The following is a 288,358-nucleotide window of genomic DNA, read 5'->3' as shown; positions in this document are numbered from 1 at the left end:
GTGGAGGAGGGGGGGGCGATAGTGGCCCATATAATTCTTGAGAAGCCTGGAGGAGTATTCGTGCTCCTTCTAATCCCACAAAAATAATTATTTGCTTACATTTGCCACCCGGTTCAACTGGAGAGAGCATGTCTGACACGTGGTCTGCCCTGTTGTCCCTCTAAATTGCATTGGGGTCTTATGTACATGATTTGTATTCGGGAGAGCAGCTGGGCTGCCTAGTGGAAGGCCATAGTAAATATGACAGCAGAGCAGGAATGGGTCATTAAGTGGTGCACAGCGATTTTACCTCCGCTACTGCGCTGATTCCACCGAGTGGGCCAAGTTAAAATCATCCCTCAGGTACACAGGAGAAGATAGATAGTACTCTCAGTAGGAGATGAGATCTTTCACTATGAAGTGAGTAATTTGAGCATGCTGAGTAATTTTGGTGGATGACGAGTTATTTGGTAGACATTGAGTACTTTTGGTGGACAGTGAGTGACTTTGCTGGAGGGTGAGTAATTTTGGTGGATAATAAATAAATTCAGCGGACAGTGAATAATTTTGTAGAGACCTTCCAGTAGCAGTTGAGTGTTTTCACCGGCTGGTGAATAATTGAATGTGGCAGATGGATGCTATTTGTTAACTTGTAACAGGTTCCTTGTAGTGAAATCCTTAGTGGTTGGGATCCTGCATAGATGTAATAAAAATGAATCATTTTTGTCCATGGTTGATTAGATTACTGGTTTCTTTCTTGCTGGTCACAACAAGGGGAAGGACAAAGCTGAAATATATTTCAGGATGGCCTTGCTGGGGACATGCCTCATAGGTCATCCAAAGAGGTTTGGGACAGGTTATTCTGTTCCAGGACGGGGCAAGCCATTTAATTCAAATACAAGTATCCTTTTGAAATTTTTTAATTATATGTTTGATTGACAGCTCTATTTGGGTTTAAGAGGTAAATTTTTTTTCTGATCTTTCTTTCAAAGATTCTGAAAGATTTTCTTGGTTTGGCTGGATCCGAGTTGGCAGTCATTCTGAAACCATCAGAAATAGGGGCAAGCCAGAGACTCCATAGTAAGTCAGCAGCGCAGTGCCATGCCAAATTAATTAGAGAACTTATTTCAAGTTCAATTTCACATTTACATTGGGAATTAGTACAGGAGAGACAATTTTGTTGTTTTCTATATCCCGAGGAGGAATAATTAACTCCATTATTACTAGAAATCTATTTTTTTTCTTGGTACCATTCAATTATCTGCTAATTAGTCAGTAAATCTATAGCCTAAGTCAGGGTCTGATACAATGTACATTCTTCCATCTTCCAAAATCAAGTCATATAGCAGTACTTGATATAATCATGAAGCCAAAAATAATGTCCCTGGTTTTCTGTCCAACCCCTACAATTACCCAGATATTGAGCAAGTAAAGGCCCACTCTAGTTTGAAGGAGTAATGGGAGTGCTCTGTGACATTGATCAGGAGGAAAATATTCAGGGCTAAATCTTCTGAGGCCCCACACCACCAGCAGGCCCTCACCTGCAATGAGTGGCTTATCAGAAATCATGGTTTCATGAAGATGGTGGTACGGGATCCCAGAACATTTATTGTCAGATAGTTTCCTCTGGCTCAGTGGCACAGAGTATAACAGCCCAAAAACATAAAAGGCTTTTCCATAGAGTGTGGAGCAGAGAAATATAAATCAAGTAACAGTGATGTGTTCTGCTAATGTCAACAGGCGGGGATGAAAAGGGGAGGGGAATCCTTAGATTAAGAGGGGAAAAATAGAGTATGAGAGTAAATGAGCAGGGAACATAAAAACTGACTGTAAAAGCTTTTATAAATATGTCAACAAAAAAGATTAGTGAAGACAAATGTAGGTCCCTTACAGTCAGAAATGGGGGAAATTATAATGGGGAACAAAGAAATGGCAGAACAATTAAACACATACTTTGGTTCTGTCTTCACAAAGGAGGACACAAATAACCTGCCAGAAATGTTAGGGAACCAAGGGTCTAGTGAGAGGGAGGAATTGAAGGAAACCAGTATTAGTAAAAAAAAATAGTGCTAGGGAAATTAATGGGGCTAAAGGCTGACAAATCCCCAGGGCCTGATAATCTCCATCCCAGAGTACCAAAGGAAGTAGCCCTGGAAATAGTGGATGCATTGGTGATCATCTTCCAAAATTCTATAGACTCTGGAACAGTTCCTACAGATTGGAGGGTGGCAAATGTAACCCCACTATTTAAAAAAGGAGGGAGAGAAAAAACAGGGAATTATATACCAGTTAGCCTAACATCAGTAGTGGGGAAAATGCTAGAGTCTATTATAAAAGATGTGATAACAGAACACTTAGAGGGCACTAACGGAATTGGACAAAGTCAGCATGGGTTTAGGAAAGAGAAATCATGCTTAACAAATCTACTGGAGTTTTTTGAGGAGGTAACTAGTAGAATAGATAGGGGAGAACTAGTGGATGTGGTGTATTTGGATTTTCAGAAGGCTTTTGATAAGGTCCCACACAAGAGGTTAGTGTGCAAAATTAATGCACATGGGATTGGAGGGAATATACTGGCATGGATTGAGAATTGGTTGACAGACAGGAAACAGAGAGTAGGAATAAACGGATCTTTTTCCGGGTGGCAGGCAGTGACTAGTGGGGTACTGCAGAGATCAGTGCTTGGACCCCAGCTATTCACAATATATATTAATGATTTGGATGAGGGAACTAAACGTAACATTTCCAAGTTTGCAGACGACACAAAGCTGGGGTGGAATGTGAGCTGTGAGGAGGATGCAAAGAGGCTCCAATGTGATTTAGACAAGTTGGGTGAGTGGGCAAGAACATGGCAGATGCAGTATAACGTGGATAAATGTGAGGTTATCCACTTTGGTTGTACAAACAGAAAGGCAGATTATTATCTGAATGGTGATAGATTGGGAAAAGGTGAGGTGCAACGAGACCTGGGTGTCCTTGTATTCCAGTCGCTGAAAGTGAACATTCAGGTGCAGCAAGCAGTTAGGAAGGCGAATGGTATGTTGGCCTTCATTGCAAGAGGATTTGAGCACAGGAGCAGGGATGTCTTATTGCAGTTATACAGGGCCTTGGTGAGACCACATTTGGAGTATTGTGTGCAGTTTTGGTCTCCTTATCTAAGGAAGGATGTCCTTGCCATGGAGGGAGTGCAACGAAGGTTTACCAGACTGATTCCTGGGATGAGGAAAGATTGGGTCGACAAGGCCTATATTCACTAGAGTTTAGAAGAATAAGAGGTGATCTCATCGAAACATATAAAATTCTAACAGGACTAGACAGACTAGATGCAGGGAGGATGTTCACAATGGCTGGGGAGTCCAGAACCAGGGGTCACAGTCTCAGGATACGGGGTATGCCATTTAGAACCAATTTGAGGAGAGATTTCTTCACTCAGAGGATGGTGAACCTGTGGAATTCTCTATCACAGAAGGCAGTGGAGGCCAAGTCATTAGATGTATTCAAGAAGGAGATAGATATATTTCTTAATGCTAAAGGCATCAAGGGATATGGGGAAAAAGGGGGAACAGGGTACTGAGTTAGATGATCAGCCATGATTATTTTGAATGGTGGAGTAGGTCCGAAGGGCCGAATGGCCTACTCTTGCTCCTATTTTGTATGTTTCTATGTTTCTCACAAAACTTTTCTGCTAAACGCATTTCTTTTATGAAGTTCCCCTTTCACAGATTGACCAGGCATCTACATTTCCATCTTGACATAGCCCGTTGAGTGCTCTTTTTTATCAAAACAGCAAATCACAGTGGTCTCTGTATTAAGAAGATGAAGTAATTGTACTGCTGGCTACCAAGCTATTAAAAATTCTGAGCCTTCTGCCTGAATATGACTCAAAACATTTAGAAATTTTGATTAAAAATTCATCTCACATTTCAGACCACTGTCGAGATGATTTTTATGATCATACACTTCCGGTGGGGAGCCACACCTGCTGGGGCGCATATCGAGAAATCACGGTGCATATTACTCATAACTTTCTGTTGGAATGAACAGTATTCCCTCCCGGAAGCATGGGTTCATACAATCAGCCTGTGTGACAATGAGGGATGGGCGCTATTTGGAAGTGAAAACATTTGCACAGTCATTGTAATAAAAACGTTTTTTGTTAAAGATTTTAAAAAGCAGCGTAGACTTAGAGGTGACCTGATAGAGGTCTATAAAATAATTAAAGGGCTGGATAGCATCCCTTTGATAGATTATTCCAGTTTAACAGATTGGGAAGGATCGGGGACACGAGTTTAAACCATGGAAGAGTAGGAATAGACTGGATATTAGGCGGTTCTTCTTTTCCCAGAGAATTGTGAACCTCTGGAAATATATTGCTGGTTTGTGCAGTGGGTGCTGACTCTCTGCATGCATTTTAGTTATCACTTCTGACGTGACGTCTCCATTATGGTGGTTGTCAGGTGAGACATTCCTGTTCATGATAAAAACAGGGACAAAGGTTAAGGGGTAATTTTAACTTTTGTCATTGTTATAAAATGGGTGATATCGAATCGGCCGTCTACTGTACCTCCCGCCCAATTTTCCCTTCCATTTAATGGACGGCTAATTCGGTATCTGCCATTTTACACCATCGCCCAAAATTAAAATGACCCCCTTACTGTTTTATTGTCATTTGTTTAATTAAACAATGGGATCACTTTTTTGTCTTCAGTGCTCGTAGCTCAGAGCTTTGCGGCGGAGAGAAAATATTGGGAATTCAAATGTGTCTCTCCCACAATTTTCTGTCCATTCGTTTTATTGCTCCCAGCATGCTAACCTGTGTTGAAGGTTAAAATTTACCCCTATATGTTTTTATACATGTTTGTCTAATGAAGAAAGAGTTATGTGACCCAATGGTGGTTATGTAGCCATCAAATCCTGATGAACTTGTGGGGCGGGAGATGTGAAGCATCATGGTAGATCCATACCCATATATTGAAGCATTGATGCAGGATCTCCATTAATGTGGTTTCAGAACTGCTGCAACTTGAACCTCAGAGACTGAGGTTTACATTTGTGTCTAGGATTTTATTGTGATACCTAGTTTGGCTCACTTTCAGTCATTCCACATAGTGTAATACAATTACAAGACCCCATTTAACTCCTAAGATATCAAGGACTGAACATGAGGCAGTTTTATTTACAAATGGTTTTATTATGTTACTTCTATGTAGTCAAAGAACTTAATCATCACAAACAGAACAATAATTTAGCTTACAAGTTACAATAACACAAAGTTATCTCTTCAATTTTAACACAATATAACCTAGTTCAGCATAACAGTATCACAGCCTCAGTTGGGTGAACTTAATATAGCCTATCAATAGTGTTCAGATTATAGTATGTACTTTGCAAAGTTAGCCTTTATCAAATTATTTAGCAATTATGCTTCCTTCTTAGTCTATGGGTTGGATCAGGGATGTCCAAGGTTTTATAGCTGGGACTGAGATGAATGTGTTAAAGGCAGTGAGTGGGCCATATTTAATTTTGCAGAAATATGAGCCACAGTATGCAAAAAATACCAGGCCCCCAAATAAAAAAAAATTCAAGCCCCCATACAAAAAAAGCACCTTTTAGACACCACCACAGACAAAAATATGAGACTCCCACATACAAAAACCCAAGACCGCCACTACACACAAAAAGTACGAGACCTCCATACACAAAAACAAATTCAAACTCCCCTCTTCCTTCGCCCCATCTTCCTCCTCCTCATTCTCTCATCCCATCCTCCACCAAGTCTTGAAAACATGTACACCTCAGCTCTTTGAACTGCCTGGATCTGGAGGAATGGTAAAAGGTATACTCCCCAATGGTGCAAAAATCTAAATCCACCAATCAAGGAGCTGCCTTTTTTCAACCCTCCAGGCCCGGGAAATGTAAAGAACTGAAGTTGAGTTGAAGTCTAAGTTAGTTTTAGGCACAAGAGTCCAAAGATGAAAGGAAGGGGCTGTAGCTTTGTTAGCTGGATTTGGTTCACGTGCCACGTGTTGGACACCCGGCAAGATTTTCTGCCCACTGAAGATGATTGTGTGGAAGACCTGGCCCTATATCTTGCATAAGTTAATAGAAGAACATATTAGGGCTGGAAATCGACAGACCATTTAACTCATCCTTCCATAGAAAACTACGCTCCCCTGATCTTGACATTTGGTCGTGTAGCACCCGTTCTTTTGGCGCAACACGGGCAAATAAGCCTCAAAAATGGGGTCCGAGACACGTGCGCACACTTCCAACAGGAAGGGTGCAGGACGCCATCTTGGTAAAGGTGTTGCGCACGGTTGCAAGAAGGATGAAAAGTAGGCAGAATATGATGCAAATCAGTGTGCAATGCTGATTTGAAGGCAATACTGCTATTTTGGAACTCCACACTCCATCCGACGCATTGTCTTAACCTCACACAGCTGAACATGACTTAAACAGCATGAAGGAACCCCAACAGCGGTATTTAAAGGGATGATGAAGTAGTTACTGGTTAGTTGCTGCATCGTTACTTCTGGCTACTGGTGCATTTGTACGTGTTTTTGGAGGTTTCCTATCCTTGGATAAAGTGTCAAGACTCTACATGGAGTATGCTGGTTGGCTGACAGGCAACAGCAAGGGCACTGGTGGCACAGCAGGGGTGGGAGCAGGAATGCTGTCATCCTGAGAGAGGACGGCATTCCTGCTCCCACCCCTACTGCTCCGCCAGTGCACTTGCTGTTGCCTGTCAACCAGCCAGCCCACTCCATGTAGAGTCTTGAAACTTTAATTGCTGCCTCTTGTTATGCATCACCTTTTCCTGCAAGAAAGAGGAAAGTGTGTCCGTGAATGCCCTGCAGGATGTGTGGGTGATGTGGCTGTCTTGGTTGAATAGCTACCAGTGTGTGTGAACTGTGAGTTGTGGGTGTGAGGCCTGCAACAGTGCTAAATGTGTGAGGGTGAGATAAAGCTTATGATTTGAATGGTTAAGTACTGATTGATAGAGATTGTTGGCAGCTAGGTGATGGGGGTGTAGTGAACTGAGTAGTGGATGAGGCTAGTGGTGCAGTTGGACGATATGCCACTTGAAGCTTGAACTTACTCAACTTGACAACTCATGTTAAATCATTGAACTTGGTCCTGCGCTGCATCCACGTTCTTGCAGCTATGCTCTGGCATTTATCTCCTCCATTGCTTCCTCCCACTGCCTCTTAAGCATACGTCTGGAGGGCCTCCTACCCCCCTGCGGATACAGGGCACCCCTTATTCTCTCCAACTCTTGCACCAAGACCTCCAGGGAACCTTGGTGCACTTTTTATCCCAGGCACAGCCATTCTTCAAAGTATCACAGCACAGATTCAGCTTTGAAATGACTCCCATCACTTCTTGCAGCCACAATGCATCTCCCCTTCAAGAGGTGGAGGCTGCCTTTAAGAAGTGCGAGCCACTCGTGATATTGGGGCCCCCTGCTGATGTGTGCAGCCAATCAACAGCGCAGGGTATTGCCGGCTGCACGCAGCAATCATTTAAAACAGCAGGCAGCACAAATGTAACATGCTGCCTGCATTGCGACGACCGGGCACAGGTTAATCACGTACCGCACTCCCCACGCCCGTTTTCAGGAGTTATCCAATTTAACTCCCTAGAGTTTTGGTTTCCATTAACCTAGATCCATATATTTACCATTCTTTGCAGGAAAGAAGTACTGCCTGACTAAAGTTCTGAACTTGACTTTTATCAATTTGTGTCTATGTTCCCATTGTCTTGAGGCCCTAACTTGAAATAGTACTTAGCATTTCTATAGTATCGTATACTTCTAAAAGGTCTCTGTTACATTTTGGGATTTTTACACTTGATATTTTTCTTTGGCTCAATATTTCAGAGTACACCTGTAGGCAAACCTTTGCTCTCTATGACCCAGAATGTGCCTTTTCCTGTCCAGTAACTAGGTAATTTGTCGCGACCCCAGAGATTGAGCAGAAAACCCTCGTTACTGTATTTTGGCGACTGTTTATATCACGTTTCCTCGTGCAATTTTCCTCAACTTCAGAAGGCTATAAAATAAAAGCTTCACTAAACCGTGGATTGGACTATAAGCTATCTATCACTCTCTGATGGCTTCAGATGGGCTGCTCATTTTGAACAAGACAGGATGAGAAGTATTTCTCAAAGAATGACTAGAACAAATTAAATTTAAAAATGTGTCTCTTTAACATAGAGAAGTTGTCAGTCAGGTATGTATGTAAATAAAACCCCAGACAATACTTGCCTTTCCATTGAATAGTTTGGACCCTCTGTCAGACACAACAGGGTAAATGTTCAACCTGTCACCCGGGTGTAAAACTGTAAGGAATCTTACAACACCAGGTTATAGTCCAACAATTTTATTTTAAAATCATAAGCTTTCGGAGATTATCCCCTTCGTCAGGTGAGTGAATGAATAAGAGGTTCTCAAATCGCATATCTTGTATTAGGCTGGGACACCATCACACCAATCAAAAGGTGTCGTTGGTGTTCAGACAGGTTAGCCACGGAAAACCTGGTGTAAAAAAATGGGTGTAAAACTGTCATTGCGGATTGATTTCAATGGAAATGGCAATCTGGTGGTTTCTATAACCGGCGTACAATCCACAATGCCAGTTTTACACCCTGGCGGCAACATTTATATTCTGGGGTTATTGTATGAAAACAAGCTGGGCGATTTTCCGTGAGTGAGCCTTGTTATTTCACTTCATATGTATGTGACAGAAAGAAAGAAGCAATTATCATAATACATTACAGAGAGAAATGCTTCATTTGTCACTGTCTCCTGTACCCCCCTGTAATCTGCAACCTTCTTTTACCCTCACTTATCTTCCTCCCTTTTGTAACTTCAGCTGACATCTTATGTATTTATCTTGTTTTACTTATTTTAACTATCACAAGCATTATTGAACTCCCATTTACAGGCTTCTCTCACCAGCAACACTTCCAGAATTCTGAATGAAAATCTTCTGGAAAACTGAAACATAAATCCCATGAACCTCATTCCTTTACAGTTCATCAAGCTTAGAAATTTTTCTTCCCTTCTCTTCTGAAAGTGCTGACTTAAGCTGAGGTACATTTCCACTGGTGCCGTACCTTTTGATCTTTCAAGCTTAGAAGTATAGTGGTAGATTTCCAACATACCAACTGGCCGTAAAACTAAAGTTGCGGATCATCCACCCATCAAAGCAACCGCGTCATTTTCATTCCCACCAAAATCAGTTTTACACCCACCAGAATCTGTCCCATAATCTCAGGCAATCTAACCCTTTAAAACTTTTACTAAAACTGTGCAAGCGTGTTTCAGCATTGTTACAGTATTTAAGTATGACACTGCCAATAAATTAAGCTCCAGAGTTCTGTTAAGAAGTATACATTCTATAGACTACAACAAAACACTTTGGGAGTCATTTTTTAATTCGCCGCCTGGGTAGTAGGCTGGAGGAGTAGATCGCCCACCAGTTATAGATCCCGCCCAATGTTTGTTGCATTGAAATCAATGAGTTGAAAATCAGGCGGATCCTACAACAGGCGGGCAGTTCGTTCCACAAGGTTACCTCCGATGCTATGAAACTGAAAATTTACCCCTATATTTTAACCCAAACCCCCACCCACTGGACATTCAATATGCCACTCATCTTTGGTATTTTATTTATTTTCTCCATGCCCCTTTGGTACCACTATTCTCAGTCAGAAGGGCGGACAAGAAATAGTTCAGATAAAACTACTTTCAGGCTATTGCCAAAGGCAGTTTATAAATTGGCTGCCAACTGGTGCCCCAGAGTGACTCACCAACTATTCCCTGCTTCACTGAAGGGAAGCGGCAATATTATGTTGCAATGTACCCATCGCAGACGTTAATGTAAGTATTTATTTATTCCTCAGTAGCCATTTTTCTTCCCTTCTCTTCTGAAGGTGCTGACTTAGGCTGAGGTACATTTCCACTAATGCCGTACACCATGGTCTTTCATTCAATTTACCATTCTGCGTGTCTGAGTCTAGACAGTGACTGTCAACAAGCTAATCAACCATGCACAGCATCACAGTCATGGCTGATACTGTCCTCGTCCAAAGTCCATTTTCCAACCGAGGTTACTGGATGGAAATCAGGAGTGAGAACTGTAGTAGATTCTTATCACCCTACTTCAGGGGTATTATAAATTGTGAGCTTGGCTTGGTTAGTTGCATTCTCACCTCTGAGTCAGAAGTTTGTGGGATCAAAGTGCAAACCAGGACTTAAGCACATAATCTATGCTTCAGTGTGGTACTAAGCGAGTGCGGCACAGAGTTTCCACCTTTCAGACGATACGTTAAGGCCACGTTTGGTATTTCAGATGCACGTGAAATATCCCATGGCAAAATTTGAAGCAGAACAAAGAGTTCTCCCAGTATCCTGGTCAACATTTTTGCCTCTAAAAACAGGTTATTTGATCATTCATTTCATTTACTGCTTGTGGGACCTTGAGCTTGTGTACGCTGCACTTCAAAAATAATCATTAATGTGAAGCACTTTGGGACATGTTGACGGTTTGATAAGATGCTGGTATTTTCTTTCTTTTTTTTCTTTTCTTATTTTCTTTTCTTCACTTTCTAATTGTAGTGTCCTTACTGCAACTCTGGCTGAGATTAGCTAATTCAACACAGATTCAGAATCAAACCTGGGACCACACTCGTCTGTATGGCTCAGTACCGCACTAGGTAACGCAATCACCATCTGAGCTAATGAGGCAGCTTACCATACAAATGTATAGCTGTAAACTGATTTTTCAAAAAATATGGAAACATTCTCCAAATGTAGCACTTTTACATCAAAATCAAAGCTGTAGAGATTTTTGTAGTTTATTCAAAGATTCCTCTGAATTTTGAAATGTTTTATTTCTCTATTCTAAAATAATTAATTCTTTGGTAAACAAATCTGTACAATTAGAGTGGTGCCAGGATGAATTGGTGGGTGTAGAAGTAATGCTGTAAGTCTGCGGGCAGTAAAAATTCACATTTTCCAACCCAATTTAATGCGGTAATCTGCTGGAGAATCTAAGCTTTAACCATAGGCTTCCCAGTGTGACATTCCATGTGTGAACCTAAGCACTTTGATTTGTATTGCATCCAAGCATACAATATGAGACAAATGAGTTGGAAGCACCATCTACCATGTTAGCACTGCATGGGACTTTGGGCTTTAGACTCCGTCAGCTTTTGTATTACAATAGACTAACAGCCATTGCAAATTGCCCCTTGTCTGGCTTGTCAATGTCCTTTTCAAGGCGTAGACATGAAGGAGAAAAGGACCATTATTGTCACTGGGGCAGAGCATTAACCAGAGTGTGTCCAATGTAATTGTGTAATAAATTAGCTAACTGTATGCACTCTACAATTATATTATTGGACAGGGATGTGGAAGTGGCAGTAATGGGAGGAGGATATATATGATACAGCTGAGTGTAAAAGACTCAGAATTAATGAGTGGCACAGGCACAAGTGGAATATGAGGGGTTTCTCATAACGAATAACCATAACTATAGGCATCTACTGGAACAATGTCTCTTAAATGAAATAGCTTTAAATGGGTTAACAAGTATGTCAAAATAATGCACCTAGCAATTTCATATGAATGCACCAACACAGTCATTACAAACACCACAGAGAGCAATTCCTCCTCCTTTGTTCCACATCGTTTTGTGTTGTGCGAGCAAAATCATTAGAAGTAACTTTGAAGCCTTAAATCTGTCAAAGTTCTTTCAGTTTGTACATAATAATAGTGCTGCGTATGGGTTCTTGACTTCCTCTTCCACTGTTCTTGCTTTGTTCATGAGATTTCAGCACATTATCAACCAAGTTTGCAAAGTGATGCTGCATTCAACATTTGGAAATCGTAGAGAGAGCTGCATGTGGACAGAACTGTTTAATTTTAAATTTATTCTTGGGATGTGTGTGACACTTATCTGCCCTGAGAAGGGGGTGATGAGCCTTCTTCTTTAGTAGCGATTGCTTATTCAACTGAGTACAAATATATAAATGTTGTTGTTGAGTGGCTTGCTAGGCCACTTCAGAGAGCATTAAGAGTCAACCACAGAGTGTGACTAGAGTCACATGTAGGCCAGACTGGGAATGGATGGCAAGTTCCCTTCCCTGAAGGAAATTAGTGAACCAGTTGGGTTGTTACAACAATCTGGCAGCTTTCATTGTCATTCTCCCTGGTGCCAGCCCACAAATTACCAGATTTATTAAATTCAATTTCACATCTTGCCTTGGTAGGATTGAACACATCTGGGATGCTGATGCAGTATCACCTTACTCAAATCTTAATGTCTTTTCACATGTCTGTATTACATTTTTATTTAATGTAGTGAGAGATGGAGAAAATAATGATCATGGATGCATAAATTGAATTTGTGCTCATTGGAGAAAAAAGATTGATAGAATAAATGACCCAGGTTTTCAGAATGAGAAGGGACATGGACGAAGTTAAATGTCAAGCAGGTTACTTAATTTAAACTATTACCATAAGCTATTAGAGGCCACAAGTACAAAATTAACAATCCTGAAGAGTGATTGGACATCAGGAGAATATTTTTAACAGAAGGGTATGTGGAACGGACTCCCAACAAAAACTTTACACTCTAACACTCTTTCCATATGAGACACTGACATACATGTACTTCTGCAATATCAGTTACTATATAAACTTCTTATGATGCAATTTTCTCCATAAATGCAGATTGGCTGACCACTTGTCAAATATTTCTGTTGTGTTCACATGCATGATCCTGACATCACTGCAGCTTGCCCTTCAAATTCCCCTCCTATTCCCACTTGAACGTCTCAGTCTTTGGCCTCCAACACTGCTCCAAATGAACTAAACTCAAACATCAGGCACAGCGTCTCCTTCCTGGGAACTCTGCTGCCCTTTGATCTGAAGAGTGACTTGAGCAATTTCAGGTTTCGTGTGCCTCCCCCATTTCCCTGTCAGTTTCTCCTTTTTGTATTCCTTCTGTTCATTTAACTATTGCCTTTCTAATCCCCTTTCACAGTCTGATTGAGATGACATTTGTACATCATTCAGCACTTTTTACCTCTCCATTTTTAAAAATCTATTTACAGGCTATTAAACCCATTAGTTGCTTCTTTGTAATAGTAATTAGTGCATCTATACTGTTTACCTGTTCTCTTTTTTATTGGTCAGTCCCATAAAAGGGCTCTCCAACCTTTTTTTTCCACTTCAGATGAATAGTCTTCACTTAAAATGTTAACCTGTCTTTTCTCTTTTCAGATATTGATCAACCTGCTGTATTTTCTATTTCTTTTCGGTTCATAGTTTGTTGATTGACTGAATTGAAAGCTACAAGGATGAATCTAGACAGAGATAACCAAATATTCTGCAGACGACTGTGATAGTGATGCTGCTGGGAGTAATAAACTCTCATCGGTGAAATTCAGCTGCTCAGGGTTCAACAATGTAGGCTATAATATCAGATCGATAACCTTGAGTTTTGTCAGATTACATTAGAAGGTAAGGGAGAAATTTCACCGAGATTAAACTCCTTGGAATTTTCACCTATAGTTATTCACCTGCCTCGTGAGATCAAATAAACTTTACACACTGAGGTAGATTTTCAATTTGCTGCCTAGGCATAAAACTGGTGTTGCGGATCAGCTGCCCGTCATAGAAACAGCCTGATTTTTACTTTCATTGAAAGGAAATGAAAATCGGATCATGTCTATAATGGGCGGGTGATCCGCAATAGCAGTTTTATGCCTGGGCAGCAAGTTAAAAATTTACCCCAGTATATAAAAGGAAACAGCTCAATGGGATGAATCACCTTTTTGTTCTATATTTTCTTACCTTCTTGTGGTAAAATGGCTTCTTAAATCTCATAATATTTGACACAACATAAAGGAAATTGGACAATGCTGAGCTGTAGCGTATATGGCTATACAGCTAATATTATGAATACGTGTTCTCAGCAGGAAGCCTCACCCACTGTGAGCAGACATGCATAAAATTGGCCCTAATAAATAAGTAAACTTTGCAGGATTTATCTTTGAGAATAAGAAAGCCACCACTATCCATCACTAAGGATACATTGTGACCATGTTGTATGAAGCATATTGTGAATAGTGGTAGTCGGGCTAATAACATTGGGCGTCAACCAAATGGGCACAAGAAGAGGAGAAATATCATTATATCACTGCTATGTACTGAAACAATAAGTTCTTGTTAAGAAGGAATCCAAACCAGGGGGCTGCAATTGTTAATTCATAAAATAAATTGTGCATGTACCAAATTTTAAAAAGGTCATTATTCTCTAAAGGTATTAATTGATATCAGTTAATATGCATTTGCTTAGCTGATGATTGTTTAAAGATTATTTACAAATGATAATTAAAACTAGTTATCAAATATTGGGCAGAGCCCGCCTGATCAGCTGGACTTACCACAACACAACTTCCATCAGTGACGTTCTCAACACTCAGCTGGACTCTGTTTCTTGAATGGTATATGGCTATCTTTTTGAACACTCATTTTATCATGTTACACTATTGATATAAATCTTTTACAGTCAGTATAGAAGAGACCTACAGAGATAACTAGAAACTGAGATGATTTCCTTTCAGCTCCTGGTTTTTAGTTTTACTTTGCTTTGGTAAAAGTCATGATCCACCATGCACACTGTTATTAAAAGAAAGGATACATTTCCATTTATATAACGCTTTCAAGTCCTTAGAGCTTCCCAAAGTGCTTTGCAGCCAATTATTGTTGTATAGTAAATGTTGTTGTGTAGGCAAAGACAGCAGCCAATTTGTGCACAGCAGAGTCCCACAAACAGCAAATGAGATAAATGACCAGATAATTTGTTTTTGGTGGTGTTGGTTGAAGGAAAGTTGACCAAGATACCTCCTTGCTCTTTCTTTGCTCTTCTTCAAATATTTCCACCTACGTCCACCTACCAAGCAGATGGGGCCTCAATTTAATGCCTCACCTGAAAGGCAGGAAATCAGTGTCAAGCGTACAACTGTCCATACTTTAGACCCAGTTAGGGACCATTTGTGTAACAAAGAGAACAAGAATAACTGAATTTAGAAGCCTAATGAACAAAGTCTACTATCACTTCCAAAATTCATTTTCATCGCTGCCTCTTAACAACCATAAATATTTGTGCGTCAATAGAAGATGTTCTTACGTATGAACTTTGCATCACTTTCGCTGGACTTGCAGTGTTAAGGTTTGAAATTTTAGTGGCACTAAAGGCTTGGATTTCTCATTGGGTGGATGATCAGAGCTAACCTGCTAATTTTGCTACAGTGGCTATTTTCTATTGTCGACAGTAGCCCATATTTTAAATGTGTAGTACTGAACCACTTCACTGCCAATGATAAGGAATCCTCCCAGTTGAAAGGTGATGACTGACCCAGCAGCTAACTATAGATCAGATGAGGAAACTTTAGAACAGCAACATTTCCCTTGAAATCCCATGGATGGAATCCCTCCACACAAAAGACACTTCCAATATTTATACAAGGAGAGGGGAATTAAAAAAATGTTGGTTCCTTGTGCCCTCGTCACCTTTGCTGATGTAAAAAAAATTAATTGAAAATTGAGCACTGGATAGTAGATCCAATGATATATTATTCCACCCTTAGTGTTTATGGGAAAATATTTCCTCTGTTCGCTGTTTGTAGTAAAATCATAAAAATGTGTTCTTTATTTGCGTTCACAATTTTGCTACCTACAGCAGAGAAGATCTTAGTGGTTAACCTGATAGACACCATATAAAAGTATTGTAAAACCTGGCAGTAAATATGCCACCCACTGGGAAATCATGTGAAGATGTTTGGACTCAAGTCATAACCTATATAATGAAGATTGAAAGAGACAATATTCTTTTTGATTTCCTATGAAAGATGGATTTTAAAATTGTACAGCTACAGCCATACATTCATCTACACAAATACATATATATTTTACCGCTCTCAAATAGAAATGAAGTCAAGTAAATTGCTCCTCTCCATCATTCCTTGGTTTAACTGCATAAGTCAAAGCCATTGCGTCCCTCCCCAAGTCAGCCAATAGATTAAAAAGAAGGCAACCTGTAACATGCAGGAGGGTGTTCCAGAAGATTGCAGGCTTGGGAAGTAAGGGTAGAACTAAGAAACTGTGATTTAACATTTCAATCACTGGATGCAACACAGAACATAGTTAAATAATAAGATTCATTCATGGCATAATGTACAGCTCCATTGAAGATTAATCATTTGGGGTCTTATTCAAGTTCATAACACCAAGGCCAGGGGATTGTCTATGGAGTGGTTTGAAGAGTAACAGCTCCCCCTGCCCTAGTATATTTAACAGATCCAATGTAGGAACACATCTATAGGGAGATGCAAATGGTAAAATAAACTGTCCAGTATATCTAAAATATTTTCTTCGATTCCCTCCTCTCCTAGGGTATGACTGCAATGGGCACTGGGCATCTGCCATCCTCCACTACCTTGCCCAAGTAACCATATCATATGTGAGCTTTGATAGTGATTATTGGCTGATTAAAGCTGAGCCTGATCCCATCCCACCCAGTGTGCATACATGCACTCTTCCAGTAAGGGTTGCTGGATAGTGACCAGGAATTCTATCCCATTTTCCCTTTCCTAACCCAGGGAGTCTGAGGCCATTCATAGCACCCCTATTGTCTCCTTGGCTGAGATCAGCCAACTCAGTACTGATAGGGATCAGGATATCCGGCACATTTGGGACAAAGAGACGTACATGATATGATCCTGACAGTAACAGACATAAGCACATAATGTGATGAAGATTTAAAAAGATTCATTTTAAAAGATTTAGAATCAAAACTGAGAGTTATACAAAAGTCACTCAAAAATGTCTAAAGGGAGTTTCAAAAAGGATGCAACAATATAGGAAATGAATTTTCAATAGCAGCTCAGTGGATCTAAATAAATTAGCTACATACAAAGTAAATAATGTATAAACTTGCATTTATATAGCACCTTATTATGTCAAAACCTCTCAAAGTGAATGCATTACTTTTGGAGTGCAGTGATTGTTATGTAACCAACAATCTGTTGTTTTGTATATGGCCTGTTCAAAATCTTTAAGCAATAATGGGAGTAGAGATGGGCCCGATGTTACCAGGGCTGCGGATTCTCGGCGGGGGGGCTATCGGGCGTGTGGGTAACGCGCCCGGTGAAATCAGTCAGCTCCCCGCGTGATCGTAGCCCAATTGGGTCCACTTACCTTGTCCTCTGGGTTCCCCACTGCTGATCTGCGCGTCGGGCGGGCTGCGCATGCGCAGTAAGATCTGTCAGCTGGAGGAGCTCTATTTAAAGGGGCAGTCCTCCACTGACAAATGCTGCAACGAATAGACAAAATTACAGCATGGAGCAGCCCAGGGGGAAGGCTGCTCCCAGTGTAATGATGCCTCACTCCAGGTATCAATACATGGGGTGAGGAGGAGGGGGAGGACAGAGATCTTCCCCCCGGCGGGCGGGAGGAAGCAGCCTGCCTCTGCCACCAGGAAGGCCTGGCTCGAGATGGCAGAGGAGGTCACCTGCACCACCAACATATCACCCACCTGCATACAGTGCAGGAGGCGCTCCAATGACTGCAGTAGGTCAGCCGAAGTGAGTACACTTACTCTTTCCCCTACACTCCGTCTGCCACATCACCGCCCCCACCCCACATCTCCGTCTGCACTGCCAACACTACTCTGTCACATCACCCCTCATACCCACTCAAACCTCATCCTCATCTTACCTGCACCTACTCACCTCGCCAGTACTCATCCCGCCACTGACACGCAACCCAATCATCACACAATCTCATGGCTCTATCTCATACTCACCCTCTCGTGCATCTCTTTCACGGTCAGCCTCACTCAACCTGCCACTACCTGTGCCGCACCCACAGGGCATGCATCACATATGTGCGGTAGGCAGCGTAAGGCAAACGTGTCGTGACCATGAAGGGGATGCACAAGGGTGTTTGAGGGTTTGTCATGGGTGTTACTTATATTGAATTTCTGACCAACTCACATTACATATTATATTGGCACCACTACTGCCATGTCTTCGCGAATCTTATCTGGTTTGTGCAATAATGCCCTTTCCTAAGGATCACAATGAAGACCCACAACTGATGCCACCCATTGTGTCACTGCAGAGTGGGTGTAGGTGTATTTGCAGGGCTCTTTTGTGCAGACGGCTGAGAGACCTCGGCGATGTCCCCGGTTGCACTCTGGAAGGATGCGGAGGAGACGTTGTTGAGGGCAGTGGTGACTTTGACAGCGACAGGTAAGAAGATGGTGCTCGGGCCAGCCAGGAGCAGCTTGGCATGAAGGAGGCTGCAGATGTCCACGACTACATGTCGAGTGACTCTGAGCCTCCATGTGCACTGCTGCTCAGAGAGGTCCAGGAAGCTGAGCCTCGGTCTGTGGACCCTGTGGCGAGGGTAGTGCCCTCTGCGACGCATCTCTCTCTGCGGTATCCCTCCCTCCTGCTGTACAGGTGGATGTGTCACAGCACTCTGTTGTGGAGCTCCACGTGTCAGAGGTGGATGGCGTGGATGGCGAGGCTGGTGAGGCTGGTGATGCTGTTCGCCCTCCGAGGAGGTCATGACTGCAGCTACGGCGGCCCCCATCCGGAAGATGTACATCTGAGGGGGTCTGCAAGGTAGGTACATGTCTCTGGACCCCGGGGTAAGTGTGCAAGTTGGTGACTTCGATTGTCAGGAGGAGGGTGGTGGAGGCCAAACTTTGTCCCAAGTGACAGAGTGGCCTCCTGCAATGAGTGAGGGTCTCCCCCCCCACCTGTCAAATGGACCTTTGCAGCTGCCACAGGCTGACAGCTGCAACACGTCCATTTCAACTGGGAGTGTTTTCCCCAGTGTGGGAAACAGTCCCAATTTGCTTTAAAATTCCACCCCTCCTCACATAATCCCTTAATCAGGTCAGTTAATGACCTGAAATACCTAAATAAATAGCTTCAAGTGGCATCCCGCTGGCTTTAATTGCCTGCGGGATTCCCACCAGCGGGGGCTGCGCGCGCACGCCAGCGCGTCCGTGGGGAACCCGGAAGTGGGCGGGTTGGAGTCAGGCTCCCGACCCACTCCGGAATTCTCCGATTTTCGGAGCCCCCCCCCGCCAGGAACGCACCCGATAGCGGGTGCTAAAATGACGCCCATTATGGAGAAGTAAGAAGTGTCAAGCATGTAAAATAAATAAACACTTCAAGTCATTCTTCACAAATAAAGACTGTGGACAGATTGCAGATCCATTCAAACTGGCTTGGAAAATCTCGAACAAACATATGTAGAGATCATGAAAGCATATTTTATGATGAGATTCCAAGCATTAATTGTCTGTTCACTGGCTGTACCAGATAACTACTATACTTTTGAATCTTTAATTATCAAAACAATCATTACTAATAATGCACTAGACAATTTTGATCCTATAGAGGCTATAAACCAAAGCATCATAAATATAACTATGAAGTATTACTTAGCGGCAAAATCTAATCCTGAAAATTCTGTCCAGGTGGATAACTTGGCCTAGAAATTTGATTGTGCCCAGAAACAGGAGGGGCAGGGGGTGGGCTGCACGCGCTCGCATGTTTGGGGGGGGGGGGGCGTGAGAAATCGGGTGTCTTTGATGCCATCTGAAGGCAGCCAGCACCTCTTAAAGGGGAGGTGCATTGAGGTTGCAGACAGCAGGAAAACTTTGAAAGGTGTGAAAGGGCTGCAAGAGGTCCAGAAAGGGCACCCAGGTTCTCTGATGCAGCATTGGTGGCCCTGGTCCAGGCGGTTGGCAGGAGGAGGGAGGTCCTCGTCCCCTGGGGGGCAGAAAGTCCTCCAGACAACATCTCCACCACCAGTGGATAGAGGTTGCTGAGGAGGTCAATGCAAGGAACTTAGCGCCAAGGACATGTCTACAAAGCCTAAAAAAGTTTAATGACCTAATCAAAGTTGTCAAAGTACGGACCTTGACTCTCATCTCAATTACTCCCTCCTCGCACCTGCAGCCTCACTACTCACAACACTCCCATCCCCTGCTTCCTAAGTCATGTCAGCCTTAGCTGAGTGGTAGCATTGTCACTGAGTTAGAAGATTGTCGGTTCAAGCCCCACTCTAGAGACTTGAGCACGTAATCTAGGCTAACACTTCGGTGCAGCACTGAGGGAGCACTGCACTGTCGGGGCTGCCATCTTTCAACTGAGACGTTAAAGCAAAGCTCCATCTGCCCTCTCAGTTGGACCATGGCACAATTCAAAGAAGAGCAGAGGAGTTCTCCCAGTGTCCTGTCCAACATTTATCCCTTAAACACCACCTAAAACAGATGGTCTGGCCATTTATTTCCTTTCTGTCTGTGGGACCTTGCTGTGTGCAAATGTCAGAGTAGCCACTCTTTATGTTAGACAGCATGGTCTTTTGCATGAAGCCCTGACACAAGTTGGAGATGGAGTTCTCCATGCCCTGAGCGATTGCAATCTAGCTTGTTGGCAGGCTGCCCAGTGCATCTTGCATTTCCTTGTGCAGGCCCATCTGCCTTCTGCAGCAGCCTGGGCCCACAAAGTCAACATTTGAGTCCTCTGCAGCAGAGCTAGTATGCAATCTCCCCCTCCAGCAAGGGGAAGTCCAACCCCCCCCCCCCCCCCCCCCCACCATAGCTCATACACACTTGTCCCCGGCAAAGACCCATCCTCTATCCTATCCTCTAAAGTACATGCGGTGCCTATCTCTGAGCTGGTGCTTGCTAGGTTCAGATTGAATGAGGGTGTATCTTCAGGAATGCTGTCCTCTGCATCTTGAAGTGGCACAGGGGTTTCCACATTTTCTGCACCTGAAATGAAAGAGAGGGACAAGGGTTCACTTGTGGAGTGAAGGGAGAGCAAAGAAAGTAGTGGCTGTTGAAATCATCTGCAGTTTCTCATGATGAGAGAGAAGTAAAAAGGGAAAAAGAGAATATGGTGTGAAGAAACCCTGTGTGACATCTCCTCTAGCGTTGCTAGTCACCATGGTCCTGCCTTTGCCCCTTCCCGTGATGGCCAGCACATTTTCCTCTATCGGGCACCATTGAATTTCTAGGCCACGCAGTCTGCACATTGGCTTAATTTATTGATTTTGGATGGCTCACTTCTGTCAGTCAACATAACAGCTTGAGTAGAAGCAAGTCCTTGGAAATGGGTCAGCTTCATATTCTATTTATGCCACATTTATAAATGCAGCCTACGGTACTATCAAATTTCCATATGAATCTCCTTGAGAATGGCCTCAAAATGGGTTAAAACTGTTACATATCCATTGCCTTCAATGAGCTCAACAAAACAGCATCTGTTGGAAGTGCCTCCAATTCATTTCCCTGGCCTGGTGGTGTTTGCCCCCAAGACATTCAACATTGTTGCCTTGCTGTGTTTGGAGCCGTATATTCTCAGCTGGCAGTGAAACGTCAGATTTGTTCCAGCAATTATTGCTGCTGACCAAACATGCGAGGAGCCCTGAAGTTACTGGACTGGAACAGTCTACTCCTGCTGTGACTATGGCTTAATGTACATTCACAAAACACAAACAAAAACGGCAGCCTCCAAACACAGCAGTAACCTGTAAAAAGAGTTGGGTTCAATTTGTCCTCTTCTTGACACTAGCATTGTTTTCATTGACATACCAGAGCCGGTTGCATTTCAGTGGAGAATTTTATTTTCCAGTCCATTGGTGCCCCTAAATCTGCAACTATATGGGGACCAAAGTGCACCACGTCACCGGCCATTTTGCAAAGTGGCTTCTGGGAGTTCATTTTACCTTTTAGATGTGTTTCCGTTTGTGTTTGTCTGGATGTCAGATGTACTTTTTTGTATTTCTCACTGCTGACGTTTTATCTGTGAACAAGACAGGTCTGAATGGTTCGCCCCACTCCCCAAACCATAAGGTGTCAGCCTCACAGTAACCCATTTTGTTGTTGGCTAAAGCTTGTCTATTGATTAACTCTAGTCTGCTAAGCATTAGAAAAACGAGTAAGGGAGGAAATTGAGCCCAAATTCAATTGTTTTTCTTAGTTCCGCCTAAGATGCAAACACTATTGGTGCCACATGTACTCTGGATGTCATTAACTTCAGCACCTCATTCAATTGAATGGACGGTCAGATTGAACCTCATTCTAATCATTTACTATCACTTTCAGATAAGTTTTATCAACTTACATTAACTAATTGGACTAAGATAGCCCATGAATAGCTCACCTCAAAAATGTTAATGCGTATTAAAGCTCTGATCAGCTATTGATGCTTTTGCTTATATCACAATAGGCCTGAAATTCCGCGAAGACCACTCTACTGCAGCAGAATGGCCAAGCGGAACCCCCATCCACCCTTGCAGTAGACTATGGACCCCATCTTAAATTGCAGGATGGAGTCATTTATAGTCAGGGTGGGCTGCCAGTGTCTGCAAGGGTATTTCAGTGGCGCTCGCCCCGATCTGGTCATGGATGGTGAAGCGGCCAACAACCGCTAAAGTCTGAGGTGTCTGGGCCACAGAGAAAATAAATTCTTCAGCTCCAAATGGAGCCATTTTACCTCCAGAATAAATTACCTTAAGCTGGGTAGGGTTGGCCTGTCAAAACGCTGCAAAGGAACTCACACCAACTCTAAGTTGGCATGAATTCCCCTGAGGTCTTTTAAGAGCATAAAGAAGAAAATTCCTGGGGTAGCCTGGGAACTCCCCTCGGCAAGCCTCCTTGACATGGGAGTAGAGTAGGTGAAAATCTGCCTCCCCATATAGGAAATGACTGGGGTGCGAAACTGGGGCACAATCCCAGCAGTTCACCAATCTTAATCCAGGCTGGAATTTTAGGACCAACGTTTATACCACTGTTTGTAACGATATTGCTCCATTTCAACATGTGTAAAGAATCTTACAACACCAGGTTATAGTCCAACAGTTTTATTTTATTTTGGACTATAACCTGGTGTTGTAAGATTCTTTACATTTGTCAACCCCAGTCCATCACCGGCATCTCCACATCATTTCAACATGAGTTTGGAATGGTTCTGAATTAAAGCAGTAAACCACCAGGAATTTACAATTTTCTCCAATAAAAAGCAATAGCTTGGAAATGCCTTTTGTAGGATTATAAATTTCACTTGTCCCTATATTTAGGGAAATCAACCTTATAACTGGCTTTAACCTTGAGCGGAGACAACAACCACAGAAATTGGTATCAAGATTACTCAGCACTTTATTCGAAAGCCAAACGATAATAAGCAACAGTTCAAAATAATACCTACAACTGTTCAGATCATGGGATGACTAGACCGTTGTCTGACGAGAGCTGGAGTGTCTACTAAAGTTACTCTTCCTTGTCTCCCTCACGATGCGTGTAGATCTCAACACTTTCAGTGGTTACACCACTGAGATGTCTTTTGCCTTTCCTGATGATAACATAGTTCATTTACCTTTTTATATAGTTTTGAGATGAGCCTGGTTAATACCAAATGAGGAGTTATGTCTTTCGCCTCTTGCTAGCTTCCTGCTACCATATAAGGAGTTCTTTTCTCCTTTCTGCCATTTTGCTGATATGCAGTGTTCCAAAGTTGTGACTTTTTTCTGTTCTATGTTTGTTGCCTTTTTTTAAGCAGTAGACAAAGTCTATGGTTTGCAGTTATCTCACACAACGTCTGTTAGCCGTAAAATCTAAAAGTTCATCACATTTTACGAATTGGCGATGTTAACTTTTCCCAAAATCCTGTACATTACACCTTGGCATTACATTTCAACAGCTGTACTAATCATGTGTTAGGGAGCAATAATATTGGGAGTGAAGAGCGGCATCCAGTAAACGCATAGCTTTCATACCTTAATGGAAGAGACACGTGGGCACTACACGTTAAGTGCTTTAAACTTGTTACGGTAATATTTACCAGGATAAGAGGGATTTAACCACAAAGTGTACTATATTCTAAGGCTCACATATTGCATGTGCTGTGCATTGCTATCCTTCATATAAAACAGATCATTTCCCTGTACCAACACCTGTGCTGCTACTTAGCTGAGTTATCAGCAGGCCCGGATGAAATGTATCCCAGGCTGTTAAAAGAAGCAAGGGTGGAAATAGCTGAGGCTCTGACCATCATTTTTCAATCCTCACTGGATACAGGCTTGGTGCCGGAGGATTGGAGGACTGCTAACGTTGTACCATTGTTTAAAAAGGGAGCGAGGGATAGACCGAGTAATTACAGGCCAGTCAGTCTAACCTCGGTGCTGGGCAAATTATTGGAATCAATTCTGAGGGACAGGATAAACTTAGAAAGGCACGGAGTAGTCAAGGACATCACTTCCTCTACATGGATTTGTTAAGGGATGGTTGTGTCTGACTAACATGATTGAATTTTTTGAGGAGGTAACAAGGAGGGTCGATGAAGGTAGTGCATTTGATGTAGTGCACATGGATTTTAGCAAAGCTTTTGACAAGGTCCCACATGGCAGACTGGTCAAAAAAGTACAAGCCCATGGGATCCAAGGGAGAGTGGCAAGTTGGATCCAAAATTGGCTCAGTGGCAGGAAGTAAAGGGTAATGGTCTAAGGGTGTTTTGTGACTGGAAGGCTGTTTCCAGTGGGGTTCCGCAGGGCTCAGTACTAGGTCCCTTGCTTTTTGTGATATATATTAATGATTTGGACTTAAATGTAGGGGGCATGATTAAGAAGTTTGCAGATGATACAAAAATTGGCCGTGTGGTTGATAGTGAGGAGGAAAGCTGTAGATTGCAGGAAGATATCAATGGACTGGTGAGGTGGGCAGAAAAGTGGCAAATGGAATTCATTCCAGAGAAGTGTGAGGTAATGCCTTTGGGGAGTGCAAACAAGGCAAGGGAATACACAATAAATGGGAGGATACTGAGAGGTGTAGAGGAAGTGATGGACCTTGGAGTGCATGTGCACAGATCCCTGAAGGTAGCAGGACAATAGATAAGGTGGTTAAGAAGACATATGAAACACTTTTCTTTATTAGCCGAGGTATAGAATATAACAGCAGGGAGGTTATGCTGGAACTGTATAAATCACTGGTTGGGCCACAGCTTGAGTACTGTGTACAGTTCTGGTCATCACATTACAGGAAGGATGTAATTGCACTAGAGAGGGTACAAAGGAGATTTACAATGATGTTGACAGGACTGGAGAATTTTTTTTATTATTCATTCATGAGATGACGGCGTCGCTGGCAAGGCCAGCATTTATTGCCCATCACTAATTGCCCTTGAGAAGGTGGTGGTGAGCCACCTTCTTGAACCATTGCAGTCGTGTGGTGAAGTTTCTCCCACAGTGCTGTTAGGTAGGGAGTTCCAGGAGTTTGACCCAGCGATGATAAGGGAACGGCGATATATTTCCAAGTCGGGATGGTGTGTGACTTGGAGGGGAACGTGCAGGTGGTGCTGTTCCCATGTGCCTGCTGCCCTTGTCCTTCTAGGTGGTTGAGGCGCTGTCGAATTGTAGCTATGAGGACAGAGTGGATAGGCTGGGGTTGTTCTCTTTGAAACAGAGGAGGCTGAGGGGTGATTTAATTGAGATGTACAAAATTATGAGGGGCCTAGATAGAGTGGATAGGAAGGACCTATTTCCCTTAGCAGAGTGGTCAATAACCAGGAGGCATAGATTTAACGTGATTGGTAGAACGATTGGAAGGGTGCTGATTAATTTTTTTTTTCACCCAGATGGTGGTGGGGGTCTGGAACTCACTGCCTGAAAGGGTGGTAGAGGCAGAAACCCTCAACTCATTTAAAAAGTACCTGGATGTGCACCTGAAGTGCCGTGACCTACAAGGCTACGGACCAAGTGCTGGAAAGTGAGATTAGGCTGGGTGACTCATTTTCGGCCAGTGCGGACACGCTGGGCCGAATGGCCTCCTTCCGTGCCGTAAATTTTCTATGATTCTATGATTCTACAATCTCCAGTATTTTATCTACACTGTTTTCTTAAATTTGTTCTTGGAATGCGGACAACATTGGTAAGGCTGCATTTTTATTGCCCATCCCCAGTTTCCCAGATGGCATTAAGAGTCACCCACATAGTGTGGGACTGGAGCTACATGTGGGGTGGTCCAGTAAGGGATGGCAACTCCCCTTCCTTACAGGGCATCAGTGAACCATTTGGGCTTTTACAACAATCCAGCAGTTGTCATGGTCATTTTCTGACCACAAATTACCAAATTTATTGGGGGTAATTTTCATCTTGGGCGGTGAACTGGTGGATTGGATCACCCACCTGCTACAGAACTCACCCAATTTTTATTTGCATTGATTTCATTGTGGCATTAGCCAAGGGAAGCTTCGGGTTTTCACTGTTCTCCCACTCCCACGATACTCTCCCTTCCAATTATGTCAAAGGTGGCCTCCTCGAATGGGGTCTGGGCATTGAACGGCTTTGCATCCCCATCAGTATGGCAGCGCTCCCACCAGTTATAGGGTGTACGGTCAGCCAGTAGAAGAACAGTTTTGAGACGTTGCAAGTACATACAGCACTGATAATATCATGCAGCTGTCCAGTGTCAATGGCATTATCCTGATAGGTTGACCTACAAGCATTTCTTGTATGAAGCCCTGCTCCTGTCTCTCCATGCTTCCAAGCAGCAATCAAGACTTTCAATTTTTCAATATGCAGCTCTGTTTTAACTGTGTCCTCTGGCCCTTTAAGAGCTGTTGACTCTACAGGTAACCTGCCCATGTACCCGATGCATTCCCCACGCATCAGCCGATATGTGCAGGAAGCAAATGGTAATTATTAAAAATGATCTGACATTGCACAATTATGTGAGGTCAGTTCTCTATGGACCTTCACGCTACGTGCATGATGCATTGTGGTCCTGCCAGCGCGGTGACAGGATCAGTCAATCAGCCTAAGAAGAGATTCTTCAGTCTAACCCTATGTGAAATTAAACTGATTACAAGCAGGATGGATAGTAGTACCATCAGTAAACAGGATAATGAAAAATAATGTATAATTTTATAATTGTGTTGAATTTCTTTAACTGATTTATGTGCCTGCTGCCAGCCTGGGTCCTCTCCCAATCCAGATACAGGTCAGAGATAAGACATTCTCTTTAGGAGACAGTTCTGATTCTGAACTCTCTCTGTAAACCTCTAGATTATTTAGCTGACAAAAAAGAATAATTTTGATTACAGTCTAGAGCTGGTAAAAAAACTTCTAGATTGCAGTACAGGGCTAAAGAAAAGATTTTAGATTACCTTATAGAACTGCAGAAAGGATGTTAGATTAGGGTAAAGAGCTGAAGAAAAGATTTTGGATTACAGCACAGAGCTGAAGAAATGATTTTAGATTACAACACAAGGCTGAAGAGAGGACTTTGGAGATGATAAAATCACAAGGTTAAAATGTAAGCAGCAGTAAAGCATTTGCCTGAAACATTGGGCGAGAATTTGCTGTCAAAATAAAATGAGGCTAATGGCACTCGCTGTTATTTATATGCATATGGTACAGCAACTTCAGGCGAGGGGCAAACGCGTGGTCAAACTCAAAAGTTCCAACGCTGCTGTCCGAGATGAGCCGTTCCGCCTTCGCGAAAATGGTATCTCGCTGTCTGCCTCACCATTGAAATGCATTGAACAGCATGAGGTTCCCGTATTTGCACAATAGATACAAACTAAACTCGCTATAGAAAGTTAAGTCTTGTCCATTTCAGTCTAAGTACTCTTACAACGACTTGATAAGTGTTAATTTCCGCCAGTCAACCTCTCTGGCACTGAAAATTAACTATTACAAGTGTGGAGTCTCATTCCTTCAGGTTTTAATTGTTGTTGGAGATTTTTAAAATGTCAAATTTGAAATGTAATTTTTTTTTTAACTTTTCCTTTCTGTCTCTTTTTTCTCTCTCTCTTAATCCAATCTTTCTTTCCCTCTCTTTATTTCTCTTTCTGTACCTGATTTGCGATTGAATTCACCCACTCTAATTAACGCTTCCTTCTCAGTCCTTCCGCTGTTAATTTCACAATCCTTCAATCTGATTGTTTAAGGATATACACAGTTACTTGCCCTGTTCACTCAGGCCCCAGATGCCCTGTTTCCCTCGCTCCGATGTTATCAGCTCACATTTTCAGCAACTTGCCATGCGAAGAATTTAAAAACCTAAACGTGCAAGGGCAAGTGTAACAAACGGCAGTCAACGTTAGATCCCTGCCACAGCAAATGATGGCCTATTGTGCTGTCTTTGCCTCAGCCCAAGAATAATTATCCAACATAAAATGTGCTCTTCAAGGGAAAGGCTATTATCTAATATTCACGGTTCCATTAATAATATTGAGCCAAACTGCATGCTTTAGTATTAAAAATCCCTCCATGGCCTTTCCCCTCCCTAGCTCTGTAACCTTCTCCAGCCCTACAACCCTCTGAGATCTCTGAGCTAATGAAGACACATTCTCATGGGAACAGCATATTTTAGATCTTGTATTGTGTAATGAGACAGGGTTAATTAGTAATCTCACAGTAAAGGATCCTCTGGGGAAGGGTGATCATTATATGATAAAATTTCACGTTAAGTTTGAGAGTGACATAGTTAAATCTGAAACTAAAGTCTTAAACTTAAATAAAGTCAATTACATAGGTATGAAGGGCGAGTTGGCTAATTAAATTAAAGGGTAAGACAGTTGAAAAGCAATGGCAAACATTTAAAGAAATATTTCAACATTCTTAACAAATATACATTCCACTGAGAAATAAAAATTCCACGGGAAAAGTGATCCACCCATTGCTAATTAAAGAAGTTAAGAATAGTATTAGATTAAAAGAAGGGGCCTATAATGTCGCCAAGAAGAGTAGTAAGCCTGAGGATTGGGAGAGGTTTAGAAACCAGCAAAGGATGACCAAAAAATTGATAAAAAGGAAGAAAATAGAATATGAAAGTATCAAGAAATATAAAAACAGATTGTAAGAGCTTCTACAAGTAAAAAGGAAGAGAGTAGCAAAAGTAAACATTGGTCCCCTAGAGGCTGAGACAGGAGAAATTATAATGGGGAATCAGGAAATGGCAGATGCGTTAAACAAATATTTTGAACCTGTCTTCACAGTCGAAGACACGAAAAGCATACCAGAAATAGTGGTGAACCAAGGGGCTAATGAGAGAGGAACTTAAAGTAATTATTATCAGTAGAGAAAAGGTACTCCAGAAACTAATGGGACTAAAAGCCGATAAATCCCCTGGACTGATGGCCAACAATCGAGGGGTCTAAAAGAGTTGGCTGCAGAGATAGTGGAAGCGTTGGTTATGATCTTCCAAATTCCACAGATTCTAGAATGGTCCCAGTGGATTGGAAGATAGCAAATGTAACCCTGCTATTCAAGAAAGGAGGGACTACAGGGAACTACAGGCCAGTTAGCCTGACATCAGTTGTCAGGAAAATGCTGGAATCTATTGTTAAGGAAGTGGTAACAGGGCACTTAGAACATCATAATATTATTAGGCAAAGCCAACATGGTTTTAGGAAAGGGAAATCGTGTTTGACAAATTTATTACAGTTTTTTGAGGATGTAACCAGCAGGGTAGATAAAGGGGTACCAGTGTGTGTAGTATATTTGGATTTTCAAAAGGCATTCGATAAGGTGTCACATAAAAAGTTGTTACACAAGAGAAGAGCTCATGGGGTTGGGGGTAACATATTAACATGGATAGAGGATTGGTTAATGGACAGAAAACAGAGAGTTGGAATAAACGGGTCTTTCTCAGGTTGGCAGACTGTAACTAGTGGGGTGCCACAAAGATCGGTGCTTGGGCCTCAGCTATTTACAATCTATATTAATGACTTGGATGAAGGAACCGAGTGTAATGTATCCAAGTTTGCTGACAATACAAAGCCAAGTGGAAAAGTAAACTGTGAGGAGGACACAAGAAGACTGCAAAGGGATATGGACAGGTTAAGTGAGTGGGCAAGAAGGTGGCAGATGGAATATAATGTGGGGAAATGCGAGGATATTCACTTTGGTAGGAAGAATAGAAAAACAGAATATTTTTTAAATGGTGAGAAACTATTAAATGTTGGTATCCAGATAGACTTGGGTGTCCTGGTACAAGAAACACAAAAAGTTAGCATACAGGTACAGCAGGCAATTAGGAAGGCAAATGGCATGTTGGCCTTTATTGCACAGGGGTTGGAGTACAAGAGTAAGGAAGTCTTACTACATTTGTACAGGGCTTTGGTGAGACGTCACCTGGAATACTGCGTACAGTTTTGGTCTCCTTATCTAAGGAAGGATATACTTGTCTTAAAGGGGATGCAACAAAGGTTCACTAAATTAATTCCTGGGATGAGAGGGTTGTCCTATGAGGAGAGGTTAAGTAGAATGGGTCTATACTCTCTGGAGTTTAGAAGAATGAGAGGTGATCTCACTGAAACACATAAGATTCTGAGCGGGCTTGACAGGGTAGATGCTGAGAGATTGTTTCCCTGGTTGGAGAGTCTAGAACATAGTTCTAGAGTTGCAGGATAAGGAGTCGGCCATTTAAGACTGAGATGAGGAGGAATTTCTTCACTCAGAGAGTTGTGAATCTTTGGAATTCTCTATCCCAAAGGACTGTGGCTGCTGAGTTGTTGAGTTAATTCAAGGCTGAGATAGATGGATTTTTGGACTCTGGGGAATCAATGGATCTGGGGATCAGGCAGGAAAGTGGAATTGAGGTTAAAGTTCAGCCGTGATCTGCTTGAATGGTGGAGCAGGCTCGAGGGGCCATATGGCCTACTCCTGCTCCCATTTCTTATGTTCTTATGTACCCAGGTAGCTGTGCCTTGGTCTGTAGACTTGCTTGCAGCAAATGAAATTGGAGCCCACAGAAATCCAGAGATGAAAAATACAGGCAGCAAAAATATTTGTGCTTTTTGCATTACTTTTGTTGCAATTCTTTTTTCTTCCATTTTTGCCTTCACAAACTGAGGCAAAAATAGAAGAGGAATGCAACAAACATAATGACAGAAACACAAATGCAAGGGAGGAAACTGCAGCTTCAAACATGTCTTTATATCACAAATTCTTATAAGCCACAATATGCATTCCCAGCATTGCCCATTTTAATGGGCTCAATTGTGGCACACCCTATTCCCAGCGCCAAACCTGGGAAATAGTGCTTTCAGACTATTTACATTAATTGATATATTTTGGAACCCTTAATAAACTGTTTTCTAGTTTTGTCACTGTGTAGAAATTTCTCTTGGTCAGGAATTCACACTTTGAGCACATTGCGTGAGAACCATTTTTTCCTCAGTTTCCCAGCTCTTGCTCACCCAATCCACAACAGCTCTCCCAGCAATTCAGATCAGTAAATTGACCTTTATATGCCTACAGGATGGAAGGCACAGCCAATGTTGCTGTATGAATGCTCAATGTGGTTATATCAAATTCCTCTCTCCACTGTTTTGACAAAGGCGTTAACCTGTTTATTTTAAGCAACTTAATCCCTCCATTAAAATGAGAGAGAGAAGAATTTGATCCGTGTGTTAAATGTTTGTAATATAACATTGTGGACAGTAATTTATGACCTTATATTCTCCAGTGGTATAACGTGTGGGATACATTTATGTATCCTGATGGCTTCCATTGGCTCACACATTGGGCAGTGATAATTCGAATGGAGTTGAATATCACAAATATCTGAATCTCAGACAAAGATAAGACTTCCAAATATATTGATTGCTTATTCCTAGATTTTAATTGTCAGATCTGACAGAGTATTGTCAACCTTTTAATTAACATGAAGGGCAGTGACAGATCAAGAATTACATTTCCTTTTTGTTTTCATAAGTTAAATTTCTTCTGGCATGCAGCAAAATAATTTATTATATATTAAATTTGGTACTTAACACACACGTTTAATTAAAACTGGAAGGCTTACTCAAAAGTAAGGACAAGTAGAAAACAACAGACTGGGAGAGCTATAAGAAGCAACAAAGGGACACAAAGAAAGTAATAGGTGCAAAAAGGAAAATGAGAAAAAACTTACAAGGAATATAAATGCTCACAGCAAAAGTTTTTATAAATATATTAAGAGTAGTGAAGGGAAACGTGGGCCCATTAAAGACAAATGCAGGTGAGACTATAATTGATAATAAAAAATGGCAGACTTGTTAAATCAGTACTTTGTATCCATTTTCACAGCGGAGATAAAAGACAAAATATCAGCAATACAAAGGAACCGAAACATAAGTCAAGGGGAATAACTTAGTGGATTTAATATAGGTTAAAAAATGGTAATGGAGAAAATAATGGGACTTAAAATGGCCAGATCTCCAGAACGTGATGGTTTCCCTCCAGGGTATTAAAAGAAATAGGTGAGGAAATTGCAGATACCTTAGCCATAATTTTCCAAAGTTCACTAGATTCAGCAATCGTGCCTTTGAATTAGGAAATTGTAAATGTCACTCCATTATTTAAGAAGGGAGGAAAAGCGAAACCAGACAACTACAGTCCTGTTAGTTTAACATCAATTGTGGGCAGGTTACTGGAATCTGTCATCAGAGACAGAGGCCCTGATTTTAATAGTTAAAATGGAGTGGGGAACTTACCCACTCCTTTCCTGCTGACCGCTTGCAATTTTAAATTGTAGACGGCAAAGACATTGGGGCCTGATCTGTTATTTTACCTAGAGGCCTGAACGAGGGAGCAGGGCCAAGAGCTGAATCATGGGCCAGAAGAGGCCGAGGAAGGTAAGCTTAAAAATTTTTTTTAGTTTTCTTTTTGGGTCAGAAGGAGTGGGAGTGCGGCTCTGGGCCCCACAAGGAAACCCTGGGCATCCCTTGCATGGGAGTTCAGCCTCCCTCCCCCAATCGCCCCCTGACTCACCCCCCCCCCAATATACTTACATGACTGCTGGGGACCGGCAGTATATTGTTTCGTTGACAGTTAGAAAAGTGCTCACACCTGTGTTGTGAGGGAGAAAAACAGATAGTGAGAAAAAGAACAGTGGGGGGTGAAATTGGACTTGGGTGGTGGTGCACAATGGGCAGTAGGTAATCAGCAGACCATTTTACACTCCGCCAGGTTTGACTTCAACGGAAAAGAAAATCGGCAGAATGTAAAATGGGCTGCTTATTCGCTATCACCCATTTTAAACTACTGCCCAAGATGAATCCCCCTCCCCCTCCCCCCCACACTGCCCAAGATGAATCCCCCTCCCCCTCCACTGCCCAAGATGAATACCCCTCCCCCTCCACTGCCCAAGATGAATCCCCTCCCCCTCCACTGCCCAAGATGAATCCCCTCCCCTCCCACTGCCCAAGATGAATCCCCCTCCCCCCACAGCCCAAGATGAATCCCCTCCCCCTCCACTGTCCAAGATGAATCCCCTCCCCCTCCACTGCCCAAGATGAATCCCCTCCCCCCCACTGCCCAAGATGAATCCCCTCCCCCTCCACTGCCCAAGATGAATCCCCTGCCCCCCACAGCCCAAGATGAATCCCCTCCCCCTCCACTGCCCAAGATGAATCCCCCCTCCCCCCACTGCCCAAGATGAATCCCCTCCCCCTCCACTGCCCAAGATGAATCCCCTCCCCCCCACTGCCCAAGATGAATCCCCTCCCGCCCACTGCCCAAGATGAATCCCTCTCCCCTCCACTGCCCAAGATGAATCCCCTCCCCCACCACTGCCCAAGATGAATCCCCTCCCCCCCACTGCCCAAGATGAATCCCCTCCCCCCCACTGCCCAAGATGAATCCCTCTCCCCTCCACTGCCCAAGATGAATCCCCTCCCCCACCACTGCCCAAGATGAATCCCCCTCCCCCCCCACTGCCCAAGATGAATCCCCTCCCCTCCCACTGCCCAAGATTAATCCCCTCCCCCTCCACTGCCCAAGATGAATCCCCTCCCCCCCACTGCCCAAGATGAATCCCCTCCCCCTCCAATGCCCAAGATGAATCCCCTCCCCCCCACTGCCCAAGATGAATCCCCTCCCCCCCACTGCCCAAGATGAATCCCCCTTCCCCCCACTGCCCAAGATGAATCCCCTCCCCCCACTGACCAAGATGAATCCCCTCCCCCTCCACTGCCCAAGATGAATCCCCCCCCCCCACTGCCCAAGATGAATACCCCTCCCCCCCACTGCCCAAGATGAATCCCCTCCCCCCACTGCCCAAGATGAATCCCCTCCCCCCACTGCCCAAGATTAATCCCCTCCCCCTCCACTGCCCAAGATGAATCCCCTCCCCCTCCACTGCCCAAGATGAATCCCCACCCCCCCACTGCCCAAGATGAATCCCCCTCCCCCCCACTGCCCAAGATGAATCCCCTCCCCTCCACTGCCCAAGATGAATCCCCCTCCCCCCCCCACTGCCAAAGATGAATCCCCTCCCCCTCCACTGCCCAAGATGAATCCCCACCCCCACCACTGCCCAAGATGAATCCCCTCCCCCCCCCACTGCTCAAGATGCATCCCCTCCCACTCCATTGCCCAAGATGAATCCCCACCCCCACCACTGCCCAAGATGAATCCCCTCCCCCTCCACTGCCCAAGGTGAATCCCCCTCCCCCCACTGCTCAAGATGAATCCCCTCCCCCCCACTGCCAAAGATGAATCCCCTCCCCCTCCACTGCCCAAGATGAATCCCCTCCCCCCCACAGCCCAAGATGAATCCCCTCCCCCACCACTGCCCAAGATGAATCCCCTCCCCCTCCACTGCCCAAGATGAATACCCCTCCCCCCACTGCCCAAGATGAATCCCCCCCCCACTGCCCAAGATGAATCCCCTCCCCCCACTGCCCAAGATGAATCCCCTCCCCCTCCACTGCCCAAGATGAATCCCCCCCAACTGCTCAAGATGAATCCCCTCCCCCCCCCACTGCCCAAGATGAATCCCCCCCCAACTGCCCAAGATGAATCCCCTCCCCCTCCACTGCCCAAGATGAATACCCCTCCCCCCCCCACTGCCCAAGATGAATCCCCCCCCCCACTGCCCAAGATGAATCCCCTCCCCCCACTGCCCAAGATGAATCCCCTCCACCTCCACTGCCCAAGATGAATCCCCCCCCACTGCTCAAGATGCATCCCCTCCCCCTCCATTGCCCAAGATGATTCCGCCTCCCCTCCACAGCCCAAGATGATTCCACCTCCCCCTCCTCCCTCCACTCCCTTTGTTCATTCTAATTTTTTTTTCAAGAAAACAGTAAGTTGAACTATGAAAGCAAATAAAGCCTCTTTGGGGGAAACAAATCGGAGTGTCGGAGGGAAGCAGATTGCTGGTGAGGATTCCTCTCATCTCTCAACACTTGGCCTGGGAGAAGTAAGTGAGAGTGCATATCATTGGATGGAGGGTTAAGAGTGAGGTGAGTGACAGTGGAGCAGGGAAAAATATATAAGGGTTGAGTAGATAGTTCAAAGGTGAAGAGGCAGAGATATTGATGGGAGTTATAGAGTGGGTAGGAAGGGGAGGATACTGGGGAGGTGAAGGCGTATGGGGTGGGGGAAACACAAGTGTTTGGGGGAAGGGGAGGGGAAGGAGTACATTTTCCAGGCAAGTCCATGCCAAATGCAACCTGCATCTATTAGATGGCTCCTTTACCCAGCAAACCACCCCACGTCACCCAACTTCTCCCAGCTGAAAGGAAAGGAAAAGGCAGAGAGAGGAACAAAAGGAAGAGTTAGGTAGAGAGAAGCTGAACAGAACAGATAAAGAAGGACAGAAGCAGGCGAGATGAGGCAGAGAGAGAAACAGCATCATGAAGACAGCAGAGACAAGTAAGAGAGAGACCATATTCTTTGACTTATCATGTGCGATGCCACTGGAGATTGACTAGTAACTTGAAAATATTAATATTGATTATATTTTTTATCCTAAAGGTAAAGTTCATTTTATAATTTTAAAACAATCCAACAGGTAGAAGGCTGAAGGAAGAAGAAACATTGTACTAATAAACACATTCTGTTTGCCAAGGAAATTTTGTTTTGGACGGTGATTGTGTTTGTCTCAAGATTTCTAGCAAATGCTTATGAGAATTGATTGATTTGAAATGTTTGCACTGCAATCCTTTTAATCATTTGTTCTGCAACTCAATCTGGACTGCATCAAAAGCTTGACCATTATGATAATGTTAACAAGCTGGAGTACATCTAGTTCACAATGATTGACTCAGATCCAATCTTTTAATTCACTCATAATGGCCTAGAAATTGGTTCTCGCCTGAAATGGGGCCAATCCTGGTGCAGCACAATGCATAATTGGCCAGTGGCAAGACCGGGTGAAATTGGTCCATCGGCCTCATTTGTTTGTCAGCCACGGCCTGAGAGGCAGTAATCAGAGCCCAGGTGGAGTGGAGAAGGCAATCGTGAGGGAGGCGATTGGTGGTCGGCAACAGCCCGCGAATTTAACGTGGAGCAAAGATGAGCACTCCTACTCCACAATAAGGCAAGTAAAAAAATTAAAACTTACCTTTTGTAAGGCAGCCTCCAGCAGTCCCTTTAAGGACCACCGGTTTGGCTACTCAAAGCCTGAGAATACTGGCCGCAGTGTGCACAGCACATGCTGCTGTCAGTCACAAACAAATTTTGTAAAGGGGGCCTGACCGTGTATATGCAAAGTGATTAATGCTTGTTTCAAGCATGGGCCCTGAATGCCTGTACAGGAGCCTTTACCAATATGGCAGGTGGCGCACTTCCAGTGCAGTATGGGTGTGTGCAAATTTTTTCTCCATCTCTTATCATCATGTAGGCCTAGAAATTCGATTTCGATTGCATGCGCAAAGCAGCGCCGAAGCATTCAAAATGGCGGGTAGGCACGTTTGCAAATTATGTGGTGGAAGTCCACACCCACCATATTGGTAAAGGCAGAAACAGAGGCATCCACAGCCTATGCTTGAAACAGGTGTTAGGCCCTTTGCATATGAAAATAGGGGGCCTAACACCTTTTTGAAGCCCCCTGGGCTGCCCTAAATGCAACAGGTGGTGAGCATGCTGCCTTCAGGAAAACGTAGTCTACATGCGGCCTAACCAACGGTCCTTAAAGATGGCCACCAAAAAGGTATGATTTTTATAAATATTTACCTGAGTGTGGAGCCGGGAGGAGCAGTGTTCCATTCTCTCTTTCTTTTCATAACCCAATTTTCCAACACACACTAATCAGTTTTAATATTCAACCAATATATCACTGCAATAAGCAAGAAAATACGACAGGAAAAGGCCATTTGATCCATCAAATATAGTCCTTCCAACAGACAATGTATAATTGGTATCGTCATGCATTCCACTCAACCTATTTAACCTACGGAGAGCGAACTAACTATGCCAAAACTTCCAAAATAATAGTTATGTGAAATCTCTCACTGACCCCCACCCCCCCAAAAGATAATAGTGAAAACCCGAAGAATATCTATCTAACCTATCTGACAAACGAACTAGCGGGGAGATGAGGAGACATTTTTTTACACAGTGAGTTGTTATGATCTGGAATGCACTACCTGATAGGGTGGTGGAAGCAGATTCAATAGTAACTTTCAAAAGGGAATTGGAGAAATACTTGAAAAGGAAATATTTGCAGGGTTATAAGGAAAGAGCAAGGGAAGTGGGACTAATTTCAAAAGCCGCCACAGGCATGATGGACCGAATGGCCTCCTTCTGAGCTGTAAGTTTCTATAATTCTAACATTATAATCTCTGCTAGTTAACCCTGAATAGTTTCAGTCCAAATATGAGATTTTTAAGTTCTCCGCAGCACCAGGAACCATTACGTTCCATAATGTATTTTATCATCTGTGTCTATTCCTACTCTGATAACCTTCAATTCTCTTTTTAACCGGATATTCATCCAGTGTTTTTTTTAAAGGATTTAATCAACATTGAATTAATTGCTTTTCCTGGGAGTCTGTTCCACAAAGCCATTACTCCATGGGGAGGGAAAGAAATCTTCTAATCTTCAGTCTCATTTGAGGCTTGTTCATTTTGCATTCATGTCCTCTAGTTATGTGGTCACAGTTTAAATTAGTTAAACCATTTAAATCTGCATTGTTCCCACCCTCAAAATTTAAAAATCTGTATTACGCCTGCTCTCATCTTTCCCTTTTTCATTGAAAAGAAGCTCAGCTTTGCTGCTTTTTCCTGCTAAGTCCTACATGCTAGATTCATTCTTGTCAGTCTTATCTGAAACTTCTCCTTTTGAATGTGGAGGGCCCAAAACTGTACACAATATTCCAAATGTGACCCGATGATTAGGACAATTTCTTCAGACTTATGATCAGCTGCCCTTGAGATACATCCCAATATTTAATTAGCCCTGCTTTGATAGGATACTTGAAGTGTAATGAGGTAATAATTTTCCTTTTCCATCTTTATTAATATATACTTATCCATCTTTCCTGTTCCAGTGTGCATCACCTTGCAGTGGGTCACTAGGAGGTGAGCTAAGATGACCCAAAATTGTTTATTGTAAACAATTGTTTACAATAAACAATTGTTTATTGTAAACAATGTTTCTGCCTCTCTCTGTGTTTTTTTTCTCTGTTTTTTTTCCCTGTTTGTTTTTTTGTTGAATGTGTATTCGGGGGTTCTGCAGGTGACACCTCTCTGTCTGAACACGGTGATTGCCTTGGCAACGGGCAGTTGCAGGGGCAGTCTGTAAACACCATGTATTGTTCTATATGTATAAATGCGTAGGCTTCAAGGAGCTCTTGAAACATTTGCCTGAGGAAGGAGGAAATCTCCGAAAGCTTGTGAATTTAAAATAAAATTGCTGGACTATAACTTGGTGTTGTAAAATTGTTTACAATTGTCAACCCCAGTCCATCACCGGCATCTCCACACCAAAATTGTTTCAAATAGGACTCTTACAGGTCAAGGAGGGCACTCAGCAAAATCTGAACTTTTCAGCCCATCATTCTAGATTGGATTTGAAGCCAAATCCTAGACATTAACGGCAATCAATTTGTCCACTAGGCAATCCAGGTTCCCAAATCCAAGTATATTACATCATTGAATAGTGCTTGTCCACTATGCTGCCTTATCCCCTCTCACTCACACACACACACACACACATATCCTTACTTACTCACACACACATATCCTTACTTACTCACTCACACACACACACATATCCTTACTTACTCACACACACACACACACACATATCCTTACTTACTCTCACACACACACACATATCCTTACTCACACACACACACATATCCTTACTCACACACACACACTACATGTTACATAATAATCATTATGAGGTCATAGCACCTCCGCCTTCTCAGTGTGTTTCCCTAATCAATAATACAAACCACATCTGTGTATTTTATGGGAGACTATTAACAATATAGTGGCTTAGGACCCTAAAAAAATTAGGAAAAGAGAATTCTAAGCTTAATTTTTCTCTGAAAATTTCTTCAGTTATATCCTCCTCCTCTTAAATGTCATGGAAAGTCTATAACTATGATATAAAGCAATTCTTCTAATCATATTTTTACTGTCTTTTTTTTGAAGAAAAGTTCTTACCTTTCTTCTAAAGTTCTTCTAAAGCTGCTAACTGGTGCTGCAAAACTATTATACGGTTACTAAGTGCCTCCTGCTACCTCATTCAAGAAGAAATCCTTCAAGTGTGAGATCAGATAGTGAATGTTGGTAGACTATTCAACTATGGGAAGCATTACAGCTAACCCTGATCCTGTGCTCACCTGATATCTACACGTGTGAGGTCAGTGTAATACAATCAGGAGTGGGAACCCCAGCTGATTTCTGTTCCCTGCCCCCTGTAGGGGTGCTGAGGCTAACTGTAATGCCAAAATTACTGTGCCAGCTGAGATCAGTTAGCTCAACATGGCTAGGACTGGTGAGCCTGTGATGTTTAGCTGTGAAGGGTTGAAAATGTTATTGTATGAACATTGTTTGAACATTTAACATGCTCATTTCAAATTGCTTTATCTGCTATTTTAATAGAAACATGAATCCATTTATTTTAAATGGCTGCTAAATGGCAAAGAGAGAATTTTGACGCAACGTGTTAAGCATAAGTGAGGATTCCGGCAAAGTTATGGTGGGGGAGCAAGAGCAAGTCTGAGTAAATTTCCAGCCTATGTCAGAAATGATTTGTTACCATTCAGATCTACTGTTTCCACCCATTTGAGGATTTTTTTAAAATCCAAAATGTAATACTCAATTAGCAAATTGCGCTGAATGTATGCTAAGTGTAGAAATCTGCAGCATTGATCACAGGATGTCACACCGCACCATTCCAAATCACTTGTCCTGGTCTTAATTAGTGAAAACACGTTTGTTGGGATAATGATTGCAACATATCGGGGTGAAGAATTCCATATAATAGGAAGGATATGGCAATGATTTGTATTTTGGAATTCTGAGATGACCAGAAGCTAAATGATTAGCTTCACTTTTACTTGAAACGTTATCATTTGGCACCATTTTCTGTAAGTCAACTATATATGCAATAATAGAAAGTTGGTAGTAATTCAATCGACTGCTTCCAATAACACAGTAAGCTTTCAGAGTGAATCCTGAGCAGTTAATAAATGTCAAAGGAGCTCCCCAAAATTGAATTACTGCCAGCTATTTATTTTATTTGTAATATATAACCTATATTTTTACAGTTTCTTTTTGTTTACTCACCATTAAGTGGTAGGCACCTTGAGCTGAGAGAACATGATGTACGTACAAGTTTAATAAATATGATAGTGATTACCTAATGCTGTACACTGACTAAATAAAGGATATAGGGTACAATTCTATTCAAAACAACTCAGTTATAACTGGATGTTGAATGTTACACTGTCTTCTTCAACCAGTTCACACCTCTCTGTATCAATCACTTGGCCAACTGTGTCTATCATAAAACATGAAACTCTACATATATAATCAGCTGTTCATCATGGATATAGTGCCTTTGGGTTCTTTGCAACTTTATGTAACCAGAAAATATAATGTACAGTATATTTTATAGATGGCGATTAGTGAGTTAGAAGATAGTGATCGAGTTGGAGGATTCACATTGTGTCATACAAAACAAGCTAAATTTTCCAAATCCATGCCTACAGCAAGGTACATGCCAGTCGCCATTCTGCATTGGACAATCATCGGTACACTGCCCTCAATTGTCCGATAAGCATCGGCGGCAGATGAGGTATCTCACCACAAGGCACAGAATCAAAAGATGTAAAAGATGTAGGCTATGTGCAGCTAACCTGTTGTTGCTATCTGTTAGTGACATCATAAACATAGCGGGAAGAATTTGCTCTGCTTGCTATTTCTGGCAGTCCTTCAAAATACGTTTACAATTTCAAAGGAATCGCAAACCTAGGAAGTTTTTCTACTATGTTTACAATATCACTAACACATATTAAGTAGTGGAAATTAGCCTCCCTGGGTCGATTTATTTTGGCCAGCTCAAATCCAGATGAGATTATTATCTGTAAATCACAATTGTCACTTTTTTAAAAATAAAAATTAGAGGTACATTTAATTCATTTCATTTGATTTCCATAAAACTAAAATTTTAGATATTGAAATAAAACCAAACACTCAAAATCCTATAGTGAATTGCTCATCTGTAGGTCTCCGATGGCTGGTGTTGGATCCATTTGGTAATCTGCTGCGTAGACAAATTCTAGATCCAGGCAGATTTTCAACATACTTAGATGTTAGTAAAGAAATTCAAAGTATTAAATGTCTGGACTAAATAAGATGCTTTCTAGAATCCTCAAAGAAATCAGAGAGAAAATATACTGGGGTATGGTTAATATATTTTAAGAGTTCCATGGATACACATGCTGTACGTGAGGACTAAAAGAGGGTGGAAGTTATTCCAAAATTCAGAAACAGAGTAAGACATGAAACACTTATTTATAGATCATTCAGTTTAACATAGTGACGGTAAGAAAATGCTCCAGGGCTTTTTACAGGATGCTCTCAATGTCCATCTAAAGAGCATAGAGGGCATGAAGGATCGTCAGCATCATGTTAGAAGCAGTAGCTCATGATTCACTAATATATTGATACATTTTAATAGGGTAACTAAATTATTCGACATCCAGCGGATGTAACTTATAACAGAAGATGAAATATAATTTAATGTAGAAAAATGTACAGTAATGTGCACTGGAGTGGGAAAGATAAATAACATGCACACAACAAACGGGTGTCCATTAGTAATGGTGGAAAGCTAATGGATTGGATGTGATTATTGACTATTCATTGAAAATATACCTTAAATTCATGGTGTTGACCGGAGGTCACCGGTTACGGTTATTGGCTTAGTACAAAGAGAAGAGTCAATTCTCTCTTAATTCTCAATTTGCTTTATTAACGTTGTTAGATCATGTACATACAGCTTATATGTCTGGTTAGATATAGGCATGCAGTTTACAGCAGGTTATACAGTTTTATACTCAAACTAGGATTTAAACGCACACCCACTAGGTTTCTCTGACTAACACTCCCTGAGTGGTCACAGAATAGAAAGGATATTATATTACCCGGAAAGGAGAGCTGATGCTGGCCTGGCGTTCCATTCTCTCTCTCTTGACGTCGTCTCTACGTCCCTGACGTAGTCTCTACGTCCCTCTCGTAGGGTCTCCCACTTTCGGGATGGTTAGTCTCCGGAGTTTTGCACACAATACCACCTAGCCTGCAATTCTCCAGTTTTATTTCCAAGTCTGTCTTTTCGAATGATGCTATCTTTCTCCTTGTTGGCTCAGATTTGCTGGAGTGGTCGGTGTCATCCCCTGATTGTCTCTGTTCCAAGGGGTTAGGTAGCATCACCTCATTACTCCTTTTCTAAATAAGGACTGGTGTCTCATCACATCTCCTTTGTCCCTTAGAAGCGTAACTAATTCAAACCGGTTCCGGCCAGCTCAGACCAGTGACTGAACTCCAGGTCACTTCAGTTCAAAACGTAGTCTCTTTGCCTGAGTGTTAGCAATTCGAAATAAACTCAGTAGTTTTCTGCAGCCCCTAGCCAACAACAGTAATTAATCAAGGACTGGAGTGCACCTTGAGATCATATGATTAGAACTTGAAGCAGGTTATTTTAATCCAGTATACCTAATCAGTAAGGCAGTATTTGGAGAATTTTGTGCGTTTTTGAACATCCTACATTCTAGAGGTACGGTAGTGTAGTGGTTATGTTAAATGGATTAATAATCCAGAGAACACAAGTTCAAATCCCACCGTGGCAGTTTGAGAATTTGAATTCAGTTGGGAATAAAAAGCTGGAATCAGTAAAAGTGACCATGAAGCTATCGGATTGTCCGTTAAAACCTAACTGGTTCACTAATGTCCTTTAGAGAAGAAAACCTGGCTTCCTTACCTGGTCTGGCCTATATGTGATTCAATGTGATTGACTCTTAACTGCCCTCTGAAATGACCTAGAAAGCCAGTCAGTTGTATCAACCAGAAAAACGGCAACTGAGGATGGGCAATAAATGCCAACCTTGCCAGGGATGCCCACATCCTGAGAATATTTTTTTTAAATTTCAACCAGATCAGTACATTAGAGAAGGCCCAGAAAAGAGTAACAAGGATGATTATACAACTTGTAGCCCCAAGTTGTGAAGAAAATTTTTTAGAAAGGAGTTTGTTTTTTTGGAGGAAACAAGATTGACCATGGACAAGCTGAAAGGCATCAATAAACTAGATGTAAAGAGACTACTTCACTTCAATTGTGATTGCAGAACCAACAGAGTAATATAAAATTAACAAGCCTCAAGTGAAACTAGAAATTTGAATTTTTTTTTCAACACAAAGCAGTATAAATATTAAAAATCTTAGCCTCGATTCTCCACTGAATTACTAAAGGTTTTGGGGCGGATTTGTAAAGTCCCTCAGTTTCCAAGACTTCTGCCAAGATCCTTCGTAAGTGAGACGTCTACGTTTCTCCTGCAGTCATCCAACTCTCAAAAATTGAAAGCAGACACAGAGGTGAATCCACAGCTCTTTGTGGCCTCCGATTCCCACCATCCACTGTCCGTGCCTCCATTTACATTGACAAATGTGACGGTCCAAAAAAAAATGGAATGCACCAATCATTATTACCACTGTCACCTGCAGTTTATATTGTGCTCATGAAATACAGAGAAAATAATAAGATTCAATACAGCATTATGGTTCTGGAACAATTTGGTGAAACACAAACCAAAAATTACCCTCATGCTTGCCCCTTGCAAGTTTATATGCACTATTTAGCCCTATTCTCATATTTCCTCCTAGTGTCCCCCTGGGGTCTATGATGTGGATGGCTGCTTTTCCCTACTATAAGCCACTTATACCAATACCCTATGGCATTGGATTTCAATGGAAAGGAAAATCTGGCGGGGTGTATAATTGGCGGGCGATCTGATATCGCCCATTTTACGCCATTGCCAAAAGTTAAAGTTCCCCCTATTGTTTGTAAAATTAGAGGTTTCTTATTTCTTCCCACTTGCCTCTGCCATGTCCAGTTCAGGAATGGAACCACTCACCTTTAAGTGCAAGCTGCCCTTAAGTGACATTCAACTCTGCCTTCCACTGCACTCACCCCCAAGTTTTCCAGATCTCCAAGGGCACTTCTGCCCTACTGCTGGCAAGACTGCCCGATCCACCATTATTAAAATGAGCTGACCCCAGAATTTTTCTCCTGCTCCCAATACAATTCCAGCTGTGGATCATGCAACTCAGAATTTCCAGACCTGTTACTTTAAAATGGGGGCTGAATTATATCTGCACACCCTGGTCCAATTATCTCTCAATCTTTAACTCTGCTTCACCTAAAGATCTTGACTGGGGGCAATTTAAACTTTTGGCAGGAACGGAAAATGAGTGCCAGCGGATTGGTCGCCCTTTGATGTGCAACATATATATAATATAATGGCCCAGAATTTGCTGGAGCAGGGCATCTCATGGCGCTAGGCTTGTTCCTGCACCCTTCAGCTCAAAATCTTTTGCTCACAAAGTTGCTGGAAATGCGAACTGATAATGCGAGGCTAACATGGCATCTGGGATCTTGGTGAACGTCGGGACCAACAGTCTACCTCCTTAATCAATGAGATTTAAGGATTAAGATATAAAGTGAGAAAGGACTGGGCAGGAGGCAAGAAAGGTTGACTGGCAGTCATTAACAATTATCACATTATAAAAAAGGGTACTTATGCTGTTAATTACTAGAATTAACTTTCTGCGGTGAGTTTAATGGGTAAATAATGTACAACTGCAGCAACTTCATGAAAATCATCAGGAGGTTAAGGGCAAGATGCCATTTTCGCAAAGCTAACGACGGAGCGACGCAAATTGGCCAGCAGCTTGTGGCGATTCGCAATTCACGGGGTATCTCTTCCTCACCACAAGTTGCTGGTTGATTTGTATGTTAATAACGATGTGCATGGTTCATACGCCATTATTTTTTCAGCATATTCTGGGCCAATATTTCAGAGAAGGGTTTTCCCTTCTATTGACTTCAATGGAAACGCAAACTGGACGTGGTATATAATGGGCGACTACTTCGATATCGCCTATTTCACACCATCGCCCAAAGTTAAAATCACCCCCATGTTGTCTTGATGCATTTTCTTGTGTGGTCTTAACTAGCAGCAGTAGGTGCTGAGCAAAAGCAAGGTCGTTCAGCCTGTGAAAGGGAGGAAATAATGGAGAGCAAGTCATTCATGCATAACTCCCAGTGCATGGTGTGCAGCAGAATTATTAAGAGACTTGAGACTAGGAGACCGCTGCCCTTTAGCTTGGTCAAGAAACTGTTGGTGGCATAAAGGCGCATACAAAATTAGAAATACATAAATTGACCAAAAATAGGAAATATATAAGGAAAATAAACAGACATACTTTGTAATATTCTCTAACTAAACTGACACAAATAACCATTCATATATTATTTATTTGAGGGTAAAAATACTACCATTTTGAGCAAAGAGCTACAACTAATGGCTATTTTTTCTTTCCTATGTTGATGCAATTTAAGCAAAATCTTTAAAGCGCATCTGACTCGAGAAGCCTGCTTTTATAAGAATTAATTCCCAAAATGTACGGGATGGAGTCTAAAGCACTAGATGATGGCGGTGCTCGGGTCAATTTTATGCCTGCCTGCACATATAGGCTAACTTTCTTTAAATTCATTTTGCATTATTACTTTTATTGAACTGAACTATAACCCTGAAGCACTGACTATTAGTCACAGCTCATAGTGCATCACCACATCTGCTGCTGTTTACTCGTCTCAGGCAATCATAAAAGTTACATGTGCATCTGTTTGATTTAACCTCTTAAGTACTAAGGACATGCAATTTGGAGCCAGATAACGTCATTCTTATGTGGACGCAGCGGTGTGTGGATTTTAGGAGTACAATACTGCATTGCAACTGGATGTACCAGTACTTATCTGTTGAAATTATGTTTATGGTCAGTTTTGAATCTTTATATCTACTTACGCTTGTAAAAATTGATGGTCGAGTCAGCCACCCTGATTTAATTTCAAAAATGCACCTTCTATTTGCACCACTAAAACCACTAAAAGGAAGCGAGATAAACATATGAGGGAGAAAGGAATAGAAGGATAAGGATTAGATGAAGTAGGGAGGGAGGAGGCTCCTGTGGAACATAAACACCAGCATGGACCTGTTGGGCCAAATGACCTGTTTCTGTGCAGTAAATTCTATGTAATTCTCTGTTAAACCTGCATTGAACCTAGGTGAAAATAAAGTTCTCCTGGAATATGTTTTTTGAAAAAACCCTGCCTTGAGGTTAGATCAGTATGCCGTGAAGCTTCCAGCTCCAGCTCCTCTCTCTGCTCACTGGCGCATTGGGATTATTTTTTTTAACTTGAGAAACATAAGAGCAAGGCCAGTGCCCATAGTTCAGGACACTAACAAGGCAGCAAAGAGTAGAAGAGAAGACAAGATAAAACCAGTTTTCCTCTGCTTTATGCCATGGGTATGCATGTTTCTTGGGTGCAAAGCAGAGGAAAAAAGATCCTCGTGAAGCATAAAGGAGGAAAAAACAGCATGTCTTTACCTCCTTTATGCTTCACCTGCACATTCAGGGAATCCCCAAGGGTGGAAAGAGCACTTCCTCCTGGAACAGACGGTAAAGGAGCAGACATAAAAAACAGCTCTTACAATGCAAATACTCACTCCAGTTCAGGGTGTGACAGGCTATTTAACCTTATGCTACAGAGTCCCCTGTCAATTAGCAGGACAATTTAAAGTTAACCATGAAGCTTGCTTTTAAATGTACTTGTTGTATTATTTCATGGTTGAAGTGGTACAAGATGAAACAAGGCATGCCAGGGAGGTCAGCAAGTACCTGAACCAGACGAGCCAAACCTACCATTATGTTCACCAGTCACATCTGGAAGCTCTGGCATAGTTACCTGGAAAGTTGCCATTGTACAGTCTAGGTTAGCACACAGCTATGCTATATGCAACAAGCACACCTGTAGCTAACCTCTAACATATAAATGGTACTGCTAGTGGCAAACAGAGGTTACCATCACCCTCAATTTATATAATCTTGGCTCCTTCCAAACTAGCATAGAGATCGACTGCAGTATCAGCCAATTTACTGCCGTCACATATATCAAACAGGTGACTTATGTATTGGTTGGCGAGGCCCCGTGATTTTATTTCCCTTCCAATTGAATAACAACAGCAGCAAAATAACATGGATGACCAATATCACCACACTGCTGAAATTCCAAAAATAAAGGGGTCATTGATACAGACAGCAGGTCCCTAGATCTCCTCACATGTGACTCTGTGATTGCGACTCACCAACTGTTACCTCTTCAGTAATTGCATCCTCCAGGATGTGTTTAGCTGTGCGTAATGTTGGTGAGAGAGGCGCAGGGTGCTGTGAGATGGTATCTTGTTCTGGTCACTGGCAGTGCTGTCAGGCTGCACTTCCAGGCCTATAATGAAAGAAAGGGACAAATATTAGATTGCTGGCTCCAAAAAACACCTTCAACCAGAGTTGCCATTACAAGATATTAAGTGTGTGTGATGTCTATGTGGTTGTGTGCATGCCTGTATGGAAGGGAGTGAGAAGGGAAATCAGACATAAGAACTGGATGAGTTTGGAGGATGCCTGCAACTTCACCTTCCCTACTGCCTCCATGTCCCAATATGCGAGGGTGGCCTTCTCCAAGTGAATATCAGGCTTGTAATTTATGAGACCTCCTCCAGTTCAAATTTGTTCCCTTGTATTCTGTCACATCTTGTCGTGCAAGCATATAGATAGTGTTCAGATGTTGTAAGTAGAAGGAACACGATATACAGTGACAGAAATGTGTCCAATCTGTAGTCCATCCTGTGTGTCAGTAAGTGACCATGCATTAATGCAGCCAGATTGTGTTACATTAATTTTATGTGTCGATGAAGATGAATTTGCCAAGGCTTTCAGTTGTAAATTGTAGGTTAAATGTGTGACCTGCTGGAGTATGCATGGTCAGCAATCAAAGATAAACAATCAAAGTAAGATTACGTGCGGGTTTGGCATAGGCCAAAGCTGCCAAGCAGGGTGACAGTCAACACATACTTTGTGGGATATGTACTTGAGCCATCTACCTGGTAAGTGGTACTATAGGGTAGTTTTATCTTGGCAGCTTCCTTAAGGTGTGCCAATTTCTTTCGAATCTGTTACCAGGTTATGTGGGTAGTGCTCATAACATTGACGAGGTGGCCAGCTCCTGCCAGGCATGGTGCACTGCTGCCATCTGAGGAGGATGCCCTAAAGTACTAAACTGGGCAACCCTCCCTCCACCCACTTCATGGAACAGTATTTCTCCAGCCATCTAACAGGGGTTTCAAGGTTATGCCGCTCCATCCATCACTTGCCTATGGATTCTATTTCTAGCCACCACGTTTATTTTGTCTGCCACTGATTTTTGGAAGGGTTGAATTTATTTAAAAAAAACGTTTACAGCCTTTGTGAAGGCTGCAACAATTTTTCTCCTCTTTAAGTGGTCGTTTCACTTAAAATTTTTACAGCAGCCCTTTAAGAACTGCTGACTTGCAATTTCCCCCTCCCCCCTCCTTTGGGGAGCTCCCGGTACCAGGCTTAATATGGATCAGGATCTCACCCTGCATTTTTAATTAGGGCTGACTCCAGAAAATCCTGGAAGGTTGATCTGGCATGACGTCGGCAGCATAACACTCATCATGCTTCAGTTTCACCATTTAGTGCCAGGAATGGGAAACTTGCTAGTGTGTCTTCAAAAATTGAATATAAATCGTCAATTTAAATTTAGTTTTTTAAGATGGCTGGAATTTCAAGAAGGCAGATAGAACATGGCACAAAAGAAACAGGCAAGAAGGTGTGATTTATATGCCAGATGTTACAGTAGTTGTCTAACTTTCTGTTATTAATACCTGTTAAAAATTATATATATTTTTAAAAAGTTTGCTACAACTAATTTAACTTTAGAGACTCTAAGCACATTAACATCCGGTGAATGTTATAAATGAGCAGACGCATTTAATGGTAATTGGAATCTTTAACAGACAAAGCTTCACCAATCATTTTTTCTCTGACCCTTTTCAGAATCTGCTCTTTAACATTTCATTCCTAATAAGGAAATTTCCTTCTGTAGTTATGAGATATGCTCAATGATAATGAACCATAATGAGGCTCTTGAAAATTTCCTTAATGATTATTCTAAAGCAAAAGAAAGTTTCAGTACTGGGAAGTTAAAATGCAATGAGGTTAAAATTGCGCTGAATGTATTTTGTAATGCACAGATTATCATGCTCATGAAAAATTCCTTTGTGTGCTGCTTTAACAAATTCATTAGCCTCTTTGTTTTAAATTACTTTGTTAAAATATATATAAGTGCATTAACCATTGCACTGAAAATAGGGTTTATTGCAATTTAAACCCCTTTTTTAATTAAGAAACTAAAGGGTGGAGCTATGGCCCGAAGTGCAGGACCCCAGAAAGGATGAAAAGAGTAAGAGAAATAAATCAACTTGGTTAGGTAACATAAAGCATGGGTTCAAAAGCCTATATATTGTAGATATATCATAGAAATGGTAGACTGAGAGAGAGAAAGAGGAGGGAAGGAGTTTCACAATTTTAAGGCCTTGAGAAAGAATGAGAAGTTCTAGGGAGAGTTCAAATCTGGACTGATTTCCTCTATATGAAAGGCTCATTTGCAGCAATGAGTGTGGGTCCCCATCATTTTGGGCAAGGTGAAGAGACAGAACAACTAAAGTTCCAAATATTTAATCAGTTGCCATATTATCATCCATATTATTAAACAACAAAAAATATGGCTATATTTTTTGTTGTTTAATAATATGGATGATTTGGGACAGATTTAGAATGATTTCATCCAAGAGCTTAGATGGTGAAGTAGAGATAAGGCTGATTTTCCAATCTGAGTCAATTTAAACTGGACCAATTCAGATTTATTTGAAATAAAAATAATTTAGATATGCTTGTCTGTTCAAGAAAAGAGCCAAGCGGGATATTTTTGCAGTTTTTGCCTGTTCTATACATGTGTCTCTCCACTGTGGCAGCCACACAACAGTTTTTGCACCTCCATATTTCATGGACTTCTACTGCTTGCCTTCGGTATGGAATGCCTATTAGTTAACACTTAGTTAAATCAGAAAGAGAGCAGCCACATGAATTTACTCCCCGAGCCCAACAATGTCTAAATAAGTAAATTCATCTGCAGTACTGTAAGGATTAAATGCTTGCTTTTAAATTTGTATTATTTCATGTAGGCCTGTGTATCTTTGCCACTGGAAATGATTGGCATGGTGGTCTTTTGACTGGACATCTGCATCTACTTCATTATGGATGAAGCAGTAGATGTCTGAAGTATCTATGTCATGGATAATAGGGTAATTTAGCCCGGGGGTGCTGAGTGCCTATTGCCATTTATTCTTCAGACATCCGGCAGATGCTCCTTTCATCAACTACCATCAGGTAGTATCGTGTTACTCTTCATATTTTGGATTTGTATCCATTCCCTCGGGGACGAAAATTGGATGATCCAAATTTGAAATCTTATTTAGTCCAAGTACGTGTCCCTAAAATGGACAGCTTACTTTTGAAATAACTTTATTGTAAAACAGCAGCAAACAAGGGATCAAATGATGGCATCACCATAGTTTCCCTTTCCCCCCCCCCTCTGATTTTTGATTCCCTATGGTGGAGACTTTGTATGGGACCCACGTGCTTTAAGTTAATGATTTTTGTTAGGTACACAGACTATTTAATTCTGCAGTGGAGACATATCTTCCTTCACACATTAGAGTCAAGTGGTTCAAGTGAATGAGTTAATAAGTGTATGAACACATTGGGCTTGGTGACATTCCCTCCATCCATGCTGGGAGTTAGTTTCACATTAGACTCAACAGGGGTAGTTTTGACTTTGGCCAATAGTGTAAAGCTAATTGATGCAGCCTCCCGTTATACATCTCTCCCGATTTTTATTTCCATTGAAGTGAACAGAAATGAAAATCGGGAGAAATGTTTAACGGGTGGCTGAATCGCCCATTTTACATTATCGCACAAAGTCAAAATGGCCCCCAACCTGTGCAAAGTGCTGACCCGAAGTCAAGGTGAACTTCCTATCTTTCAGCACTTTAGGTCACAAAAAGCAATGGACTGGAAATTACTTTAAAATGAATGGTGAGCTTGACAGTGCTCACCGTTGTTAGCGGCCAAATGAAAGAGCAAGTTCCGGCATTCTCACATGCGCAGACCAATGCGGAAATCCGGAAGTTGCTCTTCCTGGTTCGCCGTCGATCTGACAGGTTCGCATTAAAGGGATCTCTCCGGCTGCAATCAACAGAATCAACGGACAGGCACCAACTTGCTCTCCTAACCAGCTGGAAAATATCTAATATCACCACAAAACAGGTATGCTTAAAAATACCAGGTCTAAACTAACTTTTAACTGTGTAGTAAGTCTTAATGACTGCCAAACAACTAAAAATTAACTTTTAAAAATGTGGAGTCTCATTACTCCTTATTTTAATAGTTTTGGTCGTTAAATTTTTTTTTTAAAATAAAAAACATTTTTTTTAACTTTTTCCTTCTGTCTCTTTTATTTAATTCGATATTTCTGACCCTCTCTTTTTTTCACTGTGATCTTACTGTTGTAGTTTTCACATCCTGGATTTTACGTTGCAGTTGGCACTTCAAGGTTTTGACTCTTTGCGGCTTTTCAAGGATGCTGCAATCTGATTGGTTGAGGGGAGAGAGCAATCCTCTCACTTCTTCCCCGGGTCCTAGCTTGACTGGAGTTAACGCTCGGCTCTTTGCAGCTTCCTCCTAGAGGAAGTTCCCGCAGTAAAGACAGCAGTAAGTTAGTGAGTGAGTATAAATCTAAGGAGCAGCGAATACTGTTCGTTCGCCACCCGGAGCAATTTACGGCCTATGTTGTTTTCATGTGGCTTATATTCAGAACCATCCTTGAGTTGTCAGCTTTCCGAAGGCAGTGTCAGCTTTTTTGAAGCGGTTGACTAGCTTTTGCCAATTTTCTAGGTTGGCATGTACGAATATTCAAATATTGGGGGGAGAAATAGTAATTAAAAATGCCCACTGCTGGCTTCTTTTTTTCTATTCATTCATGGGATGTGGGCGTCGCTGGCGAGACCAGCATTTATTGCCCATCCCTAATTGCCCTTGAGAAGGTGGTGGTGAGCCGCCTTCTTGAACCATCGCAGTCCATGTGGTGAAGATTCTCCCACAGTGTTCTTAGGAAGAGAGTTCCAGGATCTTGACCCAGCGACGATGAAGGAACGGCGATATATTTCCAAATTGGGATGGTGTGTGACTTGGAGGGGAACGTGCAGGTGGTGTTGTTCCCATGTGCCTGCTGCCCTTGTCCTTCTAGGTGGTACAGGTCGCGGGTTTGGGAGGTGCTGTCGAAGAAGCCTTGGCAAGTTGCTGCGGTGCATCCTGTGGATGGTACTCACTGTAGCCAGTGGTGGAGGGAGTGAATGTTTAGGATGTTGGATGGGGTGCCAATCAAGCGGGCTGCTTTGTCCTGGATGGTGTCGAGCTTCTTGAGTGTTATTGGAGCTGCACTCATCCAGGCAAGTGGAGAGTATTCCATCACACTCCTGACTTGTGCCTTGTAGATGGTGGAAAGGCTTTGGGGAGTCAGGAGGTGAGTCATTCACCACAGAATACCCAGCCTCTGACCTGCTCTTGTAGCCACAGTATATATATGGCTGGTCCAGTTAAGTTTCTGGTCAATGGTAAACAAAAGAGACCTGTAGTTTTTAAATAACTTGTACAATTTACACGGCAGGGATTGGAACTTGTAATTTAAACTACTTACCTGCTAAGATGTTCTTCCCTTTTAACAATATATTAAGTTAAAAGCAGTCATTGAAGGAATTAAGGTACTATATTAGATAATGCAAATGCTTCATACTCCTTTATAAGCTGCTGAGCCTAGGCAGGTCAACAAGGACCCAAGGTGCCTCAGCATTCTCTGTGTGTACACAGATGAATCAGAGCTGGGAGGAAATTTTACCTTTGAAATAATGAAAAAAAACCTTCTAAAATTTTAATGGCTAGAGTTAATTCATTGCTTCCATGTTTAAAACAAATACCTTCAAAGCTGTGGGATTGAAATAACCACTTAATCAACATTGTTGAGTTGCCAGAAGTAGAGATCTGTGTTTCCCGCTCAAATTTTCAAATGACACACACACACACACAAACACACTCTCGACGTGACCTCAAGTCACACTGCGTGCCTGACCCTGGGTACATGTCCAATCCTCCTATAAAAGAGCCGCAAGTGAAGCCTCTGAAACTCACCCACTCCTCCTATCCTTCAGTTTTCAGCAGTTGATGTAACACTCCCTAGACACATGCCTAAGTTGCCTGTGCATTAATCTGGCCTTGTTCAAACTGAGGTATCACGAGTAAATCCAATAGGCAGAATTTAGGAGTGGGCGTGAATTGTATACATGTCGACTGTCAGTATCTCATGCTGGCAGTGTTCTGGAGGCCCAGTCCACATATCTGCTTTTGCTCAGAAAAACAAGCCCCTCTCCCCTCAGCGTTGTTCTTATCATTAATACAAGTCGTTCCAGCCTCTATATACTGTAGGCAGGAATTCACACGTAAGTATGCAGTGGCCAGTATCACTTCAAATTGCAGCAGTATTCAGGTATGAGAGAAAAGGGGATGCCAGAGGGAATGGGGGGAAAATGAAGCAGGAGAAGGCAGAGGACAGAAGCCAGAAGAAATGCTTTGGGGTGAGAAAGAGCGAGTAAGAGCATTAATGGGGAAAAGGAGAAGATATAGAGGGGAATCAGTGCCAGCATTAACTGAGTGGGGGAAAGTGCCAAAAGTAATTGAAGCAGGAGGGGAAAAGTACCAACGTTAATGAGGAGAGAGGATGAAAAGCGTGCCTGCTTGAATGGAGGAAGGAGAAAGTATACCAGCCTGAACTGGGTTGCAAGGAGAGAAGAATGCCTGATTGAAGTGAGCAGTGAGTGTGGAGCACTAGAGTAATCTGGAATAGTTTAACGAGGGGAGAATGACTCTATGGAAAGGTGAGGAGTTGGATGGGATACAGTGTCTTTGTGAACTGGGAGTATCAAAGGGAGTAGACAGCCTCTGTAAACTGGGCCATGCTCCTGGACCCCTAGGAATACACCACCATTTTTTTGCCTTCAACGTTTGGACTTCCACTTTCAGGCTTTCAGGTACTTCATTTTTTTTTCCTTGGAATGAGTGAAGAAATGTTGGGTACACCTACTGCTATAGATGCAAAGCGTTCGATTCACATATCATAGGCTTATGGCCTGTGTTGTCTTTTTTGAAGCTGTTGCTCAGCTTTTGCTAATTTTCTCGGTTGGCAAGTACAAGGTCTGGTCGCAAATCTATCTCTGATTTATCGTGCCCTATCTCTATATCAATATCAGTATGAAACTTAGCCCAAAGCAGACATGATCAAAACTAATACCAATTCCATATGTGTAAAGCTGAGTGATTAAAATTGAATGGCACTGAGAAAAGGGTGTGTTGTTTGGATTTGGTTTATGTTTAGTTCAGGTTCAGGTGCCCACAAGTTGGAAGTCCGTCCCATTATGATTGCTTCTCTGTGTTCTTATTCCCTTTTCTGGTACAAAAAATAAATAAAATGTCAGTGAAAACTGCTTTTTTGGAAATGCAAAGGATTTCTTTGTTTCTTATCAAAGAAATTCTGGTACACTCAATTTTGTCTGCATCACCCGAGCATCTATTAAGATCCTCTCTTTGGGTGAGTCCATTTTTTAATCGGAACTCGGTTACTTAGGACTTCAGTCAGACCAATGATCCCAAACTACTTTAGTTGGTGTTTTGTTACATATGCAGAAACAAAGAACAGTTCTTGTTCGCCATCTGTAAAACTGGTTGATAAGAGTGAATGCTGTCAGAAATTCTAATTCCAATCATTAACAACCAGGTGTCTCATGATGTATATTCATCTGTCTAAATTCCTGTTGGTTAGTGGAGGGGTGGCCTGATGGTGAGTGTTGGTCTGTTGATATCTGCTGGTTAGTGGCCTTGTGAGCAGAAGTATTCCATTTGGTCTGAATTATACAAGTAAAAATAACAATTTTTTTTATTCATCCTTCCTCCTTACAATAAGTGAATTGCCTTATAATGTTACTGAACTGGTTGAATTATTTTGAATAAATAATTCAAAATAATTCATAAGAAGCAACTCCATTTTGACTGGTGCATATTAACTCTAACATCCAGGTTGAGTATAGTGGGTATGAGTTTCACTGGCTGATGTCAATTCAAACTCCAGGTCCATATTAACTGAATGTCCATCCCTAGTAATTGGTCATTTCACTGCCACGGATCAATTTTTCACAGATGTCAAAAAGACACTCGGTAGATGACAGCAGGAACTAATGCTCCAGAATCTGTCTTAAAAGGCTCAGTCCTTTACTCAGACGTTTTCTGGTCACGTGTCAGCCTTGACTCAGTAATAGCACTCTTGCCTCTAAGTCGGAAAGATGTGGGTTCAAAGTCCCATTCCAGAGAACTGAGCACTTAATCTAGGCTGACACTCCAGCGCAGTCTGTTAGATGAGACCTTAAACCAAGGCCCCGTCTGCCCTCTCAGGTGGATGTAAAAGATCCCATGGCATTATTTAAAGAAGAGCAGTGGAGTTCTCTCAGGTGTCCTGGCCAATATTTATCCCTCAACCAACATCACCAAAAACAGATTATCTGGTCATTATCTTGTTGCTGTCACGTTTCCCTACATTACAACAGTGACAACACTTCAAAAGTACTTCATTGGCTGTAAAGTGCTTTGGGGCATTCTGAGGTCATGAAAGGTGCATGTTCTTTCTTTCTATGTAAGTGGTCTTAAAACAGCAAGAGGTTCTACTTTTTGTGAAGCAATCTTTCAATTTTATTTTTTGGGTATTAACCACTGAAGTTTCCTTTTTTAAATTATACTAAAATTCATACTGTAATGAATTTACTGCTTTCATGAAATGCCTCATAGTTCTGACATTGTACATTTTTTAGGCAAAAGATAAGATATCTAGGTTAATGATGACTGCAGTGCAGCTTGTTCAAAACTGAATGTAGGTTTGTACCAGTGAAAGGGTTACATTGCTTGCATAAGCTGTGAGCTGTTACAGTAAGCAGAACATCGCACTGCTAATGGTGTGGTTAAGATATTCATTCACTACTAACTCATTTTTATGCTGGTCCTGAGTCGTGGCTCTTTCACGCCAGTGAGAGAATCTCTGTCACTCACTGTAACGGGCGATCTATCCTCTATTTACTAATCAATAAAGATTGCAGAAATGTGTATTGTTTACCATGGGCTTCAGCGACAAGCTGGTGGTGGTTTTTTTTGTGGCATGAGATAAATCTGAGTTCTAAATTAACACCAGTGTGCCAAGTGCTTGATGAACATACGCCTTGGTGTTCATTCTTGCTGTTAGGTTATGAGTTTCCTAATGACTACAGTTATGGATGAGTGAGTTAGCTGTGGTTCAAAGTTTTCAGAGGCAACTGTGCAGAGCATACGTAACCATGCCTCTCAAAAATAGCTTGACTCATTGTACCTCGCCCCCAGAAAAAAGAATCTGTAAATGTACAACTGTCCTCTTTTTCAAATGAAAGGCAATCTCCTTTCTAAAAGTAGGTTTCATACACCCTGTGCATGTGTAGATGACAAATTGGAAACAAGACTGAGATGAGCTGGCAGAAGGTGGGCTTTGAACCTGTATGATTGAGCGCTCAAAATTCGGGCAAGGTTGGATTCGGGGAGTTTGATTCACTGGCACTTATTTGATCTTGTGTGTAGCCCTTTAAACACAATATATTGTATACACATAGATCTTATATCATTTTTTATTGTTCCAAGCTTTAACTTAAATTAGTGATTGCAATGTCCATTGCAGATGACTACTTTTTAAGTGGGGCTTAGTGAAACAATGGACCTGATATTTACGGGGAGGCGGGGAGGGAGTGGGAGCAACTGTCAGCAGCCAGGAAACCTGAAAATACGGAAAACATGGAGATCCTGCAGAATTTAACGGCCGGACCTTATTTGAAATTTTTTCTCTATTTCCCGCCCGGCAGCTGGCCAGATTGAGAGGCTGGCGGGCTGTTGGGCGGGAAGGCCTGCGGTAGAATGCCGCAGCTGGGGACCGAAGAGGAGGGAGGGAGAGATCGCGGGGTGGGGGGGAGAAATCATGGTGGGGAGGGAAAATATTGAATCACGGCGGGGGGAGAGATTGCGGGGGTGGTCGGCAGATTGCAGGGGGGTTTGGCCGATTGCAACAGATTTGCTTGGGGAGCCGGGGGGGGAGCACTCCTACTCCCCCGGCCCACAAACAATACTGGAAAAACTCTTACCTGCTGGATCCGACAGTTCTCGCCTCTCTTTAGCTGCTGGGTTTCCCGAGCCCCAGGAAATCCATCCAGCAGCAGTCCAATCCAAATAGTGGCTAAAATCTGATGCACGGAACCTCATTTAAATATTAGAATTACCCACCCGCCAATCGAGAATGGTACTGGCCCGCCTCCCAACCCGCCCCGGTTAAACCAGAAGTAAGCACGTTCCCGGCGGGCTGGGGTCGGGGTTCCCATTTTTAAAAATTTAACCCACCCCCCCTGCCCATCCTGGGGGACTAAAATTCCCCCCAATATCTTTGTCATGAAGTATGAATATGAAACATGCCAAGATATATAGCATATTATTGTATGCTCTTATTGTGTCTGTATGTAGAATAGCTTTTGCTGCAAAACATATCCTTGAATACACTTGAGAAATAGTAAATATTTAAAGGTGCTGTACCTCAGAGAATGGCCCCACTATTTTGGGGAGATAACTGCAAAATGCTTCATATGGTTAACTTTGAATTTATGAATCACAGAATCAAAAGGCTTAAAATTTCAAAGCCTTCAGCATAGTAGTAGCTTAGGTTTAATTATGCACAAAAGAAGGTTTACTTAGAACCAGAGAGCTGTGTGGGAAGTGAATGATGTCCTGTGCAGTATTTAGTGGACTATGTGTGATTTATATCTTAACATAGGTACCTCTCCAGTACAATTTCCAGCTCCCTGTTTATAACATTGTATATACCTGATATGACAGCACTGAACTGTAACTACTGACACTTGATCTTATACTCTTAAATAGAAAGGGTCTTGTCTTCTCAGTGAGGCATCATGCAAGGGATGTAGGTGTCCATGTTCACAATTCACTAAAAGCTTGTGCCCAGGTACAAAAAGTAATCGAAAAGGCAAATGGAATGTTGATCTTTATCTCTTGGGGGCTGAAATACACTCAGAATTACATAGAATTTACAGCAGGCAAACAGGCTGTTCGGGCCAACCGATCTATGCTGGTGTTTATGCTCGACAGAAACCTCCTCCCTTCCTACTTCTTCTAACTATATCATAACCTTCTATTCCTTTCTCTCTCATGTACTTATCTAGCTGGATTTATGAGTGACTATCTTATTTTTGTGATCCCTAGTTTTGGATTCCTCACAAGTGGAAATATTATCTATACGTCTACCCTATCAAACCCCTTCATAATTTTAAAGACCTTAATTTTAAACACAAAAGTGAGGAAGTGATGCTTCAGTTGTATAAAGCCTTGGTCAGGCCCCAACTGGAGTACTGCGTTCAGTTTTGGGCACCAAGCCTCAGAAAAGATATATTGGCCTTGGAAGTGGTACAGTGCAGGTTCACCAGAATGATACCCAGGTTTAAAGGGTTAAATTATGAAGACAAGTTGCATAAATTTAGTTTGTATTCCCTTAAGTTTAGATGATTGAGGTCTTTAAAATGATAAAGGGATTCAATAGGATAGATACGGAAAAACTATTTCCTCTGGTGGGGGAATCCAGAATGAGGGGGCATAATCTTAAAATTAGAGCTGGACCGTTTAGGAATGAAATCAGGAAGCATTTTTTCACACAAAGGATAGTGGAAATCTGGAATTCTCTCCCCCAAAAGGCTGTGAATGCTGGTTCAATTGAAATTATCAAGACTGAGATCGATAGATTTTTATTAAGTAAGGGAATCAAGGGATATGGAGCAAAGGCAGGCAAATGGAGTTGAAGTACAGATAAGCCATGATCTAACTGAATAGGCTCAAGAGCTGAATGGCCTATTCCTGTTCCTAGGTTCCTAAAAGACACTTTACCACTTTTATATATAGCATACACATAATTATGTCTTTAGGAATGTAACAATATTCTCCTGATATCACACTCGTTCAGAATTGTACATTTTGTGCGTCTACTAGATGACCACGTGTGGCCTTGCTCATGGATAGTCTGGGGTCTGGAACATAGTTCTGATGCTTAATTACTGAGATGAAGACGTGTTTAAGTTGTCTTCTCCTTTTAAGGCCACTATTCAGATAATGCTTGTAGGAAAGTGATCTGAATAGGCACATCTTGTGGTCAACTGGAAGCTAATCGCTGGAGAAAGTTTGGAGAACTTGCAAATCCCTATTCCAAGACTCTTATTACGACTGATTCCACGATAAACATTTCCCTGTCTAATGTATGCATCACAATGGCTGCTTGGGAAAGTCCCCAGTGGAATCTGCTGCAGTGCCAATGCTCCCTTGTAGCTTTCAAACCAGCCAGTTCAATTTTTATGAACATTTATAAAATCTGCACTGCTTGGAGTCATGCATGATTTTCACTGTGAAGATTGAGTGCCCTTTTTTCCTTTTTTTTACAGTTTTTGTTTGCCAATTTTCTCTCCTCCTCCATCTCTGAACACGTTCCGCTGTTCCACTGTCGTCCTATACGAACATATGAATTATGAGCAGGAGTAGGCCATTCGGCCCCTCGAGCCTGCTCTGCCATTTGATAAGATCATGGCTGATCTGATTGTGACCTCAACCCTACTTTCCCATCTACCTACTATAACCTTTGAGTAGCTTGTTAATCAGGAATCTATCGAACTCAGCCTTAAAAATATTCAGCCAGGACCACTCGGCTCCAGGCCTCATTACAGCCTTGGTCCAAACATGGAAAAAAAGAGCTGAATTCCAGAAGTGAGGTGAGAGTGACTGCCCTTGACATCAAAGCAGCATTTCACCGAGTGTGGCACCAAGGAGCCCTAGTAAAATTGAAGTCAATGTGAATCAGGGGGAAAACTCTCCAGTGGCTGGAGTCATACTGAGCACAAAGGAAGATGACAGTGGTTGTTGGTGGCCAATCATCTCAGCCCCAGGGCATTGCTGCAGGAGTTCCTCAAGGCAGTGTCCTAGGCCCAACCATCTTCAGCTGCTTCATCACTGACCTTCCCTCCATCATAAGGTCAGAAATGGGGATGTTCGCTGATGATTGCACAGTGTTCAGTTCCATTCCAACCCCTCAGATAATGAAGCAGTCCGAGCCCGCATGCAGCAAGACCTGGACAACATCCAGGCTTGGGCTCATAAGTGGCAAGTAACATTCGCGCCAGACAAGTGCCAGGCAATGACCATCTCCAAAGAGAGAGTCTAACCACCTCCCCTTGACATTCAACGGTATTACCATCGCCGAATCCCCCACCATCAGCATCCTGGGGGTCACCACTGACCAGAAACTTAACTGGACCAGCCATACAAATACCGTGGCTACAAGAGCAGGTCAGAGGCTGGGTATTCTGCGGCGAGTGACTCACCTCTTGACTCCCCAAAGCCTTTCTACCATCTACAAGGCACAAGTCAGGAGTGTGATGGAATACTCTCCACTTGCTTGGATGAGTGCAGCTCCAACAACACTCAAGAAGCTCGACACCATCCAGGACAAAGCAGCCTGCTTGATTGGCACCCCACCCACCACCCTAAACATTCACTCCCTTCACCGCCGGCGCACAGTGGCTGCAGTGTGTACCATCCACAGGATGCATTGCAGCAACTCGCCAAGGCTTCTTCGACAGCACCTCCCAAACCCTCGACCTCTACCACCTAGAAGGACAAGAGCAGCAGGTACATGGGAACAACACCACCTGCACGTTCCCCTCCAAGTCACACACCATTCCAACTTATTAGCATGTAAAAAGGAGTGGTTAGCTAACAGGAAACAGAGAGTAGGCATAAATGGGTCATTTTCAGGTTGGCAAGATGTAACGAGTGGAGTGCCACTCGTTACATCTTGCCAAGGGATTCAAAGGTTATAGTTTTTAAAAATTCATTCATGGGATGTGGGCGTCGCTGGCGAGGCCAGCATTTATTGCCCATCCCTAATTGCCCTTGAGAAGGTGGTGGTGAGCTGCCTTCTTGAACCGCTGCAGTCCGTGTGGTGAAGGTTTTTGCCCACTCACTTAACCTATCTATATTCCTTTGCAGACTCCTTATGTCCTCTTCACAACTTACTTTCCTACCTACCTTTGTATCATTAGCAAATTTAGCAACCTTACATTTGGTCCCTTCATCCAAGTCATTGATATATCGCCGTTCCTTCATCGTCGCTGGGTCAAAATCCTGAAACTCCCTTCCTAACAGCACTGTGGGAGAACCTTCACCACACGGACTGCAGCGGTTCAAGAAGGCGGCTCACCACCACCTTCTCAAGGGCAATTAGGGATGGGCAATAAATGCTGGCCTCGCCAGCGACGCCCACATCCCATGAATGAATTTTAAAAAACTATAACCTTTGAATCCCTTGTTAATCAGGAATCTATCTATCTCAGCCTTAAAAATATTCAATGATCCTGCCTCCACCGCTCTCTGGGGAAATGAGTTCCGGACTCACGACCCTCTGAGAGAAAAAAATTTCTCCTCATCTCCATCTTAAATGGGACACCCCTTATTTTTAAACTGTGGCCCTTAGTTCTAGTCTCTCCCACAAGGGGAAACATCCTTTCAGCATCTACCCCTTCTAGTCCCCTCAGGATCTTATATGTTTCAATAAGATCACCTCTCATTCTTCTAAACTCCAGTGTATACAGGCCCAACTTATCGAACCTTTCCTCATAAGATAACCCCCTCATCCCAGGAATCAGTCGAGTGAACCTTCTCTGAACCGCTCCAAAGCAATTATGTCTTTCTTAAATAAGGAGACCAAAACTGCACACAGTATTCTAGATGTGGTCTCACCAATGCCCTGTACAACTGTAGCAAAACATCCCAATTTTTTATTCCATTCCCCTTGCAATAAATGACAACATTCCATTTGCCTTCCTAATCACTTGCTGTACCTGCATGCTAACTTTTTGTGATTCATGTACTAGGACACCCAGATCCCTTTGTACCTCAGAGTTCTGCAATCTCTCTCCATTTAAATAATATACTGCTTTTCTATTCCTCCTGCCAAAGTGGACAAGTTCACATTTTCCCACATTATACTCTATCTGCCAAATTTTTGCCCACTCACTTAACCTATCTATATTCCTTTGCAGACTCCTTATGTCCTCTTCACAACTTACTTTCCTACTTACCTTTGTATCATTAGCAAATTTAGCAACCTTACATTTGGTCCCTTCATCCAAGTCATTGATATAGATTGTAAATAGTTGAGGCCCAAGCACTGATCCCTGTGGCACTCCACTCGTTACATCTTGCTAACCTGAAAATGACCCATTTATGCCTACTTTCTGTTTCCTGTTAGCTAACCAATCCTTTATCCATGTTATCCCCTACACCACGAGCCTTTGATGCGGCACCTTGTCAAATGCCTTCTGGAAATCCAAGTACACCACATCCACAGAATCCCCTTTATCCACATTGCTTGTTACTTCCTTAAAGAACTCTAATGAATTAGTCAAACATGATTTCCCTTTCTATAGTATAGTAGCTCACCAAGCAGCCATTCTCCAGGTGTGGCAGGAATGATTGGCAACTTACTTGACCCGACAGGACATCATTGCAGAGCCTGACTCCGCTGTCACCCAATGTCAACACACGTGCATTTTTCCAGCAGGGTTACTGGACAATGATCAGGAGTGGGGAATTTGTTGATTTCTTCTCTGCCGAGCTTAGGGAACCTGAAGCCAATTGTATCACCCCAACTGCTGCCTTGGTTCATATCAACTTACTCAGCACAGACTAAGAGCAGAAGCTGGGAACTTTTGCTTTTTATGACTTAGTTATGCTATGGGGCAGATTTTCCTCTTCATTGCCCCGGCTGGTGGATGCTCAGTTCCCAGTTGCACCAAAGAGGAAATGAGGACGGAGACCTATTACATCAGGTCTCTGCCTCACAACGCTGCCCTGGGACTTCCAGGGTTTCCCCAAATTCAACATAACTAGCCCTACACCTGGTGTAGGTGCTGGCCCAAAGTTATGATTTTGATGAGGTGCTGGGGAGCATTCTAGCACTCCTGCTTCACCTCCTTCTCTCTGTACCCATGTATAGTTCAAGTACGGAGAGGTACTTGAAGCAACCTGGCAATAGGGCTTGCACTGGGATCCACTACGGACCAGCAGGAGCCAGAAAGCCTCAGTGCTGGCAGCCATGAGCAGAGCTGCAGGCCTCTGCTCTTGCTTCTGCTCTCAATTCCATCATGGAAATGGCCTGGGCCAGAAAAGTTGAAGGCGCCCCTCCTGCCACAGGACCAGCCCACCTCCAGTAAGCTGAGTCCTTCAGGCATCCAGCACGGGCACAGGGAGAAAAATCGGCCCTATTGCCATTGTTATCTGAGCCACAGAAGGAGCTGTAGATTCCAGGGCCGATTTTCAGAGCATAGGCAGAAAACCTTCTCCACTGGATGCAACTAGCGAGAAACTGCAAGCGCGCTGCCTGCGATTTTCCGTCGATTGAAATTACTGGCCATCAGCAATGTGTACTCAGAAAATTGTTCCTTACACCCCTTCAAATATTAATTAGCCTGTGACCAATTGGAAATTAAGATTAAATCATACAGGATAGTACTCTGCTGGGAATTAGTGCTCCCTTCCAGCTGATCGGATTACATACTTGAACAAAGATATACTTACGAAATTACAATCCTCTTTCACTCCCTGCTTTTTCTGGGCAGAAAATAAATGTATATTTTGAATGATCCACCACGCACATTTGGACACGTATTTCACTATCTGTGCTCGTCAGTGCTATACATTTAATAAACCAATTGCTCACTTGTGTAGTCAATCAACCCCAATTCAACAACAACCATTTTAATTTATTTTTAAGCTGCACTGTCCAGTGTGCAGCTGAGCCATACAGAAGATCCTTGGTTTGATTCCCAGTCGGTGCCGACTTAGCTGACCTCAGCCTTGGCAGCCGTAACAAGGAGGAAACATAATCTGTCAGGGTTCCCACTCCTGATCGCTACCCAGCATCCCCTGCTGAAAAGTGTGTCCTTGTGGACACTGGGTGAGTGCAAGATCAGACTCTGATGGCTCCCATGATCGAATAGTCTGCCATCATTTGCTGTGTAGACTCACCATATGAAGAATGGCTATTGGACTGAAGTCTTAGAGGGTCGTTGGTTTCTGCAGAGCCGTATTCCAACAGGAATACTTTCCAGCAGGAGTCACTGTGTAGCCATCAGGAGCAGGAACCCTGGTGGGTTTGAACTTCCCAAACCCAGAGGTATTGAGGCTGCAGCAAAGACCAAGGACTTTACTTGGAACCTTCCGATCCATATGGCTCAGTTCCATACTGAGGAGTGAACTTTCCAACCAAAAAGAAACAGATCCGATCTTTATTTCAAATCAAAGTTGTGTGAATTAATTTTGTTTATCTTTAGAATATCAAGTTGAATTGAATTTGATATTGTTCTGATTTGACAAAATTCTCTAAGATGTGTTATGCACATGCTGGCCACACCAACTCACATCTATGTATAGATTAGTAATGACCCCTACTCATTGCTCATTCTTTATCATTTGAAAAGCATTGAATTCCCAATTTATGTTTGCACAATGCTTGGCCAATCATATCCTCCCTTATGAGTATTGTCAATTTCTGCCAAGTGAGTAATCTCTTATCCCAAATATTCAGAGTAAGGTAAGGGAGTACACAATAAATGGGAAGATACTGAGAGGTGTAGAGGAACAAAGGGACCTTGGAGTGCATGTCCACAGATCCCTGAAGGTAGCAGAACAGGGAGATAAGGTGGTTAAAAAGGCATAAGGAATACTTTCATTTATTAGCCGAGGCATAGAATATAAGAGCAGGGAGGTTATACTAGAACTGTATAAAACACTAGTTAGGCCACAGCATGAGTAATGCGTACAGTTCTGGTCACCACATTACAGGAAAGATGTGATTGCACTAGAGAGGGTACAAAGGGGATTTACGAGGATGTTGCCAGGGCTGGAGAATTTTAGCTATGAGAAAAGATTGGATAGGCTGGGGTTGTTTTCTTCGGAACAAAGGAGGCTGAGGGGCGATTTAATTGAGGTATATAAAATTATGACTGAACTAGATAGGATGGATAGGGAGGACCTATTTCCCTTAGCAGAGCGGTCAGTGACCAGGGGGCATAAATTTAAAATAATTGGAAGAGGAATTGGAGGGGAGCTGAAGAGAAATTTTTTCACCCAGAGGGTGGTGGGGATCTGGAGCTCACTGCCTGAGAGGGTGGTAGAAGCAGAAACCTTCAACTCATTTAAAAAGTACTTGGATGTGCACTTGAAGTGCCGTAACCTACAGGGCTACGGACCAAACGCTGGAAAGTGGGATTAAGCTGGAAAGCTCTTTTTCGGCTGGCACAGACACGATGGGCTGAATGGCCTCCTTCTGTGCCGTAACTTGTTATGATTCAGTCATTAATTAATCCAAGTGATCAGTTATCCAGATGAGTTACTTATCTTGAACAGTCATTTATCCAGCATCCAGAATAAAGTAGAAAATCATAACTTCCACAATTCTGACATACTTTTAGTTCACTTTTACATTTAGTGGAACATTTTCTAAAATGTAAACTGTTTCATACTGATCATCAGCCATGATCTCATTAAATGGCGGAGCAGGCTCGAAGGGCCAAATGACCTACTCCTGCTCCTATCTCTTATGTTCTTATGCTCTTATACTATCATTGTGCTTCAGTACATCCGGCTAAATAATAGAAGTAACATATATAAAGGGATTGGACTAGAAGTCTGGTGAATGTATAACATGGGGACAGTAACATTGATTGAACAGGAATTTAAAATTGCCCTTATATTCAGTGTTTACTGCTGGTGGTAGCTCCAAAATTGGTGGCAAATGGTGAATATAACCTAGCAGGCAATCTTACCTTTGGTGGTAGCACACACCACCAAAACAGGTGGTTCTGATGCACATCTCCATTGGCAGTGCCACCTCCGCTGGCAGCATAAATGCAAAGCGGCTTGTCGTTGGAGGCAGCCATGTTGTTTGGTTATTTGGCCGAGTGACTGCAATGCTCCAGCCTGCCCCCTGCACCAGTCAAGCATTTTATGTTATTGTTCTATAGATCTTCCGTGACTACTGGAGAAGGCACAGGCCCCAGCAAAATATAGTCACAGATTACAAATGTAAAGCAACCGCACAGTTGCTATAAAGTGGATCTGCCATGCAATAAAAAGAGGTAGGCTGGCAGCTCTTACTGGGGGATCAGCTCAGGAAACATTTCTCCAATAAAAATACAGTGTAAAATATAAAAGTTTAGTAACAGGCGTGACTCCAAGTAAAAACTGCAGACTGATTTTGGATTATCATCTGCCATTCAGCTAATAGGAATATTCTCTTAAGTGCTGTGGACTGTTCCAATGATCTAGAGCCAATGAAATGCCACATGAGCTATTAAGCATAGTGACCTTTCAATTAGTTTCATTTTTTTTGGTGCTAAAGTTAGCTGTTCCACTGAGAGCATTAGTGAATGCAGCGGAACAACCTTTTGTGTCAAGCAACAGTCTGACTTCGCCGAGGACAATCCTGGTTTTTCATGAACTTTTTTTTTGATCCTTGCACCCCATTTTGGTTCTCAAGTGTCCCTCAGTGTGAATCGTGGTATAAAAGTTAAAAAATAAAATGCCACTCACTGATCAGAAAACAAACAAAACAAAAGGGAGCAGCCTGCTTGGAAAATATCAGGAAAAAGCACACAGCCACCTCGAAAAGGAAGAGTAGTGTTCCAGGAGAGCATGCCCTTGGAGCACGAGTTAGATTCGGAGTCTCCTAGCATGAAATTTCCTGGGAATAGAAATTGGAAATGCTGGCCACTCTGGGGATTTTATTCAGACACAAAAAAAAGCTGTTTAGTGCCTCAGAGGGTTAACCAGCGGAAGCATTTTGTGCAGGATTACTTTACAGCTAAATATTTATATGCCAGGCAATTGAAATAAGTCATTTAGCGCAAAAATCTTTTCTTGGTAGGATTCTATGAATACATTAGTTCTTTAGCTGCAGATTTCTATGAATAAGGAAATAATGTATTCCCAAAATAATTGAATGTTTTTATTTCAATCTGAATGTTATTTCCTTTTTCTTTTGTTTTTACATATTACATCTTACCTATGAATAAAGAGAAAACATAAGCTTTAAGGGCGTGTTACAGAATGTTACTGCTGTTGAAACAGTGCTTTGATCAATAATCTGCTGGATTCTGATTTTATTCAGTGTATGTGGGAGCAGAAAAGGCTACTTTATCTCAGTGGGGGGGGGGGTGCTTGATCTGAAAATGATTTATAATTTTCTGGCTGTTTCACCTTTTATTATCACAGATCATGAAATAAAGCAGATTATAAGGGGGGAGTGAAATTACTTAAGACTTCAAACGTAGAGAGGTCATCCATCACGATGTATGTGTGTGGGGTTGGGGGGGAGGCTCTTTTAACATAAAGCTCTTCACTATAACACTCCCACTGCATTCATTTGCAAATTCCTCAGCCTGAAAGACACAGGATTCCCAGTGCCCCTAGTCCGTGCAGAGCAGAGACTCCATAGCAAGTACACAGTCCTGTCACTCCTCCTCTGCTTGAGGCGGATTTTTTTTTTATTATTGTTAATCAGAGGACCGAACGGCCACCAATCAGCAAGCTGACAGGCAGAGAGATTTTCCCCCTCGGCTGCGGGTCCCTGCCTCCGAGAGCTAAAAAAAAGTGATGCTGAGAGCAGGCGCCTGAAGTAGATGGAACAAGAAGTGAGTCTTGGAATCTCAACAGCCGAAAAGCAACCGCAGCACTGAGTGGCACAAGGGACAGACAGCGGCGTGTTACTTATCAGTACTGTACCGTGTCAGGAGAAGTAGCAGACTACCTAATACTGTGCTCGAGGTAAGTGTTTTTACCTTCTGTCCTAATAGAGCCTTGGTTCTACACATGGGAGGTTGCCAAGAGATATAAAGATAATCCAGAAAGGGTGTTCGTTTTCTCCTCCTCTTTCTTAATGCTCATTTTGTTTTCGTGCAGAAGCAACGCTTGTGATTGTCATTGTTGTAATAAAATGCATATTTAATCTGTATTAAAGTCCTATGAAGTTAACTGCTTCTGGCAGCTTTTCTTTTTGTTTTAGATGGGGGACTCGTACGATGCGCTTGTGTCGGAGGTAGAATTCAGTGGGGGCTTGTTGCAGTTAACAGAACAAATTTGCGCTGGGTTTCGCGATGTGAAGCCGAGTAGGAATGTGTATGCGTGTGTGTTCCAGTTAACTTTAGTAGTTTGTGTTAATTGTACTGCGCCGTGTCAACCGTGCCGGGGCTGAGCGCACTGTAAAATCTTTAATAGGCTGTGAGTTACAGTGCAATAGCAAGGAGAGGGTGTCAGCGGCAGAGAGCGTCTGCTAAATGTGCCACTCGCAAGCTGCAGTGACAAATCATTCCGGTACTGAGGCAAAGCTGATAGAGTGGGGGGAGGGAGGAGAGAAGGCTCGTCCTGTCTGGTCTGGGATATGCATTAGTGTCTGTGTCTGTGTCCAAGGTCAACCTTGCATCTGAAAAGCAACATGCGATAGAAACAGAAGGGCTCGCACAACCTGAGCTGCCCTCCAGCATCCCTAACTCCGCCAGAAACCCAGTATCAGCGGAGTTTTAACACGGGCGTTTTTTTCGGCATCTGCTCGCAGCATCACTTTCTAGCTCTCCACTCAATATTTAGTATTGGGCGGTACAATTTTTTTTGTAGTTGTTTGAAATTCTAGTCACAAAAAAAAAATCATCGATTGGTGTTTCCAGAAAGACCGGTGTGAACATATCTGCCAAGTCCCCAAAAATCTGTTTACTTTCTGTAATTGTCAATGGTTTTACCAAGGAGCGTTTACATTTTCACCCAACTCCTCCTGCATGTATCATTGCGACGCGTGTGCTGCTTGCTGTGTGTGGAGCTCGTCTTGCGATTGAGCAGGAAAGTCAGGTACTGTAAGTAGCACGAGTACTAGTTAGAAATCACAACAAATGTCAGCCCCCGGGGGGAGTAACTAAAACGTTTGTTTTAGTTTGCAGTTGCTTTAACCCTTTGAGGACTGGGTGTCCTTGGTTCGCTCTAGCATTGTAGGCAGATTTCCCTCTTGTCATATGCTGTATTTGTTAATCAATGGAAATGGAGAAATCTATCAAAACGAATGTGATTCACGTTTAGTGACACGAATGAATAGAACGATTTTAAAATTTCGTACATTTATAAAAAGGGCACTTAAAAAAAAAGTGCTTATTAAAGCATCGGATAAATGTGTATAATGCTGAGAAGCGCCGCGTTTGTCCAGCTGCTGCCATTGTGCCTGGTCGGAGAGTGGTGAGTGCTCACTAAAGAGGGTGAGCGCTTGGGTTCCTGGGTGTATTAAAAGTCAGCTTCTGTTGAACACCGTGTCCGAGAGTGGCACAAGTGAAACCCGCCGTGTCCGCAAGGAAATGATTGAAATGTTTCAATTCATCCTGGGCTATACCACTCAGCTGAGCTAATTCCATTATTTGGTCGGTCATGTTGACAGGTTACAGGTAGATAATAACTAGTGTGTTATACAGTGACAATTGTGTAATTTCACACCAAATTTCGGGGGGGGGGGATACAACAGGCGCCAGTGCCTCGAGCAATTATGAGGTAGAACGGCCGAATATATTCACCATTATCCGGTGCAGTTTGAATGACCTATAACAAAAATGAGACAGCACAGAAATAGTCCCGTGTAAACACACAGCAGTGTTTTAACCCATTCAGCCACCTGTGTGATACAGTGCAATATACAAACCAATGTAAATTCACTTAGACCTTCTTAGTTCTTTCAGTGTTGCGTTAGCATTTCTGCTCAATTCCAAAAGTCTTAACAACATTCAACTTTCCCCCCCCCCCCCCCCGTGTCTGGCACTGAATGGTGCACTAAACATTAAGTTCCCCTGAGTAAAATTAACTTTTAACAGTAAACTAAAATGAGAGGATCCTGTTTTTATACGTTCAGTCAGAGTGTAACTCGTGTTTTCTTAAGACATAGTTCTCAGTGTGTCAAAACATAAACCAGTTTAACCCTTTTCCATTCATTCACTTTAGGGGTGTCCATTATGCAGAAAGCAATTTCGAGCTCCTCGGCTGCTTTGGGCGGTTAAAATGAATCCCCCTGACTCTGTACCAGAATATGTATACAGTCTGAAAAGCAGGAGCTTAATTACAGCTCAGCAGAGACTTGGTAGATTAAATAAATCAAGATTGATGTGTGCGGCAATAATGGAATTCACATTATCTAAACAAGTCGCTCTCCTCTCTTCCCTACTGAGATCGGTAGTGATTGAAGGATGTTAGTTGTGCAAGTTAAAGGAGCTGAACCGCAGGTGCTTGGATCTGAGCTCAAATTATAGCCTTGGGAGTGTGAGACCAAGTGATGTTTCCAGAGAGACATGAAGAGTGATGCAATAATCTTCCCATAATGTGTTTGCTCCATCGTAAATTGAAAGATCCCAGAGTCAAATATTTTATGTAAATATGCCTATGTTTATAATTATATAGACGAGGGGAGAAAACGAAAATTTTTAGTACACTCGGGATTCTAACTTAGTTCAGAGTCCGACAGTGGCTGCAATGGTTAAAAGCTCATCCTCAATAATAGTGTATGCAAGGTGTTAGTTGAAGATAAAGTTCGAAAAGGAGGATTGCCCACAAACCAGGTAGGAAGAAGCGTGCGAGTGATTTGCTGAAGATGTATCCAAAACTGGAGAAAGACAAAAACAGAAAATGCTGGAAACACTTAGCGGGTCAGGCAGCCTCTTTGGAGAGGGGGAAAATAGTTAACGTTTCAGGTTGACTATTCGTTCACTATTTTTCCTTTCTCCACAATTCTTTACAATTTCCGTTTCAGATTTCCAGCATCTGTTGTATTTTACTTTTTTTTTGTTTTCTGGAGAAAGACATAATTGTTTCCATATAGCGGTTAAAGCGCTAACAAGCGGACAGTTTATATGTTTTTATATTAATGTTATTCAGATAAAAACTTAAATAAGTGGAGCGCAATTGCTATCTGTTGTTTCACTATACAAACTGAAAATGGCTAACTTTGCCACGCAGTTACTGTAATGTTCAAGGCTGAGTATTGTCGATATGCTATATGAAGGTGAATCCAGTTGATGAACTGTTAGTTGAATATGGTGAATGTTATTGTAATTCTAAGACAGATTATTGCTCTGTGATAATTAGTTCACAATTGTTTTATTGTTCACTACTCGAAGCAGCATGATAAAACAGCTATTGGCTGTACGTCGAATTTTTCCTTGTCTTGTTCAGTTCTTGATATTTTTGAAACGGCGAAGAGTTAAATTGGTTCTTGTAACTGAGTTGGATCACCTAGGGTGACTCAAGAATGAGCCAAATTAAGTATCGCAACACATCGGGACCCCACCCCATCGAATTCCGAAGGACTACAACGCCTCAGTTCCCGAATGTCCCAGCAACTGTTCCCCCCGAGTCCCAATGTTCCCAAAGGCTTGCCCAGCCAATTTCCCCATTCTTCAGCACTTTAATTTTGATCAGAGCATGGTTTAAAGCGCCAGTATTCTGCCTCTCTTCACCCCCCGCACCCCCCCCCCCCCACAACAGTGAAGGAAGTTAACACCTAGGAAAGTAACCAGCTGGATTTATAATCGACATGCGTTTTGCTCCGCTTCGCTCATCAATGATCTAAAGTCAGTGTACGGATTAAAATATTGCTGCACAAGATATTGCGCGTTCAGTCTGTAAAAACAGCCGAATGCTACAACAGCTGGAGGCTTCATTCAATGTTAGGTCGACAGAGAGAGGCACAACACGGGCACTTTAAACACACTGCTGATTAAAACTGAGGTGCCACAAAAACTGACTGGTGATTCCTGCGGGGACGTTGGGACACGGCAGGTGAATAGTCTCGTTATACACCGCTGGATTTTTAGTCTACTGAAATGGCTTAGTCTAGACCACTTTGGCAGGGCGTAGTGCTATTGAAACCCCTTTAATACAAGGAAAAATCTCGATCAATTATTCCTGCACATTTCCTGTGTGTGTTACATCTCTTTAAGGTACAGGCATTCACCATCAGTGCTGTGTTTTTGAGTTTCTCCCACTTTCTCCCTGCCACTCCCCCACCCCAGTCAGTAGGGCACTGCATTGTGCACTTCTGCAATGGCTGCTGTTAATGTCGTTCTTGATAAGCCAGCAGAAGGTGCAATTCAAGCATGCCGAAAGATTAGATGTATCTCTCCCCCTTTCTAAGATGGAACGTGTTGCTTCTATGTGCTCTTACCTCCTTCTTCCTCTCCCTCCGCACCGCCAAACAGCTTGGGTGAGAACTGATGGAACTCAACTAAATTGAGGTCACTGAACTTCAGCGGCAGTCAGTTCTGCCGGACTCAAATAGACATGGCCATGTGTTGGTGGGAGGGCCGATTGCTTCCAGGGTGCAGATTTTCTCTCACCGCTGCTGCAGGGAGCTTTGCTGAGTTAAAACACAGTTAAGGTTGATGTTCACTCTTCTGTGAAAAGTTTGCAGGGCTATGGAGAAAGAGCAGGGGGTGGGACTAATTGGATAACCCTTTCAAAAAGCCAGCACAGGCACGATGGGGCGAATGGCCTCCTGTGCTGTACGAGTATAAACTGATCATTTTGAACCATTTATAGTTTAAATCAATAAACCCAAACCTAGTTACCACTTTGGGTAACCAGTTTAGTGCAATTCATTATTATTTGCTCCAAGGGATACGAGTGTTGAGTGTTCAGACGTCTCGGGAGACTGGAAGGCTTTTGAACTGGTTTGAGTAAATGCCAGAGCAGCATTCATCTATTTTTTATTTTGACCCAAGAGAGCCATTTCTTTCTCATAAATTTTCTATCACCCTATCATTATTGCCTCACCTCTCTTGGGTTTTTTTGTGTGTGTAAACTTTTTCCCTCCTTTTTTTTTCAAATACGAATTGTTTCACTGCCTTCCTCCCATCGCCCTGGAAGTTTGTTTGAGATTGAAACTGACAGAATGTAAATCAGACGGCGAGGAGATTGTCTGGAACATGTGAATCCAAAAGTTGCAGGGATCTGGTTCATTGCGCAGCGTTCACACGCAGCCGGATTATGACAATAAATAACAACTGAAGTCACGGATGCTGTTATCGAATCAAATAAAAAGTTCCCCTCTCTGCTCAATACCACGCTGAGAAATAGTTTTTAGCATGTTAATATTGTAGAAGACGATTGTGGACTATGGACTGGCCCTGGTTTGTCATTTCTCACTCATTCACTCCCATGCTTAGTCAACGCGGGGGGTCGAGGGGATGGGGCGGGGGGAGCTCAAACGCTTTCAATTTGTAATACACGAAGCAGTAAGAAGTCTGTCTAAGTCTGTCATAGTACACTGTTCAAGCAGTTCACTACCATCATCAGAACTGAATTTCTTTGCACCATTTCAAAGATATACTCTCATTTAATACCTATAAAAGAATACATTTTGCAATCTCTAAGTGTGGGGCATTACAGCATGGAGTGTTAAGTAAGTAACCTTAAACCAATCATTTTGTTATTTATATTCTTGTACAGTTAGGGTAGGTTGCTGCCTCATTGACTATGAATAGCAGGAGGTGGGAGGTGGTAAATCTAACTTTGGATAGCTTTTACTCCATGTAACGTGACATGAATCCTTTACCCTTAGCAGAAAGGAAATGTTTGTGGAAGCAAATGGCTATTTTGGTGGCGGTGGGGCGTCTCAGATTGAGGGAGCAGGGGAAGGGGGGAGGAAAGGTTTACTGGGACCCACTGTTTGTCTGAGAAAGTTTAACTGAGGTTCACAACCATTCTGCTTTACAATGACGTTATTGAGACATCTGTTACCACAACACAAAGCTCGACCTAGCAACGGAAACATATTTTGAGGAATAATTCATGACATTTTCTGGCACTTGAGGCCGTGCAAAGTAAATGAAATTTGCAAGTAAATGGGACAAATGTGTGAAACTAAGCCAATCAAAGGAAATCTTTGGGAGTCTGAAAAAAATCAAATAGCAAAAGTCCAAATTTTGATCTAAGTCGGCTATCTGTAGCTCCTGGTAGGGTTTAAAAGTCTTGGAAGACTGCTAGCCCAGTGCAAAAATTCTAGTTACACCTGCTCCACACTGCAAAACTCCAAAGGTCAGAAAAGCACAAGTGCTGGAATATATTAGTCAGTTATTAGCAGTTTGGCAGCGCAGTAATTGGCATTTCGCACAGATTTACCCCTGAGTCGTATAATGATTTCTGCTTTAGAGAGCAGTTAACAATGGAGCAAAAAAAAAGGAGCTCCTGTTCTCTTGCAAATACGTAGAAAAGACGCGTGTACACATTTACAGCATTGCATTGTTCAAGGCCCTCTTTCACAGGCGTCTAGCTCCCTCCTGTGGTTGAATCATTTTGTTCCTCTGTCTATGCAGATTAATGGAACTCCAGTCAACCTTTTGCTTTCAGATAATTATCAAAAGGCTTTTTCCCCCAACCCAGACATATCTTCAAGGATACAAAAATGGGAAAACAAGTTGCATTGAAGTGTAGTAGTTTTTTTTCTCCCAGATAATACGCTGGTTGAAATATAGAATAGCGTGACAGCACTATAGTTTATCAAAATGCACTCATGAGGTCAGGAGTTAGATTGTACACAATTGTTTTTGGAGCAGAAACAGTCATTCATGCAGCAAGCACCAGTTTCAAAGGCTTGTTTTAGTGTAAAATGCAGCATCCCCCTTACCGAGAACAGCCCTCAGGAGCCTGATGACTGCATCACACCAACTGTGTGCTGATATCAGAAGATTATTTATTCTTTGCGTGACACATTGAATGGAGATTTAAATGGAGGTGGGCAAATGGAGTTTGGAGTTCATTACCATCATCAGAACTGAATTTCTTTGCACCATTTCAAAGATATACTCTCATTTAATACCTATAAAAGAATACATTTTGCAATCTCTAGGTGAGGGGCATTACAGCATGGAGTGTTAAGTAAGTAACCTTAACCAATCATTTTGTTATTTATATTCTTGTACAGTTAGGGTAGGTTGCTGCCTCATTGACTATGAATAGCAGGAGGTGGGAGGTGGTAAATCTAACTCCATGTAACGTGACATGAATCCTTTACCCTTAGCAGAAAGGAAATGTTTGTGGAAGCAAATGGCTATTTTGGTGGCGGTGGGGCGTCTCAGATTGAGGGAGCAGGGGAAGGGGGGGAGGAAAGGTTTACTGGGACCCACTGCTTGTCTGAGAAAGTTTAACTGAGGTTCACAACCATTCTGCTTTACAATGACGTTTGGGTTCATTACATGGGCTTTAGTCATCGATAATGCCTTCACGATGTTAACTATATTTATGCTGCAAAGCCACACGCAGATCTATCGCCCTTTCACAGGACATGAGGGGTACATAAATCTCTCACTCCTTGTGTTCATTAGTCGCAGTTGTGTCATTAAGTGATTATCCAGTGACGTGCTGGCACATGCATGTATGTAGACATTGGTAGAGGAATTTATCGAGCCTGGCAGTGATGCCCCCATGATCGCATGCTATGTCAACACTCATTGCTAAAGCTCACAGTTTTGCTAAGTATTTCACAAAGTACATAGCATCTTAAGCCAACCAAAAGATCCTACTTCTAATATTAGTAAACCTGGCATTGTTCCATCTTTTTTTTATTTGTTCATGGGATGTGGGTATCGCTGGCAAGGCCAGCATTTATTGCCTATCCCTTGCGATTGTGGCAAAGTTTGTATTGGTAAGAGTGGCCTTCACTGCAGATGCAGTTTGTTCTATGTACATAGAGGTGATTCAAACAGCAAAGTTGTCTGTCAGTCAGTCAGTCAGTCAGTCAGCTTTTGCAGTGAACAAGGGAGGCCGTAGCAAACTTTGATGATGCCAGATTGATTATTCCTCCTTGATAAAAATTACTGTACATCAAAAGTCGTAAGAATTCATGGAAATTAGAGATTACTTAGTTATTCATTCTGGAGATGGACTTATTGTTAGTGACACCTGGCTCTCTGTAATTGGAGTTACCTAGGCAATGGCTTAAGGATTTTTATTAACTTGCTGATTTCTGGCTGCCAGTAATAGGGGTTGCCTAGGGAACAATGTAAGAGTTTTGTTAAATTTGTAATCTATTATGTATGTTTCTGTTTTAGCAACCCTCCTTTTTGCTGTTAATTAATTGCTTACTCCAGTAACTTTGTCACTTCTGGAGAGGTCACTTGCAAGAGCAGTGAAATGTGGAATTTTACCCTTTTTTCATTTTCCTGTTTTCTCGATTGTTTTTTTACCATTTCCATTTTCTGTTCTAATTTTCAAATAATTCTGTTCCCGGCAGTGTATTTTTGGTGTCTCTCCTAACCAGTAATTGGCACAGAGTAACCTTTAAGAATGAATAACTACTGTGTATACTTTCCAAGGCGATTGGAAGGGTGTTATAGTTACAAGACTTTGGGTGAGATATCGGGTGATTTAGGCTGGGGATAAGTACTAATGTACTTTCTGAATTAGGAGTTGATCTGGATAGGGATTTCCCTGCATTTGGTCAGTTCAGATCCCTTTGAACTGTGGACACCACTTCTGACTATTCTACATACCTGCAAGAACAGGTAACTCCTCAAGTTGCATTATAAGCCTTAAGTGGACTGTCAAAATATGCAAATCCCAATTTTGGCCACAATATCCATGTATATTATATTATTTATATGCCCTTTGTCTTTGATTTCAAATTGTCTTCACTGTTTTGCATGCAGCAGAGCAAATAGTTTGGGGATTCATAATGCAAATGGCCAATTCTTGTGCCTACTGCCCTATCATATAGGCAGCATGGCTCCATAAACCAGGAAGGTTGCCAATATAAATGCCTAGCCCAAATGACAACATTGTTCTCAGTATAAATGAGGAATGCGATGCAGCATATATTAATAGTCTGGTGAGTACAAACAACATTCACAAAGTGAAACCACATGAGGGTGGGATGAATGAGAATGAAACTATTTACTGGTGACCCTCAACGTCAGGAATACCGTGTGCCCCTACTACTGGGACTATTGGGCTGCCTTCTCGCTTTACCTGGAATCTCAATAAAATGGAATTAAATCAGATACACTTCTGTTTGCGATTGATTGTTTGGTACGATCCTTTATTATCGATTTCATGAAAGCAGCTTAATATGAAAGGTGCAAGTACTAAAATGTACTGACCTCTTTCTTTTCCTTTACGATAGTTTCACAACAGGGAATCAATTCCACCTGATCAATTCACTGATGTATAGAGTTCCCTGGCTGTTAAGTACACCTTCCACAATGGATAAATTATAGATAATGCATTACACATTTTAAACAGCATGCTGAGCAGTGCCTGCACGACATGGTTCAATTTTTATTTAAACAAGAGGGTAAAGTAATTCATTGTGTGAAATAATTGATTGTATTATGAAATACTTTTGGACAATTCAACATAAGATGCTTTATAAATGTATGTATTATTTACCATTTAAAGGTAGCAGAAACATAAGGCACAAACTCCAAAGAATAGCAGCTTTACTCCTGGACTTTTTACTTGAACATGTGTCCTTGGATTGCTGCTGATCTAGTCTTTTTCATAACACAGTTGTCGGTCAGAAAGAAAACACACTTTGTTTAGGGGAGCTTAAAGCAAGGCAAACTGCATCACATATTGCCCACCTGAGGAGGGTCTGTAAGAGATTAAAGTAAGAGATTAAAGTAGTGAGCTGAGAGAGAAGTCATTTCAGATAAGATTTATTGGCAACAGAGTTAGTTGAATACACATAGTGATCAACAATGCTACAGCAGATGACCTTAGCTTGCTGCATGCAGTGCTGATCAGGACAGACAGATGCAAACAATCGCAAGCTCCATCTCACACTGCTCTCACAGCTCATGTTGTGTGGATACAGGGATTATGATGCTCCCGTAAAATTATATTTTAGTATACTGGCACAACAAGGCTGGAATTAAGGAAGGAATGAAGACAATAGGTGAATGCTTCCTCACATTGACGTACTAGGAATATGAAGAAGCGAATTGAAAAGAAGAAGTCCTACTCTCAATCCTAATCCACCCCTTCTTGCTATAGGATCTAATCTCATGCAAGTTATGCAATGCTAGAGAAAAAAATACCTCAAAGAGGTATGTTGTACTTCTAGGCCCTTTCAACAAATTCAGTTGATGGAACAGCCTATGGTGGCTACATTTAGTGGGTGGGGACAAGAACACACCACTCACATAAACAAACTAGGTTTTCTGCCCTAACTTTTCCAATCAAGATAGTAAGACTTTTGTTGACATAATTTATTTCACCAGTATTCAAGTATGTAATAGCTAATAAAATGCATATAATTGGCAGAGTTTGTGAAGAGACGGCTGTCCAAGCAGTAAAGCATGGACTGCAAGCATTGTTTTAAATCAAAAATGACATCTTGGTTGCTCTTATCTAATACAGCTGATGTCCTGCCCTTCTGTGGTCCAATTGTTTACAGAGAGATACCTTTGCAATAAAAACAAACAGTAGATATCCAGAAGTCATTTAAGCACAGCTTCAAATGATCCTTAACATTCAATCACATTCCAGATTGGAAAATCGTGAGGAAGTTTCAGTTACATTGCCCTCCGTAATTCCATAAACAAGAATGAGCCAGGCTTAGGCAGCATCGCATGATAAAACAGTTGCAAGCTACCCCTGGGTGGCATATTGGATAGGCCACCTTCCAATATAGCTCAAAGCCAAATAGACCAAATTCAAATCCCAATCTATGTTAGGTTAGCTTAACTCAATTGAAGCAACAGTTGGGTGCTGCAGGTTGGCTCAGGCTGTCTAGGCAAGGTAGGGGGGGAAATATCAACCCAGGATTTCTGCTCCTAATTGTTACCGAGAGAACTCTGCTAGAAGGTGCCCATGTGTGGATTTAACATGAGGATAGAATCAAGCTAGAGTCTGATAGACTTGGTTGAATATTCTACCATTGCTCGTAGTCTGAGCTCAATTATGAAGAATGGCTGCTTAGGTGAAGTACCAGACGACTGCCTATGCCCATGGAACTGAACCCTAGCAAGACTCAGTGGGGTAAAAATTATCCTCATTGTGCCCATTTTCCAGGCAGAAAATGGAGGCAAAAAGGAACAATTTTGGGGTGCAAAGTTCTACACCCAATCTGAGCCTGAATTATGGGTACCACCATATTTGTAAAGGTGGCCTTGCAGGCATCCTAGGTGGCTGCTTTATACCGGCATTAAGCCCCTTGAATATATTAGTGAGGGGCTTAACATCAGCTCCGTTCTTTTCTTTGAGTCTAAATGTGGCCTAGCCAATGGACCTTAAAGGGACCACTGGCAGCTGCCACCAGAACGGTAAGTTAATTTTTTTTCTCCCTGATTCACAACACTTCTGAAGGCCACTGCCAGCCCTCACTCAACATCCTTCCCTCCCATCCCTCTCAGGACTCGTCAGAGGACCGCTGCCCACAACACAGTTGCCTGAAAATGACCTCCGCTTCGCCAGCATGCAGCCTGGGGACAAGCAGTAGGTGTCAGCAGCTCACTGGACTCATTAAAATGAGGTTTGGGGACCAATATTGATCAGGCCTCGGACCTACTCGTTCAGTTGCAGGAATTGTTTCCTGTGAATAGTTTGCGCCAGCCTAGCGACGCTAACGGATTACTACCCTAGTACTCTCAGGAGACGGGATGGGGAGAAAACCTGGCAAAAAGGCAGCTCCAATAGCAATGGGGAAAGCACAGGCCAGTACGTTCTGTAAAACCCCACCAGGATGTTACCACTTTACTTACATACAAGTGCCTCATTGATCCCAAGGACAAAATTGTTAGTGCTCAACTCAAGTATCATTTTTCTTGGAGATAGCCAAATGAGACGGGCATTCTTAATTTTGGATATTAATTTCTGTACACAGTTACCCTGAATAATTCTAAGATGTAATGCAAGGAGTATACCAGACTTCTTCCTTTATATGTGGTAAGATTGACACTTAAACAAAACATGCTTCTCTCCTACTGCCATTCTCAGGGAATTCAGATTCCTTTTCCATGGAAACCTTATGCAATAAAGTACATGAGGCATCCAATTTGTGTCCTTTCTCCAATTCTTTGAATTTCTGTTCCATTTCAGTCTTAGACAATGGTAGCAAGGAAGCCAGTTAAAAGTGACATTTCAGATGGTCTTCCCAGCCTGCTATAACTAAGTCTGTTCTTTTGTGTCCTCGCCCTGCTTTCCTCTGGCTAAGTCCAATCTGCCTTAACCTGTCTCCAGTTTACTTTAACTCATCTTATTCTGTCTCAGACGCTTTTATTTCCCAACTGCCTCTCACTTCAAGCAAAGAGATGTTAGGACATGAAGTATAGGAGAAAGAGGTTGGAGCATAGAAAGGAGCCAGGAGAACCCAAGGGATTGAGAGGTACAGAGTGGCTATCATTTTGTGGCGATGGGAGCAGGTCTGTGAGGGGGGAATTCTACCGTACATATTTTCTGCAATGGTTAAAGACTGCTTTTGCATTTCCAGGGTCTACAAGTTCTGTTTCAAATATCTCTTTGAATGGCTTCAGGCTATAGCATAAGGCAGGAGAAAGTGTATGATGACTGTATGGCGTTGGTAGAGGGTGAGAACTCCAGCATTCTTGAACTGTGCTTGTGGCAGATTTTTCCTCAGGATCAAAATAGATCCAAGCTAAAAGGACTCAAAACAAATAAATCCCCAGGGATGAATGGTATCCAGAATGTGTGCAGTGTGGTAACAGTTTCATTTCATTTAGTTGGATCCAAAGACTAGTCACATAAAACAGAATTCTTATTTGAGTTTGTAACTCATACGTTTATGACATGTTGGCAGAGAATCCTTCCATAATCACAAACAGTAAAATCAGTTTTATACGTTAACTGTGGTAGATATTATGATGATGTCTGTAGTAAGTACAAGTAAACAGTATATATAAGACGCTATATTTGGCATGCATTCTGCAAATTTCCTGTATCACACTTTGCAGTATCTGTGTCACACTTGCATTTGATTGGCAGAAATCTCATATTCACAAAACAGTGACAAATCACAACTAAAGCTCGTGTGAAGCATAAACACTGGCATGGACCTGCTGGGCCGAATGGCCTGTTTCTGTGCTGTACATTCTATGTAAACAGGTACGGAATGTACCAATCAAACATGGGAATAGACATATGCAAACAGCCAAAGTAGAACCAGCTAAAGCTACATAAAATAAAAAAGGTGATCCAATCAAAATATTTTTCAAAAATGTCTTTGGCCACCATCTTTGTTTCTCCACTAACCTGAAGACTTATTGCTAACAGTAGGCTTCGTAACATAAAGGTGACATTAAGAAAAATTACCTAATTAGGAGAAAATTATTAAACTTCTCTATACAGTAACATTTTTGCTTATGAAATGCTTCCAACGATGTTCTCCCTCCGAGGCCCGCACCTATGTGAGAAGCCTCAGCCTGGAATTCATGAGGGTTCCCAAAGCTATCACTCTCGACGGAAGGGACTCACTAGACTTTTGGTTTCAGCTTGCAGTATGTATTTGTGCCTAAAACTTGTAGTATATTTTCATGATTGACAGTAAGATTGGTCAATCCTAGAGCATGGCTGCCCCAGCCCTTCCCTCACTCCTGTATATCAGTGGGAAAAGCCCCGGGAAAACCATTATTTGTATTAAAAAAAATCAAAACCAAGCTCAAGGGTGAACCCAATGTGTACTATGTACAAGCTGAGCTACCACAAATACAATCAGCGAATACAGGAAGAGAGCTGAACATAGACGCAACTGAGGAAAATAATGGTGAATCGGGAAAGACTTGGCAGAAATGACTCACTGCAGTACTTTATATTTAGTAATGTATTCTAAATGATTACACCAGCAGCATTTCTTTTATTTTTATTCATATTTATATGCTCATAACTCAAAAATAGTCATCATTTACAAGAACAGTAATAAGCTCTGGAAGAATTATACCATTATATTTAAGTTTGAAAGGAGGTATTCATTAAAAGTCCTGATCTAAGTATGCACATTAAAGTAGAACCTTTTGGCCATTATTAAGTATTGCTGTAAAGATATTTGGTAAAGATGCAAATGAATTTAATCTTTTCTGAAGTTTTATATAGTTTTTGGTTCCCGCTATAAAAAACCACGTCCTAAATGGATGGACAGCAAAGGGCCAATTTTGCACTCCCAGGGCGAAGAGGCATTTAAGCGGAGTACACCATGCGAAATTGTAGGTGCACAGGCCATGATATTTTGGGACAGGAAATAACAAGATATGCCCTCACGAATTCCTGTGATGTGCTCCCTGCAAATATTACTCCCTATTGGGAGCACAAAATTAGCCCTTAAATGTAAAGAGCTGTTTTCTCAAATTATAGGCATGAATTTATTTATTTACATAACTGGAATTTTTTGGTTTGTTTATCTACCTACAGTGTATAAGGAAAATTATTTGGCGTGGCAGTTCTGCGGAAGTTCTTCCAGTCTCTCCATGTAACATCGGCGGGAGATTGACAGAACACCCAGAGTAAGGGCGTAAACGACCATTTATGACCATTCCTCCAGGGACTCTGGAAGTTACCCTGGAAGATCTAGAGAAGCCCCACAGAACCTCCGGGCCTTCATTTTCCAGAAACCAAACAAGGGAACACTCTTTTGAAATCTCTTACTAACTTGTTTCCCAAATTCTTTCAGTGGAGATGTACATCCCTTTTCCAATCCTACACACCAGTATTCCCTCAACTTAGCAGAAGCATGTTCTAAGTAGACAAGCATGCCTTTAGTTATGGTGGACTTTCCGTAAAAATGAAAATTGATGTTTGCCACAGCTCGTGACCCATGAATAAGGATCAACTTTACATGACGAGAATTTTTTTTTTATGTCGAAGAAATAGGGCTGTAAAATTGTTCATATTTCTATTCTTTGAGGCAACAAAAAATGGTGTCTTTCTAAATTTCCAAAAGACAGGGGTAGATTTTCAACTTGGGCATAAAATAGATCAGCGGCTCAATTTTAAAACGGAGCAGGGAAAGGGAGAGGGGGTCAAATTGCGGACAGGAAACTCATTAGTACAAGTTTCTCAGACGTCCTTACGATTTTGGCGTAAGGACGTCTTTTATTTTTTTTGTCGGTTTCACGTCCGACTGATCGGCTGATTGACAAGCTAGTCTCAGTCGGACAGGAGACCAGTCAAGGAGAGGACGTCTTCCGGTAAGTCTGCAGGTAAGTCTTTATTTGTATGGATTGGGGGGGGGCACGGGGGCATGGGTGGGCAGAGGTTGGCACAGGTGGGCATAGGTTGGCACGGGGTCGTAAGTCATGGGGGATGGGATCAGGGGTCAGTCAGGGGGGGGCATCGGGATCGGGGTCATTAGGGGGTCCACGATCATTGAGGGGGGGGTCAGAGGATAAGAGGATCAGAGAGTGGGGGAGGATCGGGGTCGGGGGTGAGAGTATCAGAGTGGGGGGGAGGATCAGGATCGGGGGGAGGATCGAGGTCAGGGTTGGGAGGTCCGCGATCGGGGGGGGGGGGGGTGGTCCACAATCGGGGGTCGGGGCTGTGATCTGCGGGGTCCACGATCGGGGGTCGGGGGTCCGCAATCATTGGGGGGTCAGTGCAGGTAGGCTTGTTGGGCCTGGGGGAAGCACTCCTGCTCCTCTGGGCCCTCAAGCTGTGCCTTTCTAGGCACCTGCCTCTTAGTCTCGGGCTTTTTCGCCTCCTTTCACAAGGCGTAAAACAGAAGGCCCGGGAATCCCGGCCTCTCGGGGTTGAAATTGGGTATTGGAGAAAAATGGAGGCCTGAAGCCTCCTTGAAAGATTTTAAGGCCCAACCCGCCTCTTGGGAGCGGTTTGGTCGCCCGCCCCTCTTCCCGCCCCGGTGAAAACCGGAAATGGGTGGGTTGGGGGCGGGTCTGAAATGGTGGCAATTTTCAATGTCCCCCCCCACCCCCACCCGTTTTTTACTTTGAAAATTGAGCAGTCGGTTATAGAAACCACCCAATTTTAATGCCTGTTGAGTTAAAAATCTACCACTGCATCTTCTGCTTGTTTTAATATCTGCTCATTCAGAATTTGTACACACTCAACACTTCTGTCCATCTCTTCCTCCAGAGAAATAAAGGTACATTGAATAAGTGTAAAAAATGCAGCTTACTCCTTTAATATTTTCAACTCTAATACATGTATTAAAAAGCATGCTTTGGCAACATACTGGTTTTTCCAGAGATTGACTAAAATGACCTTTTAATGAATTTTACACAAGTTTTCACAGTGACTGTAATCTCCATTTAATAAATTACATTTCCAATATAGATAGACAATACATGGCAGAAAGTAATGAAACATGTCTTTTATTTCCATTACAGAGTTACGGCCTGTTTCACAAGTGGAAATTAAAATCATATTTCATTGCTAGCAATCCTTGTGTAGTCCTGTATAATGAAATAACTTTTGTATTAATTAAAGGCTTCTTTGTTTATTTTTAATGTATAAAGAAAATACTTTAAATACCTTTACATGATTTCCCTTTAATCAGTTTCCATCTTGCTAAGTTTTAAAGAAAGGCTGTGACATCGATATTTGAGGGCATTTTATAGGCGCAAAACAGGTGCTTAAGTATCCAATATGGGGGGGAGCGGAGGGGCATGCAAGCGCTTAGTATGCATCACAAGTGTGCCGCCCGCCATATTGGTAAAGGCAGAAAAAGAGGTGCCAGGGACCACTTATGAAACTGGTGTTATTCCCTTTGCATATGAAAATAATGAGCCAAATGCTTGTTTGAGGCCCCCTTTGAAAAATTGGTCTGCCCTGATCGTAGCTGGTGCTGATTCGGCTGCATTCAGGAAAATGTGGTCTGGATGTGGCCTAACCAGCGGTCCTTAAAGGGACCGCCGGAGGCCATCGTCAAAAAGGTAAGTTTTTTAAATAATACTTACCTGAATGTGGAGCTTGGAGGAGCAGGTGTGCCGAAGACTAATGCCGTCCCCCACTTGGCACCCTCCCGATCATTTTCCCCCTCTCCCGATCGCCCCTTTCCTCCCTATCACTTCCCCCCGCCCTCTCCTACGATCTACCCAAGGCCGGCACAGCAGGCCGAAATTGAAATCCTCTTTGGTGGCAAGCCCAGGAGATGGCCAGCATCGGTTGTGCCTCAAGCCTACCCGTTCCGGCCCAGGGATTGTTCCCTGCGCTCAGCTCACGCCGGCAGGTGGGCGTGAGCCAATTTCTAAATATCAAGTTCCTGGCATCATCTCTTCCCAAAAATGCTACCTGCGTTCACGTTGAGTCACCCCAAACACTGCCCAAAATTGACTGTCCTTGCTGCCTGCCGTACAAAGAAAGACTGCTCTCTTCACTTCATTTCAATACCGCAGCCAGTAAATGTCATAAGAGCGTTTGTGCATTTGTCCCATTATTGGACAAACCTCATATAATGCGATAACTGTGGAAAAATAAACTTTTATCACAATCGCCCAATCAAACAAACATTTCACCTGATATTCTGTGAGTTGTTACTATTTTCCCCAGTCAGACTTCATATAGGTAAAACCTAACCAGTGTTACTCACATGGGAAATGTAGATTTACCATCGCTATTGCACAGAGCATTGTGGAGTGACTTTAAATTCCAGTTCCACGATAGAGTCAGTGCATTCTTGCGTAATGGAGCATATCTTTTGTCATTGGCGAGAAGGGTCTGTATAATGGACACACTGGTCAGTTATGGAATTTTCACAATCACCAAAGTGGACTAATTGTGCACTCTTATCAGTGAGATCAGATAAGGAATTCAAATTGGGTAACAATAATATTTGCTGCATTTTATATTTTCAGTTTAAAAAATGCAATCACATTTTGAATCATCATTCTGTTTTATTTTCTCTTTCCCTCTTTAGAAATTTCCAGAAACTAAGAGTAAATGAGCTTGAAGATTGATTGAAGAAACCTGTAGTTTACAAATGGAACAAAAAGGTTAGTCAGGGATACACTGTCTACTGACGGATAACTGGAGCACGGCCAACAAACCTGGTTAGACTCTGCAGCCATCAGCGCAGAAATAAGAATGGCGATATCGAGCTGCTGTGTACTACTGCTGCTCTGGGTCTGCCTGCCTGAGCCCAGCCATCCTACTCCGCTGTCAAAAAGGACTATTAAAGAGCTGCAAAACGGAGTGCCAATGGAACCTTCAGGTGGCAAGGTTTCTGTGCTGCACCGCTCCAAACGTGGCTGGATGTGGAATCAGTTCTTTCTGCTGGAGGAATATACTGGATCAGAGCCGCAGTACGTGGGCAAGGTAGGCATTGAGAGATGTTCTTATTAATCATGATTAGAAAGAACTGTTGCCGATACTTACAAACGAATGCTTAGTACCTTCCTGTGATATAAACTCCTTTACTTTATATTGGTTAATGCCATCCCTAAAATTGTAAACAAATAAATGTCATACAAATGCGTCAAGTATTTATTTGCTAATATTGCCAACAGTAATTTCTAGGCTTTAATTTTTAAGGTGAGAATGTTAACTGCAGCATTTTGTCGTGAAATGCAGTGAAAATGTACAGACTGGAGATGTTAGAATGTATGATCTTACTTTGGTCCTCTATTGTTCCAAAGTTGTTCGGGATCAAATATAACTTTTTAGATTTGTAACATAAAGTGACCTGATAATAAGTAATGCGTTGACAAGAACACACATTTAACATAATAGGGGTCATCTCCAACCCCCTTTAACCCCTTTAAACATCAATAGAACCCCAATTTACAGTGAAAGCTGTAAATTAGGGACACCTAATGGACTTGAATTAGGGTGTCCTTTATTTGCAGGTGTCCCTATTTTCAAAATGGTTATTGTTTGTCCAGTAAACTGGATGTTCTAAATATCCCAGGATTGCCAAATCTCCTGCAGCGTTCCTTTTTTTTTCACCCTCACCTGAGATCGTGCCTAATTCTGGAACCCTGCCAGCAGGATGTGATTTCAGTTCATTTTCTGTTTGTTGGGTTTCCCAGTTCATTACCATCCTGGGGTCCTTTTCCATTGAGGGAGGGATGTCCTGATCCTGGGATCTGCTACATTGGCAGTCTGCGCAGGGCGAGGTGGCTGCTGTAGGGTCAGAGTGCTTGGGAGGTCCTAGCCAAATTGGGGGGGATTAATGTCCTGCAGATCCCTGTCCAGGCACCCCTCCCTCCGTGTGCTGCAGCTGCTAATGTTTGAGGTGCTGAGGGCTGGGTGGGGGTCTGTTAACAGTTCACCAATACCTGACGTACTGGTGGAGTAGGAACATAGGAACATAGGAACAGGAGTAGGCCATTCAGCCCCTCGTGCCTGCTCCGCCATTTGATAAGATCATGGCTGATCTGTGATCTAACTCCATATACCTGCCTTTGGCCCATATCCCTTAATACCTTTGGTTGCCAAAAAGCTATCTATCTCACATTTAAATTTAGCAATTGAGCTAGTATCAATTGCCGTTTGCGGAAGAGAGTTCCAAACTTCTACAACCCTTTGTGTGTAGAAATATTTTCTAATCTCGCTCCTGAAAGGTCTGGCTCTAATTTTTAGACTGCGACCCCTACTCCTAAAATCCCCAACCAGCGGAAATAGTTTCTCTCTATCCACCCTATCTGTTCCCCTTAATATCTTATAAACTTCGATCAGATCACCTCTTAACCTTCGAAACTCTAGAGAATACAACCCCAATTTGTGTAATCTCTCCTCGTAACTTAACCCTTGAAGTCCGGGTGTCATTCTAGCAAACCGACACTGCACTCCCTCCAAGGCCAATATGTCCTTCCGAAGGTGCGGTGCCCAGAACTGCTCACAGTACTCCAGGCGCAGTCTAACCAGGGTTTTGTAAAGCTGCAGCATAACTTCTGCCCCCTTGTAGTCCAGTCCTCTAGATGTAAAGGCCAACATTCCATTTGCCTTATTGATTATTTTCTGCACCTGTTCATGACACTTCAATGATCTATGTACCTGAACCCCTAAGTCCCTTTGGACATCCACTGTTTTTAACTTTTTAACATTTTAGAAAGTACCCTGTTCTATCCTCTTTTGATCCAAAGTGGATGACCTCACATTTGCCTAGATTGAATTCCATTTGCCACAGTTTTGCCCATTCACCTAATCTATCAATATCGCTTTGTAATTTTATGTTTTCATCTACACTGCTTACAATGCCACCAATCTTTGTGTCATCGGCAAACTTAGATATGAGACTTTCTATGCCTTCATCTAAGTCATTAATAAATATTGTGAATAATTGAGGCCCCAAGACAGATCCCTGCGGGACTCCACTAGTCACATCCTGCCAATGTGAGTACCTTCCCATTATCCCTACTTTCTGTCGCCTTTCGCTCAGCCAACTTCCTAACCAAGTCCGTACTTTTCCCTCGATTCCATGGGCTTCTATCTTAACTAACAGTCTCTTATGTGGGACCTTATCAAATGCCTTCTGGAAGTCCATATAAATAACATCCATTGACATTCCCCTGTCCACTACTTTAGTCGCCTCCTCAAAAAATTCAATCAGGTTTGTCAGGCACGACCTACCTTTCACAAATCCATGCTGGCTCTCTTTGATTAACTGAAAATTCTCGAGGTGTTCAGTCACCCTATCCTTAATTATAGACTCCAGCATTTTCCCCACAACAGATATTAGGCTAACTGGTCTATAATTCCCTGGTTTCCCTCTCTCTCCTTTCTTAAAAAGCGGAGTGACATTTGCAATTTTCCAATCTAGAGGGACAGTTCCTGAGTCTAGAGAACTTTGAAAGATTATAGTTAGGGCATCTGCAATGTGCTCACCTACTTCCTTTAAAACCCTGGGATGGAAACCATCTGGTCCTGGGGATTTGTCACTCTTTAGTGCAATTATTTTCTTCATCACTGTTGCTTTACCTATGTTAATTTTATCGAGTCCCTGTCCCCTATTATATATAAGTTTTCTTGGGATTTCCGGCATGCTATCCTCTTTTTCGACTGTAGGGTTGCCAACTCTGGTTGGAGGCATGATCACGGGATGTTCTGACCACATGACATCTGACCAGGTGATGTCGGATTGAGTGACGTCCTATCACATGACATCGGATCATGTGACATCCAATCACATGACTTCTACAGATGTTATTAGATTTACTATACCTTATAAAGGTTGGGTCCCTTGTAGTTGTGTATCTTGCGTCAGCAGCTTTTGTGTGAGAAGTTCCAAGAACCAGGAAGCCACCCATGAGCAGGCGAGGAGGGGAAGCCATTCTCTCCATCTCTTCCCCCCAGCCCTCATCTCCATCTCGCCCCCCAGCCCCCATTCCCCAGTCTCCATCTCTCCCTCCGTTCCCCAGTCTTCATCTCTCCCCCCAGCCCCATTCCACAGTCCTTCTCTCCCCCATTCCCCAGTCTCCATCTCTCCCTCAGCCCCCATTACAGTCTCCTTCTCTCCCCCCCAATCTCCAGTCTCCATCTCTCCCCTTCTCCCCCATTCCCCAGTCTCCCTCTCCCCCCAACTTTTGAGCCCCCTGCCCCTCAATTTCAGGGTGTCCCTCCCCCCACCCCAGTGATTTCAGAGACCCTAATTCTTGACTCCCCAGTGAGATTGGATGTTGCCTGGCACAGTTCCCAGCTTTTGTGTAATGGGGAGTTCTTTACCAAGCATCCATAGCGGCAGAGAAACTGCTCTATCCTCGGGATAAAGCCGTGCAAGCATTCAATCCCAGAGATAGAATGGTTATCTGCCACTATAGATGCTGGGTAAAGAGGTCTCCATTAAACAAAAGCTGTTTTGTTTCACCCACTGCCGCCTCGCACTTACCTGCGTATCCCATGTTTTAAGATGTAAATGGACTAAGTGGCTGTCCATAGTTTGTAATTTGCGAGTGTCCATGGTTTCAAGGTGCAGCTTGTATATTTTACAATGTAAATTATTTGGGACTGTCAATGAGTGCCCCTTTTTTACAGATGTCCACTTTTTGGAGGTGTCCTTTTGTACAGGCTTCACTGTATATTTATTCAGCAGTTGCCTGCTTTGATAATCTCCAGTCTCTGCATCAATTTGCAAATACACTCCTTATATTAAACTGTGAATCTATTAATGTAAACAAAATTACAGAGTCAGTGGCTCCGATATTTACGGGGAGGCAGGGACGAAGCTGGGACGCGTGCCTACGGCAAGGAAACTCGGAAATACCGGGAAGGCGGAGGTCCTGCCAAATTTAACGGCGGGACCTCATTGTCATTTTTTTACTCAGTTTCCTGCCCGGTAGCCGGCCAGTTTAAGAGGCTGGCCCACTGCCGGGCAGGAAAGCCAATGGTAGAAGGCCGTAGCTGGAGACCGTTGGGAATGGTCTCCGGCAGCCAGGAAATATCGCAAGGTTTGTGGGGGGAGAGTCGGACCGGCAATCGGGAAGGAGGGGGGACCGGGAAACAACGCTGGTTTGAAGGGAGGGGGTTGGCCAATCGTGGCAGAAGATTTGCTTGAGGGGCCGGGGGGAAGCACTCCTGCTCCTCCTGGCCCACAAGCAGCGCTTTAAAAAGCACTTACCGGCTGGATCCGGTTGATCCCGTTTCCCTTTTGCTGCCAGGTTTTGCGAGCTCTGGGAAACCTGGCCGGCCAGTGTTAAATTCAAATGGCTGCCAAAATCTGAGGAACGAAGCCTCATTGACATATTATAATGACAGACCCGCCTCTCCAGAGTAGGTTACTCAGACGTCCCCAAACCCGTTGGGGCTAAAACGGAAATAGGCGCGTTTGCAGCGGGTTGGGGTCAGGGTTCGCATATTTGCCGATTTATCCCCCCGATCCTCTCCTGCCAATCGTGGGAGTGTTAAAATTACCCCCAATTTGTCAGTTTGCTGACTGTTTCATCAATCCAATTCTTTTGCCATCCTTTCCATTAAATTTAATGGTCTCTCAGATGTGCAGTTCTTCACACACAAATTCCAAAGCTACTGGTTTGCAATTTTCATGGAAAAGTGGATGGAATTGCTGAAGGAAATCCTCAAAGCACTGGTAGAAATCCTGGAATTCATGTAATAAAAAAACAAATTTGGTTTATTCAGTCATTGTCATCCTGCAGATTATCAATTTCCTTTTCATTCCACTGACATGTTTGCTGACTTTTTTCCAGCAAAAGGAATCAGTTTGCAGCCATTATGAGAAAATAAGGACTTACTGGTTAGAACTTCCAATTTCAACAGTGGAATAAAATGGGCGATATCTGATTGGCTGCCCGTTATACATCCTATCCGGTTTTCCTTTTCATTTACTAGAATGTCAAGTTTCTTACTGGCATAAACACCCAAATAGAATCTCCCTTGTTGCTTTGATTACACCAGTGACAGAGCACATTTTGGAATAGAAAAAGGGTGTAAGGATAAACCCAGCAACTATAGGCCAGTCAGTTTAACCTCAATGGTGGGGAAACTTTTAAAAACGATACTCCCGGACAGAATTAACAGTCACTTGGACGAGTGTGGATTGATTAGGGAAAGCCAGCATGAATTTGTTAAAGGCAAATCATGTTTAACTAACCTGATAGAGTTTTTGATGAGGTAACAGGGAGGGTAGATGAGACCAATGCGGTTGATATGGTGTATATGGACTTTCAAAAAGCGTTTGATAAAGTGCCGCATGGTAGGCTTATCATCAAGATTGCGGCCCATGGAATAAAGAGGGCAGTAGCAACATGGATACAGAATTGGCTAAGTGACAGGAAACAGAGAGTAGTGATGAACAGTTGTTTTTTGGACTGGAGGGAGGTGTACAGTGGTGTTCCCCAAGGGTCAATGCCGGGACCACTGATTTTCTTGATATATATTAATGACTTGGACTTGGGTGTACAGGCACAATTTCAAAATTTGCAGTGGACACAAAACTTGGAAGGGTAGTAAACAGTGAGGAGGATAGTGATAGACTTCAAGAGGATATTGACAGGCTGGTGGCATGGGCGGATATGTGGCAGATGAAATTTAACGCAGAAAAATGCGAAGTGATACATTTCAGTAGGAAGAACAATGAGAGCCAATATAAACTAGAGGGCACAACTCTAAAAGGGGTACAGGAACGGAGGGAACTGGGGGTATATGTGCACAAATCATTGAAGGTGGCAGGGCAGGTTGAGAAAGCGATTAAAAAGCATAGGGGATCCTGGACTTTATAAATAGAGGCATAGGATACAAAAGTATAAGCAGTCATGATGAACCTTTATAAAACACTGGTTCGGCCACAACTGGAGTATTGTGTCCAGGAAGGTGTGAAGGCCTTAGAGAGGGTGCAGAAGAGATTTACTAGAATGATTCTAGGGATGAGGGGGCGTTATTTAGATGGATAGACTGGAGAAGCTGGGGTTGTTCTCCTTGGAACAGAGATGGTTGCTAAATCGATATCGCCCGTTTTACACTATCACCCAAGGCAGTAGGTAGCTGCTGCAGAGCTCACAGGGACTCTCATTATACTGGTGACATCACCAGTACAGTCTGGCACTAAGGGAAACCTAACTTGAGGGGCTCCTTGCTGGTAAGGAATGTGTCATTTTTACCAAAACATCAAAAAAATTCTGCTTTGACTATTATTTGCTTCTATATATAAAATGGGGAAATGTTCCCTCCAGATTTTCCTTCCACTTTGATGATGGCACATTAGGTGGAATTGTGTTGAAAATGCCTGCACCCAGACTGCCTCTAACCAAGCGTTCGAGTGGCCAATTTTCTTGGCCTCCCTCTGTCCAGCACTGGACATCAGCAGCATGCCCAAAATGTGCACGGAGCCTGTGTGTTGCCCATTTTTTCTCTTCTATTTGCAGTACTTTCCACTTGTTCTCAATAAATTTCATCTGCATTTGTTCTGCCCACCTATACATTTTGTCCAATTCATTTTAGAATTCCTGAGCTGCCTCTTCTGATTCCACTGTTCTTAGTTTGGCATCAGCTGAAAATTTGGCCATTTTGCATTGAATTTCTGAGTCCAGTCAATGACATAAATAATTCATATCAGGAAAATTAGGTGCAGACTCCTCATGATTTTCTGTCTATTTAATTTTAAGGGATGGAAAATGATGGGGAGTGCATGCCTAAATTCCTCATGTGCCTCCCGGTGAACAAGGTTCGCAACTGTGAGCACAAATTCATAAAATTATATCTATTGTATCTTTAATAGCCATCTTGGCATAAGGTGCTGGTTCATCTGAAGCCAAATCGCTTAAATCAGACCAAACAAACCATTTTGTTTTTGAACTTATTTGAATTGGCTTACTGGGGGCTCCAAATTCATAATCTTGTGGGAGTTTTACAAGTACTTCAAACTTTTCATATAAAGTCTACGCCTCAAAATCTCCTCACAAAGATTATTGCTGACAGTCTTTATAGAGAGAATTTGGAGCCTAGGCTTAATGTAAAAAGATTGAAATACTTGTAGAACTCCCACAGTGGAGACACATCTTTATTACTTTTGATACCTCAAACAACCACTTATTAGCATGGATTTCAGATTTACAAAAATATGCCTTTGATTGAATACAATGACAATTGATTTCTTTTATCCTGCTAAAGATTTTCAACATACCTTTTGGGGCCTCCGCATCTGTTTCTACTGCTCCAGTCAGTAGGCCGTTAAAATGGCTTTGGGGTCCTATCTAAGTGATAGGACTCCTATTTACATATATTTATGAGGCTTCTGCATTAGTCTGCCAGGCACCTCAACTGCCCAGGAAAACAGCGGTGTGAAAAAAAAGGCTGATGGGCAGGAACAGACCACTTTCATTTTAAACTCCCGGTCCGCCAGGTTTCCAGAGGGAGTTAAAATCCCCCCTTTAGGATAGATTATGTTAACTTTGCATTGGTCACAATATACCCTGAAACAAAACAATGTTAGGTGTGGTGTCAAAGGGGATAGTGAATGTATGGCTCTGTTTTCTAAGTACGTGCCATCAAAAAAACAAAACAAGATCAGATTACAGGAGACAGGAGTGCGGAGCCTGAAATCCACCTCAAATCCATGTTAGAAGGCATGGCAAAGATCTGAATTGCTCTTTCACTTTAATAAGTAAAGAAAAGCCACCCAAAGGTATTTGGCTCAACCACAGGTATGAATTAATTTCAGCTGAGGCTGCCCAACTGCCTTTAGGCTCCCTTGGCCAAAGAGGGAAAAACATTGGAGTTCATAATTTGATTCTCCAGTGATCTGTGCTGGAAAGTGTGTCTGTGCGAACATTGGGTGAGAACAGATATAGGCTTTGCTGTGATGCCCTTTACAGTTGAATTGCCTCACAGTCTAAATTCACACCTGAAGTATGGCCTCTTGGGTGAGACACCGGCAGATTGCTAATGGCCATGGAACCATACCAGTGCCTGGAGGAGTGGAACCATACCCCAGTGAGAGTCAGTGTCTGGAGGAACGGAACCATATCCGAGTGAGAGTCAGTGTCTGGAGGAGTGGAACCATACCCCAGTGAGAGTCAGTATCTGGAGGAGTGGAACCATACCCCAGTGAGAGTCAGTGTCTGGAGGAACGGAACAATACCCCAGTGAGAGTCAGTGTCTGGAGGAGTGGAACCATACCCGAGTGAGAGTCAGTATCTGGAGGAACGGAACTATACCCCAGTGAGAGTCAGTGTCTGGAGGAGTGGAACCATACCCGAGTGAGAGTCAGTATCTGGAGGAATGGAACCATATCCGAGTGAGAGTCAGTGTCTGGAGGAGTGGAACCATACCCCAGTGAGAGTCAGTATCTGGAGGAGTGGAACCATACCCGAGTGAGAGTCAGTATCTGGAGGAACGGAACCATACCCGAGTGAGAGTCAGTGTCTGGAGAGGTGGAACCATACCCCAGTGAGAGTCAGTATCTGGAGGAGTGGAACCATACCCGAGTGAGAGTCAGTATCTGGAGGAACGGAACCATATCCGAGTGAGAGTCAGTGTCTGGAGGAGTGGAACCATACCCCAGTGAGAGTCAGTGTCTGGAGGAGTGGAACCATACCCGAGTGAGAGTCAGTATCTGGAGGAGTGGAACCATACCCGAGTGAGAGTCAGTATCTGGAGGAACGGAACCATATCCGAGTGAGAGTCAGTGTCTGGAGAAGTAGAACCATACCCCAGTGAGAGTCAGTGTCTGGAGGAGTGGAACCATACCCCAGTGAGAGTCAGTGTCTGGAGGAGTGGAACCATATCCGAGTGAGAGTCAGTGTCTGGAGAAGTAGAACCATACCCGAGTGAGAGTCAGTGTCTGGAGGAGTGGAACCATACCCGAGTGAGAGTCAGTGTCTGGAGGAGTGGAACCATACCCCAGTGAGAGTCAGTGTCTGGAGGAGTGGAACCATATCCGAGTGAGAGTCAGTGTCTGGAGAAGTAGAACCATACCCCAGTGAGAGTCAGTGTCTGGAGGAGTGGAACCATATCCGAGTGAGAGTCAGTGTCTGGAGAAGTAGAACCATACCCCAGTGAGAGTCAGTGTCTGGAGGAGTGGAACCATATCCCAGTGAGAGTCAGTGTCTGGAGGAGTGGAACCATACCCCAGTGAGAGTCAGTGTCTGGAGGAGTGGAACAATACCCCAGTGAGAGTCAGTATCTGGAGGAGTGGAACCATACCTGAGTGAGAGTCAGTGTCTGGAGGAGTGGAACCATATCCGAGTGAGAGTCAGTGTCTGGAGGAGTGGAACAATACCCCAGTGAGAGTCAGTATCTGGAGGAGTGGAACCATATCCGAGTGAGAGTCAGTGTCTGGAGGAGTGGAACCATACCCCAGTGAGAGTCAGTGTCTGGAGGAGTGGAACCATACCCCAGTGAGAGTCAGTGTCTGGAGGAGTGGAACCATACCCCAGTGAGAGTTAGTGTCTGGAGGAGTGGAACCATACCCGAGTGAGAGTCAGTGTCTGGAGGAGTGGAACCATATCCGAGTGAGAGTCAGTGTCTGGAGGAGTGGAACCATACCCCAGTGAGAGTCAGTGTCTGGAGGAGTGGAACAATACCCCAGTGAGAGTCAGTGTCTGGAGGAGTGGAACCATACCCCAGTGAGAGTCAGTGTCTGGAGGAGTGGAACAATACCCCAGTGAGAGTCAGTGTCTGGAGGAGTGGAACCATACCCTAGTGAGAGTCAGTGTCTGGAGGAGTGGAGGGTGAAAATTTTAAAATAAAGAAAACAAGTAAAAATCAAATATAAAAGGCAATCTAAAGAAAAAGGTTTGCGTTCATGTTTATCTTAGCAAGAGTTGCATTGACCAGACCCAAGTGAAGCTCAGTGCCTGCAGGTGCCTGAGTGTTCGGGTTAGCCTGCATTGCAGCCTTTTAGCAAACCCATTTAACCCCATCATAAAACATTGTAAAAGCAACAGTTAGATAGTGTTAGAAGAAATGAAACCAAGACCTCCTGGCTGAAAATTCCAGCCAGGCCCAGAAAAGACCAATTTAACTACTGAACTGGGTTGAAGGGGTATCATTTAGATTTTAGAGTGAAGTCTGATCCTTGATGAGTTTGCTGATCTCAGCCAGGCCAGCAACAGAGATTATGGGGTAGAATTACTGCAGGGGTACCCCAATCTTCTGCCGTAACTTCGGTGGAATCCCCAGAGAAACGGCGTAAATGGCCGTTTAAACCATTTCTTCAGGGCTTTCAACGACATTACGACAGGAGATCGGGCGAACCCCTGCTGAAATTACAGGCGAACAACTGGCCACAATGGCCTTGAGTTAGGGAACGAACAATTAAGTGGAAAGTTAGCTTGGGTTTCTGCTCTTGATGGCTATACAGTGATCCCCACCCCCCACTGCAGGCATTGGCCTCATAATGCCCTATAACCAAATGGCCTGTCAGTGTCAATGTTTCTGGATGGATCAAGGCCACCTGGACAAGGTATAGGAGGGTGATCACCACCCATGTTACCTATTGTGAGGGGGTCAACATTTTCACAAGAGGAGAGAAACGAAGGAAGAAAACTGGAAAGAACAAACAGAATATATAGATTAGCAGCTTGAACTGGTGGTGGAGACTACATGGGGAATATTAACCCAATCTGTCTGGCGGGAACAGGGTGGGAGGGGCCTTTAAAATTGAGTGTCCAGCCTTACTGCCCCATTCCTGCTGGAGTCCCACTGGCCACCATTTTAACTGCTCACAGTAGTTTGGTGGCTGTGGCGCACGCTGAAAACAGGCAGGCGCCTCATACATTTTTGTAAACCGGGGGCCAATTACATCAATAGGACCCCGATTAGATTTTAACTCAGGCCAGAGCGGGGAAGCTGCCACGGCTTTCCTGCCTGGTGAAGGCAGGTCAGAAGCTGTCGGGAGGATGAAGAGGCCCCTCAAGGAAAGTCACGGGCTCCCCTGCCCCAGATGTACCCCCTTTCTGTCCCATGGGACCCTCTCGAAGTCCACTTCCTGAGGCCAACCTTCCTTTGGTGTCAGCCACCGGAACATCCACTACCACCCGCCAGCCAACTGCTGCTTTCACCCCATTTTGGGCAGGCATCTGAATGGCAGCATGCAGATGAGGCCCAGGAATTAAAATACCATCGGCCTGAAATCTGGGTTCCACAGTGCATTTTGCACTGGCCCCGCCCCTGCCCACCCAAAACTCACTCGGGGTTATTTTGACTCTGGGTGATAGTGTAAAACTGGTGCTATCAATTCAGCCGCCCATTATACATCTCTTCCGATTTTCATTTCCATTGAAGTCAATCAGGAGAGATGTATAACAGACGGCTGATTCGATGTCACTCATTTCACACTATCGTCCAAAGTCAAAATGACCCCCATTAGATGAAATTGTGTTGAAAATGTCTGCAACCAGATTTTTGGGCCTGACTATTTAATTGATGGTTTTGATTCGCATATCCAGATTTTCACAAGCTTGCTGTTGAATTTCCTTGTTACAGGATGCAGTGAATAGTCAGTCAGTAGCTATGCAATGAATGAAGATTGTATCACATAATTCAAGACTGACAAAGTTTCAAGGGAGATAAATATGATATTGTGCAGTTACCTTCTCAACACAGTATTTATATCACTCATTTAATGATCAGACAAATGAATAGAGCCTAAATAATTTACAAATTCTATTGAATTATAAAGGAATATCCTAAATGTGAAAGATGGTTTAATAGTCCCCTAGCAGTCATGCAAAGCGGCTTCCACACTTCTTCAGAGGTGTTTGGGTGCCAGCCTGGGAATGGCTTAAATATCAAAGTAGGTTAAATTATTAGAGTTGTTACACATTTAGCTGTGATTCAAGGGTAACTCAGGATATCGATTAAAAGCAGTTTCTGCATATCTCTATAAAATGCAGATGCTATAAAGGGCAGTATTGAAATCAATGCCAGGATTTACAACATCCATGTTTCACTATAAAAGACAAGGCAGCTTGAAATTACACCACAAACTTCTGTGAAATTACATTACTTTGTAATAATTTTGTACCGCAATTTGGAACACATGGTTTTGAAATGCCTTATCTTTCCCAGTGAAACATGAAAGCATCAATTTAAACACTGGAATTTATAGTGACTGCACTGAGTTTGGACCAACCCCAACAGCAAATATAAAAATAAGATGCACAATGCATTGGGACTCATCTGTGGCACAACAGAGAGGTGCAGGCTGAGAGGCCCAAGTACTCCACCGGTCACGATGGTACGGTAGCATAGTGGTTATGTTACTGGACTAGTAATCCAGGTAGACCTAGACTAATAATCCAGAGTCATGAGTTCAAATCCCACCATGGTAGCTGGGGAATTTAAATTCAATGAATTAAAGAAAATATGGAATAAAAAAAAAACTAGTATCAGTAATGGTAGCCATGAAAATACCAGATTTGTTGTAAAAACCCATCTGGTTTACTAATGTCCTTTAGGGAAGGAAACCTGCTGTCCTTACCCGGTCTGGCCTATATGTGACTCCAGACCCACAGCAATGTGGTTGATTCTTAATGGCCTAGCAAGCCTCTCAGTTGCGGTTCAAGAAGGCGGCTCACCACCACCTTCTTAATTAGGGATGGGCAATAAATGCTGGCCTTGCCAGCGATGTCCACAACCCATGAACGAATTTTAAAAAATGGTCCCTTTGCTGCTGTGGCAGCAACATTTGTCCAAAGAGGGGAGAAAATAAGAGCTGAATAGTGGAGATGAAAGAATATTCTTGAGGTTTTCCTTGAATACATTTGAGGATCATGGAGTAATTGCACAAAACGGTTAAGTCAGAAGATTAAATGGGTGGGGTAGAGTCCATGGTAGGGTGGTGAACAAGCAAAATTTGGTGCGAAACAGAATACATGTGGCAGAGTTTCGGAAAAGTTGGAAGTTTATGAAGGATGGGAGGCCAGCAAGGAGTGTTGGAGTGGATGAGTCTGGAGGTGACAAAGGCATGTATGAGTGTTTCAGCAATGATGGGCCTGAGATAGGAGCAAAGCCGGATGATGCTGCAGAAGTGGAAATAAGCAGACTTACTGATGGAGAGGATTTAGGTTCTTAAGGTCACCTTAGGGCTCAACAGGACATCAAAGTTGTGAAAACTCTGGTTTACCTGAGATAGTGGCCGGAGAGGGGGATGGAGTCGGCAGCAAGGGAGCAGACTTCGTGGAGAGGGCCAAAGATGATAGCTTTGGTCTTCTCAATGGTGCTGGATGCCTCAGGGAAAAACAAAGTTCCAGTGAGGACCTGAAGCAGGCATTAGGCCCCTTTATTTGCATATCAAAAGGGACTAACGCCTGCTTCAGCCGTGGGTAAAGGATGCCTCTTGTTTGTCCTTTCCCAATATGGCAGGCAGTGCACCTCCGGTCAGAAAGCCTAGAGGAGTATAGAAAGTGCAGGAGTGAAATTAAAACGGACATTAGGAAAGCAAAGAGAGGACATGAAAAAATATCGGCAAGTAAAATCAAGGAAAACCCAAAGATGTTTTATAAATACATAAAGAGCAAGAGGATAACTAAAGAAAGAGTAGGGCCTATTAGAGACCAAAAAGAAAACCTATGTGTGGAGGTGGAAGACATGGGTATGGTTCTTAATGGATACTTTGCGTCTGTCTTCACAAAACAGGGGGACGATGCAGAGATTGTAGATAAGGAGGAGTGTGAAATATTGGATGGGATAAACATAGTGAGAGGGGAACATCCAGGCTTGGGCTGATAAGCGGCAAGTAACATTCGCGCCAGACAAGTGCCAGGCAATGACCATCTCCAACAAGAGAGAGTCTAAACACCTCCCCTTGACATTCAATGGCATTACCATCGCCGAATCCCCCACCATCAACATCCTGGGCGTCAACTTTGACCAGAAACTTAACTGGACCAGCCATATAAATACTGTGGCTACAAGAGCAGGCCAGAGGCTGGGTATTCTGCAGCGAGTGACTCACCTCCTGACTCCCCAAAGCCTTTCCACCATCGACAAGGCACAAGTCAGGAGTGTGATGGAATACTCTCCACTTGCCTGGATGAGTGCAGCTCCAACAACACTCAAGATGCTGGACACCATCCAGGACAAAGCAGCCCGCTTGATTGGCACCCCATCCACCACCCTAAACATTCACTCCCTTCACCACTGGTGCACAGTGGCTGCAGTGTGTACCATCCACAGGATGCACTGCAGCAACTCGCCAAGGCTTCTTTAACAGCACCTCCCAAACTCGCGACCTCTACCACCTAGAAGGACAAGAGCAGCAGGTACATGGGAACAACAGCACCTGCACACTCCCCTCCAAGTCACACACCATCCCGACTTGGAAATATATCACTGTTCCTTCATCGTCGCTGGGTCAAAATCCTGGAACTCCCTTCCTAACAGCACTGTGGGAGAACCTTCACCACAGGGACTGCAGCAGTTCAAGAAGGCGGCTCACCACCACCTTCTCAAGGGCAATTAGGGATGGGCAATAAATGCTGGCCTCGCCAGCGACGCCCACATCCCATGAACGAATAAAAAAAATACTAAAGCGTTTAGCATCCTTGAAAGTGGATAAATCACCAGGCCTGGATGAAATGTATCCCAGGCTGTTAAGAGAAGCAAAGGAGGAAATAGCGGAGGCTCTGACCATCATTTTTCGATCATCCCTAGCTACAGGCTTGGTGCTGAAGGATTGGAGGACTGCTAACATGCCATTGTTTAAAAAGGGAGAAAGGGATAGACCAAATAATTATAGGCCAGTCAGTCTAATCTTGGTGGTGGGCAAGTTATTGGAAAAATTTCTGAGGGACAGTATTAATTGCCATTTAGGAAGGCACAGATTAACCGAGGACAGTCAGCATGGATTTGTTAAGGGAAGGTCGTGTCTGATTAACTTGTTTGAATTTTTTGAGGCGGTAACAAGGAGGGTCGATGAGGGTAGCGCGTTTAATGTAGTCTACTTGGATTTTAGCAAGGCTTTTGACAAGGTTCCACATGGCAGACTGGTCAGAAAAGTAAAAGCATGAGATTCAAGGGAAAGTGGCAAGTTGGATCCAGGATTGGCTCAGTGACAGGAAGCAAAGGGTAATGGTTGATGGGTGTTTTTGTGATTGGAAGGCTGTTTCCAGTGGGGTTCCGCAGGGCTCGGTATTAGATCCCTTGCTTTTTGTGGTATATATCAATGATTTAGACATAAATGTAGGGGGCATGATTAAGAAGTTTGCAGATGATACAAGTTTGCCGAGTGGTTGATAGTGAGGAAGAAAGCAGTAGACTGCAGGAAGATATCAGTGGACTGGTCAGGTGGGCAGAAATGTGGCAAATAGAATTGGGGAGGGCAAACAAGGCAAGGAAATACACAATAAATGGTGGGATACTGAGAAGTATAGAGGAACAGAGGGACCTTGGAGTGCATATCCACAGATCCCTGAAGGTAGCAGGACAGGTAGATAAGGTGGATAAGAAGGTATACGGGTACTTTCCTTTATTAACTGAGGCATAAGAGCAGGGAGGTTATGCTAGAATTGTATAAAACATTGGTTAGGCCACAGCTATAGTACTGCGTACAGTTCTGGTCACCACATTACAGGAAGAATGTAATTGCACTCGAGAGGGTACAGAGGATATTCATGAGGATGTTGCCAGGACTGGAGGAAAGATTGGATAGGCTGGGGTTATATTCTTGGAACAGGAGGCTGAGGGGAGATTTAATTGAGGTGTATAAAATTATGAGGGGCCTAGATAGAGTGGATAGGAAGGACCTATTTCCCTTAGCAGAGAGGTCAATAATCAGGGGGCATGGATTTAAAGTAATTTGTAGAAGGATTAGGGGGGAGTTGAGGAGAATTTTTTTCACCCAGAGGGTGGTGGGGGTCTGGAACTCATTGCCTGAAAGGGTGGTAGAGGCAGAAACCCTCATTGCATTTGAAAAGTACTTGGATATGCACTTTGAAGTGCTGTAACCTATAAGGCTAAGGACCAAGAGCTGGAAAGTGGGATTCGGCTGGATAGCTCTTTTTCGGCTGGCACAGACACGATGAGCCGAATGGCCTCCTTCTGTGGCATAAATTTCTATCATTCTAAATGTGCACACGCTTTCTGGCCGCCATTTTGGGGCCTTAGGAGACTGTGTAGCGCCTAAAAAATGGGCGCTACTCGGCCCAATTTAGCCTCAATATGATCTGATTACTCTGACGCGTTTGCAACTTCTGAAATTGAAAACGGTTGCGGTTATTCTAGTTAATTGTCGCACTCCTCATCTCAGTGTGAACTAGATTATTTTAAAACTTTTCGCCCTCAGTTTTTACAAAATAGGGATGACTGTTTAAAAGAAATTGATATCAAAACCAAACCAGATATCTGTCTGGGTATAATCAAGGAAATTTGCCATTTCAACCAAGAGGTTGAAATGGCAAATTTCCTTTTCTTCAAAAAGGTAACAATTCTTGTGGAGGGGTTTAGATTATTTGGCAAAAAGTACAGATCACATGGGCTGTAAATGAAACACACTCACAGAACATGCAGAAATTAATTTACTCCCAAGATACAGCGTAAAATTTCAAAATTACCACTTCAGATTTTGATTCAGAGGTTTTGCATTATAGTTACGTCTGAATCTGAAAAAAAAATCACTTCACTTAAACCCAACTCAGACCATTGTGTTTGGCCTAAAGCACCATCTTGACACATCTTTTATATATAAAAACGAAATCCGGATATAGTGATGCACTGGCATTTTACTGATGAGGCCTTGGGATCTGCACTATAATGTCAAAGAATTTTACGTCATGTTAACAGTTCACCCTCAGTTATAAAACTTTTTACAAGGCAGTAATCTGCTACTAAAATCTAAAGACATTTCACTTTTGCATCCTCACAGGCACTACCCGTTTGACCCCATCATTGCTGCTGAGCTGACGGATGGGAATTTAGTAGTAGAAGTAGCAGTATGCACTACCCGTACAGCTTAGCTTCTGCCACGATCCCCCACAGAGAATCCAGTCCTATTGTCGCACTCCATGCCTTGCTTTAACTGCAGTTGAATTCTGTCATGTGGTAATTAGGATGGAACACATAACCATGCAGTTTATCCTTCCCTCTCCCCCCATCCTTTTCCTTTGTACACCTCAGGATATTTTACAAATGCTTTTCTGGGTCCTACGTTGAACTCTGGCTTTTACTTTTGATGAGAATCCCGCCTCTTTTAAATGCTGTAAATTTAATCATCAAATCCGTGTGGTGAATGATAATTAGGTTTGGATTCTTAGGCAGAGGAGTTCCATGTGTGTGTCTGTGCATGACATCCGATAATGCAGGAGTTTGGAAGAAGAATTGCCCAATGTTGCTGCAGAGATTCTTGTTAGCATAAAAAACCCTCCACACCATGGAGTGTCACCTCCACTCTGACATGAACCTCCTTTCATGTTTCTGAAGCAAGGAAAAAATGGAAGAACTGCATGCCGCAGAGCAGTGCTGATGTTTTATTTATTATCGCGTACTCTAATTAATGGAAAGCATTTGCACGTGTTATTATAACGCTGTGCTCTGCGGTCTTACTATTTGATCTGTGATTACTTAAACCCGTAGGGATAAAAAAAATAGTCTGCAACAGCATTTCAGCCAGTCCATAGGTGCAGCTCACGCAAGAGTTGGCTTTACTGCTCATGAATCTCATTGCTTTTAAGTGGAGCCGCCGTGCGTACTCCACGGGGCCGTGGCTAACATCGATGTCAATACTGAATAAATGGACTAGAAAATGCGTTTGCAATAATTGCTGAGATGCATCAAAAAAAAAGCACAGCAGTCATGTGAGTGATTTTAACCCTTATTCCTCAGTAATAAATCTTCCCAGTCAAATATTGTGACATCTCAATGCATTAACATGGCTCAAAGAAACTGCTGACATCGTGGTGTTTACTCTTATTGAGCTCAGACATGGTGAAACCTCCAATTATATCGGGAAAAGGGTCCAATGACGTGATTCTAAAACCTTCCAGGTGAAAACCTTAGACAGGAATACCATTCTTACAGAAGGAAATCTATTCCGTGAAAGGTTTTTTTAAAATTTAAAACTCTAGGGGGATAATTTTGACTTTTTGCGATAGCGTAAAACGGGTCAAAAGGGTGAAAGCTCGTTTTACATCTCTCCCCATTTTTATTTCCATCAACCAGGAGAGATATAAAACAGGCTGCCGATTCACTATCACCTGTTTTACACTATCGCACAAAATCAAAATTACCCTCAGTGACAGTAAACTAACAGCTCGATTTTATCAAGATTTGTGACATCGCTACGCTGCTTGTGACTTGAAAATGTATTGCGTATCATCTTTCCATCTACTTTCAACAACTTTTTTGAGGAAAGCAGAGACATTACCAACACTTCTGTCTCTTGTTCAGTCAGTGAGTTTTGGTGGCCATATTACTCACTGAATGACATGTTTTTGCAATCCTATTCATCTTGACACGATGACATAGTTACCGTTGCAGTTGAAAAAAACAAACAAGTATAAACACAAAAGAACATAAACACATAAGAACGTCCATTTCTGACTACAGATATAGCAGCATGTTTAGGATTATTGAAGATGGGTCTGTTTGCTAGTGGCTGCCATGTAGACCAAGGAGGATCCGATTTTGATTCCTGGGCACTGCTGTGTTAGTTGATCTCAGTTGGGATGGCAGTGGGCGTGCTAAACACTGGGCTAGGAAGAGAAAACATTAGCCCAGGTTCCTTCTCCTGCTTGCTATTTAATGATTTTTGCAGGAAGATGAATGTTTGTGGACACTGGGTGAAAACAGAAATGGGCTTCCTTGTGATGCCTTCCAAGGTTACATAGCTGCCAAGTTCGCCTTCTAGGCTCACACATGAAGAATGACCACTTGAGCAAGGTACTGTAAGGCAAAAAGTGCCCATTGAACCATTCCCAACGTCAATCAATGCTTTTAGGCGAAAAGGCAAGAAAACCAGATAGGGTGAAAGAGATGACTCCAGAATGTGCCATAAGCCACATTCTGAACCGACTCAATAGCAGGATGTCCATTCAAACCTGATAGGTGAAGATCCCCAAATTAACTTTCAAATATTATTTATGTAAATATGAACATAAATATATTCTTGAAAATAACACAATGCAAAAGTTGTAATTAAGCAAGCCCGTAATACCATGCCTTTCAAACTGAATAGGTGGATTATACAGACTGGTGGTCTCCAAACTCCGGTCAAAATGTAAATGATTAACTTATCATAGGGACTGAGAGTAGGTGATCGCCACAGACAGTAAATCTTTCTGTACACAGCAAAGACCAGAAAAATACATGTACAGAGAAAAGGGACACAATGATAGTACTAAAATCAAGAAAAAAATTATTCTCTCTATGTAATAGAAGTTAAAGTTTGAAGATATCACAAACAGAACACCACTACTACATGTCTATCTATCCACATCTATCTATTATCATAAAAATCTCAAACACAGATTTTCTGACCATCATATTCAAGTATCATACTCAAATTACAGTGTTACACTTCAAAAAAAGTATTAACAACAGAACTCTGCAGGAACATAAAACACTGGAGCCAGCATATCTGCAGCCTCTTAATCAGCCCTGTATAAACTCACGTAGTGTTTACTTAACAGCAATTAGTCTTTGTAACCTTAAAGTGACACACATCTGCACTTTAGCTGAGGAATAATGCATTGTGTTTAACATAGTATAATTATCATGTTTTTACAAAACATCCATCCTCTGACCTACCATGAGCTGCGCCATGGGGGATTATGTCTAATGTGTATTTCTCACCTGCCTCACTTGAGGTGTCATGCTCAAATTTTTCGGCCACACTTTCAAAAAGTAGGAATAAAAGAACTCTCGGGGAGCACAAAATGCTGATGACAGTGGGGTAAATTTGAAGTGTCACTGCCTGGGTGGCATTCTAGTGCAGCAGATCAGCCGCCCTTTATAGAAGCTGCCTGATTTTCATTATATTGATTTACAGAGAATAAAAATTGGACGGGTTCTATAAAGGGCAGGTGATCTGCTCCACTAGATTACCACAAGTCGGTGAAAATCTACCTCAAAATATCTTCCACTTCTTAATTGGCCTCTACATAAACTTGTTCAGTGTTTAACAGTAATACATTAGCAGCAGATTAATACATTGGCCGGGAATTTATTCGGAGCTCTGTCCACTCCCTCACCACAACTTCGCTGGGAGCACAGCAGAAATCCGAGTTTCCCCCATACTTGCAGCAGAATTACAGCAACGGGGTGGGAGCAGCTCTGAGGAAATACCCGGCCGTCATGTTTTACATGGTGTACGTTCCTATCGTTATAAAATAGTGCATCCTCTGACTTACTGGGAGCAGCGCCAGAGGAAATTTGCCAGTTTATTCAATTTGTTAAATAACATTGCACAAAGCCGATGGGGAATTGAAAATAACAACATAGGGAAGGTTCAAGGGTATTGACTGCTTAAACCTTTTTACAGAAACCGAGGCCATTAACTGCCTACACCACTGCGTTTTTCCTCTCTAACCAAATTTATTGTCAAATCATGTCAGACCTACTCTATTTGCTGTCATATTTAGTCATATTAACCATGGTGCTGCATCAGCAGTCAGGGCCTAATGTGCTTCTGTGACAAAGGAGTTCTTGCAGGGCAAGATAGACAGTGCAGTGCTTTTAGTAGAACTATCTTTTGATTTTTTGTTGATAAAGTGCTGCTTGGAACTAGAAGGGTTTAATTTTGTTAGTATCCATTTCTAAGTGAATTGTAATTACATTACATCTGTAGGCTTAATGTCTTGAAGTGAGTAAATTGATCTAGGTACATTTTTACCATTCCATTTCTGTTGCTTACACAATTAGCATGGTTCAGTAATGGTACAATCTTGTTATATGCAAGTCTTGGATTGAGCAATGTTCTTTTTTGCCTGGATGTCTTGCATGTAAGATTTGACTGTAAATATTGTGACCTTTTCAGATGTTGAATATTAATAGAGACATTAATATGTGTCAAATATTTTTGACAATGTGAGCTATGAGTTGAACCGTCACAAGTGATTGATTGTTACCAAATTTATGAAGACATGTTTTTTTAATGGAGAACAACAGGAAATCAGGCACTGCACAGATTCTCTTAAATGTTTCTGCTTTAAAGGCACTCAAGTGCTAAGCAAACTTGTGATATTCCTAAAATTGTGCCTTCTTTTGCCATCACTGCCCTGATTTATGAGGTCCCTTAATAATATTCAAATTATAATGGCAAAGAAGTCACATGTACACACATATTCTGTCATAAGCACATTAGGAATTTAAATCAGGCCAAATAGCCCATAATTTGAAAAAGAAAAAAATGCAGGTGTATGGGGAAAGAGCAGGGGTGTGGGACTAATTGGATAGCTCTTTCAAAGAGCTGGTACAGGTACGATGGACCGAATGGCCTCCTGTGCTGCAAGATTCTATGAAGATCATTCTTCCCACAGACCATGCACAATTTACTATATCGTGTACACAAAGCTGTTTATATTCCTGGTCGAAATGTCACTTTGTCACCTTGCTACATGTTACGACTGAATAGGGAATATTCAGTGATAATATGTAGCAGGATGATCTCCATCAGCTGATTCAACTGTCCAACTTCATCAACTGTCATGCATGCTTATGCAGCATTGTGCACTGATGATACTCAATCATAGAATGTTATGTTTTTTAAATATCACATCAACATGAATATAGACTATTGAGTGATGCCTCCTAGTCTCATCTGTTCCTTCCAATTTAGAATCACATGGATCATAGAATGATATAGCACAGAGGAGGCCATTTGGCCCATTGTGCCTGTGCCAGCTTTTTGAAAGAGCTATCCAATTAGTCCCATTCCCCTGCCCTTTCCCCATAGCCCTGCAAATGTTTCCCTTTTAAGTATTTATCCAGTTCCCTTATGAAAGTTATTATTAAACTGCTTCCACTACCCTTTCAGGCAGTGCATTCCAGATCATAACAACTCACTGCGTAAAAACATTTCTCCTCATCTCGACTCTGGTAGATAGAACCCAAAGTGAGTCTTGATGAAATCAGATGGCTATTACTTTTTTCTTTCTGATTTTTCTCTGCCAATTTTCTTGCTTCCCCTCCTTTCCTAAAAGTGTTCATTCCTTGTTGGGATAAGTTTCCACAGTCACCAGGTAGCTTGCCCAAGTGACTATTATTCATGTGTGAGCCTTGCAAGTAAATATTGGCAGCTATTTGATCATGAGGGACCTCTGAGATGAGCTTGATTCTGCCCTCCTACCTGCACGCCTCCAGCAGAGGTTGCTGGACAGCAATCAGGAGCAAAAACACTGAACATTTCCCTCCCCCCACCTTTCCCTAATCCAAGGGCATTTGAAGTCAATTGTACACCCCTACTATCAATCCAGCCAACTTAACACAGACCTGGGATCAAAGGAGGAAAACTCCCTGGCTTGTATGGCTCATCTACTCATTTGGAGAAATTTGCTAAGCCATCAGACTAGCACTTTATTTACAGTTTTGACCAGTCTGGAATAAATATTATTGGGGTTAGAAGAAAAACAGAGAATAAAGCAGCACAGTAATGCAGGGTGATGCATACTAGTCAGCCAGCTTTTGCTCAGAGAATCACTGGAGATATGCATCAGCTACCTGCAATTAGAAATTAAAACTAGTGGTTGCTTTTTCCTCCTTACTTTGGATGGGTTTGTATTCACTCACAAATACTGTGTACACTGGTATTCCATGGTATAAGTTTACAGCTCAACTGTAGGTGCTAGGTAATGACCATCTCAAACAAGAGAAAGCCCAGCCATCTTCCACTGACCTTGAACAACACCATCATCACCAAATCCCCTACCACCAACAGCTTGGGGGTCAACTTTGACCGGAAGCCATATCAACACCAGGGCTATAACAGCAGGGCAGAGGATGGGTAATCTGCATCAGCTAGCTCATCTTCTGACCCTTCAAATCAATCCATCATCTCCGAGGCTAAAGTCAGGTATGTGCTGGAATACTCACCACTCACCAGGATGGATTAGTCACGACAACATTCAAGAGGCTCACACCATCTAAGACAGAACAGTATGCTTGATTGGCACTTCTGCCACTGGAATCAATATCCACCCCCTCCGTCATCAGTGCACTGTGGATGGAGTATGTATGATCTACAGGATGCACTGAAGCAACTGACCAATGCTACTTCGACAACACCTCCCTCCCCAGCAACCTCTACCACTGAGAAGGACAAAAACTATTATGTTGTGGGAACACCATCACCTCCATGTTTCCCTCCGAGTTACACACCATCGTGACTAGGAATATATTACTGTTCCATTATGGTTACCGAGTGACTATCTTAGAACTTCCCTACCTAACATTAATATGGGAGCATCTTCGGCACAAGGACTGCAGCCATTCATGGAGAATGGCCATCATCACCTTCTCAGAGCAGCTGGAAATGGCCAAAAAATATGGTCTTGCAAGCGTCGCCCACATTCTGAGAACAAATTTTTAAAAAATCACAAGTATTAACTTAGGAGTGAATTTGATTGTTTGATGTTACAAAAATTATGTGCTACATCTTTTGCTCACATAATCAACATTGGAGCTGAGAAGAAGTTTGAGGTATTTTTCATCATCCATTTTACCCAAATTATTTAATCTTTCGAGGGAGGTGATTAGTTATAGGTAAAAGGTTCTAAAGAAAGAAATTGCACTTATATGGCAGCTTTCAGATGCTCGGAATGTCCCAAAACACTTCAAAGACGATGGGGGTTAAATTGGTTAACCCCCGAATCCAGGCGGGGCATCGTGGTGCGCCATTACCGCGTGCCCGTTGGTTCCGATGCAGGCAGCACCTCGTAAAGGCAGCCTGCACCTCTTAAAGGCAGCCTGCACCTCTTAAAGGCAGCCTGCACCTCTTATGTGCAAAATATAAGATCTTTGTCCACACGGAATCTGAACGGAGATCAGACATCGCACATGTAAAACACAGGTGCAGGTCCCATCCCTATGTTTACAAACTGATGAGTTATGTTAAAACATTGAATAAAGGTTGCACACCACGAAATCCCACATCCTCTAATCTGCATGCCAGGCCTCACCAATCTGCCGTTCTGAGTTTGTACCATGCCTGCGAGAGAGCGTGCACCAAGGTTCTTTGATGGTACACTAGAGGCCTTGGTGCAAGAGGTGGACAGAAGGAGGGGTATCCTATAATCACAGGGGGGGCAAGAGGTCCTCCAGACATGCTCCCAAGGCAGTGGGAGGCAGTAGGGAACGAAGTCAATGCCAGGCGCATAGCACTACGAACATGGAATCAGTGCAGGAAGAAGTTCAATGCTCTGACACGAGTGGTCAAGGTGAATGAGGTCAACTGTCAAGTGGCATCACCTATCAACTGCACCACGCACTACACCCCCCATCACCCACATACCAACAAACTCTTTCAATCAGTACTCAATTCTTCCAATCAGATGCTTCCTCTCATCCTCACACATTACCACTGTTACAAGCCGCACACCCACAACTCACAGGTCACACACATTGGCAGCTATTCAACCATGACAGGCACATCACCTTCAGGACACTCACTGACACACGTCCCACTATCTTGCAGGAGAAGGTGGCACATAACAGGAGGCAGCAAGTAGCAGTGGCATTTAGCCCCGCCATTCAATGAGATAATGATTGATCTGTGACCTAACTCCATATACCACCTTAGCCCCATATCCCTTAATATCCTTGGTTAATAAAAATCTATCAATCTCAGATTTCAAATTAACAATTGAGCTAGCATCAACTGCCGTTTGCAGAAGAGCGTTCCAAACGTCTCCCACCCTTTGCATGTAGAAGCATTTCCTAACTTCACTCCTGCAAGTCCTGGCTCTAAATGTTAGGCCAAGTCCCCTCGTCCCAGTATTCAAGTATAGGAGACCTCCAAAAACAGGTGCAAATGCATCAGCAGCCAGAAGCAATAATCCAGCAACTAACAAATCCTACATGGTCCCTTTAAATAGCGCTGGTGGGAGGTCCTCCAGGCCGTCTACGACATGTTTAGTTGTTCGTGGTTAAGACAGTGAGTTGGCTGGAGCATTGCCAAGGTGTTATCTATCCCTTTAAATCAGCGTTGCACACTGATCTACCGCATATTCTCCTTACTTTACATGCTGCCGGCATTCATTATCTGTGCCTGCGTGAACCCCTTTATCAAGATGGCATCCAGCGCACGACATGCACGTGCATTTCGAACGCCATTTTGGGACCTCAGGAGGCCGCGTTGTGCCTGAAATATGGGGGCTACACAGCCGAATTTCTAGCCCAATGAGTTTACTTTTGAAGTGCAGTCACTGTTGTAATCGAGCCAAATGCAGCAGATAATTTGTACACAGTAACATCCCAAAATCATCAACGGAATGAATGACCAGATAATCTTTTTTTGTTGGTGTTGATTGAGGGGAAAATATTTGCCAAAACACTGAGAGAATTCCCTGCTTTTCTTTGAATGGTGTCTTGAAACCTTTTACATCCAGCTAAACAAGCTGATTGTTTAGTGTCTCACCTGAAAGACAGCACCATCTCAGTACTGGGCTGAAGTGTCAGCATAAATTTTGTGCTTAATTCTTGAACTTGCACTCTTCATAGAATCATAAAATGAAACACCACAGAAGGAGGCCATTCTGCCCATTGTGCCTGCACCAGCTCTTTGAAAAAGCTATCCAATTATTCCCATTTCCCCTTCTCTTTCTCCATAGCCCTGTAAGTTTTTCCCCTTCAAGTATTTATCCAATTCCCTTTTGAAAGTTATTATTGAATCTGCTTCCACCACCCTTTCAGGCGGTGTATTCCAGATCATAACAACTTGTTGCATAAAAAATGTTTCTGGTTCTTTTCTGACTCAGAGATGACTGTATTACCAACTGAGCCAAGCTGACACACCAAGTAAATAAAGCTGTATGAAAATTTTCCCTGGCTTTTCCCCTACCACATTAACATAGCAAAACTCTAGGGTGTCAGTCCAACATCATATTCCCACTCTATTAAATTCTAACCAGTGACATCCACAATTGATATTTCACAATCCCAGCAGCATCGGAGCCATTGCTTGATTATTTGGTCATCTGTCTCTACATCTTTCCTTGTAATCTACAATCTCATTCTTCTTTGGCTACTCATTAAATTCTTTTAAAACAATTTAATTGACCTGGCATTAATTGTTCTTGCTGATAGTCTGCTCTACTTTTCCACTACACAAAAAAGTCTCTAGTCTTTCTAGCCTTGAGAAAGACTAGAGACTAGAAATCTCTAGTCTTTCTGGAGATCTTTTAACTTGGTGTTCGTGTCCTCTAGTTCTGCAAGTACAACTTAAAGTCAAATAATCTGCTTACTTTTATATTATCTATTAATTTCAACAACCTAGTTCATGCCCTCTCAATCATATTTTTGCAATTAAAGTAGGCTTAAATCAAAAAACCTCTCCTCATAACCTGAGATTTGTCACCCAGAGCAATTTTTGTTGCTATTCTCTGAACCCTTTCATGTGTTTTAATATCCTTTTGAAGGTAAAATGCTCGAAGCTGCATCATTATTCCAAATGTGGCCTTATCAACAAGTTACAGAGGGTTACAGTAATATGTCTGAACCTAAAAAATGCATCCTAATGCTTGATTAGACTGGCTACTGTTAATGAATGATTAATAATTGCATCCATATCCATCTTCTTTTCCACCTTTGCTAATGGACACACAGTCATTGTGCACGCATATTTTATCTTTCCTGTATCAATATGCATTAGCTTACATTGATTCACATTAGATTCCACCTGCCATTCCTTAGCCCATCCAATTAATTTCTCCAGATTCCTTTGAGTGCTATCCATCACCATGTTGTCACGATGACACAGCTATCATTAGGAAATTGAAAATGAGGTGCATGTAACAGATATTGCTACTTGTCTAGAGAAAGATCTTTTACTTTATTTTAATATTTAAAGAGGCATTAGCCCCGATATTTATAGGGAGGCAGGGAGGTTGTGGGGGAGGCCGAAAACGGCCAAAGAACCTGGCAAGGCCGGGGACGCGGAGGTCCTGCCAAACTTAACGGCAGACCTCATTAACATTTTTCAGTTCCGTTTCCCACCCAGCAGCCAACCAAATGGACAAGGAGGGAACACCAGCGGCAGGAGGCCGCATTCGAGGATCCTTGGGGAGTGTCCCCGGCAGTCGGGAGGGGGATCGGGGGGAGAGTCCGAGATAGGGGCTGGAGGAGGCCGAAGGCTTCCTTGAGGGCTAGGGGGAGCACTCCTGCTCCTCCTGGTCCAAAAGAGTGCTGAAACAAGCACTTACGTTGTGGAGCTGGCAGCTCCCACCTCCCTTTCACTGTGCGGGTTTCCTGACCATTGGAAAACCCGTGGAGCAGCAGTGAATTTTAAATCAGGTTCCCAATTGCACTGTGGGAGCCCGATTTAATTATGTTATTGAAGTGTCTGCCTCTCCATGGTGGGACACTCGGACGCCCCAATATCTGCTGCCGTAAAAAAGACACCGTGCGTGGCGAGTTGGGGACGCATTCCCCATATTTAAGTCTTTAACCCCCAACCTTCTCCCGCCCGTCGTGAGGGGATTAATATCGACGCCATTGTCGTGGTATTACTCATTTCTTTTTCAAGCAAAATTAGTTCTTGGAACAACTTGCTCCAAACTCCCAGGCTAAAAGCTGTCATTTTGGTCACCTGGGAGAGTTGGTGCTGTAGCAGCTGGTGCACCGGCTGCACTGTAAATGATGACGATGTAATTTTTATTTGTTTGATGTTAGTCAATATAAAGTTTAACTCAAAAGTATATAAATATTAGCAGTACATATAATCGAGAATGTAATAATCCCATCACTGCTGTGGTTATAAATCTGGTAAAATATTTTGCCAGTCACCTTATGAGATGACAGTATGACCAAGTAGGAGCCATTTGGTCACCGTGACAATGACTAATATCTGTAGTATTGCAACCTTCTTGTAAGAAATATAGCTGATGTCCCATTCTAGTCAATAGAAAAGCTCAAATCTTGATAAATTAACTCCCGGGGGAAGATTTTCCTCAGGTTACTACGAATTAGGGACATTTTTTTTTCGTTCATGGGATGTAGGCATCACTGGCGAGGCCGGCATTTATTGCCCATCCCTAATTGCCCTTGAGAAGGTGGTGAGCATTTATTGCCCATCCCTAATTGCCCTTGAGAGCCGCCTTCTTGAACCGCTGCAGTCCGTGTGGTGAAGGTTCTCCCACAGTGCTGTTAGGAAGGGAGTTCCAGGATTTTGACCCAGCAACGATGAAGGGATGGCGATATATTTCCAAGTCGGGACGGTGTGTGACTTGGAGGGGAACGTGCAGGTGGTGTTGTTCCCATGTACCTGCTGTTCTTGTCCTTCTAGATGGTAGAGGTCACAGGTTTGGGAGGTGCTGTCAAAGAAACCTTGGCGAGTTGCTGCAGTGCATCCTGTGGATGGTAAACCCTGCAGCCACTGTGCGCCGGTGGTGAAGGGAGTGAATGTTTAGGGTAGTGGATGGGGTGCCAATTAAGCGGGCTGCTTTGTTCTGGATGGTGTCGAGCTTCTTGAGTGTTGTTGGAGCTGCACTCATCCAGGCATGTGGAGAGTATTCCATCACACTCCTGACTTGTGCCCTGTAGATGGTGGAAAGGCTTTGGGGAGTCAGGAGATGAGTCACTCGCTGCAGAATACCCAGCCTCTGGCCTGCTCTTATAGCCACAGTATTTATATGGCTGGTCCAGTTAAGTTTCTGGTCAATGGTGACCCCCCAGGATGTTGAAGGTGGGGGATTCAGCGATGGTAATGCCGTTGAATGTCAAGGGGAGGTGGTTAGACTCTCTCTTGTTGGAGATGGTCATTGTCTGACACTTGTCTGGCGCGAATGTTACTTGCTACTTATCAGCCCAAGCCTGGATGTTGCCCAGGTCTTGCTGCATGTGGGCTCGGACTGCTTCATTATCTGAGGGGTTGCGAATGGAACTGAACACTGTGCAATCATCAGCAAACATCCCCATTTCTGACCTTATGATGGAGGGAAGGTCATTGATGAAGCGGCTGAAGATGGTTGGGCCTAGGACACTACCCTGAGGAACTCCTGCAGCAATGTCCTGGGGCTAAGATGATTGGCCTCCAACAACCACTACCATCTTCATTTGTGCTACTGGAGAGTTTTCCCCCTGATTCCCATTGACTTCAATTTTACTAGGGCTCCTTGGTGCCACACTCATTCAAATGTTGCCTTGATGTCAAGGGCAGTCACTCTCACCTCACCTCTGGAATTCAGCTCTTTTGTCCATGTTTGGACCAAGGCTGTAATGAGGTCTGGAGCCGAGTGGTCCTGGCGGAACTCAAACTGAGCATCGGTGAGTAGGTTATTGGTGAGTAAGTACCGCTTGATAGGACTGTCGACAACACCTTCCATCACTTTGCTGATGATTGAGAGTAGACTGATGGGGCGGTAATTGGCCGGTTTGGATTTGTCCTGCTTTTTGTGGACAGGACATACCTGGGCAATTTTCCACATTGTCAGGTAGATGACAGTGTTGTAGCTGTACTGGAACAGTTTGGCTAGAGGTGCGGCTAGTTCTGGAGCACACGTCTTCAAGAAGGGGAGTAGGGAAAAACCGGGGAACTACAGGCCAGTGAGCCTAACATCAGTGGTAGGAAAATTATTGGAAAAAATTCTGAAGGACAAAATTAGTCTCCACTTGGAGAAGCAAGGATTAATCAGGGATAGTCAACATGGCTTTGTCAAGGGAAGATCATGTCTGACTAATTTGATTGAATTTTTTGAGAGGGTGACTAGGCGTGTGGATGAGGGTAACGCAGTGGATGTGGTATACATGGATTTCAGTAAGGCCTTCGATAAAGTCCCCCACAGGAGACTGGTCAAGAAGGTACGAGCCCATGGAATCCAGGGTGCCTTGGCACTTTGGATACAAAACTGGCTTAGTGGCAGAAGGCAGAGGGTGATGGTCGAAGGTTGTTTTTGTGACTGGAAGCCTGTGGCCAGTGGGGTACCACAGGGATCGGTGCTGGGTCCCTTGCTGTTTGTGGTCTACATTAATGACTTGGATATGAATGTAAAAGGTATGATCAGTAAGTTCGCTGATGATACAAAAATTGGTAGGGTGGTAAATAGCGAGGAGGATGTCCTCAGTCTGCAGGACGATATAGATGGGTTGGTCAGATGGGCGGAACAGTGGCAAATGGAATTTAACCCGGAAAAGTGCGAGGTGATGCACTTTGGAGGGACTAACAAGGCAAGGGAATACACAATGAATGGGAGGACCCTAGGCAAGACAGAGGGTCAGAGGGATCTTGGTGTGCAAGTTCACAGATCCCTGAAGGCGGCGGAACAGGTAGATAAGGTGGTAAAGAAGGCATATGGGATACTTGCCTTTATTAGCCGAGGCATAGAATATAAGAGCAAGGAGGTTATGATGGAGCTGTATAAAACACTGGTTAGGCCACAGCTGGAGTACTGTGTGCAGTTCTGGTCGCCACACTACAGGAAGGATGTGATCGCTTTGGAGAGGGTGCAGAGGAGATTCACCAGGATGTTACCAGGGCTGGAGCGCTTCAGCTATGAAGAGAGACTGGGAAGATTGGGTTTGTTTTCCTTGGAGCAGAGGAGGCTGAGGGGGGACATGATTGAGGTGTACAAAATTATGAGGGGCACAGCTAGGATGGATACTAAGGAGCTTTTTCCTTTCGTTGAGGGTTCTATAACAAGGGGACATAGATTCAAGGTAAAAGGCGGGAGGTTTAGAGGGGATTTGAGAAAGAACTTTTTCACCCAGAGGGTGGTTGGAGTCTGGAACTCACTGCCTGAAAGGGTTGTGGAGGCAGGAACCCTCACAACATTCAAGAAGCATTTGGATGAGCACTTGAAATGCCATAGCATACAAGGCTACGGACCAAATGCTGGAATATAGGATTAGAGTAGACAGGGCTTGATGGCCGGCGCGGACACGATGGGCCGAAGGGCCTCAATCCGTGCTGTATAACTCTATGACTCTATGACTCTATGACTCTATGACACTATAGCCAGGATGTTGTCGGGGCCCATAGCCTTTGCTGTATCCAGTGCACTCAGCCGTTTCTTGACGTGGAGTGAATCAAATTGGCTGAAGACTGGCTTCTGTGATGGTGGGGATATTGGGAGGAGGCCGAGATGGATCATCCACTCTGCACTTCTGGCTGAAGATGGTTGCAAATGCTTCAGCCTTGTCTTTTGCACTCACTTGTTGGACTCCGCCATCATTGAGGATGGGGATGTTTACAGAACCGCCTCCTCCCGTTAGTTGTTTAATTGTCCACCACCATTCATGACTGACTGTGGCAGGACTGCAGAGCTTTGATCTGATCCGTTAGTTGTGGATCGCTTGGCTCTGTCTATAGCATGTTGCTTCTGCTGTTTAGCATGCATGTAGTCCTGATTTGTAGCTTCACCAGGTTGGCACCTCATTTTTAGGTACGCATGGTGCTGCTTCTTGCATGCTCTTCTACACTCCTCATTGAACTCCTCATTTGAAGCATAGCAGCAAGGTTTCCTAAATTTGCTATTTCTAGTGAAAATGCAAATGCGATTTAATAGAATACATCTACAGTTTTGCTAGAAACAGCAACCTGTGAAGGTATTCCCACAATGTTCACTATGTTGTGATAGACAGTGACCAGAGGTACGCTGCCTCTTCATTTTCAGATAATCCCCAAAGTTTGTGTTAATGCAGAATATCTGTGTATTTGTTAAATATATATATATTTATGCCATTATATCCAAATAACTGCTTAGTTGAAATAGTTTTATTTTCCTATTTCCTTGCCTCCTGTCATGATGGTATTGGCTTCTTGCCGAGGTAGCATTCCACAGGCACACAGCAACCCTCCAATACTTCATGCAAGTGAAAAATAACAGCAAGATTTGCTCAGTTTCCTATTTCTAGTGAAAATGCAAGTGGGCAGTCTTTATGTGTGAGCCTAGATAATAAGTGGTGGCAAGCCATTCAATCAGAGAGATCGTCACAGCCTAACCTCCTCATGTTCTCACTGAGTGTCCATACACTTGCACTTTGCAGCAGGAGTCAATGGACAGCAGTCAGAAGCAAGAGCCCTGGCTGCTTTTTTTATTTTTCCCTTGCTTAATCCATAGACATTCTATCTAATTATCATGCCAACTGCTGCTCCTGCTGCAGTCAGGCAGGACAGGGCTCAAACTTGGGACGTTTTAGTCTGGTTGGCTTAATTCTGTACCTGACAGTGTATTTATCCACTGGGCTATCGGAGAGAAAACTTTTTTTGTTTAAATAGTCATATTTTTCAACCTTGAGAAAAAAACAGCAGAAGAGCCTGGTGAACTTCAGAATAAAAAGAAAAAAGAAAGACTTGCATTGATACAGTACTGGTCTCTCAGGATCTCCTATTAAATGCTGATTTCTGTCAGCACTAAACATTCCTGCCTGCAACATATGCATACATGGCTAAAATGAATGCACAGAGTGCTCCTGGCATGAATCCTATAAAATTGTTCATTTGTTTATTTTCAATTATAATAGTTAATTGAAGCTTTTGCCCATTTTCGGCAACAGCTTCTCATTCCAAACCTGCCCAACTGGAAGTTGTCTGGTAACTCACTATGGACAGAGATCCAGCAAGAGTGATCGCTGCTCTGATTTCCACGTCCCCTTCCGTGAAATAAATGGGAAAAAGTGTGAAATTAAATCAGACGAAGGTTTAATTTGAAATCAGTGGTGGTCAAAAAGACCTGAGATCCTTATTTGGAGTTGGCTATGTCAATTGTGGCCCCTGTATACATATTCACCAAGAAGTTTAATTTCCTTTGATAGTGCGCTGTTTAATACATCAACATAAAATTCTGTTGTGCGCTATTTAAAAGACCAAGGTCCATCTAGTTTGCCTTCTACCATCCTGGTAGTCGCATGATATAACAATAATGGAGTTGTTGACTAATCATGGCAATCAATCTCTATAAATTAGTCTACAACAGACCCAGAAAAGGCACAAGGAAAACTCTAGCGATGGAGAGCTTCGGGAACCATAGGTCCAATGTCACCTGTTAATCCCAAGCATGCTACACTTACCAGATGTTATGTCTCAAATCACTCATATCAAAACAATCCTTAACCTGTTCAAAATAAACTAGTTGATGACTGTGTTAACATAACTTACAATGGCATTTTACGTGAACACATTATGCAGTATGCTAACTAAAGGAAATGTTTGATTTCATTAAAAGGAGACAGAACTGCACTCGGCAGAATGCTGAAGAAAGCTGGTGTCTCACTTTAAGCACTTCAGTCTGTCTGCATAAAGAGGTGTTCATGTGCTGAACACTAAGTAGGTTTTGATGTTGGTACAGAGCAATCCCATGCGTGTATGCCTTTACCAGACCAATTTGTAGTGTTTTCTTACTTCATCGACAATAGACCAGGGACCAAAATAGACACCCCTTGATAAATTGCCTCAGAGACTATTCATTAAACAATGCAGCTCGCTTGTACACAAACAGTGATTGCAGTAAGGTTCCTCAGCAGTGACATTGAGAGGAGTAACTACCTAACTATACCATCTGCCTAATTAGCATATTTCACAATAGCCTCTTTTTTTAGGACATCTGAAATATGTATAGATTTACCATGTTGTACAACCCCACATTGTCTCTAAAACTTAGAACGATTATTAGAATAATATTGTGGAGCATCTACCGTCCAGTTAATGTTTTGCAACTAATTCTGTTGTAGTATTATATAACTATTTGTCAATGTTGCTGACATATATATTCAAAAAAAAGCGCGCTACATACAGTAAGTACATTGTTGATTAAAAGCCCCTCCCCCCAAAAATAATCGCCATTTCAAAAATACAAAGCGCAACTTTAAAAGAAGATTTCAATTAGAAATGACAGCCAGAAATCTTATGGGTCTGCTCTGAGGAAGTTATATTTGGCGTAAGATGATGAAGTAAAAGGTTTTAGTGGGGCTGATGTAGCAGAAAGTAAAGCCGACATGAAAATTCAGTTTATTTCTGAAAGTCTTTCAAGTCTGTGACTGTGAAACCAGAGAAATTTAATCAAATTCAAAACATCCACCAGCCCAAATCTAGAAAAAAAGATGCTTTGTGAAATGGGAGTTTGCATTTTATAATACGTGTATCGCCCACAGAGTGAGTTTCGCCATGAGAATCCTTGTTAAAAAAAAATTGTACCGAACTGCCATTAATTTTAATATTTTTGTTTTGCATACTTTTTAAGCGATAGTTGCTGACGACATAATTGAAACTAGCTGAAAGGAGGAAATTAATCTGACAGTATGTGAAGGAGCTGAATTAGTATTCGTAGAGATACACTCAGTAATTCAAAGTGCTTCAGTAATTATGTTACTTTAATTGCAGGTAGTTGAAATGACTACTTTTTCTAATGAAAGTGTTAATGCAGGGATTGCCCAAACCACAACTTGTGCACCAAATGCAGCTTCCGAACCTTGGTAATCCAGCCCAAGAATCCCACGTTACTCATTTCTAGTTACACTGGGGCTGAAATTCCATTCCATTCCTTTGCATGCTAAGTGCAGAGGGAGCAGGAAACCATGGTCTTTGGCACCGATTTGCACTATCCCTGAGATTGAGCTTGGGGCATGGGAGGGTTTCAATGCTCTGTGATGCACTTGGGGTATTACGGGGGCCATGTCCTTGCTGCCCCAAGGTGTTGATGTGTTACCTTACTGGCCAGAGGCCACCACTATATGCTTTTCAAAACTGGAGTAAAGCACACTCCAGCAGGTATACAAACACCGGAATTTACTACTTCCCGTTCTACACTTTTGGAGATTAGTCCTTGCTTTAGAGTCATTTTCAATTTATTTGCGATGCACTGTTGCTTAGAAATATACATAGATGTTACAACACGGTAACAGGCCATTCAATCCATCCAGCCCAAGTCGGCATTTACCCCCCACCCTGTTCCCATATTCTTTCATCCTCTTTTCCTTCATCCACCTATCCACTTTAATCTTGAATGTTAACATAGTTTCCGCTTCATCCACTAACCTTGGAAGTGAATTCCACAGCCGTACAACTTTGTGTCAAGAGTTTCTGTCTGCTCTCTCTTATAAATCTCTTACATTTAATTTTGTATCCATGTCTCCTTGTTCTAGACTCCTCAACTACCCTATCCCATCCTTTTATAATGTTGAATACTTCAATCATATCGTCCCATAATCTGCATTGTTCTAACAACAAAAGTCCCAATTTTTCAAGTCTTTCTTTGTATTTGTATTTCTTCATACCAGGCAGCATCTCAGCGAATCTGCAGTATATTCTGTCCAAAGCCTCAATATCCTTCCTGTAATGTGGTGCCCAATACAACACACAGTACTCTAGTTGAGGTTTTATGAAGGTTTTATATAGCCTCATCATTACCTTTTATAATCTATGGGCTCAATTTTGAAACGGTGGCGGGTTGGCAATGGGGGAGTGAAGGTGGGCGTGGCAAACCCACACAAACAAAACTTACTGTTTCCAATGCGATCGCTTTGTGATTGATGGTGATTAAAGTTCTCTCCGGGCTTCGCACCCGGCAGCCAGCCTGATTGACAGACTGGCTGCCGACAGGAGATGCAACGCGAGGTGGGGGGAGAGAGCAAGAGCGAGACGTCATCCGGGGCTGGAACGGAAGATCAGGGGTGGGGGGAGGGAGAGTGGGAGATCGGTGGGGGGAGAGAGGAAGATTGGGGGGTAGAGGGGAAGATTGGGGGGGAAGAGGGGAAGATCGGGGGAGAGAGGGGAAGATCGAGGGGAAGAGGGGACGATTGGGGAGCAAGAGGGGAAGATCGAGGGGAGAGGGGAAGATCAGGGGGGATAGTGGAAGATTGGGGAGACATCGGGGTGGGGGTGAAGAGGGGAAGATCAGGGGGACACGGGGGGGCTGAAGAGGGGGATGTCAGAGAGGGAGATATCGGACATCGGAGCAGGGTGGAAAGGTAGGTTGATTTTGTGTTTTAACTTTGTACAATAGTTTGTTCTTTAATTTATTTAGTTTATTTTTGCCTGACCCGGCCCTTCACGTCTGTTTCACCAGGCGTGAATCAGAAGCCATGGGAAAGCCGCCCAGGTAAGTTAAAAATTGTTCTAACTACTTACTATGTCACAAGTAAAGTGCCTTAAGTACCTCAATGAGGTACATTTGGCTCTTTAACTATCATCCCGCTGGTTTTAATTGCCGGCGGGACTTCCGGATTCGGGATGCCCGCGCGCACACAGGTGCGTCTGTGGGGAACTTGGAAGTCAACGGGTTGGAGCCGGCTTCCGAACCCACTCTGCATTTCTGCAATTTTTGCAGCCCCCCGCCGCCAATGCACCTGCAATGTACATGTAAAATTGAGCCCGATATCTCTTGTGATATAACCTATAATTCCATTAGCTTTTTTACAGCTTTATCAACCTGTGGTGCTGCCTTTAATGTCTTGTGAATCTAAAGCCCCAAATCCATCTGCTCTTCAACAACACCAGGCCTATTTCCATTGAGTATAATTACTGCTGTTATTTTTTACCAAATCCAACACCTCACACTAATTGACATTGGATTCCATCTGCCACTTTTTGTCGCATTCCCCCATTTTATCAATATCTCTTTGCAGTTTTTGTTGGTCTTCTAAAGAATGAACTATACTTTCTATTTTGATATCATCTGTAAACATTGACACCCCTCCCCCTCAGCCTATATTAAAATCATTGATATTTACCATGAACAGAAGTGGCCCCAGAATGGAACCTTTTGGGACATCACTACCCACTTCCAACCGCTCGGAAAAAATACTCTTAACTCCTGCTCTCTGGTTTCTCCCTTCTAACCAATTTTTAATCCAGTTTGCTATCCCACCCCCTAATTATGCACCCCTTAACCTCCTCTAATAATCACCCATGTTGTGCCTTGTCAAAGGCTTTCCTAAAGTCCACATGCACTACTGTATTTCCCCTATCTACCATGTCTGTTACCTCCTCAAAGAATTGCACAAGGTTTGTCAAGCACGATCATCCCTTTTGAAATCCATGCAGGCTACTCCTAACTATTTTCTTGATTTTTTTTTTGTTCCCTTTTATTTGACTTCAACATGACCGCTGGACCTCTAACATTAAAGATCTATCATCTGCCCCCTGGACATTAGCAGATTCTTTACTCAGGTCTGGTGGTTTGAAAAGAGCTGTCCTTTGCACCATTGCCTCATTAGTGGATAAATCCAGAATCAGCAAGATCTGTTAGTATCACCAGTTTGAGATATATAATGAGAAAATGGATTTAAATTCTATGTGTGAGCTTCATGGTACATACCTAAGCAGCCCATGAAATCCCAGTGTGTTTCTATTTCAATAGTCATTAACTTTAAATGAGCTAACAACATTGTCAGTTGAATGTTAACAAGGCCAACACCATCCTTTCCACTCCTGTACCTCCGGCCCCGATTCCATTGATTCCCCTCTACCATTTCAAGCTGAGTTAGGGAATGGAAAACCTTCGCATCCTGCTGGACCCCGAACTCAAATTCCTCCCCCCACATTTGCAAAACCCCTTTCTTCTACCTCCAAATATTGTCCACCTCCGCCCCTTATTTCTCCTCTTCTGCTGCCGAAATCTAAGTCCATGCCTCCATCGCCTCAATGCTTGACTTCTGCAAACCCTCTTGCAGCAACTCTCCACAAGCTTCAACTCATCTAAGCCACAGCAGCCTGCAAACTCACCCACATTAAGTCCCACAGTCCCATCATCCCGTCCTCCTAAACGCCATTGGATCCATGTCTCTGTTTTCAAATCTTTCCGTGGCTTCATCCTATCCTGTCTCAATGATCTCCTCCTGCTTTACATCCCTGCTTGTACCCTCTTCTACTACTTCTCCCAGCCCTCCCTCTGTTCTATGAGAGGCGATTGTTTGTCCAGCATTGCACCCATGCTCTCTGGAACTCTCCAACCAGTTTCCTCCACCGTGCCACCTCCCTTTCTGCTTTCAAAAATCTCCTTAAAACCTTCCTCTTTGACTGTGGCTGAAGTTCTCCATCCCACCTTCACCTCTTCTCTCGCTTTTCCAATGTTTGATATCCACTGTAACCCTTTTCTCCTTGTTGTAAGGCATTCTGAAATATCTTCTGCATGTGATTAGTGCTTTATAAATACAGGTTATTGTTAAAATAGCACGCACAAGAATTTGATTGGAATGTATCAACCCATTTGTTAAAAATAGAATGTAATTTTAATCCCCAGGTGTTAATTTAGCTCCCTCACACTGTCAGGCTCAATACCTTCTCTTAGACAGGTCCCTTGATGATGGTGCCACCACCATTCTCCACTTAAATAAAAATAGTAGAAAAGTTAACTGGTATAATTGGGAGCAGGGGTGGGGGGTGTGGGGAGCAAAAGCATGTCAGTTAATTCTATCTTCTTTGTAACTAATTATTTAGAAAGGCACTTTATGTAAGCGTGGGAGTTGATTAATGCAAAGACATGAGACACAATTGCTATTATAACAGCAATAACTTGTATTTACATAGCACCTTTAATGTAAGAAACATCCCAAGGTGCTTTAAAATAATGATGTGGAGATGCCGGTGATGGACTGGGGTTGACAATTGTAAACAATTTTACAACACCAAGTTATAGTCCAGCAATTTTATTTTAAATTCACAAGCTTTCGGAGATTTTCTCCTTCCTCAGGCAAATGTTTTTAAAATAATGGCAAGTAAGGGAAGCGGACACTGAGCCGGGAAGGGGGAAATCAGGAGGAGCGCCTGAAAGCTTGGTCAAGTTTGGTCAGGTTTTGGACAAGTTGGAGATTATGGAGGGTGGAGGGGACACAGGCAGGCTGACAACACAAGTGGTCAAGTGAAATGGTGGAACCAGAGAGCAACCTGTCATCATCATATCTGTGGAAGCTGAGGACATGCCTGTGGATAATGTCATGAAAGGGCAGCATTCAGATAAAGAATAGAAAGAGGACAAAGATAGATCCTGTTGAATTCCAGAGGTGATATTGCTGGGGAGGGAAGAGAAGCCATTGCTGGAGATGCATTAGCTTCACTGGGACAGGTAGGAGTAGAAACATGCTAGGGCAAACCCATGTAGCTGGAGAAGCTTTGGAGGAGGATGGCATTGTGAGCTGTATCAAATGAGGAGGACAAGGAAGAATAATGCACTATGGTCAAAACAACAGAGGAGGGCATTTGTGATTTTACCTATGGCCATTTGGGTCCTGTGCGAAGGCTGGAAGCCAAAATGAAGGCTTTGAGCAGGGAGTTATGAGAGAGATGCATGTAGAGCAGGGAGGTGATGATATGTTTGAGGACCTTGGTGAGGAAAGGGAGGTTAGGGCAGCAGTTAGAGAGGAGGATTGGGTCGAAAGTGATTTTTAATTAAGAAAATGGGTGATAATGGCCATCTTGAAAGAAAGTGCCTGAGGAAAGGGAGCCATTGGTAGCCAGTAGGTGGTGCTGGGAGCAAGTTTCTGCAGTCTGTCTCCCAACCCCATCACCATCTTATTTACATAAAAAAACAGCTCATATTCATCAACTGACCACAGAAAACATCACAGGGAATTTAGCACCCTGCAATTATCATATAATGAGATTAATGCTCTAGGGACATTTACATTGATTTAAAAATAAGAAAAATCTTCTGCAATGGCAGCTTTCTCTGTTTTTTTTTAATTTTTGGAAAAGAGAAGGCTGAGGGGTGACCTAATTGAGGTCTTTAAAATTATGAAAGGGTTTGATAAGATAAACGTTGAGAAGATGATTCCACTTATGGGGGAGACCAAAATTAGGGACCATAAATATAAGATAGTCACCAATAAATTCAATAGGGAATTCAGGAGAAACTTCTTTACTCAAAGAGTGATGAGAATGTAGAACTCGCTACCGCAAGGAGTAGTTATGGGGAATAGCATAGATGCATTTAAAAGGAAGCAAAATAAATACTCAGGGGAGAAAGGAATAGAAGGATATGCTGATTGGATTCGATGAAGAGAGGTGGGAGGAGGATCGTGTGCAACATAAACACAGTTAGACTGAATGGCCTGTTTCTGTGCTGTAGACTCTGTTTAATGTAATGCTATCAACTAGCAAGAGGGCCAGGAAGTGTAGTTGAGTGGTTAGGAGTTGAGTGGAAAGGGGTTCAAGGGAGCAGGAGGTGGGTCTCATGAAAGAGACGAACTTGGAGAGGGCAGGAGGTAGAAGAAGGAGAAACTACAAAAAGGGTAAGGGCTAGGCTGGAGAGACAGGGGGAAGGACAGAGGCTGGGGACGAATGGAAGGGGAGGAATCAGCCAAGGCAGCTGCACAAATGGTCTCAATCTTAAAGATTAAAAAATCCATGAACTCCTGATGTCAATGGAGTCAAAAATTGGATGAATGAATGTGTCATCTTCCCTGCTGTTCAACAGTAGCCAGAAGGCCTGAGGCCTGCAGCTCCACTGCAATTTCCTACCTGGTTTTCTGGTGCTAAGCCCAACCAATGGAAAGGCCTGAGAGGGGTCCAGGTCAGGTAAGGGGGCAGTGACAGTAAAGTTATTGGTTCCTGTTCCCTCAGGTGTGTTGTTCCAATTGAGGGCCCAGTGGACGCAAAAGAGGAAAATCAGTTCTTGTCACCCTAAGATCAGTTCTTGTGACCTTAAAGGAACAGGCTAAACTAAATACAGTCTCGCCTTAGCAGCAGAATAATAAATTCTATGTTACAAGGGGGTAAATTTTCACTTTTAACACTGAGCAGAAATTGGGTGGTAGTGGATCGGCCGTTTATTTTACACATCGCCCTGCACTCAACAGTGACTACACTTCAAAAATGACTTCATTGGCTGTGGATCGCTTTGGGATGTCCTGAGGTCATGAAAGGCACTATATGAATACAAGTTCTTTCTCTTTCCTTCATAATATTCTGATACATTTGATTTAAGTCGGCTTATTTAATAATTCTGGTTGTTAAACTTGATCGAAGAAAATGTTCAGTGAGGTCTGACATCAATCAGGCGATGAATGTACAGCACTGAAAAAGACCATTATGATACATCTGGTCAGACCCAGGGGTAGAAATTAGTTAGGGTTTATGGGCCCAGACTCAGCGCTGCATGGGCAGCGGGCGCCCCAACCAAGGGACCTGAGGATCAATAGAGATTGGTCCTCGGGCCTCACCTGCACAGTTGGGGTGAGCTGCCGGCACTGGCCACACCTTCGCAGGCTCACCCGGCAAGAAAAAAAGCAATTCATGTTCAACTGCCTTCCCAGAAACAGCCCTCAGGTAAGTCCCAGGAGGGGGGCAGCGAAGACAATCGCAACACCTGTGAAATCGGGTGAGCACTCCTGCTCCTCCTGGCTCCACAGGAACAGTTTTTTAAAAAAATAAATTTGTTTTAACTTACCTGTAGTTGGTGGCTGCGGGGGGCCACTGAGGAGGACAGGCCCGACGCCTGCTCTGCTCATCGATAACTCATTTTGTAAAGGGTTTCTTCAACAGGTACTAGGCCCCTCATTAATATATTCAAGAGGCCTAATGCCCGTTTTAGGTGTCCAACCGGGACACTTAAAGAATGGGCCCCAGAAATTTAGCAGTGGGACCAATGCCTGCTCAGATTGGGCACAGGCCGTCCCACTGAAAAATTGGTGTGCTTTGCGTCTGTTTCATGCCCATAAAATGGGCACAAAGCACACCAATTTCTACCCCGCAGTATCTAGAAGATATCAGCTCCCATGATACCTCATATGATAGGAAGCAACATCTTTAACATCAATGCCAGCTTAAATAATAATTCAATCAGAAAATTGTACATTATCCAATTTTTACGACTAGCTTTAGAAGAAAGTCTCCACCTGGGTATCTCCTTAGCTCCTACCCTCTATATATGTCTCTTTCTCTCACTCTCCTGCAGCCGTCAGCTCCCTTGCTGGCTACTGTCCCTTTCTAAGCAGATTTCTGCTGCTATCCATGCAGTGTTGTCACTAAGATTTCATTGAAGTGTTATCGTGGGTGTATGAAATTCTTGCACAGCTGCACTGTGGGTGTTTTTTTTTCCACTCGGATTTCCATAAAGTGTATTGCTGCATGTGTAAAGTTTCTATACTATTTTGAATTGAAGTGCGAAAACATCCAAGACAAGTGTAAATACTGTACATAAGAAAAAATAAGTGACACGTACAAAATTAACAGTGTCAGAATAGCGAAGGATGAATCCAAATTTGACCTAGGAGAGTCTTAATAGACTCAACACTCAGCAAGGTAGATTTTGGTCTGGGTCCATTGGATTCGGCACTGCACGACTAGCATGCACCCGAACCGTGGCTTGAAGATTGGAGGGTAGCAAATGTTGTGCCTTTGTTTAAGAAGGGCGGCAGGGAAAAGCCTGGGAACTACAGACCAGTGAGCCTGACATCTGTAGTGGGTAAGTTGTTAGAGGGTATTCTGAGGGACAGGATCTACAGGCATTTGGAGAGGCAGGGACTAATTAGGAACAGTCAGCATGGTTTTGTGAGAGGAAAATCATGTCTCACGAATTTGATTGAGTTTTTTGAAGGGGTAACCAAGAAGATAGATGAGGGCTGTGCAGTAGACGTGGTCTACATGGACTTCAGCAAAGCATTTGACAAGGTACCGCATGGTAGGTTGTTACATAAGGTTAAATCTCATGGGATCCAAGGTGAGGTAGCCAATTGGATACAAAATTGGCTTGACGACAGAAGACAGAGGGTGGTTGTAGAGGGTTGTTTTTCAAACTGGATGCCTGTGTCCAGCGGTGTGCCTCAGGGATCGGTGCTGGGTCCGCTGTTATTTGTTATTTATATTAATGATTTGGATGAGAATTTAGGAGGCATGGTTAGTAAGTTTGCAGATGACACCAAGATTGGTGGCATTGTGGACAGTGAAGAAGGTTATCTAGGATTGCAACGGGATCTTGATCAATTGGGCCAGTGGGCCGATGAATGCAGATGGAGTTTAATTTAGATAAATGTGAGGTGATGCATTTTGGTAGATCGAATCGGGCCAGGACCTACTCCGTTAATGGTAGGGCGTTGGGGAGAGTTATAGAACAAAGAGATCTAGGAGTACAGATTCATAGCTCCTTGAAAGTGGAGTCACAGGTGGATAGGGTGGTGAAGAAGGCATTCGGCATGCTTGGTTTCATTGGTCAGAACATTGAATGCAGGAGTTGGGATGTCTTGTTGAAGTTGTACAGGGCATTGGTGAGGCTACACTTGGAGTACTGTGTACAGTTCTGGTCACCCTATTATAGAAAGGATATTATTAAACTAGAAAGAGTGCAGAAAAGATTTACTAGGATGCTACCGGGACTTGATGGTTTGACTTACAGGGAGAGGTTAGACAGACTGGGACTTTTTTCCCTGGAGAGTAGGAGGTTAAGGGGTGATCTTATATTCTATAAAATAATGAGGGGCATAGATAAGGTCGATAGTCAAAATCTTTTCCCAAAGGTAGGGGAGTCTATAACGAGAGGGCATAGATTTAAGGTGAGAGGGGAGAGATACAAAAGGGTCCAGAGGGGCAATTTTTTCACTCAAAGGGTGGTGAGTGTCTGGAACGAGCTGCCAGAGGCAGTAGTAGAGGCGGGTACAATTTTGTCTTTTAAAAAGCATTTGGACAGTTACATGGGTAAGATGGGTATAGAGGGATATGGGCCAAGTGCAGGCAATTGGGACTAGCTTAGTGGTATAAACAGGGCGACATGGACATGTTGGGCCGAAGGGCCTGTTTCCATGTTGTAACTTCTATGATTCTATGATATGATTCTATGAAAGTTGGCCCTCGAGTCTTATCATCGTACTTTGTGTGAGCTGCCGGTGCTTCTCGCGCTTCCACAGCAGCTCGCCTGAGCGAAGAGATCAATGTCGGGCCTCCTTCCTCGCCAGCAACGGCCCTCAGTTAAGTCCCGGGAGGCTGATTGGAGGGGAGTGGGGGGGGGGGGATAGTGAATACTGTGGAATCGGAAGAACACTCCTGCTCCTCGCTGACTAATTTCTGGATGGGGTCCATCAACAGGTGTCATGCCCCTAATTTACATACTTAAGGGGCCTAAAGCAAGTTTGGGCATTGCCCCAGACCCATAAAAAAGTGTTCCATGAATTTAGCAGTGGAACCAATGCCCATGCAGGTTGAACACAGGCGGTCCCCCTGCTAAATTGGCATGCATTGTGCCCATATTACACCCAATAAACAGACACAACACATACAAATTTCTAACCCATGTTTAACCAATGCAGGGCAACCATCAGCAAAGCCAATAGAACTTTGAGCTGTATAGCCAGTAGAATACAAATCAGAAGAAGTCAAAACCAAATTGTACAGTACTCTGGTCAGATCACATCTTGATCTGTGTACAGTTCCGGCCACCGAGTAACAAGGGAGACATTCCATTATTGGAGGCAATATAGAGAAGAGCCAGGAAGCTGTACCCAATGTTGAAAGTCTGAGTTATGAGGAAATACTGGAGAAACATGTGCTTTCCAGCATGGAAAAGAAGCATCTAATAGATGATCTTGAAGAGGTATATATAAGATAGTTAAGGAAATGGGAAAGATAAATATGGAATATTGCTTTAAATTAAATTGTAAGGGTAGGTCAAGGGGACATACATTCAAACTAGTTAAAGGTAAATTCAGGACTGATGCCAGAAAATTCTTCTTTTCACAAAGAATGATTAACGTTTGGAATAGTGGAACTGAAAACCCTGGAATCATTCAAGAAACGATCGGTTGCTATAATGGAGTGACCTTAGGATCTTTCTGGATAGATAAATTAAGATGGGCCAAATGACTTTTTCATGTATAACTATCTTGTTACTCCAGTCTTGGTTTGTCTGGAGAGAACGTTTTCAATGGAAATGAAAATCGGGTGCTCTCTACAATGGGCAACCGATCCACGACAGCAGTTGGAAATCTACCCACTTTGATTTTTATGAACACTAAGGTGATGTTCTGGAATTTATAGCTGTACCATTGTAGGTAATTTAAGATGCTTAATTAAAAGTATCATACACAAAGCATACCGCACAATCTTGAGAATTTTGCCCTATATATTTCTTAAATGCTAAATAAGCCTGCCTTGATAGTCTTCCTACATTTTATTTCGCTCTATATGCTCCTTACTTTTTAATATTTTTTTCCATCACAGCTCTTCATTTTCATTCTCAGCTTTCTTCTATTTTCCTTCACATTACCTCACCTGTGTTCTATTACACTTTTTTTTCCATTAGTGGATCCTCTCTATAACACTGTTTTTGGATGGTGTGCAAAACATATGCTGTGTTCTTGAGACATTTAATGACATCCATCAGTGGGAGATCTGTTAAACACTTTGAATATTTGAATGAGGGCTGTGTTTAAGAGACTGTTGTAGATATATACTACATTGAAGTATTATTATGTTCTTTTAAGTTAGATTATTTTACGTTGTGAAAACTCTTCCTCACTTCTACAGATACTTGATACATAACTCTTGACACAGTATGAATACACTGGGAATAATAAATGCTAAATTCAAACAGACAACATTATATCTGGTGAGGGGTGGTCTTTTTATTGATGTATCAAAATAATTTATTTTTTGTCATCATTTCTAATTTTTATTTACATTTCCACACCAGCTCTTTAAAAATATGTTCATGTCCTGCTCCCTGGCTATGAGAGCAGATAAATGACTTATGTGTAGATATTTGTGCATTCTGTCAGTGACCAAAAGGTGAGTTAGAGCAAGAAAGGTTGACTTTTCTGATTTCCCTTCCCTGTAGAGAGGTACATGCCTCCTTTACAGCACCTCCATGTGGATTTGCTTGCTACCACTCTGTGGCACAGCACATTGATTCACCAACAAACTATGCTTCATTTAAATCAATTTTGCCACTTTGACACAGACATGTTAAAAAATAGGATTCATGCTATGTCTTACAATCATTCATATATTTTGGATGTGTTTAGCTTTTTCAGTTTAATTCCTCTCTTGGTTATTTTCCATCTATATTAACTTTCCTTCCCGTGTTTTTCATCTCTACCTTTATATTTCTTTCAGTACTTTTTTTCCAGTTGATTTATTTTTACTCTCCAACTGTTTTTTACTCTTTCCCTCTAAGCTCCATGACTCACTCAAGATTTTGTGATGTATTTGTTTTATTTATTTAGTGCTTCTATTATGAAACACTGCTCTTTTATACTGGACTAGTAACCAGTGAAAAAAGATGTGAAGACAAATCTATCCCTCAAGTAAAGTCTGAGAAATGGTGCCCCTATGTGTGTGCATTGCAGGTTCATCCAAGAGCTTAGTATGAAATTGGTTCTGCCAATGACTTTAGCCGTGCTCAGCAGCAATCTGCTCTGCTCCTAGCTTTTCCTGTACATTACATAACAGAGCTTTTCTCTGTACAATAGTGCAATTAGTTTAATGTTCCTGCATGCATGGAACATCCATCTCATGTCAGTATTATTAGTTTCAAGTGGAAATTAAGACAACTTGCATTCTTGCAAGCTGATTGTCTATGTATTCATGATATAGAAGTTATGAATCAGTAAACAAATATAGTTTTTAATAAAGAGAATCTGGCACTTTTATTTTTGAAACTTCAGCTCCACTGACAACTGATGGATGTTGAGCAGAGACAGAAACAATTCAAGTTAATTCCACTCTTTAGATGAGAAAAGCTCTAGTAGATTTTAAAAGCCTGATCCATCAAGAGATTTGACATTTTAAAGAAGTAGATTTGTCAGATAAATACATGATTCTTTATTAGATTTAATAAAGTTACATGGATGTAGTGAGTCAGACTATTCCTTTTAAGTAGTACTGTTCTCAGAGCTATGAACTTTGAATATTAACTAATACGGTAGGGAACAGATAGAAGCTCATTAACTCTTCTGCAGCATCTGAACCTTTTGGTCCCAAATGCCTTAAGTGCCCATAATGAAGCAGAAATGAGTCAAAAAAGAGACCTGTTCTCACATTTTTCTGATATGCCTGCTCTCTGTAATAGCACATCTAATATCACTGACGATTTTTTTCCTATAAATTACACAGTTCTTTCCTGAAAGTAATGTACAATGGTAATTGGCCTGAAAATATTCCAAGTGGCTCAAGTGTATACATTGTATTTTGCTCAAGAGGAGAGTCTCATGCTGTGCCTATTGTTTGAAAGAATTCACACTGGGGATGAGTGTGGACCTCAAATTCACACTATGCTGTTATCCTCTAAGGGTTTGGGATCTCTGGCATGGGCATGTTCAATAACAAGACTGGGACATTTTTGCAGGAATGAATCTGCGGCCTGGTACTGCCACTGGGAAGTGAGGTTAGAGATGATATGAGCAAATACCAGGATATCAAAAATATCATAGGTGGAAAGAGGCAGACATTTCTTTCACCTCTGGAACATGGATTTCAATCTAGCCCAGACTGAGGGGATGAGTCTTCTTATTTTCCTAAAATGCCCTACAAGAAAGTTAGGAATCTTCAGCCCAGTTCCCAATCGACATGAATCAAAAGCAAAAAATGTACACACAAATTGGCACAAATAATCAATTTTATTCAAAAGGAAAATGGGTAAAGTTTACACTGGTGCAGTAGGGGGAGGAATTCTGAAATTGAGATTTAAATTAAGGTTAAGAAATATTGTTCAGGCAGAATAAAAGAAGCTTTACTCATGTTTTGACCCATATCATGCCTGACCTGGGAGTGCTTCATGCTGCCACTGGGTGCAAATAGTGCACAAATTCCATTCTCCTACTCTGTCCTTCCTTGAGGTGGATACGTGAAAAGTTTCATCCAAAAACCTGCTGAAGTAAATATTTCCGTCTGTTGAGTTTTGAAATGTCAGCACTTGTTCACTTTCACCTACCCAACAGTCTTCCCATCGAAACACAGTCAGGTGAACCAATTCAGACCCCATTCTACACAGATCAAGCTCTACATTCTGAAACCCAACAACACTCATTCTTTTTCAGTTAGTGCTCACTTAGAGACTGCACAGCCCTCATTTTTACTATGACCTTTATCTGAGTACTGCTCTGCAGTTTTCTCCTTAATGCTTAACTAGGACTAGTTCTAGAAATGTTTAGTCATCTTTTTAAAGATCTAACTTTTCGCTGTATGAAGCTGGAGCTGAAATATAAATTATTATATGCAATTTCCCTATAGATAGAGTATAAATTTTCCAACAGGCTAACCTGTCAATTTTCCTCCAGCTCCAAGCTACGTTGGTTGGCTCTGTTTAAGAAAATCCTTGAAATGTTCCAAGTTGCTTGTTCATTGAGTCTCACTATAGATTATCTGATTCATTTTGTAACTGTAAATTACTCGCCCCTCCCCAGTCCCTGTAACCCAACCAAGAACTGTTTAAGCGGCAGATTTCGGGGCGTCCGAGTGTCCCCCTGTGGAAAGGCAGGCCGCTTAATTAAAATATCTAAATTGGGCTCCTACAGTGCAGTTGGGAGCCTGATTTGAAATGAATTGTTGCTGCATGGATTTCCCCGAAATCCGGCAGTGAAACGGAGGCAGGAGCTGCTGGTTCCCCAAGGTAAGTGGTTGTTTCAGCTCTCCTTGTGGGCCAGAAGGAGCAGGAGCAATCCTCCCGGGCCCCTCAAAGAAGCCTTCGGCCTTCCCCAGCCCCGATCATCGACCTTCCCCCCTACCGGTTGCCAGGGATCATCCCCAAGGTCCATTTGGCCAGCTGCCGGGCAGGAGATGGAGCTGCAAGATGTTAATGAGGTCCTATTGTTAAGCTTGGCGGGACTTCCACGTCCCCAGCCTTGCCGGGTTTTTTGGCCATTTTCAGCCTCCTTCTCACCCTCCCCACCTCCCCTGAAATATCGGGGCCTATGATTGTATGAAAGGTTGTTTGAAAAATTGAATAGTCACTGCTCGCAATTTAAATCTGAAATCCTGTTTCATTTGGGTATCTAATAAGCAAAGTGAATTGTAATTCAGGACAGCAGATAAGATCTGTGGAACTTCACTGTAGAATGTTTGTCACCTGCTGTGTTCTTACCTATCTCCCTGCAGGACAACCATCCCTTTTCCTTATAAGACATGTAAATTCTGTTCTCTCTTTTACTTTTACAGCTTCACTCTGACGTCGACAAAGGAGATGGCACCCTTAAATATATCTTGTCAGGAGATGGGGCTGGTACAGTTTTCACTATTGATGAGAACACTGGGGACATTCACGCCTTAAAGAAAATGGACCGGGAGGAAAAATCTTTTTATGCACTGCGTGCCCAAGCCATTGAAAGGAGGACTGGCAGGCCTGTGGAACCAGAATCTGAGTTTATTATCAAGATCCATGATATTAATGACAACGAGCCAAAGTTTTCAAAGGAAACATATATTGCTACTGTTCCTGAAATGTCTGATGTTGGTAAGTTTAAGGATGGACTGTAGGCCTTCATATGGAATAAATAAAATGCAACCACAGATATTTATAAAATAATCCCGATCAGCATAGAACTTTGTTGAATGTAACATTTTAGGCTTTTCAAACGAGCCACTTTTTCCAATAGTAATTTTTTTTCCTCTCAATGTGAGGGTTATCAGTGCTGACAAATGGAGCATGTTTCCATTTTGACATCCAAGATTAGCATCTACCATTCTCAGGTCAGGTGGGTGCAGTAAAGCTCCCTATACTCTGTCTTGATAATGTGCCTTCACTCTAACCTCAGAAAAGCATCCTGCTGTCTCATTGTGACATTTCTGTTTCCCACAGCAGTTTGTTTCCAATTAGTGGCAATTTGTGAACAATATTCTGCTGAACCCACTATGAGCTGGATTGGAACTTTCCAAATGCATTTCACATTAGACCCTTGCAGCCTTAAGAAAGTGGAGGCTTTCATCACATCAATCTGAGCTGCATTGAAAACAGAGATGGGAGAATAATATGCTAAGTTATTGCATTGCCTCATCCTCTTGAATCTAGCTCTTCTTCATTACGTTATGTTATGTTACATTATGTTATAATAAGGAGTCTTTTCCAACTTTGCACTTCTGGAAGAGAGCCTCACCTACCAGGAGTGCGTGTTGGAAATCCAGGTACAGCTATGCAATGTTTTCCAACCATTCATTTAAATAGCTGGGAAAATCATGTACACCACACGGTCAAATTTCTGATATGTGCTGCAGTAAGTGAGACTCCCTGCTAAAAGTGAAAGGTCAAAAAATTACCCCAATGAAGAATTTGCAAGAACTCTACACCCCACAGTTTCCCAGATGCTTTCTCCGTGAGGCCATTGCAGGATTATGGATGGAAAATAAGTGATTATGGGCCTGTGATATCCCAACCAGCTTTACCAGGTAATGTCATTCCTTGTTGGAGCCCCCAACCAGGGTATCCACCATGGAGATGGAGTGCTAAACAGAAATGAAGGTGACAGAGGCATTCAGGTCTAGGTGAAAGGGCAGCTAACCATAGTTGCAGTTTGGTGACTTTTACCAGAATGGTCTTTGTGCTGTGGGCAAGGCAAAAAACAGACTGCAAAGACTCAAACATGGGGTGATAAGAGAGGCGAGCTTGGACAGAAAAGGTAAATTGGAGATAGAACAGTAGTGAGGGAGAATAGAAAGATCAACGGTGGTCTTCTTGAATCGGGGTTTTGAAGGGATAGGGACAATACCAGAAAAGACAGAGAGATTGATGATGGTGCTGAGAAAGAGAAATTTGAATTCAGGGTCTGAGTTGGGAGGAGGGCACAGAAGCAGGTCGTGGGTTTCATGAAGAAGATGACTTTGATGAAAACAAAGTTGGGTTGGTGGGGAAGAAGCTGCAAAGTACAGGTAGGGATTTTGGACAGAAAGAAGTCCATGGGCTCTTTACATTTAATATCAGAGGTGATACTGGATTTCAACATGACAGTTTCTGCCTACTTAAGTAGTTCCTTATTGTTACTTTGTTATTTTACTGGCAAATTTCCAATACATTTCCACTATTAACCTTTTGGTGATTATTTATAATTTCTTCTTCGCCCATCATTGCACACCATTTCGGGTGGGCGGTTGACAATCTGCCAGTGTCACATTACTATTGCATGATGGCAGGTACATGAGAGTGGCTCAGAGTGGCACATCCTCCAATTTCCCCACCTCCCATATGGGTAAGCACCTTACCTCTCCTCAGCATCCTTTCCTTGATGACGTAATCAAGATTGGATACTTCCCTCTGAGAAATCAACTCCCAGACTGTTTTAATGCAAAGTGTCACCCAATATTAACTTTATTAAAATCCATATCAGCTTAGCTACAGAAATTCAGATCATTTCATGACAGAAATGAAGTTGTGAGATCAGGAGATGACAGTAAGAAAACTCGAGTGAGTAAATTGCCATATAAATGTATAATCCAATGGCCCTAATGGGTACAAAAGTACTGTACCAATGTACCGGGTATAAGGGAACATCTGCCGTGACAAATAGACCATACCTGCTTGTTTTTTTTTTGTTGGTTTGCAGTCCAGTATCTAAGAATGTTATTGCCAGGATTCAGGCTCTGTTTGTTACTGATGAGACTGCTCATCAGCTTCTGCTTTGATCGTGATTGGTCTTGCTAGTGGAAGAGAACATTTGCCATTGATGCTTAGAGATAACAGAAAAACTGTACCACTTACACAAAAGATTAACCTCCAGCATGACAATGGTGTGCATCAGCTCACTGTAAGTACACATGCCCTCATTTATTAACATCAAATTGGACAAATAAACTAAGTAAGCAAAAACAGAAACAAAGCTGTCTTTAATATGGCAGAAATTAAGAGCGGGTAATGGAAAATAATATTTTTTGTTATAAAACCTGACAATTAGAATCTAGTCCACTTTACTTGAATTATTAGAGCAGCTTCTGCAAAAGGCCAATCCCTAAGAACCCCAGGGCCACAATAATAAATGGTACATTTTGCATTGTTCAAAAGGCTACAGCTTTATCACCAATTATTACCAAGTGCCATTCTGTGATCTCACTGTTTATACTGCACTCTGATCATTTGCAGCTGCTAGTGTAATTTGTCTGTTGAAAAAGTCAGGCTGTTTGACAGTGGAGGGCATGGCAGCAATGCAATCCTGTCCTCACTGGAAGTTCACACAAACCCACTTTTCTGTAGGCACAACCACCAATGGTGGGCAAAGGAAGGGGGGAGGCACCTCGATCTGAGTCAGAGAAATGGAGATTTTCTTGGGGGGATGGGGCTGCAGGGCTGGAAGGAGGTTACATAGATAGGGAGAGGCAAGGCCATGGATGGATTTAAACACAAGGATGAGAATCTTGAATTTGCGTCATTGGAGGAACAGAAGTCAACTTAGTTCTGTGAAGAGAGGGGTGATGAGCAAATATGACTTGGTGTGAGATAGGATACGGGCAGCAGAGTATTCAATGAACTGAAGTTCACAGAGGGTGGAGGAGGGGAGGCCAGTCAGGAAAGCATTGTAGTAATCGAGCCTAGAGCTGACACAAGGGTCTCAGGGGCAGGTAGGATGAGGTATGAGCACAAGCGGGCTATGTTGCTGAGGTAAAGTTGGTGGTCTTTGTGATAGAGATGATAGGAGGTTGGAAGCTCAGCTTAGGGTTGAACAGGATGCCGAGATTGCAAACAGTCTGATTTAGCGTGAGACAGTGGCTGGGGAGGAGGATGGTGTGGGTGGCGAGGGTACAGAGTTTGTGGTGGGTGATGAAGACGGACAAATTGGAGGGTGGCTGACAGCCAGAAATAAGTTTATGGAGGGCTAACAGCCAGGAATGGGCCAAGTGGCATGGCAAGTAAGAATGGATGGGAATGTGCCAGGGAGGCCTGAAGCCTAGGAGTGGGTTGTGCCAGGTCACACTCTCTCACACTCTCAAGTCTTTTCACTGACACTGTCACCTTCACATGCCTTCTGTCTCTATCTTTCCCTCTCTTTTTCTCTCACTCTTTTTATCTGGTCATTATCATATTGCTGTTTTGTGGGATCTTGCTGTGTGCAAATTGGCTGCCGTGTTTCCTGCATTACAACAGTGACTACATTTCAAAAGTACTTCATTGGCTGTAAAGTGCTTTGGGGCATCCTGAAGTCGTGAAAGGCAATATAAATGCAAGTCTTTATTTTTTACACTCTCTATTGTAGACATGCTCTCTGTCTTTCTTTCTCTGTCTTTCTTACACTCTCTGTCTCTGCCTCTCTGGGGGTAATTTTTCTTTTCATTGAAGTCAATGGAAAGGAAAATCATACAGGATGTATAACAGGCAGCCGATCGACTACTGCCAGTTCTCCACCCCTACCGTAGTTGAAAATGACCCCCTGTGTCTCTGGCCCCGATATTTACAGAGAGGCAGGGAGGGAGCGGGAGCACATGTTTGCGGGGGGAAACCCGGAAATTCGGGGAATGCGGAGGCCCTGCTGAATTTAACAGCAGGACCTCATTATCATTTTTTTACTCCGTTTCCCATCCGGCAGCCGGACAGATTGATGACTGGCCAGCTGCAGGGCGGGAAAGCGGGTGGTAGAGGGCCGCAGCCGGGGACTGTTGGGAATGGTTCCCGACAATCGGGAAACATTGCAGGTTGGTGGGGGGAGGGAGTCAGACTGGCAGTCCAGAAGGAGGGGGTCCGGGAGATATCATGGGTTGGGGGGTTGGTAGTGCTCAGACCGGCAATCAGGAAGGAGGCGGGACTGGGAAACATCGCTGGTTTGAAGGGAGGGGATTGTTTGATGGCGGCAGAAGATTTGCTTGAGGGGCCGGGGGGAAGCACTCCTGCTCCTCCTGGCCCACAAGCAGTGCTTTAAAAAGCACTTACCGGTTGCTCCCACCTCCCCTTAGTTACCGGGTTTCCTGAGCTCTGGGAAACCTGGCCGGCCAGTGTTAAATTTAAATGACTGCCAAAATATCAGGAACGGAGCCTCATATACATATTATAAGACGGACCTGCCTCTCCAGAGCTGGTTACTTGGACGCCTCCAAATCCAACGCGGTTAAAACGGACGTAGGCAAGATCATGGTGGGTTTTGCATATTTGCCAATGAAATCCCTCCCCCCCCCCTCCGCCGACCTTCTCCCCTAAAACTACCACAGAAACAACTTCAACTGAAAAGAGGAAGATTTTTTAACTATAGTGAAGCTAAAATGAAGTGGGCAGGGGCTTTTCACTGAGAAAAATAAATGAATTTTTTGGCTTTGAATTTATAAGTAACAGGGCTGCCTTTTGTCTGCCTCTCTTGCCATGACTTCTCTGAGGTAAAACTTACACTGTTTAATGCAGCAATAGATAATAGTTGAAATGTAATGGTAATTTGGAGAAAAAAAATTGAAAATGTATTCTCGGTATGTTTTTGAATCATTTGAAAGAAGAATGATAGTCAGAAGTCCTGTAAATAGTTTTTCACTTGCAATGAGAAAATGGTACTGTACATTTTGGGAAATTGTGCATGTTGCACTTGCTCAGACTGCAGCACCTCCATGAAGTTGCTGGTCAAAATATCAATTTCAAGCCCTTCCAGTAAAAACATTAATGAAGCTGGTCAAACACACAAAATGCAACTTTATTATGAAATATTATATAAATTGTTATTGTCTTCAGTAAGCTAAAAACCTTATTTTAGATATTAGAAATTTTAGTTGTTGAGAAAAGAATGATGGGCAAAAGAATTTGACATTTTTTGGAGGGGGAATTTGCTTTGTTCATTTGGCAAGCCTTCTGCTTTCTAAATGGTGAAAAGCTCGAAGCAGTGCAGGTCCAAAGAGACGTAGGGGTCCATGTAAATAGATCATTGAAATGTCATGGATAGGTACAAAAAATAATCAAAATGACTAATGGGACGCTGACCTTTATTTCTAGAGGACTGGAATACAAGGGGGTAGAAGTTATGCTATACAAAGCCCTGGTTAGACCACACCTGGAGTACTGTGTTCAGTTCTGGGCACCGCACCTTAGGAAGGATATATTGGCCTTGGAGGGAGTGCAGCGTAGATTTACTAGAATGATACAAGGGTTAAATCACGAGGAGAGATTACACAAACTATGGTTGTATTCCCTGGAATTTTGAAGATTAAGGGGTGATTTGATCAAAGTTTTTAAGATATTAAGGGGAACTGATAGGGTAGATAGATAAATTATTTCCGCTGGTTGGGATATGGCCTAAAAATTAGAGCCAGGGCTTTCAGGAGTGAAGTTAGGAAACACTTCTACACACAGAGGGTGGTAGAAGTTTGGAATCTCTTCTGCAAACAGCAGTTGATGCTAGCACAATTGTGAATTTTAAGTCTGAGATTGATAGATTTTTTTGAACTAAAGGTATTAGAGGATATGGGGCTAAGGCAGAGTTGTGGAGTTAGGTCACAGATTAGCCATGATCTCATGATCTCATTGAATGACGGAACAGGCTCGAGGGACTAAATGGCCTATGTTTCTATGTTCCATGTTCGTATGTTCCTATGCTCTTTTGTGGCAAATTCATGATATTATGGACTTTCAAAAGGCGTTTGATAAAGTGCTGCATGGTAGGCTTATCATCAAGATTGCGGCCCATGGAATAAAGGGAGCAGTAGCAACATGGATACAGAATTGGCTAAGGGACAGGAAACAGAGAGTAGTGGTGAACGGTTGTTTTTCGGACTGGAGGGAGGTGTACAGTGATGTTACCCAGGGTACAGTACTGGGACCATTGCTTTTCTTGATATATATTAACAACTTGGAATTGGGTGTACACGGCACAATTTCAAAATTTGCAGATGACACAAAACTTGGAAAGGTAATTAACAGTGATGGACTTCAAGAGGATGTAGCCAGGCTAGTGATATGGGTGGACATGTGGCAGATGAAATTTAACGCAGAAAAATGCGAGATGATACATTTTGGTAGGAAGAACAAGGAGAGGTAATATAAACTAGAGGGCACAACTCTAAAAGGGTTACAGGAACAGAGAGATCTGGGGTATATGTGCAAAAATCGTTGAAGGTGGCAGGGCAGGTTGAGAAAGCGGTTAAAAAGCATACGGGATCCTGGGCTTTATAAATAGAGGCATAGATATAAAAGTATGAACGTCATGATGAACCTTTATAAAACACTGGTTCAGCCAGTTCTGGGCACCTCCCTTTAGGAAAGATGTGAAGGTCTTAGAGAGGATGCAGAAGAGGTTTACTAGAATGATTCCAGGGATGAGGGACTTTAGTTACGTGGATAGACTGGAGAAGCTGGGGTTGTTCTCCTTGGAACAGAGATGGTTGCGAGGAGATTTGATAGAGGTATTCAAAATCATGAAGGATGTAGACAGAGTAGATAAAGAGAAACTGTGCCCATTGGCGGGAGGGTCAAGGACCTGAGGACATAGATTTAAGGTGATTGGCAAAAGAACCAAAGGTGACATGAGGGAAAACTTTCTTACACAGCGAGTGGTTAGGATTTGGAATGCACTGCCGGAGGGGGTAGTCGAGGCAGATTCAATTATGGCCTTCAAAAGGGAACTGGATAAGTTCTTGAAAGGAAAATAATTGCAGGGCTACGGGGATAGGGTGGGGGAGTGGGACTAACTGGATTGCTCTTGCATAGAACCGGCATGGACCCGATGGGCCAAATAGCTTCCTTCTGTGCTGTAACCTTTCTATGATTCTATGATTATCACAGTATATAGGTAAACAGAGGCAGAACTAGCCTTTGTATGAATACAAATGAATGCATCATGCTCTGTATAAATGTAAAAGTTAAAGCTGGGGTAGGTCTAACATGGCCACCCAGTTCTGGCTGGTCTGGCTTCCAGAAGGTGGCCTTTGTCTTCTGCTTCCCAACATTATTAATGTGTTAATTGAGCCAGGAAGACATCATCTGGAAGTGCGAGCAACACCCATCTGTGGATCATTCAAACTGAAAATGGGACCATTAGAGAAAACATTAAGCTATTAATATGCATTCCAGGCAGATCAAAGGCTAATGGGACATGCAAGCCTCTGGCCTGAGAAGCATAGAGAGATAGAGACAAAGCTGAATCATGAAAAGCCTGGGAATCAGGGTGGTTCTGAGTGAAATTGAATTGAAAGCGAGCACTGGAGCATGTTATAGACTGTCGGTAAAGAGGCTCTCCACATTGACTGCGACTGGAGCAGATTACAGATTTAAAAGACCTGATAGTTTTCTGCTGCCATTGTACATAAGCTTGTTCTGTCCTACTGATGTGTGTCCTACTTGTTTAATTTCAGTGCATAAATCTAGTTAATTCATTTGGAATCTGAGTGCAGGTTTTACACCCAGCCTGATTTTCTTTTCCAATGAAGTCAATGGAGTGTGAAACGGGCTGCCGATTCAGTATCACCCACTTTGCGCTGTTGCCGAAGACCAATTTCACCTCCCATTAGTGTTTGAGAATTCTAAGCTTGTCCTAAAAGGGAAGATGTTCCTGCAGGTTCAGAACTAAAGTTTCGAGTTCACAGTGGGGCTTGAGATTCATTTACAAAATGTGTTACAAGAAAATATCCTTAAAATGACACTCAACTGGTGGCAATGACTTGAGAGAGATATGCATCTTCTCATATCATCTCACAAATTTGTATATGAGTGAAACCTAAATGGATAAATTTTGCATGTCACCCAATCAGCCAGAGAAAATTGGAATCAATTTATAAATCACCCAATCAACTGCAAGACATTTATAGCATCTATCACCATATATCTTATTTAAAATCTTGCGTAGGTCGCCTGCTCCATTGAAACCTGCTGTGTAAACATTTCCAATGGGGATTCCAATGTTAAAGTGTTAACGGCAAGGAACGCGATCAGGAAAGGTTTTATTAAAAGACTCCATTTTGTGGTTAAAAGACATTTTTGCAGAATCTGTTGTAACAAGCGATATCTGTGGAATGTCACAAGACAGCTCAAATAACCAAGGCCCCACTGCATGACTATACTCACTTGTATCATAAAAGATAGCCTTGTGTAGTTCTAACCTTCCAATAGATACATCTAACTGTTTGACGACTACATGTTCACCTTTTCTTTACAAGGCGAGCGTTTGTTATGAGACCTACTCTCTGGAATGCTGAGCTGATGTAAGTTTGTATAGATCAAGAGTAAAAGTCATAGAATGCAGGAAATGATGTAATGACCTTTTAGCTGAGGATAAGAGTGAGACCATTGTCACAGAAGCTAGGTAGGAGCCAGGATCTAATCATCCTGCAACTGAGCTCAGCAATATAACTTGAGGTCACTCACATTGCCCTGAGTGTTGTCTGTGAGTATAATTTCCTCTAATAAAATCTATAAGCAAAGACCCTGCATCTAGAACCTTCATTCCTGGCACAGAAACAACAGCTCCAAGCTTGTCTCTCTCGCAGTGTTTAACAGTTGGCACCAGGAAATAGAACACAAGTTCTTGCATTTTTTGGACTGAGATGGGTACTTTTTGAGGAAAGTTCGACCTCAAAGTCTCATAAAAAGCAAGCGAAGTGCTTCAAGCATACTGCTGAAACCAACAAATACCCGCCCCATTAAATGTCTTGAATTTGAAGTTTTTTGAATCTTATAAAATAGCCACTAGTCACGTAAAATATGAGAAGTCAACTTTGGTAAACAAAACAGAGAAAATGATTTTATAAAATGAAGAAGTACAAACAAAGCAAGCAATTAAGAAATATAAAGGACTAATTAATGAATTAATAATATAGGAATTATCAATGTGCATTATGATAGTAACTAAGATATTAGCCAATCAGCAATTAAGCAAAGTCAGAAATAGGGCATCACGCTACCCCCCCCAAAAACGGTCCTTATCCAAATTTTCCCCCAATAAAACTACAATGCAAGCACAGCTAAAAGACGTACCGGGGGAAAGATTGGATAAGAGCCATTTTTGGGCAGGGGTAGCGCGATGCCCTATTGCCCTGTGCCCAATGGGCCCTGTGCAGGCAGGACGAGACTTTCATCAGGCATGAGGACTTATCTGCAATCTGCGTTGGGAATTAGCGTTGAATGAGGAATCCATGCAATTTGCACTATCCACCAACAGAGGGAGTTCCAAAGGCAGGCTGTCTATTAGAAATCTCTTAAAGGTAGCTGGTACCTGTTATTTGCTGAAAATAATAGTCTGCTGTCTGCATGGAGTTGAACAGAGATCAGACATCGCACACGTAAAATACAGATGCAGGTCCCATCCCTATGTTTGCACACTGATGAGTTATGTTAAAACATTGAATAAAGGTTGCGCACTACTAAATCCCACATCCTCCAATCTGCATGCTGGACCTCACCAATTTGCTGATGCACTAGAAACCTTGGTGCAAGAAGTGGACAAAAGGAGGGACATCCTATATCCGCGTTGGGGGGTGGGGCAAGAGGCCCTCCAGACATATACATGAGATCTGACTTCCTCCTCACAGTTTTACAAAAATTACTGACCTGATCCAGCTTGGAGTTGGTAATAAACCGTCAAATGGACAGCAAGGGGCTTCCCCATAAATAATCATTTTAATAAAAGCCGCAATATTTTGTCCAAAGAAGACTGGCTGCCCTTAAAGAGCAGAGTGTTCTGAGTACATTGGATTTCCCAGGCTTTTAGCTAGATGCTTGCCCCAAATTTCCTTTTGGGTTATGTCAGGAAACTGGCTTACCCTGGTCAAGTGGGGTTGGATGTTGGCCAGGGAGCTGATCCACCAACAAAAATGTCAATTGTATCCAATTGTATAACAGTGTTGAAACTAAAGAAGTGCATTAGCTCATAGTTGAAGAGACACCCTTCCTCCTGATAGCTTTTCGTAAACTTAACTGCAATGGATTAAAATTTGCTGCCATTGTACACATCCCCAGTAAACACATATAGTTGAAAACATGGATTATTGCAAATAAACACTGGCAGTCGAGTCTTAAGAAAAGAATGTCAACACAAAAGTATTGGGGGTGAATTTCTGTGGGGGTTCTCCTGCAGAAGACCGTTGAAAACCCCGGAAAAAACACTTACACCATTTTCTGGGGTTTCGGCAGCTCTTCCAGTAAAGTTATAGTGAACAAGTGGAAGTCCTGCAGAAATTCACCCCCATTGTGTCAATTTGCCTGTTTATGCTATGTCAGTAAAGGTCATTGTTAGGATTTTTACCATTCTTGCAAAACTGATATGTTAAAAAAAAATCAGAAATATAAATATCTAGTTACGATATATGTTTGCCTTTCCTTAGAATCAAATTGCACTATGCATCTGACTTCCAGACAGTCTATTAGAAGTATACATCCAATTTCTTTGGAGGTATAGAATCATAGAATCATCGAAAGGTTATAGCACGGAAGGAGGCCTTTTGGCCCATCAAGTCTGCGCCGGCTCTATGTAAGAGCAATCCAGCTGGTCCCATTCCCCCGCCCTTTTCCCGTAGCCCGACAAATTTTTTCCTTTCAAGAAATTATCCAGTTCTCTTTTGAAGGTCTCGACCAACCCCTCGGGCAGTGCATTCCAGATCCTAACCACTCGCTGTGTAAAAAAGTTTTTCCTCATGTCACCTTTGGTTCTTTTGCCAATCACCTTAAATCTATGTCCTCTGGTTCTTGACCTTTCCGCCAATGGAAACAGTTTCTCTCTATCTATTCTGTCTAGACCTTTCATGATTTTGAATACCTCTATCAAATCTCCTCGCAACCGTCTCTGTTCCAAGGAAAACAACGCCAGCTTCTCCAGTCTATCCACGTAACTAAAGTCCCTCATCCCTGGAATCATTCTAGTAAATCTCTTTGCACCCTCTCTAAGGTCTTCACATCTTTCCTGATTGTGGTGCCCAGAACTGGACGCGATACTGCAGTTGTGGTCGAACCAGTGTTTTATAAAGGTTCATCATGACTTCCTTGCTTTTGTACTCTATGCCTCTATTTACAAAAGCTTTTTTAACCACTCTCTCAACCTGCCCTGCCGCCTTCAAAAATTTTTGCACATGTACCCTCAGATATACCCCCAGTGGAGGGTCTAGATTCTTGGCTGGTCTAAGGAGAACCTCTCACTCATGCACAGGGCCTTTTGCTTTGGATCTTCAATTATCTAAGCTTGAGTCAATGGGTGAAGTGTGAATAATTAACTCCATTCTCCAGGATTGGAAAATCTCATGAATTCTTTAACAAAAACACCAAAAGAGAAAATATAAACAGCGGTAATGGTATATTTAAAAAGAACCCTTCTCCTTTCAGCATACTTCAAAAGGAACACTAACCTGAACTGACCCTCATTATTTCTGAAGTAAGTCAGGGTCTCCAGAAATGAACACACCCTCCAGTACATTATGAAGAAGTTCAGCAAAACAACAATCAGCAACAACAACGAAAAGAAAACATTTAGAAGTTTGGAAAAAGTTTGCATTGATGTGTATGAAATAAACCAGAAAAAGACTTGCTGAACTGTTCTGATTTTGTTTGGGTATGTTACAGGTACATCTGTAATTCAAGTCATAGCTACAGACGCTGACGATCCAACCTACGGGTACAGTGCCAGGGTGGTGTACAGCATCTTACAGGGACAGCCCTACTTCTCAGTGGAGTCGGACACAGGTCAGACACTTTTCTTCTTCAGCCTGAGAGTTCTTGAATTATATTTTAAGTATTTTTAGGTCAAATGTTAATGTAATAGTGTATAGGAAGGGTGGTGATATGTTTTAAATATTAATGTTGTGCAATTCCTCTTCTCATCAGTCAATAGTTACAGCAATACTTATACAATGCACCTCAGGTAAAAAGTAATATAGTAATGCATGGACATATGATATAGTTTAGAGATGTTTCTAATATGGTTACTGTATTACACAGTATGAATTCATATGTGCACATAGCATTCCCATGTGTCCACAAGAGCAGAGGATCTGGTACTTAAGAATTCGACAAGTTGAGATGGTGATGGAGAAGCTGGTATTTGAAAACAGGACAGACTATTTTGGTGATGGAGGAATGTGTCAAATATTTCAGATAGATATATGAGCCATGTATATGGCATATAGTTTCTGTACAAATGGGCCTTTCCTTCTCCATGGATATATCACCTCCCAATATCACCTTTTACATTGCATGTCCTGTATATTTGAAATGTCAGAACTCACAGGGGATTGATGATCTGTTTTTGACCAGCATCACTTTTCAGTCATTCAGAATGTTACATGTCTGTCAGTATAACTGTGTAAAGCTCTGCAATACGAGATCTGGAATGCCACTCTTCACTGGTCTAATCTTTTAGTAATTCAGCTGCTTCAAATATTCCAAGCTAATGGGATTTTATGCACGAAATACATTGGATTAGTCTGAAATGAACAGAGAAATGGTACATTTATAGAGCTATAATGTGATTGCTTGAGGTCATTTGTGTTGCATTATGATGAGCTGCTTTGTAGCCTCAGACATTACTCACTTCATCAAGTGCTAGTCATGGAGCGATTAGGAATGTTTTACACCCGATGCTGACGATTACACTTCTCCACATGAGTGCTGGTGACTTTTTAAGCCTTATTAATAAACAATAACTGAAAAGAAAACTAGAAATCTAGAGATGATCATTGAGCATTAAATCCACATAGTAAAGGGGCTGGAGAGGAAAGGGTCAATCCAATCAACCCAATTGGAGTTTATGCACATTCAACTTCGGTTTGTATTAAAATTCACAAGTGTGCACACATGGTACTTTACACCTGGAAGTGCAAACTTGATCAAAACACAATTTCATACTTTCATACTTGGAGAAACTCAAAATATTATCAAAGACCTGAACTATACAGATTGGTGTTTCATTGCATGTTTCCTGAGAGGGGAGGTGAACTACTGTTCAAACTTCGGCAGGCTCATTGCTGTATAGACTTAGCTCCATAAAGCATGGTAGAAACTAGTTTAATCAAATATTAGTTATCTGGACTTTTTAGTTATATTAACAATCCAAACCACTTTGTATTCTCCAACTTATTCTTTTAAACTGCATTGGCACGCAATACGGTACATGTCATACACAATAGCAATACCTATTTTTTCCACACAAGATGTCCAATCACCTGGATAAATTGATTATCTAATTCCCTTCCCCATACTGCTACTTACAAGTAACTCTGACCCCCCCCTACTCCATACAGCAAAGCCACTTCTGGATGGTTGAGTAAAAAAAAGTCACTGATTATGGAGTTATGGAGAAGCCCCATATATCATGTATCACGTATCAAATCTGCCAAATCTCTCAGCTAAAGTAGACTGCATGAAAGGGTAAGTACTGAGGGAGTAATGGGATCAAAAAACTGAGAACAAAATAAAATGACAGCTGATCCTAGTCAGATTGCAACATTAGACCTTCTGGTGCAGGCAGCGATATGGAAAGTAGGTCACCATGGCTACATTAAAAATGACCGATAATGTTTCAAGAACTGATGATAATATTTTTTTACAAATGTACATACCTAAAAATCTAGTCAGGGAATTTGTTTTGCAGCTAGTAGTCCATCTTCATGCTGAAAAGTGTACAACAGGGAAGGAGAAAAAAAACACACCATTATCGAGGCAAATTATTAATCTTCCTCATTTGTGCATGTGCCTTCTGGTGTCGTGCACCAATGGAGATCCTTCTTAAAAAGCAAAATCCTGCCTTAAAACAAAATGTTTTTCAAAATAAAACTATCACTGTGGTCTGTACGCACAGAAGGGGGTCAAAATTCCTCAGCAGTTCCTCTGGTCTTCGGCCATGATTCCGGGAGTTTCTAACTTGTCTTTGTGAGGAGTGGAACCTCCACCTGTTCCTTATAAGGCAAATGCTATTGGGATGGAACAGTTGCAAGGAGTCTCAACACTGGACTGAATTGACATGTAGATGTATAAAAGTAGATCCCACCGGTGGGATCCATGACCAGTGAAGTCAATGGAAAAATAAATCGGGCAGGGTGTAAAACGGTCGGCCAATTCACTGCTGCCCATTTTGCATTACCGCCCAAGACCAATATTACCCCCAAAATTCATTGACTTGTAGAGGAAGAAGCATGTAGATGAAGGGGAAAAGCTAAATGCTAAAGGCACAACATTGGTGAAGCAATTCTAGGGGTGATCGGGGACAGCCTCTCCCACCCCACCCCCAAGAAAAGTTTTGAATTTTGACATTAAACATAATGCATTCAGGTTCATCTTAAGCATTTTTATACTTCATATTTATACATTTTTAATTTTATAGGAAAAACAAAGCGACACTTAGACCATGATTTTAAATGGGGGCCGGGGGGGTGGGGGGGCGCAGTTACAGTGCACGCAGGCCATGACGATTTTATCATCTGAGTCTCATTCCTATTAATTTTCTCTGACTCCTGCCTGAACCCAGCCAGATCCACTACCTGGCCGGTGGGTGGGAACGGGAATTCGGCAGCAGGAGGCTGCAGCTGGGGACCTGCAGGAACAGCCCCTCGGTGGTCGGGTAAGTGGTTAAGGGGGGGGGGGAGGGAGGTAGCCCAAGGCACGGGAAGCCCAAGGCCCACAAGGAAACCCAAAATAAAATTTAAAAACTTACCTGCATGGGCCTTTTCTGGCCCAGGATCCACCTCCTGACAGGCCTGGCCTGACATGGAAGCCGTTATTGCTCCCCCGTCAGGCCTCCAGCTTAAAGTTGAACATTAGGCCTCAATGACGTCATCGGGACCCAACCTGCATATTTAAAGAAGGTTCCTGCTGCCTTCCTGCGGGTGTGCTGCTCGCCTTCTCAAAAGAGCAGGTTAACATCGGGACAGGGCGGGAAGGCAGCGGGATCCGAGGGGGTAAGTCGCTGCCCTCATTTTAACTTCTCCCCTCACCCGGTTTCCGCCAGGTTGGGAGGAGTTAAAATCGAGGCCTTGTATTTTCAAGTGACTGACCAAATTACCACTTACCCAGGAGTTACCTCTACAGTCTCTCTCCCACAACAATTCTCCACCTGGTTCATAATGACACTCAAGACATTTGCCCCCTCCAGACCCAGCTCACAGAGTCATGGGGCTTGATTTTCCAGTGAAGTAGCGGGCGTGTTGAGGGCGGGGGGGGCTCCGAAAATCGCGGAAATTCCGAGCGGGTTCGGAACCCGGCTCCAACCCGCAGACTTCAGGGCTCCCCACTGACGCGACTGGTTGTGTGCGTGCCCCCGAATGCGGAAGTCCCACTGGCAATTAAAGCCGGCGGGATGATAGTTAAAGTACTTGAAGTACTTAATTTTGTCCACATTAAGGCAGGGGTCTGATTTTTAAACATCCTTAGTGTGTTTCCCATGCTGTGGGGAACACTCCATGTTCTACCAGACGCGTTTCAGCCAGCAGCCAGTGGGACATTCAAATGCTTGTTTGACAGATGGGGAGGAAAGGTGAGTTCTTGCTGCAGGGCACTCAGTTCTTTCACACAAAATTTTGGCTGGGAGATCTTTGTGTTTTCACTGATAATTCTTACTTTCCACTCACAATTCCTCTGTTCATACATATTTAACAACTTTTCGGATCCCCTCAAACTCACACCATCAGGATGGGGGAGCGCCATGGCTGCATTCACCACTACATCCGAGGACGAGCAACATCACCAGCCTCGCCAGGCACGGCGTCCACCTCCGCCACGTGGAGCTCCACAACACAGTGCTCCGCCACAGGCACCTGCACAAGAGCACAGAGGGCAACAACAGAGAGGCAAGCCACTTGAGGAGGCCCCGTCCACATCTACCACCCACATTGAGGAGGAGGAGGAGGAGGAGGAACCCATGGGCAGAGCAGCAGCTCACTTGGCTGCTCGTGAGGTCAGGGACTCACTGATATGTGAACGATTCTCCTAACATCAGAAAGTGTGAACGGTCCAGTCCTCACACCACCTGGAAAGAGCAGCGCCCACACCAGCCCCCCCACTCCCTGCACAAAACAGTCCTGCAACTACACATACACCCACTGTAAAATGACCCAATGGGTGGCAACAAGTGTCGCCGTTCATGGTGAACCACATGAAAGGGCCCTATCACAAAAGCCAGTCAAGAATGGGCAAGACGTGGCAGCAGTGGTGAGAATGATAAAATTTAATGTCACTTTAACAAAAACTAAATATAAATGAAAAACATGACAGTCTGTCAGACACACTTGTGCATCCCCTTCGTGCTCACAAAAGCTTCGTCTTTCGCTTCCGACTACTTCTATGTGGTGCATCCCCTGTGGCTGCAGCAGAGGTAGTGGCAGGTTGCTCATGTTCATGGCCTGATTGCTTAGATGCTTTGGGCCTACACCCTCTGGGTTTTGGAGCCCAGGAGGGCCCCTCCAAAGACTGCTCCACCTGCACCTGTGCAGGGGCAGAGGCGGCCACCTGGAGAGGAGGCAGCATTGCAGGTACTGGTTGAGAGGGGGGCAATGGGTGAGACGTGGGGGCGCTTTGAGTGGCGTCCCCACTTCCATGTCCCCTTACGCCATCATCCCTCCCCTGGACCAGGTTCACATCACTCCTACTGCTGGACAACAGTTTGGAGGATATGTGTGATGCCTTGGAAGCCCAGTTGTAAAGTTTCTGTCTGCCTGTTTAAGGCGGTAGAATATTGCTCACCGTCAGTCCGAACGGACGTTGTCAGGGCTTGAATGGACTCATTTGTGAGCCGTGCTTGAAGCTCAATGGAGGCTAGCCTTCTCCCCATTGCAGACATTCCCACACTTACCTGTGACACTATCTCAGACAGTTGCTCAAGTCCCTGTGACACTATCTCAGACAGTTGCTCACGTCCCTATGACAGTATTTCAGAGATTCCCTCCCGTACCTGTGCCACCATTCCACTCATGCAGGAGTTGGACTCCTCCATCCTCTTCCCTATTGTGGAGAATGTGCTTGGCACCTGTTCCAGTACCTCGCAAATGTGCTGCTGTCCCTCGATCATTCTCCTTTTAAAGGATGGCCCCCGGGGTTCAGCATCTGGGTCCAGCTGAGCAGAGCCTGGAGAGGAGTGCTCCCACTGACATGGACTCTCCGCAGCTGTCCCTGCCACCAGTGTCTGCTCGTGCTCACATGCGTGTGGTGACTCACCAGGTGCCAACCCAAGTAACTGAGTACTAGGACCCACCGAGGTGTGAGTATCTGTGCTGGTGGATGGCTCACTAAGATGTGACGGTGCACCCTCAGAGGCTGGCAGGTCCTCTGAGGAATCTCCATCTGCCGTCACAGCAGTCGCTGAAGGCCAGATGGAGAACGGAAAGCAATATTAAGCATCATCACAGATGTGTCATGTTGCGATGAGCATACTGAGGTGCTGAAGATGGCAAGGCATGTTAACATCAATTCATATTGTGTGTGATGAAAGTTAAAGTTGTGTCACCAGACATTTGTGGGGTGCCAGTCTCGGCGTCCCAGACGGACAGGGACTCGAGGGTTCGGCTGAGATCCAGCGCCTCCTGCTCCGCGTCTGTGAGGACAACGATTTGTTGTGGCCCCCCTCCATTCTCGCCCTCTCCTGTGCATTTTGCGCTCTCTTCTCCTAGAAGGGACAGTTTCCTAGAAGTAAAGGGAATTAGGGGTTATGGGGAGCGGGCAGGAAATTGGACATGAATTTAGATTTGAGGTTAGGATCAGATCAGCCATGATCTTATTGAATGGCGGAGCAGGCTCGAGGGGCCGATTGGCCTTCTCCTGCTCCTATTTCTTATGTTCTTATGTTTAAGGGGAGAAAGAACAGACGTGTGAGTGAGTGATGGTGAAGTTGCCAACCGATGAATGCATTGCTTTGGGTGCGGCTGACCATGAAAGAGATGCATCAGAGGGTGAGTATGAGACAGAGCCATGACATTGGATGAGGATTGGGTTGAGTGGTAGTGGTGGGGTGAGTAATGGGGAGGTGAGGAAGTGCTGAGGAAGTGCAGGTAAGTTGAGGATGAGCCTTAAGTGGGTGTGAGGAGTGATGTGATAGAGAAGTGTTGGCAGTGCAGAATGAGTTGTGGAGATGGGGATGGTGATGTGGAAGACGGAATGTAGGAAAATCAGTAAGTGTACTCACTTTGGCTGACCTAGTTAGGTCATTGAAGCACTTCCTGCACTGGATCCATGAGCGCGAGATGTTGCTGCTGTTGGTGATCTCCTCTGCCACCTCGAGCCAGGCCTTCTTGGTGGCAGAGGCAGGGCACTTCCTCCCGTCTGCGGGTAAAACGGATCCTTCCTCCTCCTCACCCCATCCAGTAGCACCTGGAGTGAGGCATCGTTGAATCTTGGAGCAGCCTTACCTCTGTACTGCTCCATTGTTGTGTGTGGGTCTTTGCTCCAGGAAAAGCCCAGAGTACTAAAGGAAGTGGCCCTGGAAATAGTAGATGCATTGGTAGTCATCTTCCAAAATTCTATAGACTCTGGAACAGTTCCTACAGATTGGAGGGTAGCAAATGTAACCCCACTATTTAAAAAAGGAGGGAGAGAAAAAACAACGAATTACAGACCAGTTAGCCTAACATCAATAGTGGGGAAAATGCTAGAGTCTATTATAAAGGATGTGATAATAGAAACTTGGAAGGCATTAACGGGATTGGACAAAGTCAGCATGGGTTTATGAAAGGGAAATCATGCTTAACAAATCTACTGGAGTTTTTTGAGGAGGTAATTAGTAGAATAGATAGGGGAGAACCAGTGGATGTGGAGTATTTGGATTTTCAGAAGGCTTTTGATAAGGTCCCACACAAGAGGTTAGTGTGCAAAATGAAAGCACATGGAATTGGGGGGAATATACTGGCATGTATTGAGAATTGGTTGACAGACAGGAAACAGAGAGTAGGAATAAACGGGTCTTTTTCCGGGTGGCAGGCAGTGACTAGTGGGGTACTGCAGGGCTCAGTGCTTGGGCCCCAGCTATTCACAATATATATCAATGATTTGGATGAGGGAACTGAATGTAACATTTCCAAGTTTGCAGACGACACAAAGCTGGGATGGAATGTGAGCTGTGAGGGGGATGCAAAGAGGCTCCAATGTGATTTAGACAAGTTGGGTGAGTGGGCAAGAACATGGCAGATGCAGTATAACATGGATAAATGTGAGGTTATCCACTTTGGTTGTAAAATCAGAAAGACAGATTATTATCTGAATGATGATAGATTGGGAAAAGGGGAGGTGCAACGAGACCTGGGTGTCCTTGTACACCAGTTGCTGAAAGCGAGCATTCAGGTCCAGCAAGCAGTTAGGAAGGCGAATGGTATGTTGACATTCATTGCAAGAGGATTTGAGTACAGGAACAGGGATGTCTTACTGCAGTTGTACAGGGCCTTGGCGAGACCACATCTGAAGTATTGTGTGCAGTTTTGGTCTCCTTATCTGAGGAAGGATGTCCTTGCCATGGAGGGAGTGCAACGAAGATTGTAACGAAGAGTGCAACCAGACTGATTCCTGGGATGGCAGGACTGATGTATGAGGAGAGTTTGGGTCGACTAGGCCTATATTCACTAGAGTTTAGAAGAATGAGAGGTGATCTCATTGAAACATAAAATTCTAACAGGACTAGACAGACTAGATGCAGGGAGGATGTTCCCGATGGCTGGGGAGTCCAGAACCAGGGGTCACAGTCTCAGGATACGGGGTATGCCAATTAGAACCGAGATGAGGAGAAATTTCTTCACTCAGAGGGTGGTGAATCTGTGGAATTCTCTACCACAGAAGGCAGTGGAGGCCAAGTCATTAGATGTATTCAAGAAGGAGATAGATATATTTCTTAATGCTAAAGGGATCAAGGGATATGGGGAAAAAGCAGGAACAGGATACTGAGTTAGATGATCAACCATGATCATTTTGAATGGTGGAGCAGGCCTGAAGGACCGAATGGCCTACTCATGCTCCTATTTTCTATGTTTCTATGAAAAGCCTTTGGAGCAATGGGCTTTTAAATCGAGCTCCTCCAGCTGATATCCTGTGATGTAGGTGCCCAGTCTGCCCGCTGCGCAGCCTTCGGACGGCAAAGCCAGAAGCCACGTTAAGAGGCGCCAATTTAATCGCGATCGAGTGGGAAACGGACATTTTTTATTGGTCGGGTTACCCGCACGCCCTTTCACCACCCCCCCGCTACCATCCTGCCTCCACTCCAATTTCGGGGCCACTGTGCCCCATCGAACTGCCTACCCTTCACGAGGCACTCTCTTCTCCAGCCCTTCCTGTTCACACTGGCACACTTGTCCCTCACCGTTGTCAATTTAAATTAGAATTCTTCTCCTCTAACCTACTTAAGCTGGTACTCATCTTCCACTCTCCCTCATTCAAGCTGGTACTTTTCTCACTCCCACCTCCAGTTCTTGGTAGCACTCTCCTTCCTCCCCTGACACAGTGCTGCTCACAAATATTCCCCTCTTCCCCCTTACAACATTGCACCTGGTTTCTGCCTTGCCTCCTCCTCATTACCATCCATTTCTCCCTTCTCTGTAATTTATTTACCCTCTTCCCTTCATTTTACCCCTTCACCTTCCCTTTAATTTTCTCCCTTTCTTCTTCCCTTCATAGCCATCCACTTCAGCCTCGTCTATTGCTATCCATTCCGCCCACCCCACTCTATCCATTTCCCCTCATGTCATGTGTTCTGCCCCCTCCCCTCACTATACGTTCTACCTCCCTGCCCTTGCCATACACTCTTTCGTCTCCCCTCCCCTACCCTTAGCATGCATTTGTCCCTGCCCGCTTCTACCCAAGTCCGGTAGCTAATGAATCAGACAGTCATTCTTGTGAGCGTTCTCACCTATAATATATAGAGTCAGCAATTACAGTGTGAAGAGGAGCAGCACAATCTGTATGGCGCATTAGCCACTGGACTTGGGACGACGGAGGACTGGTGGAGGAGAGGTGTAGTTTTGCTAACCGGGTCCCCAAAACACTGACTGTCGGTGCGGATTACTGACGGTTGGCACGCACGTACTTTACCTCTAGCATTGGTGATTGATGCACGTTTGGAAGGATTGTCCCGCTGGTGATCACAACAGGAACAGGATAACTATATCTATTGTTGGTGAAACTCAGCCATATTACTAGTTTTCCGGTGAATTTGAGCATCTACAAATTGAGCAGGTCTTTCTGCCATTTAAACAAACAAGAGTGAATATGTTTGTTCTGCCTCTACAGAGTGTCCCAGAAAATCCTTGGCTAGAGTAACAATATATTGTTGTTAGATTTCACAAAACTGGAAAATCCAGCATTAAGAGCTGGACTTTCCTCCAGTATATAGCCTGAAATTGGGTGGTATAATGGAGGGAAATCAAGGAAAATCATGTCGGCAGGCTTACCTCCGCATTCCCACCTAATCAGGATTTTCATCCTCCCACCACAGCAGGAAAGGCCACCAGCCACCCGTTCACCACCCTGTCACATGTAAATGCCTGTGGAGAAGCGAGGCCCAGCAAACCGGCCAATTTTCCTGCCTTCTGCCGCTGTCACTGCCGAGAGAGGTGATGATAGTCTCTCTCCCTTCTTGAAAGGTCAGGCCCATTAGTGAACATTTCAAACTCTCCTCTGGCCCTAAAGACCGGTCTTACTAAGCCCCAGTCTGAGCTGAGGCCTAGCGATGTTGTCACCAGATTTACAGGGTGTAGTTACCTCCTTAAATTCAGTCTCCACTCCTTCTGGTATTGCTGCGGTGGTCCCACATCATCACCGCCTGCATTCTCCTGCTCCAGCAGGTGGCAGGCTCCCTCTTGCTGGTGGGGAACCGAGCGGGCGCCCGTCCAGCATACATAAACAGCCCTAACCCTGGAAATTGGGTTGGGGTCACGCTGGGGTCGGGACGGTGGGCAGAAGTCCCGCACCAAACCTCCTCCAGCAGGAGAAGGGAAAACCATCTCAGAAATTCAATCTGTTTGCTTTATAACTAATTCCAGTTAAATATACAAAAGAACACCCAAGGGAAGTAATGATTAAAGGCAGAAGTAAGAATCCTAGACATGACTGATTATAGAGTAGATGGCAGTCAACAGGTACATATGGATACAGATACCCAGTGAGACACACATGAACGAGAGAGCAAGAATAGGAAGACACAAAGGCACACAAGAGGAGGCAATCCTATGATAAAATGTACGCTAGAAGCATTAGAAATAAGGTGCTGAAACTGGAGGCTCTTGTGGCAATAGGGAACTACAATGTGGTGAGAAAATCAGAAACATAGCTAAATCCAGAGAATGGAAATGAATATAATGTTCAAAGGTAGAGTATTTCCAAAAGGCAGAATGACCAAAAAAGGAGCTAGCATAAGCCTATATGTCAGGGACATTTGTGAGGTAAAACAAGTTGACCCTACTGTTGGAAGTAAAAAAGATACAAAATGAACTATGCTGGCTATGCATCTCCAATGTAAAAAAAATCCAAGCTAACCCAAGGGGTATGCTGTAGACCACAAGTTCAGCATAAGAAAGAGGTCAATTTGTTCTCAGAAGGGTACGTGAGAACTGGAAAATTATTCTAATGAGAGACTTCAATCAACCTAATATAATTTGAGAAAACTCAAATAGTTTAGAGTCAGAGTTGGTAGATATGATGCATAACTGCTTCTTGACCCAGTGTGTCGAGGAAGCTACAAGAGGCAGTGCTTATTTTGATCCGACATTCGTCAAAATGTGCACAAAATGAAGGTCATCGCACCCCTGGAGGATAATAACCACAGAATGATAGAGTTTAACATGATTTAGGAGTCAGAAATACCTAAGACCAGGAACCAAGTACGTAATTTTAAAAGGCCAAATTCAATGAAATAAGGATAAAAGTAAAGCAAATAGATTGGGAAAAGTGAAGTTGATGGAAATAAATATCGGGACAGATGTAGAATGAGCTGCCGGCTCGCTATCGCACAAAGTCAAGATCTACCCCAAAAAATGAGCAATACGTCAAATAAACTTTCAGATAGAATTGTGGAAGCTAAACCCCTGGAAACATTTAAGAAACAATTAGATCCTACAATGGTGGGAGATCATTAGGATCGCTTTGGATGGATGAATTTCAATGGGATGAATTGCTTTTCTCATAATTATCTTGAGTTTACAGTTTGTCACAGAAAAAGTTGAAGTGTTACCTGGTAGGTGGTCAACATACTCACTCAATCCTTTGCCTGTTGAGAATAATATGAAGAAACTGGGAAAAACAGCTTAATAAACAAGCTGGTCTGGTGCCAGTCATAAGTGAGGCCTGCTGCCAAGCAATTTCTAATCTTACAAATTGCAATTTTTAAGTACTTGGTTGCACAAGGAATAAAATGTTTGAAGATTGATTTTAACTATTCCCATAGTCAAACCTCTTACGTTTTTTGAATTTTTGGGGTGGGGGGTGTGGGGGTGTGGGGGGCGTGGTAGGTGTTAAGGAGAGTTGTCTATCAAATTTTCTTCTTTCCTCACCTGAATGTGCTGACTCATGTTGGCGTATGTTCTCATAGGCGCCAGCTGCTCTCTAGCACCTCACCCAAGCGGCCAGTCTTTATGTTTGAGTACAGACCGCGAGGGCTGGGCTTTCCAAAGCCGCACGCCACTGGCAGGACCTGCAGGCGGCGGGAGGCTTATTGGAAAATTACGGATACGTTGCCCACGACTTTAAACCCCTTATCAACGAATGGAAACTCACTGGCAAAACAACTATCATTTTACGATGTCATCCACTGCCTGCAAGCCTCAGAAAGTTGTGCCCTGCATATCAGCAGGCTAATTGACCATGGCAGCATCACAGCCAAGCCTGATTCTGCCCTTACTGGATAACCACATTTGGTTTTACCAGCATAAATCAGTAGATAGCCATCGAGAATAGGAATTCTAGCTGATTTTTTTCCTCTTCCTTGTCCAACAATGCTGAAATCAATCTCAATATCTTCAGTCACCCTGGATGAGATCTATTAATGTAGTACAGATCAGAAATCAAACCTGGGACCTCCTGGTCTGTATAGCACAGTTTCACATTATCCAGCAAATTTACCAGCTGAACCTTCTGGGAGCTAGTTTCTTGCTGGTTAAACTAACACTTTATTTAATTGTATCATACCATGGGTAAGTACTTAATACAGAGCGGACAAAGTGGGAGGATGACTCAGACCTCATTGATTGAACAAGAGCAAAATCTCCCAAGAATATGGTAAATATTCTTGCCTGCTGGTTTATTAGTATTCTGATACTCTGCTTGATTTTTTTTTGTCTTTGTGGGTTTTTCTAGGTATTATTCGAACAGCTTTACCAAACATGGACAGAGAAGCAAAGGAACAGTATCAAGTGATCATCCAGGCCAAGGACATGGGAGGGCAGATGGGGGGATTATCAGGAACAACGTCTGTAAACATCACCCTCACTGATGTCAACGACAATCCTCCTAGATTCCCTCAAAGTAAGCCATATTTAATGCTTTATGGCAATATTTAAAGCTATAATATATATGTATATAATGTTTATAAATAAACATATTAACTGATTTGATCACCATTACATTTTACTTCAGACGTGTCTGGTGTCCACATGGCCTGGACTGTAACTGCTCAAATAATTTTCTTTTCCACTGTAGAAATGTTTTTTTGTAAGATTTACATAAACCAGATTAAAATGAGTAATCTAAATATCAAATCCATAATTTATTAACTACTCACACAAATCATGTCCAACATTCATGTCAGAGAACATTATACATTTGCTTTCACTTTGATGTAATATTTTAAGATTATTAGAATTTCTAAGTAGGGGCACTTTATATCCTGTAGCATACTCTCTTGATGGGGGGGAATGTTTTTGGGTCAAAACTAATTAGGGCTAGGGAGAAACAAGGGGTCATAGGAACATGGGAAGAACATAGGAACAGGAGTGGGCCATTCAGCCCCTCAAGCCTGTTCTGCCATTCATTTAGATGATGGCTTATCTGTATCTTAACTCCATCTACCCACCTTAGTTCAGTAACCCTTAATACCTTGCCTAACAAAAATCTATCAATCTCAGTTTTGAAATTTTCAATTGACGCAGCCTCAACAGCATTTTAGGGGAGAGAGTTCCAGATTTCCACTACGCTTTGTGTGAAGAAGTGCTTTCTGACATCACCCCTGGACGGCCTAGCTCTAATTTTAAGGTTATTCCCCCTTGTTCTGGACTCTCCCATCAGAGGAAATAGTTTCTCTCTATCTATCCTAAAAAACTCCTTTAATAATCTTAAACACCTTAATTAGATTGCCCCTTAATCTTCTATACTGAAGGGAATACAAGCCTAATCTGTGTAACCTGGCCTCATAATCTAACCCTTTTAGCCCAGGTATCATTTTGGTGAATCTGCATTGCACCCTTCCCAAGACCAATATATCCTTCCTGAGGTGTGGTGCCCAGAACTGAATGCAGTACTCCAGATGGGGTCTAACCAGAGCTCTGTACAGCTGTAACATAACTTCCACCCTTTTGTATTCCAGCCCTCTTGAGATAAAGGCCAACATTCCATTAGCCTTTTTAATTATTTTTTGTACGTACCTGTCTACTAGCTTTTAGTGATTTCTGTACTTGCACCCCTAAATCTCTCTGCTCATCTACAGTTCCCAGCTTCTCACATTTAGAAAATACTCTGATCTATCTTTCTCGGGTCTAAAGTGGATGACCTCACACGTTCCCACATTGGACTCCATCTGTCACAGTTTTGCCCACTCACTTAATCTATCAATATCCCTTTGAACTTTCTGCTACCATCTACACTATTTACTGTGTCACCCAACTTAGTGTCATCAGCAAACTTAGATATACGGCTCTCTATTCCTACATCCAGGTCATTTTGGGTCCTATCTATGTATTATGCGAAAAAAAAGGGGAATTTTAACTCCCCCCAACTGGCAGCAACCGGGCGGGGGACAGTTAAAATGGAGTGGGGCACTTTTTCACACAAAGGGTAGTGGAAATCTGGAACTCTCTCCCCAGAAAAGATGTCCAGGCTGGGGGTCAATTGAAAATTTCAAAACTGAGATTGATAGAGTTTTGTTGGGCAAGAGTATTAAAGGATATGGAACCAAGGCGAGTAGATGGAGTTAAGATACTGATCAGCCATGATCTAATTGAATGGCAGAACAGGTTTGAGGGGCTTAATGGCCTACTCCTGTTCCTATGTTATCCACTCTTTTTCCGCCCTCATCTGGCCGACTGCAATTTTAAATTGGAGGCGGCAAGGACACCCGCCTGAAGCTGGCGGAGTTCTCTTCAAATATGCAGATCGGCTCTGATGATTTTGTCGAAGCCTGATCTGCTATTTTAACCTGAGGCCTGAGCTGGGGAGTTGTACTGGCTTCCCCAAAGCTGCCAGGAACAGCAGCCAGGGCAAAAAGAAGTCGAACGGGGTGATTTTTTAAAAAACATTTTTTGTTTCCTTGTGGGCTAGAAGCAGCACGATTATTCCTCCGGGCCCCACAAGAAAACCTTGGGCCTCCCTTACCCTGGGCTTTTACTTCCGACAGACTTGCCTTGTGCGAGGGATTGTTCCTGTGGGTCCCCGGGGGATATCCTTCGAGCCGTATGATTTTAACGGCCGGGCAGCTACTACCTGCCGACGTCCCGGCCCTTTTTGTGGGAAGTGCCCATGAAGCCCTGTTGTTAAAATCGGCTGAACCTCCCAGCTGTTGCTTTCGGACAGGCACACTTGCTCACTTTGCTGCGTTCTTGCCTGGGAGTAAAGTGGATCCTATAGAATGAAAATGTACAAGGTTTCACAAAATATATCACTTTGTAATCTTTCGTTCTTTTTCTTTAAAAAGACAGGACCTCATTATCATTTTTTATTCCGTTTCCCACCCGGCAGTCGGCCAGATTGAGAGTCTGGTCAGCTGCCGGGCAGGAAAGCCTGCGTTAGAAGGCCGCAGCCGGGAAACGTTGGGAACGGTCCCTGGCAACCAGGAAAGATCGTGGGTCGAAGGGGGGTTCAGCAAGTGCGGGGGTGGGGGGGTTTGGACCGGCAATCAAGAGGGAGGGAAGGATCGTAGGGCATAAGGCTTGGGATCGTGGGTTTGGAGGGAGGGGTCAGCCGATTGCAGCAGAAGGTTTGCTTGAGGGACCAAAGGGAGCACTCCCGCTCCTTCTGACTTACAAGCAGTGCTATAAAAAGCATTCACCTGCTTGATCTGGCTGCTTCCGTCTCCATTTTGCTGCCGGCATTCCTGAGCCCTGGGAAACCCGGCCAGCCAGCGTTAAATTTAAATCAGGCTCCCAACTGCACTGTGGGAGCCTAATTCAAACATTATGCCTAATTCAAACATTATATTGAGATGTCGCTCCTCTCGAGATTGGGACACAAAATGGCGGCAGCGCGAAAGCGAAATAAAGTACAGTCTACTCCTGATAATTCAACGTTATTTTTTCTCACCTAAAGATTTGAATTATCCAATAATTTGAATGAAGCAACTTTGAAAGAACAGCAGATTAGAGACGTAAATATAATTGGTGTTTCCTGATTTGTACACATATCTATATTTTTACTAAAATTAATGAACAGAGTACAACATAGGTTTTAATCATTCAAATGCAAATCTAGTCACAAACCAACATGCCACTGTGCCCAATCTGCATTTGTACGTAAATTAATGATATTTAAATATGACCGCTTCAGTTTGTAAAATGGTAAGAATGACTACAGGGAGAACCAAAAATGCAGAGTGGACATGCTTCCAAAAATGTCCAGTGTTACAAAATATTACAGCTGGGGTATTGTAGTGTGGTGCTTGAAGGGTATTGTAGTGTAGTGATTGAAGGGTATTGTGGTGTAGTGATTGAAAGGTATTGTAGTCTAGTGATTGAAGGGTATTGTAGTATATTGATTGAAGGGTATGATAGTGTAGTGATTGAAGTGTATTGTAGTGTAGTGATTGAAGGGTATTGTAGTGTATTGATTGAAGGGTATTGTAGTGTATTGATTGAAGGGTATTGTAGTGTAGTGATTGAAGGGTATTGTAGTCTACTGTTTGAAGGGTATTGTAGTGTATTGATTGAAGGGTATTGGAGTGTATTGATTGAAGGGTATTGTAGTATATTGATTGAAGGGTATTGAAGTGTATTGATTGAAGGGTATTGTAGACTAGTGATTGAAGGGTATTGTAGTGTATTGATTCAAGGGTATTGTAGTGTCGTGATTGAAGGGTATTGTAGTGTAGTGATTGAAGGGTTTTGTCTTGTATTGATTGAAGGGTATTGTCGTTTAGTGATTGAAGGTTATTGCAGTGTAGTGATTGAAGGGTATTGTAGTGTAGTTATTGAAGGGTATTGTAGTGCAGTGATTGAAATGTTAGTGCAGTGTAGTGATTGAAGAGTATTGTAGTGTATTGATTGAAATGTTCGTGTAGTGCAGTGATTGAAGGGTATTACATAAGAACATAAGAACATAAGAAATAGGAGCAGGAGTAGGCCAATCGGCCCCTCGAGCCTGCTCAGCCATTCAATAAGATCATGGCTGATCTGGTCCTAACCTCAAATCTAAAATCATGTCCAATTTCCTGCCCGCTCCCCGTAACCCCTAATTCCCTTTACTTCTAGGAAACTGTCTGTTTCTGTTTTAAATTTATTTAATGATGTAGCTTCCACAGCTTCCTGGGGCAGCAAATTCCACAGACCTACCACCCTCTGAGTGAAGAAGTTTCTCCTCATCTCAGTTTTGAAAGAGCAGCCCCTTATTCTAAGATTATGCCCCCTCGTTCTAGTTTCACCCATCCTTGGGAACATCCTTACCGCATCCACCCGATCAAGCCCCTTCACAATCTTATATGTTTCAATAAGATAGCCTCTCATTCTTCTGAACTCCAATGAGTAGAGTCCCAATCTACTCAACCTCTCCTCATATGTCCGCCCCCTCATCCCCGGGATTAACCGAGTGAACCTTCTTTGTACTGCCTCGAGAGCAAGTATGTCTTTTCTTAAGTATGGACACCAAAACTGTATGCAGTATTCCAGGTGCGGTCTCACTAATGCCTTATATAACTGCAGCAATACCTCCCTGTTTTTATATTCTATCCCCCTAGCATAAAAGCCAACATTCCATTGGCCTTCTTGATCACCTGCTGCACCTGCAAACTAACCTTTTGATTTTCTTGCACTAGGACCCCCAGATCCCTTTGTACTGCAGTACTTTCCAGTTTCTCGCTATTGAGATAATAACTTGCTCTCCGATTTTTCCTGTCAAAGTGCATAACCTCACATTTTCCAATATTGTATTGCATCTGCCAAATCTCCGCCCACTCACCCAGCCTGTCTATATCCCCTTGTAGGTTTTTTATGTCCTCCTCACTCTCTACTTTCCCTCCCATCTTTGTATCATCTGCAAACTTTGATATGTTAAAACTTTGTATTGTAGTGTAGTGATTGATATGGTAGTGAAGTGTAGTGAATGAAGGGTATTGTAGTTTCTTGATTGAAGGGTATTGTAGTGTAGTAATTGAAGGGTGTGGTAGTCTAGTGCTTGAAGGGTATTGTAGAGTATTGAATGAAGGGTATTGGAGTGTATTGATTGAAGGGTATTGTAGTTTATTGATTGAAGCGTATTGTAGTGTATTGATTGATGGGTATTGTACTGTATTGATTGAAGGGTATTGTAGTGGAGTGATTGACGGGGATTGTAGTTTAGTCATTGAATGTTATAGTGGTGTTGTGATTGAAGGGTATTGTAGTGTATTGATTGAAGAGTATTGCAGTGTAGTGATTGAAGGGTATTGTAGTGTCGTGATTGAAGGGTATTGTAGTGTAGTGATTGAAGGGTATTGTAGTGTAGTGATTGAAGGGTATTGTAGTGTCGTGATTGAAGGGTATTGTAGTGTTGCGATTGAAGGGTATTGTAGTGTAGTGATTGAAGGGCATTGTAGTGTAGTGATTGAAGGGCATTGTAGTGTAGTGATTGAAGGGCATTGTAGTGTAGTGATTGAAGGGTATTGTAGTGTAGTGATTGAAATGTTAGTGTAGGTCAGTGATTGAAGGGTATTGTAGTGTATTGCTTGAAATGGTAGTGAAGTGTAGTGATTGAAGGGTATTGTAGTGTAGTGATTGAAGGGTATTGTAGTGTAGTTATTGAACGTTATTGTAGAGTAATGATTGAAGGGTATTGTAGTGTATTGATTGAAGGGTATTGCAGTGTGGTGATTGAAGGGTATTGTGTAGTTATTGAACGTTATTGTAGAGTAATGATTGAAGGGTATTGTAGTGTATTGATTGAAGGGTATTGCAGTGTGGTGATTGAAGGATATTGTAGTGTCGTGATTGAAGGGTATTGTAGTATATTGATTGAAGTATATTGTAGTGTATTGATTGAATGGTATTGTAGTCCAGTGATTGAAGGGTATTGTTGTGTATTGATTGCAGGGTATTGTCGTCTAGTGATTGAAGGGTATTGTGGTGTGTTGATTGAAGGGTATTGTAGTGTATTGATTGAAGGGTATTATAGTGTATTGATTGAAGGGTATTGTAGTGTATTGATTGAAGGGTATTGGAGTGTATTGATTGAAGGGTATTGTAGTGGAGTGATTGACGGGGATTGTAGTTTAGTCATTGAAGGTTATTGTGGTGTTGTGATTGAAGGGTATTGTAGTGTTTGATTGTGGAGTATTGCAGTGTAGTGATTGAAGGGTATTGCAGTGTAGTGATTGAAGGGTATTGTAGTCTAGTGATTGAAGGGTATTGTAGTCTAGTGATTGAATGTTATTGAGGTGGAGTGATTGAAGGGTATTGTAGTGTATTGATTGAAGGGTATTGTCGTCTATTGATTGAAGGGTATTGTAGTGTATTGATTGAAGGGTATTGTCGTCTATTGATTGAAGGGTATTGTAGTGTATTGATTGAAGGGTATTGTCGTCTATTGACTGAAGGGTATTGTAGTGCAGTGATTGAAATGTTAGTGCAGTGTAGTTATTGAAGAGTATTGTAGTGTATTGATTGAAATGTTCGTGTAGTGCAGTGATTGAAGGGTATTGTAGTGTAGTGATTGATATGGTAGTGAAGTGTAGTGAATGAAGGGTATTGTAGTTTCTTGATTGAAGGGTATTGTAGTGTAGTAATTGAAGGGTGTTAGTGTAGTGCTTGAAGGGTATTGTAGAGTATTGATTGAAGGGTATTGGGGTGTATTGATTGAAGGGTATTGTAGATTATTGATTGAAGGGTATTGTAGTGTATTGATTGAATGTTATTGTTGTCCAGTGATTGAAGGGTATTGTTGTGTTATGATTGCAGGGTATAGTAGTGTATTGATTGAAGGGTATTGTAGTGTATTGATTGAAGGGTATTGTCGTCTAGTGATTGAAGGGTATTGTGGTGTGTTGATTGAAGGGTATTGTAGTGTATTGATTGAAGGGTATTATAGTGTATTGATTGAAGGGTATTGTAGTGTATTGATTGAAGGGTATTGGAGTGTATTGATTGAAGGGTATTGTAGTCCTGAGATTGAAAAGTATTGTAGTGTAGTAATTGACGGTTATTGTCGTGTTGTGATTGAAGGCGATTGTCGTTTAGTCATTGAAGGTTATTGTGGTGTTGTGATTGAAGGGTATTGTAGTGTCGTTATTGAAATGGTAGTGGAGTGTCATGATTGAAGGGTATCGTAGTGTAGTGATTGAAGGGTATGGTAGTGTAGTGATTGAAGGGTATTGTAGTGTATTAATTGGAGGGTATTGTAGTGTATTGATTGAAGGGTCTTGTAGTGTATTGATTGAAGGGTATTGTAGTCTAGTGATTGAAGGGTATTGTAGTGTAGTGATTGAAGGGTATTGTAGTCTAGTGATTGAATGTTATTGAGGTGGAGTGATTGAAGGGTATTGTAGTGTATTGATTGAAGGGTATTGGAGTGTATTGATTGAAGGGTATTGGAGTGTATTGATTGAAGGGTATTGAAGTGTATTGATTGAAGGGTATTGTAGTGCAGTGATTGAAATGTTAGTGCAGTGTAGTTATTGAAGAGTATTGTAGTGTATTGATTGAAATGTTCGTGTAGTGCAGTGATTGAAGGGTATTGTAGTGTAGTGATTGATATGGTAGTGAAGTGTAGTGAATGAAGGGTATTGTAGTTTCTTGATTGAAGGGTATTGTAGTGTAGTAATTGAAGGGTGTGTTAGTGTAGTGCTTGAAGGGTATTGTAGAGTATTGATTGAAGGGTATTGGGGTGTATTGATTGAAGGGTATTGTAGATTATTGATTGAAGGGTATTGTAGTGTATTGATTGAAGGGTATTGTAGTGTATTGATTGAAGGGTACTGTAGTGTATTGATTGAAGGGTATTGTAGTTTATTGATTGAAGGGTATTGTAGTCTAGTGATTGAAGGGTATTCCAATGTTTTGATTGAAGTGTATTTTATTCTAAGGAATCTTACAACACCAGTTTATAGTCCAACAAATTTATTTTAAAATCACAAGCTTTCGGAGATTCTCTCCTTCGTCAGATGAATGATTCATTCATCTGACTAAGTAGATAATCTCCGAAAGCTTGTGATTTTAAAATAAATTTGTTGGACTATAACCTGGTATTGTAAGATTCCTTACATTTGTCAACCCCAGTCCATCACCGGCATCTCCACATCATATTTTATTCTAGTGATTGAAGGGTATTGTAGTTGAATGATTGAAGGTTATTGTAGTGTATTGATTGAAGGGTATTGTCGTATATTGATTGAAGGGTATTATAGAATCATAGAATCATAGAAGTTTACAACATGGAAACAGGCCCTTCGGCCCAACATGTCCATGTCACCCAGTTTATACCACTAAGCTAGTCCCAATTGCCTGCACTTGGCTCAAATCCCTCTATACCCATCTTACCCATGCAACTGTCCAAATGCTTTTTAAATGACAAAATTGTACCCGCCTCTACTACTGCCTCTGGCAGCTCGTTCCAGACACTCACCACCCATTGAGTGAAAAAATTGCCCCTCTGGACCCTTTTGTACCTCTCCCCTCTCACCTTAAATCTATGCCCCCTCGTTATAGACTCCCCTACCTTTGGGAAAAGATTTTGACTATCTACCTTATCTATGCCCCTCATTATTTTATAGACTTCTATATGATCACCCCTGAATCTCCTACTCTCCAGGGTAAAAAGTCTCAGTCTATCCAACCTCTCCCTATATGTCAAACCATCAAGTCCCGGTAGCATCCTTGTAAATCTTTTCTGCACTCTTTCTAGTTTAATAATATCCTTTCTATAATAGGGTGACCAGAACTGTACACAGTATTCCAAGGGATGTCTTGTCTTGTACAACTTCAACAAGACATCCCAACTCCTGTATTCAATGTTCTGACCAATGAAACCAAGCATGCTGAATGCCTTCTTCACCACCCTATCCACCTGTGACTCCACTTTCAAGGAGCTATGAACCTGTACTCCTTGATCTCTTTGTTCTATAACTCTCCCCAACGCCCTACCATTAATGGAGTAGGTCCTGGCCCGATTCGATCAACCAAAATGCATCACCTCACATTTATCTAAATTAAACTCCATCTGCCATTCATCGGCCCACTGGCCCAATTTATCAAGATCCCGTTGCAATCCTAGATAACCTTCTTCACTGTCCACAATGCCACCAATCTTGGTGTCATCTGCAAATTTACTAACCATGCCTCCTAAATTCTCATCCAAATCATTAATATAAATAACAAATAACAGCGGACCCAGCACCGATCCCTGAGGCACACCACTGGTCACAGGCCTCCAGTTTGAAAAACAACCCTCTACAACCACCCTCTGTCTTCTGTCATCAATCCAATTTTGTATCCAATTGGCTACCTCACCTTGGATCCCGTGAGATCTAACCTTATGTAACAACCTACCATGCGGTACCTTGTCAAAGGCTTTGCTAAAGTCCATGTAGACCACGTCTACTGCACAGCCCTCATCTATCTTCTTGGTTACCCCTTCAAAAAACTCAATCAAATTCGTGAGTCATGATTTTCCTCTCACAAAACCATGCTGACTGTTCCTAATCAATCCCTGCCTCTCCAAATGCCTGTAGATCCTGTCTCTCAGAATACCCTCTAACAACTTACTCACTACAGATGTCAGGCTCACCGGTCTGTAGTTCCCAGGCTTTTCCCTGCCGCCCTTCTTAAACAAAGGCACAACATTTGCTGCCCTCCAATCTTCAGGCACCTCACCTGTAGCTGTCGATGATTCAAATATCTCTGCCAGGGGACCCGCAATTTCCTCCCTAACCTCCCATAACGTCCTGGGATACATTTCAACAGGTCCCAGAGATTTATCTACCTTGATGCGCGTTAAGACTTCCAGCACCTCCCTCTCTGTAATATGTACACTCCTCAAGACATCACTATTTATTTCCCCAAGTTCCCTAACATTCATGCCTTTCTCAACCGTAGTGTATTGTAGTGTAGTGATTGAAGGGTATTGTAGTGTAATGATTGAAGGGTATTGTAGTGTAGTGATTGAAGGGTATTGTAGTGTAGTGATTGAAGTGTATTGTAGTGTAGTGATTGAAGGGTATTGTAGTCTAGTGATTGAAGGGTAATGTAGTGTATTGATTGAAGGGTATTGTAGTGCATTGATTGAAGGGTATTGTAGTGTAGTGATTGAAATATTAGTGTAGTGCAGTGATTGAAGGGTATTGTAGTGTGGTGATTGATATGGTAGTGAAGTGCAGTGAATGAAGGGTGTTGTAGTTTCGTGATTGAAGGGTATTGTAGTGTCGTGATTGAAGGGTATGGTAGTGTAGTGATTGAAGGCTATTGTAGTGATTGAAGGGTACTGTAGTGTAGTAATTGAAGGGTATTGTAGTGCATTGATTGAAGGGTATTGTAATGTAGTGATTGAAGGGTATTGTAGTCTAGTGATTGAAGGGTATGCTAGTGTATTGATTGACGGGTGTTGTAGTTTAGTGATTGAAGGGTATTGTAGTGTACTGATTGAAGAGTATTGCAGTGCAGTGATTGAAGGGTATTGTAGTGTCGTGATTGAAGGGTATTGTGGTGTATTGATTGAAGGGTAATGTAGTGTATTGATTGAAGGGTATTGTGTATTGATTGAAGGGCATTGTAGTGATCGAAGTGTACTGTAGTGTAATAATTGAAGGGTATTGTAGTGCATTGATTGAAGGGTATTGTAGTGTAGTGATTGAAGGGTATTGTAGTGTATTGATTGAAGGGTATTGTGGTGCATTGATTGAAGGGTGTTGTAGTTTAGTGATTAAAGGGTATTGTAGTGTATTGATTGAAGGGTATTGGAGTGTATTGATTGAAGGGTATTGTAGTCTAGTGATTGAAGGGTATTGTAGTCTTGTGATTGAATGTTATTGAGGTGGAGTGATTGAAGGGTATTGTAGTGTATTGATTGAAGGGTATTGTCATCTATTGATTGAAGGGTATTGTAGTGTAGTGATTGAAGGGTATTGTCGTCTAGTGTTTGAAGGGTATTGTAGTGTATTGATTGAAGGGTATTGGAGTGTATTGATTGAAGGGTATTGGAGTGTATTGATTGAAGGGTATTGAAGTGTATTGATTGAAGGGTATTGTAGACTAGTGATTGAAGGGTATTGTAGTGTATTGATTCAAGGGTATTGTAGTGCAGTGATTGAAATGTTCGTGCAGTGCAGTGATTGAAGGGTATTGTAGTGTAGTGATTGATATGGTCGTGAAGTGTAGTGAATGAAGGGTATTGTAGTTTCTTGATTGAAGGGTATTGTAGTGTAGTAATTGAAGGGTGTGTTAGTGTAGTGCTTGAAGGGTATTGTAGAGTATTGATTGAAGGGTATTGGGGTGTATTGATTGAAGGGTATTGTAGATTATTGATTGAAGGGTATTGTAGTGTATTGATTGAATGTTATTGTAGTCCAGTGATTGAAGGGTATTGTTGTGCATTGATTGAAGGGTATAGTAGTGTATTGATTGAAGGGTATTGTAGTGTATTGATTGAAGGGTATTGTCGTCTAGTGATTGAAGGGTATTGTGGTGTGTTGATTGAAGGGTATTGTAGTGTATTGATTGAAGGGTATTATAGTGTATTGATTGAAGGGTATTGTAGTGTATTGATTGAAGGGTATTGGAGTGTATTGATTGACGGGTATTGTAGTCCTGAGATTAAAAAGTATTGTAGTGTAGTGATTGACGGTTATTGTAGTGTTGTGATTGAAGGCGATTGTCGTTTAGTCATTGAAGGTTATTGTGGTGTTGTGATTGAAGGGTATTGTAGTGTCGTTATTGAAATGGTAGTGTAGTGTCTTGATTGAAGGGTATCGTAGTGTAGTGATTGAAGGGTATGGTAGTGTAGTGATTGACGGGTATTGTAGTGTATTAATTGAAGGGTATTGTAGTGTATTGATTGAAGGGTCTTGTAGTGTATTGATTGAAGGGTATTGTAGTGTATTGATTGAAGGGTATTGTAGTGTAGTGATTGAAGGGTATTGTAGTGTAGTGATTGAAGGGTATTGTAGTGTATTAATTGAAGGGTATTGTAGTGTATTGATTGAAGGGTCTTGTAGTGTATTGATTGAAGGGTATTGTCGTCTATTGATTGAAGGGTATTGTAGTCTAGTGATTGAAGGGTATTGTAGTCTAGTGATTGAATGTTATTGAAGTGGAGTGATTGAAGGGTATTGTAGTGTATTGATTGAAGGGTATTGTCGTCTATTGATTGAAGGGTATTGGAGTGTATTGATTGAAGGGTATTGGAGTGTATTGATTGAAGGGTATTGAAGTGTATTGATTGAAGGGTATTGTAGACTAGTGATTGTAGGGTATTGTAGTGTATTGATTCAAGGGTATTGTAGTGCAGTGATTGAAATGTTAGTGCAGTGTAGTTATTGAAGAGTATTGTAGTGTATTGATTGAAATGTTCGTGTAGTGCAGTGATTGAAGGGTATTGTAGTGTAGTGATTGATATGGTAGTGAAGTGTAGTGAATGAAGGGTATTGTAGTTTCTTGATTGAAGGGTATTGTAGTGTAGTAATTGAAGGGTGTGTTAGTGCAGTGCTTGAAGGGTATTGTAGAGTATTGATTGAAGGGTATTGGGGTGTATTGATTGAAGGGTATTGTAGATTATTGATTGAAGGATATTGTAGTGTATTGATTGAAGGGTATTGTAGTGTATTGATTGAAGGGTACTGTAGTGTATTGATTGAAGGCTATTGTAGTTTATTGATTGAAGGGTATTGTAGTCTAGTGATTGAACGGTATTCCAATGTTTTGATTGAAGTGTATTTTATTCTAGTGATTGAACGGTATTGTAGTTGAATGATTGAAGGTTATTGTAGTGTATTGATTGAAGGGCATTGTCGTATATTGATTGAAGGGTATTACAGAATCATAGAATCATAGAAGTTTACAACATGGAAACAGGCCCTTCGGCCCAACATGTCCATGTCACCCAGTTTATACCACTAAGCTGGTCCCAATTGCCTGCACTTGGCTCAAATCCCTCTATACCCATCTTACCCATGCAACTGTCCAAATGCTTTTTAAATGACAAAATTGTACCCGCCTCTACTACTGCCTCTGGCAGCTCGTTCCAGACACTCACCACCCATTGAGTGAAAAAATTGCCCCTCTGGACCCTTTTGTATCTCTCCCCTCTCACCTTAAATCTATGCCCCCTCGTTATAGACTCCCCTACCTTTGGGAAAAGATTTTGACTATCTACCTTATCTATGCCCCTCATTATTTTATAGACTTCTATAAGATCACCCCTGAATCTCCTACTCTCCAGGGTAAAAAGTCTCAGTCTATCCAACCTCTCCCTATATGTCAAACCATCAAATCCCGGTAGCATCCTTGTAAATCTTTTCTGCACTCTTTCTAGTTTAATAATATCCTTTCTATAATAGGGTGACCAGAACTGTACACAGTATTCCAAGTGTGGCCTTACTAATGTCTTGTACAACTTCAACAAGACATCCCAACTCCTGTATTCAATGTTCTGACCAATGAAACCAAACAAGCTGAATGCCTTCTTCACCACCCTATCCACCTGTGACTCCACTTTCAAGGAGCTATGAACCTGTACTCCTTGATCTCTTTGTTCTATAACTCTCCCCAACGCCCTACCATTAACGGAGTAGGTCCTGGCCCGATTCGATCAACCAAAATGCATCACCTCACATTTATCTAAATTAAACTCCATCTGCCATTCATCGGCCCACTGGCCCAATTTATCAAGATCCCGTTGCAATCCTCGATAACCTTCTTCACTGTCCACAATGCCACCAATCTTGGTGTCATCTGCAAACTTACTAACCATGCCTCCTAAATTCTCATCCAAATCATTAATATAAATAACAAATAACAGCGGACCCAGCACCGATCCCTGAGGCACACCACTGGTCACAGGCCTCCAGTTTGAAAAACAACCCTCTACAACCACCCTCTGTCTTCTGTCATCAATCCAATTTTGTATCCAATTGGCTACCTCACCTTGGATCCCGTGAGATCTAACCTTATGTAACAACCTACCATGCGGTACCTTGTCAAAGGCTTTGCTAAAGTCCATGTAGACCACGTCTACTGCACAGCCCTCATCTATCTTCTTGGTTACCCCTTCAAAAAACTCAATCAAATTCGTGAGACATGATTTTCCTCTCACAAAACCATGCTGACTGTTCCTAATCAATCCCTGCCTCTCCAAATGCCTGTAGATCCTGTCTCTCAGAATACCCTCTAACAACTTACTCACTACAGATGTCAGGCTCACCGGTCTGTAGTTCCCAGGCTTTTCCCTGCCGCCCTTCTTAAACAAAGGCACAACATTTGCTGCCCTCCAATCTTCAGGCACCTCACCTGTAGCTGTCGATGATTCAAATATCTCTGCCAGGGGACCCGCAATTTCCTCCCTAACCTCCCATAACGTCCTGGGATACATTTCATCAGGTCCCAGAGATTTATCTACCTTGATGCGCGTTAAGACTTCCAGCACCTCCCTCTCTGTAATATGTACACTCCTCAAGACATCACTATTTATTTCCCCAAGTTCCCTAACATCCATGCCTTTCTCAACCGTAGTGTATTGTAGTGTAGTGATTGAAGGGTATTGTAGTGTAGTGATTGAAGGGTATTGTAGTGTAGTGATTGAAGGGTATTGTAGTGTCGTGATTGAAGTGTATTGTAGTGTAGTGATTGAAGGATATTGTAGTGTATTGATTGAACAGTATTGTAGTCTAGTGATTGAAGGGTAATGTAGTGTATTGATTGAAGGGAATTGTAGTGCATTGATTGAAGGGTATTGTAGTGTAGTGATTGAAATATTAGTGTAGTGCAGTGATTGAAGGGTATTGTAGTGTAGTGATTGATATGGTAGTGAAGTGCAGTGAATGAAGGGTATTGTAGTTTCGTGATTGAAGGGTATTGTAGTGTCGTGATTGAAGGGTATGGTAGTGTCGTGCTTGAAGGGTATTGTAGTGTCGTGATTGAAGGGTATTGTAGTGTATTGATTGAAGGGTATTGTAGTGCATTGATTGAAGGGTATTTTAGTGTAGTGATTGAAGCGTATTGTAGTCTAGTGATTGAAGGGTATGCTAGTGTAGTGATTGAAGGGTTTTGTAGTGCAGTGATTAACCGGTATTGTAATGTAGTGATTGAAGGGTATTGTAGTGTAGTGATTGAAGGCTATTGTAGTGATTGAAGGGTACTGTAGTGTAGTAATTGAAGGGTATTGTCGTGCATTGATTGAAGGGTATTGTAATGTAGTGATTGAAGGGTATTGTAGTGTAGTGATTGAAGGGTATTGTAGTGTATTGATTGACGGGTGTTGTAGTTTAGTGATTGAAGGGTATTGTAGTGTACTGATTGAAGAGTATTGCAGTGCAGTGATTGAAGGGTATTGTAGTGTCGTGATTGAAGGGTATTGTGGTGTATTGATTGAAGGGTAATGTAGTGTATTGATTGAAGGGTATTGTAGTGTATTGATTGAAGGGCATTGTAGTGATCGAACTGTACTGTAGTGTAATAATTGAAGGGTATTGTAGTGCATTGATTGAAGGGTATTGTAGTGTAGTGATTGAAGGGTATTGTAGTGTATTGATTGAAGGGTATTGTGGTGCATTGATTGAAGGGTGTTGTAGTTTAGTGATTGAAGGGTATTGTAGTGTATTGATTGAAGGATATTGTAGTTTAGTGATTGAAGGGTATTGCAGTGTATTTATTCAAGGGTATTCTAGTGTAGTGACTGAAATGTTAGTGTACTGTGGTGATTGAAGGTTATTGTAGTGTATTGATTGAAATGTTAGTGTCGTGCACTGATTGAAGGTTATTGTAGTGTAGTGATTGAAATGTTCATGTCGTGCAGTGAATGAAGGGTATTGTAGTGTCGTGATTGATATGGTAGTGAAGTTTAGTGATTGAAGGGTATTGTAGTGTAGTGATTGAAGGGTATTGTAGTGTCGTGATTGAAGGGTATTGTCGTGTAGTGATTGAAGGATATCGTGGTGTAGTGATTGAAATGATAGTGAAGTGTAGTGAATGAAGGGTATTGTGGTGTAGTGATTGAAGAGTATTGTAGTGTATTGATTGCAGGGTATTGTGGTGTAGTGATTGAAGAGTATTGTAGTGTATTGATTGCAGGTTATTGTCGTGTAGTGATTGAAGGGTATTGTAGTGTATTGATTGAAGGGTATTGTAGTGTAGTGATTGAAGGGTATTCTAGTGTAGTGATTGAAGGTTATGGTAGTGTAGTAATTGAAGGGTATTCTAGTGTAGTAATTGAAGGGTATTCTAGTGTAGTGATTGAAGGTTATGGTAGTGTAGTGATTGAAGGTTATGGTAGTGTAGTAATTGAAGGGTATTGTAGTGTAGTAATTGAAATGTTCATGTAGTGCAGTGATTGAACGGTATTGTAGTGTGGTGATTGAAATGTTCATGTAGTGCAGTGATTGAAGGGTATTGTGGTGTAGTGATTGATATGGTAGTGAAGTTTAGTGATTGAAGGGTATTGTAGTGTAGTGATTGAAGAGTATTGTAGTGTCGTGATTGAAGGGTATGTTAGTGTAGTGATTGAAGGGTATTGTCGTGTCGTGATTGAAATGTTAGTGAAGTGAAGTGAATGATGGGTATTGTAGTGTCGTGATTGAAGGGTATTGTAGTGTATTGATTGAAGGGTATTTGAGTGTATTGATTGAAGGGTATTGTAGTCCTGTGATTGAAGCGTAATGTAGTGTTTTGATTGAAGGGTATTGTCGTGTATTGATTTAAGAGTATTGTAGTGCATTGATTGAAGGGTATTGTAGTGTAGTGATTGATGCGTATGGTAGTCTAGTGATTGAAGGGTATTGTAGTGTATTGATTTAAGAGTATTGTAGTGCATTGATTTAAGGGTGTTGTCGTGTATTGATTGAACGGTATTGTAGTGTATTGATTGAAGGGTATTGTAGTGTATTGTTTGAAGGGTATTGTAGTTTCGTGATTGAAGGGTATTGTAGTGTCGTGATTGAAGGGTATTGTAGTGTAGTGATTGAAGGGTATTGTGGTGTATTGATTGAAGGGTGTTGTCGTGTATTGATTGAACGGTATTGTAGTGTATTGATTGAAGGGTATTGTAGTGTATTGTTTGAAGGGTATTGTAGTTTCGTGATTGAAGGGTATTGTAGTGTCGTGATTGAAGGGTATTGTAGTGTAGTGATTGAAGGGTATTGTGGTGTATTGATTGAAGGGTATTGTAGTGTATTGATTGAAATTTTAGTGTCGTGCAGTGATTGAAGGGTATTGTAGTGTAGTGATTGAAATGTTCATGTCGTGCAGTGATTGAAGGGTATTGTAGTGTAGTGATTGAAATGTTCATGTAGTGCAGTGATTGAACGGTATTGTAGTGTGGTGATTGAAATGTTCATGTCGTGCAGTGATTGAAGGGTTTTGTAGTGTAGTGATTGATATGGTAGTGAAGTTTTGTGATTGATGGGTATTGTAGTGTAGTGATTGAAGGGTATTGTCATGTTGTGATTGAAGGATATCGTGGTGTAGTGACTGAAGGATATTGTACTGTAGTGATTGAAATGATAGTGAAGTGTAGTGAATGAAGGGTATTGTGGTGTAGTGATTGAAGAGTATTGTAGTGTATTGATTGCAGGGTATTGTAGTGTAGTGATTGAAGGGTATTGTAGTGTATTGGTTGAAGGGGATTGTAGTGTATTGATTGAAGGGTATTGTCGTCTAGTGATTAAAGAGTATTGTAGTGCAGTGATTGAAGGGTATTGTTGTGCATTGATTGAAGGGTATTTGAGTGTATTGATTGAAGGGTATTGTCGTTTATTGATTGAAGGGTATTGTAGTCCTGTGATTGAAGCGTAATGTAGTGTTTTGATTGAAGGGTATTGTCGTGTATTGATTTAAGAGTATTGTAGTGCATTGATTGAAGGGTATTGTAGTGTAGTGATTGAAGGGTATTGTAGTGTAGTGATTGAAATGTTAGTGATGTGAAGTGAATGATGGGTATTGTAGTGTCGTGATTGAAGGGTATTGTAGTGTATTGATTGAAGGGTATTGTCGTCTAGTGATTAAAGGGTATTGTAGTGCAGTGATTGAAGGGTATTGTCGTGTATTGATTGATGGGTATTTGAGTGTATTGATTGAAGGGTATTGTCGTTTATTGATTGAAGGGTATTGTTGTCCAGTGATTGAAGGGTATTGTCGTGGAATGATTGAAGGTTATTGTAGTAAATTGATTCAAGGGTTTTGTCGTGTATTGATTGAAGGGTATTGGAGTGTCGTGATTCAAGGGTATTGTAGTGTATTGATTGAAGGCTATTGCAGTGTATTGATTGTCGGGTATTGTAGACTAGTGATTGAAGGGTATTGTAGTGTATTGATCGAAGGGTATTGGAGTGTAGTGATTGAAGGGTATTGTCGAGTGTTGGTTGAAGGGTATTCTAGTGCATTGATTTAAGGGTATTGTCGTGTATTGATTGAACGGTATTGTAGTGTATTGATTGAAGGGTATTGTAGTGTGTTGTTTGAAGGGTATTGTAGTGTATTGATTGAAATTTTAGTGTCGTGCAGTGATTGAAGGGTATTGTAGTGTAGTGATTGAAAGGTATTGTGGTGTGGTGATTGAAGGTATTGTAGTGTCGTGATTGAAGAGTATTGTAGTGTCGTGATTGAAGGGTATTGTGGTGTATTGATTGAAGCGTATTGTAGTGTATTGATTGAAATTTTAGTGTCGTGCAGTGATTGAAGGGTATTGTAGTGTAGTGATTGAAATGTTCATGTAGTGCAGTGATTGAAGGGTATTGTAGTGTGGTGATTGAAATGTTCATGTCGTGCAGTGATTGAAGGGTTTTGTAGTGTAGTGATTGATATGGTAGTGAAGTTTTGTGATTGAAGGTTATTGTAGTGTAGTGATTGAAGGGTATTGTAGTGTAGTGATTGAAATGTTCATGTAGTGCAGTGATTGAACGGTATTGTAGTGTGGTGATTGAAATGTTCATGTAGTGCAGTGATTGAAGGGTATTGTGGTGTAGTGATTGATATGGTAGTGAAGTTTAGTGATTGAAGGGTATTGTAGTGTAGTGATTGAAGAGTATTGTAGTGTCGTGATTGAAGGGTATGTTAGTGTAGTGATTGAAGGGTATTGTCGTGTCGTGATTGAAATGTTAGTGAAGTGAAGTGAATGATGGGTATTGTAGTGTCGTGATTGAAGGGTATTGTAGTGTATTGATTGAAGGGTATTTGAGTGTATTGATTGAAGGGTATTGTCGTTTATTGATTGAAGGGTATTGTAGTCCTGTGATTGAAGCGTAATGTAGTGTTTTGATTGAAGGGTATTGTCGTGTATTGATTTAAGAGTATTGTAGTGCATTGATTGAAGGGTATTGTAGTGTCGTGATTGAAGGGTATTGTAGTGTAGTGATTGAAATGTTAGTGATGTGAAGTGAATGATGGGTATTGTAGTGTCGTGATTGAAGGGTATTGTAGTGTATTGATTGAAGGGTATTGTCGTCTAGTGATTAAAGGGTATTGTAGTGCAGTGATTGAAGGGTATTGTCGTGTATTGATTGATGGGTATTTGAGTGTATTGATTGAAGGGTATTGTCGTTTATTGATTGAAGGGTATTGTTGTCCAGTGATTGAAGGGTATTGTAGTGGAATGATTGAAGGTTATTGTAGTAAATTGATTCAAGGGTTTTGTCGTGTATTGATTGAAGGGTATTGGAGTGTCGTGATTCAAGGGTATTGTAGTGTATTGATTGAAGGCTATTGCAGTGTATTGATTGTAGGGTATTGTAGACTAGTGATTGAAGGGTATTGTAGTGTATTGATCGAAGGGTATTGGAGTGTAGTGATTGAAGGGTATTGTCGAGTGTTGGTTGAAGGGTATTCTAGTGCATTGATTTAAGGGTATTGTCGTGTATTGATTGAACGGTATTGTAGTGTATTGATTGAAGGGTATTGTAGTGTGTTGTTTGAAGGGTATTGTAGTGTATTGATTGAAATTTTAGTGTCGTGCAGTGATTGAAGGGTATTGTAGTGTAGTGATTGAAAGGTATTGTGGTGTGGTGATTGAAGGGTATTGTAGTGTCGTGATTGAAGAGTATTGTAGTGTCGTGATTGAAGGGTATTGTGGTGTATTGATTGAAGCGTATTGTAGTGTATTGATTGAAATTTTAGTGTCGTGCAGTGATTGAAGGGTATTGTAGTGTAGTGATTGAAATGTTCATGTAGTGCAGTGATTGAAGGGTATTGTAGTGTGGTGATTGAAATGTTCATGTCGTGCAGTGATTGAAGGGTTTTGTAGTGTAGTGATTGATATGGTAGTGAAGTTTTGTGATTGAAGGTTATTGTAGTGTAGTGATTGAAGGGTATTGTAGTGTAGTGATTGAAATGTTCATGTAGTGCAGTGATTGAACGGTATTGTAGTGTGGTGATTGAAATGTTCATGTAGTGCAGTGATTGAAGGGTATTGTGGTGTCGTGATTGATATGGTAGTGAAGTTTAGTGATTGAAGGGTATTGTAGTGTAGTGATTGAAGAGTATTGTAGTGTCGTGATTGAAGGGTATGTTAGTGTAGTGATTGAAGGGTATTGTCGTGTCGTGATTGAAATGTTCGTGAAGTGAAGTGAATGATGGGTATTGTAGTGTCGTGATTGAAGGGTATTGTAGTGTATTGATTGAAGGGTATTTGAGTGTATTGATTGAAGGGTATTGTCGTTTATTGATTGAAGGGTATTGTAGTCCTGTGATTGAAGCGTAATGTAGTGTTTTGATTGAAGGGTATTGTCGTGTATTGATTTAAGAGTATTGTAGTGCATTGATTGAAGGGTATTGTAGTGTCGTGATTGAAGGGTATTGTAGTGTAGTGATTGAAATGTTAGTGATGTGAAGTGAATGATGGGTATTGTAGTGTCGTGATTGAAGGGTATTGTAGTGTATTGATTGAAGGGTATTGTCGTGTATTGATTGATGGGTATTTGAGTGTATTGATTGAAGGGTATTGTCGTTTATTGATTGAAGGGTATTGTAGTGTGTTGATTTAAGAGTGTTGTAGTGCATTGATTGAAGGGTATTGTAGTGTAGTGATTGATGCGTATGGTAGTCTAGTGATTGAAGTGTATTGTAGTGTATTGATTGAAGGGTATGTTAGTGTAGTGATTAAAGGGTATTGTCGTGTCGTGATTGAAGGGTATTGTAGTGTAGTGATTGAAGGGTATTGTAGTGTAGTGATTGAAGGGTATTGTAGTGTAGTGATTGACGGGTATTGTAGTGATTGAAGGGTATTGTAGTGCAGTAATTGAAGAGTATTGTAGTGTATTGATTGAAGGGTTTTGTCGTTTCGTGATTGAAGGGTATTGTAGTGTATTGGTTGAAGGGTATTGTAGTGTATTGATTGAAGGGTATTGTAGTGCATTGATTGAAGGGTATTGTAGTGCAGTGATTGAAGGGTGTTGTAGTTTACTGATTAAAGGGTACTGTAGTGTATTGATTGAAGGATATTGTAGTTTAGTGATTGAAGGGTATTGTAGTGTATTGATTGAAGGGTATTGTGGTGCATTGATTGAAGGTTATTGTAGTGTATTGATTGAAGGATATTGTAGTGTATTGATTGAAGGATATTGTAGTGTATTTATTGAAGGGTATTGTAGTGTAGTGATTGAAATATTTATCTGGTGTAGTGATTGAAGGTTATTGGAGTGTATTGATTGAAATGTTAGTGTCGTGCAGTGATTGAAGGGTATTGTCATGTCGTGATTGAAATGTTAGTGTCGTGCAGTGATTGAAGTGTATGGTAATGTAGTGATTGATATGGTAGTGAAGTGTAGTGAATGAAGGGTATTGTAGTGTCGTGATTGAAGGGTATTGTAGTGTCGTGATTAAAGGGTATTGTAGTGTCGTGATTGAAATGGTAGTGAAGTGTAGTCAATGAAGGGTATTGCGGTGTAGTGATTGAAGAGTATTGTTGTGTAGTGATTGAAATGGTAGTGAAGTGTAGTGATTGAGGGGTATTTCAGTGGATTGATTGCAGGGTATTGTGGTGTAGTGATTGAAGGCTATTGTGGTGCAGTGATTGAAGGATATTGTAGTGTATTGATTGAAGGGTATTGTAGTGTAGTGATTGAAATGTTTGTCTGGTGTAGTGATTGAAGGGTATTGTCATGTGGTGATTGAAGGGTATTGCAGTACAGTGATTGAAGGGTATTGTACTGTATTGAATGAAGGGTATTGTACTGTATTGATTGAAGGGTATTGTACTGTATTGATTGAAAGGTATTGCAGTGTCGTGATTGAAGGGTATTGTATTGTATTTATTGAAGGTATTGTAGTGTCGTGATTGAAATGTTTGTGTAGCTTAGTGATTGAAGGGCATTGTAGTGTATTGATTGAAGGGTATTGTAGTGCATTGATTGAAGGATATTGTAGTGTTGTGATTGAAGCGTATTGTAGTCTCGTGATTGAAGGGTTTGTCGTGTAGTGATTGAAATGTTCGTGTAGTTTAGTGATTGAAGGGTATTGTAGTGTATTGATTGAAATGTTAGTGTAGTGCATTGATTGAACGGTATTGTCGTGTAGAGATTGATATGGTAGTGAAGTTTAGTGAATGAAGGGTATTGCAGTGTCATGATTGAAGAGTATTATAGTGTAGTGATTGAAGGGTAGTGATTGTAGTGTATTGATTGAAATGTTAGTGTAGTGACTGAAGAGTATTGTAGTATCGTGATTGAAGGGTATTGTAGTGTAGTGATTGAAGGGTATTGTGGTGTCGTGATTGAAGGGTATTGCAGTGTATTGATTGCAGCGTATTGTAGTGTAGTGATTGAAGGGTATTGTAGTGTAGTGATTCAAGGGTATTCTCGTGTAGTAATTGAAAGGTATTGTGGTGTAGTGATTGAAGGGTATTGTTGTGTCGTGATTGAAATTGTCGTGCAGTGCAGGGATTGAAGGGTATGGTAGTGTAGTGATTGAAGGGTATTGTAGTGTCGTGATTGATGGGTTTTGTAGTATAGTGATTGAAGTGTATTGTAGTGTAGTGATTGAAGGGTATTGTAGTTTCGTTATTGAAGCGTATTGTTGTGTCGTGATTGAAGGGCATTGTAGTGTTGTGAATGAAGGGTATTGTAGTGTCGTGATTGAAGGGTGTTGTAGTGTCGTGATTGAAGGGTATTCTAGTGTAGTGATTGAAGGGCATTTTAGTTTATTTATTGAAGGGTATTGTAGTGTAGTGATTGAAGGGTGTTGCAGTGTAGTGATTGAAGGGTATTCTCGTGTAGTTATTGAAGGGTATTGCACTGTAGTGATTGAAGGGTATGGTAGTGTAGTGATTGAAGGGTGTTGTAGTATAGTGATTGAAGGGTATTGGAGTGTATTTATTGAAGGGTATTGGATTTTATTGATTGAAGGGTATTGTAGTGTTTTGATTGAAGGGTATTGTAGTGTATTGATTGAAGGATATTGTCATGTATTGTTTGTAGGGTCTTGTAGTGTATTGATTGAAGGGTATTGTAGTGTATTGATTGAAGGGTATTGTAGTGTATTGATTGAAGGGTTTTCTAGTGTATTGATTGAACAGTATTGTAGTGTGTTGATTGAAGGGTATTGTAGTGTATTGATTGAAGGGTTTTGTAGTGTATTGATTGAAGGGAATTGTAGTGTATTGATTGAAGTGTATTGGAGTGTAGTGATTGAAGGGTATTGGAGTGTAGTGATTGAAGGGTATTGTAGTGTATTGATTGAAGGGCATTGTAGTGTCTTGATTGAAGGATTTTGTAGTGTATTGATTGAATGGTATTGTAGTGTATTGATTGAAGAGTATTGCAGTGTATTGATTGAAGTGTATTGTATTGTAGTGATTGAAGCGAATTGTAGTCTAGTGATTGAAGGGGAATGTCGTGCATTGAATGACAGTTATTGTGGTATAGTGAATAAAAGGTATTGTCGTGTCATGATTGAAGGGTATGATAGTGTAGTGAATGAAATGGTCGTGACGTTTCGTGAAAGAAGGGTATTGTAATGTCGTGATTGAAGGGTATTTTAGTGTATTGATTGAAGGGTATTGTAGTCTCATGATTGAAGGGTATTGTAGTTTAGAGATTGAAGTGTGTTGTAGTGTAGTGATTGAAGCGTATTGTCGCCTCATGATTGAAGGGTATTGTCGTGTAGTGATTGAAAGGTATTGTCGTGTAGTGATTGAAGGGTATGTTAGTGTAGTGATTGAAGGGTATTGTCATGTATTGATTGAAGGGTATTGTACTGTATTGATTGAAGGGTATTGTCGTCTAGTGATTGAACGGTATTGCAGTGTATTGATGAAGGGTATTGTAGTGTATTGATTGAAGGGTATTGTAGTGTATTGATTGAAGGGTATTGTAGTGTATTGATTGAAGGGTATTGTAGTCTAGTGATTGAAGGGTATTGTAGTTTAGTGATTGAAGGTTATTGTAGTGTATTGATTGAAGGTTATTGTAGTGTATTGATTGTAGGGTGTTGTCGTGTATTGATTGAAGGGTATTCTCGTCTAGTGATTGAAGCGCATTGTAGTGTAGTGATTGAAGGGTATTGTACTGTATTGATTGAAGGGTATTGTAGTGTATATATTGAAGGGTATTGTCGTGTAGTGATTGAAATGTTTGTCTGGTGTAGTGATTGAAGGGTATTGGAGTGTATTGATTGAAATGTTAGTGTCGTGCAGTGATTGAAGTGTATTTGTAATGTAGTGATTGATATGGTAGTGAAGTGTAGTGAATGAAGGGTATTGTAGTGTCGTGATTGAAGGGTATTGTAGTGTCATGATTGAAGGGTATTGTGGTGTAGTGATTGAAATGGTAGTGAAGTGTTGTCAATGAAGGGTATTGCGGTGTAGTGATTGAAGAGTATTGTTGTGTAGTGATTGAAATGGTAGTGAAGTGTAGTGAATGAAGGGTATTGTAGTGTAGTGATTGAAGGGTATTGCAGTGGATTGATTGCAGGGTATTGTAGTGTAGTGATTGAAGGCTATTGTGGTGCAGTGATTGAAGGATATTGTAGTGTATTGATTGAAGGGTATTGTAGTGTATTGAATGAAGGGTATTTTACTGTATTGATTGAAGGGTATTGTACTGTATTGATTGAAGGGTATTGCAGTGTAGTGATTGAAGGGTATTGTATTGCATTTATTGAAGGGTATTGTAGTGTAGTGATTGAAATGTTTGTGTAGCTCAGTGATTGAACTTCATTGTAGTGTATTGATTGAAATGTTAGTGTAGTGACTGTAGAGTATTGTAGTTTTGTGATTGAAGGGTATTGCAGTATCGTGATTGAAGGGTATTGTGGTGTAGTGACTGAAGGGTATTGCAGTGTATTGATTGCAGGGTATTGTAGTTTCGTGATTGATGGGTTTTGTAGTATAGTGATTGAAGTGTATTGTAGTGTAGTGATTGAAGGGTATTGTAGTTTCGTTATTGAAGCGTATTGTTGTGTAGTGATTGAAGGGCATTGTAGTGTTGTGAATGAAGGGTATTGTAGTGTCGTGATTGAAGGGTATTCTAGTGTAGTGATTGAAGGGCATTGTAGTTTAGTTATTGAAGGGTAATGTAGTGTAGTGATTGAAGGGTATTGTAGTGTATTGATTGAAGTGTATTGGAGTGTAGTGATTGAAGGGTATTGGAGTGTATTGATTGAAGTGTATTGGAGTGTAGTGATTGAAGGGTATTGTAGTGTATTGATTGAAGGGCATTGTAGTGTATTGATTGAAGAGTATTGCAGTGTATTGATTGAAGTGTATTGTATTGTAGTGATTGAAGCGAATTGTAGTCTAGTGATTGAAGGGGAATGTCGTGCATTGAATGACAGTTATTGTGGTATAGTGAATAAAAGGTATTGTCGTGTCATGATTGAAGGGTATGATAGTGTAGTGAATGAAATGGTCGTGACGTTTCGTGAAAGAAGGGTATTGTAATGTCGTGATTGAAGGGTATTTTAGTGTATTGATTGAAGGGTATTGTAGTCTCATGATTGAAGGGTATTGTAGTTTAGAGATTGAAGTGTGTTGTAGTGTAGTGATTGAAGCGTATTGTCGCCTCATGATTGAAGGGTATTGTCGTGTAGTGATTGAAAGGTATTGTCGTGTAGTGATTGAAGGGTATGTTAGTGTAGTGATTGAAGGGTATTGTCATGTATTGATTGAAGGGTATTGTACTGTATTGATTGAAGGGTATTGTCGTCTAGTGATTGAACGGTATTGCAGTGTATTGATGAAGGGTACTGTAGTGTATTGATTGAAGGGTATTGTAGTGTATTGATTGAAGGGTATTGTAGTGTATTGATTGAAGGGTATTGTAGTCTAGTGATTGAAGGGTATTGTAGTGTATTGATTGAAGGTTATTGTAGTGTATTGATTGTAGGGTGTTGTCGTGTATTGATTGAAGGGTATTCTCGTCTAGTGATTGAAGCGCATTGTAGTGTAGTGATTGAAGGGTATTGTAGTGTAGTGATTGAAGGGTATTGTAGTGTATTGATTGAAGGATATTGTACTGTATTGATTGAAGGGTATTGTAGTGTATATATTGAAGGGTATTGTCGTGTAGTGATTGAAATGTTTGTCTGGTGTAGTGATTGAAGGGTATTGGAGTGTATTGATTGAAATGTTAGTGTCGTGCAGTGATTGAAGTGTATTTGTAATGTAGTGATTGATATGGTAGTGAAGTGTAGTGAATGAAGGGTATTGTAGTGTCGTGATTGAAGGGTATTGTAGTGTCGTAATTGAAGGGTATTGTGGTGTAGTGATTGAAATGGTAGTGAAGTGTTGTCAATGAAGGGTATTGCGGTGTAGTGATTGAAGAGTATTGTTGTGTAGTGATTGAAATGGTAGTGAAGTGTAGTGAATGAAGGGTATTGTAGTGTAGTGATTGAAGGGTATTGCAGTGGATTGATTGCAGGGTATTGTAGTGTAGCGATTGAAGGCTATTGTGGTGCAGTGATTGAAGGATATTGTAGTGTATTGATTGAAGGGTATTGTAGTGTATTGAATGAAGGGTATTTTACTGTATTGATTGAAGGGTATTGTACTGTATTGATTGAAGGGTATTGCAGTGTAGTGATTGAAGGGTATTGTATTGCATTTATTGAAGGGTATTGTAGTGTAGTGATTGAAATGTTTGTGTAGCTCAGTGATTGAAGGGCATTGTAGTGTATTGATTGAAATGTTAGTGTAGTGACTGTAGAGTATTGTAGTTTTGTGATTGAAGGGTATTGCAGTATCGTGATTGAAGGGTATTGTGGTGTAGTGACTGAAGGGTATTGCAGTGTATTGATTGCAGGGTATTGTAGTTTCGTGATTGATGGGTTTTGTAGTATAGTGATTGAAGTGTATTGTAGTGTAGTGATTGAAGGGTATTGTAGTTTCGTTATTGAAGCGTATTGTTGTGTAGTGATTGAAGGGCATTGTAGTGTTGTGAATGAAGGGTATTGTAGTGTCGTGATTGAAGGGTATTCTAGTGTAGTGATTGAAGGGCATTGTAGTTTAGTTATTGAAGGGTAATGTAGTGTAGTGATTGAAGGGTATTGTAGTGTAGTGATTGAAGGGTGTTGTAGCGTAGTGATTGAAGGGTATTCTCATGTAGTTATTGAAGGGTATTGCACTGTGGTGATTGAAGGGTATGGTAGTGTAGTGATTGAAGGGTGTTGTAGTGTAGTGATTGAAGGGTATTGGAGTGTATTTATTGAAGGGTATTGGATTTTATTAATTGAAGGGTATTGTAATGCATTGATTGAAGGGTATTGTAGTGTATTGATTGAAGGGTATTGTAGTGTATTGATTGAAGGGTATTTTAGTGTATTGATTGTAGGGTATTGTAGTGTATTGATTGAAGGGTATTGTAGTGTGTTGATTGAAGGATATTGTCGTGTATTGATTGAAGGGTATTGTAGTGTATTGATTGAAGGGTATTGTAGTGTATTGATTGAAGGGTTTTCTAGTGTATTGATTGAACAGTATTGTAGTGTGTTGATTGAAGGGTATTGTAGTGTATTGATGAAGGGTATTGTTGTGTATTGATTGAAGGGCATTGTAGTGTCTTGATTGAAGGGTTTTGTAGTGTATTGATTGAAGGGTATTGTAGTGTTTTGATTGAAGCGAATTGTAGTCCAGTGATTGAAGGGGAATGTCGTGCATTGAATGACAGTTATTGTGGTATAGTGATTAAAAGGTATTGTCGTGTCATGATTGAAGGGTATGATAGTGTAGTGAATGAAATGGTCGTGAAGTTTCGTGAATGAAGGGTATTGTAATGTCGTGATTGAAGGGTATTTTAGTGTATTGATTGAAGGGTATTGTAGTCTCATGATTGAAGGGTATTGTAGTTTAGAGATTGATGTGTATTGTAGTGTAGTGATTGAAGCGTATTGTCGTCTCATGATTGAAGGGTATTGTCGTGTAGTGATTGAAGGGTATTGTCGTGTTGTGATTGAAGGGTATGTTAGTGTAGTGATTGAAGGGTATTGTGATGTATTGATTGAAGGGTATTGTACTGTATTGATTGAAGGGTATTGTAGTGTATTGATTGAAGGGTATTTCAGTGTAGTGATTGAAGGGTATGGTAGTGTAGTGATTGAAGGGTATTGTAATGTCGTGATTGAAGGGTATTGTAGTCTTTTGATTGAAGGGTATTGTTGTGTATTGATTGATGGGTATTGTCGCGTATTGATTGAAGGGTATTTTAGTCTCGTGATTGAAGGATATTTTAGTTAAGTGATTGAATGTTATTGTAGTGTATTGATTGAAGGGTATTGCAGTGTAGTGATTGAAGCGTATTGTAGTCTAGTGATTGAAGGGTAATGTCGTGTAGTGATTGAAGGGTATGGTAGTGTAGTGATTGAAATGGTAGCGAATTTTCATGAATGAAGGATATTGTAATGTCGTGATTGAAGGGTATTTTAGTGCAGTGATTGAAGGGTATTGCAGTTTAGTGATTGAAGGGTATTGTAATGTAGTGATTCAAGGGAATTGTGTAGTGATTGAGGGGTATTGTTGTGTAGTGATTGGTGGGTATTGTCGTCTAGTGATTGAAGGGTATTGTAGTTTAGTGATTGAAGGGTATTGTAGTCTAATGATTGAAGGGTATTGTCGTGCAGTGATTGAAGGGTATTGTAGTTTAGTGATTGAAGGGCATTGTCGTGTATTGATTGAAGGGTATTGTAGTGTATTGATTGAACGGTATTGGAGTGTAGTGATTGAAGGGTATTGAAGTGTATTGATTGAAGGGTGTTGCAGTGTATTGATTGAAGGGAATTGTCGTGTATTGATTGAAGGGTGTTGAAGTGTATTGAGAGAAGAGTATTGTAGTGTATTGATTGAAGGGTTTTGTAGTTTAGTGATTGCAGGGTATTGTAGTGTAGTGATTGAAGCGTATTATAGTCTCATGATTGAAGGATATTGTCGTGTAGTGATTGAAGGGTATTGTATTGTCGTGATTGAAAGGTATTGTAGTGTAGTGATTGAAGGGTATTGTAGTGTAGTGATTGAAGGGTATTGTAGTGTATTGATTGAAGGGTATTGGAGTGTAGTGATTGAAGGGTATTGCAGTGTATTGATTGAAGGGTATTGTAGTGTATTGATTGAAGGGTATTGTAGTCTAGTGATTGAAGGGTATTGTAGTTTTGTGATTGAAGGTTATTGTTGCGTATTGATTGAAGAGTATTGTAGTGTATTGATTGAAGGGTATTGTAGTCTAGTGATTGAAGTGTATTGTAGTGTAGTGATTGAAGGGTATTGTAGTGTAGTGATTAAACGGTACTGTAGTGTCGTGATTAAAAGTAATTTTAGTGTCTTGATTGAAGGGTATGGTAGTGTAGTGATTGAAGGGTATTGTAGTGTATTGATTGAAGGGTATTGTAGTTTAGTGATTGAAGGGTATTGTAGTGTAGTGATTGAAGGGTTTGTTAGTGTAGTGATTGAAGGGTATTGTAGTGTATTGATTGAAGGGTATGTTAGTGCAGTGATTGAAGGGTATTGTAGTGTATTGATTGAAGGGTATTGTAGTTTAGTGATTGAAGGATATTGTAGTTTATTGATTGAAGGGTATTGTCATTTAGTGATTGAAGGATATTGTAGTGTATTGATTGAAGGGTATTGTAGTTTTTTGATTGAAGGTTATTGCAGTGTATTGATTGAAAGTTATTGCAGTGCATTGATTGAAGTGTATTGTCGTCTCATGATTGAAGGGTGTTGTAGTTTCGAGATTGAAGGTTATTGTAGTGTAGTGATTGAAGGGTATTGTCGTGTAGTGATTGAAAGGTATTGTAGTGCAGTGATTGAAGGGTATGTTAGTGTAGTGATTGAAGGGTATTGTAGTGTATTGATTGAAGGGTATTGTACTGTATTGATTGAAGGGTATTGTAGTCTAGTGATTGCATGGTATTGCAGTGTATTGATTGAAGGGTATTGGAGTGTAGTGATTGAAGGGTATTGTAATGTATTGATTGAAGGGTATTGTAGTGTATTGATTGAAGGGTATGTTAGTGCAGTGATTGAAGGGTATTGTAGTGTATTGATTGAAGGGTATTGTAGTTTAGTGATTGAAGGATATTGTAGTTTATTGATTGAAGGGTATTGTCATTTAGTGATTGAAGGATATTGTAGTGTATTGATTGAAGGGTATTGTAGTGTATTGATTGAAGGGTATGTTAGTGCAGTGATTGAAGGGTATTGTAGTGTATTGATTGAAGGGTATTGTAGTTCATTGATTGAAGGTTATTGTAGTGTATTGATTGAAGGGTATTGTAGTGTAGTGATTGAAGGGTATTGTAGTGTAGTGATTGAAGGGTATTTTAGTCTAGTGATTGATGGGTATTGTAGTGTATTGATTGAAGGGTGTTGTCGTGTATTGATTGCACAGTATTATAGTGTATTGAATGAAGGGTAATTTAGTGTTTTGTTTGAAGGGTATTGTAGTCCAGTGATTGAAGGGTATTGCAGTGCATTGATTTATGGGTATTGTAGTGTATTGATTGAAGGGTGTTGTAGTGTATTGATTGTCGGGTATTATAGTGTATTGATTGAAGCGTATTGTAGTGTCGTGATTGAAGGGTATTGTAGTGTAGTGATTGAAGGGTATTGTCGTGTAGTGATTAAAAGTTATTTTAGTGTAGTGATTGAAGTGTATGGTAGTGTAGTGATGGAAGGGTATTGTAGTGTAGTGATTGAAGGGTATTTTAGTCCAGTGATTGAAGGGTATTGTCGTGTATTGATTGAAGGGTATTGCGGTGTAGTGATTGAAGTGTATTGTAGTGGATTGATTGAAGGGAATTGGAGTTTAGTAAATGAAGGATATTGTTGTGTATTGATTGAAGGGTATTGTAGCGTATTGATTGAGGGGTATTCTAATTTAGTGATTGTCGGGTATTGAAGTGTAGTGATTGAAGGGTATTGTAGTATATTGATTGAAGGGTATTGCAGTGCAGTGATTGAATGGTATGTTAGTGTATTGATTGAAGGGTGTTGTAGTGTTGTGATTGAAGGGTATTGTAGTGTAGTGATTGAAGGGCATTGTAGTGTATTGATTGAACCGTATTGGAGTGTAGTGATTGAAGGGTATTGTGGTGTATTGATTGAAGGGTGTTGCAGTGTATTGATTGAAGGGAATTGTCATGTATTGATTGAAGGGTGTTGTAGTGTATTCAGTGAAGTGTATTGTAGTGTCTTGATTGAAGGGTATTGTAGTTTAGTGATTGAAGGGTATTGTCATGTATTGATTGAAGTCTATTGTCATGTAGTGATTGAAGTATATTGTCGTGTATTGTTTGAAGGGTATTGTAGTTTAGTGATTGAAATGTTGGTGTTGTGCAGTGATTGAAGGGTATTGTAGTGTATGGATTGAAGGGTATTGTAGTGTCATGATTGAAGGGTGTTGGAGTGTAGTGATTGAAAGGTATTGTAGTTTATTGATTTAAGGGTATTGTAGTTTATTGATTGAAGAGTATTGTAGTCTAGTGATTGAAGGGTATTGTAGTCTAGTGATTGAAGGGTATTGTAGTGTATTGATTGAAGGGTATTGTAGTTTATTGATTGAAGAGTATTGTAGTCTAGTGATTGAAGGATATTGTAGTCTCGTGATTGAAGGGTATTGTAGTTTAGTGATTGAAGGGTATTGTAGTGTATTGATTGAAGGGTATTGTAGTGTAGTGATTGAAGGGTATTGTGGTGTATTGATTGAAGGGTATTGGAGTGTAGTGATTGAAGGGTTTTGTTGTGTAGTGATTGAAGGGTATTGTAGTGTATTGATTGAAGGCTATTGTAGTGCATTGATTGAAGGGTACAGTACTGTTGCGATTGAAGTGTATTGTAGTGATTGAAGGGTATTGTAGTGTATTGGTTGAATGGCATTGTCGTGTATTGATTGAAGGGTATTGTAATCTTGTGATTGAAGGGTATTGTAGTGTTTTGATTGAAGGGTATTGGAGTGTAGTGTTTGAAGGGTATTGTGTATCGATTGAAGGGTATTGTAGTTTAGTGATTGAAGGGCATTGTCGTATATTGATTGAAGGGTATTATAGTGTATTGATTGAACGGTATTGGAGTGTGGTGATTGAAGGGTATTGTAGTGTATTGATTGAAGGGTGTTGCAGTGTATTGATTGAAGGGAATTGTCGTGTATTGATTGAAGTGCATTGTAGTGTATTGATTGAAGGGTGTTGCAGTGTATTGATTGAAGGGTATTGTCGTGTAGTGATTGAAGGGTGTTGTAGTGTATTGAGTGAAGAGTATTGTAGTGTATTGCTTGAAGGGTATTGTAGTGTATTGATTGAAGGGTATTGTAGCCTGGTGATTTAAGCGTATTGTAGTTTAGTGATTTAAGGGTATTGGAGTGCAGTGATTGAAGGGTATTGCAGTGTATTGATTGAAGGGTATTGTAGTGTATTGATTGAAGGGTATTCTAGTTTATTGATTGAAGGGTATTGTATCTAGTTATTTAAGGGTATTGTAGTTTCGTGATTGAAGGGTATTGTACTGTATTGATTGAAGGGAATTGGAGTTCAGTGAATGAAGGGTATTGTTGTGTATTGATTGAATCGTATTGCAGCGTATTGATTGAGGGGTATTCTAATTTAGTGATTGTCGGGTATTGAAGTGTCTTGATTGAAGGGTATTGTAGTTTATTGATTGAAGGGTATTGCAGTGTATTGATTGAAGGGTATTGTAGTTTAGTGATTGAAATGTTGGTGTAGTGCAGTGATTGAAGGGTATTGTACTGCAGTGATTGAAGGGTATTGTAGTGTCTTGACTGAAGTGTATTGTAGTGTAGTGATTGAAGGGTTCTGTAGTCTAGTGATTGAAGGGTATTGTAGTTTAGTGATTGAAGGATATTGTAGTGTATTGATTGAAGGATATTGTAGTGTTGTGATTGAAGGGTATTGTAATGTAGTGATTGAATGGTATTGTAGTATATTGATTGAAGGGTATTGCAGTGTATTGATTGAAGGGTATTGCAGTGCATTGATTGAAGGGTATTGTAGTCTCATGATTGAAGGGTGTTGTAGATTAGAGATTGATGGGTATTGTAGTGTGGTGATTGAAGGGTATGTTAGTGTGGTGATTGAAGGGTATTGTAGTGTATTGATTGAAGTTTATTGTACTGTATTGATTGAAGGGTATTGTAGTCGAGTGATTGAAGGGTATTGCAGTGTATTGATTGAAGGGTAATGTAGTGTATTGATTGAAGGGTATTGTAGTGTAGTGATTGAAGTGTATTGTAGTGTATTAATTGAAGGGTATTGTAGTGTAGTGATTGAAGGGTATTGTAGTGTATTGATTGAAGGGTGTTGTCGTATATTGATCGATGGGTATTGTAGTCTAGTGATTGATGCGTATTGTAGTGTAGTGATTGAAGGGTATTGTAGTGTAGTGATTGAAGGGTATTGTAGTGTAGTGATTGAAGGGTATTGTCGTGTTGTGATTAAAAGTTATTTTCGTGTAGTGATTGAAGGGTATGGTAGTGTCGTGATTGAAGGGTATTGTAGTGTCTTGATTGAAGGGAATTGGAGTATTGTGAATGAAGGGTATTGTAGTGTATTGATTGAAGGGTATTGTAGCGTATTTATTATGGGGTAATTTATTGTATTGATTGAAGGGTATTGTATCTAGTGATTGAAGGGTATTGTAGTGCATTGATTGAAGGGTATTGGAGTGTCGTGATTGAAGGGTATTTTCGTGTATTGATTGAAGGGTATTATAGTGTATTGATTGAAGCGTATTGTAGTGTAGTGATTGAAGGGTATTGTCGTGTAGTGATTTAAAGTTATTTTAGTGTAGTGATTGAAGTGTATGTTAGTGTAGTGATTGAAGGGTATTGTAGTGTAGTGATTGAAGGGTATTGGGGTGTAGTGATTGAAGTGTATTGTAGTGGATTGATTGAAGGGAATTGGAGTATAGTGAATGAAGGGTATTGTAGTGTATTGATTGAAGGGTATTGTAGCGTATTGATTGAGGGGTATTCTAATTTAGTGATTGTCGGGTATTGAAGTGTCTTGATTGAAGGGTATTGTAGTTTAGTGATTGAAGGGTATTGTAGTTTGGTGATTGAAATGTTGGTGTAGTGCAGTGATTGAAGGGTATTGTTGTGCAGTGATTGAAGGGTATTGTTGTGTCGTGACTGAAGTGTATTGTAGTGTATTGAATGAAGGGTATTGGAGTGTAGTGATTAATGGGTGTTGTAGTGTAGTGATTGAAGGGTATTGGAGTGTATTGATTGAAGGGTATTTTAGTGTCGTGATTGAAGGGTATTGTAGTTTAGTGATTGAAGGATATTGTCGTGTATTGATTGAAGGGTATTGTAATGTAGTGATTGAAAGGTATTGTAGTGTAGTGATTGAAGGGTATGGTAGTGTCGTGATTGAAGTGTATTGTCGTGGATTGATTGAAGGGAATTGGAGTTTAGTGAATGAAGGGTATTGTAGTGTATTGATTGAAGGGTATTGTAGCGTATTGATTGAGGGGTATTCTAATTTAGTGATTGTCGGGTATTGAAGTGTCTTGATTGAAGGGTATAGTAGTTTAGTGATTGAAGGGTATTGTCGTGTATTGATTGAAGTCTATTGTCATGTAGTGATTGAAGGGTATTGCAGTGTATTGATTGAAGGGTATTGTAGTTTAGTGATTGAAATGTTGGTGTAGTGCAGTGATTGAAGGGTATTGTAGTGCAGTGATTGAAGTGTATTGTAATGTATTGACTGAAGTGTATTGTAGTGTATTGATTGAAGGGTATTGGAGTGTAGTGATTAATGGGTGTTGTGGTGTAGTGATTGAAGGGTATTGGAGTGTATTGATTGAAGGGTATTTTAGTGTAGTGATTGAAGGGTATTGTAGTGTATTGATTGAAGGGTATTGTAGTGTAGTGATTGAAGGGTATTGTAGTATATTGATTGAAGGGTATTGCAGTGTATTGATTGAAGGGTATTGCAGTGCATTGATTGAAGGGTATTGTAGTCTCATGATTGAAGGGTATTGTAGATTAGAGATTGAAGGGTATTGTAGTGTAGTGATTGAAGCGTATTGTAGTCTCATGATTGAAGGGTATTGTCGTGTAGTGATTGAAGGGTATTGTAGTGTAGTGATTGAAAGGTATTGTAGTGTGGTGATTGAAGGGTATGTTAGTGTACTGATTGAAGGGTATTGTAGTGTATTGATTGAAGTTTATTGTACTGTATTGATTGAAGAGTTTTGTAGTCTAGTGATTGAAGGGTATAGCAGTGTATTGATTGAAGGGTATTGTCGTGTCGTGATTGAAGGGTATTGTAGTGGATTAATTGAAGGGTATTGTGGTGTAGTGATTGAAGGGTATTGTAGTGTATTGATCGAAGGGTATTGTAGTCTAGTGATTGAACCGTATTGTAGTGTAGTGATTGAAGGGTATTGTAGTCTAGTGATTGAAGGGTATTGTCGTGTAGTGATTAAAAGTTATTTTAGTGTAGCGATTGAAGGGTATGGTAGTGTAGTGATTGAAGGGTATTGTAGTGTAGTGATTGAAGGGTATTGTCGTGTAGTGATTAAAAGTTATTTTAGTGTAGTGATTGAAGGGTATGGTAGTGTAGTGATTGAAGGGTATTGTAGTGTAGTGATTGAAGGGTATTGGAGTGTAGTGATTAATGGGTGTTGTAGTGTAGTGATTGAAGGGCATTTTAGTGTATTGATTGAAGGTTTTTGTCGTCTAGTGATTGAAGGGTATTGTAGTTTAGTGATTGAAGGATACTGTAGTGTATTGATTGAAGGGTATTGTAGTGTAGTGATTGAAGGGTATTGTAGATTAGAGATTGAAGGGTATTGTAGTGTAGTGATTGAAGCGTATTGTAGTCTCATGATTGAAGGGTATTGTCGTGTAGTGATTGAAGGGTATTGTAGTGTAGTGATTGAAAGGTGTTGTAGTGTAGTGATTGAAGGGTATTGTAGTGTATTGATTTAAGGGTATTGTAGTGTATTAATTGAAGGGTATTGTAGTGTAGTGATTGAAGGGTATTGTAGTGTATTGATTGAAGGGTATTGTAGTGTATTGATCGAAGGGTATTATAGTGTATTGATTGAAGGGTAATTTATTGTATTGATTGAAGGGTATTGTAGTCTAGTGATTGTAGGGTGTTATAGTGTATTGATTGAAGCGTATTGTAGTGTAGTGATTGAAGGGTATTGTCGTGTAGTGATTAAAAGTTATTTTAGTGTAGTGATTGAAGTGTATGGTAGTGTAGTGATGGAAGGGTATTTTAGTGTAGTGATTGAAGGGTATTTTAGTCCAGTGATTGAAGGGTATTGTCGTGTATTGATTGAAGGGTATTGCGGTGTAGTGATTGAAGTGTATTGTAGTGGATTGATTGAAGGGAATTGGAGTTTAGTAAATGAAGGATATTGTTGTGTATTGATTGAAGGGTATTGTAGCGTATTGATTGAGGGGTATTCTAATTTAGTGATTGTCGGGTATTGAAGTGTAGTGATTGAAGGGTATTGTAGTATATTGATTGAAGGGTATTGCAGTGCAGTGATTGAATGGTATGTTAGTGTATTGATTGAAGGGTGTTGTAGTGTTGTGATTGAAGGGTATTGTAGTGTAGTGATTGAAGGGCATTGTAGTGTATTGATTGAACCGTATTGGAGTGTAGTGATTGAAGGGTATTGTGGTGTATTGATTGAAGGGTGTTGCCGTGTATTGATTGAAGGGAATTGTCATGTATCGATTGAAGGGTGTTGTAGTGTATTCAGTGAAGTGTATTGTAGTGTCTTGATTGAAGGGTATTGTAGTTTAGTGATTGAAGGGTATTGTCATGTATTGATTGAAGTCTATTGTCATGTAGTGATTGAAGTATATTGTCGTGTATTGTTTGAAGGGTATTGTAGTTTAGTGATTGAAATGTTGGTGTTGTGCAGTGATTGAAGGGTATTGTAGTGCAGAGATTGAAGGGTATTGTAGTGTAGTGACTGAAGGGTATTGTAGTGTATGGATTGAAGGGTATGGTAGTGTAGTGATTGAAGGGTATTGGAGTGTCGTGATTAATGGGTGTTGTAGTGTAGTGATTGAAGGGCATTGGAGTGTATTGATTGAAGGTTTTTGTCGTCTCGTGATTGAAGGGTATTGTAGTTTAGTGATTGAAGGATACTGTAGTGTATTGATTGAAGGGTATTGTAGTGTAGTGATTGAAGGGTATTGCAGTGCATTGATTGAAGGGTATTGTAGTCTCATGATTGAAGGGTATTGTAGATTAGAGATTGAAGGGTATTGTAGTGTAGTGATTGAAGCGTATTGTAGTCTCATGATTGAAGGGTATTGTCGTGTAGTGATTGAAGGGTATTGTAGTGTAGTGATTGAAAGGTGTTGTAGTGTAGTGATTGAAGGGTATTGTAGTTTAGTGACTAAAGGGTATTGTAGTGTATTGATTGAAGCATATTGGAGTGTAGTGATTGAAGGGTATTGTAGTGTATTTATTGAAGGGTGTTGTCGTGCAGTGATTGAAGGGTATTCTGGTGTAGTGATTAAAGGGTATTGTCGTGTATTGATTGAAGGGTATTGTAGTGTAGTTATTGTTGGGTATTGCAGTGTTGTGATTGAAATGTTAGTGTAGTGCAGTGAATGAAGGGTATTTACAATGTAGTGATTGAAATATTAGTGCAGTGCAGTGATTGAAGGGTATTGTAGTTTAGTGACTAAAGGGTATTGTAGTGTATTGATTGAAGCATATTGGAGTGTAGTGATTGAAGGGTATTGTAGTGTATTTATTGAAGGGTGTTGTCGTGTATTGATTGAAGGGTATTGTAGTTTATTGATTGAAGAGTATTGTAGTCTAGTGATTGAAGGGTATTGTAGTCTAGTGATTGAAGGGTATTGTAGTTTAGTGATTGAAGGGTATTGTAGTGTATTGATTGAAGGGTATTGTAGTGTAGTGATTGAAGGGTATTGTGGTGTATTGATTGAAGGGTATTGGAGTGTAGTGATTGAAGGGTTTTGTTGTGTAGTGATTGAAGGGTATTGTAGTGTATTGATGGAAGGGTATTGTAGTGTATTGATGGAAGGCTATTGTAGTGCATTGATTGAAGGGTACAGTACTGTTGTGATTGAAGTGTATTGTAGTGATTGAAGGGTATTGTAGTGTATTGGTTGAATGGCATTGTCGTGTATTGATTGAAGGCTATTGTAATCTTGTGATTGAAGGGTATTGTAGTGTTTTGATTGAAGGGCATTGTCGTGTATTGATTGAAGGGTATTATAGTGTATTGATTGAACGGTATTGGAGTGTAGTGATTGAAGGGTATTGTAGTGTATTGATTGAAGGGTGTTGCAGTGTATTGATTGAAGGGAATTGTCGTGTATTGATTGAAGTGCATTGTAGTGTATTGATTGAAGGGTGTTGCAGTGTATTGATTGAAGGGTATTGTCGTGTAGTGATTGAAGGGTGTTGTAGTGTATTGAGTGAAGAGTATTGTAGTGTATTGCTTGAAGGGTATTGTAGTGTATTGATTGAAGGGTATTGTAGCCTGGTGATTTAAGGGTATTGTAGTTTAGTGATTTAAGGGTATTGGAGTGCAGTGATTGAAGGGTATTGCAGTGTATTGATTGAAGGGTATTGTAGTGTATTGATTGAAGGGTATTCTAGTTTATTGATTGAAGGGTATTGTAGTCTAGTTATTTAAGGGTATTGTAGTTTCGTGATTGAAGGGTATTGTACTGTATTGATTGAAGGGAATTGGAGTTCAGTGAATGAAGGGTATTGTTGTGTATTGATTGAATCGTATTGTAGCGTATTGATTGAGGGGTATTCTAATTTAGTGATTGTCGGGTATTGAAGTGTCTTGATTGAAGGGTATTGTAGTTTATTGATTGAAGGGTATTGCAGTGTATTGATTGAAGGGTATTGTAGTTTAGTGATTGAAATGTTGGTGTAGTGCAGTGATTGAAGGGTATTGTACTGCAGTGATTGAAGGGTATTGTAGTGTCGTGACTGAAGTGTATTGTAGTGTAGTGATTGAAGGGTTCTGTCGTCTAGTGATTGAAGGGTATTGTAGTTTAGTGATTGAAGGATATTGTAGTGTATTGATTGAAGGATATTGTAGTGTTGTGATTGAAGGGTATTGTAATGTAGTGATTGAATGGTATTGTAGTATATTGATTGAAGGGTATTGCAGTGTATTGATTGAAGGGTATTGCAGTGCATTGATTGAAGGGTATTGTAGTCTCATGATTGAAGGGTGTTGTCGATTAGAGATTGATGGGTATTGTAGTGTAGTGACTGAAAGGTATTGTAGTGTGGTGATTGAAGGGTATGTTAGTGTGGTGATTGAAGGGTATTGTAGTGTATTGATTGAAGTTTATTGTACTGTATTGATTGAAGGGTATTGTAGTCGAGTGATTGAAGGGTATTGCAGTGTATTGATTGAAGGGTAATGTAGTGTATTGATTGAAGGGTATTGTAGTGTAGTGATTGAAGTGTATTGTAGTGTATTAATTGAAGGGTATTGTAGTGTAGTGATTGAAGGGTATTGTAGTGTATTGATTGAAGGGTGTTGTCGTATATTGATCGATGGGTATTGTAGTCTAGTGATTGATGCGTATTGTAGTGTAGTGATTGAAGGGTATTGTAGTGTAGTGATTGAAGGGTATTGTAGTGTAGTGATTGAAGGGTATTGTCATGTTGTGATTAAAAGTTATTTTCGTGTAGTGATTGAAGGGTATGGTAGTGTCGTGATTGAAGGGTATTGTAGTGTCTTGATTGAAGGGAATTGGAGTATTGTGAATGAAGGGTATTGTAGTGTATTGATTGAAGGGTATTGTAGCGTATTTATTATGGGGTAATTTATTGTATTGATTGAAGGGTATTGTAGTCTAGTGATTGAAGGGTATTGTAGTGCATTGATTGAAGGGTATTGGAGTGTCGTGATTGAAGGGTATTTTCGTGTATTGATTGAAGGGTATTATAGTGTATTGATTGAAGCGTATTGTAGTGTAGTGATTGAAGGGTATTGTCGTGTAGTGATTTAAAGTTATTTTAGTGTAGTGATTGAAGTGTATGTTAGTGTAGTGATTGAAGGGTATTGTAGTGTAGTGATTGAAGGGTATTTTAATCTAGTGATTGAAGGGTATTGTAGTGTATTGATTGAAGGGTATTGGGGTGTAGTGATTGAAGTGTATTGTAGTGGATTGATTGAAGGGAATTGGAGTATAGTGAATGAAGGGTATTGTAGTGTATTGATTGAAGGGTATTGTAGCGTTTTGATTGAGGGGTATTCTAATTTAGTGATTGTCGGGTATTGAAGTGTCTTGATTGAAGGGTATTGTAGTTTAGTGATTGAAGGGTATTGTAGTTTGGTGATTGAAATGTTGGTGTAGTGCAGTGATTGAAGGGTATTGTTGTGCAGTGATTGAAGGGTATTGGAGTGTAGTGATTAATGGGTGTTGTAGTGTAGTGATTGAAGGGTATTGGAGTGTATTGATTGAAGGGTATTTTAGTGTCGTGATTGAAGGGTATTGTAGTTTAGTGATTGAAGGATATTGTCGTGTATTGATTGAAGGGTATTGTAATGTAGTGATTGAAAGGTATTGTAGTGTAGTGATTGAAGGGTATGGTAGTGTAGTGATTGAAGTGTATTGTCGTGGATTGATTGAAGGGAATTGGAGTTTAGTGAATGAAGGGTATTGTAGTGTATTGATTGAAGGGTATTGTAGCGTATTGATTGAGGGGTATTCTAATTTAGTGATTGTCGGGTATTGAAGTGTCTTGATTGAAGGGTATAGTAGTTTAGTGATTGAAGGGTATTGTCGTGTATTGATTGAAGTCTATTGTCATGTAGTGATTGAAGGGTATTGTAGTTTAGTGATTGAAATGTTGGTGCAGTGCAGTGATTGAAGGGTATTGTAGTGTATTGACTGAAGTGTATTGTAGTGTATTGATTGAAGGGTATTGGAGTGTAGTGATTAATGGGTGTTGTGGTGTCGTGATTGAAGGGTATTGGAGTGTATTGATTGAAGGGTATTTTAGTGTAGTGATTGAAGGGTATTGTAGTGTATTGATTGAAGGGTATTGTAGTGTAGTGATTGAAGGGTATTGTAGTATATTGATTGAAGGGTATTGCAGTGTATTGATTGAAGGGTATTGCAGTGCATTGATTGAAGGGTATTGTAGTCTCATGATTGAAGGGTATTGTAGATTAGAGATTGAAGGGTATTGTAGTGTAGTGATTGAAGCGTATTGTAGTCTCATGATTGAAGGGTATTGTCGTGTAGTGATTGAAGGGTATTGTAGTGTAGTGATTGAAAGGTATTGTAGTGTGGTGATTGAAGGGTATGTTAGTGTACTGATTGAAGGGTATTGTAGTGTATTGATTGAAGTTTATTGTACTGTATTGATTGAAGAGTTTTGTAGTCTAGTGATTGAAGGGTATAGCAGTGTATTGATTGAAGGGTATTGTCGTGTCGTGATTGAAGGGTATTGTAGTGGATTAATTGAAGGGTATTGTGGTGTAGTGATTGAAGGGTATTGTAGTGTAGTGATTGAAGTGTATTGTCGTGGATTGATTGAAGGGAATTGGAGTTTAGTGAATGAAGGGTATTGTAGTGTATTGATTGAAGGGTATTGTAGCGTATTGATTGAGGGGTATTCTAATTTAGTGATTGTCGGGTATTGAAGTGTCTTGATTGAAGGGTATAGTAGTTTAGTGATTGAAGGGTATTGTCGTGTATTGATTGAAGTCTATTGTCATGTAGTGATTGAAGGGTATTGTAGTTTAGTGATTGAAATGTTGGTGCAGTGCAGTGATTGAAGGGTATTGTAGTGTATTGACTGAAGTGTATTGTAGTGTATTGATTGAAGGGTATTGGAGTGTAGTGATTAATGGGTGTTGTGGTGTCGTGATTGAAGGGTATTGGAGTGTATTGATTGAAGGGTATTTTAGTGTAGTGATTGAAGGGTATTGTAGTGTATTGATTGAAGGGTATTGTAGTGTAGTGATTGAAGGGTATTGTAGTATATTGATTGAAGGGTATTGCAGTGTATTGATTGAAGGGTATTGCAGTGCATTGATTGAAGGGTATTGTAGTCTCATGATTGAAGGGTATTGTAGATTAGAGATTGAAGGGTATTGTAGTGTAGTGATTGAAGCGTATTGTAGTCTCATGATTGAAGGGTATTGTCGTGTAGTGATTGAAGGGTATTGTAGTGTAGTGATTGAAAGGTATTGTAGTGTGGTGATTGAAGGGTATGTTAGTGTACTGATTGAAGGGTATTGTAGTGTATTGATTGAAGTTTATTGTACTGTATTGATTGAAGAGTTTTGTAGTCTAGTGATTGAAGGGTATAGCAGTGTATTGATTGAAGGGTATTGTCGTGTCGTGATTGAAGGGTATTGTAGTGGATTAATTGAAGGGTATTGTGGTGTAGTGATTGAAGGGTATTGTAGTGTATTGATCGAAGGGTATTGTAGTCTAGTGATTGAACCGTTTTGTAGTGTAGTGATTGAAGGGTATTGTAGTGTAGTGATTGAAGGGTATTGTCGTGTAGTGATTAAAAGTTATTTTAGTGTAGTGATTGAAGGGTATGGTAGTGTAGTGATTGAAGGGTATTGTAGTGTATGGATTGAAGGGTATGGTAGTGTATTGATTGAAGGGTATTGGAGTGTCGTGATTAATGGGTGTTGTAGTGTAGTGATTGAAGGGCATTGGAGTGTATTGATTGAAGGTTTTTGTCGTCTCGTGATTGAAGGGTATTGTAGTTTAGTGATTGAAGGATACTGTAGTGTATTGATTGAAGGGTATTGTAGTCTCATGATTGAAGGGTATTGTAGATTAGAGATTGAAGGGTATTGTAGTGTAGTGATTGAAGCGTATTGTAGTCTCATGATTGAAGGGTATTGTCGTGTAGTGATTGAAGGGTATTGTAGTGTAGTGATTGAAAGGTGTTGTAGTGTCGTGATTGAAGGGTATTGTAGTGTATTGATTTAAGGGTATTGTAGTGTATTAATTGAAGGGTATTGTAGTGTATTGATTGAAGGGTATTGTAGTGTATTGATCGAAGGGTATTATAGTGTATTGATTGAAGGGTAATTTATTGTATTGATTGAAGGGTATTGTAGTCTAGTGATTGTAGGGTGTTATACTGTATTGATTGAAGCGTATTGTAGTGTAGTGATTGAAGGGTATTGTCGTGTAGTGATTAAAAGTTATTTTAGTGTAGTGATTGAAGTGTATGGTAGTGTCGTGATGGAAGGGTATTGTAGTGTAGTGATTGAAGGGTATTTTAGTCCAGTGATTGAAGGGTATTGTCGTGTATTGATTGAAGGGTATTGCGGTGTAGTGATTGAAGTGTATTGTAGTGGATTGATTGAAGGGAATTGCAGTTTAGTAAATGAAGGCTATTGTTGTGTATTGATTGAAGGGTATTGTAGCGTATTAATTAAGGGATATTCTAATTTAGTGATTGTCGGGTATTGAAGTGTAGTGATTGAAGGGTATTGTAGTATATTAATTGAAGGGTATTGCAGTGCAGTGATTGAATGGTATGTTAGTGTATTGATTGAAGGGTGTTGTAGTGTTGTGATTGAAGGGTATTGTAGTGTAGTGATTGAAGGGCATTGTAGTGTATTGATTGAACCGTATTGGAGTGTAGTGATTGAAGGGTATTGTGGTGTATTGATTGAAGGGTGTTGCAGTGTATTGATTGAAGGGAATTGTCATGTATCGATTGAAGGGTGTTGTAGTGTATTCAGTGAAGTGTATTGTAGTGTCTTGATTGAAGGGTATTGTAGTTTAGTGATTGAAGGGTATTGTCATGTATTGATTGAAGTCTATTGTCATGTAGTGATTGAAGTATATTGTCGTGTATTGTTTGAAGGGTATTGTAGTTTAGTGATTGAAATGTTGGTGTTGTGCAGTGATTGAAGGGTATTGTAGTGCAGAGATTGAAGGGTATTGTAGTGTAGTGACTGAAGGGTATTGTAGTGTATAGATTGAAGGGTATTGTAGTGTCATGATTGAAGGGTGTTGGAGTGTAGTGATTGAAAGGTATTGTAGTTTATTGATTTAAGGGTATTGTAGTTTATTGATTGAAGAGTATTGTAGTCTAGTGATTGAAGGGTATTGTAGTCTAGTGATTGAAGGGTATTGTAGTGTATTGATTGAAGGGTATTGTAGTGTATTGATTGAAGGGTATTGTAGTTTATTGATTGAAGAGTATTGTAGTCTAGTGATTGAAGGGTATTGTAGTCTAGTGATTGAAGGGTATTGTAGTTTAGTGATTGAAGGGTATTGTAGTGTATTGATTGAAGGGTATTGTAGTGTATTTATTGAAGGGTGTTGTCGTGTATTGATTGAAGGGTATTGTAGTGTATTGATTGAAGGGTATTGTAGTGTATTGATTGAAGGGTATTGTAGTGTATTGATTGATGGGGATTGTAGTTTATTGATTGAAGGGTATTTTAGTGTATTGTTTGAAGGTTATTGTAGTGTAATGATTGAAGGGTATTGTAGTGTATTGATTGAAGGGTATTGTAGTATATTGATTGAAGGGTATTCTAATTTAGTGATTGTCGGGTATTGAAGTGTAGTGATTGAAGGGTATTGTAGTATGTTGATTGAAGGGTATTGCAGTGCAGTGATTGAATGGTATGTTAGTGTATTGATTGAAGGGTGTTGTAGTGTTGTGATTGAAGGGTATTGTAGTGTAGTGATTGAAGTGCATTGTAGTGTATTGATTGAACCGTATTGGAGTGTAGTGATTGAAGGGTATTGTGGTGTATTGATTGAAGGGTGTTGCAGTGTATTGATTGAAGGGAATTGTCATGTATCGATTGAAGGGTGTGGTAGTGTATTCAGTGAAGTGTATTGTAGTGTCTTGATTGAAGGGTATTGTAGTTTAGTGATTGAAGGGTATTGTCATGTATTGATTGAAGTCTATTGTCATGTAGTGATTGAAGTATATTGTCGTGTATTGTTTGAAGGGTATTGTAGTTTAGTGATTGAAATGTTGGTGTTGTGCAGTGATTGAAGGGTATTGTAGTGCAGAGATTGAAGGGTATTGTAGTGTAGTGACTGAAGGGTATTGTAGTGTATGGATTGAAGGGTATTGTAGTGTCATGATTGAAGGGTGTTGGAGTGTAGTGATTGAAAGGTATTGTAGTTTATTGATTTAAGGGTATTGTAGTTTATTGATTGAAGAGTATTGTAGTCTAGTGATTGAAGGGTATTGTAGTCTAGTGATTGAAGGGTATTGTAGTGTATTGATTGAAGGGTATTGTAGTGTATTGATTGAAGGGTATTGTAGTTTATTGATTGAAGAGTATTGTCGTCTAGTGATTGAAGGGTATTGTAGTTTAGTGATTGAAGGGTATTGTAGTTTAGTGATTGAAGGGTATTGTAGTGTATTGATTGAAGGGTATTGTAGTGTATTGATTGAAGGGTATTGTAGTGTAGTTATTGTTGGGTATTGCAGTGTTGTGATTGAAATGTTAGTGTAGTGCAGTGAATGAAGGGTATTTACAATGTAGTGATTGAAATATTAGTGCAGTGCAGTGATTGAAGGGTATTGTAGTGTATTTATTGAAGGGTGTTGTCGTGTATTGATTGAAGGGTATTGTAGTGTATTGATTGAAGGGTATTGTAGTGTATTGATTGAAGGGTATTGTAGTCTCGTGATTGAAGGGTATTGTAGTGTATTGATTGAAGGGTATTGTAGTGTATTGATTGATGGGGATTGTAGTTTATTGATTGAAGGGTATATTGGTGTATTGTTTGAAGGTTATTGTAGTGTAATGATTGAAGGGTATTGTAGTGTATTGATTGAAGGATATTGTAGTGTTGTGATTGGAGGGTATTGTAGTGTAGTGATTGAAGGGTATTGTAGTGTAGTTATTGTTGGGTATTGCAGTGTTGTGTTTGAAATGTTAGTGTAGTGCAGTGAATGAAGGGTATTGTAGTTTAGTGACTAAAGGGTATTGTAGTGTATTGATTGAAGCATATTGGAGTGTAGTGATTGAAGGGTATTGTAGTGTATTTATTGAAGGGTGTTGTCGTGTATTGATTGAAGGGTATTGTAGTGTATTGATTGATGGGGATTGTAGTTTATTGATTGAAGGGTATTGTAGTGTATTGATTGAAGGATATTGTAGTGTCGTGATTGGAGGGTATTGTAGTGTAGTGATTGAAGGGTATTGTCGTGCAGTGATTGAAGGGTATTCTGGTGTAGTGATTAAAGGGTATTGTAGTGTATTGATTGAAGGGTATTGTAGTGTAGTTATTGTTGGGTATTGCAGTGTTGTGATTGAAATGTTAGTGTAGTGCAGTGAATGAAGGTTATTGTAGTTTAGTGACTAAAGGGTATTGTAGTGTATTGATTGAAGCATATTGGAGTGTAGTGATTGAAGGGTATTGTAGTGTATTTATTGAAGGGTGTTGTCGTGTATTGATTGAAGGGTATTGTAGTGTATTGATTGATGGGGATTGTAGTGTAATGATTGAAGGGTATTGTAGTGTATTGATTGAAGGATATTGTAGTGTCGTGATTGGAGGGTATTGTAGTGTAGTGATTGAAGGGTATTGTCGTGCAGTGATTGAAGGGTATTCTGGTGTAGTGATTAAAGGGTATTGTCGTGTATTGATTGAAGGGTATTGTAGTGTATTGATTGAAGGGTATTGTAGTGTAGTTATTGTTGGGTATTGCAGTGTTGTGATTGAAATGTTAGTGTAGTGCAGTGAATGAAGGGTATTTACAATGTAGTGATTGAAATATTAGTGCAGTGCAGTGATTGAAGGGTATTGTAGTTTAGTGACTAAAGGGTATTGTAGTGTATTGATTGAAGCATATTGGAGTGTAGTGATTGAAGGGTATTGTAGTGTATTTATTGAAGGGTGTTGTCGTGTATTGATTGAAGGGTATTGTAGTGTATTGATTGATGGGGATTGTAGTTTATTGATTGAAGGGTATATTAGTGTATTGTTTGAAGGTTATTGTAGTGTAATGATTGAAGGGTATTGTAGTGTATTGATTGAAGGATATTGTAGTCTAGTGATTGAAGGGTATTGTCGTTTAGTGATTGAAGGGAATTGTAGAGTATTGATTGAAGGGTATTGTCGTGCATTGATTGAAGGATATTGTAGTGTCATGATTGGAGGGTATTGTAGTGTAGTGATTGAAGGGTACTGTCGTGCAGTGATTGAAGGGTATTCTGGTGTTGTGATTAAAGGGTATTGTAGTTTTGTGATTGAAGGATATTGTAGTGTAGTAATTGACGTGTATTGTAGTATAGTGATTGAAGGGTATTGTAGTGTCGTGATTGAAGGGTATTGTAGTGTATTGTTTGAAGGGTATTGTCATTTGGAGAGGAGGCAAGAAGGCACAAAACTGCAGGTAAGTGCCTTTCTGGCACAGTTTGTGGGCCCTGTGTTGCAGGAATGCTTCCCACAAGCCTGCCAAGCCTACCTGCAGCAACCCCCCCAATGATTGCAGACTCCCCACCCTGATCTCTGACCCTCCCACAGTCGTGGACCCCCACGATGACCCCCGAACCTGACATCACCTCCTCTTGACTGACCCCCGATCCTTCCCCCATGACTCACTCCCCCATGCCCATCAGTTTCCATGCCCACCCATGCCCCATTGCCCAACAGTGACCCGTGCCCACCCATGACCCCTCATGCCCTCCTGCCCATCGATACAATCAATGACTTACCTGAGGACTTACCTTTTCACGTCCTCTCCCTGGCTGCTCTCCTGTCTGACTGAAACCATCCTGTCAGTAAGACCGGACAGTTGGATGGCAAACCGACAAAAAAAAATAAAAGACATCCTTTTGACAAAATCGTAAGGACGTCCGGGAAACCTATACTTCTGGGTTTCCCATCCGCAATGTGACCCCCCTGTCCCCATCCCGGCTTGGGGTCAAAATCATGCCCCATGAGTTCAATTCCCATCATGGCAGTTTGAGAATTTGATTTCATTTTTTAAAAATCTGGAAATATAAAGCTGGTATCAGTAAAACTGACCATGAAGCTGTCAGATTGTTGTCAAAACCCAACTGGTTCACTAATGTCATTTTGGAAAGCAAACCTGCTGGCCTTACCTGGTCTGGCCTCTTTGTGACTCCAGTGGTTGATGCTTGACTGCCTCTGAGCCTAGCAAGCCACTCAGATGTATCAAACATTTGCAGAAGAAGGCTCACCACCACCTTCTCAGGGCAACTGGGGATGGGCAATAAATGCTGGCCTCACTAGCAATGCCCACATTCTGAGAATTAATTTAAAATTCAACAATATTTTTAAGAACACAACGAAAAACAATGCAAAGCTCCAACTGAGTAAGGCACACTATTGATGTAAAGTAATATAGTCATACCAGCTTGAGTTTGCAAACCTGGAAGTCAAACCAAACCTACGCTGCTCAGCCTTGGGTGAATTGATTCTTTCTTGCAAAGCTTATTGTGCTGGTGAAAAGGTGACTTTTGCTTGTGGTCATATGTGAAGCTGTTCTGACAGTTTCCCCACTGGGCTAATAGTTGTATCAATTGAAACTGAAGAGTTTTTGAGATTCTCAGCTGACAGGATCAATTCTGTGAAATACCTGTCACCATTACACTTCCATCCTGTTCTTAAGTCATGTTTACATTTGATTGAATGTGTGTTTCCAGTTAGGTCATCCTTGCTAGCCCTAACTAATTGGTTGAGTTTTATTAGAGTCTAACCCATTGAAAGGTCTAACCCTGCAACACCAGCTGAGAGAATTTCTTATTCCTGCAGGTACATACCAAATGAGTGTGCTGGAATCTTCCCAAGAAGGTGCTGCTGTTGGCAGAATAAAAGCTTATGATGCAGATACGGGGGAAAATGCAGAAATAACTTATCGCATAATTGACGGTGATGGGATAAATATGTTTGACATCACTACCGACAAGGCGACACAAGAAGGTGTCGTTCTTGTGAGAAAGGTGCAGACACGTTCAATAACTTTCTTCTGGTATTTCTCTCCATTTCGTTTTGCAATCAGACAACTAACGTTTTGCTCTTCTAACTCAGATGTTGGACTATGAAAGCAAGAAAAGCTACACCTTAAAAGTAGAGGCTCTGAATAGTCGTCTTGACCCTCGATTCCTTTACCTTGGTCCATACAAAGACACAGCCACTGTAAGAATTGCAGTTGAGGATGTGGACGAGCCTCCAGTGTTCAGCAGACCCTTTTACATGTTAGAGGTGTATGAAGACATTGACGTGGGGACTGTTATCGGTGCAGTGACAGCACAGGATCCTGACGCATCTCGCAGCTTTGTTAGGTAAGGTTTACTGCCTTGGCAGAGGACAAGCTGTCCACATTATAGCGTACAGCACCATGATCATGCCAACCAATAACCTTTTTCTGCTCTGTTTGCGTAGTGGCTCCTCAACCTGAATTTCTGGCTCTAATTGAATCCTCCATAATGTTTGTAAAATGTGGACTAATGCATCATGGATACTACATTCATGACATGTGACTAACTCTCACATAAGTGAATCTCCACAATCCTGGCATTGTTCCACATATACATATACATCATATACATATACATATATATTCCAATATAAAACAGAGAAATACGCACCTTACTAATGAATATATACATAACATGGAAGAATTGCCTAAATAGGATACATAAAACCAAAATATGTTTTCAAACACTACTTTGCACAAATAATACTTCCAAATAAAAAAAATATAAGGAGCGGTATTTATCTAAAATGCATACCAGATGGAAATAGATCTTTTACAGGGAATCTGGTCTGGCCTTTATCTAAGTGCCTAGGTATAGCTGAAATGTTTATCACTTATTTTCCTGACTACGTGATACGAAATTGTAGCACACACTTCGCCTTTTTAGGGGAAAATGGCCCATTCTACATTTATATGCAATCATGCTATTTTCAATAATGATGTCAGAATTCCAAAATTATAATGTGTGTCATGTATTAACATAATGTATGTACACTGTGCAAATTTTGTGCCCATTTTTAATGTTACCTATGGATGGAAAACCCCGCTGAGCCCAATGCCACCGTGCTTTGATTCCCAACGTGTAAGCCTGCTGCATGAAGCTCCATGCCAAGAAATCTATCCCATAGTTCAGGCCAAAGCTGGAAGACCAACATTGATAAAAAAATTCTTCCTATTGAATGTCATTAATATATGTACATTGCCAATGCATATGGGGCATTGAGAAGGGACATAGTTTTGAATGCAACCATTGGAGCTTTGTGCATTTGAATAAATGTTGTGGTCCAGGCATTCTCCCTATACCTTTGCCTTATGTCTACAGCAAACAGGCAGTTTCCATAAGAAGACCGAGTCTACCATGAAACAAAACTTACACCCATACATGTGATGTGAATGAGCTAGTGGGTCCAGATTTAACTACTACCTTTATATTGTGTTATTAGACACAACATCCTCCTTCTTTGAAAGGTGGAAAGTACCATATTGTTAGACCAATGTTACAGGTTAACACTATTTGTCAGATTTATTTACCGGTAGAATGAAACACATTGGCAATAAAATGCAACATTTTACCGAAAGTACAATACTTAAAACAATAAAGATAGACTCAGTCCACAAGGAGTTAAAATACCTTTTTTTAGAACATATTTCTTACACAACCTAATAAGCAGCAGTATTCTTGGATTAAATATTTTTTTGTAGATCTTCAAGATGTGAAGTTGCATATCAATTGCATGAATTTGCAACCAGGGGAATTTAGATCTCCAGACAGAAATAAAGTTGAATAACCCGAACTGTGATTTAGTGCCATGGGAATCCTATCAGTTTACATTCATGCATTTTAAGTCAGTTCTCACACTTTGTGAGAGGGCTTTAATGCCTTGCTAATAAAATCCTTCTGAAAACATTTTGCTTTGATGGCTCAGCAATCAGAATAATTTAATTTCTGTATTCCGTGGTCTGCTAACTCGCTTATATTAACATTTCAAACACAGTCCTAGCCATCAAACAAATCTTGACTTAATTTTTGAACACAGGTGTTGACACTAACTAAGAAGATCCAGCCAGGATAGACATTCCCATTATCATGGTCTAATCAGTTAAGTGAATTGGCCATTATTGTTACAGATACAGCTGGCTGAAGTCAGTTTTCCCGCAAAAGCTTGTTCTTTTTATGTGACAGGGCAACCAGAATTGAACAATGTACTCCAATACTGACCATTACAATGTAAAATTTTAGTGTAACCTCTGGAGTATATCCTAGTATTCTATTTGATTTTTCAGTTGCTGCACCACATTACAGAGATTTTCTCCTTCTAAAGTCTGCTACACCGGGCCGCTCCCTGCCAGATGAATTCTAATGAAGCTCAGTCTTCAAAATGGACTGGACCTCCTGTCGGTATTATCAGCCCACCGCGTGCTTCTCCAGTCAGCCACCTAATTGTTAAAATTTACCCCTAGGTGCTGACTCTGCAAGACTCAACTCAGCACTCATGAAAGTCGTACTGTCCCAATCTGACACTATACTTCTCATGATTACTTTCCCTTGTTTTAATCAACTTCATGTCCAGTTCTTTATCCTGGATTCCTGTTGCTTTTAGCCATGTGACACTTTGTCAAAAGCATTCTGCCACACCCACTGGCCATTTTCAGTTAAGTGTAAATAAGTGACCTGTCAACATCATTTTCAGAGACTCTTAAAAAGAGTTTGGTAAAAGGTGACTGAAAAATAGATTTTATTTATTTCACCCATTTTGTTTTCTTTTGTAACTTGTTTATTCATATTTACATTTGTTCCTAGCTGTCCTTAAACCTCTTTGAGCCATGAACCATTTCCTGGTTGAGAGGCTAGATAGCAACCTGCTCGAGGGCCTCTACCGATGTTTGCCTTGATCAGGTGATTAGGACGTGCATAGAACCAAGCTGGGGTGAAACACTCCCATTTTTATTTCCCATCTATGGAGAAGCACCTGACCTTTGCTCAACACATCCCCATTCAGAGACTTGCCGTTTGGGAAATTAAAGGCACAAATGACCAAACCTAACTCTTGCCCTCCAACATGCTCCCACTCCGGCAGAACCAAATGCATTGTATTTCAAAATACAGTGTCTGCCTCATGGGTAATGACAGATACTTTTCAGAATGCTCTTTGTTCAGTAATGGAATTAGAAATTCACGCAATTCCTATTGATCCCCACCAAAACACAGCAGAGCAGTGCATGGACACCGGCTGAAAACCCCAGGAATATAAGTAATGCCTCAATTAGGTGGAATGATATGGATGCTGGAAGGAAATCAATGGAGGTTAGGAAAACAGAATCAATCCCCTTTCACGGCCCCAACTGAACTCCATGAAAAGCCCTTAATGATTAATGTTAATTATTCAAGAAGAAACAGCATGTGAACTGAATTCCTATTGGGGACCAACCAGAAAATATTGCTTGGAGAATTAAGAGGTTGGAGTTTAGGGGGAATATTCTCTGGTGACAGGAAGTTCTTTAATGACTGTTAAACCTTCATACATACTTGGTAACAGGTGTGGCATAAGTGGCACAGGAGCGAAAAAAACACAAAAAATTGTCTATTAATTGATCAAATGTTCTGTTTGTTTAAATAGCCCTCTCCTGGATGTGCCTCTGAATGTGTTCTAGAGAAAGCAAGAGAAAAGACTTGCATTTATATAGCGCCTTTCACGATCTCTGGATGTCCCAATGCACTTTACAGCCAATTAAGTACTTTTGAAGTGTAGTCCCTGTTGTAATGTAGGAAACATGGCAGCCAATTTGCAGGCAGCAAAGTCCTAAAAACAGCAATGAAATAAATGATCATATCTCCTGTTTTAGGTGTTAGTTGAGGAATAAATGTTGGCCAGGATACCAGGAGAACTCCCGTGTTCTTCTTCCAGTAGTGCCATGGGATCTTTAACATCCAACTGAGAGGTTTAACATCTCCTTCAGTACTGCACTGTCGTGCCAGCCTCGATTATGTGCTCAAGTCTCTGGAGTGGGACCTTCTGACTTAGGCGAGAGTGCTACCACTGAGCCAAGGCTGACACCCTGGGTGAAGTATGACTGCCAACCTGGGTTTCAGTTCACACATGTATGAAGTCTTATGGAGTGTCAGTGCTTGCAGGGGGTACGCCACACAGAAAACTGCTGCTCTATATAAAATAAAATTGATGAGATGGATATACCTGAGGTCAGATTGGTAGACAGTGGGGGACCCATCAGATGTTCTGTCTACTAAACAAACTGACTCTAGCAGCTTGCAAGCTGGGAGATGGGAAGTGTCTGAAGAGATGGAATCATTTCAATGTCATCTAGCATGGGGGCCAGGACAGGAAGTTGGTTGGTCATGATTTTAGGATAAATTTGGTTGAGGGAGCAGGGAGAGGGTCTCATGGGCAAGATGAGCTCAGAGAAGGCATCAGTGGAGATGGAAGTGAAACTAGAGAGAAATGAGAGTTCAGCATAGCGTAGGAGGCACTTGGAGGAGATTTGGTTTTGTGGACTGGGGAAGAGGGGAAGGAATAGAGGTAGCTGACTGAATAACTTTGTTTAAGTGACTAAGAATGCAACATCATCTTGCACTTGTTAAAATGTAAGGATGGAGAAAGGGGGGAGAGGAGTTTAAGGAGACAGTTGGCAGTGGAGAAAAGGAGCCGAAGATTATCTTTGCTCTCCAAGATGATCCTAGAGTAGTTGATCTGTTTTGGCAGATAAGAGCGAGGACTGGTAGAGCTTGATGTGGTCCAGCCAGATCTAGCAATGGATGGCTAAGCAAGTTGTGTGTCAGGTATACCGAAATTTGCATCCCTTGGATTTGACGGGGTGAAGATGGGAGTTATGCCGAGGGGAACAACACGGGTAGGTGCCAGTGAAAGTTTTACTGAAGATGAGGGCATTGAAGGTGGAGGTAGGTGAGTGATTGAACAAATCAACAGTTGCGGAGGTATCATGTGAATGGAGGGCCTAAAGCTAGACAGTTGGAGGTTTGAGAGTGCAGTTGTAAGCAACTTGGGGGAGAGTTTTTTTCCAGGGTGGTAAGGGATTCATGGAGGTGATCAGAGATAGCCTTGTTGGTGATTGACGCCATGAGAAGTAGAGAAAGCATGGACACGAAGACTCTGAGGGGGTGGATGTAAATATGGATAGAGAGGTTTAGGGAGGTCAGGAAGATGGTCCATTTGGAGGAGAGACGGCAAGGGGACCTGAGTTGGGGATTAGGAGTCACTGAGGCTGCAGAGGAAGAGGGCGAATAGCTCAGGGAGAAACTGGATTGGGCTTTGGGGTATAGACAACAAAGATTTTAAAGGAGAGGCAACAGAGGTGGAATAGGGTGAGGTGCTTGATAGAAGCGGCACTTACTCACCAATAACCTGCTCACCGATGCTCAGTTTGGGTTCCGCCAGGACCACTCGGCTCCAGACCTCATTACAGCCTTGGTCCAAACATGGACAAAAGAGCTGAATTCCAGAGGTGAGGAGAGAGTGACTGCCCTTGACATCAAGGCAGCATTTGACCGAGTGTGGCACCAAGGAGCCCTAGTAAAATTGAAGTCAATGGGAATCAGGGGGAAAACTCTCCAGTGGCTGGAGTCATACCTAGCACAAAGGAAGATGGTAGTGGTTGTTGGAGGCCAATCATCTCAGCCCCAGGACATTGCTGCAGGAGTTCCTCAGGGCAGTGTCCTCGGCCCAACCATCTTCAGCTGCTTCATCAATGACCTTCCCTCCATCATAAGGTCAGAAATGGGGATGTTCGCTGATGACTACACAGTGTTCAGTTCCATTCGCAACCCCTCAAATAATGAAGCAGTCCGAGCCCGCATGCAGCAAGACCTGGACAACATCCAGGCTTGGGCTGATAAATGGCAAGTAACATTCGCGCCAGATAAGTGCCAGGCAATGACCATCTCCAACAAGAGAGAGTCTAACCACCTCCCCTTGACATTCAACGGCATTAACATCGCTGAATCCCCCGCCATCAACATCCTGGGGGTCACCATTGACCAGAAACTTAACTGGACCAGCCATATAAATACTGTGGCTACGAGAGCAGGTCAGAGGCTGGGTATTCTGCGGCGAGTGACTCACCTCCTGACTCCCCAAAGCCTTTCCACCATCTACAAGGCACAAGTCAGGAGTGTGATGGAATACTCTCCACTTGCTTGGATGAGTGCAGCTCCAACAACACTCAAGAAGCTCGACACCATCCAAGATAAAGCAGCCCGCTTGATTGGCACCCCATCCACCACCCTAAACATTCACTTCCTTCACCACCGGCGCACAGTGGCTGCAGTGTGTACCATCCACAGGATGCACTGCAGCAACTCACCAAGGCTTCTTCGACAGCACCTCCCAAACCCGCGACCTCTACCACCTAGAAGGACAAGAGCATCAGGCACATGGGAACAACACCACCTGCACGTTCCCCTCCAAGTCACACACCATCCCGACTTGGAAATATATCGCCGTTCCTTCATTGTCGCTGGGTCAAAATCCTGGAACTCCCTACCTAACAGCACTGTGGGAAAACCGTCACCGCACGGACTGCAGCGGTTCAAGAAGGCGGCTCACCACCATCTTCTCAAGGGCAATTAGGGATGGGCAATAAATGCTGGCCTTGCCAGCGACGCCCACATCCCGTGAACGAATAAAAAAAAAAGAGAAGGCACCAGAGGAGTTGGGGGGGTTGAGGTGTGATTTGGTGATAAGGGTCATTCTACCATTGTGGCAGTTTGGGTGAGGCAGGTGGTGGAAACTATAGCCAGGTGGGGAGACTTTGGTAAGGGCCAAGGTGTTGCCACTAGTCAGTCAAGTTTCAGTCAAAGCCAGGATGTCAATACAATCATCCAATAGAAAGTCATGGGTTACTTATTAACTAACTAACTCAATTGCTCACATATTCACCTGCATACCAAAGCACAAGACCCCTAAACTTAGTATGCAAGCACTGTTTGAAGGTGTTTCTCTTGCATTTGTAACTCATGTTCCTTATTCCGGCTTTGTCGGCTTGCTGTAGGAACCAGACAGCATTCTCCATGCCACAGAAACAAGCAGCACCCCACAGGACTCTGCGTCATTCACACCATCTGTTGCAAGCACCAACATAGCTACATCAACCCCAGATGATTTAGATAGTAAGCTTGAGGAATTAGCAGAGAACACATTGAGGCAGGGCTTCACTGACCTCATTGCTGCTCACAAATCTGAGCTCACGCAATTCAGTAGATCGGATATACCGAGGCAGTTCCCGGGAGCAGGCCATGCCCAGAGCAGGCAAGTGAAAGGGCTCCTGTCTCTCAAGGCAATACAACGTCTGACACATCCACATCCTCCCCTATGCAAGTCGGTAGGAAATAAGCAGGACCAGCCAGCCACTGGGGCAAATGTAGTGAAAGCAGCTTATGAACAAACAAACAATGACAGACAGGCAAAGACCCTCTGGCCTACCCAGTCTGTCTCACACAACTGTGATACCTTGTGTATCACAATATATACACTCCCCACCCCACCTGAAACCATGTGATCTCTTGGGAGAGGCGAGAAAACAGATAAAAACCCAGGCCAATTTGGGGGAAAAAAATCTGGGAAATTCTTCTCCGATCCCCTTAGGCAATAAAGCTAATCTAGGAAATCGCTCAACTAGTCCAGGAAACCACTCAGTTTAAGAGTAAAAAGATGCACACCATACATTTTCACCAAGGGGAAACACTGGGATAAAACAAAACAGTAAAATCACATACACAGAGCAGAAAGTAGGGAAATAAATTAGTTTCACTTTATTTGATCTTTGACCAGAGTTTTTCTTTCTGCTAGTGCAGAATAAGGTGTCAATATTCAAAGGATGGGCATGGATGACAGCTAAGGTAGTGGAGAGGACAATGTTTTGCATCACTTGTGATTAGGTTATGAAAGCTCCAGTTGAATGTCTCTTGTATGTGCATGTGACACAATCGTCTTCTTGGCTGCACTGATCTTTCTGCAGTGATACCCATTTGTCCACTGTCTTCACTTTGCTATGGTCATGGCTGGGAGTGGCTTCCTCCTCCTCATTAGGCAATACCTTGTATTGCAAAGTTGTGCAGCACGCAGCAGGTAATGATGATCATGGAGACTATGATGGAGCTACACTATACAGCACCCCTCACCTGTCAAGTTATCTGGAGTACTGTTTCAAGATGTCAGTGGTGTGCTGTATAACGATCCTGATGGCTGCATGTGCTTTGTAGTATCTACACCATGGCTGGTGCAAGGGTGTCATTAACTAAAGCTTTGGATATGGAAGAACCATCCTTGCAGGCTGCTTTCAGTTCAACAGTGGTGATGTGAAACCCCTTTCAACTTATGTAGGCTATAATGCCTAGGTGGCCTGGTAGATGCCATGAGTGAGCCCCTCCCCCCCACCTCAGCGATGTGATAAAATTGGGCAGCTGTGTCCTGCTGCTGTTAATATTCTGTGTGAAAGGAATTGCAAATGCTGGCCCTGCTGGGTATTGCATCAGTAACTTGTTTGACACAGCTGTGGGCACAAATTGGCTGACAGCTCCAGATGATCCCTAACTTAGCCTGGAAGGAGGTACAGGTTTAACAGTTGAAGGAGGAGGTGGCCTCAGTTGCCATTGGCATTGTTATCTCTGTGGTAGAGGGATATGGGGACAGGGTGGGAAAAGGTAATTAGAGTGGCAGGAGGCTTGTGTGCAGTATAAACACCAGCCAGCACAGACCAATTGGACCAAATGGCCGGTTTCTGTGCTGTAGATTCTATGTAACTATATACTGTGTGTCCGCAGTTGCCCTTATAGCAGATGGCATATTTTTGCAATTGGCTCCATTCTGTCGCAAGCTTGCAGAGCCAATTACCCTTGGTAATTGCTAGGTAAGCGTACCATCATCTGCAGATACAATTTTTACCATAATGGCAAGTCTAGTTGCGATGCCAACTGTTCTCCCTGGCATGCCTGATTCAATCCCCTTCATTTTCAAGCATTAAAACCTGTAGTAGGGCCATTTTAAAAACAAATGTCACATCTTTATTGTAAAATTGCTATTGTAAATAATGGTTCTGTCCCTTTAAGAGCTCCCTGCTTCACATGCAAGAATGCTGCTTGCCTTTAATAGCCAGTTTCAATGGATTAAATTATGAGGACAGGTTGCATAAACTTGGTTTGTATTCCCTTGAATTTAGAAGGTTGAGGGATGATCTAATCGAGGTCTTTAAAATGATAAAGGGACTCGATAGATTCGATACAGAGAAACTATTTCTCTGATGGGTGAATTCAGAACCTCTTAGAGCTAGGCTAGTTAGAAGTGAAATCAGGAAGCAATTTTTCACACAAAGAGTGGTGAAAATTTGGAACTCGCTCCCTTAAAATGCTGAGGATTTTCAAGACTGAGGTCAATAGATTTTTGTTAGGTAAGGGTATCAAAGGATACGAAGCAAAGGTGGGTAAATGGAGTTGAGGTACAGATCAGACATGATCTAATTGAATGGCAGAATAGGCTGTAGGGGCTGAATGGCCTACTCATTTTCCTATTTTGGATGGGATGCCTGCTCAAAACTTGGAAAATGGAGAGCTGAATATCAGTGCCCTTATTTAAACGTATGTAGCTCTCACACGTTCTGTGCAAGAACTGTATTTGTTGATGGGAATCGCACTCCAGAAAATGGTACTGTATACATTTGGAGTGGGGATCCAGCATCTTCATGGGGAAATAGTTTTCTTGTCGCATTGCAACATTCTGGGATTCAGCCTGTTGATGTTGTGATTCAGGTTCTCGGAGACTAGCAGCAACACAAGAACAGCTGCAGTCGCAACTTTCGTTTTCAGATCACCCGACGTTTTTGAAAACTAACAGGCAATGTGAAAACTGCATCACTGACCTGATGGCCAGGTCAACTTTCCAGTTGAGGCAGTCTACATGCCACTAGAGGCATTAGCACTTTTTAATATATCAGCACCAACAGCAACACTACAATATAAATGCCATATAAATTAGATAAGATATGCTAATTCCTTGAAATCGGGCTTTTTGAATATTAAAAATGCATTTGTGCAAAATTCCAGTATTTAACAGAGGTGCTAACCAGTTTATTTTAATGTAAGGAGTCTTACAACACCAGGTTATAGTCCAACAGCTTTATTTGGAATCACAAGCTTGTGATTCCAAATAAAGCTGTTGGACTATAACCTGGTGTTGTAAGACTCCTTACATTTGTCCACCCCAGTCCATCACCAGCATCTCCACATCAAGTTTATTTTAAGTGAGTTAGCAGCTCCACTAAAATAGTGGGCAAAGGAATTTCATACAAAAACAAAGGGATAGCGAAGGAATGTGCTAAGCTTTTGTACAGTAATAATGGGAGAACCTAATCTCAAGGCATAAACAAAAACAAAAAATATTGAGCAGCTAAGTGGCAATACTGGAGCTAAGTTGTTAGGGAGAGATTGTCACCACCAGTAACCCTTTTTAAAAATTAAACAGCCACATATCATCATGATTAACTTTGCATCCCTTTGTTTATTTTTATCTTTCTGCTGATCTTTTTAAATATTGTTTAAACAAAGTGCTGATGGCATCAGTGGAGACCACTGCCTGAGAGGAGTCACTGAGTTTGATAGTGCAAGACAGCTAAACTGACATACATATAGCTGAAGTTGAAGCATCCTTGTCTTTGTGAATATATCTTTATTGATGTTAATTCAACTTCATCACACACTCAGCAATCACTCTGAGCCAGTTTCCCAGCGACAGCATTAGTTCACTGTTTAAATGAACATTTGCAACGTAATTAGAATTAAACAGAAAAAGGGATGTTAAAGTTAATGATAATTTGTTTAATTGTTTGAATTTCCAAAAGCATCTTGATATTGCCCTCTCTTAAATGGCTGATATTGTTATTTTATTTTTCTATTCCTTTAGCAATAGATTTTATTAGGAGGCCATAAAAATGTCCTTATATAAAGAAGTGTACTAAATTGATACACAAATGTTCAGTAACAACATGACTCGATTAACAGTGACAGGTTTGGACAGATGAAACTCTTGCCTATATCCTTCACAACATGTTCAAGCTAAGCAAACAGTAACCCTTCTACTGGTCTACAAAGCCAATATCATAAAGTCATGAATTTAAGAATTATCTTTTACATATTGGAACACTATCACTTGTATTGGCCTAAAAATCACCTTGAGTTCTTATAAACTGTTATCGTTTATATACAGTATCCACTTGGAATTGTTTTCAAACTTTACTTCATTTATGGATGGCCTTCAAATTACATTGTCTTTTAAATGGATTAACACTTCCATCAAAATACCAAAGGAGTTTCAGATGAACCATCATTCTTATTTTACTTAACAACAGGTACTTAAAATATTGTCAGTACTCAAAGTAGAAAAGTCACCCGGTCCAGATGGGATGTATCTTAGATTACTGAGGAAAGTAAGGGTGGAAATTGCGGAGGCTCTGGCCACAGACTTCCAATCCTCCTCAGATATAGAGAACGGTGTCGGAGGACTGGAGGATTGCAAATGTCACACCCCTGTTCAAAAAAGGGGAGAGGGATAAACCCGACAATTACAGGCCAATCAGCCCAAAGTCGGTGGTGGGGAAACTTTTAGAGACAATAATCCGGGACTAAATTAATTGGCATTTGGAAAAGTATGGGTTAATAAATGAAAGTCAGCACAAATCTGTTAAAAGAAAATTGTGTTTGACTAATTTGATTGAGTTCTCTGATGAAGTAATGGAGAGGGTTGATGCGGACAGCACGGTTGATATTATGCATGTGGACTTTCAAAAAGCATTTGATAAAGTACCACATAATAGACTTGTTAACAAAATTAAAACCATGGGATTAAAGGGATAGTGGCAGCGTGGATACAAAATTGGCTAATGGACAGAAAGCAAAGAGTAGTGGTGAACGGTTGTTTTTCAGATTGGAGGGAAGAATACAATGGTGTTCCCCAGGGGTCAGTATTAGGACCACTGCTCTATTTGATATGTATTAATGACCTGGACTTGAGTATAGAGGGCTGATGACACAAAACTGTACAGTCCTATAAATGTTTTCCCTTCAGGTATTTAACTAATTCCCTTTTGAAAGTTATTATTGAATCTGCTTCCACCATCCTTTCAGGCAGTGCATTCCAGATCATAACAACTCGCTGCATAAAAATTGTTTCCTCATGTCGCCCCTGGAACTTTTGCCGATCATCTTAAATATGTGCCCTCTGGTTACCGACCCTTCTGCCAATGGAAACAGTTTCTCCTTATTTACTCTATCAAAACCGTTCATGATTTTGAATACCTCTATCAAATCTCCCCTTAACCTTCACTGTTCGAAGGAGAATAACCCCAGCTTCACTAATATCTCTACATAATTGAAGTAAATCTCTTCTGCACCCTCTCTATGGCCTTGACATCCATCCTAAAGTATGGTGCCCAGAATTGAACACAATACTCCAGCTGAGGCCGAACCAGTGTTGTATAAAGGTTTAACATAACTTCCTTGCTTTTGTACTCTATGGGCCCGATATTACCAGGGCGACGGGTTCGCGGCGGGGGGTCGATTGGGCACCTGGGTAACGCGCCCAGTGAAATCAGTCTGCCTCGAACACAATCGCAGGCTAATTGGATCCACTTACCTGTTGCTCCGGGTTCCCTGCTGCTAAGCTGCACAGCGGGCGTACTGCACATGCGCACTAAGGTGTGTCAGCTGGAGGAGCTCTATTTAAAGGGGCAGTCCTCCACTGACTGATGCTGCAAGAAATAGGAAAAATTACAGCATGGAGCAGCCCAGGGGGAAGGCTGCTCCCAGGTTTAATGATGCCTCACTCCAGGTATCATTGGATGGGGTGAGGAGGAGGGGGAGGACAGAGATCTTCCCCACGGTGGGCAGGAGGAAGCGGCCTGCCTCTGCCACCAGGAAAGCCTAGCTCGAGGTGGAAGAGGAGGTCACCTGCACCACCAACATATCGCACACCTGCATACAGTGCAGGAGGTGCTGCAATGACCTAAGTAGGTCAGCCAAAGTGAGTACACTTACTCATTCCCCTACACTCCGTCTGCCACATCACCGCCCCCACCCCACATCTCCTTCTGCACTGCCAACACTACTCTATCACATCACCTCTCATATCCACTCAAACCTCATCCTCATCTTACCTGCACTTACTCACCTCGCCAGTACTCATCCCGCCACTACCACTCAACCCAATCCTCATACAATCTCATGGCTCTATCTCATACTCACCCTCTCATGCATCTCTTTCACAGTCAGCCTCACTCAACCTGCCACTACCTGTGCTGCAGCCACAGTGCATGCATCACATATGTGCAGTAGGCAGCGTAAGGCAAACGTGTCATGAGCATGAAGGGGATGCACAAGAGTGTGTGAAGATTTGTCATGGTTTTTACTTATATTGAATTTCTGATCAACTCACATTACATATTATATTGGCACCACTACTGCCACGTCTTTGCGAATCTTGTCTGGTTTGTGCAATAATGCCCTTTCCTGAGGATCACAATGAAGACCCACAACTGATGCCACCCATTGTGTCACTGCAGAGTGGGTGTAGGTGTATTTGCAGGGCTCTTTTGTGCAGACGATTGAGAGACGTCGGCGATGTCCCCGGTGGCACCCTGGAAGGACGCGGAGGAGAAGTTGTTGAGGGCAGTGGTGACTTTGACAGCGATAGGTAAGAAGATGGTGCTCAGGCCAACCGGGAGCAGCTCGGCATGAAGGAGGCTGCAGATGTCCACGACTACATGTCGAGTGACTCTGAGCCTCCGTGTGCACTGCTGCTCAGAGAGGTCCAGGAAGCTGAGCCTCAGTCTGTGGACCCTGTGGCGAGGGTAGTGCCCTCTGCGACGCATCTCTCTCTGCGGTTGCCCTCCCTCCTGCTGTGCAGGTGGATGTGTCACAGCACTGTGTTGTGGAGCTCCACGTCTCAGAGGTGGACAGCGTGGCTGGCGAGGCTGATGAGGCTGGTGATGCTGTTCGCCCTCCGAGGAGGTCATGACTGCAGCGACAGCGGCTCCCATCCGGAAGATGTACATCTGAGGGGGTCCGCAAGGTCGGTACATGTGTCTGGACACCGGGGTAAGTGTGCAAGTTGGTGAATTTTATTGATAGGAGGAGGGTGGTGGAGGCCAAACTTTGTCCAAAGTGACAGAGTGGCCTCCTGCAATGAGTGAGGGTCTCCTCCCCCCACCTGTCAAATGGACCTTTGCAGCTGCCACAGGCTGATGGCTGCAACACGTCCATTTGAACTGGGAGTGTTTCCCCCAGTACGGGAAACAGTCTCAGTTGTTTGTAAAATCCCAACCCTCCTAAAATATCTCGTTAATCAGGCCTGTAAACGATCTGAAACAGCAAAATAAATAACTTAAGTGGCACCCTGCCGGCATTAATTGCCGGCGGGATTGCCACATGCGGGGGCTGTGCGCGCATGTCAGCGTGTCTGTGAGAAACCCCGAAGTGGGCAGGTTGGAGCCGGGATCCCGACCCGCCCTGGGAATCGCCGATTTTCGTGGCCCCCCCCGCCAGGAACGCACCCAATCGCGGGTGCTAAAATCGACCCCTATGCCTTTGTTAATAAAGGCCAGGATCCCATATGCTTTTTAACAGCCTTCTCAACCTCTCCTACCACCTTTAAAGACTTTTTTTCATTCGTTCATGGAATGTGGGCGTCGCTGGCGAGGCCAGCATTTATTGCCCATCCCTAATTGCCCTTGAGAAGGTGGTGGTGAGCCGCCTTCTTGAACCGCTGCAGTCCGTGTGGTTCTCCCACTGTTAGGAAGGGAGTTCCAGGATTTTGACCCAGCGACGATGAAGGAATGGTGATATATTTCCAAGTCGGGGTGATGTGTGACTTGGAGGGGAACGTGCAGGTGGTGTTGTTCCCGTGTGCCTGCTGCTCTTGTCCTTCTAGGTGGTAGAGGTCGCGGGTTTGGGAGGAGCTGTCGTAGAAGCCTTGGCGAGTTGCTGCAGTGCATCCTGTGGATGGTACACACGGCAGCCACTGTGCGCCAGTGGTGAAGGGAGTGAATGTTTAGGGTGGTGGATGGGGTGCCAATCAAGCGGGCTGCTTTGTCCTGGATGGTGTCGAGCTTCTTGAGTGTTGTTGGAGCTGCACTCATCCAGGCAAGTGGCGAGTATTCCATCACACTCCTGACTTGTGCCTTGTAGATGGTGGAAAGGCTTTGGGGAGTCAGGAGGAGAGTCACTCGCTGCAGAATTCACAGCCTCTGACCTGCTCTTGTAGCCACAGTATTTATATGGCTGGTCCAGTTAAGTTTCTGGTCAATTGTGACCCCCCAGGAGGTTGATGGTTGGGGATTTGGCGATGGTAATGCCATTGAAAGTCAAGGGGAGGTGGTTAGACTCTCTCTTGTTGGAGATGGTCATTGCCTGGCACTTGTCTAGCGCAAATGTTACTTGCAACTTATCAGCCCAAGCCTGGATGTTGTCCAGGTCTTGCTGCATGCAGACACTGACTGCTTTATTATCTGAGGGCTGGCGAATGGAAATGAACACTGTACAATCATCAGCGAACATCCCCATTTCTGACCTTATGATGGAGGGAAGGTCATTGATGAAGCAGCTGAAGATGGTTGGGCCGAGGACACTGCCCTGAGGAACTCCTGCAGCAATGTCCTGGGGCTGAGATGATTGGCCTCCAACAACCACTACCATCTTCCTTTGTGCTCGGTATGACTCCAGCCACTGGAGAGTTTTCCCCCTGATTCCCATTGACTTCAATTTTACTAGGGCTCCTTGATGCCACACTTGGTCAAATGCTGCCTTGATGTCAAGGGCAGTCACTCTCATCTCACCACTGGAATTTAGCTCTTTTGTCCATGTTTGGACCAAGGCTGTAATGAGGTCTGGAGCCGAATGGTCCTGGCAGAACCCAAACTGAGCATCGGTGAGCAGGTTATTGGTGAATAAATGCCACTTGATAGCACTGTCGACGACACCTTCCGTCACTTTGCTGATGATTGAGAGTAGACTGATGGGGCGGTAATTGGCCGGATTGGATTTGTCCTGCTTTTTGTGGACAGGACATACCTGGGCAATTTTCCACATTGTCGGGTAGATGCCAGTGTTGTAGCTGTACTGGAACAGCTTGGCTAGCGGCGCAGCTAGTTCTGGAGCACAAATCTTCAGCACTACAGCTGGGATGTTGTCGGGGCCCGTAGCCTTTGCTGTATCCAATGCACTCAGCCGTTTCTTGCTATCACGTGGAGTGAATCGAATTGGCTGAAGACTGGCTTCTGTGATGGTGGGGATATCGGGAGGAGGCCGAGATGGATCATCCACTCGGCACTTCTGGCTGAAGATGGTTGCAAACGCTTCAGCCTTGTCTTTTGCACTTACCTGCTGGACTCCGCCATCATTGAGGATGGGGATGTTTACAGAGCATCCTTCTCCCGTTAGCTGTTTAATTGTCCACCACCATTCACGACTGGATGTGGCAGGACTGCAGAGCTTTGATCTGATCCGTTGGTTGTGGAATCGCTTAGCTCTGTCTATAGCATGTTGCTTCCTCTGTTTAGCATGCATGTAGTCCTGAGTTGTAGCTTCACCAGGTTGGCACCTCCTTTTTAGGTACGCCTGGTGCTGCTCCTGGCATGCTCTTCTACACTCCTCATTGAACCAGGGTTGATTCCCTGGCTTGTTGGTAATGGTAGAGTGAGGAATATGCTGGGCCATGAGGTTACAGATTGTGCTGGAATACAATTCTGCTGCTGCTGATGGCCCACAGGACCTCCTGGATGCCCAGTTTTGAGCTGCTAGATCTGTTCTGAATCTATCCCATTTAGCACGGTGGTAGTGCCACACAACAGGTTGGATGGTGTCCTCAGTGCGAAGACGGGACTTCGTCTCCACGAGGACTGTGCGGTGGTCACTCCTACCAATATTGTCATGGACAGATGCATCTGCGACAGGTAGATTGATGAGGACGAGTAAGTTTTTCCCTCATGTTGGTTCGCTCATCACCTGTCGGCCCAGTCTTCTAGCTATGTCCTTCAGGACTCGGCTAGCTCGGTCAGTAGTGGTGCTACCGAGCCACTCTTGGTGATGGACATTGAAGTCTCCCACCCAGGGTACATTCTGTGCCCTTGCTACCCTCAGTGCTTCCTCCAAGTGGTGTTCAACATGGAGGAGGACTTATTCATCAGCTGAGGGAGGGCGGTAGGTGGTAGTCAGCAGGAGGTTTCCTTGCCCATGTTTGACCTGATGCCATGAGATTTCATGGGGTCCAGAGTCAATGTTGAGGACTCCCAGGGCCACTCCCTCCTGACTGTATATCACTGTACCGCCACCTCTGGTCGGTCTGTCCTGCCGGTGGGACAGGACATATCCAGGGATGGTGATGGAAGAGTCTGGGACGTTGGCTAAAAGATATGATTCTGTGAGTATGGCTATGTCAGGCTGTTGCTTGACTAGTCTGTGGGACAGCTCTCCCAATTTTGACACAAGTCTCCAGATGTTAGTGAGGAGGACTTTGCAGGGTCGACTGGGCTTGGTTTGCCTTTGTCGTGTCCAGTGCCTAGTGGTCCGATGCCGGGTTGTCCATCCGGTTTTATTCTTATTATTACTTTTTTTAGCGAGATTTTACAACTGAACGGCTTGCTGGGCCATTTCATTCGATGCCAGTTTTGTAGCTGTACTGGAACAGTTTGGCTCGAGGTGCAGCTAGTTCTGGAGCACAGGTCTTCAGCACTACTGCCGGGATGTTGTTGGGACCCATAGCCTTTGCTGTATCCAGTGCACTCAGCCATTTCTTGATATCACGTGGAGTGAATCGAATTGGCTGAAGACTGGCTTCTGTGGTGGTGGGGATATCGGGAGGAGGCCGAGATGGATCGTTCACTTCGGGAGGATGAAGCATGAGGATGAAGCATGAGGTGAGATGTTATGGCATGGATGAGGGATGAATGGTGAGGCTAAAGTTGAGGATAAAGTAGGGTGAGGGGTAAGTGATACGTATTGAGGATAAGATTCGGGTAATGGTGAGGGACAGGTGGGATAAACGTCTGGGCTAAGGTTATAAGTGAGAGATGGATGATTGGTGAGGATGAAGATGAGAACTGACAGTTATGCGGAGAGATGAGAGTGATTTGGAATTTGTTTAGGAGTATTAGAAGCATCAGTGTGCACTGATTACAATAGTTTCTCATAGATTGGTAGATTAGCAGGCTGCCGTTTCCTGTTATTGTTTCTTACCGCTACGCAGTAAAATACTGAACTAAGTAAACTTTGCTCATTAGAGACTTTGGGGGTGAAATTCAACTTCAGCGGAGTGTATAACGGGTAACCAATTCACTACCACCCATTTTGCGCCCCTGCCAAAGTTGAATTTCACGTACTTCATGTGTCAGACGTACTCCTGTGGTCCTCTTAGGTTTCTGTGAGAGACACTTTTTATATTAGAGGAATGTTCCTCCTTTTTTTTCTGTGAGATCAGTGCTTGCATTTATGTGGTAAGATATTGCTGTAGCAGCAGGAAATTTAACTTTCTTTTTGGACAACTGTGATAGATACCAGTGTAAAAGGATTATCCGAGAAAAGCCGTACAATTGAACTGTTCGTTCAGGTGAAATCAAGAAAGAACTTGAATTCTCTAGTGCTTTCATGACCTCAGGATGTCCCAAAGGGCTTTACAGTCAATTAAGTACTTTGGAAGGGTAGTCACTAGAAAACATGACAGCCAATTTGCATACTGCAAGGTCCCACAAACAGCAATGACCAGATAATCTGTTTTCATAATGTTGGTTGTGGGATAAATATTGGCTAGGACACTGGGGAGAACTCCCCTGCCCTTCTTCAAAATAGTACCATGGAATCTTTTATGTCCACCTGAAAGGACTTTGGTTTAACATCTCATCTGAAAGACAGCACCTCTAACAGTACAACACTCCCTCAGTTTATACATTGAAGTGTCAGCTTAGATTATGTGCTCAAGTCTCTGGAGTGGGACTTTGAACCTACAACCTTCTGACTCAAAGGCAAGAATGCTATCAGTGAGCCACAGTTGACACCTGATATCTGGATCCTACTTGGTGAGTTTGTTATGTCATTGTAACCTGCTTACTATGTTACTGTCTTGCATCGGCATCAATTATCCTCTAAGTTATTTTGAAACATTACTTGAATCAATGTACATGGTATATAAGGTCTGTGCTAGCATTCAGTGTGGAGTGGGAGTGTGGCTGTACTCTTATGTGATATCTAACAGTCTTTCAAATATTTTGTAATACCTTCTGTTTACTGTAATCTGGTTGAGTGCTGTCTGTTGCGATATGGCTGAGTATTCTTTCATGCCTTGCGACAAATACTGCCACATTCTATTGTAAAGATAAACCAGTCGCCGTCTCCCATTGACTGGCACATGCCATTTTAGCCTGTTCCCATGTAAAGTCATTTAGTATTGCAAACCCTTGCTTCCCTTCATTTCAGTCCTACAACTGTAAATCAAGCACTCTTGACTCCTTGCAGAAATGCATAGAGCAGAACACGTAGAATTAATGAGAGCACCCAGGGGCTGTGTGAAAAGCCTCTTTTGTGAAGTGCAATCAGGCCACAAAACATGGAATTTTTTTTCACTTGAGCTCCTAGTTGCTGTAAATTTGCAGTCACTGAATTCAGAATTACTTAAGTGATACATAACCTAGAGCCAATGAGGGTACACAGTACAGACTCCAAGAATGTGAGGGCTAATGGTTCAGACACAAGTTACATGAAGGCAACCAAAATGGTTCCAATGACACTCTTCCTGAGTTTTTTCTAGTTCTGCACCTGCTCAGTGTCATTGATATCTGTCTGGGTCTCCGTATCCTAACTATCTCTGATTGTCAGCATTAAGAACACTCAGGTGAAGTACTGAAAGTGCAAATGAAAAGTGAAGCGCTCTCTGTACTGCCTCAACAATGTGCCTTAACCCCTAATCTCAAAATAGTATCTTACTGCACCAAGGATTATTTTTGGTACTTCCTAAGGAATCCTGAGTGCCAAATAATGGGTTGTTTTGTGCTATTAACCTTGGCAACTAGAAATTGGATTGAGATTGTCCAAAATTGTTTATTGTAGGACCCTTACTGCTGGCAGTTAGGGTAGACTTTTATTCAATCAATGCCAGTTGGATTCAAACCCAGGTTTCTAATGATAGTTACAAGAAATGGCAAACACTCAGTGACAGAATAAGTGATAATAATTCACGGAGTGGCCATTAGATTTTGTGGGTTACACACTTATCTTGATGTTACAAATTTAATTATCTCATACTCCTAAATCCTAAACCAGTTTAACTTATTTACATAATATGTTAGTATAGTACAGATCTTCAAATAATTGCTTATTACTAATCAAATGCATGGTTGTGAGGTTCATGACCTTCAGTAACTTGAGGTTAAGTGATGTCATCAGTATTCCTTCCGGATTTACCAAGTGTTGCACACAATGGTGACATCAGAGCATATCTTTTCTTGTTTATGAGAGGGAGAGAAAGGTCAGTACTTATGTGTATGTGTTAGCGGCTCAGTAAACATGACAGTTAGTATCAGGATTTTAGAAATCAGTGGCGGGAGAGCTAATTAAGAGGGTGAAGTGGGAGATGTTGAAAGCTGGTCCCTGGGGGACGAAGTGGGGCTCAACACACTGTCCTTTCATTTCTGGGACCAGAGTTCAAATTTAGCCCAGAATGAGAATTTTGCTCTCTTTCTTTCTGAAAGTTATAAGGACCCTATGTGAATTGAATCAGAGCAGTCATAACCCAATACAATAGGCACATAGCATAAATTCCTGGAATTTGACATAAATTTGACACTAAATTCGCAAACTCACTTAAGGGTAACTTTTCTGCTTAATGAAAATGATTTGAGTATAAAGCAGGGAACATCGCTTTATGCTGTTGTACGCTATTTTTGCTAAAACTCCTCAGGGAGCCCACAGGAGTGTCTGGTGCGGGAAGTGGAAAAATTCACTCTGATGTAGTAGGAGGTGCTCTTCTGAGGCTGGGGTTAAGATACATTATTGAGACAGAGGGAGTTTTACATAGCACAATACCTGACCTGGGCGTGTTTGATGCTGACAGTGGGTGGCCAAAAGAGGAAACTTCAATGAGCAGAAAAAGGTGACTAAAAATGTAATTAAAAATAGTTTCTGGATGAAGTCAATTGATTTACATTCTTTCAACCCAATGCCCCATGAATCTCATCCTCAAGGATTTCTAGATTTAAAAGAGATGGGGCAATCCAAGACACTGATATCTAATCAAATGTGTGGATTATCCATCAGACATCCTCTAAATTAGTTAAATCAGAGATACAAGTGTAAAATTAGATACATGGTTAGGGTTATCTGGGGTTGCCTTTCAGTTAGGTTCTGTTGGATTGAGAATGGATTTTGCCCACAGTAAAGAACAAAGAAAACGTCAAGTCAATGAAGTAGTAACAATCTTAGGGGCTGGAAAGATAAAACGAATGATGGTCACGTACCCCTAAATGAGGAATCTCCTGAGGAACATGTTGTACTATTTGTTTGAGCTGCCTCCTTCCCAAAGCACGGGCTGAGAAATCTATATTAGCTCTGTGAGCTTTTCATCTTGACCCAGTCTGTGATTAATTATACCATTAAAATAATGAAAATCAGTACCTAGTGTTTGAATGCCATCTAGTGGTCAAATCATGCCAGAGAACCCATAGTTACCATTTCAATCAAACCAAGGTAAATCTGAACTTTTGCTGTTTACCCCAACCCCCCACCCCCAAAATAATCAGGTTTGGACTTTTGAAAATTCTTTGTATCCTCAGCTGCAGATACGAACATTTACTGAACTGCAGTTATGCACACATAGAAGTTTGGAGGAGAAATCCAAATGTTTTCATTCGCAACCATTTTGGGGAAATTTCTGTTAAAAAAAAGAAAGACTTGCATTTATATAGCACCCTTCATGACCCCAGGTCGTCCCAAAGCGCTTTACAGCCAATGAAGTACTTTTTGAAGTGTAATCACTTTTGTGATCATAGAATCATAGAATGATACAACACAGAAGGAGGCCATTTCGCCCATTGTGCCTCTGCTGGCTCTTTGGTAGAGTTATCGAATTAGTCCCAATCCCTGCTCTTTCTCCATAACCCTGTAAATGTTTTCCCTTCAAGTATTTATCCAATTCCCATTTGAAAGTTACTATTGAATCTGCTTCCACCACCCTTTCAGGCAGTGCATGCCAGATCACAGCTCGCTGCATAAATTTTTTTCCTCATGTCACCTCTGGTTGTTTTGCCAATCACCTTAAATCTGTGTCCTCTGGTTACCAACCCTTCTGCCACGGGAAACAGTTTCTTACTCTATCAAAACCATTCATGATTTTGTAATGTAGGAAACACGGCAGCCAATTTGCACACAGCAAGCTCCCACAAACAGGAATGAAATAAATGACCAGATAATCAGTTTTAGTGATGTTGGATGAGGGGTAAATGTTGGCCAGGACACCGGGGAGAACCCACCCCTGCCCTTCTTCGAAATAGTATCATGGGATCTTTTACATCCACCTGAGAGGGTAGACAGAGCCTCGGTTTCACATCTTATCCAAAAGACAGCACCTCCAACAGTGCAGCACTCCCTCAGTACTGCACTGGAGTGTCAGCCTTGATTTTATGCTCAAGTCTCTGGAGTGGGACTTGAACCCACAACCTTCTGACGCAGAGGCGAGAGTGCGACCACTGAGCATAGCTGACACTGAGCCAAAGGAAATGGTCCAATCTTTAAATTAAGCCCAGTGGTTGTACCCTTGTTTATAGCACATTACCTCTTACATAAATGTGAGGACTGGGTTCACCTTGATTGCTGATACATTAAAAGCAACACCTGCCATTCCACATTCTTCTATCCTTCTGCTTAAGCATCTGAAATTTGCACAATATACATTAAAAATATACAATATGCCTCAGTATCACTGCCCAACCCCAAGAAGCATGGAGACCTGAGAAAGGAGGTAGGGAATAGTTTGAATCATAAAATGTTTAAATATTAAAAGATATGTTACCATCTGGTCATGTGCTTCTATTATTTTTATTGGGTTTAGTTCCCCTTGAGTGCTATTTTGGCACAATGTTTCACACATTTATATTAAATTTCTACTGTGCGGTTTCAGTGCAGTACAGAGTTCACACAAGAGCCTTAACCAATGTGCTAAAAATTGCATTCAAATTAAAGGTAACTTTTATATCTTGTCACAATGCAATTTAAAAATGTTATTTAGAATTCCTAATCTACTATTTCTCATCAAACGTGGTGTTGATCAATACTTGTCTCCAGTCTTCACAAAAACATTGTGCTTTTGTCTTACACTGAGTCAAGCACTCAAAGTGTTTGGGTGGGAATGAATCAGGCTGCCAGCTCCTTAGCAGTCAGTGGTATGTTTAATGTTCAAGAGGCCAAGCAGATAGTTTTTTTTAATTTGATATGTTATAATAACAAGAACTCATTTTTGTTTCTCGAATTCTCAATTTAAATCACACTGTTCAGTGATTGACCTGGTGAAGCACAGCAGTTGATATTTTTTATCATGGCATCGGTACAGTGAAGTTAATCTGGATTGATAGCAGGATTTCATGTAGGAAAATGGGCACTAACGGGGTAGGTAAGAGCCTAGAAACGGGGTCGGTAAGCCTTACCGCCCCAGTAAACTCCACGATGAGCCCCCTGTAACTTTCACATAGGCCTATCGTTGGGCAACCTGAAGCAAACGGTAGGCCTCTTTCCCATGCAAATCAGGGACTTAATGACGTCGTTATGACCCCCATTGCAATTTTAAGGGATACATGGGTAGAGCTTGTGACACGAACAATCCGCCCAAGTGTGCTGGCGTCCCGATCAGGAAACAACGAGAAAAATGTTGAAAATTGATTTTGTTTGGAGAAATGCTCCTCCTGGCTCCACAAAAATGCTGCGGGCTGCTGCTGTCCTCGCCCCACCCCAACTCAGCATTGCGTTCCCCCCCACCGTTCCCCCCCCCCCCCCCCCAAGAGGGGCCTCGGCCGGTGTCCCAGCATGACGACATTCCTGAAAGTTAATTTCAAGAACTTATCCAGTTCCCTTTTGAAGGCCATGATTGAATCTGACTCCACCACCCCCTCGGGCAGTGCATTCAGATCCGAACCACTCACTGTATTAAAAAGTTATTCCTCATATCACCTTTGGTTCTTTTGCCTATCACCTTAAATCTATGCCCTGTGGTTCTTGACCATTCTGCCAATGGGAACAGTTTCTCTCTATCTATTCTGTCGAGACCCTTCATGATTTTGAATACCTCTATCAAATCTCCTCGCAACCTTCTCTATTCCAAGGAGAACAATCCCAGCTTCTCCAGTCTATCCACGTAATTTAAGTCCCTCATCCCTGGACTCATTCTAGTAAATCTCTGCTGCACCCTCTCTAAGGCCTTCACATCCTTCCTAACGTGCGGTGCTCGGAACTAGACACAATACTCCAGTTGTGGCCGAACCAATGTTTTATAAAGGTTCATCATGACTTCCTTGCTTTTGTACTCTATGTCTCTATTTATAAAACCCAGGACCCCGTATGCTTTTTTAACCGCTTTCCCAACCTGCCCTGCCGCCTTCAATGATTTGTGCACATATACCCCCAGATTCCTTTGTTCCTCTGCCCCTTTTAGAATTGTGCCCTCTAGTTTATATTGCCTCTCCTAATTTTTCCTACCGAAATACATCACCTCGCATTTTACCGTGTTAAAATTCATCAGACACTTGTCCACCCATGCCACCAGCCTGTCTTTATCCTCTTGAAGTCTATCACTATCCTCCTCACTGTTTACTACCCTTCCAAGTTTTGTGTCATCTGCATATTTTGAAATTGTGCCCTGTACACCCAAGTCCGAGTCATTAATATATATCAAGAAAAGCAGTGGTCTCAGCACTGACCCCTGGGGAACACCACTGTACACCTCCATCTAGTCCGAAAAACAACTGTTCACCATTACTCTCTGTTTCCTGTCATTTAGCCAGTTCTGTATCCATGTTGCTATTGTCCCCTTTATTCCATGGGCCGCAATCTTGATAGCAAGTCTACCATGTGGCACTTTATCAAACGCTTTTTGCAAATCCATATATACCACATCAACTGCATTGCCCTCATCTACCCATTCTGTTACCTCATCAAAAAACTCTATCAAGTTGGTTAAACATGATTTGCCTTTAGCGAATCCATGCTGGCTTTCCCTAATCAATCCACACTTGTCCAAATGACTGTTAATTCTGTCCCTGATTATCGTTTCCAAAAGTTTCCCCACCACCGAGGTAAAACTGACTGGCCTATAGTTGCTGGGTTTATCCTTATACCCTTTTTTGAACAAAGGTGTAACATTTGCAATTCTCCAGTCCTCTGGTACCATCCCCGTATCTAAGGATGTTTGGAAGATTGTGGCCAGTACCTCCGCAATTTCCACCCTTACTTCCCTCAGCAACCTCGGGTGCATCCCATCCGGACCAGGTGACTTATCTATTTTAAGTACAGCTATCCTTTCTAATACCTCTTCTTTCTCAATTATTAGCCCATCCAGAATCTTAACTATGGCTCCCTTTACCAAGACTCTGGCAGCATCTTCTTCCTTGGTAAAGACCGATGCAAAGTGCTCATTTAGTACCTCAGCCATGCCCACTGCCTCCATGAGTTGATCTCCTTTATGGTCCCTTATCGGCCCCACCCCTCCTCTTACTACCCGTTTACTGTTAACATGTCTGTAGAAGATTTTTGGAGCAGGAGTAGGCCATATGGCCCCTCGAGCCTGCTCCACCATTCAATGAGATCATGGCTGATCTTTGATCTCAACTCCACTTTCCTCAGTTCACTTGGTTTTTGGGCCACGGTCTGCCGGTCCAATGCAAATGAGGCCCGGTTTGAAAATTGACCGTTCTGCTGGTCGGCTGCCCTCTTTCCCCCTTTCTCTGGGGGAAAATCCATCTCTAGAGATTCATTTAATATAAAAAATCCATTCAAGCCATTTTAGTGCCTCAGCCTGATTGTTTAGGTGAGTCAGGAAGGAAAAGCAATTATAGTGTGACACTATCACTCCAGGCAGTTATAAGATAATAGCAGCAGTATGAATCATGATAGACTTGTACCTATACAATACTGATAGTGTGGCAGCATGGCAGCACCTTCATTATAATACAGCTCTCAGGAGCCAAGTGTCATAATGAGGTGTGAACTCCACAGCATATCTAGATCAGAGTAAAACAGGAGCCCAGGTCTGCCAGATTAATAATAGAAAATTGCTTCGCAGCAGAAAGGATTATAATCATGGCCTGGTGTATTTTTTTGCACCTACTGACATCAGGGAGGGCCAGAAAACCAGACCTCATCTAGAGGATCAGTTACAGTATGCTTGTGAAAAGCCATCTGGCTGCTGAACAGTCTTGTACCATGTTCTCAAATATGTGGTGGGATTTCCCCACAGCCTGACAGTAGTGAAGTTACTGGTGATTGTGTTATTAGTAACTTGTCACTGCCCAAAAATCCTTAGTCCTTCCATGGACAGAAGTGTTAAATTTAAATGATCACAAAAGGTAATTCATGTACTGCTGTTGTCATTTTCTCCATGTATTAGCTCTGACTAGTGCTTGCTAATGCTTTTCGTGCAATAAGTTTTCTGAGTGTTTCTGTGTGGAATTATATCTATAATTATATTCACGTTTGGAATGTGGATCACGCATACCATTGAAAAGTCCTATCTAGGCATTCATATGGAGATTCTCATGTGACCACAGTCGTAGTGGCACTTTCCCTGTATCACCTCCCATTAAAGCCAATAGGTGGCACTCGAATCGTATTTTCAATGTTAATCTGACCACGGACGTGCAATGCCCCCTATAACACATGCTTTGAAACTTCAGCGTACAATTGCAGGCCTCCTACCATTTGTGGCACTGTGTCCTATCTCTCAGCTGCTCCTGCTCTTTGGCATCTTCAGCCTCCAGCACCATTCCTTGGCATGTTCCTGGGGTTTTGGCCAACCTCCACCCCTATTCCTTGGCCTCCACTTCTTCCCCACTGTCTACCATTGTAGCTTGTCCTGCCACTTCTTCCTTAATGATCGCATTATACAAAGGTTTCAGCACGGAAGGAGGCCATTCGGCACATGCCGGCTCTATGCAAGAGCAATCCAGCTGGTCCCACTCCCCCGCCCTATCCCTGTAGCCCTGCAAGTTTTTTCCTTTCAAGTACTTATCCAGTTCCCTTTTGAAAGCCACGATTGAATCTGCCTCCACCACCACCATCCCCGCCCCGGCAGTGCAGTCCAGATCCTAACCACTTGCTGCGTAAAAACATTTTTCCTCATGTCACCTTAAATCTATGTCCTCTGGTTCTTGACCCTTCCACCAATGAGAATAGTTTCTCTCTATCTATTCTGTCGAGACCCTTCATGATTTTAAATACCTCTATCAAATCTTCTCTTAACCTTTTCTGTTCCAAGGAGAACAACCTCAGCTTCTCCAGTCTATCCTCCTAACTAAAGTCCCTCATCCCTGGAATCATTCTGGTAAATCTTTTCTGCACCCTCTCTAAGGCCTTCACATCTTTCCTAAAGTGTGTTCTCCAGTTGTGGGTCGAACCAGTGTTTTATAAAGGTTCATCATGACTTCCTTGCTTTTAATTTCAAGCCTCAAGCTCATGTGCTCCAGCCTGCTCGACTTGCCTTACTCCTAAAAATGTAAAACTTCCAGCCATTATTATCCTGCTAGTCATTTTAATCCTAGAGCTTTCTTGCTTTTGGCCTCAGGTCATGCCATTCCTGCAGCAGGTCTGCCATGTCATATGACATACAACCACTACTTAAAGGGAAAGAAAAGAAAGAATGAGAGAAGCAGAAAACCATTGAGAAAAGTACAAAAGAAGAAAAAGGAGAGAGAAGCACAAGAGAAGACAATAGAACAAGAGGGAGACAAACAACAACATAAGGAAGACCATTTGCTCCAGCTTTCTGTGAGCAGTACCATGAGGGATCTGCTATTACAGTCCGCACCACTTATATCGTTCACGCTTATCACGGGCAGCTGCTTATGTCGGGCAAATAGCACTAACTATTTGTCAGTACCATAGGAGTCAAATACAAAGGCACCCCTTATAACATGTTAAGTTTGTCGGCTATTTCGGGCAGTTCAATAAGTTCTTCGCACCTCGTTATTATATCTGCATTTAAATCCTTCCATGGATCATTCTGTGTCTGTGTCTGTGTTGAGTCCATGATCTTTCTCATTGTTCACAATCAGCCGTTCTGAACTAGAATCCCATGCATGGCATCATCCACAGACATTGGGTCATGGAGAGAATTTGAAGGCAAGGACAAGAATGCTGAAATCAGTTCACTGAGCACAGAAACGCCAGTGACTTTGGCAAGGATAGGGTAATGGGCGGGCAGCATCATGTGGAGGTGATGGCAAGGGTTGAGTGAGGACCAGTTGAAAGGCGAGTCGAAGCAGGAAAACCAGCAAAGACAGCGCTAGGGAAATCAAGGGGGCAGTGTTAAGTTTCCATGGTGGCAGGCCGAAGATGGATCCTTAGGGGACTCCAGAGGTAGGAAGAGAAGCCATTGGTAGAAATGCTTTGGCTATGATCAGAGGAGAGGTGTTGAGGAAGAGGATGGTGTGATCAAATTTGTCAAAGGCTGTAGGGAAGTCAAGGAGAATGAGGAAGGATTATGCATCATGGTCGCAGTCACAGAGAATGTCATTTGTGACTTTGGTATGGGGTGTTTCAGTCCTGTGGGAGGGGTGAAAACCAAATTGGAGAGATTCAAAATGCAGAGTTGCAGGAGAAATGGGCTCAGATTTGGGAGGCGACAACACATTCAAGGACTTTGAAGAGAAGAAGGAGGTTGGAGATGGGTTGGTAGCTAGCAAAGGATGAGTGGTGCAGAGTGTTTTTCTTTGGAGATAGTGATGACGGTGGTTTTGAAAGGTAAAGAATGCAGTGTCTTGAGGAGAGGGATCCATTTACAAGGGGGTCAGGAAGAGAACTTGGCCAGTCATTATAGTGGGAATTAAGTTGAAGGAGAAGGAGCCATGGAGATGGCTTGGGAGAGATAGGGGAGAAACTAGAGAAGTGCAAAGGTTCAGGGCTAGTTCCAATTGCAGGATTCAAGTATAATTCCTCTATGCGTGCAAAGCAGGATATGAGGATAATGTACGTCATATATTGTGTGCTCTTTAAATGAATGTTCTTGACTGGTCTCATTTTTAAATTCCCCCATCACTCCCATTTTAATGTACTTTATTTCATCAGACCATCATTCCCTGATTCAGGGAATAACGAGGCAACTTACTTCCAGCTTTCTGCAAATGCCACTCTGTAAGAAACCATTAGGAAGTGCATGAGAATAGCATGAACTGACTCACTTTCCTAAATTTCCCTCTTTCCATTTGGGAATTGTCTTTCCTGCATTTAGCACTTCATTACTGGCAGATGATCTAGATCAGATCTCGTGCTATGAGGAATTTGCGGCTTCCCACTCTTTGCCACAGCATTCTCTTTATAAATTTATGTTTAAACACATTTTATTTTATGTTCAAACACATTTTATTTTATTTTTGTTGTCGGTTTACTCCCCTCCTGCCCTTTCCTGAAGGCATTGACTCCTCGCTGGGGGTACAGTTTCACAGGACACAGTACCTCACCTGAGTGCCCATTTTTGATGTGTGAACCTTATCAGTGAGTGTCTTCAAGGTTTTCTACCGTGAGGACATGGCTACCGAGCCTGAACTTGTCCTCACGCAATTTCCACACACGTACACATCCAGCAGGACTCACTATGTAGTGACTAGGAGCAGGAACTCTGACTAATTTTCCCCTCCCGAATGCATGGGCATGAATGCTAATTGTAATGTCCCAACCGTTCACCCCAGCTGAGACCAGCTGACTCAGCACGGACCAGGGATTAAGAAATGACCAACCTTTCCAGTCTGTATGTCTCAACTATTCACTGCAGAACCTTATTGAGCCACCAGTGGAGCTGTGTAATGCATTTTTAATCTTTTTCTGCACTGTTAAACTACTTTACCGATGTTATTTAGCTTAGTCATGTCATAGAACATAGTACAATTATTCACATGATAAGTTCTCAATCTGGACTAAGTCACTATGTAAGTAATTACCCATGTTGGACGCTAGGTATGCCTCAGGGGAAGGGAGGAAGGGAAATAGGAGGACAGGTCACCCCAGACCATTCTGAGGCACTTCTTAGAAGCCATTTACAGAAGGCTTTATGCCAGAGAATGCTATGTAGGTGCGAGGGGAAAGCATTGGCAGTAGCTGGAGAGTTATTCTAAATAAGGACAAAAAAAATCATGAAATGGTACTGCAACATAATCTAGGCTGGAAAAAGTGTGCTACACATTCAGTCAAAAAAACAATTGCTGGATGGGTGTTCTGCCTTAAAAGTGTTTGAGATTCAACAGAAATCAACAATGAAAATGTATCAAAAAATGTCCACCGTTTGAACTTAATTGGAAACTGGTAATCATTTTCAACATTTTTTTTTATTTGACTTTTTCAGTTATTCAATAGATCGCCATACTGATTTGGATAGGTACTTCAACGTAAATTCTGTTAATGGATCAATTGTGACATTAAAAGCACTTGACCGGGAAGAAATGCCGTGGCATAATATTACAGTCATAGCAACCGAGACAAGTAAGTGGCCAGTGAATACAGCTTGTCTTTGGTATTAATCTGTTTCATTTCAGTTTTTCTGCACTGTTAAACTACTTTACTGAAGCTATTTAGCTTAGTCATGGGCGAGAAGTAGGCTGTGTTACATGTTAAGACAGAAGATTATGGAGCCCCATTGAGTGTGAGTGCTCGCTGGCTCCTTGTGAGGAGCCAGCGAGCACTTGGCAACGGGCAGTTGAAAACACTGTCTGTAATCACCAAGTATTGTTCTGTGATTTATAAATGCGAAGGGTTCGAGGATTTCATTTCCACATTCACCTGAGGAAGGAGGAAGCCTCCGAAAGCTTGTGAATTTCAAATAAAATTGCTGGACGATAACTTGGTGTTGTAAAATTGTTTACAATTGTCAACCCCAGTCCATCACCGGCATCTCCACATCACATCCTTGTGAGGAGTTCCATTAGTTTTTGGCTAATCCTGGGTAAAATGTTTGCTAATAGATGTGGCCTATACCTCACGGGGGAGGTAACTGTCATATCATGTGTAAGTGGGGTCTCTGTGTTTGAAGTGGATCCAAGACGACATGACTGGTGGCACGATGGAAGTTTGGAATTAAGTCAGCCTTCTGTGGCAGACTCAGTAATCTCGAACCCTGAACCTCGCAGGTCTGCAGTACTCCAGGGCACTGTTGTTGAGTCAGCACCTTCAGGAAAAAAGAGAAAAATTGCAAAAGAAAATGCAGATATAGTAGTTTACAAAAATATACTTTTTAAAGGACCTTTCTACCTTTGTTAAATACCAATGTTATGCCTATGGATTATTTCTCAGTAAAGTTCTTGGGAGATTTTCATGCAGCTGCATTTTAGATGCATTTTAGTAGGATTTAAATAAAACAGCATAGTGGTGTCTGAAATGTTCTTATCATGTCTAATTGAATTGTGAAAAGCATTCAGCAAAACAGCTTGAGAATCTGTCCTTCCAAATTTGGCTTGTGTCTGAGGAAATAATTTTGAGATATGTAACTGCTGCTGCTAGCAATATGATGAATTAAGAGTATTGCTCAAGAAGCCTAACCTACAGCATTTAAGTGTATTGGCTTAAGTGTGATATGTAATGGAATACTGGCTTCAAAACACTAAATAAGGCTAGTGACAACACTCCATCGAGGACGATGGAAAACACAGCAGCCAAGGGGAAAGTACTGAAAAGGTGAATTGGATTGTTCTACATATTAAAAATCTTACATATGTGCGCACTTCCTGCCAACTTTTTCCCTTATAGAATTCTTATGTTCACATTTATAATGGAAATTCTCTGTAAATTTGTCACATTGTAATTAGACCCTCTCACCATTGGTGGTCCTGTAGTTCCTCAGTTTTGTATGTCCCAGCTTCTCAGTTTGCACTGCAGAAAAATTCCAATGCTCCAACCAACTCTACTTTTCTGTTTCCCAAATTACTGCATGTTTTGCTATTTAGTTTTAAATAATGATATAAACTCAAAGTGTTATACAAAAATAAGAACAGAATATATGTCTAAAATGGTGACTGAATTACATTGGCGACCCTTAGCCTAATTATCCCTTTCCCTCTAACCCTGCTTCAACTGAAGACCGCAAGACTCTATGGGGGTAATTTTGACTTTGTGCAATAGTGTAAAACGGGTGATGGAGAATCGGCGGCCTGATTTAGATCTCTCCCGATTTTTATTTCCATCAAAGTCAGTGGGAGACCAATTTATTCTAAATAAGTAATGATGTTTGGGAACATGTTCAAGGCTGAAACATTCTTGGGATTTGGATGACAATGTAAATCAGGAGTTTTGAGGGTAAATTTTATAAATTGCATATTCCCAGCATGCAGCCTTGGTGCCAAGAGCCCAGGAAATTTCAGGCATTTCGCCCATCATTTAACATCCTTCAAAAGTTGGTCTCATAGTGAATTCTTAAAGCTGTACCTTTGTCAAAAGGTTGCTGGGACTCGTGGATCTTGCGATTCTCACACTCTTCCATGATAGTCATTCTTCGAGTCTCAGGAGTCTTTTCAGCTGACCTGCCCACTTCACATGAGCCCCAGTTGTGACACTCCTTCCATTAACAGCATAGAGCCACAGGCAAGTGAGGAGAGCACTGTTAGGTGAAGCTTTCACCTCCAATAAAATCACCAGCAGAAACAGCTGATCTTCCAGTTGGGAATAAAATAAACAAAGACAGCTGGCTCTCTCAGCAGGAGCACATATAGCTGACAATCATCTCCTACTTCCAACAGCAAGCCTCTCCTCCGCCAGAACCAAAACAAAACTCTTGATTTGAATTACAGCCTTTGAACGGACAGCATCTAATATCATATTCCAAATAAGGAATTTAATAGCAATAAATTTGACAGTCCAGTTGTGAATGCAGTTCTAGTATTAAAGGAGCCACGGCTGTAGGAGAATCCATTACAAAATCAGCCTGCCTCAATCAGCAGTGGAGTCTTGTTTTCTTTTGGAAACGTGAAATAGCAAATGAGATGTTTGGATTTAATTTTTAATAGACCATAACAATTTGACTTGTGTTTACCAATTTTTCATGACTAATACAGCTTTTGTCATAGAAGTCCTGAAATTCCTTGAGTTGGAGAGGGCAGGAAGCTTGATTTCTCCCTGGGGCAGGCCAGGCATTTGGGGCAGAATTCAGTGCTACTGTGATATCACCGCATTTAGGCTGGTCCTTTCAATTCTAATTTGGGGGCCAAAGCTGCATCTTCAGCCCAGCCCCATATCACAGGTGATGTCTGGAAGCTCTCCTGGGAAATTATGGCCATTACACCCTTCATAGGTCTCAGCAATCTCACCATCAAGAGCTGGCATGAGTACTACTAACGCCCCAGTAAATGCCCCAGAAGCTCCCAAGGGAAAGATAATCGATCCCAGGAAAATCCCTCGGAGCTGAAGACATTTTTACCTTTGATCTTCTTTGGCCCTGAGCTGGGCCTTTGGGTCACCTAACGGAGTAACTTTGGGCTGCTCTGGCCTCCAGCAGACAGATCAGGACGGGTGCCAATGAAGTGCACTCGTTGAAGTGATTAATCCACCTGGTCACATAAATAACCCTGTGCCCTGGATTTGGACAGGGTCTCTGGTCTCAAGCTAGGGCAGGCAGGTGTTATGTTGTGTCAGCAGAGCAGACTCCCAGGAATTTCAGGGCCAGCACTGATCTGACATGGTTTTATTGCTTGGATGGGGATTTCAGTGTAATAAAAACAAATTGGAATGTTACATATGACTCTTTCTCTGAATCAATCAGAATTATATTAGGTTTAAATATGCTTAGACCTTTCATCAACTGCATTGTTGTTTAATTGTAGGCCATTGAGAATTATATCTATTTTTACTTATTTGCAGTTACAGAAAATTCAAGGAAAAGTAGCCGCGTACCTGTTTTAATCAAGATTTTAGACATCAATGACAACGCTCCAGAGTTTCCCATGTTTTATGAGACCTTTGTCTGTGAAAATGCAAAGGCTGGCCAGGTAACCAGTTTAAATGTTGAAGCTTCATTCCACTTGTGCAAATACAGACAAGCAGAGAGCAGTCGATTGTAATTGAGGAGTAGGCAGCTTGACTTCCCCAACATTCAATCAAGCTGCCCGTTCTCAGTTATGTCCCACTGTACTCACACATATCCATTAGGGCTATTTAATCACACCTTGCAGTCCAGAATTTTTATTTCACAAACGTTTTAAAATCTGCCAAGCTACCTGCGCACCATTCCCCTTAATGCTATGGCTGAATCTTATACAACAATATGACATTATAACAAATCCCCAAACAAGTTTAATTGTCCTTCAACTGAAACTATGAGACAGCTAGATACCAATGAGAATTGAGTGTACAAATTGAACTAGATGCAACTGAATAAAAAGTCATATGTTGTTGGTTCAATGAGGAGTGTAGAAGAGCATGCCAGGAGCAGCACCAGGCGTACCTAAAAATGAGGTGCCAACCTGGTGAAGCTACAACTCAGGACGACATGGATGCTAAACAGCGGAAGCAACATGCTATAGACAGAGCTAAGCGATTCCACAACCAACGGATCAGATCAAAGCTCCGCAGTCCTGCCACATCCAGTCGTGAATGGTGGTGGACAATTAAACAACTAACGGGAGGGGGAGGCTCTACAAACATCCCCATCCTCAATAATGGCGGAGTCCAGCACGTGAGTGCAAAAGACAAGGCTGAAGCATTTGCAACCATCTTCAGTCAGAAGTGCCGAGTGGATGATCCATCTCGGCCTCCTCCCGATATCCCCACCATCACAGAAGCCAGTCTTCAGCCAATTTGATTCACTCCACGTGATATCAAGAAACGGTTGAGTGCACTGGATACAGCAAAGGCTATGGGCCCCGACAACATCCCAGCTGTAGTGCTGAAGTCTTGTGCTCCAGAACTAGCTGCGCCTCTAGCCAAGCTGTTCCAGTACAGCTACAACACTGGCATCTACCCGACAATGTGGACAATTGCCCAGGTATGTCCTGTCCACAAAAAGCAGGACAAATTCAATCCGGCCAATTACCGCCCCATCAGTCTACTCTCAATCATCAGCAAAGTGATGGAACATGTCTTCGACAGTGCAATCAAGCGGCACTTACTCACCAATAACCTGCTCATCGATGCTCAATTTGGGTTCCGCCAGGACCACTTGGCTCCAGACCTCATTACAGCCTTGGTCCAAACATGGACAAAAGAGCTGAATTCCAGAGGTGAGGTGAGAGTGACTGCCCTTGACATTAAGGCAGCATTTGACTGAGTGTGGCACCAAGGAGCCCTAGTAAAATTGAAGTCAATGGGAATCAGGGGGAAAACTCTCCAGTGGCTGGAGTCATACCTAGCACAATGGAGGATGATAGTGGTTGTTGGAGGCCAATCATCTCAGCCCCAGGGCATTGCTGCAGGAGTTCCTCAGGGCAGTGTCCTAGGCCCAACCATCTTCAGCTGCTTCATCAATGACCTTCCCTCCATCATAAGGTCGGAAATGGGGATGTTCGCTGTTAATTGCATTTGCAACCCCTCAAATAATGAAGCAGTCCGAGCCTGCATGCAGCAAGACCTGGACAACATCCAGGCTTGGGCTCATAAGTGGCAAGTAACATTCGTGCCAGATAAGTGCCAGGCAATGACCATCTCCAACAAGAGAGAGTCTAACCACTTCCCCTTGACATTCAACGGCATTACCATCGCCGAATCCCTCACCATCAACATACTGGGGGTCACCATTGACCAGAAACTTAACTGGACCAGCCATATAAATACTGTGGCTACAAGAGCAGGTCAGAGGCTGGGTATTCTGCGGCAAGTGACTCACCGCCTGACTCCCCAAAGCCTTTCCACCATCTACAAGTCACAAGTCAGTAGTGTGATGGAATACTCTCTACTTGCTTGGATGAGTGCAGCTCCAACAACAGTCAAGAAGCTCGACACCATCCAGGACGAAGCAGCCCGCTTGATTGGCACCCCTTCCACCACCCTAAACATTCACTCCCTTCACCACCGGCGCATTGTGGCTGCGGTGTGTACCATCCACAGGATGCACTGCAGCAACTCACCAAGGCTTCTTCGACAGCTCCTCCCAAACCCGCGACCTCTACCACCTAGAAGGACAAGAGCAGCAGGCACATGGGAACAACACCACCTGCACGTTCCCCTCCAAGTCACACACCATCCCGACTTGGAAATATATCGCCGTTCCTTCATCGTTGCTGGGTCAAAATCCTGGAACTCCCTTCCTAACAGCACTGTGGGAGTACTGTCACCACACGGACTGCAGCGGTTCAAGAAGGCGGCTCACCACCACCTTCTCAAGGGCAATTAGGGATGGGCAATAAATCCGGCCTCGCCAGCGATGCCCACATCCCATGAACAAATAAAAAAAATAAAAGAAGCAGAAATTCTGTCAGTTTAATTAATAATTATAATTTATTTGTATGTAAAATCGTTGCCATCATTATTCTTTTGAGGCTCAGGATGAGGCACATTATAATAGAGATACATTTTCTGTCCACTTATAGTAAATGGCAGAAATTCTATATATAAGTATATGTTTCACCCACCCCAATGGTGACATATATTTGTAAAGTGTGCCTCAACCTGAATCTCAGAGGCACAGCTCTTGCTGTACCATTTTCCATACTTCCTATCCTGTGGTCTTTAAAAGCAACAATGTCAATATTTTTTTAATTAATTCTTGGAATGTAGATGTTACTGACAAGGTTAGCATTAATTGTCTATCCCTGAGAAGGTGGTGGTGGGCCTTCTCCTTGAACAGCTGCAGTCCATCCTGAAGGCACACCCATAATGTTGTTTGGTAGGGAGTTCCATGATTTTGACACAGCATCCCTGAAGGAATGGCGATATGTATGCAAGTCAGGATGGTGTGTGACTTGGAAGAGAACTTGGACGTGATGGTTTTCCCAAGCACTTGCTGCCCATGACCTTCTGAGATTTGGAGGTCACAGGTTTGGGAGGTGCCGCCAAAGATGCCTTGCTGAATTGCTGCAGTGCATTCTATAGATAGTACACACTGCAGCTACGGTACACCGTTGATGGAGGGAGCGGATGTTTAAGCTGGGGGATGAAGTGCCGACCAAACAGACTGTTTCGTCCTAGATGGTGGCAAACATCTTGAGTGTTGTTGCAACAGCACCCATCCTGGCAAGTGAAGAGTATTCCATCACATTCCTGACTTGTGCCTTGTAGGTGGTGGAGAGGTTTTAGGGAGTCAGGAGGTGATCCAATTGCCTCAAAATACCCAACCTGCGGGCATGGACTGCTTCATTATCTGAGGAATTGTGAATGGAGCAGAACACTGTGCAATCACTGTGCAATCATCAGTGAACAGCCCCTGGTAGTGCTGGTTGAGGGATCAATGTTAGCCACATCACCGGAAGAACTCCTCTGCTCTTCTTCAAATAGTGCCAGGGGATCTTTCACATCCACATGGGCCACTGGAACAGGCAGACAGGGTCGCAGTTTAAAATTTCATTCAAAAGACAATTCTCTGGCAATGCAATACTGCCTCAACAGTAACTACAACAAAAGCAAAATACTGCAGATGCTGGAAATCTGACTAAAAACAGAAAATGCTCGAAATACTCAGCAGGTCAGGCAGCATCTGTAGAGAGAGAAACAGAGTTAACGTTTCAGGTCGATGACCTTTCATCAGAACTGGAAGAAGCTGAAGATTTAACAGTTTTTAAGCAAGTACTGCCTCAGTACTGCACTGAAGTGTTAGCCTAGATCATGTGCTCAAGTCCTGGTGTTTACCAATGTTTCAGGGAACACGTTCCATAATTACATTTATTTATAATCAAGGCCTCTGGTTTATGGTGACTGAACAAGTCAAATTCCATTTTTATTACATAGGATTATGGGATTTCTACTGATGTTTTAGGGATCATATATTCTGTGATTTCATCCATTTTATGCGAATAATTCCTAATTATAATTCAGCAGCTTTGCTCCTCAAGTTATTTTCAGCTGGATCTGACCCCAGCTCCCTTAGAAGAATGAACAATGATCCAATTCAGTGCCTTAAACACAGTATCTTAAAGCTGGTCTCCTATGTATTTTATTTATTGAGTCAATAGAACTTAGGAATATGAACCAAAAGGGAATGGTTCGTTTAGTATGCCAAAGTTATTTTCATGAAAGCACTTGTGTCTTGTTAATTATTTAAAAGAAACATGTTAACAAGATTCTTCTCTATATTCCCAGTGATTTTCTTCCCTTTCTGTTCTTCTCCTAAGGCCACTGACTCATGGTATACCATTCAATCAGCACTGCCGTCCAGTCCTTCATCCAAATAGCCATTCTTCATGCCCCAATATTCAAATAATCAATCAGTAATGACTGTCCAGAATATTCGAATATGAGGGCAATACAGCCAACCCTCACCCACTCCCAACAATGATTGCTGGACAGTGATTAACAAGATACTTGAGCCTAAAAATTACTGATGGTGGTATTAGCAGACAAATGTTTGTCCACTATACACTTTTAACTCATTAAAAATAACACTAACCGTAATTATTGCTAATAATATATTTGGAAGAAATCATTATTTGAAAACTGTGGTTTAATTTATTAATTTTATGTATTTATATGCTGTATGACTACTCAGTCCCTACTACAGTTTTGTGTATATACAGATGTATTTGGATATGTACAGCTATTTTGGATGGTTGCTACAGTACTGCTTTTTATATTGATTTAACACACAGCTGATACAAACTGTCAGTGCTGTAGATCAGGACTCCCCACCAAGTGGATCCAGATTCTTCTTCAGTTTGGCTCCAGAGGCCACCAACAACCCGAATTTTACAGTTCGGGATAATGAAGGTAGGGATTTAACCAATAACCCATTTCAAACCACGGCTAAATAGATAAGTGTTACATGTGTTAAAAACTTTGATGCTGGGGTTGCCCACTATTTAGTTAAAAACATAACTCAACCAGATGGGAGTTTTAGTCCCAGTGCTGTCTGTCACTGTTAATTTAATATGTACACTTTGTCGCTTCTCAGCTGGGTACTAGAGTCAAGGGGCATTAGGGGTAGATTTTCAACTTGCCGCCTGGGTGTATAAAGCTGCCATTGCGGATCAGTCGCCTGTTATAGAAACCGCACAATTTTCATTTCCATTGTTTTCATTACTTGATACCATTGGCAAAATTAGTATTTTAGTAAGCCCACTTCTTCCAAATGGTGGACTATTATGACCTTATTTGGCAGATTGCAGAAAAAGAAATCTTTTGCTCCAGAACTCTGTACAGCCCAAAGCTGCACAGACCAGTGGACTTAATAAGGATATCAAACTCCCATGTTATTCGAGCTTCTACATCAATGAGATCTGTCCAGACTGTCAGCTTTCAACATGATTACGACTAGAACGGCGCCGTAAGGCTCGCTAGTGTTTAAGCCAGACCTTTAGGTTTGTGCCATGATCATGAGAGTTGCTGTAGCTACACCGCAGCATTCTTTATTGATCTGCACAGAATGCAAGAAGCAAAGCTTCACACACCATTGTTTTTGTTGGTACCTGCAACTCTGTCCTTGTATGCAGAAGTTCAAGTGTAGATAGAGTTAGCTGTCACTCGTTGTACCAGGATTTTCAAAGCATTTAATAGGCAATGATTAATCTATAGCTTGCCCGTTTGTACCCTAATACAAATTCTCCACGTTCTAAATGCTTCCAGTAAATTTCCAGGATCAAATATATGAGACATCTGTCCTGGTTATAGTAGCCTCTAATTCTACTCACCTGATATACAAAAAAGGCAAAGCACGGAAATTCCTCGGAGCTGCTCCCACTCCACTGCCGTAACTTCGCCATAACTGCGACGGAAACCCCGAGTAGGAGCAGCTCCAATGAAATTCCCAGCCAAGACCATGAAGGCACAAGTCTGTAGAGTTGACTCCCTTGGAGAGAAGAGAAAGCAATAAAACCCAGTTACCATCCATATAACTCAAATACCACACATATTAAATTAACAGTGACAGACAGCACTGGGACTAAAACTCCCATCTGGTTGAGTTATGTTTTTAACTAAAGGACAAGGGCAGCAGGCGCATGGGAACAACACCACCTGCACGTTCCCCTCCAAGTCACACACCATCCCGACTTGGAAATATATCGCCGTTCCTTCATTGTCGCTGGGTCAAAATCCTGGAACTCCCTTCCTAACAGCACTGTGGGAGAACCGTCACTGCAGCGGTTCAAGAAGGCGGCTCACCACCACCTTCTCAAGGGCAATTAGGGATGGGCAATAAATGCCGGCCTTGCCAGCGACGTCCACATCCCGTGAACGAATAAAAAAAAACACTTGTAACAGCATGCCACAACCTACTCAAAATCAAAGCTTCGTTTCTTTGTATGGATAGATTTGTTTTACTTGAAATTTGAGCTTTTGTACTTGTCGTGTTTTTGGTGCACATCCTTTACGCTAGAAGTGAAACAAAAATATTAAGAAATTGGAATAATTATCCTTATCAGGACCAATTTTTAAAATAATGTCAAATTGTACAAAAGTACATTGAAAGGGTGTGAAAACTCAGGTTCATTTAATCATCTGTAATAATAAATTGTGGAAGTAATATCCATAGTGTATCACTGTAGTTTCAGACTGGTGAATTATCCTATTACTTGACAATGAAGATAACATTCACAAATAAGTATAGAAAAACAAATAGGTAGGAGGAAATTACAAGGCAGTAATGTGACTGGAGGGGATGCCGACCGATTTCATAAACTATCACAGCAAAGCTTTAAATCCTAAGATTCTGTAACTGCTATTAGCTCTACCCACATTGATACATATTATATTGTATTACATTAGTTTTACAATACACATCAATCTGGGATTTGTTTTTACTCAGTTTACCAGTGATTTGTATGTAAAACATATGTGGCTTTTGTACTGTGAAATGGATGATGTCAGTGAGTGTAGATTGTAACATTGTAGCATAAAAAGAGCAGGTTCATTGATCATGTGGCTGGTAAGAGGATATAACATGTTTATACTTTGGAGTAAAATATTGAGTTATTTATTATCCTGGGTATGTACTACAAAAAGTATAATTCATATAGAAATGAGGCAAAGGTGATTCTTAGCATCAGAATAATTAATTTTAGCCTTTTAAGATTCTTCCAATTGTGCCCTTTATTAATTCCCTAGACAGGCCTGATGTCAGCTTTCACATAAAGAGCAACAGCTGGTCTGATGTGAACTCTCACCACTGTGACTCTCAGTTCAGCCTTTTTAAAATATAAATTTGACTCAGATGGCATATCCAGACTGCAATTTACAAACAGTGTGCCAAGAAGAGGACTTGGGAATTAAACTGGGAACATCGAGCCCAGTTCAGCAATATTCTGCAGAGGAAAGAAATGGCATACATCCATCCTATTTCTCTGCATGATGTATAAATGTAGGATGGAGTTAATAGCAGTAACAAAATCTCAGGGTGTAACGCAGTAAATGTAGTTTTTTCATCTAAATGCACTGTTCAGTCATTTTAGGAGCTGATGCAATGTTATAGTCACAGTGGCTATGGAGAACTCATTAACCCAGACCATCGAATCCAGAGTGGAAGCCCTCTACCAAGACATTGAGGCCTGGAAATTTTGTACAGGTTTTCCACACCAGAGCCCCAAAAGAAACAGCCGTTTATGTTGTTTCTCTGGGGGTTCTGCCAATCTCCCACATTAATTACAGTGGGAGATCAGGAGAACCTCCATAGAATTTCAGGGCCTAACTCTCCAAGACCACAACACAGGACATCTCACTTTCCAGAAAATTACACCAGCCAGACCATCTCACCCTCCAGAAAATTACACCAGCCAGACCATCTCACCCTCCAGAAAATTACACCAGCCAGACCATCTCACCCTCCAGAAAATTACACCAGCCAGACCATCTCAACCTCCAGAAAAGTACATTAGCCAGACCATCTGGTAGATGCAGAAACCCTCAACTCATTTAAAAAATACTTGGATGTGCACTTGAAGTGCCGTAACCTACAGGGCTACAGGCCAAGTGCTGGAAAGTGGGATTAAGCTGGATAGCTCTTTTTCAGCTGGCACGGACACAATGGGCCAAATGGCCTCCTTCTGTGCTGTAACTTTCTATGATTCTATGATCTCACCCTCCAGAAAAGTACATCAGCCAGACTATATCACCTTCCAGAAACATGCAGCAGCCAGACAACGTTGCCTGTGCTGAGAAGTATGCCACCCACATAATCGTACACTCAGGAGAGTGTATCCACTCCCAGATAGCTCATACTCAGCCATTTAGCTTCAGATAGCTTAATCTTTTCTGTCCTTCTAGAAAGGAGAATGATAGTGTACTATCACAGTTCTCAATTGTTACAGTTTTGTAGGGTCTCTGGTGGTATTGGTCTAGTCTGTTGATTTTAACAAGAAGCCCATCTTGTTAAATCAAGGAATCCTAAAACATCGAGCTTTGTGCATTCTAAAGCTGATATCCCTACATCAGGCCATTTATCTCACATTAACTGGATAAAAGGTTGAAGAGGTATGCATGAAGAATGGCAAATAAGGAGGCAACAGATTCCCAAAGCATAAAAACAGATAACAGTCAAACAATATATAAGTTTCATAGAAAATGCTTGTTAGTTTTTTGACTTTTCTGTCTGTCCAACTTCTGTATTAAAGTCTTGTGAAAGGGGGGAAAAAAACACAAAAAAAATTGCTTCAACCTTTCATATTCAATATTATTTTCAGATAATACAGCAGGAATTGTGACCAGACGAGGTGGATTTAGCCGTCAAGAAATGAGCACTCACCTTCTGCCAGTTCTCATTTCTGACAAGGAATATCCTATTCAGAGCAGTACCAATACCCTGCTGATTAGAGTGTGTGCCTGTGCCAGTGATGGCACCATGCAGTCCTGCAATACTGAAGCTATAATCCTTCCTCCTGGCCTCAGCACCGGAGCCCTCATTGCCATTCTGCTGTGTATCATTATTCTGCTCGGTGAGTGTTTTTTAATCAATTGCACTTTCATTTCAATTAATTGTCTATTTCTGCCTATCATCTCAATCTAACACAAACTATTTGAGACAGAAATACTGGATGAAACCAATCAATGTCTGAAATGACAGCGTTAAGTCACAAGGACAGTCAACATGGCAGAATTTATTTTAACACAAGAGAAATACTGAATGCTGCTAGAGACATTAAGTAAGGATTAGAAAAAGGCTTATATATGATAAGACACTTTTAAACATTTTTCCATTAACTGTGACCTAACTAGTAGAAGCAGGTGTACTAAGATTAGGGGAAGGTATCCTCTGGTCACGATGCATGAATGGCATTGTAAATATAGTGACAAGATTTCTTCTGATCAGTAATTCTAGTGAAGTCACTGAACCATTTCGCTGGACATAAGGAATTTAGGAAATCTTCCCAAAATGTTGCTGATACATAGCAACCAGAGCATTTTCACAGAACGTTTTTTCCTTCATATGAAAGTAGAAAACCATCATGAGAAGAAACAAAAGTATACTTCTTACGCTGAGGTCTATGCCACCAACTATGTTACTGTGGAGCACATCACAGTGGTGTTGAAGCAACGGTTCTGTTGGTTGGACTGCCGGGGCAGGGTGCTCATCACTGTCTGTTGCATGCTGCACAATTATGCCATCCAAAGAGGAGTGAGCAGGCAACAGGCCTGGGTAGCAGGTCATATGATTATGTAAAGACAGGGAGCTTGGTACAGAAGTCTGTGATCGACAAGTACTTCTAGTAATGGATACCTCTTACCACTAACCAATTTTGCTTTTCCAAATGACTCTCACATATTATTGCCCCAAGAACATTCTGCATATTCCATCCACACAAGCTGAACTGTCATGTATTAACCCCTCCCCAGCACATATTGTGTTCCATAGTCCTACCCCACATAGACTGTCTATGCAAATATGAAATAAAAAAGATCAATATCTATTTTGTGATTATATAGATTGCTAATGTGGTCCAAGCCCTACGCCAATGCTTTTCCTTGGTGGCCATATTGAGGGTGTGCTCATCGTACTTCTTAACCTAAGGCTGTGTGTATGTGCTCCCTGAGTAGGAGAGAGGTTGAAGTTGGATGGTGTGACCCTGTTGGGATAGGCATGTCCTTGAACCTGTGGATGCAGGGTTACGCGTTGGCCTTGCCGCAGCTGGTGCTACTTCCGACAACATAATCGACGCCAGTGCCTGCCTGATCTGGAACATCCTCATCCCTTCAGGGGCCTGACTAGAGTGGGAGGATGTGTGGCCGCCATGAGAGGAAGCCACCTCGTTGGACCCTTGTCCTTCCATGCCCCTGGGGCTGGCCACTTCAGCTGGATGACCAGCAGGCTGCATGAACGCACTCAGTAGGAAGCCTCATGTGGGTAAAGCCACCATTACTGCTCTTTCCAAATGAACTCCCAATTTGTCAAATCCAGCAGTGATAGACTGCTGTAAATGTCAAGGTCTCAATGGTGCCAGTCATCAGAGAATATTGTTCTTGTTGTTCTGAGCTTTCTCCCTCATGGCTTTGGGGCTCCATTGCAGATGGCTGTAAAGACGCCACTCACTCCATAGTATTCTGCATTTGTGTAAATCCTTTGCGCATGACTGCAGTGAAGCTGGAGGTACACTGGTACACATTTTCCCCCCAGCTGCTGCTGCAGGCTGCTTATGGTGGACTCAAAGGATGATGCGAAAGCCTTTTGCTCTTGCATTAATTTCCATTTGAAGGCTGGTCCAGTAGCATACTAATCCCCTGCCCATACAATTAGCAAGGAACGTAGATTCGCATCATGACCAGATCTTCTTTCTTGCCTGCCAACTCCATTTGCTCCTCTTCATTTGTGCCTCTTCCTCAAATTCATTCTTTCGATCCCAGTATATGTGCTGGTGCTTGGGGCAGCTGGAGAGCTTGGCATAATGTGTTGTGAAGTACCTGGTAGGTGGTCTCACACCCTCTGGGCCTCATCCTGAAATCCATTCTTAAAAGTTGACATGGTCAACTTTTTTCACAGTGTCCTGGCCAACGTTTGTCCCTCAGCCAACATCCAAAGAACAGATGATCTAGTCATTTATTTCATTGCTGTCTGTGGGAGCTTATTGTGTGCAAATTGGCTGCCACGTTTCCTACATTACAACAGTGACTATACTTCAAAAGTACTTCATTGGTTGTAAAGTGCTTTGGGACGACCTGAGGTTGTGAGAGGTGCTATATAAATGCAAGTCTGTCTTTCTTTCTTTCTGCTTCAATCACTAACTCCGGAGGTGTATTCCACTGTCTCACATCCCTCTGACTAAAAAAAGTTACTCCTATTCTCCGTCTTAAATCTCTTACATAGATCCAGTAACACTTCTCCCCCTGTAAGCATATGAACATATTACTTAAGGAAGGAGTCCTGCACACATTTTAGGAATTCCATTCCCTTTTCTCTGTTTAATTCCTCCCAGCCCCAATCAAGGAGTGGGTAATTTAAAATCTCCGAGAACAATAATTTTGTTATTTCTACTCATCTACTTCAACTGACTAGAGATTTCCTCTTCCATTTCCCTCCCACATTAAGGGGCACTGTAGTACACCAAACCCTGCTAATATTACAATCTATTTTTTGTCTTTGATCTCTAACACTATCTGAAACTTTTTTTTGTGTACATTAGTCCTCTTTACAAATATTGTCACCCCTCCTCCTTTCTTAACTATTCCAACCTTCCTAAAACTATTATAACCTGATGTGTTTATTTTCCACTCCTGCCCAGTTGGCAGCCATATTTCTCTTAGTGTTATTAAATCTATTTCTTTCTGTGACATAGTTGCTTCTAATTCCCCCATTTGATTTCCCACACTCTGAGCATTGCGATACATGCTCTTGATCTTTTATTGTTTGTATTAATGCTACTTCATTTTCCTTAATTATTTTTGTCCTAGCTCATACTTTGTTCTTTTATCACAGTCTTTCTCTGCTTAAAATCAGGCAATTTAATTTTCCCCCTACTCTCTTTATTCCTCCTACATGCTCTTCTTGTTGGAGAGGCCAAGTTGTTCTGCACATTCCTGCTGTAGCCAGTCACTCCTCACTTCCCCTGACCTGTGGATAGTCACCATTCCTTCCTTTATCACTGCCAGCTCCCTATCTCTCAGCAGAATGACTACCCTTTGAAACTCTTGCTCCACAAATCTCTCTCCCTCCCTGATGTGTCAGATTGTCTCCAACTTCGCCTCAAGTTGAGATCTTGAGCTCAACTAATCTCAGTTGGACAGTTCTCACAGATGTGTTTGTCTGAGTTTGTGCACAATTCAAAACTCCCACGTCCTGCAGGAACCAGACATCATTATGCCTTCCTGTGCTGCCAGATTCACTATAAATGGCAGTTGTTACAGTTGAGTTTATATTCTCATCGACTTAAATTTCAATTAAACTATTCTGCTCCTCCTTCCCCATCTGCACCAAATTCCTACTGTAGCCAAATTCCCATATTAGCAGTACTGTTTTCACCTTTTGTTCCCACCTCACTAGGTCACCAGCTCATTCTGTGATGTGTTCTCTGTTCAAACTGCTATGTTCTCACTACTACCACTCTTTTTATATTCCTATCAAGTTAGATCACAAACCAGTTTCAGCTACTAAGTCAGCCCAACTACATAGTAGATTAATTAACACTAATGCCTCCAAGCTCTCCCTCACCAATGCCATCTACAGATTCATAGCCAAAGAGAACAAGGGCTACATCCTCAAAGTCAGACAGCTGCTTCAGAAGTGCTGGCCCACTGCCTATCCTGGTTCTCTCCCGATGGGCATGAACACCCTTGGCCTGCAAGCAGAGCACATTTATATAGATATTAGCAAGCTCCTTAGCACCCTGGTGTCCAGACTATCTCCTTCCTTGTGCCAGGCCTTCTCACGTTAACTTTAATGGTGCTTTTCCTGCCGATACTCTTTTGCTGGTGACCTATGAAGTATTATTTGCATGGTATTATTGCACCCCACTGCAAATGTGTCATGCAGCTCCTGTTAATGAAGGCCTGTTGCCAAAAATGGTCAATGCTCTGTACATGCTTTGCAACTTATCTGTCTGAGGGCACAGCTGATGAATAGTTAAGTAGGCCCATGCCTTGTACGAAGGAAGAGTGTGTGTATACAGAGCTGCCTACTTACTTTGGCACTTCATCTGATGCCATTGAACCATTTCCTCACTTGCTCCCATGTATCCCAGACCTGGGATATTGTATTCACTTGCTCAGCAAGTTCCATACATGGAGTTTATGGATGCCGTTTGGCACCAAAATAGGACCATCCTCCTTCGATGCAGCAACTCCACCGAGATGAAGGTTTTCACATCCCCCTCATTACACACGTAAGGCTTCCAAATCAGTTGCTTCCTTCATCTGAATAATTGCAGGCAACTCCCCTTTAAGGGCAAACAGCAACCCTTTAAAGGCTGCTGGATTGCCCAATTTTGCAACTTGCAGCCAACCAGATTCCATGTCTAACTTACTGCACGCATTTTTCATGTGCAAGGAGTGAAAGAGGGGGCTTGCCTTGAACAATTTGAGGCCAGCACACTCCGCTGTCCGTGAAGGGTATGAGCAAGCACAGCCCCAAATTTGCTGAACTCTGAAAATTAGGGTTATTGTGTCAACATTAGCATCTTCTGGTTGAAGCAAATGCAGAATATTGCTACCAATCAGTGGGATGTGTGAGCTATCATCTGCCATTATGCCTTTGTTCTGATTTATGATTTCTGTCTCCAGGGGTACTATAGGCTGGGAATAAATACCCCACCAGCTGGAAATTGCTTCAGTTCATGTAACTTCACCATTTAGCTCCATAACATAGTGGAGACCCAGAATTCCATGAAGCCTGAAGCACCCATGATAATGTTTTAAGAATTCTGAAACTTTAAGAATTAAGAAACTTGAAATTCAACCCAAAAGTCAGTTTCCACAGGCAAGCATGATCTTCCTATGAACCGAAACCTGACCTAATGTGTAAAAATATTTGAGATAGTGTTCCCATAGGGCAAATCATGAACCTTTGGGGTTGATGTTATATATCCTATCTGATGCTATGGGTTCTAGATCCTTCCAAACTAACCACATTGCTTGGGCTAAAAACTGTGATTCAGATTTATTAATGTCTGTGGCAACTGATCTTTGCATTGAGCATGAGTAAACAGTAACAGGAAGAAGCCTAAATTTTAACAAAATAACAATGGTTTCTTTAAGAACTCAAAATGGGAGCAAATAAAAAGACAGCTCGGGGCTTTAAAACACACCTCAATGATAAATCCTTCCAAATGGGGCTACCAATAAACCACTCCAGTTATTTCTAAAAATGAACAGATTTTAATGTTAACCATATAAAGTATATTGCAGTTATCAATTTGAGGATCAGTTGGACACTTAGGTTTATGATATGGTTGTGCCAGTCCCTGGATTTTCCCATGCCACATAGGAGTAGAATTTCTGCGGGGCTTCTCCCAATCTCTCACTAACATCGGCGGAGACCCGAGAGAAATGACGTAAATGGCCATTTATGATGTTTCTCTATGGTTTCCGGCAATCTTCCATCGAAGTTACAGCGGGAGATAAGAACATAAGAAATAGGAGCAGGAGTCGGCCATACGGCCCCTCAAGCCTGCTCCGCCATTCAACAAGATCATGGCTGGTCTTCTACCTCAACTCCACTTTCCCATCCGATCCCCATATCCCTTGATTCCCCTAGAGTCCAAAAAATCTATTGCACTCAACCTTGAATATACTCAGTGACTCAGCATCCACAGCCCTCTGAGGTAGAGAATTCCAAAGATTCACAACCCATCAAGTGAAGAAATTCCCCCTCATCTCAGTCCTAAATGGCCAACCCCTTATCCTGAGACTATGACCCCTAGTTCTAGACTCTCCAGCCAGGGGAAAGAGCCTGTCAGCATCTACCCTATCAAACCGTCTCAGAATCCTGTATGTTTCAATGAGATCACCTCTCATTCTTCTAAACTCCAGACAGTATAGGCCCATCAGGAGAATCCCTGCGGAAATTCTACCCTGTAATGTTTAACTCAACTTGAACTGGGAGGTTGATGCATTGTCTTCAGTTTAACTGTGCAATTAATGATTCACTCATTACCTGGTTCACCTATTCACGGGATAAATCTGCTGAACCATCTGGGAGCCATTTATTGCTAATTACTATTTGTTCAGCATCTGTACTGTACTTTTGCACTCACAACTGATCTGATCAGAGACTTTGCTTGTTATATGTATGGCCTCACACAACATTAGAGGCACTTTTGCAAGGGTCTTAGGCAAATACTGAGGCTATTAGATGAGATTACAGATAAATGAGAGTTTGAAAATACAGCTGCTATAACAAAATGTTCATTAAACCAGATGAAATGGGGCACTTGTCGCTGAACTGTAGATGTCACAGGCTAATTAAAGATGTTGATATGCAAATCCTGAGATAATTATGTTATGTTTTGCCAAATGCGAGGTGCAGTAATTTCATGAAGTAAGTAAGTTAAAATAGCTGCAACAAAGACCTTTTTGTTTGGAGAATGAATGTTAATTTGGCTGAAATGAAAACACAGGGTTTCTGAACTGTATTGATGTACAGAGAATTGTTGCTGCATTCAATAAAAAACCACAGGTAACCCCTGCTGAAAGCTAAGCACAGTGCTGAATAATACCCAAACTCATACATGTTGACAACTTGCTGTGTTCTTCCCTGTAAACAAAGCCAGCCACTGTATTTCTCTCAAGAATACTTCATCTAAAGGGCAATGATACGAAAGTATATTGTATGGAGAGGAATTTCTTCTTTTTATTTCTTAAAAAAATAGTTTGTTAAATCTTTTACCTGGCATGAGAAAATCACAATTCAGAGTCCACATTTTAAAATTGGAGGTATGCAGGTCAAATGAGTCAGTTTGAGTTTGCAGAGCAAATTGAAAAGACGGAAGGAGTAAACCATGATGGAGAGACCGAGACAGAGACAGAAAAAGTAAGCAACAGTGGAGGGGTGGGGGTGGGGGGTGCGGAACAGGCAGAGAAAATGTTAGAGAGAATTGAAGAGTGGGGGGAGAAAGTAAATTAAGTTCTAAATGTTATATGGGTGTTTGATTAATAAATTACACAGGGCACCAGAACACAATCACGTACCTGTTACACTGGAAGGTTGCCTAGAACAGCAAGAATGCCGATTTTACTTGGTGCGGGTAATTAAGCGATAGTGTAAAATGGTCGATGTTGAATTTGCCACCCATTATATGCCCCGCCCGATTTTCCTTCCATTGACTTCAATTCAATATTGTCCATTTTACACCATTAACCAAAGTTAAAATTACTCCCGGCGTTTCCGATGCAAATTGCTGCCGCCAGCAAACCTAAACAATGCATGGAATTTGCGTTTGCTGTTGGGTTGCTATTTTGGGTTCTGGCAGCCTTCAGCATTTTTGGCCCTTACTGACTTCCCCTGGCATCTGGGAATCTGACAATTGTCCATACATGATAAAGTTACTCTTATGTTACATCAGCCATGATCTTATTGAATGGCGGAGCAGGCTCGAGGGGCCGATTGGCCTACTCCTGCTCCTATTTCTTATGTTCTTATAAGTTAAAATCGTATTCATGTAAAGCCTTTGTTTTTTCTATAATTAGTACAAGTCGATTATACTGATGAGTTCAGAGGTCCATCTATTGTTTAGGCCCCAGAAAAAATTCCATGCCTCATTTGCATATCCTCAGCAACTAGTTAGAAACTGATTTAGTGCTTTAAGTACAACTTTTGTCCTCTTGTAATTTTTGCTGCACAATTGATCTGTTACCTGATGTGCTGGCTCAGAGTTTCCCCCCTTGACCCAGCACAGATGCAAATTAGGGTAATTTTAGATGATTATTTGCCTTTAAAATTTGTGCTGGTTTAATTTACCACACATTCCCTAGCTGAAGGCATGAGTGCTAAAAGCAGTATATGGTCACCTCCAATTGTGCTGAGGAACCCTAAGGTTCCCCCGTCCTAGCCCTGAACTCGTATCTTTCTCTTGTTTCTCTCCTATTTCCCCTCATGCCCTCTCTGAGCTCATCTTGACCATGAGACCCACCTCTTGCTCTCTCAACCCTATTCCCACCAAACTGCTGACCACCCAACTTCCCTACCTGGCCCCCATGTTAGCTGATATTGTTAATGGTTCCCTCTCCTCAGGTATTGTTCCCCCTCATCTTCAAATCTGCCGTCATCACTCCCCTTCTCAAAAAATCCACCCTTGACCCCTCTGTCTTTGCAAACTATCTCCAACCTCCCTTTCCTCTCCAAAATCCTTGAATGTGTTGTTGCCTCTGAAATCCGTGCCCATCTTTCCCACAACTCCATGTTTGAACCCCTCCAATCAGGTTTCCACTCCTGCCACAGCACTGAAACGACCCTTATTAAAGTCACAAATGACATCCTTTGTGACTGTGACTGTGGCAAACTATCCATCCTCATCCTTCTCGACCTGTCTGCAGCCTTTGACACGGTTAACCACATCATCCTCCTCCAACACCTCTCCTCCGTCGTCCAGCTGAGTGGGACTGCGCTCGCCTGGTTCCATTCTTATCTATCCAGTCGTAACCAGCGAATGACCTGCAATGGCTTCTCTTCCTGCTCCGCACCGTTACCTCTGGAGTCCAAGGATCTATCCTTGGCCCACTTCTATTTCTCATCTACATGCTGCCCCTCGGCGACGTCATCCGAAAACACATCAGGACCCACATGTATGCTGGCAACACCCAGCTCTACTTCACCAACACATCTCTCGCCCCCTCCACTCTCTCTGATTTGTCACACTACTTGTCCTACATCCAGTTCCTCCAACTAAGTATTGGTAGACCAAAACCATTGCCTTCGGTTCCCGCCACAATCTCCGTTCTCTAGCCACCAACTCCATCCCTCTCCTCGGTTACTGTCCAAGGCTGAACCAGACCGTCCACAACCTTGGCATCCTATTTGACCCTGAGATGAGCTTCTGACCACATATCCAAAGACCACCTACTTCTACCTCCATGATATCGCCTGTCTCTGCCCCTGCCTCAGGTCAACTGCTGCTGAAACCCTCACCCATGCCTTTGTTAACTCTAGACTTGACAATTCCAATGCTTTCCTGGCTGGCGTCCCATCAACCACTCTCCATAAACTTGAGCTCATCCAAACCTCTGCTGCCCGTATCCTAACTTGCAACAAGTCCCGTTCACCCATCACCCCTGTGCTCACTGGCCTACATCGGCTCCCGATCCGGGAACGCCTGAATTTTAAAATTCTCATCCTTGTTTTCAAATCCCTCCGTGGCCTTGACCCTCCATAGCTCTAACCTCCACCAGCCCTAAAACCCTTTGAGATCTCCGCGTACCTCCAATTCTGACCTCTTGCCCATCCCCGATTTTAATTGCTCCACCATTGGTGGCAGTGCCTTCAGCTGCCTAGGCCCTAAGCTCTGGAATTCCCTCCCTAAACCTTTCCATCTCGCTACCTCTCTCTCCTCCTTTTGAGATGCTCCTTTAAACCTACCTCTTTGACCAAGCTTTTGGTCACCAGTCCTAATATCTCCTTATGTGGTTCAGTGTCAAATTTTGTTTGATAACACTCCTGTGAAGCGCCTTGGGATGTTTTACTACATTAAAGGCCTTATATAAATGCAAATTGTTGTTCTTGTTGAGATGAGTGCTGAGGTGCTTGTGGTAAATTAAACCAAAATGAATCCTAAATGCAAATTACTTATACATTCTTGTAAAATAGCCCTTTTCATATCTCTGGAGGGAGAAATCAGTTGTGGAGCAGATCACCAGAGCTACTGATCAGCCACTTATAGTGCTCAAATTGGACCCTGTACAAATCAATGTCTGATGTATACAAGGGTATCACAGAGTGATGTCAGGTCATATACAATGACTGCATCAAGTATAGAACAGTACAATTCATTAAATAAGCTATAAATTATATTTCCACCACTCATTTTTCTGCTGAAAAGTATTAAATTGCTATAATATTTATAAATATAATTTTACATTTCTGCAGGCACATTAATGATGCTGAAAAATCCAACTTTTACCTAATAAGACAAAAGCTCCTAGCTTTTAAATTATACTGGCATGATCATGTGAATAAAATTGGCAGTAGTAAAGTGAAAGGAGCCTGGGATAAGAGTTACTGAGTATTCACCACAGCTCCAAGAATATTTTTTAAATTGTCTTAAGTTATAATTTGAAAGGTGTGGGAGAAATTATTTTGAGTTTTTATGCTTTCCCTCTCATTCATGAAGGATAATTTTCCGACTTTACATTCCCCATGAGGAACCTTTCCCACCATGAGCGCAGTGCCGAGGCACGTGCCAAGGTTTTGAGCCTATGCTCTCAGTAGGCGAAGGGCCTCAGTGGGAGCTCGATGTCAAAAAATTACACCCTTGATAGAATCATAGAAATTTATGGCACAGAAGGAGGCCATTTGGCCCATCATGTCTGCGCCAACTGAAAAAGAGCTATCCAGCCTTATCCCACTTTCCAGCTCTTCATCTGTAGCCCTGTAGGTTACGATAGTTCAAGGCATATCCAAGTACTTTTTAAATGCAGTGAGGGTTTCTGCCTCTGCCATCCTTTCAGGCAGTGAGTTCCAGACCCCCACCACCCCCAGGTGAAAAAATTTGTCCTCAGCTCCCAAATCCTTCAAACAATTACTTTAAATTTACGCCCCCTGGTTGGTTATTGACCTCTCTACTAAAGGAAACAGGTCCTTCCTATCCACTCTATCTAGGCCCCTCAAATTTCATACGCCTTAATTAAATCATCCCTCAGCCTCCTTTGTTCCAAAGAAAACAACCCCAGCCTATCCAATCTTTTCTCCTAGCTAAAATTCTCCAGCCCTGGCAACATCCTCGTAGATCTCCTCTGTACCCTCTTAGTGCAATCACATTGTTCTTGTAATGTGGTGACCAGAACTTTACACAGTACTCAAGCTGTGGCCTAACTAGTGTTTTATACAGTTCAAGCATAACCTCCCTGCTCTTATATTCTGTGCCTCAGCTAATAAAGGAAAGTATCCCGTATGCCTTCTTAACCACCTTATCTATCTGTCCTGCTACCTTCAGGGATCTGTGGACATGCACTCCAAGGTCCCTCACTTCCTCTACACCTTTCAGTATCCTCCCATTTATTGTGTATTCCCATGTCTTGTTTGCCCTCCCCAAATACAATACCTCACACTTCTCCGGATTGAATTCCATTTGCCACTTTTCTGCCCACCTGACCAGTCCATTGATATCTTCCTGCAGTCTACAGCTTTCTTCCTCACTATCCACCACATGGCCAATATTTGTATCATCTGCAAACTTCTTAATTACGCCCCCTACATTTAAATCTAAATCATTGATATATATCACAAAAAACAAGGGACCTAGTACTGAGCCCTGCGGAACCCCACTGGAAACAGCCTTCCAGTTGACCATTACCCTGTCCATTCCATCTAGGCCCCTAATTGATGTAATTGATGTTTACTTTCTTCTCTATTAGGTTTCCTCCTGCAGCCACCTTGAAAAAAAGACTGGCATTTATATAGTGTCTTATTATTTCTCTCAAATGCCTGAAAGCACTTCACATAAAATGAATTGAAGTACAGTGACTGTTATTATGTAGGTAAATGAGAGAGATATTTTGCAAGATCCTGTAAACAATAATGAGATCAATGACCAGTTAATGGCCTGGAATTTCCTCAGAGCTGCTTCGGCTCCGTGAACGGGGTTTCCGCTGCACTTCCAGCATAGTTACTGCAGTGGAGCAGCAGCAAGAGCAGGATACAGAAGGTATCACAATCGTGTGGGACATGCTGGATGGACCAGAGGGTCTTTTCCTGTCCGTCATTGTTCATATGTTCGTAAATTCGGGGCCTATCTTTTTTGATGGTATTGTTTGAAGGACGGATGTCAGGCACTGGGAGAAGTCCTTGCTCTTAAATAGTGCCGTGGCATCTTCAACATGCAACCCAAATCAGGCAATCAGCACCTCGGTTTAATGTCTCATCCAAAGAACAGCATCTTCAACATCACAGTACTCCTTGAGCACTACATTGTCTAGTTACCAGCTTAAATTACATGGTCAGATCCTGGAAGGGGAGGGGGCATGAATCAAAACTTTCTATCTCATAGATGTGAATCTACGATAAGTCAAGCTGACATTCCTCTAGTCACTATGCAGCAGTCTCCTGACTGAGACAGGTGTCCTATTCCCAATCCTTTGAAAATGCCTATCTGTCATTAGGAACTGTACAAGAAAAGTATCAATTGAATTGTCCTCTGATTTTCTCGGCCTGTGAAATGCCCAAACTCTATTCCATTTCTTCTTAGGTACCGGAGATGAGGAATTGAATACCTGGAACCATAGTGGCGATTCCATATCCTATCACTGAGCAACATAGCAAGTTAACATACCAATGTGATACATCAACTAAAAGAGGAGGTTGCAATAAGTTCCAATTCCAAAGCTGATGTACACGATCTTGGATCAGTTCATTTTTAAATGGCATTAAGTCACTAAATACGAGTCAGATCACTTGTAAAAAGTAAAGAATGCAAACACTTGTCCTATTACTGTAAACAGAAAAGGAGGATTTACTTTAGGAAAAAAACAAAGCCCTCTCCTTTTCCCTCCAGTTTTGGGTTGTAAATTGTAACAAATTAACTAAATCTATATTCTTATTATTTTCAGTTATTGTAGTACTCTTTGCTGCCATGAGAAAACAGAGAAAGAAGGAGCCTCTTATCATTTCCAAAGAGGATATCCGAGACAACATTGTCAGCTACAATGATGAAGGAGGTGGCGAGGAGGACACCCAGGCCTTCGATATTAGCACACTGAGGAATCCTGAAGTAATAGAAGACACCCAGTTACGCAGGGATATAAAACCAGAGAATTTCCTTCTACCTCGGCGGACCCCACCAGTACCAGATAACACCGACGTCAGAGATTTCATTAATCAGAGGTTAAAGGAGAATGATGCAGATCCCAGTGCACCTCCTTATGATTCTCTAGCAACTTACGCCTATGAAGGAAATGGGTCCATAGCTGAGTCACTCAGCTCCTTAGAGTCAGTTACCACAGAGACAGACCAGGATTACGATTACCTGAGTGACTGGGGACCTCGGTTCAAAAAATTGGCAGACATGTATGGAGGAGAAGACAGTGACAGGGACTCTTAGCAAGGAAAATCATCCCTTTAAATTCAGCTATCAAAAGAACAGTGTTGCTGTGTAAACACGAGGACCATTACTTTTTAAAAATCTATCCCACTAAACAAACATTTATTGTGAACTGTTGGACTTTATTCCATATATTCATGGTCTCAGAATGGTTCCAGTGTGAAAAGTGTGTAAATTATGCTTCATTTAATGAGCGTCTCCAAGAACCCAACCCAGTGTTACGGGAATTTATACAGTAATTATACCTACATTATCCACTGATGCTCTAATGGAGACACAAGTTTGTTGCTCATTCTGTTTCTCATATAAAAATACTTCACAGGTAATACTGTCTACACAGAAGAATAGAAAATGTACTAAAATAGGGATGTGCATAGAACAAGATCTTAAAAATGGCCTGATGCAAATTTTGATGGTTTGAAAGATCTAAGTTGGAACCAAGCATTCGACACAAATGCATAGTTCTTGCTTTCTGTTTTGAAAGCTCATTTATGCTACTCTCCCCGAATCCCAAGTTACATGGCAGCACAATAGAAACCGTTCGCTGTTGAAGAGGAAAAAATATTATATATTGCATATTTTTGCAGGAGTGGCATACATGTAACAAGTTATGGCCATTAACTTGAACGTGAAATACATTAAAGTGTGCATCAAATGAACGTGCACTTTTTAAAAAGATGAAAGGTTATGAGAGTCATGCACGTGCCATTGAACTAGAAGACTTGGTCTAGTCAGAAACTCGCTGGATTTATCCCAGGTTTACAGCCTTAGAACCTAAAGCCTGCTGGCCAGCACATCCCTATAGTAAAATTATTGAATTAGATGTTTGAGCTGAACACGTGGTTGAGTCAACTGTTTCTTTCACAATGTACTGTACTGTAATTTAGATTCAATATACACAGATGTATACATATTGTATGCAGAGTTGTATTATGTAGTGTAGATGTGAATCACTACAGGTGCATTTTAAAACAAAGTTAACCCGCTTGGTGTTGTTGACAATTTGATGCTGCAGCGGTTTTTAAGCTGCACACATTACCATAATGATACAAGCTTCCTTTTTACTTTCCTGTCTGAAACATTCAACACCTGCTGTAAAACTTAAAATCACTTCAGAACTTCGAATTCCTGAGGAAGGGCCAATAATTCTTCACTTAAGTTGCGACTGAGCACAGTTACCTGCTCGTGATGCCCAGTGAACTGTTATACTGAATTGGCCCTTCAATTCAATATGACGCTTCACTCAGCACCATGAACAGTCAGAGTGCAATACATTCAGAGACAAATCATCCCACAAATACACACTTGACCTTCCCTACAACATATTCTGAGTAGGGGAGAAGGAATTTTACATGACTTTAGCATTACGAAGCATTGTAAAACAGAGATGTGTTAAAAGGGTTCAGTATATGTAATTACTTAAGAAACAAAGAAGACCAAAAATAAAATTTTTAAAAGTACCATCTCAGATCTAACTTGCAACATCTGTGTGCTGCAGGCAGGTGGTTTTCTTTATTTAAGTAGGTGTTTATGTAAATCACATCATTGTACATGGTACACTGTGAGCCTATAGGAGGAGAGGCCTGAGTGATCTTTTGTTGAAATTAAGACCTGTCTGTACCATCTTGAAGAGTTAGCTTTATAGTGGTAATTTTACAAATTTAAATTTTGATGGACAAAATGTTGTAGGTAGATGGAGCTTAAATTCCCAACAGGCAAAGCTCCACGTCCGGAGTGCAAATTCATTAAATTATCTCTTATAGCTTTTAATTAGTCTGACTTCTCTATTGGGGGAAGGGTTATATAGCAACCAGACCTGCATCTCCAGTCAGACCTGTATCCCATCACCTCTAGGTGGGAACTGAAATGTTGCCTTGTTTTAATTAAGGTCAGCAAGCTCTAGCATTCTTTGCCTGACTGGCCGTCTATTTTCTACACACTATTGAGGAATATATTACTGAGAACTAGTACTGGACATTTTACTTGCTGGTACAGATAACAAAATGATTCCATTATGTCCACTTGGAAATGTAAGTGATTATCTCATAGAATTTTTTAAAAATGATCTTAATTGATGCTTTTCATTCGAGTATAATGGAAGTGCAGGAGGTCAAACTTTTTCCATGGTTTCTGAATATAACCATGGAGATTAAACTTGATGACATTATCAATACTCAGAGTTAATGGTTGTGAAAACATTTGACATAGTTCAAATACTATTTTATTTTTGATCCGAAGATCCACTGTTCCTTTTCTTATTGTCCCCATTTGATGTTTTTCACAGCAACTAAAATTTCAGTGTACATACATCCTTAATGTATTGCACTTCTGTGAAAAGGTTCCAATAATTTAGCATTAACTGCCAACACTAATCTGTATAAACCTGTAAGTAAAGGTAGGGCTTCTCTTCTGCAATATCTCCGCCAGCTTCTTTGACTCAATCTTATATGAAACATTGAAGGCTTGGTAGAAAGAAAGATAAATGCAAAAAAAAACATATTTAGCTTGGATTCTTCTACGGTTCCCTTATCCTCTTCAAAGATGATCAGCATGAGGTAATCCTCCTTTAGGGCCAAGCAGGGAATTGGATAATAGGGACCTCTATGGTTTCTGGTATCAACACTGCTGCAAGGCAGTTTGTGACTTGTACCTGAGGAGAGATGTTGAACCTTTACCCCAGAGTAGACACTCAACTTCTACCTGACGAGAGATATTCAACCTGATGATTTTTTTAAAAAGAAAATGTTCTCCATTAACTTAACAATTTCTCACTTCCCTCCCTTATTCTGCATTCTTAGCTCCATCTACTCTCTTAGGCAAACAAGTTATAGAGTTTTCATTAAATCTTTTTTTACCCTGCATGTTGTCTGACAAAGAACTCACCACACTTGAGTTGGGAGAACTGAGTTCCTTTCAGCGTTTTTGATCTGAAAAGCAAAACAACTCTGCAGCTTTCAGGTAGTGTCAGTGTGAATACAGATGGAGGAATAAATATTCATTATATTTTTCTCTGCTTTTATTGTGTTTGATACTTGTGGCCTGTAGCAGCTCTTCATTACTCGATTGACCAGTTTGTCTACACCAAAGGTGCATTTTTTCTTCCTTCGGATTAATATCCTTGGTTTGAATTTTAACAAATCATTTGTGGCAAGTAAAAAATTAAATAAGGTGAGCTCAAAAACATTCTACTCAGCAAGTTGAAAATTTATAAAAAGTCGACTGACTTAAATCCATAACTGCAATGGTGTGAAACAAATAGCTTAATAACTATGCCACTAGACAATTGTGCTGAGTGAATGTTTTTGGATAGTTGCTTAGTAATTGTGTATCATGAGGTTGGACCCTGGGGCATATTAAATAGGATCTGTTAAATACTGTTGGAATTGAGGCTCCCTGAAGCTGGGCAATGTTCTAAAGCAATGGTGTGACACTTAACAGCATCACCTTATGTTAATAAGTACCTATCGTTTCTGAGAAAGCTCAGTACCGATGGATAAATGAATGTAATTGTGGAAAAAATCCCCAGCGCCTGGAATCCCATGTAATTAAAATGGACTATGACTTATTCAGTCACCATAAGACAGTGGCCCTGCTTAGTACCCACATGGAAGTTAATTAAAAAAAATAATAATTAGAGTACTAAGTCTGGCACTGATCAAGAGTATTATTGTTTATTCAGCATGAGAAGGGTTAGCAATGGTAGAAAGTGCCAATATTCAGCAGCAATTTTTATATTCCATGTCCTACCACACCATATCTTCCATTTCCTTGAATAGAATATTGGCTTCAGTGAAAAGACTTGCTTACAGCACCTTTCAGTAATAGTACAAAGATCAGGCACAGCAATATTTCTCCTTATCTGCTGCTCTCATGTGAAGCAGCCCAAAATGTTATGAAGTTACCAGGAGATAAGAGAGCTAGAATAACACTAAAGCTTTGTGCTTGCAGTAAATAGCCCATGTTTACACGACAAAGTAGGCAAATGCTGTTGATGAACAAACAGACAGTAACAAGACCTTGCCAATATTCCAGTACATGCACTGTTTACATTTTTTGCCAAAATATTCCATTAATATTTGAATTTACATTATGTTTTGATTACACTTCTTGCACATGTTGGAAAAAGCAACTGAACTAATTTAAAAAATGTATTCTGTATCCATTTGCTCGGTTTCAATCACGTATAGAAAGACACTTCAGTAAGGTTAGTGTTATTTTCAAATCCATAACTGTACTCATTGTCCAGTTAGGATTAGCCTAGACAATCTTAACACTAATTAATGTTTTGTGTAGTGAAATTAGGAGAGACTTGTTTGAGTAACTTGGGCACTTAATTTTTTTAATTTGTTCTATCGAAAACACAGCCTATTCCAGAAATAACAGTAAAAATTATAAGCAGTATTTTAAATCCTCTTCTGGCACTTGAACAAATAATCAATTTCTTTACTTGTCACTTAGCAGTAGGTTAAATCTTTTTGGATGGCTGGTTCATGGAAGGACTGCACTTATGGAACAGAAATCTTTACAGGTGAATGCTGGTGAAATGGTTTCATTCTTATAGGCTGCATCTGGGTTCGTATAGGTGATATAACATCTAGTTATTGCTTTCACTTGTGTAAAGATTTACCAGTACTCCATCTTCCTTGGTAACCTAAAGAGAAAAAATATCGGAAACCTATAAGAACTCCATATAGCTCCCCCAATGGCTTTGTGGCTAAGTGGACTGGCCAGTGTGATATTGAGTCATACAGACTAGGAAGATCCCATGTTCAATCATTGGCTTGTGCTGAATTAGATGCTCTTAGCTAAGGCAGCAGTGAGGATGATACAATTGGCCACAGCACCCCTGGGTTAGAGAAGATGAAAAATCAGCCAGGGTTCCCACTCCTGATTATTCTGCAGTGACTTCTGCTGAACAGGGTGTGTGTGTGTGTGTGGACATTCAGTGAAGACATGATTGAACTGAGCTGTGATGCTCCCCATGAGGGTGAAATACCAAAGGACTGCTGCCAACTGTGTAACTGTAACCAAGCACGAGTCAGTGACTTCAAGAGCAGAGGGGAGAAATATGGGGAGAAAAATCATATAGACTCCTTACATGCTACATTTACATCTTCCGTATGTTTGTTTTGTTGGATATCCTGATACGTGTTTTAAATTTAGGCCAAAAGCTCCAATTGTTATCATTAACCCAGTCAGATGTCTTTGATAGTATGACCTGAAATTTAAATAACTTTGTGGCTATTAACATTTATGTTAATGTGAAATATTTTAATGTGGCTGGGCCAATTTGTAAAACTCGAAATAGCTAATGCCAATGAGTGAATCTTTGCTTACGTTTCTGATTGATACTTGCTTTTTTCATTTCAAGATCTGCAAAGAATAGTCACTGTTAGCAGCATCTATAAGTTTGGCAACTGGAAGGAAATCTGAGTCATTTTTTTTGCGAAGTAACATTTTGTACCAAGATTATTTATATGATACTATTCAATAAAATGTTTTTATGTATGGATTCGGTTTCAGTTCCTTTTATTATTTTGGTGTGATTTTTTCATCCATTCTTCATTTTAAAAGACTAGCAAGTCTCCTGCATTGCTCGTGGTGAGTCAGATGATATTGTAAAAATCTGAGAGCTGCAGTGACAGATGGCGCCATTTAAAAAAAATATTATTGGTTCCTAGGAAACTTAAGCAAATTAGAAAAATGTGACAGATTTTATTGTGCAATAGGCATATTTAAAGCGTGAAGCGCAGTATACAATAGACTTTTAATAAGAGAGATAGATTAAGTGGAACAGTATTAGTTAAAAAGAATGCTGAAGTGGATGGTTTAGTGAATTAAAGCGCAGTCTGTTCATCTCTAGGACCTGACCAACCATAGGATGAAAAGTCTCTTTATGGTGGGTGTGAGAATCAGAAATGAAATGAGTCGGGCAGTCAACCCAATTTCAACAAGTGTATATTTTCATCGCTAACAATTTGGCACAAGTTGGGACTCACTCAAAGACAGTACCATGGGACTTAATTTCCTCTGATACTACACTGGTTAATATGTTCCAATAAAAAAAATTTCTGCACTATTTTAACAGGCATTATCTATTGTCATTCATACAAACGGATTAACGACTCTGGACTTCCCTCCCTTAACCTCTCCGCCTCTCTACCTCTCTTTCCTCCTTTAAGATGCTCCTTAAAACCTACCTCTTCATCAAGCTTTTGGTCACCTGTCCTAATATCTTCTTGTGTGGCTCGGTGTGAAATTTTGTTTGATAACACTCCTGTGAAGCGCCTTGGGATGTTTTACTACACTAAAGGTGCTATATAAATGCAAGTTGTTGTTGAGATTTCCTCTGTGCACTACGTCTAACAGAATTGTAAATGCCTTCTGTATGGATGGGTTATAATTTTGTTGCACTATAATACACAGGGGAAATCTCCTCCCATTGTTGGGATAGAATGGAGGGAGCTTCACTCTGTGTAAAATCTGTGCTATACCTGACCTTGGAGTGCTCAGTGCTGGCAATGGCTCCAAAACGTATACAACATTCCATTTCTCCACACTAACTTTGTATGGAGAACACAGAATTCACTCTATGGAAAAGAAAATGTTGAATATTTTCCCTTCATTTTATAATGTATGTTTAGTATATTCCACGCTGAAATAGATAGATTTTTGGACTCTAAGGGAATCGGGGATCGGGCAGGAAAGTGGAGTTGAGGTTGAAGATCAGCCATGATCTTATTGAATGGCACAGCAGGCTCGAGGGGCCATATGGCCTACTCCTGCTCCTATTTCTTATGTTCTTGTGTTTTAATTGGCAATCTACATTCATAAATCATTTCATGGGCCTGTTTTAATTTTGTTTTAACACCAGGTAAAATTACATCCCATCCTCTTCTAGGATGACAGTAACATTTAAAAAAAATCAGATCATCAGTAGATTAAGTGGAAAAATATACCAGTTACATGAATGGTTCACATTTTGCGAGTAGTGAATTATTCAGAACTGTGGAATAATTTAAATGTTCAAGTCTTTGTAGTTAGATCTATAGCACAGTGTCTATTTCAGGAAGGTACTGTAGCTGTGCAGGTTTAATTCAGAAGACTCATGTAAGAACCACCAGGTCCATCCTGCAGGGTTTATAAAACTGTTGGTTCAGCACTTTTGCCACTCTAACCTGAATCCAATAACACTACATTTTATAGTCTTTTCCAGTAGTCAGTCACTGTACAAACATGATTATCACAAAAACAATTACACTCAAGAATTCCTTCATTTTACCTGGATTATTAGAACTCAGATCATTAATTATTTAGTTACATCTTTTAGTTTTCAACATTCTAACTTGTTTTTAAACCAGAAAAACTATCAATATTTCTACTAATTCCAGTAAATCTCAAATTATTCTGATCTGATTTGTGTACTTTATGTGAGTGATTTAAATAGAATAGGATTGTGCGACTGCAAAAGGAGCTTCTTCTGATGTGCAAGCAAGACAATACAGGGTCCAATTCCTAGCTGCCTTTAAGGATAAAAGTAGTGAAGTGTGAGAGCTCGGAGTAGCTGAACCAACCGTGGAATGAAGAATAGATTTGGGATGCAAGGTTTGAGGCAATTGTGAAGAAAGGGTAAAAGCCAACTGAACTTAACTGATCAATCCAGCAGGAAGGGTTTTATCTACCTCAATGCTCAAAAGTGAATGGATAAAATCCAACAGCTTCATATGAAGAATGCTACCTCTTCATTTCTTTATATCCTGTGTACAAAAGCAGCTAAACAGTTACCGTAGTATCACAAAGATAACATCTAAAGCATTCCTTCAAAGAACTTGCTTAAAAGGAATCTAGTCTTATATTTAAGGACAATTGATTTAGAAGAGGTTTCTTTCAGAAAACAATATTTTAGGATACAGTATGAGTAATTTGAAACATGACATGTGGTAAGTGTAGCATGCTTGGGAGAAACAGGTGACTTTGGACCTATGGTTCCCAAAGTTCTGCACCACTGGGGCTTTTTCTTGCATCATTTCTGGGACTATTGTAGACTAATTGACAGAGATTGATTGCCATGATTAGTCAACAACTCTATTATCATTGTATCATGCGACTACCAGGATGGTAAATGGCGAACTAGATAGGAAAATGTCTTTTCTCATCTAGCAATTCCTATGTTTCTTTTTTCCTTAAACCTCTCTCTTTATAGCTGCTTCAGCATTTACTACAGCTTCTGCTTCACCTCATCAGTTTGTGTACTGTTCTCATTCGACAATAACATTTCAACAATAATAGAATTCATGGGCTCCATTTTAGCACCCGCTATCGGGTGCGTTCCTGGCGGGGGGGGCTCCGAAAATCGGGGAATCCCGGAGCGGGTCCGGAGCCCGGCTCCAACCCACCCACTTCCGGATTCCCCACAGACGTACCGAAGTGCGCGCGCAGCCCCCGCATGTGGGACTCCCGCAGGCAATTAAAGCCGGCGAGGTGCCACTTAACAATATTTATCTAGCTATTTCAGGTCAGTAACCGACCTGATTAAGGGAATATGTGAGGAGGGGTGGGATTTTAGAAACAACTGGGACTGTTTCCCATACTGGGAGAAACACTCCCAGTTGAAATGGGCGTGTTGCAGCCATCAGCCTGTGGCAACTGCAAAGGTCCATTTGACAGGTGGAGGGGGTGGGGGAGACACTCACTCATTGCAGGAGGCCACTCTGTCACTTGGGACAAAGTTTGGCCTCCACCACCCTCCTCCTGACAATCAAATTCACCAACTTGCACACTTCCCCCGGGGTCCAGAGACATGACCTACCTTGCGGACCCCCTCAGATGTACATCTTCCGGATGGGGGCCGCCGTAGCTGCAGTCATGACCTCCTCGGAGGACGAACAGCATCACCAGCCTCGCCGGCCACGCCGTCCACCTCTGACATGTGGAGCTCCACAACACAGTGCTGTGACACATCCACCTGCACAGCAGGAGGGAGGGCAACCGCAGAGAGAGATGCGTCGCAGGGGGCACTACCCTCGCCACAGGGTCCACAGACTGAGGCTCAGCTTCCTGGACCTCTCTGAGCAGCAGTGCACACGGAGGCTCAGAGTCACTCGACATGTAGTCGTGGACATCTGCAGCCTCCTTCATGCCAAGCTGCTCCCGGCTGGCCCGAGCACCATCTTCTTACCTGTCACTGTCAAAGTCACCACTGCCCTCAACAACTTCTCCTCCGCATCCTTCCAGGGTGCCACCGGGGACATCGCCGACGTCTCTCAGTCGTCTGCACAAAAGAGCCCTGCAAATACACCTACACCCACTCTGCAGTGACACAATGGGTGGCATCAGGTGTCGGTCTTCATTGTGATCCTCAGGAGCGGGCATTATTGCACAAACCAGACAAGATTCGCAAAGACGTGGCAGTAGTGGTGCCAATATAATATGTGATGTGAGTTGGTCAGAAATCAATAGAAGTAAAAACCATGACAAACCTTTAAACATCCTTGTGCATCCCCTTCATGCTCATGACACATTTGCCTTACGCTTCCTACTGCACATATGTGATGCATGCCCTGTGGCTGCAGCGCAGGTAGTGGCAGGTTGAGTGAGGCTGACCGTGAAAGAGATGCATGAGAGGGTGAGTATGAGATAGAGCCATGAGATTGTATGAGGATTGGGTTGCGTGGTAGTGGCGGGATGAGTACTGGCGAGGTGAGTAAGTGCAGGTAAGATGAGGATGAGGTTTAAGTGGGTGTGAGGGGTGATGTGACAGAGTAGTGTTGGCAGTGCAGAAGGAGATGTGGGGTGGGGGCGTTGATGTGGCAGACGGAGTGTAGGGGAATGAGGAAGTGTACTCACTTTGGCTGACCTACTTAGGTCATTGCAGCGCCTCCTGCACTGTATGCAGGTGGGCGATATGTTGGTGGTGCAGGTGACCTCCTCTGCCACCTCGAGCCAGGCCTTCCTGGTGGCAGAGGCAGGCCGCTTCCTCCCGCCCGCCGGGGGGAAGATCTCTGTCCTCCCCCTCCTTCTCACCCCATCTAATGATACCTGGAGTGAGGCATCATTAAACTGGGAGCAGCCTTCCCCCTGGGCTGCTCCACGCTGTATTTTTTCCTTTTTGTTGCAGCATCAGTCAGTGGAGGACTGCCCCTTTAAATAGAGTTCCTCCAGCTGCCAGACCTTACTGCGCATGCGCATGCGCAGCCCGCCCGACACGCAGCTCAGCAGTGGGGAACCCGGAAGACCAGGTAAATGGATCCAATTGGGCTGCGATCGCGCGCGGGGCAGACTGATTTCACCGGGCGCGTTACCCACACGCCCAATAGACCCCCCCGCCGCGAACCCGCAGCCCTGGTAACATCGAGCCCCATGACAGACTACTAAATGAGATTAAAAAGACATACAATTAACAAAACACATCAACAGCTGAACAACTAAAAACAAGCTAGATAATCCTTACCTTTGTCAAAACAATTCAGATATGGCAATCATGCATCAACTCTTCACCCTTTTCTCAAAATAAAAGAAAATATGGCTGTAAGTGCCATTTTGCTATAGATTTTAATGAACCCAATCAAAATGGCACTTCGTGGAATTTTGTTGCAGCAATACAAATTCATAAGTGCAAATGAAAGAAAAACTAGCCAAACATGGCACACCTGTCCTTTAAAATTCCACAAGCAGCTAACAAGCCACTTCATCAGGATAAATATTGAACCCATCATTAATCCAGCTGTGGAGTTCACAAAACTAGTAAAATAGCACAACCAGATGTTAGAAAAGCCAGTCTCACTGTCAAAGAATCAAAGAATGTTACTGATCTAAAACAGCCATTTGGCCCAACAAGTCCACGTCAGTGTTTTTCTCCACCTGAGTCACATTGTCAAATCCCACTCTCTTGCTTGCTCCCCAAATACTTTAATATTCCTCTTTTTCAAACAGCTAATTTCCTTTTAAAATAATTTATGGTCTCTGATTCAACAATGGTTTGTGGCAGAAAATTCTACATTCTAATCACCCTTTTTAAATCTTTTAGTGATTATTTTAAATTTGTGTGCTCTTGTTAATGACCTGCTAACTGTGGAAACAATCTATTGCTATTGACTTTATTGTAACCCCTCATTACATTGAGGACCTCTATCAGGTCACCCCTTCACCTTCTGAGCTCCTGTGGTAAAAAAACATAACTTCTCAAGTGCCTCTTCATAACTATAATCCTGGTAACATCATTGTGAATTTCTGCTGCACCTTTTCCATTACTTTTATATCCTTCCTATAAAGGGGTGCCCAAAATTGCAGTCTAACAAAAATCTTGCACAGGTTCAACATTACCTCCAACAACAACAACTTACATTTATATAGTGTCTTTAATGTAGTAAAACGTCCCAAGGTGCTTCACAGAAGCATTAGTAGAAAAATTTGACACCGAGTGGCATAAGGAGATATTAAGACAGTTGACCTAAAGCGAGGTCAAAGAGGTAAATTTTATGGAGCGTCTTAAAGGAGGAGAGAGAGGTAGAGAGGTTTAGGTAGGGAACTCCAGAGCTTAGGGCCTAGACAGCTGAAGGTACAGTCACCAATGGTGGGGCGAATGAAATCGGGGATGCACAAGAGGCCAGAATTGGAGGAACGCAGAGTTCTTGGAGGGATGTAGGGCTGGCAGAGTTATACAGATATGGAGGGGCGAGGCCATAGATGAATTTGAACACAAAGATGAGAAATTTAAATTTGCAACATTGCAGGACCAGGAGCCTATGTAGGTCAGTGAGCACAGGGGTGATGTGCTTTTGTATTCTATATGTCCAGATAGAAAACTATGGATTCTGTTGTTTTTTTATGAACTTACTGGTGTGTGCTGCCACAATTAATGACTTGTATATCTGCACACCAAGGTCCCTCTGCTCCTCTACTCCATTAAAATTCTTACTAGATAAGATATATTTCCTTTCTCTATTCTTACTTCCAAATGTGTTACTTCACACGTTTATACATTCAACTGCATCTGCCACCTATCTGTCCATCCAATTACCCTACTTGTTTCCCAGCAGTATTTCACACACCTCATCACAAATTGCCAGTCCCCCAATTTAGAGTCATCAGGAAGTTTTGACACTGCTCTCTCAATTCCCAAGTCCACATAATTTATGTATGAGCTGCCCCAACAAAGACAGCCATGGAACGCCACTCACCATATCTTTCTACTCTAAAAAAAACTTTCCATTAACCGCTATCCTTTTCTTTCTGCCTTCCAACCATCTGTCTATCCACGTGGCGACAGCCCTTAATTCCAAATGCCAATATCATTGTCATATGTTTCTTATGGGATACTTTATCAAATGCTTTACGAAGATCAATAAAAGCCAGAGCCATTGCCTTTCCTATATCTATCCTCTCTGTTGTCTCTTCAAAGAATTCTATATAGTTGGTCAAGCAAGACCTGCCTTTTATAAATTGGTCCTGATAAACTCATGTTTCTCCAAATGCTTAGTAATTTCAGTAATTAGTAATTTTAGTGATGTCATCCTATATTATAGACTAATTGGCCTATAATTTCCTGGCGTAGTTCAGTCTCCTTCTTTTGAAGAGGGGTTTCACATTTAATCCTCTGGCATAATTTTCCTTTCCACAGAATCTCGGAAAATTAGAGTTCGAGCCTTCACTATTTCTTTTCTCGCTTACCTCACAATCTTTGGGTGTAAATCATCAGGTCCTGGCGATTTGTCCAGCTTAAGTCTTAGTAACTACTTTAGTACCATCTCTCTGACTAATAACCTCCACTAACTTACATCCACCTCTTTATAATCTCAATATCCACTTCCTCTATGAAAATGACGTAAAGCACTTATTTAATATCTCTGCCATTCCCTCGATCTCAAATACAAGCTTCCCTCCTTCATCCCTTAGAAACTGTACCCCTACCTTGACTAATCTTTTACTATTAATGTGCCTAAAGAAAGCCTTTTTAATGCCCTTAAAGTATTGTTGCTAGTTTTCTATCGTACTGGCCTTGTGACAAAAATTATACAGTTCAGTCTTGTTTTACTTTTGAACAGGATCCTTCAATTCCATCACTGGTCGTGTGAAGTTTTTCTCTTAAACAATTTCAGCACAACCTTGTCACAAATTTAACCTGATACAAGTGTTACAAGTTTCAGCAATTATATACAAAGCTTGAAGGAGGAGCAAGCTACTTTCAAACAAACACAGACTTTAAATTTCAAAAGCAAAATACTGTGGATGCTGGAAATCTGAAATAAAACCAGAAAATGCTGGAGAATCTCAGCAATTCAGGCAGCATCTGTGGAGAAAGAAACAGAGTTGACGTTTCAGGTCAATGACCTTTCATCAGAACTGGAAGATGTTAAAAGAGTTAAAGATTTTGAGCAAGTACAGAGCCAGGGAAAGGGGGGGGGAGGGGAGGAAAGAACAAAAGGGTGATAGGGTGGAGGGCAGGAGTGATTAAATGATAAAAGGGATGATGATGCAAGGCAAGGAAGGTGGTAATTGGACAGGTTAAGAAATAAAAGATTGATCAGGAATAGCTGTAAATGGCAGCAGCAGAACTAGCTGACGGAAAAAATGGGAGCAGTGGTTATGATCTGAAGTTATTAAAATCAATATTGAGTCCGGAAGGTTGTAAAGTGCCTAAACGAAAGATGAGGTGCTGTTCCTCGAGGTTACGTTGAACTTCATTGGAACAGTGAAAGACACTAAGGACAGATAGGTCCGAGTGGGAAGGGGAATTGAAATGACAAGCAACCGGCAGGTCAGGGTCACGCTTGCGGACTGAGCAGGGGTGTTCAGCAAAGTGATCACCCAGTCTGCGATTGGTCTCAGCAATGTAGAGGAGACCGCATTGTGTGCAGCGGACACAGTATACTAAATTGAAAGAAATACAAGTAAACCACCGTTTCACCTGGAAGAAGTGTTTGGGACCCTGGACAGTGGGAAGGGAGGAGGTGAAGGGACAGGTGTTGCATCTCCTGCATTCGCACAGGGAAGGTGCCGTGGGGAGGAAGGCGGGTGTTGGGGTTGATGGAAGAGTGGACTAGGGTGTCGCGGAGGGAGCGGTCCCTTCGGAATGCTGAAAGAGGAGGGGAAGATGCATTTGGTGGTGGGATTGTGCTGGAAGTGGCGGAAATGATGGAGGGTGATACGTTGAATGTGAAGGCTGGTGGGGTGGAAGTTGAGGACAAGGGGGACCCTATCATGGTTCTGGGAGGGAAGGGAAGGTGCGGGGCAGAAGTGCAGGAAATAGGACAGACACGGTCGAGGGCCCTATCAACTACAGTGGAGGGGAATCCTCGGTTGAGGAAAAAGGAAGACATATCGGAAGCACTGGTGTGGAAGGTGGCATCATCAGAACAGATGCGACAGAGACGGAGAAACTGGAAGAAGGGAATAGAGTCCTTACAGGAAGTAGGGCGGGAGGAAGTGTAATCAAGGTAGCTGTGGGAGTCAGTGGGCTTATAATAGATATTGGTTGACAGCCTATCCCCAGAAATGGAGATAGAGAAGTCAAGGTAGGGAAGAGAAGAGTCTTGGACCGTGTGAAGGTGAGGGAAGGGTGGAAATTGGCAGCAAAGTTGATGAAATTTTCCAGTTTGGGGCGAGAGCAGTGAACGGCACCGATACAGTCATCAATGTATCGGTGAAGAAGGAGACAGAGTAGGACTGGAACAAGGAATGTTTCACGAATCCCATAAAATGGCAGGCACAGCTGGGACCCATATGGGTTCCCATAGCGACACCTTTTATTTGGAGGAAGTGAGTGGAGTCAAAGGAGAAGTTGTTCAATGTAAGAATAAGTTCAGCCAGGTGGAGGAGGGTGGTGGTGGAAGGGGACTGATTGGAACGGAGGCCCAGTCAGCTTACTTGTACTTCTTTCAATTTAGTATACTGTATTTGCTGCTCACGATGCGGTCTCCTCTACATTGGGGAGACCAAATGCAGATTGGGTGATCACTTTGCTGAACACCTCCGCTCAGTCGGCAAGCATGACCCTGACCTGCTGGTCACTTGCCATTTTAATTCCCCTTCCCACTCCCACTCTGACCTCTCTATCCTCGGCCTCTTACACTGTTCCAATGAAGCTCAACCTAAGCTCGAGGAACAGCACCTCATCTTTCGTTTAGGCACTTTACAACCTTCTGGATTCAGAATTGATTTCAATAACTTCAGATCATAACCACTGCTCCCATTTTTTCGGTCAGGTTCGACTGCTGCCATTTACAGCTACTCCTGATCAATCTTTTGTTTCTTAACCTGTCCCATTACCACCTTCCTTGCCCCATCATCCCTTTTGTCATTTAATCACACGTGCCCTCTACCCTATCACAGATCTTCCCTTTTGTTCTTTCCTCCCCTCCACTCCCCTCTCCCCCTTTCCCTGGCTCTGTACTTGCTCAAAAACTTTAACTCATTTAACACCTTCCAGTTCTGATGAAAGGTTTTCGACCTGAAACATTAACTCTGTTTCTTTCTCCGCAGACTGTAATTTGTTCAGTTATGCATTTAACTGTGACCAATAGTTATTCAAATCTAGAAAGTTTAAGTTGCTAATTTGGGATTATTCAAGGAGCTGTAGCTGTTCAAATCCGAGAGTCAGTTTGAAATTTGCTAGAAATAAAATTCAAACTAGCACAATTCCCACAATGGTAAGAAATACAAGATGAACATAAACACTATGTAAAAGTTATCTGCAAGAGAATATCTTGGAATTTAAATTGCAACAGTTTATTGTTTTCCTTTTGAGGAGCTAGACAGAATTTCTGCTGTAAATATATGTGTATTCTTTTCCCGTTACTTATTCACTCATTCATCTTTTGTTAAATAAACTCACTTAATAGTTTAAACCTAAAATAAGCTTTGATTTGACATGCTCTGCTCACCCTTGAACAACAGTGGCAACTGAAATAATGTAGTAGCAGTACAACTTTCTCTCCTGACTGTTTCCACTGCTGCTGTGGATGCTTTTGGTGCCAAAATCCAACAAGCAGTGAAGAATGGGTTTGACTGGCTTGTAAAACACTCACAGATAACCATCAGGGAACGATTCAAAGGCAGCATAGCACATTCAAACAGATCAGTGCAAGCGTGAAGTAACGGTATGATATGCGTGAAGAAGTACAGAAGCAGCCATATGACAGTGATGTTTGTGGCAGTTCTAAGCCGACACTTACTATTGCACAAATAACTGTAAGAACTACCTCTCAAAACAATGAGCCACAGCAACCTTATTAAAAGATATGCCTGTCAGGTACATCAAATGTAGTTGCAAATGCAGGTAACAGGTTTTTTGTATCACTGGCAGTTCACCAGTCATGGAATCATGGGGTAGATTTTTGTCTTTACCAGCTGAGTGGTAATCTGGTGGAGCAGGTCATCTGCTCTTTATGGAACTCACCCTATTTTCATTCCTAAACAATTTTACAACACCAAGTTATAGTCCAGCAATTTTATTTTAAATTCACAAGCTTTCGGAGGCAAATATTCATTCTAACAAAAATGTTGGAATGAATATTTTCATTCCAACATTTTTGTTTACAACTTTATCAACTTGCCCTTTCACTTTTAGAGACTTGTGTATCTAAACCCCTAAGTCTCTCTGTTCTTCTATTCCTTCTAAAGTTTTACCATTTGGTTGTATATTTCCTCTCCATTCACCACCTACACATTTAATTTCATCTGACATCTTTCTGCCCAAATGATGGGCTATAAATTGGGCTGCGTAGCGCCTATTGTGTAGGCACCATGCGGCCCTCTAAGGACCCAAAATGGCATCCGGAATGCACACACCTAGCTTCTAGCATAACTTGCGCCGGACGCCATCTTGGTAAAGGCGTTTGTGCATGTGCAGATAACGAACGCCGGTACCTTGTAAAGTAGGGAGAATATATGGTAGATCAGTGTGCAACACTGATTTAAAGGGACGGATGCAATTTTGGAACTCAATGCTCCAGCCAACGCACTGTCTTAGCCACATACAGCTGAACAGGTCATAGACAGCCTGGAGGACCCCCCACACCCATCCCACCAGTCCTATTTAAAGGGATTATGCAGGTGTTGCAGGTTAGTTGCTGGATTATTGTTTCACGCCACTGGTACAATTGTATGTGTTTGTTGAAGCTTCCTATACTTGGAGAAAGTTGCCATATTATATAGAGAGTGGTCTGGCAGGTCCTGTATTATTGTTGGTGGCATTTAAAAGTGTGCTAAACGAGGTTGCTGCCAACTATTAGTGGCCTGCTAGGGCTCCTGCTGGGCATTGAACAGGACTGGAAGCATGCAGAGAGGCCATGCAGAGCAGGTCAACCTGCGAGAAGAGGGAGGAGGAGGAGGAGTAAGTGCAGGGCACTGAGCAGGAGGCCATATCCAATGAGGGCCTTCAGGGACCAATTCCCTTACCTCAATCTGAGCGAAGATCAGTGCATCTGACGGCTGTGGTTCATGAAAGAGGTCATGATGGAGATTTGTCAACTGCTGCAGCCACAACTGCAGCCTCAGAGCAGGGCAAGGACAGCATTGCCTGTGGCTGTGAAGGAAACCGTGGTGCTGAACTTTTATGGCTCTGAATCCTTTCAGGCCTCTGCTGGCGAGCTGTGCAACACCTCACAGTCTGCAGTGCACTGCTGCTTAAGGGAAGTCATGGAGGCACTTTACGAGCTACGCAACAGGTTCATCACGTTCCCTCTTGACAGAGAGAAGCATACTGAGCGAGCACGAGGATTTGCTCACATTGCAGGCTTCCCCATGGTGCAGGGTGCCATTGACTGCAAGCATATTGCCATGCAGGCTCCATATCTCAACTCGGCCATTTTCATGAATAGAAAGGGGTTCCACTCCCTCACTGTGCAGCTGGTGTGCGATCACAAGCAGCGCATCATGCAGGTCAGTGCCCGCTACCCTGGCAGTAGTTATGATTCCTTCATTATGCGGCAGTCCACATCCCACCTATCTTTCAATTGGCATGGCAAGTCAAAGGCTGGCTACTGGGTGACAGGGGCTATCTCCTCATGAGGTGGCTCATGACTCCGGTCAGGAACACACGCACACATTCAGTACAGACATACAATGAGAGCCATGCAGTCACATGAAATGTCATTGAGCATACCATAGGTGCCCTAAAGCAATGTTTCCGCTGCCTGGACCGTTCTGGAGGAGCCCTACAGTACAAAGCTGAGCGGGTATCAAGATTCGTCGTTTTATGCTGCACGCTGCACAACCTCGCCACCGCCTATCCGGCAAGACCCTGAGCCAGAGGCAGAGGAACAGGACGAGCCGGAGGAGGAAATGGAGGAAGAGGCAAGAAGGCAACAAGGTGCATAGGCCCTATCTGCCAGAGATCTGCATGCTCACCTTATTCATGAGCGATATCAGTAACCTCATCGACACCTCCCTAGTCAACAACAGTCCTACACTCCCCACCAGTCCTCTCCCACATGACCATCAAATCGTCCTCCATAAGATTACACATTGCTTCCTCCTGCAGCTCATTGCATAAATAAAAAACACCACCAACTGCGACTTCAAATACAAATTTATAAACTAACATATGAAATTATGTATACAACATTACACTATTTACCCTTGTGCATTCCCTTAGTGCCTGTCGTTCATGTGCCTTTACCTTTCCTAGTGCTCCTACGAGGTGCTTCCCCAATGGCTGGAGCATGGGTGGTCGAAGGTTGCTGACCTTCAATTGAGGAGCGTGCAGATGGCCTTGGAGGACGATCTCGAGCAGCTCTGGGCCGGGAGGGCCCGGCTTCAGACTGGACCATCTCGGCATGGGCTGCAGCAGTCTGGCCTGGCTGGCTGACAGGAAACAGCAAGGGCACTGGCGGAGCGGCAGGGGTGGGAGCAGGAATGCTGTCACCCTGACAGGTTTGACTGCCATGGCGCCACTGCCACTCGCATGGGGCCCGCCTCAGCCATCCTGGTGACCTTCTGGACAATAGATTGCTGGACTGCTGTGATGCCCTAGAAGCCCCTTTCAACAGTGGTAGCCAGAGCCATGATAGCAGCAGTCAGAGCTTCAAAGGCAGCAGTCAGTCCTTGGATGGCTGATATTTGTGCTGCAATGGAATCTGTGACATTGGTCATCAGACGCTGCATCATGGTGGGATCCACAGGTGCGCTGATGGAGGTGACCACTCGGTCCATGTGGGAAAGGATGGGCTCCAAGCTCTGCGCAAAGCCTTGTGCCAAGTTTGAGGTGGACTCCTCCATGCCCCGTGACATTGCGCGCAGGCTTTCTGGCAGGCTTTCCAGTGCATCAAGCATTTGGCTGTGTACCTTTGTTTCTTTTTTCTCTTTCCCCCTCCTAGGCCCCTCTTTCCTGTCGTCATGGCTCCTTTCATTTCTCCCCTCTCAGGTACTCTGCACCCCCCACCCCCCCGCAAATTCCTACCCCAACCCTTCAGCACTCCCCGACCTACCCACTCTCCTGCTGCCATCCCAGGCTTGATTCCTTCGTAGATAAGCTTCCCTCTGTGCCTCCCTTGGCATCCCACGAAAGGCCCATCGAGGCACGAGTCGCTGCCTCCATACGTGCAGCAACCCCAACTGCCCCATCCTACTTTCTCACCGTCTTTTCCACCCAGCGCACCCACTAGGGGCTAATCTTGCCAATCTCCTTCCCATCCCACTTGCTCCTCCCAATACTGACCCTGTGGACTCTGCCAGTGGATCAGCACCCCTGTCCACATCTCCCTCCAGAATGTCCATTCACTTGTGAACAAGGCCTTGCCATCCATGAGCTTATTGTGGATGATTGCATCGACATCAAGGCCTTGACGGAAACCTGGCTGATGGGTGATGACAACTTCCCCCTCAGTGAAGCCTCCCCGCCTGGCTATATCTTCCATTGCTTGCCCCACCCAGACCGTCGCGGTGGTGGTGTGACCCTTTTCACCAAATCACACCTTGGTCTATACCCCTACTCTGCTGGCACCTTCTCCTCCTTTGAGCGTCTCATCTTATTCCACCCCTCTCACCTCTCCTTTAAAATCCTCGTTCTCTATCGCCTACCCAAGTACCACATCAAGTTTCTCACCGAGATATCTTCACTGCTTTCCTCCCTCAGCCTCTACACTGAGTGACTTCTCATCCTCGGTGATTTCAACCTCCATCTCAACTCATCATGCCTTTTATCCTCTGAGTTCACTGCCCTCCTTTCCTCCCTTAATCTCTCCCTCTATATAAACTCCCATACCCCATATTCACGGCCACCCCTCGACATTGCCACCTCATGTGGCCTCTCTACTCCCATCGTGTCAATCACGGATAAGGCCATCTCTGATCACTTCCTTATATCCCTCTCCACCCATATCCCCCATCCCCCTCCCAACCCCACTTCCTTTTGTGTCCACCCCTGGAAAAAACTCTCCCCCAGGTCACTTACAATGGCACTTTCAAATTCCCAACTTTCTAGCCTTTGGCCTTCCATTCCACAACATTTTTGCAGCTACCGATCTGCTCAATCACACCATCTTCCACCTTTGATGCCCATGTCCCCATTAAAAACACTATTCTCTCTCACCCTGGTCATTCCCCCAGTAAGCCACTCATCTCTGGTCCGTTAAGTCCAAGGGAAGCAGATTTGAACGTTTATGGCGGATAATTGGTTTAGCCATTCATTGCCAGATCTGGCTGGACCATATAAAGCACTATCGGGTCCTGCTCTCCTCTGCCAAAACTGCTCACGATTCCAGGATCATCCTGGAATGCAAAGATAACCTCCAGCTTCTCTTCTCCACTAGAAACCGTCTTCTTAAACCCCTTTCCACTGCCTCCTCCACCCTCACCTCCAACAACCGATAACAAACGATTTAAGGTAAGTGGCAAAAGAACCAAAGGTGACATGAGAAAAACTTTTTTACACAGCGAGTGGTTAGGATCTGGAATGCACTGCCCGAGGGTGGAGGCAGATTCAATCAGGGCCTTCAAAAGGGAAGTGGATAAGCACTTGAAAGGAAAAAAAATGCAGGGCTACGAGGAAAGGGCGGG

The 288,358-nt window shown here is 42.2% G+C and overlaps 1 protein-coding gene across 1 annotated transcript; it reads left to right on the top strand.

Annotated features, from left to right (window-relative positions):
- The first annotated feature begins 68,191 nt into the window (after positions 1-68,191).
- LOC137339218 (cadherin-6-like) lies at positions 68,192-272,873 on the top strand. Its single transcript, XM_068001880.1, has 12 exons — positions 68,192-68,604; positions 86,675-87,072; positions 136,310-136,604; positions 148,581-148,700; positions 161,268-161,435; positions 210,658-210,845; positions 210,934-211,187; positions 241,477-241,613; positions 244,977-245,104; positions 249,851-249,968; positions 253,874-254,125; positions 266,871-272,873. Exons 2-12 carry the CDS (start codon positions 86,842-86,844, stop codon positions 267,359-267,361), a joined length of 2,382 nt encoding a protein of 793 aa, XP_067857981.1. The 5' UTR covers positions 68,192-68,604; positions 86,675-86,841; the 3' UTR covers positions 267,362-272,873.
- Positions 272,874-288,358: the final 15,485 nt, after the last annotated feature.

The sequence above is a fragment of the Heptranchias perlo genome, chromosome 2, assembly GCF_035084215.1.
Source record: "Heptranchias perlo isolate sHepPer1 chromosome 2, sHepPer1.hap1, whole genome shotgun sequence".
NCBI lineage: Eukaryota > Metazoa > Chordata > Chondrichthyes > Hexanchiformes > Hexanchidae > Heptranchias > Heptranchias perlo.
Note: the sequence above shows the minus strand (reverse complement) of the source record. Positions and strands in the feature narration are given on the sequence as shown.

Excerpts from the sequence above, each read along its gene's own strand:
- LOC137339218 (XM_068001880.1), top strand. The coding sequence starts at position 86,842 with ATGGCGATATCGAGCTGCTGTGTACTACTGCTGCTCTGGGTCTGCCTG. Across the intron at positions 87,073-136,309 it reads AGCCGCAGTACGTGGGCAAG|CTTCACTCTGACGTCGACAA; the intron begins GTAGGCATTGAG and ends TTACTTTTACAG. Across the intron at positions 136,605-148,580 it reads TCCTGAAATGTCTGATGTTG|GTACATCTGTAATTCAAGTC; the intron begins GTAAGTTTAAGG and ends GGTATGTTACAG.